The following is a 288,358-nucleotide window of genomic DNA, read 5'->3' as shown; positions in this document are numbered from 1 at the left end:
CCTGATGCAGGGCTTGATCCCACAACCCTGGGATCACGACTTGAGCCAAATCAAGAGTCGGACGCTGAACCAACTGAGCCACCCAGGCGACCCAAACTGTGCTTCTGTTATTTTCGGTTCCCAAGGTCTTCTTTTATGAAGAACCACATTTATGAGGGAAAATAAGCTATACCAGGCTTTTGGACTACTTATATTTGTTAAAAAACCAAGCGTCCAATAGGATGTGCCTGTGTAACAGAATCAATCCAACAAGGGCCAAGTTGACCCCTGGCAATTTTTATGATGAATATCTCATTTTTCACCTTCCTCTAGACTCCAGAAAATATGTTTAAATAACATTTGCAAGTTTGGCCATACCAGAGGCCAAGAGAAGCTGCAATTTTGACTCCTTTGGCAAAAAGCTCCCACTAAGACCTAGGGACCTACTTTCAGCTCTCTGGAGGCCCCTCTTTCCCTGACTTTAATGTATTGGCCTCCTGTGTACAACAGCTTGAAAACATTACAGATGCAGCCAGCCAGGAAGGTGTCCCAAAGATATGTTCCAGCTTTAGATGACAGTGACAAAGGATCCTGAATGCACCACCTGCAAAACTCCACTTCGTAAGTGGGAATCAAAGTTCAGGCCCTCCCGCGTTATGCTAGTGGGTCCGATTGCAAAATTACAACTTCACGAAGTCCAAGCACAAATGTGGTGACTGTATTAACTGTTCAGTGTGATGCTGTGCTATGAATTCATTTACACAAAGGCCAAAACTCTATCTGCTTGCGGAGTCGCACTTTTATCTATTGGAGTGGTTCGGAACAGAAGTGATTGTAACTCTTGGGGACATCTGGAAAAGCCCATGGATACCTTTGGTTATCACACCTGGGGATAAAGGGGCTACTGGCTCTTAGTGGATGGAGGCCAGGGATGCTGCCGAACATCGTAAAATGCACAGGACTGCCTCCTGCAACAAATAATTATCTGGCTCAAAATGTCCACACTGCTAGTGTTAAGGAGCCCTGATACAGAATTAACCAGACAGACAATAAATAGACTATCTGGTGGATGTCCCTCCAGTCAGCTGGCCTACGGTAAAGTCCTTGTGCAAGAAGCATCGATGTGAACAAGCTTTTTTTTCTTAAATCTGTTTTCCTCCGTTTCCTCATCTGTAAAATGGGAAAAACAATGCATATACCCCTAGCACATGGAAATTTCTCTAAAAAATGTTATTATAATTATTGATCCAAACTACTTTTTCCCGTTCTACTTTTATTGTTTACTGGCAACAACAAAAAAAAAAGCATCATTTGACCTCATGTTATGGAAGTTTTAGATACATTATCTCATGATCTCATACCAATTCTTTGAGTTAGAGCTTAGAAAAGGAACCCGAGGTACAAAGATACTTACCCAAATTTACAGAATTAATAAGTGGCATAGTCAGGGTTTGAACATGTTTGTATATTAAATCCTAATCTCTTATTCATTCTAACAGCATAGGTAGGCCCCATATGTCTCAGGTTGCCTTCTACCAGAGACAATTTGCATCGGTTTGAGTGTTTGTTTGTCTCGCTGGTCTGTGAGATGCTGTGTTCTGTCACATGTGCATTCCTGTGCTTTGTGTATCACATTTTGAAGTATCACGCCATCCCGGGACATAGGCCTGGGCATTCAAAATCCTGGCTATTTCTCTTTTGATCAAAGATAGAAATAACAATTATGTAACTGGATTTACATATTGGAAAGGGTGTCATCATAGCAATGAATGGCTGGTACTGACAGATAAGTAAGACAGACTGAGTTCACATGAGAGGAGGGCTGCCACAGACAAGTGGTACCCATGCCAGCAAGGGTCATGGGTTAAGCACAGTGCCACCAGACCTTGCAGAAGTCGTGTGTCAATGACTATCGCATGCTTCAGCTGCACAATTGTCATTTTATTTCATATTGGAAACAACTGACTTAACTCCAGTGTCCTGTTTTCTTAAAAGACTAATGTTAAACCTACTGCCCCACTGTGAGGAGGAGAAAGAAAAGCCAGAAGCTAGGAGAAAATATTTGCAAATCATATATCTAATAAAGGACTTCTATCCAGGATATTCAAAAAACTTTTAAAACTCTATTTTACATAACCTTGTAAAAACTGTAAAACAATAACAAAAAATAAAACTCTAAGAATAAACAACCCCCCAAAATGGGCAGAAGAGTTGAACAGAAACTTCACCATAGATATTCAAATGGAAATAAGCACCTGTAAAGATGCTCACCATCATTAGTTATTAGAGAAATGCACATTAAAATTTTTTTAATGTTTATTATTTCTTTTTGAGAGAGAGAGAGAGTGCGGGAGAGGGAGACACAGAATCCAAAGCAGGTTCTTATACACTGTTCATGGGAAAGTAAAATGGTACAACCACTTTGGAAAAGAGTTTGACGGTTTCTTAAAAACTCAACATATACCTCCCATATGATCCAGCTATTCCATTCCTAAGAATTTACTGAAAAGAAATAAAAGCATATGTCCATACAAAGACACTTACATGAATAGACATAACAGTTTATTTTGTTATAACCCAAACCCGGAACCAATCCAAATGTCCATCAACAAGGGAATGGGAACACAAATTGTGGTATATGTATGCAATGGAATGCTGTTCAACAATAAAAATGAATGGGCTATTTACATATGCAACAACATGGGTAAATCTCAAAATAATTATGTTAAGAAAGAAGCCAGACCCCCCCCCCAAAAAAAAGAGAGAGAACATACTATATAAGTCTATTTCTATAAAATTCTAGAAAATGCCAACAAATCTGTAGTGACAAAAAGCAGATCAGGGATTCCCGGGGAGAAGAAAGAGGTAGGGATTGTAAAAGGACACAAGGAAATTTTGGGAAGTGATGGATATGTTTCTGATCTTGATTGTGGTGATAAGCTCATGGGTGCATGCATACATTTGTCAAAATTTATCAAACTGTACTTGAAATATGTGGAGTTTAATGTATGCTAATTATACCTCAATAAAGCAGTTAAAAAGAAATCTGTACTTGTCAGCTACTAAATTGTAACTATTATACACACAAACGTTTTTAATGTAACATATATCAACATGTAGATTGTCTATCTGATATGTAAAATGAATCACTTTTTTTCCCTTCAGTTTTTTAAAAGATGAAACTTTTCTGAGCTAAAATTTTCACAAGAAAAGAGACTTCAATGTCTCTTGCAATATTATTGGCAAACGTTGTTGATGCGCATTTGTTGGATTTCACTTGACATCTCGTTGAAATCTGTTTATATCTCAGGACTAACACAAAATTCAGGCATTTCTTATTTATTTTAATCAGATGCAAAAGCCTGGAGAACAAGTCATGGCATAGCTTCATGAAGTGGGAACCAACAACATAAAACACACATGTGCATCCATGAGTCAGTGGCTGGTGCCCTCAAAGTGTCTCAATAGCATCACATATTTGCTAAAGTAAAAGATATTAATTCTTCATGAAAAAAGTTATCAAACAGCATTGTGAATTAACTGAGACTATTTTTTAAAGTGTATGTATGTATGTATGTATGTATGTATGTATGTATGTATGTATGTATTTAGAAGCAGAGAGAGTGAGCAGGGGAGAGGGGCAGAGACAGAGGGAGAGAGAATCACAAGCAGATTCTGTGCTGTCAACACAGAGCCCAGCACTGGGCTTGAACCCACGAACCGCATGATCACGATCTGAACTGAAACCAAGAGTCTGATGCTTAACCGACTGAGTCAACCAGGTGCCCCTAACTGAGACTAGTTTCAACACAGTTAGAATTATCACATCAATATCCAATAGATGGGATAAAAACTCCGGACTTGCAAAACCTGAAAATATGATCAAGGAAAAAACAGACATAAGAGTTTTCTAATTTTACTAATACCAATAATATATATATTTCCTAATATATATTACTAATACTATTATATTGTTCTATTAAATATGATACTAATATATAATACCAATATTAGTACACATTATGAATATCAATAATGATACTACTGATGTGTATTAATAATAAAATAGGTTTATTATATCATATAACTATGTACATTACTATTATATACCTTAATCTATACATTAATTATTAATGTTACTAAATACAAGTATTAATTATCGTGCTAACTATATGGTAATGACGATGATTTCAGTAATAATAGTTACCCTTCTATCATTACTGGTTACAACGTTCTATTGTCCCCTTCATCTTATAAATGAGATACCATAGCTCAGAGAGATTATTAACCGTTCCCAAGCACACAGTTAGTAAGTAGGTGGTGGCGGGGAGATACAGAACCAAGTAGGTCTGATTCTAGAGTCCACACCTTGATCTTCAATATGGACATAATGTGTCTTTTTGTCATCTCATATGAATTTCAAGACATTTAAATATGCCAAATACTAAGGAAAATTTTTAAAGTAATACACCATGCTAATGCCAAGTCCTACATTTTTTACCTTAATCGGTGGAGGAAATTGAGTTTCACATTTGCCAGGGAAGGTGATATTGGCTGTTGGACACATAATCTCAGGGGCTGAGCACAATAAATGCTTTGTTTTCACTTACATTATAGACCAGATGGTGTTGGGTCCAGGGGAACTGCTCTACACAGTCAGTCAGAGATATGGGATCCCTCCATTAAATGGTTCCTCTCATCTCCTGTGTTTTTAGACTGTCCCCTGTATGCTCTGCATCTGGTTGGTCAATGACTGAAAGAGGAGAACATAGAGGATCACCTGGGCATTTTTATGGACCTGACCCAGATGTGACATTCATCACTCCTTCCCATGGCTTCACCTGACTTCGAGGTAGGTGAGGATCGTGGCTTATGTTTCTAGAAAGAAAATGAAACGGGGCTTGGTGACCCTGTAACAATGTCTCTGCCACGAGTTCCTGTTGTGTTTCCACACAGAATTGATTAAAGGGCAAGCAGCTGATGTCAAGAGGACTAGATCAGTGAGTTTCCAAGTGTGTGGAGAGTCATCCCTGGGGCAAGAGATGGTAATATGTATTTTTAATTAACATCCTGTGTGATTCTCTATGCACACTGAAGACGGAAAACCACTGGCCTGAGAGTTATCAAAACCGTGTCATCAAGAACACGGCTAAGGAATGAAGTTGTCCATGCTAACCATGAACATTAGGCCACCATAAATTATTCCCACCCCAAGTGACTGTCGGTTAAGGCAAATGTAGTGCATCTGTCTCTGTTTGGAGTATCTGCTAGGTCACAACTTCAGAGCTCAGAGTAGGATGAGATAAGAGAGGGACTAGAGCCAAAATTTAAGGAGGCTCTCTGTTAAGTTCATGCAAGTGCAGAATCAGCATATGAAACGTTACAAGAACCTTGCAGAAACCAAGAGTGAAAGTCCTCTTAAATTTTGTGGCCTAGATAATACATGTCTATCTTCATATCCACTTGCCTCTGCTTCTAATTATTACCTTCAGTTTATGGAATCACTCATTCATGCATGTATCATGTATTAATTTAGCACATATCTATTTATCTACCTGTCATCTATCTCTATCATCTATCCGTCATCTATTATCTATCTATCTATCTATCTATCTATCTACCTACCTATCATCTACCTATTTACCTATCCATCCATCTATCTATCTATCAACAGCCAATGTGATCTGGAACTGTACATAAGTTTTAAGTTGTATCATATGTGTCTTTTTTATAAGTTCCTGTGGCTATATTTGTAATGTCATTTGAAGAATCTTCTAGGTACCATAAAATCTCTAACGTGGTGAAAGAGTCAGATAAAAACACAAGTAAGATTATAGATTAATCAAATAATTATAAAAAGTGCTAAACACTGGGGCACCTGGGTGGCTCAGTCGGTTAAGCGGCCAACTTTGGTTCGGGTCACAATCTCACGGTTTGTGAGTTCGAGCCCTGTGTCGGTCTCTGTGCTGACAGCTCAGAGCTTGGAGTCTGCTTCAGATTCTGTGTCTCCCTCACTCTCTGCACCTCCCCTGCTTGCGCTCTGTCTCTCTCTCTGTCTCTCAAAAATAAATAAACATTAAAAAAAATTTTTTTTAAGTGCTAAGTATTTTAATTAACATCCTGTGTGATCCTGTGTAACTGTTCGATGCCGAGATAGAAATTAAGGGCTGGAATCTAGTTTAGGTAGTGTGGTCATAAAAGACTGTTTTTGAGGAGAAGCTCGAGACATGTAGGTGGAGACCTAAAGCATGAGAAAGTAAGAAAATGGATGAAAAGCATGGACAAGAATGTCCAGAAAGTAAGACATGTAAGACATGTACACCTTCAGGTACAGAGGTGGACATTTGGGCAAGTCTGATGGGCCTAAAGTGGGCCAGGGTGCCTACAACGTGGTGAGCAAAGCTCAGAGTCAACAGTTGTGGTTAGAAAGTTTGGAGGGAGGGGCAGATCATGAAGGACTTTAAAGACCATTGCCAAGTCTTTCAGTTTTATTTCAGATGCAAAGGAAAGTTACAGAAAGGCTTTAAGCCAGAGAGAGGTGTGATGTAATTTATTGTTCAAAGAAGAGCAGTTCTCTTGCCCATCTTCAAGTTAGTGACTCAGCTTCCCTAAACTGGTTCTTAGGAAGTTTTTAAGAACTTTGGTTCTCACACCCACATGACCTTTTCCTTTTTTGGTCACCTCAGTTAGAATATCCTCTGTAGCAGGAATCCAGCATGAACCAGTCCTGAGATTCTGACATGTCTGTGAGAGGAGTCAGGTTCCCCTGTTGTCTATAGGTTGATTGTCTGCGGGGCAGGGGAAAGCCTAAAAAGATGTGGTCTGGGGGTCAACAATTCAGATTAGAGATAGAGAATGAGGTCATTGGGTTTGGAAGAGGTCAGAATGATTCCTGTTCCCTGGCTCACCCCCATGCACAACGTAGCCTGTGGGGGTAGCAGGGGCAGCGGGAGCTGAATCAACTGTTTCAAGGAAGCTCACTGTGTAGCACAGAGGCACAACCAATGCTCAACCGCCCCGGGGCCTGGATGACAGGATGTACAGCGGGAAGACACAGAAGCAGATCCAAGTTTAGTGATGTTGAAATTCAATACAGTCAAGAAGTACCACTTCAAGAAAATTAATGCAAATTTTCAGCCCAAAATAAGAAACAGGTGAATATTTATTTAGGACAAAAGGAGCCACAGGAAGTTACAATATGTAAAAAGTCAATGAACACTATAAACCTTCCCAAAAAATCCATGAAACTGGTATTTTTGTTAACTGTCTGCCACCTCTGTAATTCTCTTCTCCTACATTTCTTGGCTATGTAGTCTTTGATCACTGCCTATTCACAGGATATTTTTGTGGTTTTTATAATAGAATAGAGAGATAGCTCAGCCTTTGCTCTATTATAACTGATCAAAATTCCCTTTTTATTATCAATAATATGCATAAAACATGCAACTATAGTTATAAACATACCCATCCTTTGTAGTATCTTTTAGAATTATGCCCTTATAAACACAGAATTACGATAAATTACACTGTGTATGATTTACATGTACCAGACAAAAAGCATATGGAGTATTTATAATTATGTTACATTATCAAGTTTGTTTTTGACAGAAGAGGGCTTTCATTTTCTCTAGGCTTTGATGAAACCCAAATCCTCTGCCTGCAACTTTACACATTTAAAAAATGGTAGAATTTTCCAGAATTGGCTCCTAGGTCATACATTTTAAACTTGTTTCTTCTTTCCCCCCGGCCATATAATTTTGGTGCTGCATGCCAGACAACCCATTAATATCACATTAAGTCATCTGGCCTGGAACTTCCTATCACAATGCTGTGCCAGCACATAGGGCAGCAGAAGTATTTCTAGAATCCATTTCTATATTGGGTGGTTAGAAATATATTAATTACAACACAGAATTAACTACAAGCCACATATATCTCCTCTACTGTATCCAATCTAAAGAGTCCTCCAATTTAACTTTCCCTTAGCCAGATTCCCCAATTACCCTTAGCCATTTCAATGCCACTTGACACAGGGCTGTATATGACAGAGGGGTAGAAGAAAGAGACAGCAGCCTTCACCAACTGCAGTTTAAATATATGCTGTGAATATCATAAAATATAGAATCATGGGAACACCTTGCTAGGGCCCCTTACAGTGTCCCAGAGTACATCTGCCTCCAGTTGGGAGGGGAAGGTATTTGCTCCCTCTCTGCATAAAATAGATGATTTTTCCAGTCCTAAGAAGTCTTAAGCAAAACATCATTTTGGAATCTCCAGAATGTCACAACTTTGGGCGAGTTGGGAAATAGTATTCTTGATACAGTTAGTAACATTTCTCAGAAGTCACAAACAACAAACAGCATGATATATCACCCTAAAGTGATGACTTCATTGGCAGGGCACCTTAGTGTGGACGAGGAGTGTGGGTTGGATGGTGGTGGGCGGCTACCAAGGAAAGCATAAGTCATGAGACGATTATATGCAGGGATGAGACAGCCCCTGGGGAGCTTCCCCAGAATTATTGGGGAACGGGCCTTTGTCTTGAACTATGAAATATATGTTATTTCTACTAATATAATATCACTAAGTTTACACGGGAAATTGGGTAGTGCCTACTTCATTTCCAAATCCCAGAGCAAGTCTACACCCTGTACCAAATGGATTTAGATAATGATGAGTGCCAGGATATCTCATGCATAACATCACTGATATGATCTTTGCTGTAACCCAGATTCTATGCTTTCAATCCAACCATCTCCTAGGAGACAACTAGGCACCTGTCCAACATTGGCCAAATGTCAAACTAAGACCACAAAAGATGAGCAGTTGTGGTCTCGTATATGACCCAGTCCTCATTCCCAGACCTCACAACTGCCAAGAACTGCTGCCCAACCAATTTTGTAGGTGTAGCACCCAAGAGCAATTATGTGGCCAAGTGTGTCCCATTTGAATCTCCTGGAAAACAAAATAAGTACAGCCCTTACCCAAAGAACCCTCTCTTTTCTATTCTCTTATTACCCACCAATAAGACTTGGTTCTGGCCCACCCTCTGTTCTTAAAGTGCAATTTATTTCATTCCTTGAAAATGATGCTTCCAAAATTGTATTCCAATCAGATTTGCATGCATTTCCCTATTACTATTTACCAATCTTTCCACTCCAACACCAGCCATTCTGTCACAGATAGCCCCGTTGTCTTTAGCCGCTTGCCGTTTCTTTGGGCCAATAATCAAATGCCAACTTAAATATACATAGAAAGTACCTCCCCGCTGGCCCCAGGAACAGTAACAGAGAATAAGGAGGAAAATAAGGGTGGAAAAAGAGTCACGGCAAGGATTTTTTTTTCCCTTTGGACAGAATTTGGACTCATATTTTCTTTCCCACCAGACAGTCTTAGTTCGGCATATAGTATGGGCTCATTGCTTTACCTATTTCATATCATTGATCAACAAGACAACCGTGCTAAATAAGCATTATTATTATACCCATTTCCAATATGCAAAAGCTAATGCTCCGTGACACTAAGAAAAAAAAATGACCTACTAGGTTAGCAATCATGGAACTGCAATTCTAACCTAGATTTGCTGCCCCCAGGGCTCCATCCATGCTGCAGCCTCTGGATTTTCCTTCAGAGAGAACTCAGTCCTGTTCAGTGTTAGGATTGTTTGTCTTCCGTGTTGGCCAAGGAAAACCATTTTAAAGGAATTTCAACTAAAAGGCAAGTATATAAATAAATAAGGTGCCTGCCTCCTCCTGAGCCATATACTGCCAGCTCCAAGCCTCGCTCTTTCCCATTCCTTTAAAGAGGACTTTCAAAAGCAGAAGAGACATGTGACATCATAAAAACTCTCTAAAATACACACTTTCAAGCTGCCATTTGTTTCTGAAGGACTTACTGAGTGCTGTCTGCACTTTAAAAATTCTTACTTCTTCTAACCACTCTGTGAAATAAAGATGATCCATGATGCAGAGGAAAGAATTGAGGTTTAAAGGTTAAGTGGTTTGTGCAATGTAGCTAGAAAGAGGGTGAAAAAGTAAAGTAATGCCCGTTTGACCCCAGAATGCATTCTCTGAAGTATTACATTACACTTTCTCACATTCGTTGGAGTGATTCATGTGTCCTTCACAGTTACTCATTTTATACCAGCTTAGAAGTCAAGCTTTCCTCTTCTGTGGCCACTTCCAAAGCACTGCCCCATGTAGGGTAGCCAGAGCATGGTCTTTGGAGCCAGAACGCCTGAGTTTAACTCCTAGCGATACCACTTAGTAAATGTGTGAACTTAGGCAACTTAATTAACGTCTCTGTCTCAGTTCCTTCATCTATAAAATGGATATAGTACCAGTGCATACATGGTAAGTTATCGTGAGGGTTAAATAACTTAAATACGTAAGCAATCCAAAGTGTGTATGATGCCTATAAAGTACTCTGTGTGTGTTTGCATAAAAGGATATATGACGCATGGTAAGTACTGTGTCAATATTTGCACAGAAGAATATCCGATACCTAGTAAGATCTGACCTTTCATGTTTGCGTTCACCTCTTCTTGGCATGCCTTACTCCAGCATGGGCCTCAGCAGTGGCTTAGTTTTTGTGTAGCCTGACACTACCTGCTACAGCAAACCACCTGTCCGTCCGTCTCTTGTTTTCCGCCCTGGGCTTTCCCTGACACTATGGTGTAATTCCCCTAGCGACACCCACCAGGCATCAGATGTGGAGGTGTGAGTGAATTATCTCCCTGTGTGGCAACCCTTGACCAATGTGGGTGGAATAAGAGGGGATGAGTCAACTCCTACCTCTTCCATCTCTCAGGAGATCATTCAGAGGATCATTTCACAGAGTCCTTGGGGCGTGTGGCGGGTGGGAGCTTTGGAGATGGAAATGAATGGAGTCCCTAGGAATAAGCGATCTGAGCTTCGGAGACTTCGTAGAAGGATATCAGTTTCCATGCCCACCATACGAGAGTCCGTTATTCTTGGTGCCAGCTTGTTTCCCACTCCATCGCATGTAGAACATGGTGCTAAGTAAAGCAGAACAGCAGAGAAATAAAATCCATTAGATCACATATCCCACAGATGGGATCTTGTTTTCCTTGGCCTAATATGACCTAACTAATTTGCCTCCAGTAAGAAATTGATCCTATTCAAGAAATATAGTGTGATGCATGAGAAAGCAGCAGACATGAGCTTCAAATTCCTGTCTACGTTTAATTAGTTTTATGACCCTAGGAAAGATACTAAGCCACTTTAAATCCCAACTATCTTATTACAAAATGGGAGATATCACTCAATGATTTCTACAGTCTTTCTTATAAAATTAAAATTCTGGTTTCCAATGCCTTTTGACAGTTACTAACACTTTATGAATTATTTGGAGCACATGATGAAAATAGATTAAAGTCTGTTAAACATCTTATAATCTATCCTACTTGAAACAGATGTGGCATCCCTTTTATTCATGGATTTGCAAATAATTTAATTTAAAAATGTAAAATAAATCTATCATACCTAAAATGTAACAATAATCTAGCCATTATTCACATGGTGGGCAGGCTACAGTTTGAAAAATACTTTGTATAACAGCATCTCTGTAATTTGATTCTTGCAACATTCTTATAGTATTAATACCATTAATAACTCCCATTTGGGGAAAAAGGAAGTCAATTCAAAGGAAGTCAATTCATGGCCTCAAAGAGGCCATGCAATTTCCTTTCAGTTACATGGTAAGTAGTTAGTAGACATAAAGTTTTCCATTAAGGGTCTACCCTTTCTAAAAACTGATTTTCCACTAGGGCCATACAAAATAAACAAAAACCAACAATGAAGGTGAGAGATAAAAGTTGTTCACCCAGATAAGTGAGGGAAGACAAATATCAATGTGATGGAGACACCTTCTGGTTTTGTAGAAATATCCTTTCTTCCTGCCTATATAGTAAAATCTTTGAGGTCATGGGTAAGTGTCTTATGTAATGTTTTGTGTTCTCACTCTGGACTTGCACACAGTAAGTGCTAACTAATTAATCATCAGATAAATGAGTGACTGAATGATCAACTGGAACTGACAAATAGGAACAAATTTATTTCCTATAGGATTCCTTCCTTTAGTTGCCAGTCCAGGCAAGGCAAAATGTTTCTCTGCTCTAATAATGCCAAGACTATTACAACATGTGTTACAGAATACTGGAATCCTCTCTCTGTGGCTCTGTCTTGATAGCCCATGAGCTGTATGAAAGGATCTGGTGTTTAATCATCTATTTGTCGTGTGCCCCTAGAATGTGGTAGATAAAAGAAATACGTGTTGAATCAAAGAATGAGTAAAAGACAGAAAGAATTTGGAAGAAGGAGAACAATATGGCAATTTGGGATTTATTAATATTGTGGTGTTATTTGAAGCTGGAGAGAGTAGTGGGATTAGAAACGCAGGAACTAGACTCTTGGAGATATTCACAGTTGGGGGGGAAATGGAGGAAAGACGTGTAACAGAAGAGTTACTGAAGATCAACTGGGAGAACCAGAAAAGTGTGAGGTCATGCAAATAAAGAAGAAAGTGGCAAATCACTCTCATGGCCATTCCATTACAATGTATTTATAGGGCCTTGTATAAAATTTATATTTAGCATGGATGCTTAGAGAACCACTATAAGTTGTTATTCAGCGTTAGTTTGGGCCACAACCTCAGAAAACCTAAAGCAAGTGAGGCTCTGGAAATATGTAACTTTGAGTCTGGAATTTTTAATCCTTGCTGTGTGGGCCGAAGCAAATTAGCCTGAATGTGTCCCGATTTTGTTTGTAGGGTGAAAACATCACCATCTCACTCATTGGGTTGTTTTATGCAATCACTAATAAAACATTATGATAAAGCTCTCTGCAAATATGAAGTGCTATTGAAATGTAGAGAAATACACTGGACATCTTTGTATTCCATCAGACACATCCCGGGAGACATTTCCTTCCTTCCAGAACATGTACACTCAATGAAGTGTCCATCTGGCAAGTTAGACTGTGCCAAGAGTGGAAAGACAAATTATTATAAGGTAAACAGCTGAGTGCTCGTGTGCAAAGGTGGTAAAAGACTTGTGGCCATGCCTGCATAGGGTTAAGAATAGGGATTAAGATGCCCCAGAACGTGCAATGTACTTGATATTTTCCCCGGGGAGAATGAAGGCAGGGAAAATTTCTGGCTACCTGGGCCTCTTTGCCTTCCCTCCAAAAACATTACACTTGGCTAATGGAGCTGTAACTTTGTTTTGATTTCCTGAGTGGTCTTGAGTTACCTAATATCTGGCTTGCTTCCCTAAATGGTTGCTTCTTAGATCTCTCCAGTAAAATCATACTTAAACCATTTTCATTAGGAACCGAGTACTACATGATCATAAAGTACCTCATGAAATGCCTTGATTAGCAGAGATCAAAGGCTGAGATTCATTAGTTTTGCTTTCTTTCCCCTCCTACTTTGCCTTTGCGTTAAACTGCATTAACCTGACTAGCTCGGCTCTCCAGAGTTTGCACAATCTGGAAAAGATAACTTCTGCTGAGAAGCCTGGCTTTTCTTTGAAGCACATGGCTTGCAGGTTTTCTGTGGCCCAAGGCATAGTCAACAAGCTGTCTATTCCGTCTATTCTGTGGAGAGAAACAGCCCCTTCTCAGCAAGTAGCACCACTGTGGTTGTTTCTGCAGTGCTCCGAGGGTTGAGAAAGACTTGGATTAACACCATGGTCAAAGGTTATGAGCCGATGAGCCTGGCTTTCCTCACCAAATTGAGTCATTTCAAACTCACTCAAGAGTCACACTGTTAACAAAACTGTCCACCATAATGTGGTGGGGGGGGGGGGTGGAGGGGTCCTCCTTATTCAGGCACGCCTGAGTTTAAATTCTGGCTCCTTCACCTCCTTGAGCTTCAAGGTTCTCACATGTGAATTTGGGATATCAGTGTGACTTCACAGCCCTGTTATTAAGACTCAGATGAGATAATGTTTACAAAACACCTACCAGAGCCTAGCACATAGGAAACACTCAATAAGTGGTGACATATATATATATAAATGCTAATTCAATGCACCCTTACAATTCTAGAAAAGGAGAAGGGCTAACGGTGACATGCTAACTATTTTCTGGAAAGTGCTTTCACTTGTTCCGCTGCAGCAGCCTCCAATTTGCTTTGGGGTTAATATTCCAGTAAGGAATGGAAGATGTTTCCTTGGATTAGCTATTTGGAGCCAGGCAAACCTCAAACATTCCCACAAGCACATGGACGAGGATGTCTACTCTTGGTCTAAGAGCAAGGGACACAGTGGATAATCGGGCTTTCTGCATTGTGAGGTTGAGTGACATGAAATAGAGACAAGGTAAACTTTTGTCTTTTTTTTATACTTATAATTAGACTTTTTTCTATGTATGAAACCTCAGGTAAAATCTGGCCATTTTCCAAATGGAGAAAGCAGACTCTCTTCCTGGAATTTTGGTTGAAGTCTCATCTGACAATGCCAGTTTGATTTTCTCCATCTCTGTAGTCTTCTTGAATTTTTTCTGCATTATCATAGTAGTGTAATTTATAAGAGCAGCTATAATTTTTATATTACCAACAATTATCACTAGCAATTAGCAATACTCACTGAGTGTTTATACTGTGCCAGGCCCTATAAAAAGAAAGGCATCTATTTAGACTGTAGCGTAACTCAAGTAATAAAAACTAACACTGAAGTGCTCCCTCTGGTTCCATCAGCCTCCGGGTTTTAGCACGTGTAATGTTTGCATCACCCCTAAGAATTAGGTATGATCCTCATTCCCATATTCCAGATGAAGAAATTAAACTCAGGGAGTGAAAAACCTCCCCCAAGGTGTCACAGCTATTCAACAGCAACACTGGGTTCCAACTCGTGTCTCTCTGAATCCAGAATTCAAGTTATTTATTACCTGCTTTACTATCCCCTCTCATGTTTTCTTTCATAATCCCCCAATTTTTCATTCCAAAAACTGCCATGCTAAGGGCTGGAATGGGATGAGGGGGTACATAAAACAAATTATTAGCCTGAGCTCCCCTCCTAAAAAAAAAAGGTTCATTTCTCAGGAGAGACATGTTAGGTCCTATACCCCATGCTTTGTCTCTATTCCACCCCTACCTTACATTAGATTTTGATTCAAAATTCACTGCTGTCTGTGATTTGCTTGATCTCAGTAGTGCTTAATACCCTGTATCTGAGGGGGTCAATTTTATTTTACTGGTTGTCTGGATAAACTCTTTCTGTACTACCTTCACCTCCACGTCCCGCTGCATCGAAGGTGCTTGTAGAGAAACCAAATAGGAATCTTACCCTCGCTCCTCCAATTTCCTCTTCCTCAGAGACATATCCAGTGGGGCATAACTGAACAGACACACTTTGTGGGATACACCCTATGGGAGACTACGAAGGAGAGAACAAAGCTCACAAAAGTTAATCAATCCTTTTACCCCTGGATTACAAAGCTTTCCCTATAAAGATGTGGTCTGAGCATGGCTTTCATTTACAAAGTGTAAAGACTGTATATTTTAAACATAATTACAAAACGCTAAAGATTTCAATTATTAAGGATCACAGAATACTTTGCGAGCCAATTTTTATATCATATCATAGATAATAGTTGTATTGATTAATATGACCAATAGCCTTTGCAATTTTGAGGACAGGAAGAGATTTATTTACCTTTGAAAACTCAGGTTAGGGGGGTGCCTGGGTGGCTCAGTCGGTTAAGCGTCTGACCTCGGCTCAAGTCATGATCTCACGGTTGGTGAGTTCGAGCCCCGCGTCGGGCTCTGTGTTGACAGCTCAGGGCCTGGAGCTGCTTCGGATTCTGTGACTCCCTCGCTCTCTCTGCTCCACCCCTGCTTGTGCTCAATCTCTCTCTCTCTCAAAAAAAAAAAAAAAACAAAAAAAACATTAAAAATTTTAAAAAAAGAAAATTCAGGTTATGTGGTATAGTGTCTAGCACATGGAGGCCAGTAAAATATTTGTTGATTCACTGGCTGAATGAGTACGTGAGTGAAGTTCATCAATGCATAACTTGGCCATCTTAAGAATTATGTGTCGATTCAACCGGGCCATGAAGTGCCCAGATATTTAAACATTATTTTGCATATTTTTGTGAAGGTGTTTCTGGATGGTATTTGAGTCAGTTTTACTCCCCAAATGCCTGGGCCTCATCCAATTCACTGAAGGCCTGAATAGAAGAAAAAAGGCTGAGTAAGAATTTTCTTTTTCTGCTTGACCATGTTCAAGCTGTAGACATGGTTCTTCTCCTGTAATTCAAGTAATAAAAGCTAACACTCAGACTCACATTCAGACTAAAATTTCAGCATTGGCTCTCTTGGTTCTCAGACTTTTGAAGTGATACTAACATAAACTAACAGCTCACCTGGATCTAGACTTCGCGGTCTCCATAATCACATGAGCAGTCCTTAGTAATAAATTTTTCTGTCTCTCTCTGTCTCTCTTTCTCCCTCTCTCTCTATATACACACACACACATATATGCACACACAGATACAGTTGACCTTTGAATAACATGGGTTTTAACTTCACAGATACACTTACATGTAGATTTTTAAAAAGAGAGTTGAAAGCAAAAGCCACAAGGCATTTATTTATAACTGCTCACCCAAGTTTCCACAGGATTGAATCAAAGCCAACTGGCCCAGAGATCTCACCTGCTGTCTTCTGAGTACCCATGGAAGCCAGCGCTGAAGCTTTCACCAGTCTCCAGGGCTAGGACTGGGCAGGGCTGTGGACTGCCCTGTGCGCAGGATGGAGTGGTTTGGTGAGCAATCCTAACTGAAAAACTCCAGGTTCTCAGGTCTCCAAGGTTTCTGGTCTTGGGCCGTTCCTGGGCTGGAAAGCACCCTTCCCCCCGAGTGGCACCCCAGCCAGCGTCCTCCAGAGGCCAGGCACTCCTGTGCGTTGGCACCTGCTGTTGGCCACTGGCTGGGTACACCTCAGGCATAAGGCACAGCTGTACTCTGCCTCCTGTGGGCCTGTCCTGTGCCTCCTGCTGCAGATCCAGGCCACCAGGCTGCAGAACATTGTGATCCTGGGGCCAGCTGCTTCCACCGTCCCTGTCCTGCTGGGCCATCTGAGGCAGGTTTTTCTCCCCCAAATCAATACACACATGCTATTGTAAATGTATCTTCTCTTCTTTGTGCTTTTCTTAATAACATTTCTTTTCTCTAGCTTGCTTTATTGTAAGAATACAGTAAAATACATATGACATACAAAATACGTGTGAATCCACTGTTTATGCTATTGGCAAGGCTTCCAGTCAACGGTAAGTGAGTTCTTAGTAGTTAAGTTTTTAAGGGGTCAAAAGTTATACCCAGATTTTTGACTGTAGGAGAGTGTTGGTGTCCCTAACCTCTGCATTGTTCAAGGGCCAACTATATACAGTAGAGTTAACCATCATCACTGTGCTGTACATTAGATTTCCAGAACATATTCATCTTATATAACTGAAATTTTATACTCTTTGACCAACATCTCATTTCCTCTTCCTCATAGCCCCTGTTGACCACCATTCTATGGGTTTGACTGTCTGAGATTTTTCATGTAAGTGGTATCATGTAGCATTTGTCTTTTTGTGTCTGGCTTTATTTCACTTAGCATATGACCTCCATGTTCATCCACGTGGTTGCAAATGGCAGGATTTTCATTTGGTCCACCAATCCCACTGCTAGAGATATATCCAAAGGAACTGAAATCAGGATCTTGAGAGATATCTGCTCTCCCATGTTCACTGTAGCACTGTTCACACTTGCCAAGACATGGAAGCAACTCAATGTCCATTTATGAAAGAATGCATTGAAGAAGGTGGTATATACATTAGATGGAATATTACTCAGTGTTGAAACAAGTTTCCTTTCTAAATGAAATTTATTTTTTCACTTTGTCGTTTAACATTTGAATAAGGTAACAATGTAAGTTGTTAAGCACAGTATCTGACATTTAGGAAACACTGAGAATGAATTAGTTAGACTTCATTGTAATGCTAGTAGGGATTGTCTTTGGAACTGTTCCCAGCTTTTCCTCGAACACGCTTGTACCAGTTTGGAGAGGGGCAGTCATAGAACTTGTGTTGTGTCAGGGCAGAGCTCAGAAACTAATCCTGGAAAGCTGAATATGAACATATCTAACATAAATATATATAAGAAACCATGGTGGATGTTCAAAAGGCAGTGTATCAAAGTGGTTAAGCTTCAGGTCCAGAGTCAGATCATCTAGATCCATGTTCTAATGGGTGTGTAATTTTTTACAAATTGCTTCATGTTTCTATGTCTCATTTTCCTCACCCACGAATACAAATAATCTTAGTATCTACTTCATAGGATTGTTTTAACAGTAAGAGTTAATATAGGTTCGATTCTTTGAGCTTTTCTGGCACATAGGAAGAACTGAATTAGTGTTTGTGATTGTTATAATGAATACCTTTTAGAAAGGAAGAAGTTAAGGCTTAAGAAAGTCAAGCAACTCACTCAAGGTGACACAGCCAGGGAGTAGAAGAATTGAGTCTTGAACCTAATTCCGTCTAATTCCAAAGCCTGTATTCTTTTCCATTATTTTAGTGTTTCTCAAATTTGAGTGATGGATAAACTCCTTTTAAAAGAAACAGAAGTTCTGTTTAATATCAATGTTGATTTGTAGTATTTTTGTTATAACGCTGCTAAAATATATGCAACACTAACCTAGATGTAACTTCTTATGCCTATAAATCATCTAAGCTATAAAATTTAAACACATTTACTAAGTAAATGCAAACAAAAGTTGCAACCCAGTAAAATTCAATTTGGTAACATTTATTTCATGTGATGGATGTTGTTGTTTTCTTGAAAGTGAAACCACTCACAAAGGAACATGGTACTCACTGTTAAGATTCAAGTTCTTTTGTGGTCATCACGCCCATACATCTGTGTGCTCTGAGATCAGTCATTTTTTCCACCACTCTTCTCTGTTCCAACTACTGTGAAACCATAACATGATGTCATTTGGCCTCCACTTGGCAGAAATGCACCATTTACATAGTAATTCTGCCTCCATTTCTTTTTCACTTTAGCCCAAGATGAAGTGGAACTATTTGGGTGCAACAAATTCAAAACAAAAACACTATCGAATATGGGACAATTATTGGTTGTGAGGTTGCCATCAGATGGTCAAAAATATGCCTATGTACATATTTTTAAATTGCCATTGACGTGAAATTCCCAAATTAAAAATTCTCATGGACCCTTGGGAATACGCTCAAGGATCCCCCAGAGAACAAAAGATCTTCGTTTAGGAAATTCTGAGCTGCTCTCTGTCTCCTCTCTCCTGTCTAGAAGGAGAATTCATTTATGCCATAAATAATTTAGGATAATGTTTGAGTCATGCTAACGTAGAGCTGACTGGAAGGAGGTAAGAAGCCATAGTTTCAAGTTTGCCTACAATGGAAAGTGACAAAGCTATTTTTTCTGAATATGCAGAATCGACAATGTTGGGGAGGGATGATTTTTATTTATGACTTGCTTTGGCGGCTGAGAAAAAAGGAGTCACAGTCATGGATGACTATTATTTTACTCTTTTTAAAGGGACGATCAATGACTAATGCTTATCTGGCATGTTATCATTTATAAAGGGCTTTCTCCAGCTTGATATCTCCCACCTTCAACCACACCCAGATGAAAAAATTTCTCAACGCAAGCATCATGAATTAGGGAGCTGGTATTTAAACCAGGTGTCCTAACTTCAAACCTCCCTACTTTCTGCAATACCACGCCACTCTACATGCATTCTCTTCTGGACACAAATGGGAGAGAAGGCATCATATATTGTACATTATTCCTGAATTTCTCTCTCCAGAGGCAAGCGGCCTGAACTTTCACAAAAGTCATAACAAAATGTTAACGGCACGGGACTCTGGACTTATGTTCCATCTTTATCACTTACCAGCTCTGTGACGTTGGAAAAGTTATGTAAACCCTCCAAGTTGCAGTAGCCTCATCTGAAAAATAAGAAGGCATACCCTTTTCACGGGGCTATTTTAAAGATTAACCATGAAAATATATATTAAGAGGTTGGCACAATACCTGTGTGTGGCACTAACAATATATAACGTACGGTGCTTACTCTTTGCCAGACACTCTTTAAATGCTTTACATATTAACTCAATTAATCCTCATATAACAACACTTTGAGTTAGATATCATTTTCTTCCTATTTGGCAGATGGGGAAACTAAAGGACAGAGAGATTAAGCGAGTTGTCTAAGGTCACACATTTGGGAACTTTTGGAGGTGGAAATCTTAACCCGGACCTATGGACCCCAAATCCGTGTTCCAGAGTCCATGATTATTGCCAGGCTCTCCACTACCTCGCCATGTTTGCTGGCTCTTAGTATTGTAACCAGAGAAAGGGATTCCCTTTATTCAGTCTCCCATCCTGCTGTCTATCTCAATCTCCATGGCCACTTTTCAGATCTCTTTAAGCTCCTTCCTGAAACACTGCAACATCACTCAAATCTTTTATACAATTATAGTCTTAGCTCCATCTAATCAATTGTCCACATTGTAGCCAGCACCAAGTTTGGTATAACCATTTCTCCTCCTCATTACAACCTCTCTAAGGTTAATCATTACCCTCAAAGTATTGTCATGATAGGAGCCCTGTTTTCCTTTCCAGTCTCATCCCCTTCCACCTCCTCCCATTTGACATTCTAGGAATCCAGACTATTTGTAGTTTCCTGAATACGCCATTCACTTTTATCATACTCAGAAGCATTTTTTCCTATGAATCTGACCACATTTCTATGAATGGCTAAATTCTTCACATCCTTTAAAACTCATTTTAAGCATCTCTCTTTTACAAGAAGTCTTTCCTGATATCCTTACTTTATTCCTGAATTCTAGATGTGATTATATTCACATTTACAAAGCAGGAATGTATTCTAATTCTCAAAAAAGGCACCCCCAAATACTAATACTATCAATTGCTATGCAGAACTATGACATCAAAGAGGGTTTTACATCAGAGTCACTTTGAGAAAATACTAAATAGCAACTGAGCTAAATATTATCACCAGATTTCCAGCTGAAACAATAGCAGTGTTGAGTGAATCCAGCCTTGGTTGTGTTCATGTAGCAAGAAATCTTTGTATACCACTTTGTGATCATCAAAGCTCAGAAGATGTTTTCCCAAGATCTTCCCACCTTTTGTTTATTCCTCCCACCCCTCATTCCCTTGTTATTAAGTTCATGTTTGTCAAGAAAAAAAAAAACTGGCTTTTTTATATCTGATTTGTTTGCACTTGACTCATCAAAAATGTTTGTAAAGAGCCTTGATGTCCAAGAAGACTCTGGAGCCTCTTGGTAGGTCTTTAAGACATTTTCCCCCCCCAAGAACCGAGAGACTGTTTCTGGGCAAATCAAGTAAACGGGAACTTCAAATAACTTAAGACTGTGAAAGGGATCAAAATATATGCATGAACATGCTGGCATGTGCTCTCATGTTCCTAAGTTATATATCCATGCACAAAGTTTTTGATTTCTCTCTGAATTTCAGGAAACAGGTTGTGGCACAGCTTGACCCAAGGAACCCATCTTAAACTATTACACAGTTCCCTAGGTCCTAATGGGATTCCTTCGTCCTTGGTGTCACTAACATTCTGAAATCAGAAGGTACCATTTCCCAGAGAACAATTAATCTCAGAATTTCTTCCAGAATAGCCTTTGGCTTACTGCCACCTAAGGTAGAGCAGGGTCCTCCCCGCCAATTCACCTGGATTCTTGCTTCCTGGCTATGCCAGGTAGTCTGGCCCAGCTTGTGGAAGAGCGAGCAAGCAAGCCTCAGAAAAGATAATGCAATCCATGTGTCCCAGCATAAATGTCTCTGTTTTTACCACATGGCCGTAAGTCATTTACTCAAAGGTTCCAAATTATATTTTAAAAGTTCAACAAATAGTTCATTGTACAACAGACTTGGGCACTTAATTAGAAACTGCAATACTTTGCTCATTGTATGTAATATTAAATGGCCCTTTTCTTCCATTATCCAAACGTTGTAGGTAATTTATCATGTAAGATGTCTTGTGCAGTACACTATGAAAGTATTGCAGCTACATACAAGTTACACAATTATGGCCTCGTCTGAGAAAAGGGTTTTCGAGAACACTTCCTTAATAGTTCTTCTTGGTCGCTTACTCTAATCCTTACCAAACCACAGGATGTCCTAACTTTTAAATTTACCACAACAGCAACAAAGCCCCCATCTAGTTACTAAACACTCTGGGAGGCTTCCTTTTTGGAATTCAGTTTCAGTTCTCTGCCTTTGCAAGTCGCTAGAGGAAAATCATCGTATTGTTTCAAAGCCAGAGAACAGAAACTGAATTCAGTCACCTCCTTGGATGTATTGACACCATGACATCCTGATTTATCATTGCTAAACCTATTACCCTCTTGCACCACTCAGTAACCCTCGGAGAAAGGAAGATACAGCCACATATTCCCTGCCTTTACATATCTGAATGAGAACTAGAAACTTACCTAATGCCAAACAGCTGGATATGTGAATACATCCTGATGTTTCCCTTTTTTATTCCATTTTCAGCCAGATGTTTGGCATCACAGAGACAACACCTAATGTTTCTAAAAAGAGTTTCAAAAATATTATGACTCTTCAGATTGGGGAGATGGGAAAACAGAGAACGAGTAAGATATAATTGAAATCTATACAATCATGAAGGATTTGAGTAAGTTGGCTCTAACTCATTCACGAGATCTCAGAATACTAGAAACATCCTTTGAAATTTGAGAGACTTTAAGCAACAAACAAAAGGACAAATGAGTTGAGAATAAACATATGGAACTCGTTACCCCAGAGGTAAGGAATGAAGATACACATACTAATTCAAAAATATTTATATATGTTCACAGACAATCAACAGAGTTATTAAAGGCAACAAAAATATTTGGGTACATTGCAAAATTTTGAACATTGGTGCCACGGAGGACAATTCTGACTTTTAGTGCACATTCCTTGGAGTAACTGTTTGTATCCATATGCCAGGCTGGTTGAAATCCAGTTTGGCAATTGTTATTTGCATGGTAGCTGCTTATAATTACTTGTTGAATGAATATTAATATGTATAGTGCTTTCAAGTACTTAAACTCTTACATATGCATTCTCATTTTATCCTTATTATAATGCTCTCATAGTGAAAAGGAGGAAAATTCCCAAGAGAATTTAGATGGAGGTAGCATGGGGAGAGAATGATTATGGCAGAGTAATAACAATTTTGAGCTCTGGAGTCAGAACTTTCTAGAACCCTGGCTCTACAAATCACAGTCTTTATCACTTTAGACAAGATACTTAAACTCTCCAAACCTTAATTTCCTCGTGGGTAAAAATGAAAATAATGAAAAGTCTACCTCATAGGGTTTCTGTGAGAATTAATGAGATATCTCATATAAAGCATACTGCTCAGTGCCTCGCACATAGTAAATACTCAATAAATACAAGCTATTTTAGAGATAAGAACATTTATTTGCAAAGATATTAAGTAGTCTCATTATCCCACAAAACATGGCTTGTTAATTGTAATACTAAAAATCAAACAGAATTCTTTGGAATCTGAACACTCTGTTCTTTCCATGCGCCTGGCATAAGCTATTGGGCCAAAGACAAATGACTGGACTGGGTTGTCTAAGAAGAAAGAACCCTGGCATTGATTTTGAAGGAGCCTCCCCATATGATGACAAATATGAACTCTATAACTCATTAAGTAGTATATATTTTACATGGGCTTCTGTTTGCTTTATGATAAAAAATACCCAGTTTATTTATGACTGATGACAGTCAGCCGTATGTTTGAATTGTGAGCTTACCAAAATCATCTTGGCAATGTTTGCTATAGAGGAAATAGATTCTATCTACAGTTTTAAGTAACAACCAATACTTGCGTTTATAGAAGATGTCTTAGGGGTAGAAGAGGATTAGACGAAATGATCTGAAGGGAACATTGCAGAAGTGCTCCTTAGCATCCATTTTGCCAAAAAGGCTAACATTACAGAACAAGTTTAGCATAAAAATTAATGTTCTTTCCAAGATGTCTTCCAAAATAATCCAGCTACTGTGTTTGGATAATAGAAAAAAATGATCCTTTATAACATCCTTTTTAGTAAAATACAATCACCAAAAACATTTCATCCACAACGTGATTTTTTTTTTAACATTTTAATTTATTTTTGAGACAGGGAGAGACAGACCATGAACGGGGAGGGTCAGAGAGAGGGCGACACACAATCTGAAACAGGCTCCAGGCTCTGAGCTGTCAGCACAGAGCCTGACGCGGGGCTCGAACTCACGGACTGCGAGATCATGACCTGAGCCGAAGTCGGCTGCTCAACCAACTGAGCCACGCAGGTGCCCCCACAATGTGATTTTTTAAAAAAATGTTTATTTATTTTTGAGAGAGAGGAGGGCGAGGGGCAGAGAGAAGGGGACAGAGGATCTGAAGTGGGCAGAGAGCCCAATGTAGGGCTCAAACTCATGAACTGTGAGATCATGACCTGAGTCAAAGACGGATGCTTAACAGACTGAGCCACCCAGGTGCCCCATCTACAACGTAATTATTTGTAATTAAGGGTATAATGTGTTTAGCCACAGTTGATTTCACATTTCTCTCACTCTAAATACAAGCAAATCAGGTTATTACATAGTATGGGGCACATTGATCTCAATTTCTCATCTTATTTTCACTAGACCACTGCCCCCTCTACCACCACAACCACCATGTGGAACATGCATCTAATGGTACAAACCAAAAGAATAAACCAAAGGTGAGAATTGTGTCAGTTAATTCTTGCTGTGTAACTATCACCCCAAAACATTTTGGCTCACACACAAAATGTATTATTCCTGATAATGCTGTGAGTTGGGCTGAGCAGTTCCATCCTGGGCCCACTTAGCAGCTCAGCTGGGGATGGGTGGTCAGGATGGCGTTCCTCACAAGACTGGTCGTGGGTTCGGTGTTAGTGGGGTGACAGGCCACATGTTTCTAATTATCCCGCAGCCTCGCCCAGATTTATTCACGTGGTGATGGTTGCAGGATTCCCAAGAGCAGCAAGAAGAAAGTCCTGATAAACAAGAGATTTTCAAGCCTTTATTCATGTCATATTGTTAATTGTCTCATTGGACAAACAAGTCATGAAGGCAAGCTCAGATAGAGGTGTGGTTAAGTAGACTTTGATTCAGTGGAACGAGTTGTAAGTTCTCATGGCAAAGACTATGATATTAAGAGTCATGAAGTGCTGAGGTGATACTTCCTCCATACCACAGACTATGACACTATCCTACCAGAATTTTCTACCAGAAGTTGTTCTGCATTCACAAAGAACCTTCACAATCATTCTTTATTTCATCCTCTTGAAAATTTTGGAGGGAAGATCAATGATGAAGATAGGCATTTAAGTTCTAATCTTTAAACAAGTTAGTTGTGTGATCTTGGTCTGGCCATTTAACACCTCATCGTCAGACAGAATTACAACAGCTTCTGTGTCATGACATTGCTCAGAGAATTAAAACAGATGATTTTGTGTAAATTATTTAGCACAAGCTCAAATTATTAGCCTTTAAGTTTTTATTGTACATTGAAAAATACTCTCTGAGCACTTACCACATTCCTTTGAATCAGTGTAGAATATTTCTAAGGATTTGTTTAGGTGACATTATTGAGCCAAATTATCTATACTTTATTCTAGCTTTTACCTCTTTCATTTTTTTTTCTTTTTTTAGTGTAGTTGACATAGAATGTTACATTAATAGCTTTAATTTGAGGCAAATAACTTAGAATTTTGGGTCCTATGTTGTTTTCCTCACTTGTGAAATAAGCATAAAAATAATCTACCTTGTAAGATTGCTGTGAAAATTGTATATAAATACCTAGAGAAATGTCTGGCATGTCATAAATACACAACAAATGATGATGATTATTATGTCAGGGCATTGGATTGGCACTATATATATCTATACATATCAATATTGATATAAATATGTGTAGCTATGTACATAGAGATAAAAATAATCATTAAACATGTCACTAAGGGGCGCCTGGGTGGCTCAGTCAGTTAAGCGTCTTACTTCAGCTCAGGTCATGATCTTGCCATCCGTGAGTTCGGGCCCTGTGTCAGGCTCTGTGCTGACAGCTCAGAGCCTGGAGCCTGTTTCAAATTCTGTGTCTCCCTCTCTCTCTGCCCCTCCCCTGTTCACACTCTGTCTCTCTGTCTCTGAAAAATGAATAAACCTTAAAAAAAATTAAAAAATAACAGGTCACTATGTATATTGCAGCCTATTGGAAGAGTAAGATATTGAAAAAGTTAACACATCAATAAATACTAACTGAAAGTCATGATGAGTACCATGATAGATAATATTATGAAAAGTAACATAGAGTAACAAAGTAATATTTAACCTAAGAATTCAACAATCTAGGAAATTTGGGATTTTTCAGAAAAGAAAAGTTAAAGTCAGAGAGATAATGCAACTTGATCGAGGTTGTACAAGGAAGAAATGGATAATCCAGGATATTTCTCTGCAATGACACAACTGCTCCAAACCTTATTGGCCCTGAGGACAAATGCTGCTGAACTCTGAGTGAGCTTGATAGCATCTCAAAATGTTAAACCCTACTCATCTGTAGGGTTTAATAGCCCTATTTACCTTACTTGGCTTATGGAAACTGAAAGACTGAAAAAAACCTAAAGACCAGAAGACTGAAAAAAACCTAAACTGTGGCTTCTGAAATTAAAAGCTAATAATTCTGTGCTTTGTTGTGGTCCATAATCCTGCCATGTAAAATTTTAAAATATTCTTCACACTAAAGGGCAAAGCTTGCCACAATGCATAAAATCCAGCTATATACTAGTCTATCCTATCAGAGACACAATTTACATCAAAAGACACAAATAGGAATTAAGAAAGTAAGTGGAAATAAATATATCATGCAAATAGTAAGATAAGAAGGTAGGAGTGGCTATATTAATATCAGATAAAATACATTTTAAGGCAAAGAACATTACCAAATTAAAATACAGACATCCCATAATGATAATAAAGTCAGTTAATCAGGGTCACCTGGGTGGCTCAGTTGGTTGAGGGTCTGACTCTTGATTTTGGTTCAGGTCATGATCTCACTGTTTGTGGGATTGAGCCCTGCACTAGGCTCCACGCTCAGGATAGAGATTCTCTCTCGCTCTCTCTCTCTCTCTCCCTTTGTCCCTCTCCCCTGCTCACGTGCTTTCTCTCTCTCAAAATAAAAATTTTTTAAGTGTATAAAAAAAGAAAGTCAGTTAATCAGAGACTAAATGTGTGTATTTAATACCAAAATTTCAATGCAGACAGAAAGGGAGAGGAGACAATCCTACAATCACAGTTGAAGATTTTATTACCCCTTTATCAACAATCGAGAGAGTAATGGAACAAAAAGGAAATCAGGAAAGGTAGAGATAAGATTAACAGAACATTAATGTGTCCCTAACTGATAATTATGCAGGAATAAACTCAATAACTGTCAAATACACATTTTTTTTCACTTGCTCATGGTGTGCTCACCATCTAGAAAAAGATGCTTCAAAATGATACTTCAAAAATGGTACTATGCAAGGCCACGGCTCAAGTCTCATTTTTAAAAAATATTTAATAACATACTTTCTTTACACATGAAATTAAATTAAAAATTATGGGTAATAACACATCCAGGAAATAATACCAAACATGTGGATAGTGTAAGAATCCACTACCAAAAAAGAAATCACATATAACTCTAGTCTAATCATGAGGAAAACATCAGACAAATCCCAACGGAGAGAGACATTCTATAAAACACCTGACCTGTACTCCTCAGAACTGTCAAGGTTATCAAAACAAGGAAAGTCTGAGAAACCGGCATAGCAAATAGGATCCCAGGGAGATAGGATAACTAAATGTATTGTAATATCCTGTAGGATTCTGGAACAGAAAAAAGACATTTTGTAAAAGCTAAGGAGGTGTGAATAAAGTATGGACTTTAGTTAATAATAACTGTCCCAAAAATGATTCCTTAATTGTACCAATTTTACCGACTAATGGAGATATTGATAATGGGGAAACTGAGTATGGGCTACATGGGAACTCTCTGTACTATCTTCTCAATTTTTCTGTAAATCAAAAATTTTTCCAGAATTTAAGTTTTTAAAAAAGAGAAGTGAGAAAATATTTTTATTAAAAAAATTTAAATGTTTATTTATTTTTTGAGAGAGAGAGAGAGAGAGAGAGAGAGAGCAGTAGTGGGGGAGGGGCAGAGAGAGAGAGAGAGAGAGAGAGAGAGAGGGAGATACAGAATCTGATGCAGGCTCCAGGCTCTGAGCTATTAGGACAGAGCCCAACGCAGGGCGTGAACCCATGAACCATGAGATCTGAAGTTGGCCGCCCAACCAACTGAGCCACCCAGGAGCCCTGAGAAAATATTTTTAAATAATAATGAAAACTGGTATTAAAACTCGAGGGATATAGCTAAGGCAGTACTCAGAAGGAAATGGATAGCTTTACATGCTTCTAGTAAGAAGGAAAGAAAAAAAAAAAAGAACTAAGCCCTAAGACTTAAAATTATACCTTAAGAAGGTAGGAAAGAAAGAGTAACCCCAAAATAAGAAGAATGAAAGAAATTAGAATGACAATGGCAGAAATCAATGAAAAAGAAAACACATAAAATAGAGAAAATGAACAAAGCCAACTCAACTCTCATACCTTGTTGGTGGCAATATAAAATGGTACAACCACTTTGGGAAAAAAATCTAGCTGTTTCTGGTAGTGTAAAGTACACACCTACTCTATGACCTCAGTTATTAGTCAAGAAAAGTGAAAATAAGTATTCACAAAAAGACTTGCACAAAAATATTCATAGTGGCTTTAGTTATTATAGCCCTATACTGGAAACAGCTTAATTGCCCACCAATAGGCTAATAAATATAGACAATCAATAGTAAAAAGGAATGAATTCCCAACACACACAAAGTATATTTCTATATATTACCTCTTTCAACCCCCATAACCTGTAACATATCCTTATTCCCCTTATTCTAGATATGAGGAAACTGAGGCACAGAGATGATAATGTGCCCAAAGTCACAGAGCTAGTGAAGGGTAGACCCAGGACTCAAACACTGAGATGGTGCTAAATGTTTTGCTCTTAGCAATGTTATGCATCCCGTGTTCACCTAAAACTATCAAATCCTTGGAATGATGTGTAGTACAGAAATGCTAAAATACTTTCATCTACACATTTCTCCTAAGCAAGCATAGATGTAGGGTGATGATGATTGTGTAGCCTAGAGTCTTACTTGCTCCTGGATGCACAGACCTATTCAGACAAGAAAAGGCCTAAAGATTGAAATACTGCCAGTTCTAACCTGGCTGCTACAACTACCAGACAGAGTGGGGAAAGAATCTGTACTGACAAATTGTTAGATGAGGTATCAGGAGATAACAGATCCTCGTAACAATTTTGCAATAAGGTAGCCCAGAACTAAGGTAGGTCACATTACCCGCTCTGAATTTCATCAATTGATTAAGGGGGCAGAACTTGGTGAGCTTTGCCTTTCCCTTAAGTTAGGAGATTTTATGCCTCTCTTCCTAGTAGATGAAATCCTAGTTCCACTTTTTCATTATTATTGCTCATCTCTAATAATTGATCCGTAATTAACTAGCATCTGTAAGAACATAATTTACATAGAAGAAAAAGTTATTTGGAATTCAATGTTTAAGAATACTTTCTCCTACTTGGAGGATTTTCTTTTTATTTATTTTGAGAGAGAGAGAGAGAGAGGGAGGGAGAGAGAGAGAGAGAGAGAGAGAGAGAGAGAGAGAGAGAGAGAGAGCGCCTCTCTCTGCTTTAACTTGCAAGGGCTGGGGGATACCAGATGAACTCTGGCTTTAATTAATACCATGTATACAATGAGGTAGGCTCGTCTAAAGCCATGACATACACTATCAACTCAGCAAGTATAATTTCCACTTGTAGCATCACATCTTTAGGACTTAAAAAATAATTTTAATTCTAAAATAAAAGGAATAAGAAGTGGAAACCTGGATATTCCTCTACTATTTCAAAATCAAGTCAGAAATTTAGTTTATAGGTAGGTTCAAAATAGGACTCCTAGTTTAAAAGATTTAGCTCATCTCCCCTCTTCTACTGCAATTTGTTCTTCCTTTCAAGTGCTTATCTTGTAGAAGTCCTATGGGACATGCCTCTCAGTCTCCCTTCTTCCCTCTTTTCCTCCCTCACTCCCTCTCCTCCTCCTCTTTCTCAACTGCAGTTTGAAGCTTTGGAAGGCAGACCTGGTATTTGGTTCCTTATTTTGTGTCCTGCCACTTAGCGCAGATTGTGTCACATGACAGGTGTTCAATCACTGTTTGCTCATTTGAATTGATCATTATAAACAAACTCCTTGCAGCTGGTATGGACCAGTGCCTTTTCCATTGGAAGCTCTTCCTAAAAAACACATGGAGCATGGGGAAATGAGAACAGAGTATGTAATCTAACCTAAAAGGCTGTGAAGCTCCACGGCACACCCAGAATGCAACAGTCCAAATATGAATTCAGTCCTTGGCTTGTTTTTCTTTTGTTGGCTTCAACACTGACCTTGAGTCATGGGCCAGACTGTGATACAAACAGGACGGATTTTTGTTGTTCTTGCATTTACTTTTGGTATTCTGCTCTAAAATCCAGAAACACTTTATTAATGGTTCACTAATAATAAACATAGTAATAATAATAATGATAATAATAATGATAGTAATAATAATGGGGTAGTATGGTAAAAAATTAAAACAAATATGTAAGTACATAAATGAACAACAGTACTTAAAAAACAAGATGCTCCAGGGACTTAACAGACTCTTCTAAGAGCTTCAATGAAACCCACATTCTGACATACTCTTACCTCTTACACTTAGATTTATATAGTCATGATGCAAGTAAGATGATTTTAGAATCAGTGGCTTAAGGATGAATCAAGAAACTTAAACATCTTAAAATAGAGTAAAATTTTGCAAAGGATACATACATACATACATACATGCATACATATTTATCCCTACACTATTCAGGGGTACTAGTCATAGATATTAGTAATAACTGTTAGTATAATAACAAAACTACATTTTGGCCACAATTTTCTGTCAGGCATTGCATACAAGCTAGTGTATTATCTTATTTAAACTTCAAATACATTTATGAGATAGAAAATTGAGTCTTTTTTATGTTTATTTCTGAGAGAGAGACAGAGACAGAGAGTGAGTGGGGAAGGGGCAGAGAGATAGAGGGGGACACAGAATCTGAAGCAGGCTCTAGGCTCTGAGCTGTCAGCACAGAGTCCGACGTGGGGCTCGAACCCAGGAACTGAGAGATCATGACCTGAGTAGAAGTCAGAAGCTCAACCAAGTGAGCCACCCAGACACCCCAGAAAATTGAGTCTCAAGGACATTAAATAAATTGTCAAAGCTGTGCACATATTAAGTTGCAGGGCCAGTATTCGGACCCAGAAAGTCCAACTTCAGGGCCATCTTGTTCACCACAACGTATTTAGTATATTTAGTAGATACAATAACATCTTACCCAAAGTAGTATAAAATCCAGGGTAAATTTAGGAAATTCCTTGTATATGTGAATTGTAATTACTTCTTATTTTTTAACAAAAAAACCGGATGAACATTGAAACACAGGGCCTCATCTGTTTCTTACATAAATATGCTGGTGGTGGCAGTGAAAAGCTGTGGCCACCTTGATTTTAGTACATGGGCAGAAGTAGCCTCGCTGGCCCAGGCTCAAACCCCCATGCTTCCCCTCCGTCCCACCCCTGAACTTTTCACATAAAAATAATTCACCTAGGCTAATATCCAGAGCCTGATTAAGACTTCAGAAAATGTAAACACTAAAAGACTATGATAAACAATAAAAAGAAAATAGTACTAAACTGGAAAACTAAAATTAATACGCAGGCAAAAACAAATAGCTTTATACCAAACTTTTTTCCCCTAAAAGTTTTAGGATTAATGTATCATAAAAACTCTTAATCATCTGTAAGTTCCTAAAGAGTGTCTTCAAATGTGGGACATGTACACTCGGGGAATGCTTAAAATGCTCCATTGGGTTGAAAGAAGAAAATACTAGAACTTGGGCTTGTATTTATTTGTAAACAGAAGTCAATTCTTTTCCAAATATTTAAAACATAGATAGACAAGGGGGGGGCCACTCAGGTCACCTAGCAGATGGTCACATACAACTAAAGATGTCAGAGACTCAAGAGATGGTCAGAGGAAGAGTGGAAGTCCCCAAATGTGAAGGGATTGGCAATGGAGCTTTCATTTATTTTTCTCTATTTTAGTGCATTGCAATAACTTGTACTTTACTTCTATCCACTTAAGTAAATTTATAAATCACATCAAGTAGTTTTAAAAAATCTAGTGCTAATGAAATGAGTAAGTGACTTAAAATGTTCCTATTAAGAAATCGAAAATTGAAGACAATATTAAAAATGTAAGCACAGCAGAAGCCAAGAACATGGACAAAGAAGCCAGCCCATTCTACTAGAACAGGCTTTATATCACCCATGCCATAAAATAAAAGTAACATGTAAACCTGAATATTTAAAATTATTATGGAGACTATGTCAACTATGGATTTGTATCCATTTCAATTAATTATGAAGCTCCTCTTGAGGGCACACTGGGCCTTGATAGTTGGTATAAGTCAGTAACAGTCTGATGCCATTGTTACTAAGAGGTAGCTCTTTGATTTTTCTAACAGTGCTTTAAGATGGTACTAAAACATGTACTTTTCAAAATTTTCTCTCAAGGTGAAATAAATGCTTAGGAACCACTTTTGATATTCTTTAATAGCAAAATACTGAAATCGTTAGAGAACCAGTTATTTTTCTTGCTGCAGAGAATGGCCTGCAGGAAGTCAGACAACAACAGGGTCAAAAGATAAAGTACATTCCCTTGTCAGGCTAAAGAGTTTTAAGGCTCGTAACACACAAAAATATCTTTTTCCAGTTCTCTTCTCCTATTCTAATCTGCATATCTTTATGAAGTAACTTTTTCAGCAACCACAAGCCCTTAAAGCCAGTTTTGAAATAAATTAAATTTAGAACCAGGTCTTTGAATTTCTGTAGTATGGTGTATGAAGCCAATATTTTATAGTTATTAAGCTTATTAATTTGTCTTGCTCTAACTGAATTAATCAAACACATTAATTATAACAGTAATAAATTCTATTATCACACAAACAATGCTAGGTGTTTACTCCATTATTGTTTCTGGACACACATAAAGACCTCATTTCCCAGCCTCATTTCCCATTATAAGATCAGGGTCATTTGACTGGATTCTGGTTAATGATATAGAAGTTGAAGAGTTGTGTGCTAACTTCTGAGCTCGGCCCTTAAAACTTCTTGTGTAACCTTTTAGAATTTACTTCCCTTTTTAAAAGTGACTATGGAGGCCACATGTTGCCACATTGCAATATGGACAAAGCCTGAAGTTATGTGAGACGAAATTACCAATGAAAGCATACTGACATTGGACTCTAATGTGAGCAAGAAATAAAATTCATTATGATAAGCCAATGAAAAGTCATTGTCGTTACTACAAGGGAGACAGTACTACTCAGACTAATGTAATTGCTAAAAATATTTTAATGACAGAAAAATGTTTTTGTACTATTATTAAACATAATAAAAGTTACATAATTTTATCTATCTTGATGTAATAATTTTTAAATTTCTATTTTTGTGAATCTTATATATATATATTTCCAAATGTATGCATATGTTTGGGTTGCATGATATTTTTTTCTTGATTAAGAAGCACTCAAAACCATTTGGAGATAATGAACTTGAAATATATGGTTGCTTGATAAATTTTCATCACCAGCTATTTAACTATCAACAGGATACCCTTACACTTGTTATTTTCACAAATCTAATCCATATACAGGTCCTAAAAGACAAGAAATGAATGTTAGTTGCATCTTATTTCCATGCATCTCTTCTGATCTTCACTCATTTTTAGTTGATATAGGTCACCATACCTAACTAATGATTTATAAAGTAGAAAGCATCAGTAGCAAGAGATTAAGCCATTTAATATGCATGGCTGAAGACAGTACTCTCTAAAACACTCACGCTCTTGAAATTCTGTAATGTATAAGCATTATGTCTGAGAAATAAAAACAGAAACAATGATTACATTTTACATGGAAAAAAGTTAAGTATAAGTAAATGCAAATTTTATTCTGGGAGATATACATATTGTCACATACATACAGGAATATACACACAAATATGTATGTGTACACTTACACACATATTGTGTATTTATTTTGTAGAGTCAGAACTTTTTTTTATCCAAGAGACTCATGTATTACTTGAACTGGAAGTAATAGAGGTAAAATTGAAGTGAACCTTAGCTGCAAGGAAGAAATGAGGGTCTTGGGTCTCATTTTCCTGAGATCACATGTTTTAAATCAAGATCACATGTTTCTTTCCATAGTTTGATAGAAAATTTTTGTCCTTTTCCAAGTACCAAAGCCAAAGAGTCAATTTTCTAGCTCTTAGCATCTATGCATCTTTCAAGAATAGCTGGTAAGCTCACAGAGACTGCCCAAGGGTTTGAAAGGTTTGTGACTCTTAAAAGTCTAGGATTAAAAGCAGTAGGAAGAGTGGCCTTTGAAATCTTTGAAGCTGTTGACAGCTATAGGCTCTTTGGGACCTTCTGGTCACAATAACATCTACTGAGTGCACTTTTGGCCATGTCTCACTAGAACTTCTCACCCTATCATCTGATCAAAAGTTTGACCTTTTAGGTCAGTGTGTGAGACTTTCAAATGTTCTTTTAAAAAGGCAAGGCCAGCATTTCAACACAACTAAAGCTAGATAAAAGTGTTCAGGGTAAGTGATGGCTCCCTCTCAACTTCAAGGAAACCCTTCCAACAGTAGTGCTTTGCTTCATTATTTTTCAAAACAGTGCCATGGACTGGGTATTTGTGGTGTCCCAAATTCCTAAGTGTAAGCCCTCATTGCCAATGTGATAATATTTGGAAGTAGGGCCTTTGGGAGATAACTGAGTCATTAGGATGGAAGTGTCATGAATGGGACTAGTGCCCTTGTAAGAAAAGCCATGAGAGAGATGATCACGCGCTCTGCCATGAGAGGACTATGGCAAGAAGGCAGCCATCTGCCAACCAGGAAGAGGGCTCTCACCAGACACGGAATCTACTAGCACTTTGATCTTGGACTCTTCAGATTCCAGAAATGAATGCTTATTGTTTAAACCACCCGACCTATGTATTTCATTACAGTGGCTAAGACAAATGGCAATCAAACAACCAAGCACTCCCAACATATCAAGCTACTTGGATACAAAATTTATGTTATAAATGTTGGAGGTTGATAGCATAGTGTTATGAAATCAATTTTGCAAATGTCCGTCATCTTTAATTCTTGGGAATGACTCGGTTTATATCAATAATTGTGGCCAGAGGAACCATAAGTTTCTTCTCATCTCTCTTGGCCAGTAGAGTTGCCTTTTCATTATTAGAGAGATGGCATTTTGGGGGGATGTCATCTATTATTAGTCAACGTAGAAAGCTTTATAATATTTAATGTAACTCAAGGCAGGGAAGGGACAAATGCTCTCTTGGCATAATAAGGTCATGGCTACTCATTCATAAGATTTAGTAACAAGATTTTCACGGTAGAGTGCATGTGACTTTTTATGTCCCTGGATTATTTGGGAGAATTTATGGTGCCCCAGAAGGAAGTGGCAAGATGTATTTGATTTTGGGTACTCTATAAAATACCAGATGTATCCCCAAGTGCATGTTCTCCTAATGTCATCCTTGCTTCTATATAAATGAGCAGGAGCCAGAAAACCACTAAAAAGAGAGTCCATCCCTGGCCCTTATGGAACAGCTTTTATTAGACCAGGGAGGGAGAGCCAAGAAAGCCACAGACATCTAGGGCTGCAGCATTTACAAGGCACAAGAATGGGTTAAGATGGACTGAGATTTTTATTATTTGAATAAATAAATTCACCCCCCTCCCCAGACCCACACAATAGATAAAAGAGGAAGATATGGTTAATGGGAGAAAAAGTACTTCTGAATATTAGGTAGAACGGTACTGGTAAAAGTCCCAGAAGTATTCCCGCCCACAATAACCACTCCAAGACGGTATAGAGATCGGCCAATATCTCTAAGGACACAGGGAAAGAAGGGATGGCTACATAGCATACACAGTGCAAATCTTCTTCTCTACATTGGAGGTGTGACTGCTTAAAAAAAAGATTATGGTAGGTATTTTAGTGTGCTTGAGCTGCCATAACAGAATACCACAGATTGGGTAGACTAAACAACAGAAATTTATTTTCTCACAGTTCTGGAAGCTGGAAGTTCAAGATCAAGGTCTCCACAGGGTTGGTTTCTGGTGAGACCTTTCTTTCTGGCTGGCAGAGGCTCACCTTCTCACTGTGTGCCCACATGAGAACACTCTCTCACTTCTCTTCTGAAGCCACTCTTATCAGATGAGCGCCCCACCCTTATGACTTGACTTAAAGTTAATTACATCTTTAGAGGCCCCATCAATATAGTCACATTGATGGTTACGGTATTAACATATGAATTTTGAGGGGACACAATTCAGTTCATAACAGTAGATGCCATGTTTAAAAAAACTTAAACCTTATGGGGGAAAAAAGGGTAGAATAGCAAATGAAGCGCTGGGTTAAGTTACTGCAAATAAATGTATCTAGTAGGGTCCTAACTAATTACATAGACTTAAGTTAACTATGTACCTCCCGATGGCCCAGGCAAAGAGGTAAACAACATCAGTTACAGGGCCCACAATAAATTCTTACTTGCTTTATTACTTGCTTTATTTATAAATTCTTACTTGCTATTAGTCCTAAAAGATGTTTCCCCCACTTCAATTATACCTGTAAAGTTCAAGCAAAAGCCAGTTTAATAACATTGTGTCTTACTGGATCCCTCACTGCCCACCGTGGGGAAAAAAGGCAAATCAAACATTTGGTACAAGTATTTCTATGAAAGGTCCACACAATGTGTGTCAAATGCTATTTGGTGACATTCTCAATACACTAAGTCAGTTCAACAATTGTTATTTATATATCTAAAATAAGTGATAATGAATAGTATAAAATTAATTTCTTTTTTCTACCCTTTGTTTATTAAAAGGGTACACTACTGTGCATATTTTTAAGCAAAAGGAAAAATTTAAAAAAATCCAAATAGTATGGATACAATGAAGCTTTTTCTTCCTGTCTGTTCTCCGTCCAAATGTTCAATGTATTTTTTATTTTACAAATTTGGGAGAGGAGTGTGAAAATTGCAGAGCAATTAGTGACTTATTTAAACCGTATCTGAATTTCTTGGGGTTGCACAAAAGAGTGAAGAAGTAAACGCATGGGTAAAATAATTGATCACAAATGGGTTTCAGCATGGGAAGGAATATCGATACGGCTCAGCAGTCCTATTTATAAATGAGAAGTTCCTGGTCTTAAGAATTGGCTTCTAAAAAGGAAATGACTATTTCTGTCTGTTTTATACACCTCAAATTAAAATGTTATGTTAATTGCCATGTGTCATAGTAAATAAAGTACCCAGTAGATACAGCTCTATTGGCAACGTTGCGTACAAAGGAGGCTTGTGGATGTAATCCAGGGACCTCAAGGAGCTCTCTCTAACCTAAGCATTTTATCACCTCACTTAACATAAGTGCCTACTTTCCCTGCCTATGAATCACCAATAGGGGAAAAACTATAAACTGGCGGTACTGGCTCAAGAGGTAAGATTAAAATAAATGTTTTTGTTAATGAGCAGGTGCCTCCCAAGCCCTCTAAAGAAATTGACCTATTTATTCAATAAGTAACCATCACTCCAAAAGGCAGGGAAAACCTCCACCAGAGACAGACCACGGACAATGTACACAGGGTGTTTGTTGGGAGGAGAGAATGTGTTTTTCAAGGTAGCAGAAGGCCCTGATCAAGACTCTCCTGAGTCCAGTCCCCAACTTTCTCTGCTCTTCTTTGCTCTACCTAAGTGAAGTACCAGTTAGGAGTTCACTTGTTCAATTTACTGTCTTCATAACACATGTGGAGTGTTTTTTACAGCTGAAACTTTCTCCGAAATTTTGATATTAAAGACACTTCTGCTACCGTGTGACCTTTTGGACCACTTCTTAATTTTATTAGTTAATCCATCTGCGTTTTCATCATGTTGAAGGAGAATGAAACTCCTTCGGGACACATTTCATCTCACACTTGTTTCAATTTGCTGTAAAAGCTAGAAACGGTGTCCTGCCCATGAAGAAACAGCCTGGCACCAAGGAGCGGGTGTGGGTGATGGAATAGATTCTTATCCTCACTCTGCTAGTCCAATCATGAGCTATATGGTTTCTGGCCATTTCCTTAACCCTCCCAAGACAAAATCCTATTCCAAGAACATGCTGGGGTGTGTGAAAGAGTGGGGTTAGCTGATTTGCTTCTAGTGAGTAAGAGGTTTAGAACAAACAGCTGATCCCATTCACGTGGGTTTGAGGTTTTAGTGTTCTTGGCCTTGGTTGCAGAAACCTTTCTTCAGAGACGTTCAGCTTTCAATACCTTTAAGAAAATGCATTGAGAAGATCAAGGCAAGGATCACTTTTAAGCTGAGTGCAAAACCCAAAGCTCACTTAGATATCCCTGGCTTGTTCCACTACTGGATAGACTTATGTTCTTGGGCAAAGACAACTGTTTTTCCTGGCTCTTCTCCTCAAATCTGCAGACAAATCCTCGATGGCAGCTACACCTAGAGAAGAGTTTATAGCCAACTCTGTTAAAGGGAAGTTGGTAACAGGAGTGCTGTGTACTGATGCCAAATGGCACGGTTGGTCTAATATTGGGGGAAAAACGTTCAGCATCCTGGGCTGCTATTGATCGCCATGAGTGATTGCATTCTTTTTTGGAATTGAAGTTGTTTGTTGCGATGGTTAGGGTAGGGCTTGACTGGGGTCATTTTGGAAAGATAATGAATAGGGTGTTTGTTTGTTTGTTTGTTTTAAGACCCACTTTTACAGACCTGGCATTGCAGCTACCAACACACAAAAGAAGGAGTCTATTAAATGTACCGAAGGGGCTGCTGGAAAAGATGCAAAAATATTAAAATGAAAAATAAAAACATGGAGAAAAGGGCAAAGGATGTATTTTACATTTGACCTGGTACAACTAAGTGATTATTAATGGTCATTCCGTAAAAAAACCTTGGTGTGTATTTTCAGGGCCAGTCCTGGTCTTCTAGTCTTGGTCTTGAAAACCCTCCTCCCACCCACCATCATTTTAGTTGTTGTTGCCTGTTGTAACTGTGAGGGTTCTGTAATCTGAGGTTTAATATTTTATGGTAGTTTAAGATTGGATTTGTTTCTTTCTGTGACTATTATGTTGTCATGGCAAAAGTCCTGTGTAATATGAGAACCATAAGTTCCATTTCACAAAGAAAATGATGATTCTTCAAGCTGACTTAAAGAGCTCAACAATGGAAGCGAACACCAAAGAACGCATACTTGCATATCTCTCAAATGTACTTGATTTGTACCAATTCAAGGAAGTGGTCATTAATCAATGTCCTATGTTATAACATGCTCCCCTCTCCCTGGCACTTGTCATGGAAGCATTTGTCATTATTTCATATCACTGGTTCTTTTAACAACATGGAGCTCATTTCATTAGGAAATTCAGAACTTTTACTAGGATTCATGGAAAAACACATTCCTTTATGCCCCAGTTTTGAAATTCCTTACTGAACCTGAATTTTTGGAATTTCCACAGCTTAAGCAACTGTTGTAAAAGAAACCTAGTACACTCCTTGATATTCAACCTGCTGTATTTTCTGGATGTATGCAAAATTAATCTTTTTGGTGACAAATCACCTTGTTTGGAATTTATAGATATTTTTGCCAAAAGTACTGATGGCAGATGTAAAACAAAACAAAGCAAATCAATAAAAGAGAGAAACATTGATCTTATGTGCAGAATACCATGATTCAAATGGATTTTTTTGCCTCTCCTTTGGAGTATACAGACTCAGAAAGAAAGATCTAGTGTTTGATGAACAATTTATTTTCCCCCACAATTCTATGGGTTGAAGGATGATTCTACCTGTCTTACCTGGACACTCCGGGGAAGTTGCAATCAGATAGCAGTGGGACTGGCTGGGAGATCCAAGCTGTTTTCATTCACATACCTGGGACATGGTGCTGCCTGCCTGTCAGCTGGGGAACCTTGGTTCTCCTCACCTGGACTCCATCCAGAGGACCTAACAGATAGGTGTAATCCTCCTTTTTAGTCCTCATACCACCTCCATTCCTCCATTTTGCAATCCTTAATCCTCAGGGTGCTTGGGACATCTTGTAGCTCTCTAGTCCATTTGTCATGTAAAAAAGGTGAACACCTCTCTTTTCACTCAGGCCTTTTCACTCTTCTGTCACCCTTGCTAGATTCCTGCTGTTTTCTACTACCCCCCCACCCCCCTTGCCACTTATTTTTACAGCTTCCATCACCTCTGGGACTAGTTTGTATTTCTGGTCTGTGTCTATTCATACTTTGGAGTGAATCTGCAAAATAGAAAAACACGGCAAATTTTCCATAACTAAGTACTGAATTTACACAGTCCCAATTTATGTACTATGATTCTTTGCAAAAGACTTTTTCACTTCTATGCTTTTTAAAGTGATTTATTTTCTATTTTTGTTTCCTTTTAAATATCAATTACATCTCTCTCATTTTTAAATATGTACTTCTTGATGTCAACTAAAAACATCCTACAGTTCCACCGCTTTCTTTCTATATTTTTCCTCCCTCAAAAGGGAAATTAGATGCAATGGTTCACTCCAAAAAAAGCACAACTGGATCCAACTGAACACAGCCTCTTAAATCTCCTGCCAAGGAGCCACACTCTCTGCTGCTGGTCAGTTAAGCACTTTGACACCCACCTGTGGCTGTTGTCACAGGCGTTTATTCTATAATCCATTCAACTTCAGCTCGTCTATAAATGGTGTCCAGGACTAAATGTAATCAACATACTAAGAAACAAATGAGAAGTGCCCAGCAGACACAATATGAAAGTGTATTCTATCTATCATTATGAAAGCCACATTTTTAATTATTTTGGCTTATGAAGAGTAAGAGAGGCAGAGCTTTTCAAAAAAGATCATGTCCCTGAATGGCAAATATTATGAAAACCTCAAATCATCAAAAAATAAACAGAATTGTTAAGCACTGTACAAAAGTCCTCTTATTTTAAGTAAATATTGTCCCTAACCACAATAAAGACAATGTGAATGAGAATTGCCTCTTTAAATTTACTATAGTCAGATGTGACTCAAATGATTATCTTACCTTGAACATCTTTACTACTGTTTATTTTAAAGTTTTTATTGGATAATCTCTGTTCATTTTTTCTTAAATAAAAATTTTTAAGTTCTCATTGCAAAATTTTATTTGTCTTAATTCATGATTAAATGACATGGGGAATTAAATACATTACTTTTCCCTTCAAGGTCAGACTAAATGGAGGACCAATGAAAGGGAGAAATTAAGAAACCTGATTTCATTTTGGTCTATTACTTGAAAATAGCAAAAGGACTTCATCTGTCTGGAGAACTCTCCAAGTAGTTACTGCTACTTCTGTTTATTATTTTCATTAACTTCCCAAGAAGAGTTCTGGAATCTTATAACCATTTTCATATTTTATAAGTAAAAAAATACATAAATAAATTCGAATGTGTTAGAAAAAGAAAATGGATAGGAGGAATTACTAAGAAAAAAAATTGAAATAAGCAAGACAAATAAAAGTTTGAAACTCAGTTGAGTAGTGATTGAGACTGCACACTGTCCTGTGGAGACAGTCGAGGCTCTGAATAGAGGTAGTCTCCAGGGTCACTTAGCTTCTGAATTGAAAACAGCCCCTTGGTCTCCTGGGGGTTAACTGAACCCTTTCCACATGGGACCACACTGCCTCCCTGGAATTTACATGACACTTTCATCCTAAGCACTGGCACACTCCAGTGTCCAGGGCTGCTCCATGCCCGTAGGTTCAGTGGGTGGTCAGTATCATTTTACACAGAGAGAGACAGAAGTTCCAAAGGAGTTAAGTGACTTGCAAAGTGTCAAACAACACTTCAGGGGGCTGATCTAGAAACTCAGGGCACATCTCTTTACCCAGATATCTTTGAGAAAAAAGTGATTCTTACTTGCTTTGAAGAAGAAAAATAGTTTTGAGGGCAAATAGATGTAAAAGAGCTATGTTCTACATTTACGAGGGATTACAAAACACAGCAATGATGACTTTGCAAATAATTTCTCTAATTTAAAACGTGTGGGGATTTCACATTTTAAGAGACCATTGTTAATATTTTTCCCCAAGTTTTTGAAAGTTCTGGAGGACCATTACACTACATGGGTTAATTTACCTATGATGATCATTATTTCTATGATATCTGCTCTAGTCTACAGAGTGTGGAGTTAAGGAGAAGACACGCTACTTATCCTACAAGAAAATTGGAAAGATCTTAGTTTTGAGATGTAATGTTTCCAGATGGTTGAAATCGAAAGCAGACTTCCTCTCCTTGACTGTTCAGCCAAAGTTTTATGCAGCAGTAAATAAGCTCTTATTTGCTTGTGCCACATTTTATTGCAGGATACAGAAGGATTGAGGTGACCGATTTGGGGGGTGGTGGTGATTCTCTTCTCCATATACTTGGTAGATACTGCTTCTGTCTTAAAACAGGAATACATAGTTCACAATTTTAACTTCAAGAATACTACAGAATTCTGTTGATTCTTTGATTTTATTGGCTTTTCCCATAAGACTCTTCTAACTAAAACTTGCAGAATACTCTCAATTCTATTTTCACACGCAAAGGCAGAAAAGAACAATGATGTTTCTTTCCCCTCCAGCTTTAAATATTAAACTGATTTTCATGAAAGTAAAAGCTCAGTACATTAAATTTAATTTGCATATACAATAACGAACAATTTTAGAAAAAATAATATCCTTGGAAATCTAAATTAGATTTTTTAAATGCTGATTTGCTCATTGATGGGTGTGTGACCATAAAGGAAACAGCTGACAAATGGTTGTTGGTTATTTAGTTTACAAATATAATTTCAATTTGTTTCCTGACTCACAATTTCTATTCCATTTTTGATAGAAACCATTTCAGCCATGACCTTTGCTGGATAATGTTTCTGGGCTTTCCCCAATATGTTGAACAAAAAGAATATGTATTGATTACTTAGAGGAATTAGTAGAACTGGCTTGTCACACGGCCATAGTACATGTGAAATCTGGTTAGAGCATATGACAAGGCTTAATTATTGTGTACTATAGGTTCAACCCCTTCCAATCTATCTCTAAGATTAAAAAAAAAAAAGAATGCAATATTGTTGCAGAATCACCTCAAAGCTTTTGTTTTACTTCTATGCCTGTTGAAAGTAATTGTTTCCTCATCTTCAAATGTGTGGATGACGGGTATATTAGGACTGTGAATTTTCCAAGATCTGCAGAATTCAGGTGCCTAATTTATGGTGAAGTAAGAACTCAGCAAGAATGGTGGCTGGAGGGGCGCCTGGGTGGCGCAGTCGGTTAAGCGTCCGACTTTAGCCAGGTCACGATCTCGCGGTCCGTGAGTTCGAGCCCCGCATCAGGCTCTGGGCTGATGGCTCGGAGCCTGGAGCCTGTTTCCGATTCTGTGTCTCCCTCTCTCTCTGCCCCTCCCCCGTTCATGCTCTGTCTCTCTCTGTCCCAAAAATAAATTAAAAATGTTGAAAAAAAAAAAAAAAAAAAAGAAAAAGAATGGTGGCTGGAAAGAATATTGATTATAATCACTACAATATAGCTAAAAATATCCTCCCCCACAGGCAAGTGGGAGGGAAACAGGCTGTTGGGAGACTACACTGTTGGGAGAGAGGGCAGAACATGTGAGCCTCTGGTTCATTTCTATAAACATGTGCTGATTGTCAATAGTGTACTAGATACTGTCCTTGGCACCTGCTATGGACTAAATATTTCTGCCCCTGTTCCCCCTACCACGTGCTGATTCCTAGCCTCTAAGATGATGATATTAAGGGGTGGGACCTTTAAAAGCTGATTAGGTTGTGAGGGTGGAGCCCTCATGAATGGGATTAGGGCCTTTATAAAAGAATCCCCAGAGAGATTTCTCTTTTCTTCCAAGTTAGAACACAGTGAAGAAATGCCATGGAAGAATGAGAAAGTGGATCCTCATCAGACACTGAAATTGCAGAGACCTTGATCTTGGGCTTCTCAGCCTCCAGAATTGTGAGAAATAAATTTTTTCCATTTATTGTTTGTTTGTTTGTTTGTTTGTTTGTTTTTAAGCTCTGTGCCCAGCATGAGGCTTGAACTCACAACCTGGAGATCAAGAGTCGCATGCCCTACTGACTCAACCAGCCAAGCAGCCCATACTTTTTTTTTTTTTTTCATTTACATGGATGGTATGGTATTTTCTTATAGCAGCCTGAACAGACTAAGAAAGCATCTTTATTCAGTGATGAAAAAGACTCAGTACTTGACCAAGGAATGAACATCCTAGTATGGTTTGCTTTTAGACCACTGTAACTTGTGTCTTCGTAGGGTTTCCAGAGGAAGGGCTTCTTGAAAATAGTATGAACCAGGAGATAAAGGATGGAAAGGGGTTCACATGTAGGGGACAGCCTGAACAGAGGTACAGAATTATGAAACATAGTGCATGCATAGGTGACTAGAGACTATAGGCAATTTTAATTACTGCAGCACAAAATCTGGAGGCAAAGAATATAAGAAGTAACTGGTCATAGTCATAAATAATCTCTTTTTCTGTACATATGTGTTCAGTGCTGTCTCCTTGTGAGATAACAAGCATCATTTTGGCAGTGAATGTGCCTTGTTCACTCTGTTAGCCCCAGCATGGAGCAAATGATTGATAACGTCTTATTAATGAACAATCATTTATTGATAAATGAATGCATGACCTGAATAAAAGCAGTGTGTGTAAGTTCAGAGCAAAGGAGAGATTTTTTAAATATTCAATAGGTAAAAACACTGGGACTTGCCAATAAAAATTAAAAATAACATCTGGGTGCCGGTATTAGATCACTCCCACTCTAGGACAAGGCGTAGCATAGTGTTAAGGATGTAAACTCAGGAATGATCTTAGCTCAAATCCTGGAACCCTGACTTCCTAGCCATGTGCCCCTGGGCATGTGATTTAATCCATCTGTGCTTCAGTTTACTGAAATGCAGAATATAGTATATGCCACATCATGTGGTTCTGAGACTTACATGACTTAATTCTCATGAAGCACTTAGAACAAAGCCTGGGGGACAGCATATGTTCAATGAAAAGCTCAGATTAAAATTTCATTAAGTCATTAGCAATGAATGTTTCACTGCAGGGACGTGCCTCAGCTTTTAAATTTCAGCAATATCTCTTCTTTCAATCCTCACTCTTTCTCTGAAGGGTGTCACTGTCTTTATTTAACAAATGGAAAGTAAGAAGCCCCAAATTAAGTGATATGCTAAATTTACACAGATTGCCAGCACCAGAACTGGGTTCAGAACAGGGATGCTTTGATTTCCCCACAGCGCTTTCTACCGAATCTCTCGAAGGGAGAGCTCACAGCTGGCTGTACATGGTGGTGAAGAGCTTCAAAGTCAACTTTTAACTACTTATAAGAACATATGTTTTGGCAAATTGCATCAGATTGAAGACCCACTCAACCAGTGCAGACGTGCCTACTCTTACCTGATGCCAACACCAAAATCTTTAGAGAAGTTCTTCAGACATGTAATTTTTGTTATAGTCCATTAAAGATGTCTTACATAAATTTAACTGAAATATTTTTATGCCTAAAATGAGTTTTCTTTGACCATGAGTTCCACTTTTACTTGAGATTCTCAAGTAGTTTTCATCTGCTTCTATCTTCCTCAACTAGGAGAGCCTTGTGTTCATAATGTACTAATTTTTATGTCATTTCTTTTAGGGAGCATTACCAAAACCAGAAATAAATATTGGAGAAATAAAAATGAAGGTAAAGAGAGTGGGTTTGTAGGGGTAAGGATTTTGCAAGTCATTTGGGAGAAATAAAGAAAATTTAATAAAAATAACCCTACTCCTTAGAAATGCCTTTGAGGGCTTGACCGAGGCGATGAACAGAATCCAAACGCAGAGGACGTGATAAGGCTGAGGCATTGTGCGTTGTGGCCCAGCAAGGAGCTGAAACTGCTAACAGGAATTTGCCAGCTCTGTCCTGGCCACTGGATTAAATCAAGGCCCTCCAAATCTTTTCTTGTCAAAAATTACTTTAAATTTCTAGGAGGAAGAAAGAAAGGATTTAAATAGGGTGCCAAAGTTGAGTCAAAATTTCATAAAATGTCTGAAATGAATTGAATATGTGGACAAGGAATCCAGCCCTAGAAAAAAATCTGTCCCTTGTGATCCATAGGCAGGGCAGATCCCTGAGGATTCATGATCTGTCTGCTGGAGAAGAACAGACATTGAGAAGAAGTTGTAACAAACTTGTATAGCAGTTTGAAAATAATGTTTGTTTCATGTGATCATAAAAAGTGGTCATAATGTATGCCTTTGGTTTTTTGTGTTGTTTTTATTTTGTTTTGTCTTATGTATTTACTTGTTTTTCATTTTATGTTTCTAGTGATTCATTCTTTATTTTATTTTAATAAAAATATCAATCAAGGATGGATTGGGGAAGGAAAAAAATTGACACATTTCCACACATAGTTTGAAAAGTACTATCTTAGATTGAATTTTTTTTCCCAACAAAGTATAGCAAATTTACAATCATCACATTAAAACTGTGGGGGAAGGAAATAAAAGAGTTTCCGCCAAAGAAGAGAAGATAAGTGGAGGTTAATTTACATTGTCCAATATTCCTATTTTAAGATATACAAAACATCACTGATAATCTTACTAGGTAGTATGTTGGATTTATCCTTTTTATTGGATATACATGTGATATGTGTTTATAAGTGCTTTGATAGTTGCATTTATAGCTATACCTCCTTATCATAAGTTAACTTTAATATCACATAATTAAAAAAATTTTTTTTTAACGTTTATTTACTTTTGAGACAGAGAGAGACAGAGCATGAACTGGGGAGGGTCAGAGAGAGAGAGGGAGACACAGAATCTGAAACAGGCTCCAGGCTCTGAGCTGTCAGCACAGAGCCCGATGCAGGGCTCGAACTCACGAGCTGTGAGATCGTGACCTAAGCCGAAGTCGGATGCTTAACTGACTGAGCCACCCAGGCGCCCCTAGTATCACATAATTTTTAACAGCAATTTCTTTGCAAGAAACTTTTTGGGACTATGGTCCTTAAGTGGAAAGGATTATACAACATTTTATATTCCTGTCCGCACATCTTTTCAAGGTTAAAGTTTCCATATAATGACCTATAGTGTTCACACTAAGTCCTTTTGTTTTTCCTGAATTTACTTGCTTCAAAAGTATGATAGGTAGGGGTACCTGGTTGGCTCAGTCAGTGGAACATGTGACTCTTGATTCCCAGGGTTGTGAAACTTAAGCCCCACATTGCGTGTAGAGACCTCTTGAAAATAAAATCTTTAAAAAAAAAAAAAGTATGATAGGTAATGTTTACATTAGAGAACAATTTTTTTTTTCATCTTTCCAATGCTTTCAATTCCTGTAGACGTTTCTATTTTGCTTCTTGTTATGAGCTATCAAGGAAGGAAGCAGGGTACTCAGTGATTTATTTAAAAAAATAAAGACAAAAAAATGAAAAATGTTAAACCCAATTCTTACAAAAGAATCTAAAATTCCAGAATTTTCCAATATTAGCAGTACTAAAATTAGACTTGGGTAGGCAGAACCTCTGCCCTGGCACACTCAAGGTGACATGCCCACCCACACACATCCCTTTAGATCATGCTCTGGCAATGGAGGAGCCTGGGGTTCCCTGCCCCAAAGGCCAGATCCCAATTCCTGGCCTGTGTGGCCACCTTCCCTGAGTCTATAGCCCTGAGGTGACTGCAAAGGAAGTGTGAGGAACCGAAGGCTCAAGTGAGGCTCAGGGGCATCTGTGGGGGGAGTGGCAAACAGATCTAAAGTGTGGTCTGGGGTGTCCCTGTGTCCACAAGACCCTGGAAGTAAGGGAGTCAGTTTGAGAGGGGTGGGGGTGCAGGAAGTAGGGCCATGCCCTTACAATATCAGGTATAGAATTGACTCCAACTACAGGGTTGGAGATGTCTGAAAATAAGACTTCCAAATTCTTGATGAACCAAATGTTGCTACAACCTCTCCCGGTAGAGTTGGCAATACTAGTAATTGTCTTAAATTCACATCTCTGCTTTGAGGGTTTTGTCCCACAGGTATGCTCTGAATAATGTGCAAGAAAATGCCTTTCTTCACTTTCATTTATTTAAAAAAACAATTGAGTATTTCCTTTGTTTCAGACACTAATTTAGGTGCCAGGGATATAGGAGTGAACGAAACAAACAAACGAACAAATAAAGTCCTTGTCTTTAAGGAGGTTATAAGTTAGTGGGGAAAAAAAGTATAAATAAATAAATTGAAATAAGTATAATTAGATAAATTTACAATAATATAAAAGGGATAAAAGTGGGAATTGGAAGACTAAAAGGATACATTATATGTATATACATATATGTTCATACATACGATATAGGTTCATATGTACATATATGTTCTTTATAATAATGCTACCCCTGAATGTTCACTAAAATAATGCTACCATAGCAAAAAATACCACGAAACAACTAACATGTCTGTTAATCTGGTCTTGGTTGAAAAACTAGAGTACAGCTAGATAAATACTGTTTATTATATAGCTGTTAAAAAATGAGGTTAAGGCTTTTTGCATATGCTGATGAGGCAGTATCTCTAACACAGACTAAAAAACCTGATGAGGTAATATCTCCAACACAGAGGCAAAAAACGTTTCCCTCTGTGTTGGAGATATTACCTCATCAGCATATATGTGAAAAGCCTTACTTCATTTTTTAACAGCTAATGTACATTGTATGGTAAGTAATATGATTCATTTAAAATAATCAAAAGAATATATATGCATATGTATATATGTATACTCACACACACACACACACACACACACACACACACACGTGTGTACCTGTGTTTGTATATCTGCATGGAAAATTTCTAGCCAACCAGAGCAGGAAGAGGCGATAGTGGCCACATGGAGTAGGAAGTACACTATTTGCTAAACGTCTTTTTGCTCTGGTTTAACTTTTTACCATGTGTATTTATTACTTTTCAAACCAATGGTTGTTTTAAAGACCCAGACTGGACTGAAAAGGAAGTGTTGCAGTGTAGACTGGGAGCAGTGGAATTCCAACCGGAGCGGGCGCTGTGCCTGGGGAAAATTAACTACTCCTTCTGGGTGAGGGAAATGTGAACAGGGGAGAGAAAAATCCAGGTGGTTGACGTAGATGAAACTCCAGTGAATGCATTTCCTGAGACACATCTAAAGTGGAGAGAAGCAGCTGAACCAGTTTTGAAACGAGAATATTTGCTGTAACATCCGACTGAGAATAAATTAAAATCATCCGAGGTTCCAGGTTGGGAAGCAGGATCATGGCAATGAGAGGTGGTGATTTGATGAGAACCATGTTTGATGGATTCAAGAACAGTGACATTGTCTTCTCGGTAAGCTGTGAACCCGGAATGTAAGACACAGACTGAGGTTCTGGTTCCATGGTGCTGGGCTTAGGCTGGGTGAAACACCGGTGGAGGAAAGGTTTCCTCCCTGTTTCCTAAAGGACAGGGAGCATCTAGAGTCAAGAATCCCACTACAGGTAGCATCCAAAGGCAAGGCTCCAGAGGAAGCCCAGACCCTCTCTCTGAAGATACCAGGAGCCAGAGGCTAGGCAGAGAGAATGAGATGTCAGGACAGAGCCCCACATTCAGAATGGAGGCTGGAAGGCAGATCTGGAGAGGTGCCCGGGGCTTGGTAACCGAGACCTTTGCTCTGGGCCCTCTGCAGGTACAGACAAGAGCATGTGCTAGGAGGCTGAGATTCAGCACCAGCACAGGAGCCCAAGGTAACTTCCAACTTCCTGCAAAATCAGAGTTGTGTCGCTTTCTCATCTTGGCCTTCAGGCTCAGGTCAAAAACAGACCAGCTATTGGGTACCACTTTATAGAATTTGTGGCACCTGTACCAGTAGAAAATATGGTATGAGATAAAGAACTCTGACGTCAGACTTCTAGGGGTCAATCACCACTTTCTAGTTTGAGACTTTGGGCAAGCTATTTAACCTCTCTAAACCTCAGTTTCTTCGCCTTCAAAATGGAATAATAATACTATCTCCCTTGTAGGGTATTATTGTGAGCATTAAAGGAGATAATGAACACATAACAGCCGGCAGGTGGTAAATGCTCAATACGTGATGATAGATGATAATGGTGATGATATAGCAGCATCAGGCAATGTGTGCATGACATTACTGCATTCAACAACAGCTTCAAGGTGACTTTTTTTTTTTGAGATTTATAGACTTTTGAGATTTATAAAGTTGAGACCAAGCTGGTCTCTCTTTTTTTTTTTGATTTTTTTTTTATTTTTTAATATATGAAATTTACTGTCAAATTGGTTTCCATACAACACCCAGTGCTCATCCCAAAAGGTGCCCTCCTCAATACCCATCCCCCACCCTCCCCTCCCTCCCACCCCCCATCAACCCTCAGTTTGTTCTCAGTTTTTAACAGTCTCTTATGCTTTGGCTCTCTCCCACTCTAACCTCTTTTTTTTTTTCCTTCCCCTCCCCCATGGGTTTCTGTTACGTTTCTCAGGATCCACATAAGAGTGAAACCATATGGTATCTGTCTTTCTCTGTATGGCTTATTTCACTTAGCATCACACTCTCCAGTTCCATCCACGTTGCTACAAAAGGCCATATTTCATTTTTTCTCATTGCCACGTAGTATTCCATTGTGTATATAAACCACAATTTCTTTATCCATTCATCAGTTGATGGACATTTAGGCTCTTGCCATAATTTGGCTATTGTTGAGAGTGCTGCTATAAACATTGGGGTACAAGTGCCCCTATGCATCAGTCCTCCTGTATCCCTTGGATAAATTCCTAGCAGTGCTATTGCTGGGTCATAGGGTAGGTCTATTTTTAATTTTCTGAGGAACCTCCACACTGCTTTCCAGAGCGGCTGCACCAATTTGCATTCCCACCAACAGTGCAAGAGGGTTCCCGTCTCTCCACATCCTCTCCAGCATCTATAGTCTCCTGATTTGTTCATTTTGGCCACTCTGACTGGCGTGAGGTGATATCTGAGTGTGGTTTTGATTTGTATTTCCCTGATAAGGAGCGACGTTGAACATCTTTTCATGTGCCTGTTGGCCATCCGGATGTCTTCTTTAGAGAAGTGTCTATTCATGTTTTCTGCCCATTTCTTCACTGGGTTATTTGTTTTTCGGGTATGGAGTTTGGTGAGCTCTTTATAGATTTTGGATACTAGCCCTTTGTCCGATATGTCATTTGCAAATATCTTTTCCTATTCCGTTGGTTGCTTTTTAGTTTTGTTGGTTGTTTCCTTTGCTGTGCAGAAGCTTTTTATCTTCATAAGGTCCCAGTAATTCACTTTTGCTTTCAATTCCCTTGACTTTGGGGATGTGCCGAGTAAGAGATTGCTACGGCTGAGGTCAGAGAGGTCTTTTCCTGCTTTCTCCTCTAAGGTTTTGATGGTTTCCTGTCTCACATTCAGGTCCTTTATCCATGTTGAGTTTATTTTTGTGAATGGTGTGAGAAAGTGGTCTAGTTTCAACCTTCTGCATGTTGCTGTCCAGTTCTCCCAGCACCATTTGTTAAAGAGACTGTCTTTTTTCCATTGGATGTTCTTTCCTGCTTTGTCAAAGATGAGTTGGCCATACGTTTGTGGGTCTAGTTCTGGGGTTTCTATTCTATTCCATTGGTCTGTGTGTCTGTTTTTATGCCAATACCATGCTGTCTTGATGACTACAGCTTTGTAGTAGAGGCTAAAATCTGGGATTGTGATGCCTCCTGCTTTGGTCTTCTTCTTCTTCAAAATTACTTTGGCTATTCAGGGCCTTTTGTGGTTCCATATGAATTTTAGGATTGCTTGTTCTAGTTTCGAGAAGAATGCTGGTGCAATTTTGATTGGGATTGCATTGAATGTGTAGATAGCTTTGGGTAGTATTGACATTTTGACAATATTTATTCTTCCAATCCATGAGCAGGGAATGTCTTTCCATTTCTTTATATCTTCTTCAATTACCTGCATAAGCTTTCTATAGTTTTCAGCATACAGATCTTTGACATCTTTGGTTAGATTTATTCCTAGGTATTTTATGCTTCTTGGTGCAATTGTGAATGGGATCAGTTCCTTTATTTGTCTTTCTGTTGCTTCATTGTTAGTGTATAAGAATGAAACTGATTTCTGTACATTGATTTTGTATCCTGCAACTTTGCTGAATTCATGTATCAGTTCTAGCAGACTTTTGGTGGAGTCTATCGGATTTTCCATGTATAATCATGTCATCTGCAAAAAGCGAAAGCTTGACTTCATCTTTGCCAATTTTGATGCCTTTGATTTCCTTTTGTTGTCTGATTGCTGAAGCTAGAGCTTCCAGCACTATGTTAAACAACAGCGGTGAGAGTGGGCATCCCTGTCGTGTTCCTGATCTCAGGGAAAAAGCTCTCAGTTTTTCCCCGTTGAGGATGATGTTAGCTGTGGGCTTTTCATAAATGGCTTTTATGATCTTTAAGTATGTTCCTTCTATCCCGACTTTCTCAAGGGTTTTTATTAAGAAAGGGTGCTGGATTTTGTCAAAGGCCTTTTCTGCATCGATTGACAGGATCATATGGTTCTTCTCTTTTTTTTTGTTAATGTGATGTATCACGTTGATCGATTTGCGAATGTTGAACCAGCCCTGCATCCCAGGAATGAATCCCACTTGATCATGGTGAATAATTCTTTTTATATGCTGTTGAATTCGATTTGCTAGTATCTTATTGAGAATTTTTGCATCCATATTCATCAGGGATATTGGCCTGTAGTTCTCTTTTTTTACTGGGTCTCTGTCTGGCTTAGGAATCAAAGTAATACTGGCTTCATAGAATGAGTCTGGAAGTTTTCCTTCCCTTTCTATTTCTTGGAATAGCTTGAGAAGGATAGGTATTATCTCTGCCTTAAACGTCTGGTAGAACTCCCCTGGGAAGCCATCTGGTCCTGGACTCTTATTTGTTGGGAGATTTTTGATAACCGATTCAATTTCTTCGCTGGTTATGGGTCTGTTCAAGCTTTCTATTTCCTCCTGATTGAGTTTTGGAAGAGTGTGGGTGTTTAGGAATTTGTCCATTTCTTCCAGGTTGTCCAATTTGTTGGCATATAATTTTTCATAGTATTCCCTGATAATTGTTTGTATCTCTGAGGGATTGGTTGTAATAATTCCATTTTCATTCATGATTTTATCTATTTGGGTCATCTCCCTCTTCTTTTTGAGAAGCCTGGCTAGAGGTTTGTCAATTTTGTTTATTTTTTCAAAAAACCAACTCTTGGTTTCATTAATCTGCTCTACAGTTTTTTTAGATTCTATATTGTTTATTTCTGCTCTGATCTTTATTATTTCTCTTCTTCTGCTGGGTTTAGGCTGCCTTTGCTGTTCTGCTTCTATTTCCTTTAGGTGTGCTGTTAGATTTTGTATTTGGGATTTTTCTTGTTTCTTGAGATAGGCCTGGATTGCAATGTATTTTCCTCTCAGGACTGCCTTCGCTGCGTCCCAAAGCGTTTGGATTGTTGTATTTTCATTTTCGTTTGTTTCCATATATTTTTTAATTTCTTCTCTAATTGCCTGGTTGACCCACTCATTCGTTAGTAGGGTGTTCTTTAACCTCCATGCTTTTGGAGGTTTTCCAGACTTTTTCCTGTGGTTGATTTCAAGCTTCATAGCATTGTGGTCTGAAAGTATGCATGGTATAATTTCAATTCTTGTAAACTTATGAAGGGCTGTTTTGTGACCCAGTATATGATCTATCTTGGAGAATGTTCCATGTGCACTCGAGAAGAAAGTATATTCTGTTGCTTTGGGATGCAGAGTTCTAAATATATCTGTCAAGTCCATCTGATCCAATGTATCATTCAGGGCCCTTGTTTCTTTATTGACTGTGTGTCTAGACAATCTATCCATTTCTGTAAGTGGGGTGTTAAAGTCCCCTGCAATGACCACATTCTTATCAATAAGGTTGCTTATGTTTATGAGTAATTGTTTTATATATTTGGGGGCTCCAGTATTCGGCGCATAGACATTTATAATTGTTAGCTCTTCCTGATGGATAGACCCTGTAATTATTATATAATGCCCTTCTTCATCTCTTGTTACAGCCTTTAATTTAAAGTCTAGTTTGTCTGATATAAGTATGGCTACTCCAGCTTTCTTTTGGCTTTCAGTAGCATGATAAATAGTTCTCCATCCCCTCACTCTCAATCTAAAGGTGTCCTCAGATCTAAAATGAGTCTCTTGTAGACAGCAAATAGATGGGTCTTGTTTTTTTATCCATTCTGATACCCTATGTCTTTTGGTTGGCGCATTTAATCCATTTACATTCAGTGTTATTATAGAAAGATACGGGGTTAGAGTCATTGTGATGTCTGTATGTTTTATGCTTGTAGTGATGTCTCTGGTACTTTGTCTCACAGGGTCCCCCTTAGGATCTCTTGTAGGGCTGGTTTCGTGGTGATGAATTCCTTCTGTTTTTGTTTGTTTGGGAAGACCTTTATCTCTCCTTCTATTCTAAATGACAGACTTGCTGGATAAAGGATTCTCGGCTGCATATTTTTTCTGTTTAGCACACTGAAGATATCGTGCCAAGCCTTTCTGGCCTGCCAAGTTTCAAAGGAGAGATCAGTCACGAGTCTTATAGGTCTCCCTCTAAATGTGAGGGCACGTTTATCCCTTGCTGCTTTCAGAATTTTCTCTTTATCCTTGTATTTTGCCAGTTTCACTATGATATGTCGTGCAGAAGATCGATTCAAGTTACGTCTGAAGGGAGTTCTCTGTGCCTCTTGGATTTCAATGCCTTTTTCCTTCCCCAGTTCAGGGAAGTTCTCAGCTATAATTTCTTCAAGTACCCCTTCAGCACCTTTCCCTCTCTCTTCCTACTCTGGGATACCAATTATGCATATATTATTTCTTTTTAGTGTATCACTTAGTTCTCTAATTTTTCCCTCATACTCCTGGATTTTTTTATCTCTTTCTCTCAGCTTCCTCTTTTTCCATAACTTTATCTTCTAGTTCACCTATTCTCTCCTCTGCCTCTTCAATCCGAGCCGTCATCGTTTCCATTTTGTTTTGCATTTCGTTTAAAGTGCTTTTCAGCTCCTCGTGACTGTTCCTTAGACCCTTGATCTCTGTGGCAAGAGATTCTCTGCTGTCCTCTATACTGTTTTCAAGCCCAGCGATTAATTTTATGACTATTATTCTAAATTCACTTTCTGTTATATTATTTAAATCCTTTTTGATCAGTTCATTAGCTGTTGTTATTTCCTGGAGATTCTTCTGAGGGGAATTCTTCCGTTTGGTCATTTTGGATAGTCCCTGGAGTGGTGAGGACCCGCAGGGCACTTCCCCCGTGCTGTGGTGTATAACTGGAGTTGGTGGGCGGGGCCGCAGTCCGACCTGATGTCTGCCCCCAGCCCACCGCTGGGGCCACAGTCAGACTGGTGTGTGCCTTCTCTTCCCCTCTCCTAGGGGCGGGATTCACTGTGGGGTGGCGTGGCCCGTCTGGGCTACTTGCACACTGCCAGGCTTGTGGTGCTGGGGATCTGGCGTATTAGCTGGGGTGGGTAGGCAAGGTGCAGGGGGGCAGGAGGGGCAGGCTTAGCTCGCTTCTCCTTAGTGATCCACTTCAGGAGGGGCCCTGTGGCAGCGGGAGGGAGTCAGATCCGCTGCCGGAGGTTTGGCTCCGCAGAAGCACAGAGTTGGGTGTTTGCGCGGAGCGAGCAAGTTCCCTGGCAGGAACTGGTTCTCTTTGGGATTTTGGCTGGGGGATGGGCAGGGGAGATGGCGCTGGCGAGCGCCTTTGTTCCCCGCCAAGCTGAGCTCTGCCGTCCGGGGGCTCAGCAGCTCTCCCTCCCTTTGTCCTCCAGCCTTCCCTCTTTCTGAGCAGAGCTGTTAACTTCTGACCTCCCAGAAGCTAAGTCGCGCTTGCTGTCGGAACACAGTCCGTCCGGCCCCCCCGCTTTTGCCAGCCCGACTCGGGGGCTCCGCTTGGCCGGCGAGCCGCCCCTCCGCCCCGGCTCCCTCCCGCCAGTCTGTGGAGCGCGCACCGCCTCGCCGCCCTTCCTACCCTCTTCCGTGGGCCTCTCGTCGGCGCTTGGCTCCGGAGACTCCGTTCTGCTAATCCTCTGGCGGTTTTCTGGGTTCTTTAGGCAGGTGTAGGTGGAATCTAAGTGATCGGCAGGACGCGCGGTGAGCCCAGCGTCCTCCTATGCCGCCATCTTCCCCCTTTTCTCACAAGGTGACATTTATCTGTCTGGATCCCTCAGTGGTCTGGTAGGAGCAGAGACTGCTAGAAGTACTGATGAGGGTCAAGAAGAGGAAGCCAGCTGGAGTTCTTGTAACTTAGCCATCTAGCTAGTGCAAATGAGCTATAGAATTATTATTCACAGCTCTTGTCATCCCATCCCATCCCTCCCTCCATGCTCTTGTGTCCCCAGGCTGGGAAAAATCTGTTATAGAATCATTCTCACGAACACGGGGATTTATCTATAGTTTCATGCATTGTATCCTTATCATCCACAGCTACACAGAGCCCCAAACTAACTGTGGGTCTTATCATAATTAATCTTACTAATTAGGTTTTCTACTTCCTTTGTTTGCTGCTTCCCATTCCTTCAGAACTGATGCTGGGAATTTTATACTAGAAAATTGCAGCTGCGTTCATATGCCATGAAGCTCCAATTACAGAAGAGACTTCCATAGCTCCATGAGTTCCGTAATCTAACTTCCATGCACATTAATCCTTCCTCTGTACTGGAGGTAACTCAAATTTTCTGCCCGTTCAAGTGTTCAGTGAATGCTTTCTTGTCTGATGTGGTGTGAGGATACTGGGGTGGGGTATTTTCTCATAGTACTCGATAGTTAGGACACATTTCCTAGAGAGTGCCAATTAATTGTATATTCATTTTCTATTGTTATTCTAAGAAATTTCCAAGTACCTAGAGGCTTAAAACAATGCAAATTTATCATTTCAGTTTCTGCAGGTCAAATTCTGGGCAAAGCAAGCGTCAGCTAGTTCTCTGCTTAGAGTCTCAACAAGACTGATACCAAGGTATCAGCAGGGCTTCTGGAAGGTCTGTATGTAAGTCCACTTCAAACTCATTCAGGTTGTTGGAAGAATGCAGTTTCATGTAGGACTGAAGTCCCCATTTTCTTGAGGATTGCCAGATGGGGGTCCATTCTCATCTTCGAGAAGCTACTTACATTCTTTGGCTCCTGGTCCCTTATCTCCACCTTCAAAGCCAGCACTGGTGAATCAAGTCAAACTTCAAATCTCTCCAACCTCCTCTTCCACCGCATCTCTCATTCAATTTCACAGCTCAAAAATTTTAATTTTGCCAGTTCTCAGTATATTCAAGGTCCAACAAAGAAACAAGACCAAACTAGGAGAATAAGTAGGTTTCAACTCCAATTCAATGCTAGTGGCTGTCACACATGCTGTGTAGAGAAGGATACTGAGTCTATAACAAAGTTGAACACGACCTGAGCTGTAATAATTGCTTAACGACATCGTCTGTATGTACTTGTGTGGTTCTAGAGGTGGTGGATGGAGAAAGTCTCAGCATGTATGTCATGTGAAGTGCAGCACCTAAAAGAGACCTCCATGTTTGTTCTCTGAGTTCTTTTCTAATATTAGAACTCCTTAGAAAATGAAGGCACGATAGGAAGATTGCGCCACTGATGCGGGTCAACTCTCACTGTTCTCTCGTATCTACTGTTAGACTGTCACTCCCTGGCTCCCGTTCTTTGAGTTCTCTGGGTCTTCAAATAAGTTGTTCAGTCATTTATAATGCTCTTCACTCACATTTCCATTTGTTACAATTCCTTTAAGAACCAATCTCAAATGTCATCTCTTTAGGAAAACTTGATACAAATCATAATAATAACAGTTAATATATCTTAGATAAAAACTAGGTACTATTCTACTAAGTCTATAAAGTGAATATTATTATATCCATGTTTAAGATGAAGAAACAGAGTCAAATGACTAGCTCACTTCCTAAAGTAAGTCCAGTTACTAAGAGCAAAGTCAGGTTGCAAACCCATCTGGGTTCGAATATGAGTCTCTTGTTCTTAATTTGTGTTCTGATGTTAAAATGCTCTATGTTTAATTTTTTTAAGATTATTTATTTATTTTGAGAGAGAGAGAGAGAGAGAGCACACAGGGTAGGAGCAGAGACAGAGGGAGGGAGACTTCTAAATAGGCTCCGCGCTGATACAGTGCAGAGCCCAATGCAGGGCTTGAACTCACAAACTGTGAGATCACAACCTGAGTTGGAATCAAGAGTCAGATGCATAACCACTGAGCCACCCAGGTGTCCTTGTGACTCCTTAGGTTTAAATTAAGTCTTTCCTTCATTACCCATCTCAAGATCACTGCCTGCACAAACTTTTCTTAATTTCCCCAAGTATATCATGCCTAGATTTGAAATGTTCTCTTCTTTACTCCACTGCTGAGACCCTTGACATTTCTCTTCTTGTATTATCTTGTGTAATCTTCCTTTACTCTCTACATCTGGTGGGCTGCTTGTGACCTCCCTGAGGGCTGGGGCCAGGTCTTACTGTCTTATTTAAAGGACCCAGCATTCCACCTAATAAATGTCTAATAAATAACCGAAGAATTGATGAGCACTCGTCTGAGTGGATTTTTAGAGAGCCTGACATAAGAAATTTTTCTGCTTATATTAGGAGAGTGTAAGGAAAGATGACTTAAGTTAGGCATGTGTTAGTTACCTTTAATCCCCCTAATTGAGGCTTTAGCTTAAAGTTAAATTCCAATATGATTAAAAGTGCAGCACTGATCTCACACGCCATTCCGGCCGTACGTCAATGCTCACCCACTGGGAGTATCAACCTTCTGAAGGTTAAAGCTAATGTCTGAGGGAGGAGCACCACTAGTTAGTGGTGCCAGAAGATTTAGGCCTTGGGGATCTGCACAAAACAACCCGCCCCTTTTTTCACACAGTGATGTTACCACTTGCTAATCAGTCAACAACTGGCCTCTGCGATAGAATTTCTCCTCTGGATTTGCACAGTTCATAAAGGCAGAACTGTCAGTGGACTTTTCCTTTACAAAACACCATCAATTTCCATGAAAGTGTTTATTTAGCTTTGGGGACAGGAAATGACTGCACTCCCAAACACAGTGAGATAGGGTGACGCTGCAATTTCCTGGTCATTATTTGAGGCAAGATTGAGAACACAGTATACCTCCATACGTTAATTCAGAATGTTTTGATACTATCTATATACCTATAGTTCTCTCTCTCTCTCTCTCTCTCTCTCTCTCTCTCTCTATATATATATATATATATATATATATATATATGTTTCTGTAATTCTTTTTATGTACATATAGTAATTTATGAGATGTTCCCAAACGCTGCCCAAATAAGAGAAGACTCGGCTGAAAGTGACTCCAACGTTGAAGAAATTGTGATCTCACACAGCCACATGGTCTGTACATAGGGGTCAGTTAATTCAGTGGTTTGGTAGAATCATCAAGGACCCACGTTGCTAACATCTCTTTGCTTTGCCATTCTCATCATGGTAGACTTTGTCCTCAGCTTCCCCACTCAAGATCTCAAAGTGGGTGCTACAGCTCCCAGCTTCACATCATCATACCACCAGGTCAGAAAGGAAGAAGGGAAGGAGAGGGTAGTGTTGTACTGCTGTTAGTTGGAGAAGCGATTTGTCTGGTTAATTTCAATACAGAATGAGACTCTGGCATGCTAACTAGTGCCCCCCGAGAGCCATCGGCGTCCTCCAAGGTTTTAGCGGGCCTGGTGGCATCCAGCCACCTGAGACTGAGCCATAGCAGGCTTGTGATGTTCTTAGCTGTCCAGGGTCACGCACTACACTGCTTGGCTCAGCGTGTGCCTACCCTACCCCGGCAGGCACAGGTAAGCCACTGAATCCCATTTGTGATGGGGATCCCAAATTGACTAAAGGAATATAAAATACTATTAAAGTCTGTTTACTAGTTTCGAATATACCACAAGTAATACAAATTCAGTCATGTTTAGAAGGGAAGAAGTCTGGTTTAAAATGTTTACTTGAGGGCAAATCAATACTTTCTGCCCACTAACGGAGAGTGTATTTATTTAGTCATGGCTCCAATGTATTAGAAAACACTAACTAGCCAAAACACAGTTACTATATTTTCCAAAAATTTTAATTCTAGATAGAAGTCTTAACTCATAAGCAGGCTGTTTTGACAAGTACTTTTTAAGGTCTTAGTAGTCATTGTAATAATATTTTGCTAGGTTAATTTATAAAAATGGATACACAATTTGCTTTAAGTTTATAATATATTAAAGTTGAATAAATGCTATGTCACTTTAAATAAATATTGTAATTTTATTTTATTTAAAAAAACATGTTTTTTAAAAATTATTTTTAAATGTTTATTTCTGAGAGAGAGTGAGCGTGAGCATGCGAGGGGCAGAAAGAGAGGGAGACACAGAATCCAAAGCAGGCTCCAGGCTCTGAGCTGTCAGCACAGAGCCTGATGCAGGACTCGAACCCATGAGCCATGAGATCATGACCTGAGCCGAAGTCAGAGGGTTAACCGACTGAACCACCCAGGTGCCCCAAACCATGTTGTTTTTTAGCCGTGAATACTTTCTAGCAATCTGTAGCAAGAGTCTCTCAGTATTATTAGCAAAGACAAACAATCACCATGATTGGAAGATTAATCAAGATTCCCCTACACCTCCAGGAGCAGAAGAGGATTTCTGTCTCCCCTAAAGTAAGTATCTGCTGCAGACCTACTAAGTCCTGCTTCTCTGAACACAAAAGGAGGGACTGAGTTGCTATATCTGCCATATATACATAATTTTTTTTTTTTAAGTAAACTCTACCTCCGGTGTGGGGCTTGAACTCACAACCTTGAGATCAAGAGTCACATGCTCTACTGACTGAGTCAGCCAGGCACCAGATACATCATTCATTTTTATCCCTCACAATGGCCTAGTATGGAAGGTCCATGTGATAGGCATTGATAACACCCACCAACAAATGCAACTCTCCTCCGTTTAGCCACAGAGAGGCACGGAATTCCATGCATATTGAGACCAGGTCATGTGACTTATTTTGCACAAGCAAATTTAAGTGTATGTGACATTACTTCTGAGCAAAGAGCGTTTAATTACTACACTAATTGCTAGTGCTCTCTTAGTCTTCCTTGGCAACGTGTGGGAGCTGCTGTGGAATAGAGGCACAGTGACTGGAACCATCCCATGGAAGACAGCCACCTTGCACAGAATATGAGTCAGTGTGAGATAAACCTTCAATGTTTTAGGCCACTGAGTTTGTGTGTTTTTTACAGCGTATCAGCTTAATTCGACTGCTAGAACTAGTCAACTGAAGTTGGGCCCATATTTTTTCCTGAGGGTGCTAACCACAAAAATTATGTAACTTACTCAGTTCTACCATCTAGATCATCCCTACTTCAACTTAGACCTTCTTACCTTTCTTTTCAGTAGCTGGAGTAAAAGTAATCCTATTCATTTAAGGGGGAAGTGGCATGTAAATAGCGTGCTCTGAAGACATCGGATTCCATAAGCATTTATGAAACACCCTGTTATGTTGCAAGGACATATGTCTCCTCCATATACATTGTTACATTTTGACCTCACAAGAAAAATCTGTGGAGCGGGAAATATTGATATAACCATTGCACAGAAGAAGGCTGTCATGCAGAGGTGGCTAAATAAATTCTTCAAGACCACCCACTAGTAAATGGTAGAAATGAAACACAAATCCAGCTTGTTTGGTTCTAATTCAATATACTTTTCACAATGCTATTCTATGGGCTTAGAAAATAAGTTCAAAGAAGAGGGGTGCGTGGGTGGCTCAGTTGGTTAAACATCCAACTCTTGATTTCAACTCACGTCATGATCTCACTGTCATGAGATGGAGCCCCATGTTGGGGCTTAAGATTCTCTCTCTCCCTCTCCCTCTGCCCCTCCCACACTCATGTGCTCTCTCTCTCTCTCTCTTTCAAATAAATAAACAAATAAATACATACATACATACATAAAAGAAAATCAATTCAAAGATGGAAACTAGGCCCAAATAATATAATACTTCAAAAGAGTATTTAAAAGACATGATGGGTAAGAGTAAATCATATTAAAGAGTTTAGACAAATATGTTCAAAGCCAGAATATAAGTACTAGTGGTACTTGAGATAATTTTGTGTGTCATCCAATAAGGTGTTCACTAGTATGAATTGGGCCTCTGCTTCATCTCACTAAGTGTAACTAAAATCCCTGGACATTATATAAAAACAGACACAAGATGATTCTGAGAGGCAGAGAGAAGATGACAGTAATTTGATATCGTTCCAAGGAAAGATGTAATGGTGAGTTCCCTCGGTCTTCTCTTTGCCTCATGTATCCTACACTTGGAACCAAAGAAGCTGGTAGTACAGACGATGCTTGGTTCCCCCCAAAATCATATGTTGAAATCCTAACTCCCAATGTGATCCTAACTCCCAGTGTGATGTGTAAGGTCTTTGGGAGATGACAAGGTTGTCAGAGTGGAACCCCATGAATGGCATCAGGGCCTTTATAAAAGAGACCTCAGAGAGATCCCCCACCCCTTCCACCAGGTGAGGACATAGTGAGAAGGTAGCCATCTATGAACCAGAAAGGGGACTCTCATGAGACACCTTATCTGCTAGTACTTGGATCTTGGGTTTCCCAGCCTTTGGAATGGTGAGCAGTGAGTTTATGCTATTTATAAGCCACCCAGTCTATGGTACTCTTTCATGATATCCTGACCAGACTAAGACAACTGTAACCTGGGAATGCTGATGGATAAGGACACAAAAAGATCTCCCTGAAGGGCTTGCTCTCTTTAGTCGAAGAACCAGGAGAGAGGCAGATGAGCAGGACAGAAAAAACTTTTAGATAATAATCAAACACCACAGCCAAACACCACAGAAAAATATCTCAGGTTCTTCCTCCACCCACGCCAGCAAAGACAAAATAAAGAATCTAAATCTAGATCTAAATGTACCCTTGTGAGGCTCTAATGAGGCACCCCAACACCTCCCCCTGTGTGGTAGTAGAGATGCTGAGTAGACAGTGTCAGTGAATGCTGGGGAACCTGAACTTTCTTCACCCTCATCCATAATAACTATGTACCCCTCCACTTAGCCATCAGGATGGTGTCAAGTGAAGCCTAGTCACTATCACCCAGTGTTAGTGAGGCACCCACCACTGTGGTGTCAGTGCAGCCCATGTGGGTATCTAGAACTAACACCCCAACCAACAGTAATAAGGAATCCTCCTTTTTGTGTGTGAGGCAGAGTAAGGACTCTGGATTTCTGTCTCCACCAGGAAGGAACAATATGGCATCCTCTTTACCTTCGGTAGTTGGGGCAATATCATGAAATGCCAGGTAAAACAAAGTTTGAAGAGATCCAGAGTCTCATAATTTAAACATTTCTGGAATTCAGTAAAATTACCTAGCACATTAAGAACCAGGAGGATCTCAAGCCAAACGAGAAGACAATTAGTAGATGCCCATTTAGAGATGACACAGATGTTAGAACTATGTGACAAAGATTTGAAAACAGCCATCACAGTGCTTGAACAAGCAATTATAAATATGCTTGAGACAAATTTTCAAAATTGAAATCTCAGCAAAGGAATACATTAAATAAAGAAAAACCAAAGGGAAATATTAGAACTAAAATAAACAATAACCCAAATAAAAATATCGGTGGATGGGATCCACAGTAAAATAGAGAGGACAGAGGAAAAGAACTGGGGAGCTAAATGATAGAACAATAGAAATCACCCAATCCGAACAACAGGGAGAAAACAGAGTGAGAAGAAAATGAACAGAGCCTCAGGGACCCCTGGGACTACCAAAAAAAAAAAAAAAAAAAAAAAAAAAAGATACAGCATTTGTGTCACTGGAGTCTCACACGGAAAGACTACAAGAACACAGCTGAAAAAGTACTCAAAGAAATAATGGCTGAAAGTTTCTCAAATTTGGCATGAGATACACCTACAGACTTGAGAAGCTCTAAATGGGGTGGGGGGGGATCCCAAGGAAATCCATTCTCAAACACATAATGAAACCTCTTAAAACTGAACACACAAAAAAATTGTGAAGGCAGACAGAGAAAAGCAATGCCTTTCTTTAGGGGAAAAATCATTACAATGACAGTCCATTTCTCATCAGGAAACATAAAGGTTAGGAAAAAGTGGCACCATATTTATCCAAATGCTGAAGAATCCTAGATTCAGTGAAAATACCCTTCAGAAATGAAGCGGAAATCAAGACACCCTCAGATAAATGAGAACTAAGAGATGTTGTTACCAATGGACCTGTCCAAAGAGAATGATGAAGGGAAGGTATCTAAACAGAAAGAAAACCATGAAAAAGACACGTTGAAAGGAAGAAGGAACACAGTAAGCAGAAATATGTGTGAATACGATAGACTTTTTTTTCCTTTTGAATTTCTAAATTACGTTTTCTGAATTATGCCATTTGAAGCAAACGTAACACTGATGTGGCTCTGAATGTTTATAGAGGAAATATTTATGAAAACTATTTTACTAATGGGAGGAAAGTAAAGCGTGGTAAGATTTCTATACTTCACAGATACTTCTATACTTCACAGGTGAAATGAGGACTGAAATAGACTGTGATCAATTGTATATAATGTGATGTGATGTAATGTAACACCCAGAGCAACCACGAAAAAGGTACGGTATTTTGAGTGTAAAATACGCACTCACAAGCATTAAAGACAAATCAAAATGAAATTCTAGAAAATATGCAAGTGACCTACAGAAAGACAGGGTAAGAGAAAACAGGGACAAAAAAACCCAGAGAGAACAAACTCAAAATAAAGGTGGCACTGAATTACATAGTGAGAAAAAAACCTTCCCTTTTCAATTCCTCTCCAACTTCTGATCAAATCAGGCAGAAGGGCCAGTTGGATGACAGGAGTCTTTAGCACTTCTCTGATATTGCTAACCTTTCCTTTTCTAACCTAGAGAGAGCAGGTCTCAGATTTGGAGACGTGACTGATCACAGTATTTGGTGGTAGTATTTGGCCATAACTGTATAACACTGCGTTTCACTGCATTTATTTGTAAGGTCACCTTCCTTATTGCAAAAGATAGAAGTTTCTATACAAGAGTCTCATAAAAGGTTTCTTTTTCAATAATTAGGGAGACATGCTAGATTCACCTATTGAAAAATAATAAATACATAATAGTCATATATTCAAAAAGAGCAAATATCAGAAAGACCGAAGTTTGTGAACTCATTTTGGTAAAGTGGCAAAGCCATTTATTATCATATATACAGTAACCAAACATTTCTGTATTAAATATTCATTATTCTGTATTAAATATTCATTATTCTGCACTAAATATTCATTATTTGTATATATATGTGTGTGTACCTATATATGTGTGTATACACACTTCATTATTTTTATTTATTTATTTATTTTTATTTTTGGGACAGAGAGAGACAGAGCATGAGCGGGGGAGGGGCAGAGAGAGAGGGAGACACAGAATCGGAAACAGGCTCCAGGCTCCGAGCCGTCAGCCCAGAGCCCGACGCGGGGCTCGAACTCACGGACCGCGAGATCGTGACCTGGCTGAAGTCGGACGCTTAACCGACTGCGCCACCCAGGCGCCCCTGTGTGTATACACACTTGAAGTCATCTTTATTTATTTTTTATCGAAGTATAGTTGACATGCTGTTTACATATTTTTAAGCCCATTATAATGTGAACTCCTTTAAATCAGAAAAGATATCAATTTTGTTTTCTTAGCACTTAGTCTTATATTTGCCGCATAATGTTCTCAGTGAATGTCTGAGTTAGTATCTAACTGAATAGCTCCAAAGGGAAGCATAGAAAAGTACGAGTGAACTCCACGCCTTTGCTATGCTTCGCCTCTGGCGGGCCAGGAGTATAAACGTTCTAAATAACATACATGCTTGAGTTTTTTCTAAGCGTGGGTTTATGTATGCACCGGGCCAGTGCATCTACAGCTACGAAGATGAAAATGGGTGGTATCATGGCACTTCGCCAGCACCAACGAGAACAAAAATGTGAGTGCTTCCTGATATTTCAAATCCAGTTTTTATTAAACTACATTTGGTTTTCAGAAAGATTAAATATTTAGCATAGACATATGTCCATTTATGTTATAATTTTAATCAGGTACTATATGCCAGGATCTTACTAATTTTTAAATTTGGGGGGTTTTAAGCATGGGGCCCATTCTTGAAGAAGATGGCTATATTTACTGAAAATTATTATTAGCTAGGTTGATGAAAAATAAATTCTGCACGTATGTGTGTGTTTCTGTATATATCTGTGTGAATGTATTGTGTATCTAAAACTTTAAAACTCCTGTTTTAATCATGTCCTTTCTACTTACCTAATGAACTTAAAAAGTGGAGAAAAATCTCTCAAAAGCTAACCTCTCATTATTTCTGGAGATAGCATATTTTCTCTTATAATATAAAATGATCTGAGGATATGAACAGTCCCTTCTCACAAAGGAAAAAAATCACTCTGTGTGTGTGTGTTAGTGCACATGTGCACGTGCACGAGTGTGTGTATATAACAGCCAAGTTGCATTTATGGCTTAGAGTGTATGGCAATCCTTTCTTACTTAGGCAAGTTTGTTAACACTCTCAGATGCAAACAATATTAGAGATGAATGACTAAATTTTCCAGATGTGGCCTGGACAGATTTGCACTGGAAATAGGTAAATATCTTAAAAGTTAGCATATTATCGTGCTGTACAAAATTGCTATTAAGTGTGTGAAACCAGCTGTTTTTCAAAACCTCCTGTTTGCTACATACTTAGCAAACTCCTTTTCATACATAAATACAAAGGTAGATTTTGATCTGTTCTTATGCAAACTACCACAGATTTGGAATGCGGTCTCTCTTACTGAAATTTATTGTATTGCTCTAAGATTTTGTGATGCGTCAGGGAAACAAAATGAGTAATTTACTTCTGAAGAAGAAGAGTTCTTTCTCTGAAGACTAAAGTAAGACGTTAACAACTTTTACATTTTACTCATTTGAACGTATAAAGAACAATTCCAATTAATTTTTAAGGAGTGAAAATTTGTGATATACTATAGATGTCATGGAGAAAACATTACACAATGTCTTGCATAGCATATTCTGACAATTTCATATTCCCCTACTTCTAGGAACAATGGCTTGTTTCATGTTTTACTCTAATGACCATTTCAGAAGAATGAAAGACCGTATTTGTGGGAAATGACATTTCAAAACTGGGAAAAAGGGAAGAGCATATTCATGAGGAAAGAATGATTCATTTTAGAAGATAATTCTTCCTGATGCACAATAAATTAGAGTTAAATATATAGTTTATTTCTGCATTCAATCAATAATTATTGAGAGCCTACTATGTGCAAAGCTCTGGTTTATCAATGTTATTTTGGTGAGCAACACAGAAAAAATTCTCCTTTATACAGGACTTCTTTATGGAGAGAAGTCCAATTATAAGCAGGGGGAACCATAAGGTCATGTAAGGTAATAACTACAAGGTAATAAGGTAAGTCATGAGAAGTACTATCAAGAAGAGAAAAGAGGGTGATGTAATAGCAAGTGATTAGTAGAGAGAGAGGACGTTATATCTATACTAGAAGTCAAGGAAGGTACTATGGTCTGACTGTAGGAATTTAGATAATACTTGGTACTTTAAGGGTACTGCATATCACAACACACACCCACACCCACAAATGCACACACACAAATCTGTTTTAAAAATGCACACAAATACTTGGGTGCACTTGTCATCTCACATCCATTAGTGCAAGCACAATGTTGGCTTTGACCTTAAACACCCATCTTTGGGACTAGTGTCATTCAGGTCCCTGGAAAAGGCTTCAACTCTCTTCGCCTTATGTTCTCTAAAAACTACAGTGGAGGTTTGGCATTGTCCACCATTGATGTTGAAGTGGACACTGTTTTGGAGTCTATAGGAGATTTGGGCGACTGACTTACTGAGGCAAGAAAAAATACAAATTCTGCTCAGTTTAAATTTTTTTTAACATTTATTTATTTTTGAGAGACAGACAGAGGCAGAGTATGAGCAGGGGAGGGGCAGAGAGAGAGGGAGACACAGAATTTGAAGCAGGCTGCGGCCTACGAGCTGTCAGCACAGAGCCCGATGTGGGGCCCAAACCCACGAACTGTGAGATCATGACCTGAGCCAAAGTTGGATGCTCAACTGACTGAGCCACCCAGGCACCCCAAATTCTGCTCAGTTTAATGTATAGATTCTTTCATAGAAGGAATCATGTCTTAGTACAACACCTGGTCTATTTTCTTGCTATTTGTTTTTTAACTTTTGTTTCTGGATATTGCAAATCAGGATAGTATTTGCTACATATGCATATACACATGCATCCATCTTCATGTGTATCAGTATATGCCTGTATCACCTCTATATGTATACCTATGTGTAGAAGGTCTAATGTAATATGTATATGTCTTATACCAATTTTTGAATTGAGATATAGACATTCTATAAACTCTAGAATTGAAAAAGTTGTAATTTTGTTATTTACTACTTATTTAAATATATGAATTTAATATTTAGTAAAAACAAATTTTTTAAATAAAAAATGTTTATATGAATATATTAAGATGTTATATATTTTTAATTTTAAATTGATAGCCGTAAGTTATTATTTGCCTTTTGTCTTTCTAATTTTAATAATCTTAGTTAAAAATTAACTATTCAAAAACATGACAAATAATATTACTGATATTTATATTTAAATGTTTACAATATTGACAAAAGCATATTCCAATATTATGTATTTTAAGTATGTTCAAAAATGGTATACTTCTACACTATTATGTTAACGAACTCGACTTTAAATAAATTATGTACTCTAAACAAAACCAATTAAATATTAATTTTGATCCTTTTAATCATTATTGTGAATTTGTTCCAAATTGGACAAACACACTGAGTACAACAATACAATGAATTGTATTGCTAAAATGAAGGCAAGGAAATTAAATTCATGGAATCATTATATGTTTATAAAATATGCATGTCTTTATTCTATTACCAATCTAAACATCACCAGCCCTTCAACCGGAACACTGAGACATGCAACAGTAATTACATTAAATTCAATTATCTGATACTTTGCCCACCTGCAATCACATAAACCCTATTGCTCTACATAAGGACATATTTGGAGGATTTAACAAAACACAACACACTCTTGTTAGCTTGTTAGCCGGTGATTTAGACATGAGGTCTGTGAGTTACCCTAAGCCCAACAAATGTTGGGGTAGACCTGCCTGTAAGGCAGTATGTCTGTCAGCTATGCACAGCTCTGAGCGCAACGAGAGAAAGATGCTTGGTGTGTAAGAAAAACAGCAGAAAACGGTGTGACTAATGCCCGGATTGCCGCGGAGAATAGAGAAGAGATGAGACGGGAAGCAGTGATCCAGAGCAGATACGGTAGTGGTTGGCACTAGACTGGTAACCGGGTAAGTGGAGGAAGATGGAATTCGCACGCACTTTGGAAACATCGTTGACAGGACTGCCAAAAGATCCCATACAAGATATGAATAAAAGAATCAAGATGATTCTAAAGTTGTTCTTGAGAGCAAATGGAAGATAAACTCAGGTAATGCACCCATTTACCAATATGCAATCAATAATTACTCCGAAGATTGTATTACTGTAAATACGTGGAAGGGTGGACGGCCAGCAATGGAAAAGTGATAACAGTAACAAAAACAATGATGCCTAATGTCTGAATATTCCATTGTACCTATAAATGATTCACTACATTGTCTCATTTGATGCCCATCACAATTCTCTGGGGCTACTTATTTTCTAAATGTTACAGATAAAATTATTGAAAAGATATATTGCTTAAGTGCCTTATCCAAGATTCCAAAGGTTCAGATCTAAGGAAGGAGTGGGGAAAAAGAAATACCTAGAGTAGATTCCTGTCTCAGAATTTCCTACTAATGTTGACTTAAGAATTGTGTTCCACACTTCTGACTTCAAGCATTACTCTTTCTACTATACTACAGGCCGCATTACATACAGCGCATGAGGAGTTGACTATCTTAGGCTTTCAGTTCTAAATGTCTAATGGTTTGTGTGCTTTAACTTGGATCCTAAAGGCAGCAATAAAAACCTGTCTATAGAAATTGCAGACACTGACATTTCTCCCTACCTACAGTGAGGAGGTTTCTGCATTCACCTTAACTTTATAGCACCACTTTCTATCACTCATTCGCTTTATCTGCAAACCACATTATGAGCTTCTATAAGTAACCTTTAAAAACATTTTTTTTTTAAGTTTGGTTCTTAAAAATATTAGAGCCTTCAATGATTAGCTTAAGCAGTACTAGCCTTGCTGCCCACAGTTCCCTGATGTTGCATCCCTGTCTTCAAATGAGGCTCAGTAGATATAATAACAGGTGACTGTGTTCCTTTATATTTCATGAAGATCGAGTTTTAATGAATCATCAGTTTTGCAGTATAGGCAACTGGGTCCACTCTTCAAAAGGTCACCAGAGTGCTGTCATTCTTCGTACAGGTATTTAATCTCTAAGTAACTGATGCTGTATTTAAATATGTACAGTATTTGACATTAGGTTTTGTACTAATAAATGTTGGAGGGCTAACCACTGGCAAAATCTGATCAGGTAATGGCTAAAGTAGAAATTTGTAATAGTACTAAGTGTATCAACTAAACCTTAAAGGACAAGTTCTGACTGAACATAGACAAAATGGAGGGCAACTTTATTTCTATTCATGTTTATATTTTCAGAAATGATAGCTTACATGATATTTTAGGAAAGTCTGAACCTGTCATCTTGATGTGAAATACAAAATTTGTACTATATAAATGTACTATAACTTAAAAGCAATGTAGCTATTTGAAAATATCGCTGATTTAGGGTAGCTGTCTCTTTAAACCAAAAAATTGGACTATAGAAGGATAAGTCACATTATAAATTATAAAGTTGCTAACTCTTATCTCATTATTAATGTTGATCTTTACCAATAATATTCTACCATAAACAGTGACTCTCTTTTGGTGATGCTCTTGCCATTAAACAGAGCTTCTTAATCTTTTTTGGTGTTTGTAGATCATTCTGAATGGAATAAAATTTACGGACACTCTTAGAAAAAGCCATGTGTATCGCAGTAAATGAATTTTGCACAGGGTTCACAGAAGTTCTTCCCTTAAAGAAGAATCCTCATTCTATTTAATGACCTCCATTGGTGACTTAAGAATGTTTTCTTCTTTATTTCAAATAGAAACTTTTATTACTTATTACTGTTCAGATATTACTATCTGCAAGGTTTTGGGGCATTTTGTTTGCTTGTTTTTTTTTTTTTAAATTTTTAATGTTTAATTAATTTATTTATTTTTGAGAAAGAGAGAGAGAGCACACAAGTGGGAGAGAGGGGCAGAGAGAGACAGAGGGAGATAGAGAATCCAAAGCTGACTCTAGGCTCTGGGCTGTCAGCACAGAGCCTGATAAGGAACTAGAACTCACGGACTTTGAGATCATGACTTGAACTGAAGGCACTTAACTGAATGAGCCACCCAGGTGCCCCAAGTTGTTGTTCTTGTTTTTTAACATACCAAGTCATAGTATATCATGAAAGGAAGTAAGAAATTGTACTTTAATGCCAGTCACCAAATTTTCTACTATAATACTCCAAGCTGGCTCTTAAGATTGTAAGTGTGTATATAATCTAAATAAATGAGTTAGTTGCTGATGTATAAGAATACACTGGGGGGTGCTAAGTGGCTCATTTGGTTACACTTCTGGCTCTCAGTTTCAGATGAGGTCATGATCACAGTTTGTGAGTTCAAGTCCTGGATTGGGCTCTATGCTGACAGTGTGAAGCCTGCTTGGGATTCTCTCTCTCTGCCTCTCCCCCCACCCCTTAACATAACATAACATAACATAACATAACATAACATAACATAACATAACATAACATAACATAACATAACATAACATAAATAAACTTGGCCTTGGTGCTGCTTTGGGAATATGCTTTTCTTCTTTTTCATCGAGGTACATGTTACCTACAGTTGAATGCATAAATATTAGGTCTACAAATTAGTTTGACAAATATGATCATCGGTTTAATTAATTCACCAATCAAGATTTCCTTCAGCTCATGATATTCTTTTCATCCTTTTCTATTCAATCCTAAACTCCTGTGGGCACCTATTGTTCTTATGTCTCTAAATGAAATAAAATATAGTAAATTTTTTGGACTGGCTACTTTCATTCAACATAAAGGGTTCGAGGTTCATATATGTTATGAAGTTCACCAGTAGTTCATTTTACATTGCTGAGTGATACTTTAGTTTATGATAATCTTCCAGTTGGTTCATCCTTTGTCCTAATAATAGACATACCAGCACATATTTCATTTCTCAAGGGTGGAATTATTGGGTCATAGGATTAGTGTAACTAACTGTCAAAAAAGTTTTGCAAATGACTGTACACTTTAACCTCTGCACTCATTTCTTCATGTCCTCACTGAAGTTCGATATTATCAGGGCTGTCGAGTTAGCTATTCTGCTTATTGTAGAATACTTTATCATTGTTGTTTTACTATGCATTTTCTAGATTATTAACAATGTTGAGTACCTTTTTGTGTACTTAGGGGTCATCCATATATACTCTTTTGATAAGTCATTCTTTCAACTTTTGCACATTTTGTTTTAAACTGAGGCGTCATTCCTTCTACTATTGATTTGTGAGTTCTTTGCATATTTTGAATATAATCCTTTGTCAGATATTTGCCTTGTATTTGTGCCTTTTGTGAGTCAATGGTATGTTTTCTTACTTTGTTAAGAGTGCTTTGGGGGGCACCTGGGTGGCTCAGCTGGTTAAGCATCCGACTCTAGATTTTGGCTCAGGTCATGATCTCATGGTTGGTGAGATCAAGCCCTGTGTTAGGCTCCTTGCTGATAGCACAGAGCCTGCTTGGGATTCTCTCTCTCCCTCTCTCTCTGACTCTCCTCTGCTCATGAGCATGCTCTCTCTCTCTCAAAATAAATAAACTAAAAAAAAAGTGTTTTGGATGAGTGACAGTTTTTAATTTTGGAGAATTCCAATTTATCATTTTCTTCTATGCTATGTGCCTTCTATGTCCTATCAATATTTGCCTACCCTAGTCTTGCAAACATTTTGTCCCTGTTTTTTGTTGTTGTTAGAAATTTTACAGCTTTTGTTTCTACATTTTAGTCTAGCATCTATTTCACGTTAATTTTTATATATTTTGCATAGTGAGGATTGGGATATCTTATTTTTCCATATGGGTATACCTGTATACTTTTACAAAGATAAATTAACTATATATGTTCAGGTCTATTTCTAAACTGTTTTGTTTCATTAAGATAAAATTCCACACTGTCTTGATACTGTAGTTTCATATGAGTTTTTGAAATCTGGTAGTATAAGATCTCCAACTTTATTCTTTCTTTTCCTTCCTTCCTTCCTTCCTTCCTTCCTTCCTTCCTTCCTTCCTTCCTTCCTTCCTTCTCTTTCCCTTTCTTTCTTTCTTTCTTTCTTTCTTTCTTTCTTTCTTTCTTTCTTTCTTTCTTTCTTTCTTTCTGTTATTCTAGAGCCTATCTTTTCCATATAAACTTTGTGATCAGCTTGTCAATTGCTGCAAAAATTTCATGGGATTTTGACTGGTACTGAACTGAATCTGGGAAGATCAATTTGAGAAGAAATGACCTCTTCATAATATTTAGTCTCACAATTCACAAGCATGGTGTATGTCTTCATTTATTTAGGTCTTTGTAAATTTCTCTCAACATTTTTTATAGTTTCCAGGGTACTTGTCTTGCATCGATCCTTGAAATTTTCTCTCTAAATATTTTATACTTTTTGATGCAATTCTGAATGACATTTTAAAAATTTGTTTTCCAATTGGCCACTGCTTATATAGACACACATTTGACTTTTTGGTATATTTACCTTGAAATCTATGATATTGATAATTTTGCCTATTGTTAGCTTTTTTGTATATATCAAAGAATTTTCTTCACACAAAGATCATTTCATTTGTGAACAAAGGCAGTTGTAATTCTGTCTTTCCAGTCCCTGTGCCTTTTATTTCTTTTCTTGCCTTATTATACTGGCTAGGACCTATAGTATAGTTGAATAGAAGTAGTGCAAATAGGCACCTTCCCCCCCCCCCCCGCCCCCTCAATCTTGTAGGGAAAAACACTCCATCTCTTCCCTGTTAAGTACGATGTTATGATTGTTTTGATAGATCCTCTTTATAAAACTGATAAAGTTTGTTTTTATTGATCTTTGCTCAGATATTTTATAATGGGTAGAGGAAGAGCTTTAAAAGTGCTTTTCCTTGGAAGACATCCAGATGGCCAACTGACACGTGAAAAAATGCTCAACATCACTCATCATCAGGGAAATACAAATCAAAACCACAATGAGATACCACCTTACACCTGTCAGAATGGCTAACATTCACAACTCAGGCAACAACAGATGTTGGTGAGGATGCGGAGAAAGAGGATTGTAAGGAACATAAGGGAAGGGAAACAAAAATAATATAAAAACAGGGAGGGGGACAAAACAGAAGAGACTCATAAATATGGAGAACTGAGGGTTACGGGAGGGGTTGTGGGGGCGGGAAGGGCTAAATGAGTAAGGGGCATTAAGGAATCTGCTCCTGAAATCATTGTTTCACTATATGCTAACTAATGTGGATGTAAATTTTAAAAAATAAAAAATAAAATTTAAAAAAAAGTGCTTTTCCTTGGGGTGCCTGGGTGGGTCAATCACCTAAGCGTTGGCTTCAGTTCAGGTCATGATCTCACAGTTCATGAGTTGGAGCATCCCATTGGGCTCTCTGCTGTTAGTGCAGAGCCCACTTGGGATCCTGTCTCTCACTCTCTGCCCCTCCCCCACTGATGCGCGCGTGCATGCGCACACACTCTCTCTCTCTCAAAAATAAATAAACATTTAAAAAGATGTTTTTCCTTCAGCCATTGAGATGGTCATCTGATATCTTTGTGGGTTTTTTTTCCTCTGTTATTTGGTAGATTGCATTAATTGAAATTGGAATATTTAACAAATTTTGCATCACTGGAATAATTCTGGTGTAATTGTGATATACTATGTTTTAAAGTTATTGCTGCATGTTATATTTTCAAATATTTAGTTAAAAACATTTTCATCTGTGTTCACAAGAGATATTGGTCTTAGTTCTCCTTGCTTGTAATATGCTTGTCAGATTGGGTATCCAAATTTTTCTGGACTCTTAAAATTAGTTCAGAAATGTTCTCTAATGCTCTATTTTCTGAAATAATTTATCTAGAATTGATGTTAATCTTCCTTAGGTGTTTGATATGAAAACAGTGAAACTCCCTAGGACCAAAGTTTTCCTTGGGGAGGAGGTTTTATATAAAAATTCTATTTAAAAAAATCAGATATAGGACTATTTGGATTTCTGATTATTGAGTCAGTTTTGATAAGTTGCATTTTTCAAAGAATTTGTTTATTTCATCTAAGCTGTCAAATGTATCACCATAAAGCTTCCTACACAACTCTTTTATCTTTTAATATCTATAGGATCTGTGGTGATGTCTCCCCTTTCACTGCCAACAAAAGAGTGTGTTTCTTCTCAATGTTTTCTAATGTCATATGTATTAGGATTTAAAAATTTTTGTTAATATTTTCAAAAAAGTAACTCTTACCTTTCAAAATTTTCTCTATTATTTTTTACTTTCTATGTTATAAAGTTCTGCTTTTTAAAATCATATTTCTCTCTATTATTTAGTTTGTATAATCCTATTGATGTGTCTTTAAATTCAATGGGCTTTTCTTCTACAGTGTCCAATCTGCTATATGCTCATCCAGTGAATTATTCATTAATGACATTCTGCATTTTTTCACTAGATTGTTTTTTATACAATCCTCTTATTTTTCCAACTACATCACAGCTGAATCTAGAATATATTACATGCTTTGTCCAAAAGAGCTAATAGATAGTTCACATTTATTTAAACCAGAGGTAGAAATTCTGCCTGATCTCAACAATGTATATTAGATATAAAACAAACCATAGCTCTCTTCTACTATCATATCTTATGTTCTGCTAAGGAAAGAGGTTGAGTGAATAACATTTTACCATATTCATGTACTTTTAGTGTTGAACATACACCAAAATACACTAAAAAGTGAAAAGCTGAATCAATTTTTTAAAAAATAATACAAATGAAATGAAAGGATCATGCAAGGTGTTAAAATGTCCTTAGGCAGTATTTTTTTTTTTTACAAACATCTGTTTCCAATATGAGACATAGTTTAGGAAATCGGTCACATTAGAACTAAGACCATTTTTTAAAGCTTTTTGTTAAAAATTCGTATGTGACCCAAACACATTAACAAACACTGCAAGCCAGTCAGACCTCAACATAAAGGGTGAGTATTCTCTAAGGAGGAGATGATTGCTTTTTGATGTTTTTAGATTTAGATTTTAGATTTTAACTTTAGATGAATAATGAAATAAAAATCTATTCAGCCTGTACTTCGTGAGTGTATCTCAAACTTTAATCCTTTTAAGAGCCATTGAGAGAATTAATCATGCAGTTTCCTAGGCATGATTGAGTGGTTCTAGAGTGACCTCCAGGAACGTTCACTTTTAATTAGACTTCCAGGTTGTGTCTTCAACCACATGTCCTCAAACCATTGAGTAGGAGACAATTAATACTAGATCCCATTTCATAGTTAGAAAAGTCCCATGAGATCAGCAATACCATCTTGAATTTAAAATAGACCAAACTGATGTAAAGGTCATTAAAAGGTAAAAAAAAAAAAAAAAAAAAGATGTGAGCCCAGTATTTTTTTTTTAATTTTTTTTTTCAACGTTTTTTATTTATTTTTGGGACAGAGAGAGACAGAGCATGAACGGGGGAGGGGCAGAGAGAGAGGGAGACACAGAATCGGAAACAGGCTCCAGGCTCCGAGCCATCAGCCCAGAGCCTGACGCGGGGCTCGAACTCACGGACCGCGAGATCGTGACCTGGCTGAAGTCGGACGCTTAACCGACTGCGCCACCCAGGCGCCCCAAGCCCAATATTTTTTTAAGTTTATTTATTTATTTTGAGAGAGAGAGAGAGAGCAAGCAAGCATGAGCAGGGGAGGGCCAGGGAGAGAGGGAGAGAGAATCCCAAGCAGGGATCAGTGCAGGACTTGAATTCACACTCACAAACCATGAGCTCATGACCTGAGCCAAAATCAAGAGTCAGATGCTTAACCAACTGAGCCACTTAGGCACCTGAACCCAAGTCTTTTTTGTCTCTTATGACCATGGTCTTTTAGTGAAACACATACCTTGCTTTCTAGCCAAGTATAGAGTGTAGCTACACCTTCTTAATTTACCAAAAGGCTTAACCCTCAAATCAATGCAGTCATCTTACAAACTCTTATTTCCTTAGAACGCAATATTAAGAGTCCTTTAAGTCAACCTTGATAATTCTTTCTCCCTTAGTGCCTTCATCCTCTTTCATTATCAAGAGGAAATTTTGACTTTACATCTTAAATATGCCTTGAGTCCCTGCACTTCTTTCTATCTGCAACACCATTATCCTGATGCAAACTATGATCCTTTCTCTGAACAGCACTTCACTGACATCCACTCATGTGTATTTTCAGTCTATTGTCTGCATTGTAGCTGAAGTGATCATTTCAAAATGCCCATCTGATCATGTTTAAAATATTTCAATGGTTTCCCATTATTTGGGGAATAAAGAACATGTCTTAATATGGCCAACATAACCCTACATAATTTGTTATTTACTTTTTCTCTAGCCTCATCTGTACCAGGATTTCTCTCTCTCTCCACTATAGACACTTTGGACTTTTATAGTTCTAAAATATGCCATATTCCCTTCCACCACAGGGCCTTTGTACATGCTGTTACCACAAGCTGAAATGCTCATTGCCTCATCTTTATCTAATAATCTTTCATTTTGAAGGCGCGAACTCAGTTATTACCTCCTCTTGGAGATCTGGTGGATCTCCCTGAATAAGTCAAATTACCCAATTATAAGTTTACAGCTCACTATGTACCTATTCTTATTAATGTTTTCATTATTTATTTATATCTGCTATTATAAGTAGGTTGTAGACTTAATAAAAGCAGACAAAACTTAATTTTGCTCTCTATTTTCAATAGTTATCTCAGTGCTAGAACACATGAGGAACTCAAATATTTTATGAATGATCACATCATTTAATTAATTATCTTAACAGTGAGCTTCTCGGCAACAAAGACAATGTAATTAAAGAAATATGGATTTGAGAGTCACCTAGGTGTCTCAGTTAAGCGTCTGACTTCAGTTCACGTCATGATCTCATGGTCTGGGAGTTCCAGCCCCACACCGGGCTCTGTGCTGACAGCTGGGAGCCTGGAGCCTGCTTCAGATTCTGTGCCTCCCTCTCTCTCTGCCCCTCCCCCACTCATGCTCTGTCTCTCTCTGTCTTTCAAAAATGAATAATGAAAATTCCTATTTCTCAAAGAAATTTAAATACTGCCCAGAAAGGAATATTATAAAATACCTTACTTAATTTTTTCCATAGGAAACTATAGTTAAGTCAGAATAATAGAACAACAATTATAAAGTATAAAGTATTTGTGCTAACAACACTTAGAATTAAAATACAATCTAATTTAAACTGTATTTAAAAGATGTTAAAGCTATCTCCAAGAATAAAATTCCTATTATTTCCTAGAAAATATCATGGTGACTCAGGGGAATTAGATGAAAACCCAACAAAATCATCTTTTTGTGATTCAGTATTGGATGGGTTATTGGAATCTGTGACCAAAATACATCTGTGGACACAAATACAAGCTCAGCCTTATTCTTTTCCTTGAGCCAGCCAAGCACTGCTTATAAATCACCCAGAAGCAGCAATAATGGGCTATGTCTTTTCTGAGGACCCACTGTTCATAATGAATTTTCCCTAGTTAGCCCTTAAAATATCCATGAAGCAGATTCTTGAATTTTTCTATTTTAAAAATAAAGTAACTGCCATTTTAGTTATTCTGAAGTTGACACACAGAATGCCAAAAAAGGTATGTATGAAAAGTACCATTTACCAAAATACCTTCCTCAGAACACGAGTGACAGGTAAAGATGTTAACTGTTATTCTTTATTAAAAAATTAAAATTTGATCCCTGAGAAAATAAGTTGAAAACATTAACTCAGTTTCTTTATTGTGGGACTTCTGAGAAATGAGTTTGATGTTTTAATATGCATTGTGATCCTCCAAAGAAGAGTTAAATGGAGCATAGAATTTCCTATATTCATTTGGCCTCTTAAAATATTAATGTAGTTCAAGAAATATTTCAAGAAACTCTCATGGCTTGTGGAGCACAGTTTGGGAAATTGTGATATTATAATGTATGTGGTTGAAAACCATATAAACAGAATGTCAGTATTTTCTCTCACCTCGAGTCTCAACTCCTTTTGGCATGTTTGGGAAAGGTGTTGGAGGGGAGCGGGTTGTTTAAATACTGAGTTTTTAAGTTGGCTGTGAATATGCCGAGTTGTATAATTTTCTAAATAATTTTCTGACTTGTTTTCCCTGTCTGAAGCTCAGGGAGATTAAAAAGATCATTAACATTAATAAGATCATTAAACATTAATAAGCTCATTGTCTAGAAGCCAATGGGCACAGAGTTTTAGTTAAGCAAGATGAATAAATTCTGGAGACGTGCTGTCCAATATTGTTCCTGTAGTCAACAATACTGTATTGTACACTTAAAATGTTGAGAGGGTAGATTTCATGTTGTGGTTTCTGCTGTGATAAATTAAATGAAATAATAAAATAAAATAAAATAAAATAAAATTTGTGAGCTCAAGGTGCATATAATTTGGAACAAAAGAAGATTTATCAGGAGTGCTTGGGTGGCTCAGTCGCTTAGGCGTCTGACTCTTGATTTCAGCTCAGGTCGTGATCTTATGGTTCATGAGATCAAGTCCTGCATCAGGCTCTGTGTGGAGCCTGCTTGGGATTCTCCCCCCTGCCCCCCACCCCTCCTCCACTTGCATGCTCTCTCTCTTTCAAAATAAATAAATAAACACTTAAAAAACCCCAAGATTTATCTGACTCCAAATACTGTGTTTCTTCTACTAAAATTTAGATATATTCATGTCACTGCCTTTTACTGGAATGCAATTCCACAGAATGGTTAAGAACACGGACTTTGGTTAAGAACACGGACTTGGCTCAGGAATCCCAACACTAACAAGATGTGTAAACTTGTGATTTACATACACTAAAAGTTCAGTATTTTTGGGGTGCCTGGTTGGCTCAGTTGGTTAAATGTCTAACTTTGTCTCAGGTCATGAACTCATGATTTGTGAGTTCGAGCCCTGCATCGGGCTCTGTGCTGACAGCTCAGAGCCTGGAGCCTGCTTTGGATTCCGTGTGTGTTTCTCTTTCTCTGCCGCTCCCCCACTTGCACTCTGTCTCTCTCTCTCTCTCAAAAATAAATAAACATTAAAAAAATTCAAAAATTCAATATTTTGATCTATACAAAGAGAGAAATAATTGGATCACCATGAGTATTAAACAAAATAATGAATATAAAAAGGCCCAGAGAGGGGCGCCTGGGTGGCTCAGTCAGTTAAGCCTCTGACTTCGGCTCAGGTCATGATCTCACGGTTCGTGAGTTCGAGCACCATGCCCCATGCCCCATGCCCCATGTTGGGCTCTGTGCTGACAGCTCAGAGCCAGGACCCTGCTTTGGAATCTGTCACTCCCTCTCTCTCTGCCCCTCCCCTGTTCATGCTCTGTCTCTCAAAAAATAAATAAACGTTAGAAAAACACTTAAAACAACAAGGCACGGTGAGTGTCCCCAAACAGTCACTAGCACTCTCATGCATACAACCTGTGGTTGGAGAAATTGTCTTATGAAGACAGTTTTTATACATAAACAAAACATGGAGAATTGAGATGTTTATTCCAAAAAGTCAAACAGCAAATATTTAGAAAAAAGCATGTTAAAGTATTTTATTCGCCGTTTACTGGGATTGTCGTCTCGCATTATTTGTTATCAGGGTTTTTTAACCCTGGGGGTTAAAGAAGTTTACGACCAGATAAGTCCATGGCTACTAAATCATAAGCAAATTTTTATCGGTACATAGCTATAGGCATTGTCCCTCTCACAGAAGTTTTAAAACTTTTTCCAGATTCTTCACCCCTGAAATTTAATAATGTCTTACTTTTATTTCCATCCACATTATTTGTTTTGATATAGGTTACATGGCAAGATTTTTTGTCCTATGTAAATGAAACCATTTCTTCAACAGTGTTGAAGTTCCCATGTCTTTTTCTATAGCCATATCAACTTTCAGGTACTACCTTTCAATAATTATTGGCAATACAGAAAAATGTAGGTGGCATTTTGCAAGTATTTGAATGTCAGGTTGACGATCAATAGGCTGCACTCTCACATACACACACACACCTGTGAACAAAAGAGTGATTTGATAATACCACCGTCTACTTGGTATTTGATGGAAAAAAAAACACACTAAAATTACAGCTTATAATGTGTAAATATAAGAAAGAACTGGTTTAAGAGGAATAGTTCTTATTAGTTAACAACATAGTAAGACTGCTTACTCTTATTGTCCATCTTCAAGAGCACTAGCAAAGTACATTAAAGAAAAAAGGTGTGATATTCATTTGAAACTCAGATATCAAGCCAGATATTGATTGTTGTTGCTTAGAAATATCTTATACACTTCCTTGTACCTCATAGTAAGACTCTCAGAAATAGTATTTAACAGACTCGTTGGCTAGCAGTGTTCTATTAGGTCGGCCAAAGGGAGGCATTCATTTGAGATCTGCACGGCAGAAGAGAAGTAAGTCATTATTTTATGGCAGCAGAAATCAGTGATCAATTCATCCATGACAGACAGTGAATGTGGGGTTTGTTTCCTGGTTTCCTGATTCCTTTTGAGAATCTGCTACCCCAGTGCTAGAGGAAACGGAGACCATCGATGGTCACTTTGATGCTGCCCTTTGATTTCCAGAATTCCTGAAAGTGCTCTAACCATCCCTGCTCCAGACTATCAACAAAAATATGAGTCTAATACCATATACTGAATTACATTTTTTCAAAGATATCTAGAAGAGCTTCTATTTTCTAGAACAAATTTTGATTATTATGGACAGTGTAATAAAAACAGTAATTGAAATAAGGAGAGTGAACACAGCACCCCCCTGGAGCCTAGGAACCTGGGATCTTGTTTTAATTTTCCTGTTAAAACTTGCTAGGTGACACATGATTTTACCTTCCAGGGCTCAGTTTTTCCATCCATGGTTTCAGATGATTTCAAGGGTGAATTTTTCCAAACATTTAAGGAAAAGATTTTAAAAAAAGGAATGTTTCCCATTGAATCTTAAAAGAACATTGCAAGAGATGAAAACTACAAGCGAATTTCTCTCTCCTAAACATAGGCATAAAACCCTAAACAAAATATTAGAGAATCAAATCCAGTGATATACAAATGGCTAGACCATCACAGCACAATCAGGTTCATTGCATGAAAGCGATAGTGATTTCACATTTGAAAATAAATCAAGATAATTTATTATATTACAGAATAAAGGAGAAAAAAAAACATACAACCATCTTAATGAATGCAAAAAACTGACAAAAGTTATAACCCGCGTGAGAGAAAAACTCTTAGAAAGTAACATCCTTAGTCTGTTAAAATGTCAGTCAAGTAAAAAATAAAACAAATTATGGAAAGAGCTTAAATGTCCACCAACTGACGAATGGATAAAGAAGATGTGCTTTAAATATACAATTGAATACTCCTTGGCAATGAGAAAGAATGAAATCTGGCCATTTGCTGCAACCTGGATGGAACTGGAGGGTATTATGCTAAGTGAAACAAGCCAGTCAGAGAAGGACAGGTATCATATGTTTTCACTCCTATGTGGGTCTTGAGAAACTTAGCAGAAGACCATGGGGGAGGGGTAAGCCAATTTGACAATAAATTATATTTTAAAAAAATAAAACAGGGGCGCCTGGGTGGCGCAGTCGGTTAAGCGTCCGACTTCAGCCAGGTCACGATCTCGCGGTCCGTGAGTTCGAGCCCCGCGTCAGGCTCTGGGCTGATGGCTCGGAGCCTGGAGCCTGTTTCCAGTTCTGTGTCTCCCTCTCTCTCTGCCCCTCCCCCGTTCATGCTCTGTCTCTCTCTGTCCCAAAAATAAATAAAAAACGTTGAAAAAAAAAATTAAAAAAAAAAAAAATAAAACAAATGATGTTAAATTTTATAGCTAAATTTTAATGCTTTCTCTTTTTTTTAAATTTTTTTTTAATGTTTATTTATTTTTGGGACAGAGAGAGACAGAGCATGAATGGGGGAGGGGCAGAGAGAGAGGGAGACACAGAATCGGAAGCAGGCTCCAGGCTCTGAGCCATCAGCCCAGAGCCCGACGCGGGGCTCGAACTCACGGATCGCGAGATCGTGACCTGAGCTGAAGTCGGGCGCTCAACCGACTGAGCCACCCAGGCGCCCCAATTCTAATGGTTTCTTATGGAGCTTGTGAGCAAGACAAGAATCGTTATCACCATCGCATGCAACTTTGTGCTAGGAAGGCAGAGCCGACGCAGTGGCACCCAGCGTAGCCCTTCTATATAGTCAGTTCTCAACCAATACCAAGAAGATGCTAAGTACTGCTATTCATACCACAAATGAGGTAAATAATGAGAAATAACTGATTTAATCTAGCTGCTGGAGGAAAGTATGTTAAGGTTGTAAGATGAGAAAACTGCCTTCCCTGATCACTTTTACTATTAAAAATAGAATCCATTGTCTTTACCGCACAGATTGAATTTTAAGTCAAAATGTTCTTTGTTTTACAGTTTTAAATAAAAACTCCAAATAACTTTTTTTTAATATTTCTTTATTTTTGAGAGACAGAGAGAGACAGAGCATGAGCAGGGGAGGGGCAGAGAGAGAGGGAGACATAGAATCAGGAGCAGGCTCCGGGCTCTGAGCTGTCAGCACAGGGCCTGACGCAGGGCTCGAACTCACAAACCAGGAAATCGTGACCTGAGTCGAAGTCAGATGCTTAACCGACTGAGCCACCCAGGCGCCCCAAAAAATGTTTTTTTAAAGAGACTGCTATAAATCACACGAGTGAAGGCAAAAACGAAAAATCTGTACAATAATATACAGACCACAGTCTGGGAGAAAGGCCATCTGTATAACATTATCACTTAGCTGACAATGTCATCCAATTAATGCTATCACTCCAAAGTAGGAGCTCAAGATGGCATGGGGGTGGGAATTTTAGGCTGTGTTGGGGATATGATTTAACATAGCAGGACAAAGTTCAGAGGAGAAGTAGGTAAACGAAGCCTCAACTGTTAGAAATTCGTTGGTCATACCTTTGCTTTAAAGAAGTGTGCATTTCAGATGACCTGTATCCAGCCAAAAATAATATAGGAAAAGCCTTGATAGTGACACTGTTGACAAACACTAAAAATTTTAAAGATTGAAATAGATAAACCTTTGGTTTAAAAAAGCATGTTTATTTGAAAAATATAGGAACAAACTAAAGAAGGGAAAATTCATCTATAAATCTATTATCTCTGGTAACTATTGTTACCACCATGTCCTTGTGATATTTTTCAAACATATTCAGGATTACTGTGAGTTATTATAAGTAAAAAAAAACAAAAAAGGAAATACGTTTGGATGTGACTTCTTCCTTTTACTATGAGTTCACAAAGTGAAGAAAGGTACTCACCAGTGTAAACCGAGAAAAATCTATAGGATCAGACATCAAAGTGAAGACAATCTTTAAAATTTTTGTAACAATCTTTAATTTTTTTAAATGTTTATTCAGTTTTTTGAGAGACAGAGAGAGAGAGACAGAGCGTGAGTGGGGGAGGGGCAGAGAGAGAGGGAGACACAGAATCGGAACCAGGCTCCAGGCTCTGAGTTGTCAGCACAGAGCCTGATAGGAGGCGCAAACTCACAAATTGCAAGATCATGACCTGAGCCGAAGTCGGATGGACGCTTAACCGACTGAGCCACCCAGATACCCCCAAAGTGGAGACAATCTTAAGTGCAGTGAAGGAGAATGCACTTGTTGAATGGAAGTCAGTATTATTTTCTGGTGAGATTGAATATGCTTTTATTTCAGGTTCTTTTAATGTTTTAATATTCAGCTTAAATATAACCTCCTTTGGAAAGGTCCATACCTCTCTTCTTCTCCCAGGTAGAATTCCCCTTCCTTTGCACCTTTATGTTACCCTAAACAGACTTCTATCATAAATTCTGTGATACTTCGTTGTACTTTCTCACCCTTAATGTATCCGCTTAAATACCTTCCTCAGGGAAAATGGTCAGACACCTATGATGAGGTTAAATCTTCTGTATACTCTCCTATAGCCCCCAAGACTTCGCTTACCAGCAATTACACTGGTGTATTTATGTACATAATTATCTATTTTATATCCTTTCCCAACCAGCTTATAAACTATAAGGGAAGAAACTATGTCATTACTTTTGATGGCTTTGTTCTTTTGAACTGAACATGTAGTGCCTGTCATGTAACACACATTGAAACAATATTTGAAATGGAGAAGAGATAGGGAAGGAAGGAAGGAAGGGAGGGAGGGAGGGAGGGGGAAGGAAGAAAGGGAGGGAGGGAGGTAGGCTCTAAATGGAGCTTTCCAACAAAGAAGATAGGTTGAGTGACCTGGTGGATGGGGGAGAGCCCAGAGCAAAGGGGACAAATTCTTGCAAACTATCTCTAGCTGGAAAAAATAAGCCAACAGATAAGAAAAATAAGTGGTGAACTTATCAAAGGTATGGAATAATCCTGCGTTCCTCTCCCATTAAAAAAAAAAATGCATCATAGCTGCCTCTTGAAGTCATTTACAGTGCATACATCCCTACATCCATCCCCTGCTGACTTTGGCAGTTTTGCCTCCTACACATCTCCATCTGTCTTTGTGCAAAATGCTTAGTTTCTCCTTTCAGAATAGGTCATTCATGTTTACAAAAGCTGTCCATGCTTTTTATTTTTTAATTTTAATGTCTGGGATCTAATCTGCTTACTTGCACATCACTGAGGCTAGGTTGTGGGCAGGCCAGGCCGAACAATAGCTGTTGAGATTTTTACGCCCCACATGCAAAAAGGCGAGGCAGTCTGGGAAAGGAAGAAGTATGGATTTCATTTACCTAGAGGAAACAACACCGATCTTAGTGTTTCTTTTTGCTTGTAAAAGGGAGGATATAAAGGTGGTGAAAAATAGTTTTGCCAGTCTATCTTCAAATGGGTAATTGGGAGGCTGGTAGGAATTTTCAAACATAATATAACAAAATCAAGGAACAAAAACGTTCCTTTTCATCTGCACAGAGGCTCTGTTGAAGCTGGAAATACTTGTGGGATATTAGGAATGAAAAATGTCAGCATGCACACTGCCCAGGCTTGCCTGGTTTATGGCTCCCACCTCGTGGCCGTCGTTACTGTCCAGTAAAAGAACCTCTTTGTCCCGGGAGCATTGCTTTTCAAAGACAAGAGCCATCCCCAAGCACCCTCTCAATTTCACATATAGGTCATGGCATTCAGAGAATAATGCGAGGGATGGCCCAAGAACCAGTTCTTTCAATCTTTGGGACATGAAGTTATTTAGTACTGGTTCAGCTAAGCCTTTTTGCTCCTATGAATTTCCTTCCTGAATGGAAAGTCACTTCTCCAAGAATACCTGAGTTCTTCAGTGGCTTGAAATGCAAGGCTTGTAAACAAATAAGAAGCCAAATGGGGAAGGGGCAGGTAGGAGGGACATACAGGAGACTGGGAAAGAGAGATATGTCATTTAAAAGCTGTAACCTAAAGCCTGTCTTAGTGGTGTGTATGTATGCGTGGGGGTGTGGGGTGTGGGTGTGGGTGTGTTATGAAATCCACAAGAGGAATGCCAATCCCATAATTCAGAGCTGAAATGATCCAGATCCTGAAATGAGCACATTTCCTGATGTTTGGGGAGGTTGAGAAACGTGGTTTATGGAGAAAGACAAGATTGACATGGGTATTCTGCCTTCTGCAAAATCCCCCTACATCCTCAGTCTCAAGTCAGATCCTAGAGAGGAAAGATGAGCTTCTGGCCCAGCCCTGGAATGCAGTGGTCTGTTTCTTAGAGGTAAGTGTGCTGAACTCTGGTTCTCTCAAAGCAAATCATTTTCCAGTCCAACTTACTGGTTCACATTTGTTAAAACTGTGGCACTGAAGGGGGACAATTGCTTCTCTTTCTGGATGTCTGCTGTGAATACCAGCCAAGCTATGTTGCTGAAGTCAGATCTAACCAGTCTTCCTGTGCGTATTGTGCCTAAAACCCACTGAAAATAAGAAGAGGAGGTGACTTTTGCATGAGATCAGACATGATTGAAGTGACTGAGGTGGCATGAACATGTGACATGTAACAGAGGATATAGTCCCTGTCAAATACAACATCTTAAAAAAAAATAAAGAGCCAATAAAGAGACAGTGTCAGAACAAATACCCCCTAAACACAAGCACTGCACAGCACTGGGTTACATTTTCATTCTACTACCTTAATGTCTCTGTGACTGAACTTACATGCCTTACCTTTCCAAATACAGTAAAACCTTGGTTTGCAAGCATAATTTGTTAAGGAAACATGCTTGTAATCCAAAGCACTTGTACATCAAAGTGAATCTCAAGAACCATTGGCTCAGATGTGATCATGTGACATTGGGAGTCACGTACTACTCTATTACAAGACATCACTCATTTATCAAGTTAAAATTTATTAGAAATGTTTGTGCATCTTGCTTCCGGAACACTCACGGAACAAGTTACTCACAATCCAAGGTTTTACTGCATTCCAATCTGGGCACTCTGTCTTCACAGCTTGCTCTAACAAGCCGTAATAAAACTTGCCATTTTCTTGTACTTTATTTTCCCTTACTTATTTCATTACGATCACTCTTGAAACTACAATGTACTTTCATGTGTGTAGGCAAAGGATATAGATGTTGAAATAACTTAAGTCACCTTTTTTACCTCTTGCCCTAACTTTGAAAACAATTCATTCATTCATGCATACATGAATGCATGCATTGATTGACCGATGGATAGATATCATTTCGTGAAGGAAGTGTGACTTATGTGTTTTTCAAGGTCAGGTGTTATACACCTGGGAAGTGGGGGAAACATAGGGTTATGTTAAAATGAAAACAGTATTAAATGGATCCTGTCTTCTGACTGGAGGAGAGAACTAGATTGGTAGATCTAAGATAATGTAAGACATTCTGGGTTTAGACGAATAGCCCTGCTCTCTCTAATACCGATGAATTTCCCAAGTAGAAGCTTGGGCAGATCCACTGAGGATGTAAGAAAGAAGATCATAATTGGAGAAATGACACTATTCTTACTTTCCTTAGACCCACAGGCAGAGAGAGGGTGGTGTTTTGCTCTCAGAAATGTTCTCCTTCAAAGCACTAAAGAGTATAACTGCCCGTGTCTTGTCTGTGATTGGAAGTTCTTCCATTCCTTGGAAGAAGTATGTAGAAGCCACTTTTAGGCAACAGCCTGGAACAATGAAAACTTGAGCAGGGCAAAAGGACCCACAGTGGCTACTGTGCTAACACAAACAGGCTCACTAAGCAAACCACCTCGAAATAGCCATAGGTCCTAACTGACCAACGGGCTACTTAAAATCAGGCACAGTTCCCAAGGTTAACAAAAAGTGAAAATTACATACATTCCCATACTTCCTCACTCCACACTATAACTGTAGCTCCTCACCACTGCCTCATGGCAGACAGTCTCTCTTTTGCTGTCCTGGTGCTGTTCCCAAATTTATATCTTTGTTCTGCCTTGGGTGAATTCTTTCACTGCCTATGCAGCCAGCCCCAATCCAATCAGAACAAGCCACAAAGTAGACACGTCCATGTAAAATGAACAGCACACTGCATGGTCAATATGCATAGGTTTGAATCTTCCCATTACTAATCAGTAAGTTTTCCATATCTCATTGCCTTCTGACCTCACAGGCTATTTCTTTCCAGATACTGTCTCACTTCTCCCTCTTCTCTTGCCTCTTTTGCTTCTAAACCCAAACCATCTTCTTAGATAGGGCTTTCTTTTTTCTTTCTCAGCTCTGCATTTTCACCAGTGACCCCCTGGGCAGTACCTCTCCTGGCTCAGTCTGATCCATGATCTCTTCTCTTTGACCCTGTAATAATTCCATCCATATTCTTGATTTACAAGTGGCACCCAGAAAGTAAAAATCTGGGTAAAGGTAGACCAAAATATGCTCAGTATTTATAAATTTCTAAATTACTTGAAGATGAATAATAAAGATAGTACTCTTTTATATGCAACAAATATTGTTTCACTACCATGTTCCAGGTATTATGCAAGGTCCTAGGGAAATAATATGGGACTGGTAGATGTAGTTCCAATCGATGGGAAGCTTAAAGACTAATGTGTTTGATCACTAGCATTATCTGGTTACTAGCAACACTTCCCCCCCCCCTTTTTTTTTTACTAGCAACACTTTATTTTATTTTTACTTGTTATTATTATTAATCTTTTTTAAGTAGGCTTCATGCCCAGTGCAGAGCCCAACGCGGGACTTGAACTCATGACAGACTGAGATCAAGGCCTGAGCTGAGATCAAGAGTGGGAAACGTAACTGACTGAGGAACCCAGGAGCCCACTCCTAACACTTTTAAAAGGTTTTTTAAAAAGGCCTTTACCAAGGATTGCTGCTATGTGAATGACAACAAGTTTAACAGTATAAAACTTATGGTAGCTTTTATTTCTTCTGGTCATTGTAGAACAATATTGTAAAACTCTTGAAAGTCTTTAGAATCTCAAACCAACACATGACTTTCTCCTTCCCTCGGCCTATCAATGACTTACATTAAAATGCTCTTAAAATGCCTAATGAAAATGTTTCTATTTATAGATGGTTTAGTAAAGTTTAATTTTAACCAAATCTAATTTTGTAAACCAAATTGAACTCTAGTTATTTTGGGCTAATAAATATATTTCTAACATCACAGCACAGCTATATTATTTACTAAACTAGCACACACAAAAAACAGAAACCTACCGAGATTTACTCTGTAAATTATTCTTTTTTTTTTTACTTTGGATAATTTGTTGAAAAGAAACAAATGAAGGGGCGCCTGAGTGCCTCAGTCGGTTAAGCAGCCGACTTCAGGTCAGGTCATGATCTCACCGCCCATGAGTTCAAGCCCCGCATCCGGCTCTGTGCTGACAGCTCAGAGCCTGAGGCCTGCTTTGGATTCTGTGTCTTCCTCTCTCTGCCCTTCCCCTCCTCGTACTCTGTCTCTCTCTCTCAAAAATAAATAAACATTAAAAAAAAAAAAAAGAGTCCTTTGAAAAGAAACAAATGAACAAAACATAGGTTATGAGATGTTAAATGTTTAATTCCTTAACTTTAGAGGTATTCTCCAATTTTGAAAAATCTATAGTTATCATGCAGGTTTAAATGGGATCAGCCTAAGATTTCTTAGGTATTCTCAGTAAACGTCTGTTTTTCTGTTAGCAAAAGGTATGGGACACCCTGGTGTTAATTTGATTTTTTTTTTATTGCTTTATCTCAAGCATGGAACAGGGGGCCATGCATGCCATTCATATAGTAGACATACAGCGGGTGCTAGCTCCCTCGTGCATCTTCCGGTTAAAATCAAAATTGGTCATGTTATACTTGCATATATCACAATACCATATTAAACAAATTTCATTATTATTGATACTTAAATTTTTTTTCTTTGATTTACTTTATTTTCTTTTTACCTCTGCTGCTATTTTTATTCTGAAAATGCCACTGATGAGTATTACAAGGAACCCTGTTTCATTGGCCTGGAATAAAAAATTGGAATGGGGGCATAGTTAGAGGACAAGGAGGACAAGGAATCATTAAAAAGATAGGTATTCAGTCACCTCCACATCCATCTCCTCTGGGTCCTGTAGGAGAAAATGACAGCTTTCCTCTGACATGGGTGAATACATTAATCTCTGACCCTGCCCCTGTTTGGAGCTTCAGTTATAGACTGGATTTTCTATTCTTTGACCTCTTCCAAACTTTCTTTTCATATTCCTACTTTGGCTCCTCTGTTCCTTCCTAAATTTCACCCTGGAGGGGTGCCTTGGTGGCTCTGTTGGTTAAGGGTCCAACTTTGGCTCAGGTCATGATCTCACTGCTTGTGGATTTGAGCCCCACATCGGGCTCTGTGCTGACAACTCAGAGCCTGGAACCTGCTTCAGATTCTGTGTCTCCCTCTCTCTCTGTCTCTGCCCTGCTCACGTACTCTCTCTCTCTCAAATATAAATAAATATTTTAAAAAATTTAAATTTCACCCTGGAATTTGTTTCCCATTACACTGAAATATCTTCTAACTCAATGCGATTTTATAGCAATGCTAAAAGGTCAGTCATGTTCGTTCCAGAATTTGATGCTCAGTAACTATAAAATCCAATTTATCTCTCAAGAATTACGGTTCCTTAGGAAAAATCAAATTATGCCTCTGTAGTTCCTCATTTCCATATTTTTTGGAAGGAATACGTCCTATAGGAGAGATGAAAGAGAAAGACTGAATTTAAATTTTGTTCTGTCTGGAGTTAACTGGACAAAGGTTAGGTAAGTTACCTAACAGTTTCTTGCATAATTTTCTCATTAATGCTGGGTTTTTTTTTTGTCTCCTAAATTAAGATTATAAGGATTTAAGGTAGTATATGGCAGTGGTATTTAAAATGTGGTCAGGGGGGCGCTTGGGTGGCTCAGTCAGTTAAGCGTCTGACTCTTGATTTTGGCTCAGGTCATGATTTCATAGTTCATGAGTTCGAGCCCCTCATCATCAGGTTCTGCACTGATGGCATGGAGACTGCTTGGGATTCTGTCTCTCCCTCTCTCTCTGCCGCTCCCCCCGCTCCCACTCTGCCTCTCAAAATAAATAAATAAGCCTTAAAATATGGTCTTGGCATGCACATGTACCTTTAAGACACTTTCAGGAGATCCTCAAGAACAAAATTAGTTTTATAGCATTTTTAAGACATGATTTCTCTTTTAACCCTCTCATTGTCTTGTAAGTATACTCAGTACAAATAGTTCCTTAAACTGGTTTTAGATTACACATTGCAGTTAACTGTGAAGGAAATAAAACCTATAGAATTTTGATGTAGTATCAAAGAAGAACATCCACAATTATCTACATGGGCTATGAAAATTCTCTTCCCTTTTCCAACTATATATCTGTGTGCGACCAGATTCTTTTCACACACTTTAGCCAAAAGTAACACACTGTAGAAGCAGATATGAGAATCCAGCTCTCCTCTCTTAAACCATGATTAAAGAAATTTGGAAAAATGTAAAACAGTGTTACCCTTTTCACTGAACCTTTTTGTTGTTGTTGTTTATTTTGGAAAGCATATTAATTATTAATTACAACAGATTATGTTCACATATAATGGATTTATTGTTATTTAAAATAAATTAATAAATAATATTCATTAAAATCTCTTCAAATTTTTCAATACAGTAAATATCAGTAAGTATAACACACACAAACATAAGATCTTCAGGGTCTTCAATTTTTTTTTAAAAATGTAAGAGTCCTGAACAAAAACTTTTGAGAACTACTGATATACGGAATGATGACATATAATTTATATCATGCCCACAGACTTATTAAACAACTATGGAAAATCTGAGCTCATATTTTGCCTTGAAAAGCAAGAGGAAAGTTATTTTCCTTTCTCCCTCCATTTCTTTGCTTCTTTCTTTCTTTTTCTTTCTTTTTTTCTTTCTAAATCTTTATTTCTAAATCTTTCTAATGTCTTTATTATCAAATATCTTTTTATTTTTTCTAATATCTTCTCTAGTATCAGCTATCTTAAGAAAGTGTGCAAATGTAAACAAACATAATAAGAATTTGCTTTATTTAGATCTTTATGGTTAAAAAATCCAGTATAAGAATCCATATTTAATGACAATAGGACACTCATTTATATTTAGGAAGAAATCAGAGACAAATCAGGACACTATATATTTACCAATCTGATATATGGTATATGATAGTAACGAGATGAAGTTGCAAAACATCTGGAGGAGGGGAAAAACGACTTACCATGGGAGGGAAAACCTCATCTGGCCAATTTGCTGGGTGGAATGACATAAAAGGCAAAAGCTTAAGGCATATTCTGTTTGCTTCTCTGCTGTGAGTGCTAACCAAGTTCTGAAATAACACCGCACATTGGCAGGAGCAGAGCTCAGAAACGAGGGCCTCAGGGCCTCGGAGGAGGGAGATTTAAAAGTATTGGAATTACAGCAGAGGACACACCAAGGACTATAAAGGCAGTCACTAAAGCTTGCTGAGAAGTCCTGTTTGTTACAGAAACTCAGTGAAATGTAGTGAGGAATCTACTGACATTCAGAAATCATGAATATATTCTGGTTTCACTTACACATAAACACATCTGAAAACTCCTCCATCTTTACGGTTCATTCATTTAATTACTTATTTATTTAGGATTTACTTGTGCTTTCTCCCTCTAAATAGATACAGCGAACCTGGTAAGTTAAATATAGTGCAAAATAAAAAATAAAACAGGAACTCCTCCGTGTCAAAGGGCACAGAAGTTACCAGGATTCTATGACTCAGGTCATTTGTCTATGTATTACAATATTGGCAACAGTTAACTCTGGGCCAATGAATACATGTGTCAGGTACTTTACATGATTTGTCCCATTTTGTTCTCAATGCTGACTTCAGCATCACATTCAATCATTCCCATTTCACAGAGGAGGAACCTGAAGAAGAGAGAGCTCTTACAGCACGTTCAAGTTTGCACAGCTAGTGAATGGTGGTCTTGAGCTCTTAGTCACTATAGGATGCTGCTCCTAATGATCATGTATCTGTAGGAGCAGCTGGGATGCAGGAGCAGGTGATACCAGGGCCCTGACCTCATGGAGCTTACACTCTCCCATACTATCCAGTTAACCAAATAACCAATTCAATGCAGACTGTTATCTGTCTCATACTCAAATTATAAATAAAAGAGAGTAAATAACTCTTTTCTAAAAATTTTCTTAAATGCTTACAGCCTAGGCTATCTGAATCTGGCATCCATGTCCCTAGCCTCAGTGGTACACATTCTTTTAAGAACGCCATTTCTTCCTCTGGTCTCCTTCGCCCCTATCTCCCCCCAGCCCTCAACTCCCAGATCTCGCCATCAGATCAATACAATCTCCAGGCACGCTCACCCGGGAGGCACCCGTTCCCTTTCCTGTTCGCTGTACTTGATTCACACACGGTAGTTGTACTTCATCTTGGCTCCCTGCAACCCTCCAACTACAGGAGCTAGAATGGAAGCAAAGATAAGGGAGTCCTGGTGGCAGCAGGAGCAGTGCTATTTGTAACCAGAAGCCAAACGAGCCACTTTAGCTTTGAAGGCACAAGAAAGCCTTCATTTAGATAGTAGGCAAAAAAGATCAAAGCTGAGAAGGACAAACATGTCTGTTGTGTGCGGCAGGCAGGCAGCAAGTTACCAGAAGGGAGCCCCACATCCTTTACTGCAAAGCAGATGCAGTACATCTGAGAGGTTACCATAAACCAAATAAATACTGCAGCGGAACCTTCCCTTGAAGTCTCTTGGAAACAAAAGCATGGGGCTTTCACCTGGAACAGACCGGGGCTTGCTCTCCCTGCAGCTGGCGCATGGCCTTCGGCCCCATACTGCTTATAATGTCTTAGATGAATGCCGAACATCTACTCATAAAATCACCAAAAAGCACAAAACCATTTTATATATGTCTGAGAGAACCAACGCATGATTTTATTTGAAGTATTCTCTGGGAAGTGACATACGCCGACTTCTTTGCAAACCGCAAAGGTTTCAGGTTGACAGTGGACAATTCAGAGAAACGTTCGCTCTCCTGAAGCACAGCCATGGTTCTCATAAATGAACACAGGAAAAGAGTACTTTTCACTCTTTCCCTCCTAATTGAACAGGGAAACGACGTAAATGCATTGGGCATCAACTCTATGGCAGATACTATTTTAGATTTTTTTTTGTTATTTCAATCCCAGTATAGTTAACATACAGTGTTATATTCGTTTTGGGTATATGATATAGTGATTCAATAATTCTATACATTATTCAGTGCTCATCACGATAAGTGTACTCAATCCCCTTTACCTCTTTCATTCATCTCCCCCACCAGCCCCCCAGTCGCCTCTGGTAACCATCAGTCATATACATGATTGTATCTGATTGCTATCATAATCCTGTAAATTTGGAATTAATATAGATGGAATATATAGATGGAAGAACATATTGAGTTTTTCCTTAAGGTCATATATGGTAAATAGTAGAACTGGGGTATGAACTCCTTCCTTCAAAAACACTAGATTTTATTTTCAAAGTTACTTTGTAATGAATTCTACCAACTAGGAAACTGAAACTCCAGTTGGGGAAATTTATGAAAATGACACAAAGGCAATTGACTTTGGGAATAAAATATTTTATCGCTAATTTGAAGGAAAAAGACAGATTTAAGATTGTTTCTTCTTTTTGAGAGAAAGAGGGTGCAAGTGAGCAAGAGGCAGAGAGAGAGAGGAAGAAAGAGAGAGAGAGAATCTCATGAAAGGTGGGGGGAGGGGAGAGGGAGAGACAGAGAGACAGAGAGAGAGAAACAAGGCTCAGCCGGGGCTCTTGTTCACCCAAAGTGGGACTCGTGCTCATCTGAAGCGGGGCTCGAGCTCACACCATGCAGGACTCGAACTCACCGACCATGAGATCATGATCTGACCTAAGTCAGATGCTTAACTGACTGAGCCACCCAGGTGCCCTAAGATCTTAATTAGGGATTTGTAACGAATACAGCACATTGAACGAAAGGACTTTAATCCTCAAACTTCATTTTTAAACACAATTTTGAGTGCACACCAGCTAAACCAACTCATCCTGACTTGTCCAGGAGGTACCAAGTAGACCTTTTGTTTTTTGCTGGATTTTCATGGTAAGTAGGAATAGTCTAATTGCTAGAGCTATAGCTCTAATCGCTACAAGCAACAGAAACTAATGAAATGAAACCCAGTGGCAATCAGAGTTACTAAGGTAGTTACGTAGTGCAGTGGAGGTGATGTAAATGGCCATGTGAAGGATGAATAGATGTTAGTCAGATATAAAGGGGGTTGGGGTGGGAAAGATTCCAGGCAGAGGGAGGAGCATGTTCAAAGACAGGATGACAGGAGGGAAGGGACCTTGGTAAGTAGGAGCAATTAGGAAAAGTAAGGATTACTGAGGACAGAGCGAGGAAGAACAAAGTGCAGGGGTTTTATCCCAAGAATAAAGAGAAACCTTTATAGGGATTGGGAAGAGTGAAGGGAAGGAGTGGAGGTTAGGGCAGACATATTCCCACTCCTACAGTGAAAAGATCACTGTACTAGGAACAGAGCGGAAGCTAGAGAACATCCAGCAGGTGACGCTGTAAACCAGAGGAGAGGCGATGAGTGGCTGGGGGTTAGAGGTTGAAAAAAGAGGGTGATTATGTACATTTCTAGATAGAAAAATTGACTAGCCTTGGCAATAAATTTGACTTGAGGTGAAGTAGAGAAAATGTCAAAGATGATGCCTCTTCTTCTGGCTCCTGCAAATGGATGGATGGTAGAAACCTATGTAAAGTTTAGTTTTAATGCTTAATAGTTTCTGTTAGTGTTGTCATAGAGATGTTCTGTTGGTAGTAATACCCTACAATGAGTGGATCTTTCCCCTGACAGAGGATCTCTAGTCCCCTGCTGCCCCTTGTTGATGTTGTGCCTTGATGGTGAAGAGATGGCCTAGGAAATAGAAAGAGCTTACATGCTCAAATATCACATCACATGTGGATGATGATAAGTTAAGTGTAAGGGATAATTAATTTCAAAGTCTCCTCAAACTGAAGATGAGTCAAGAGGTGGATCCACATGAATTAAATTCTTTTAGAACTAATTCATTTTAACCCACCTTCACGACTTTATGAGTGATAGGGAATTATTCAAGAACAGGTTTTTTATAATGTTACATTTCATAATACTTTTCGCAAGAAACAACAAAATGATTCTGGAAATCTCCTTGCTCATTAGATTCTGTTACAATGAGTAAAATTATCATCTTCATACAGTTTCTAAGCGTATTTGAGTATGGCCACCCTCTAGATTTTTCTCTCATCAAGAGTATTACTGTGAAAAAATTCAAAGCTACGTAGGGAACAGACCGGTGGTGGCCAGGGGGAGTGGGGGATGGGCAAAATAATAAAGGGATTTAAGAGGTACAAACTTCCAGTGACAAAGTGAATAAATCACAGGGATAAAAAGTACAGCATAGGGAATACAGTCCATAATATTGTAATAACATTGCATGGTGCCAGATAACTACACTTGCCGTGATGAGCATATTGTGTGATGTACAGAATTCTCTATTCACAACATTGCACACCTGAAACTAATATAACATTGTATGTCAACTATATTTCAATAATAAAATTTTCTTCAATTAAAAGCTACTTTAAAATTACTTTTGCCTCATCCCATGGTCAGATTGTCTGAAACACTTAGCTTATAATAATATCAAATAAAAATAATAAATAATTATGCATGAATAATATATCCTAATATGTAATTATATATAGCATATTATATGTACATTGTACACGAATATAATATAATAAAATACATAATCATATATATTAAAACAGTACACATATTAATGTTTATTAATATATAATACATAGTACATAATAATATGTTGTATATATTATGTAACAGAATATATAATTTTATATTATGCTTATATTAAAGTAATAAGTCATATGTATATACCATACTTTAGAGTTTACAAAATCATTTCACGTATGTTTTCTCACTGAATCTTCACAGTAGTACAAATATTACTGCGCTTCTAACAGAAAAGAGGAAATTGTGGCTGGGATTAGGTGGTCATAGTGAGTTTGAGAGTACAGGGTGGGTGATGTAATAATTTCTATAATTTCTATAATCATCATATATTTCTATTTCTATTATATATATAATTTCTATGTCTATAATCATCATATATGGTACAGAATACATCACCTATGATATACTACCTAATATGCAGTCTCATATATTTTCTCACTGAGTCTGCCTTGGTATGGAAGTATCAATCACTGTGCCCTTCTAAAGTGAAGAAAATGAGGTGATTTAATAATGTGCCCCAGTTCACTCAGCTAAATTACTGGGCAGATTTAGGACTGAACCAGCTTTTTAGAAACACAATTCCAGTATTCTTTCCACCACATCACAGCTGCCTTACATAATTGGCTGACTTTTGCTGTACAGTTTTTAACCAGCTCCTCAATGGCAGAATCACTTATAGGAATATGCATGACATTATCTGATTAAAAATGACTCAACTAATGACATCCAGAAGCAATCAAGAAAACCGAATGTGGCTCGCATGTCAGGTTCTGAATGGGGATATTCAGAAGTGCGGTAAGCATTTATGGGGGACATGTCCTTGGCAAGAGCCAGACTCTCAGGGCTGAACTGCATCGTGTGCAAGGGGTTTTCGTCATTCTTTCCCTTTCGAATAATGTGAGGAGCAGCCTCGCACTCCAGGCTCACACAACCAGGGTATCTTTGCAGATGGGAAGTGAGGGAGCCAGTGTCCTGAAGTGACCATGAGGCACGGTATACTGTCCTCCCAAAGCAAGGGTCATTAAGGCTCTAATGACCTCCCAGGAGCCCACCCACCCAGAAGAACAAAGAGTCTTCTAGGTTCCCGGGACAGATGAGAGCCCAGGCATGGTGTGTGTACAGGGGCTCCTGGGGGGTGGGGGTGGGGGCTGACATCATTTTTCTGACTTCATGGTTTAAGCACGGTTAACCCCAAGAAAGCTAAGAGGTAAGTCAAAACATGGAGGGAATTAACAGGCAGTGTGGGGAGGGGAAATACAAAAATTACCCCTGCTGCTGCTTCCCCCACTATAAGTGCTCGCTCCTTACAGTACCAAAAAGAAAGAAAACAAAAAACACATACTCACACACGTAGACATATATATGCATAAATGTTTATTTGTGTGTTTTCCATGTATTTTCCTGACCTCTAAGAATGCAGATGATGCATTTCTTTGGAAAAAGAACTATAATCTAAAGAACTTTCACTGATGGCAGAGATTAACCTTCTAAAAGTATTTTTTGGGGGGAGATGCAGTAAAAATTATCCATAAAAAAGAGTAATTACGTCTAATTATGACCCTGCCTCTAGTTCTGCCGACTTCAATCTATCTTCTCCTCCAGTGCGCGTATACACACACACACACACACACACACGTATGCGCTCACATGGACATGAACGTACATACACCTGCACACATGAGCACATGCACACACTTTAGTTTTATTTAGGTCAAAAAGAGGAGGGGAGTCATTATAATCTGCCTGCCTAATTTGTATCTGCATTGAATTTATGTGATCTCATTTATTGCTTCACTAAGTTTGAGAGGACAGGCTTCCTAGCTACACTTTACAGATGAGGAGGTTGATTCTGAGGCAGATTAGGGACCTGCTCATGGTTTCATATGAACAGATGTTTGTCTGGCTCCAAAGCCATTGTACACGCTGCTGTCTCTCATGAAACAGCTAAGGCCCGACATTTCTCCATGGTACACAAAGGAGGGCAGAAAATGCCTCACTTTAAAAAACTTGTTTTGAACCACAATACAGTTTTCCTTATTTCCCCTGTTTTTTTTCCTGTCTGGTAAGAATTCAGATAATGCATTTCTTTGGAAAATGGACTACAACCTAAAGAATGTTCACTGATGGGAAATAGCAAAGATTAAGTTTTAAAAAAGGTTATTGAAAAGATTGAGTAAAAAAATTCTATAAGAAAGAGACATCGTGGGGAGCCTGGGTGACTCAGTCGGTTTAAGCATCCGACTTTTGCTCATCATGATCTCGTGGTTTGTCAGTTTGAGCCCCACATGGGGCTCTGTGCTGACAGCTCAGAGGCTGGAGGAAGCCTGCTTCGGATTCTGTGTCTCCCTCTCTTTCTGGCCCTCCACCGCTCATGTTCTGTCTCTCTCTCTCCTTCAAAAATAAACATTAAAAAAACTTAAAGAAGAAAGAAAGAAAGAAAGAAAGAAAGAAAGAAAGAAAGAAAGAAAGAAAGAAAGAAAGAAAGAAAGAGAAAGAAAGAAGAAAGAGACATGGCATTAACTGTGGCTCCTCCTTTGGTCCCTCCTGACTCCATACTGGAGTTTTGGAGGCACTGAGATGTGCAGTTTCAGCATCACCTGGGAACCTGTTACAAGTATAGATCATGGGTCCCCCCTAACCATGCTATATCAGAAACCCTGGAGGTGGGGTTCAGCAATCTATGTTTTAACCAGCCCTCTGGGTGATTGAGATGGCCACTGAGGTTTGAGAAGAATTGTAGTACTCAACTGTTTGAGTGATCTTTCTAAAATATATATCTATATTACCTCCCTGCTCAAAGTTTGTGTTTGGCTATCTAGAACTTATAGAAATTGTAAGCTCTTTAAGTGGCTTATCTTCTTTTTTATACACAAAACCCTCACGATAACCTCTTTGTGATTACAGAGCTACTTACAGGTCCTATGTCAATAGAAAGTCTAATCCTGTTTGGAATGCCATTCACTCTTGGATCTGTCAGCTAGAAAATTGTTTTGAACTTACAATGGAACATAAGCATTACTACCTCTATGAAGATTGCTCTGAATTCACTAAGCAAACAGTGCTACTAAGTGGCCTTGTTCCATATTTCCATCATATTCTTATTATTTTGGTAATTTTGCACATCCTCCTCTTCATTACTTGAGCTTTTTGAGGGTAGAGAGTATGCTGCATACATCATTATGTCACCAGAGCCTTGCACTGTCCTTAGCACATAGTAGGTGACCAACAAATAGTTGTTGCGTAAATCATTTGATAACTGAGCCAAAGCCAAATACAACACACTAAAAATTCTACAGGGCATTTATGGTAGTGGTGACACGAAGTGGCATCTAATACAATTATTGAGGGCTTTATTGCCATCAAGTATTATGGATCCTCTGTTTTCTTTAACATTCCCCATTCGTTTCTATTCCTACTTAAACAAACAAAAATACCTCCCCTTTTTAATAATATCTTGCGTTTGTTATTCACAGACAAAGGATTTGGTGACACCCATATAGAGAGCTTATTTCTCTGAAACTCACATATTTTCCCAAATATCAAATCTCTATTTTTTATGCCCCCAAGACCTGCCCCACATGATGTTCTGTTTTCTTGTAATCTACCACCAAAGCGGAATCTTGAGGCAATTTACATGAGGAAAGGGGAGGCAGGTACTGCCTGGATCAAAGCTTCCTTTATCAGCTTTGAGTTTTAAGCTCTCTACACTCTAAGCTACATGAGAAGAGTAACTTCATTTTTTTGTTTACTTCTCTGTCTTAGCAGAAGAGTGCTTAGCACATAGTATGTATCTAATAAATACTTACTAAATGAATAAGTGAATAAATGTGATACTCTTGATCTCTTTAGCATGACAAAAGTAGTAATTACTGGGCTTTGTTGAACAAGGAAGGATTTTCTAATACTTCAAATTTCTTTTGAATCTAGCAAAAGGTAGGCTCACTCACCACATTATAGTGCTAGGTATAGGCAGAAGTAGGTTCTGAAAAATAGGAAATGGAGAGCCCAAAGCCCACTCTTTCTAATCCAAATAAATGGTGTCAAGTAGGAGAGGGAGAGAACAGAGGGCTTCAGGTGATGAGAAGTGACTCCCAAACTCCCTTGTGCAGGCCCAAATCTGAGAAAGGCAAAGCAGTCGGCGGTGGGGAGAAGAGCTTTAGCTCAGCCTGTTTTGGGACATTGGAAACCTAGCTCCTGGAACGCTATTCTCTCCCAACCTGGAGTGGTGCACCAGGTAGGATGATTCACTGTGATTACATAAGGGGAGAATCTGAGCTTAAATATGTACAGGCACTCACCAGGGTTGGCCGATTTAGCAAATAAAAATACAGGGCACTGGGATGCAGTGACTTTTGCACCAATGAATGAATTTTTGCCTGTTAGTTTTGTTTGGGTTTGTTTGTTTTTGTATGAATGTCCTGTGCAATACTTGGGGAAAGGCTTGCACTAAAAAAGTTCAAATTCATGTTCTACATGGCATTCAGTGTCTTAAATGGCAACTCTGTGGCTGCCATGTTTTTATGTATTCAGGGATTCCCTTGGGCTCCCCACCCCTCCCCCCCAACCATGAGGACATGTAAAGGACATGTAACAGCTCTCTGAGGATCTTGCCAGACCATGTCACAGCATACTGAAAGCCAAGGTGTGGCCAAGTTTCCAGGGACGACTGATAAGTCCTGATCAAGGCAGAGAAGAAAAGACCCCAAGTTATGGCAGCCTCATTAGAAGAGAGAGACAGACTCCCTAGGAATGGCACCAGTTGCCCCTTGGTAGTGTCATCTGTCAGGACCAATAAAAACCCAAGAATCCAAAGAACTTGTGGTTGGATGGGAGTGTGCCCCTCAGATCTCAGCTCAACATAGAATTCTCTCGTTAGTTGTAGAGCGGGTAGTCGGCTGACAGTTTCCTTGGGACTTCAGAATCACTTGCCCTTTGAGACAAGAGCACTTTCTTCTGGGTAGCTCCTTGTAATGACCAAATGTAGCAGAGGTACCCGGGCCTGGCCATTTCTGCCCAGCATAAGACCCTTCTAACAGTGAACTCTCCTCGAGAGTTTGCTGCTGGATTGGCAGGGACTCTGCCGTATCCACATGCAGTCTTCCTACCCAGTCCTGCTTCCTCCCCTCTCGCCTTTCACAGGTACCACATCTGCAGCCTGAAGGCTTTCCCTGTTCAGTCCTGTTTCCTCCTTCTTTTGGTTTCCACAGGATTTGTCTCCAAATAAACCCCTTGAACTCCTGTTATTTCAGCATCTGCCTCCCGAAGGTTCCAACTAACACAACCGTGTTAAATAAGGTGTAAATTACCCTCCCTTCCATAATCTCAGCTGTTTTCTTGAAGGGAAAGAGAGAAAGCACCAGAACTCTGATATATTGTGTATTACCTAAGCTACCCTAGCAGAAAAATAGTTTACATTTTTAAATCACAGTGAGAATACCCAGCTGGAATAAATCCACCTGGAATAAATTTATCTCTCCAAGTCATCTTCTTACTAAGATGTGCATTCACAAACTAGCTATAGAGAAATAAAGAAGTCACTTTTTCTTTGCATGTTTGATTGTAACATGGAAGAATTTACAACCCTGCCCATTTACTTCCGGTGGAATCAGACTTTTCTGATTAATGACATAGGAAAACAGAGATTAGGGAGAGGTGGAAGAAGGAGATGGGTTACAGGGAGGAAAGAGAGGTGAGCTTCGCAAACATTTGAAATTTCAATGTCAGTCTGTCAGGGGAGGATGTCTTTGAGTTTCGCCCTCTGACCCTTCATTAACTTCAATGCTAGCTTCCTATCTTGGGAAAACACTGGCCAGGTTAATTTCAGGATCTCAGCCTTTACTTTGTTCTGGGCAAATGACCAAAAGTTATTTCCTAGCAAGTACCTGAAAAGTGGGAGAAGGGGATGAACTTCCTGCCGGCCCTTGTGGTGTAAAGGCTTATCTTCCTCATTTACTAAATCTCACAGAAGCATAATGCCCTTCCAGGAACACTCTGCCGGAGCCAGGTTTCTATGCTCTCAGAAAGTATTAGGTTGCATCCCTCCCAGAACGAACGGGATTTATTGGAGAAAAATATACCAAAAATACTTTAGAACCTGAGTTCTTTAGCTTGCGCTTCAGAGGAATTCGTGAGTTCAGTTTAACCCGTCTTTGTTCCCAAAGGCTCTTAGACTAATTTCCTGCCTATATTAAGTCCTGTCTAAATCTCAAGCATACGATAGAACTGCTTCAATACTCATATCTTCCTTGGTCACAATTGTCACAGATTTATCTCTCTCTTTGAATTATTACTGTACTTATTTTCTTATCATTTTTTTCATTCACTATATACTTCCTCATAGTTTACAAGTAGTTTTTTCTATATAAATATCTGGTCTCACCAATTAAATATTAAAGTTGTTAAGTAAAAAGATCATATATTTTTCTTCTGTAGTAAACAGTATCTATTAAATGCTTCAAAAGTAGTTGTCAGGTAATTCTTTAAGTTCGCTTGGAACCAAAACAAGTTATTTCAGGAATATCACAGGCACAAATGATTAAATCAGGGTCAAATAATGGCATTTGAGGGGGTATATAAATATTTTCCCATTATGCTTTTATTCTTTGAATTAAAGAAGTTTAAAGCCATGAGAGACGATGGTAAATGGACTTGAGCCAACTTGGTTATGAAGAGCTACTTTGTCTCTGCTAGTGACCAACAATGAGGTTTGAGTTGAGTCAGAAATATCTACTCCACCTACAGCCTTGCTATTAGTTATAATGAAATGAGGTCTCAATCTAAATTCTGCCATAAATACAAACAAAACACACACAAAACAATGCTTAGAAAGCCAAAACAAAACTATTTACGCAACCTGTTCATTGGCTTGAGGAAGTCTTAACTCACTATCCTTTTAAATACCGTTTTCACAAATTGCAAGAAAAATTCACTTGAGGAAGACAGAGCAATATTCTAGAAGCAGACATAACAACATTCCAGAGCCAGGATTGTCACCATTACAGCTGAATCAAACAACCAGAATCCTCCAGAATCCAAGGCTGGACACAGTAATCTTTGGGGATTTAGATTAGGACATCTTTTCCAAGGGTGTAGGCTACAAACCCTCCTTGAGTTCTTTTTGTTCATGCATGTGTGGGAAGTATCTCCTAAATATTTTAGCCAATACACACACATTGAATATTTACATTTCCATAATAAGGACTCATTTTTAACATTAATCATTCTTGTCAACAATCTGCTATTTTCACCAATAAATGAGCCATTTCTGACATCCAGTATATTAATTATCAAAGTGGCAGTGATCGGTCCAAATACAAGTAGCTAAACAAAGTCACCACTTCTGGAGGATAAACTTCCTGAGATCCAAATCCAGTTCTAGACTTTTCATCCCCAATCAGCACATTCATTGATGATCTCTGGATTAGGCATTCTTGATTAGGTACTAAAAGCATATGCGTTACAGGCTAAACCAAATGATATATATGTTCTCTCACATAGTATTCGTTGCCGTATTTAAACATAATTTATAAGGTTTATAGTCAAAACCTTAGGGAACGTTTCTGCTAAGGCTTTTTTTTTTCTTTTTAACTGGGTTATCCAGAGTCTTGGTTTCAGCTCCCCATTCCCACCTGCTAGGGAGCCACTGTGTCTTTAAAACAATGCTACTTAAAAAAAATATTTAACTTTTCTTACCAGGCTTCCACATAAGATTTCATCTGAAGAATAGAAAGAGTTGTTGTAAAAAAAAAATGTTGGCATGAATTAGTCTGTTACTCCTATCCTGCTCTTTCTCGATGATAAAACTGCTACCGAGAGGGTGTAGAGATAAAATTTGAGGTTTACTATGTAGTGGCAGAGATAGGCCCAGAAAAACATTTATAGTAGGAGATATGTTATATAAAAACCCAGAAATTCCACTACTATTTATTTATCCAAAGGATACAAAAATGCTGATTCAAAGAGGCACATGCACCCCAATGTTTACAGCAGCACTATCAACAATAGCCAAATTACGGAAAAAGCACACATGTTCACTGAGTGATGAATAGATAAAGAGGATGTGGCATATATCTTACCATTTGCAACAACATGGACGGAAGTAGATTCTATTATACTAAACAAAATAAGTCAGAGAAAGACAAATACCATATGATTTCAGTCATATGTGGAATTTAGGAAACAAAAGAGATCAACATAGGGGAAGGGAAGTAAAAATAAGATAAAAGCTTGGGGCGCCTGGGTGGCGCAGTCGGTTAAGCGGCCGACTTCGGCTCAGGTCACGATCTCGCGGTCCGTGAGTTCGAGCCCCGCGTCGGGCTCTGGGCTGATGGCTCAGAGCCTGGAGCCTGTTTCCGCTTCTGTGTCTCCCTCTCTCTCTGCCCCTCCCCCGTTCATGCTCTGTCTCTCTCTGTCCCAAAAATAAATAAAAAACGTTGAAAAAAAAATTAAAAAAAAAAAAAGATAAAAGCAGAGAGGAAGGCAAACCATAAGAGACCCTTAAATACAGAGAACAAACTGAGGATTGCTGGAAGGCAGGTGGGTGTGTGGATGGGCTAAATGAATGATGGGAATTAAGGAGGGCACTTGTTGGGATGAGCACTGGGTGTCATGTAAGTGATGAATCACTGGGTTCTACTCCTAAAACCAATACTACACTGTGTGTTAACTAATTTGAATTTAAATAAATGAATTTAAAAAAGATCCTCTGACTTCAATCTGGAAAGAAAGTGGCCTGACGTTACATGTCCATGAGGAATTCAGATGTTATAGGTGTTAAATCAGTTCATTGTATGAATGAAAATTAAAGGCAGTGATTGAACAAAAAATATAAGAACTATGATGGTTAACCCACTGGAGTCTCTATTAGGACATGCTGTCTCCCACTTCCCATTGCGTTCTTCCATAAAGCTACAAAGGCTAAGAACAAACTTGACTGCATCTCAGTTATTAATTCCTTGAGTTAGTCCTCCTGCATATTTTGGTTTAAGCAAAGCTATTCTGACAATATAAAAATAAAACAAACACAGGTAAAGTTATGGAGCTATTTGAATCACTCAAATAACTCATGTATTTCTACATTTCATTTTGAGTTTATCAGAGCTTTACCAAAGTATGTTCCTTTAGGAACATATTTTTAAATACAATATAGATTTCATTTTGAGTTTATCACAAGCTTTCTCAAAGTGTGTTCCTTTAGGAACATTTTTTTAAATAAATACATATTTTTAAATAAATATGTTCCTAAAGGAACATACTTTGAGAAAGCTTGTGATAAACTCAAATGAAATCTAGAAATAAAAAAGTTATTTGAGTGATCTGGAAAACCTTGTGGAGGTTCCTCAAAAAGTTAAAAATAGAACTACCCTATGACCCAGCAATAGCACTACTAGGAATTTATCCAAAGGATACAGGAGTGCTGATTCATAGGGGTGCATGTACCCCAATGTTTATAGCAGTACTATCAACAATTGCCAAATTATGGAAAAAGCCCAAATGTCCATTGACTGATAAACGGATAAAGAAGATGTGGTTTATATATACAATGGAATACTACTTGGCAATGAGAAAGAATGAAATCCTGCCGTTTGCAACAACATGGATGGAACTGGAGGGTATTATACTAAGTGAAATATGTCATTCAGAGTAAGACAGACATCATATGTTTTCACTCGTTTGTGAAACTTGAAAAACTCAACAGAAGACCATGGGGGAAAGGAAGGGAAAAAATAGTTTCAAACAGAGAGGAAGGCAAAACATAAGAGACACTTAAATACAGAGAACAAACTGAGGGTTGATGGGGGGGCAGGGGAGAGGGGAAAATGGGTGATGGGCATTGAGGAGGGCACTTGTTGGGATGAGCACTGGGTGTTGTATGTAAGCGATGAATCACAGGAATCTACCCCCGAAGCCAGGTGCACACTGTATACACTGTATGTTAGTTAACTTGACAATAAATTATATTAAAAATAACAAAAATATAAATAAAAAGTAAATAAAATATTTGCAACCTAAAAACAAACAAAAAAATTATGTTCCTAAAAAATTATTGTAATTGACTCCTTTACAAGGATTATAATATTTTTGTATGGCTGTGTGATGTTGGTACATTTTAGCAACCCTTAAATCAGCATATTTTAATGTTGCCAAATTGGATTTTAAAAGAGTACTTAGTGTAGATATTTTTGAGACCCCTAACACATAACTGACTGCATAGTTTTACATTTCCACCTCTGATGAAATGTATGCACAAGGGAGGCAGTGAAAGTAGGAAAGGTCATGGGAATAGTGTGGATCTATCTCATCACCAAATTATATCCATGTCTTAAAAAGCCTTGTTCCAAAGTGGATTGGGTTTCCTCTGAGCTACAAAGAAAGAATAAACAAACAGAAATGCTTTTTTTTCAAAGAGAAGGAAAATAATTGCCAAGCTGGACGCATTTAATTGTAGCAAAATAACACAAATTAATTTACCTCAAGTCAAAAGCATATTTTACTGATTAAAAAAAATAACAAAACCTGGGAAACTGCCCAAAGTTTCCCTCCAAAGAAAGTATTCAACTGAAGTCTAAACTGTGCAAATACGCCCTGTCATTATCACCAGTTGGGAACCATGGACAATTCTTGATGCCAAAGTATGAGAAGCCATGTTAGCATCATACACCACCTATGTTGTTCCAAACTATTGAACAAATTCAAAAAGACCAATTTACAAAAATGTAGTACATACAGTGGTTATTTTTATTGCCATCTATCCCTTTAGATATTTCTCTGAGCTCAAAGCTGCCAAGTTTTTTGGATGTAGCCGAAGAGTTAAGGAACAGACAAGTCACAGCTCACCTTGTCAGAGATACATCTTTTGCTTCCCAAATCTTGGTTTACCAAACCATTGTCTCCTAGAAGTACAGTTGATTTGAATGGCTTTACCAACTTAAAAACATTTAATATAATTTCAGGGCCCTCAAAATCTGCTTTAGCTACTACTCTATTCCAGTGGGGGAATATCTTATATACCACTTTGCCCTCTTCTGTTAAGTTCCATCCCATCATTATGATGGTTAGTCCTTTATAAGAACAAATAAAGATTCTAGCTCTCAATTCCCAGAGGTAAATATATGGGCCATACATCATGAAGCCTGCCTGTAGTTATAAATAAGAACATAAAGTCTACAAAACCCCAAACTCACCTGATTTTACTAAGCTGTCTACATAATTAAGCTCAGATATTATTATTATTATTAATATTTACTAGGTTAGATAAACTATCCTACCTTTGGCTTCATGTAGTCCTCATTGACCTGGAATGAACAAAAAATAAATAAATTGTTCTGGTGACTTATATAAAAATATGACTTGTTAAATAAATCTTTTAATTTGTCTAAATCTTGATTTTTTTCTTTGTATGTTCTCTTTTGTGAAAAGATAATATAATACGCTTTTAGGACTTGACAGTCTCCATCTTTTACAGAAAAAGACTCTGAAGATCAGAAAGGTTAAATGAATTATCTGAGGTTATACTCTTAATTAGTGGAACATCCAAGGTCAGGATTTAGGTCTGCTGATTCTCAGGCTAAGATACTTTCTATAAATCCAGATACTAAACTATACTTTATATTCCTAATTACTTCAATTTTCTATCTCATAAATACTCTCAAAGACATGACCACATTCAACAACAGTATTACTACACAGAGGGAAAAAAATGTTTTCTTGTATACTAAAGATCTTTTATCCCCACAACTGAAATAATTGTCAAGCTAAAAACATGACCATGGCACAATGGCAGAAGGAAAGACGAGCTAAAACCCGACTGCATCAGATTAGGTCTACAAAAGTGAAGAATGAGGCATATGTGCATTTAATGAATACATTTTTTTTTCTTATCCTCAAGTTCCAAGTTAACACATTCTAATGACTGGAAGTGTGGGAATCTTGGGAGGGGATGGAATAGTGGAGAGAACGGACAGCTCATTTCCAAATTACATCCTCCTCTTGCGTGCAAATGAGTGACTCCAGTCAATAAAGAATAGCCATCTGCAGTCACTGCTTTGTACAATAAGGTCCCCCACCCCTACACTGGAAATTGCAATGTCTATTTCAAGCATTTTATCCTTCTGTTTTGCTACATTTTCCCTCCTATGTTTATATGATTACTGAATGGATGGCAGGGTCTCTTCCAAGGACACATCCATAACCAGAGACATTCTAAGAGATATTGCTGATTGCATCTTAATCCTTCTTCTTTGGCCTAACAAAGGAAAGGAGACTAGGCAGGGCCCAACTTGCTTTTTAAAGTGTGGTTTCATAAAATTGGCCTTTCCATAACAATGTGAGCTGTTCATTCAGCCTATAAAAATGCCTCCTATTAGACAGCTGTTTTGTTTTTGCTGAGCTTTGGAATTGGGGGCATGGTATTTACACTGTGTCCTATTATAAGCTAAATAGGCTCACACCCTGGAAACAGTTACTGCTTAATGAAAATAATATGCTATAACCAAGATTATATTAACATCTGACAAGAAGACCTCCCTTGTACTAAAATGTGTCTGTTCTAATAAAAGTATATGCAGATTTAAAGCTATTTCTCTGGTTTTACTCATGGGAAGTATGTATAACATGACTTTTCTTTATATGTTTTATCTGAATTCAAAAGGAAAGCTTCTGATGATCTTTGAAAATGTTTCCTAGTTTGGTAAGATGCACAGTCCTGAGACTTTAGTAGCAGACAGACCCAAGAGGATCTGAGCTGTGCCATTAAGTTGCTATATCACCTTGTAAAAACCGCTTAACTTCCATAAGGTTCGATTTTCTCATTTTATAAGTGGAATAAACATACATAGCACATGGTATCCTCATGGAATTCCAAGACAATATCAAGTACCTCGTTCTATACTAGAAAAAGAGCAGGTATTCACTCAACATGGAATCATGGTTATCAGCATAGGCTTGGGAGTTAGTCTGAGTTCATACCTTTGCTCCAGCACTTTTGTGGCTATGTCTTTGCTCTTGTAAATTTGGCATAATAATAATAGCCATTGGAATGATTTATTTAGAAAGATGAAATAAGATAATATACATATGGCACTTAGCATAAAGTCTGATAGATAATAAACATTCCATTCCTTAATTCAACAGGTATTTTCCAAGCACCAGATTTTTTTTGTAGAGCTGAAGAGTCAACCATGAGACAAATGGTCAAAAAACACAGCCTCGTGAGCTAAATTTTCCAGAAAGAAAATACAACAAACAAAATAAATAAGATCACTCTTATTTTTTTTAACGTGAAAAAAATGCCAAGGAGATTTACAAAGAGCCGGGAGATGAGAACAGGGTTGAAATTTTAGGTAGTTAGGAAGAGCTCACTAAAAAGATATAATCTGAGTAAAGACCTAAATGTTAACAGTTATTACTGTTACTATTATTTTTTCCAATCTTTCTTACTCAGTAATCTCTGATAGAATTGAATCAGAAATTAAACGAGAAAAAGGAAACCATTCAAGGTGGAAGGCATTTAATTTAGAAAATTAGGTGCTTACAAAAGCATTGAAAGATATGAAGAAGTGAAATTTAGGTGAAACTACTGTTTTCCTTCAAGAAATTAGGATATTGAAATTGCTGGAGGCCACTGCCAATGATCTCATCCACCTGTGGCATTAAAATGGTAATTCTTAGGGGTTCTCATTAAAGCCACTGGTTAAACCTCATATTTGTCTATTACCAAAGCTGATGCACCTGCCTGTCTCTGGGGAAGGAGTTACATTAATTTCTATTTATTTTCTGCCTTCAAAATCTCACATAAATGCATCTCATTAAAGGATTTAAACCAGAATACTGATGGTAATGGATTCTGGGAAATGAAATTCCTAGATTTCTAGCTTGTGATAACAAAGAACGGCATACAACGGGGTCTGGGTAAGTATCTATCAAAAAGTAAGAAAAGGGAAGCCTGGATGGCTCAGTTGGTTAAGCATGTAACTCTTGATTTTGGTTCAGGTCACTGATCTCGAGTTCGTGAGTTCAAGCCCTGCATCGGGCATTGTGGAGTCTGCTTGGGATTCTCTCTCTCCCTTTCTCTCTGCCCCTTCCTACTCTCACTCTCTTGCTCTCTCAAAATAAATAAATAAACTTAAAAAAATAAAAGAAAAAAAAGATGGAGAAGCAAGGCTATTTACTACATATCAGGTGTGCTACATTCTTTATATTCATTTACTCGCCTGCAAAACTGTTATTAGTGGTATGTTATCCCCCCCATCTCAGAGATAAAGAAACTTGAGCTTGGATCAATTCAGTATTTTCTCTGAAGTCACACACCAATTAAATTGCAGAGCTGTGATTTATTCCTCCTAAGATTCCAGAACCTTCCTTCTTAACCACTCTGCTCTTATTTACCTGTTTTTCTCCCTGGAGAAAAGGATAGAAAGTGAGGCTAATTATGTAATGATCTAGAGAATATCATAACTGGCTTTATTTGTAACTGACCTTGTCAGAAAGGAGTGATGGAAATGGTAATTTAAAAGGGACAAGAGGTAGTTCTGAGGCAGAATTCCGTAAATATTGCTCAGGAGAAGAATGAAGAGATGCGCCAGAACATCTCGTAGGTCTATTTCCACAAATATTCTCAACCATTCTATTTTCAGGCAAGACCTCTTGTCCAGAGTAAGGTCTGCAGAGAATTAGAGTATAAGTTCTAGAAGGACTCTTAGAAAGCAATTTACCCCAGAGAGGGAAATGAGACCACCAAGACCATCAACATCGAGAGATTTGTTCAAATTGACACACAGGCAGACTTGGAGTAAAAAACTTTCTCTTCTAGACCATGTTTTAGTCTGTTGTTTTAATTATTTAATATCTATGATTTTTTGTGGGTCTGGTGGTTAAAACAGTTAAGTAGAAATCTTGTTTGCTATTCTTGGCTCATCTGCAAACTTGCTGGCAGCTATGTCATGTCTCATTCACTTCATCCAAGGTTTCCAGAAACTCCATGTTACCATATGTGGAATAGGAGTCTCATTAATCTTCATTCAAAGTATTAAAAGGATTGGACTGTGAGTTAATTTGTATAAAGTACTTTGAGATTTTTGGATAAAACCCATTGTATAAGTAAAGAAGGGGGACTATGTACCCTTTCTGAATCATCAACCAATATTTTGAAGAATGACAGATTCTAAATTCTATAAGGAATGCAAATGTTCCTCTTTGAAAACTTACAGCCAATTTTGGAACGATTTCAATATCCATGAAATTTCAAAAGTAATCATAAAGTGAGCTTGCCTCCAAAATCTTCCTGTGTAAAAGTAGAAGCATTTTAAAATTACTTCTGGGATATTTCTATCCTGAGGAAACAGCTGGCCATACTCTCCATTTAACTACACATTCCCACGCCATCTTTCGAAACTAAATACTTAAATTTACTTCAACCATATTGTATTAATATTTATTAGTCAAAGAAGAAGAACAAATAACCACTGATTATTTTTTATTCTTTAAGAAGCACTATGTTCTTTATGATTTATACGTGGGACTCAATTTGTGTGTTTTGTTTTATCAATCTTTGTCCATCAAATATATTTATTCTGTCAGAGTAAACTCCATGTTATTCACTGTACTTTAGAATTAAATATTTTATTTCAGTTAGAGGATACCACTTATCTCATCCCCAGTAGAAAGAAATAACTATTTATTCTCCTTTCTCTCCTATTCACAGGCCCAGAAACAAATTGTTTTATACAATGTGAAATTTATCAAATGCCCATACTGAGAAGCACAGTAAAATTCTTAATTAACTAATCTGTTCCCCTTACCAGGCTGTATCATCAGAAATATCCAAAGAATTAAAATGACCTAACCTTTTTTGAGAGAGAGAGAGAGAGTGTGTGAGTGGGGAAGAGGGCAGTGGGAGAGAGGGGTAGAGGGAGAGAGAGAAGGAGGGAGGGGGAGGCGGGGGAGAGAGAGAGAGAGAGAGAGAGAGAGAGAGACAGAGAGAGAGAGAGACAGAGAGAGAGAGAGAATCCCAAATAGGCTCCACGCTCAGTGCAGAGCCCAGTGAAGAGCTTGATCCCACAACTCTGGGGTCATGACCTGAGCTGAAATCAAGAGTTGGATGCTCAACTGACAGAGTCACCCAGGTGCCCCCCAAATGTCCTAATTTTTAAAAATAGTAACTGAAAAGAAGACAAGGATACCTTTGTTGTCAAGCACAAATGGCATTTGCCACCTTCTTTCCAAACAACTTATTTAGCTTATCATAATTAAATCTGTCCAAAAAAACACCTGTGAATCAACTGATGGAGATTCTATAGTGTATTGGGCTATTTGGTTCTCAACATCCTGCCATCCGGGTCCTATTTCCACCGTACCACTCAAACTGAGTTTGACAAAACTATCAACAGCCTCTTGAACACTAATGTCTTCTCGAAATGAACTTTTTCCTTGGAGTTTCTCTGGATTTTTGCCTAGGCCTTCAATTTATATATTCCCCTTGGGTGATTCCATATATTCCTTTTATATATTCCATGACTTCAGTCATGTTTATGTTTTGAACCATATGTTTATAGTCCAGATATCTGTGCTGAGTATCAGACCTTTATACTCAATTTCATATTAGGTATCTCCATTTGGATATCTGATCAAACTCTCAATACCTAACATTCCCAAAATTGAACTCATATTCCTACCCCCCACAAGCTGTATTTTCATCTGTTTTCTGAATTTCAATGAGTGCCATCTATCAATCTTTCAGTTTCTTAAGCTATAACCCTCAGAGTCTTTATGAATGTCTTTTTCTCCTTTCCTCAACACCTACAATCAATTACCAAGTCCTCATGATTCTACTTTTAAATCCTTTTTAAGTAATCCATGATATATACTACCTCTGTTGTTTAGACCACAATCATCTCTTTTTTGGATTATTACAAAGGAATTCCAAGCGGACTTTCTGTGTTCAATTTTATCTTTCTCCAACTCATTTTTTATGCTGGACTAAAATTACATTATGGACATATTATTTTCTTCCCTCTCTCTTATATTCCTAGCATCTAGCTCTTTGCCAAGGCATATAATAGGAATTCATTAGTGTGTGATCGAAAATAGAAAGGAAGGGAGGAAGAAAGGAAAAGAAGAAAAAAATGACAATTAGAACTCATGTTTTTTTGTTTCTGTTTTTGTTTTAAAGACAAGCTATGTTCTTTCATCTTTAAAGTCCCCCCAAAAGAAAACAATTATTTCTGAAATGAGTAGATATGAAGCAGAGCAAAGCTAAACTATGTATGAGACACCCAACACTAGGGAGGGAAACAGGAAGGCGGGATTGCAAAGAAAGGGAAAATAAATTTTCCATTCCACCTCACTTGGCCTTTCTCTATGCCAACAGATACCATTACCCTGAGTGGTACTGAACACTTCCAGCCCGAACAGAAAATCATTTTCAGTGTTGCCTATGTCATAGGAAAAAGAGTGACTGTTACTCCAAAAAACATTACAAGAATGAAAAAAAAACCCCAAACCCCACAACGAAACCATTAACTAAACCAGTAATTCCTACTGATATAAAACTGCTGCTCTGAACCTTTTATTTCTTGACCTTTAAAATTTAGCTGGTCTAAATTGTGGCATTTCAGTGGCAAGGAAGGTGCCCAGTTCTAGGTTTTCACACTCAAATAAGCCAGGGAAACCTTCAAAGAAATTGTGATGAAGTTGGTGAACTGAGTGAGTTCACCTGACTAAGTGAATAGAAAACCTATCATCACCTCCACGGAGGGTTGGCTGAACAGGGCTTGCAGAGTAATACTTCAGGCTGCAGTGTTAAGTTCCCATGAATGGAGAAACATCATTTGCTATTTTTTTTTCAAACATGGCAAGCACGAAGGAAGGAAGGAAGGAAGGAAGGAAGGAAGGAAGGAAGGAGAGAGGGAGGGAGGGAGGAAGGAAAGAAGGAAGGAAGGAAGGAAGGAAGGAAGGAAGGAAGGAAGGAAGGAAGGAAGGAAGGAAGGGAGAGAGGGAGGGAGGGAGGGAGGGAGAGAGGGAGGAAGGAAGGAAGGAAGGAAGGAAGGAAGGAAGGAAGGAAGGAAGGAAGGAAGGAAGGAAGGAAGAAATCTTCCTTGAGATTTGATTGCAAAGCAATGTCCATCGTCTTTTAGTGTCTTACTTTTCCTGCTGCAGTTCTTGTCCCAGGGCAGGAGGACCAGATGTGCAGTGATTCACAAGCAATGTGAGGTGACAGTTCCTCCTTGTCTGGAAATACTAAACACATTTCAAAGACGCATTTTCAATTGTGCCAAACCCATCTGAAACCACCCTTTTAAAAAATGACATCTTTTCTTCTTGTTAAAAATGTTTTCCCCTTAGACTCAATGTACCTCAAACTGAGCTCTCTGGGTATTTGAAACTGAAAGCATTTTTTTAAAAGCAATTTTGTAATTAATGAGAGAAAAGAGCAATTTCAATTCTGGGAAAGTCAACCCAACTTACTCTAATATTTTATAGACTGTTACGTCCATAATTTTCTCTTTTGTGTCTCTCCACATATATTTTAGGATGTTTTTACAGATGAGCACTAAGTATCCTTTTTAAAAATTTACTTTAATTTTCCTGATTATATGCTCTATGCAGAATATTAAAAAAATACTCAAATAGAAATGACTCATTATCCCATTAGATAGAAATAACTTCATTCTTAGATATTTTCTTCACATGTTTTAATATAGCTAAAGTCATAAAGCTCACCCTCGTTGTTGCACCCTGAGTAATTTAAATACCATGGAAATAGTTTCAAAAACATTATTTTTATTACTAAGTTATGTGGATTTTTAGGTATTTTTCAATTTTTTTCAGTATTATAAATTTTAGAATCACATATTTCTGTACATTTCTCATGCACAGCATCACAGATATTACTGTATCAAAAAATATATATTACATATATATTTTGAGGCATTTGATTCCTATTTTGAAATAGCCTTTTAAAAGACGGTAGAAAAGTTTACTTTCTCATGTGCAATATTTAAGGACAATCTCTCTCACTACAATTTTAAGAGCATTGGGCATTATTTGTTTTAGCTTTCAAATCTGATGAACAAAATGGAATATCCTTATTCTTCTACTCGGCATTTTTGATGACTAGGATTGTTGAAATTTTATAGTCATATTTCTCAATGTCCACCAACTTGCATATGCTCACGGGTGTGTCCCTTATATGGTAATTTTATTTATCTTTCTGGGTCTGTCCCTAGGGTTTATATTTCTATGAATGTAATCATGATGTCTGATTTGGTTGAGAACTCCACCCTGGGTTTGAACTTAGGCTCAGCTGTTCTAGAAAAATGCTTGACCAAGATTTCCCAATACCACTCAGTAGAACCAGATCTACTTAGGCTTCTCTGATCTCAGATATGAGTAGCATTAATTCTGAATATGTTCTAAAAATCTATCCTTGTGTTATATGAAACCATTGAAGGGGAAGGCTGAGTTTATTAAGTAATTATTCCCCAAGGAGATGGCAGCCAATGCCGAGAGAGAGGATGAGATCACTCTTATTTATTATCTGGCCTTTTGGATCAGCTCACTCTGTTCCTTTAAGGGGCAACAGAATAATGAACTGGAGCATCCTGAAAGACTTCAGTTTATAACCATATGTCCTCGTGTTTATTACTAAGTATGAGATCAGAAGGCCATATGGACTGACTTGGGGATGATATTTTAAGAAATTATGAAAATGATTCATAGGAAGTGCAATGGATAAACACAAAGACATGAAAACTGGGGTCATTAATAATTTGATAATGTTTTTGACACAGCTATAGTTGACAGTACACACTGAGGTACACAGAAGAAGCAGAAAGTGTTTGAAAATAGCAAAAGACATGGTTTTGGCAAAGAAACAAATGCCAACCGCAAAAACCCCCCCAGCTTTCCACAGATTCCCCCAAAGAACCAGTTGTCCTCGTTCAATACCACGGGGCTAGAAAGAGTAATTATTAGCATTGCCACCTCTTGCCAGTGCTATTCTAACACCTCTACCATACACTTGTAACACCTCATAATCCAGCTTTGGCAAATGTCTAGCCCTTTTCCAGCTGCAGGAACCCTGCCGGACCCTTCCCTTCTCGAAAAGATTTTCACATTCCACCTCCGCCACCACAGGAGCAAGAGATTAAAACACAACAGCCACTCTTTCCAACAACACTTTTGAGCTCTGTATTCTGGACTGTTCTCCGACCTCCACCCTGACCCACCAAACCATTCTCAATGGTAAATTGATAGTAAATGGTAAGTGCCCATCATTTATTTCTATTATATAAGTATATTAGTTTCCATGAATTAGCATATACAATGCACTATGCAATATGATAAGCATTTCTCAGAAAGTATAAATATATTCTCACAACCCATAAATTAGATTCTATTATTATAACTATGATTACTAGCTATCATTTATTTACACACCTGCTTTGTTCTAGGAACTGAGATGAATGTGTTCTAATAATAATACTTATAAACTTCTCAATAACTCTACATGATAGATATTAAAGCCATTTCATAAATAATGAAACTGAGCTTCAAAGATGTTAATTAAATTGTATGTGAAGCACTTACTACAATGGTTGACATCAAGAAAATGCCCAGTAACAGCACCCATTCTACCATTAGCATTATATATTTTATTATTAATATTAATTTTGACGCCATGGGACATGGTCCTTCCTTTGGAAGGCATACCATAGACAAAAAAAGTTAGTACCTTTGTGATCATCTTATTACTAATGCTAATAATATTAATGCTAATAATATTAAATAATATCAATAAATGATAGTAATAATACCAATATTATTACTATGTGTATGCAAAATATGAGATAGTACATTAATAATATATACTATATTAATACTACATGGTATAATGAAAATACTACTACTGTTAAAATATTATAAAGTGATACTAATACTCTTAAAAAAACAGCTTAGCTTTATTGAGTACCTACAGTGTGCCGAACAGTGAACTACAACCTTATTGGGATGTACCTCACTTTAATCTTAAACAATTCTGTGCAATAAATTCTTGTGTTGCTTCCTGACTTTCAGATGAAGAAATCAAGGGTGAGAGAGATGAATTAACTTGTCCGAAGTTGCACAGCTTGTACAATAAGGGCCAGAATCTGAATTTAGACCATCTGACTTAAAAGCTCTAGTTCTTAATCGTTGCACATTTGAGAATTAAAAGCAACTTATAAATCACTTTGTCTTTAACTCCTTATCTTACATATGAAAAATGAAGGGAATAAAGTGCCCATGATCACACAGCACTTACTGGCCTAGCCGAAACTTGGTAGTAATAGCCTTATTGTTCGCTTACTATGTACGCCACTGTGCAAACATTATCTTATTTAAAGCCCCAATATCCACGTAAATTAGGTACCAATGTAATCCCCTATTTCCCTTAAAGGAAACTGAAACTCAGAGAGGTTAAGCTACTTGTTCAAGTTGAAGGCCACAAGAGAAACCGGGCTCTGGACACAGGCAGCTGGGCTTCTGAACTTTTGTCCTTAACCACTATTAACTTCCTGAGTCAGTCATCTCTCAATCCAACATCCTTTCCAGGTCACCATGATGGTTTCTATTTCTTCCCCAAGAGCAATAGTGTTCTGGGGTTCTATCAGACCAACTTTCAAGAGACAGTTGCTAAATTTTCAGGATTTTTGTGAGCTGATGGTCAAACACAGTCATCACTAAAAATTGAATTTTATAAGCTTCCAGTCAAATGAATTATACTAAAAATAAAGGCTATCCTTTTGTACCTTGATGATCCATTTTATTTATAATACTATTAATATTAATGGTAAGAATATTAATAAGATTAATAAATACTGATAATACCAAAAATACTACTACTGTTAATACGATATACTTTATTTTACTATATTATATAACTACACTTCCAACTCCTAACCGCTTTACTACATTTGACTATTACCTAGGCTCTTCACATTATATGTCTATTCTGTCTGCATGTGGGAGTACTATATAATGGTATGCTAGCACACATCTTTTCACAACTCTGCCTTTAGCGATTTCACGTAGGTAGCTGAAAACTGGCCATGGTAGGGCTGTTTACACCGCAGAAATGGGCAAATGCTTCAAACAGGTGTATTTATTTCCCCCACATAGTCCGTTGTTAAACATTTCCCAGTAGCACTGCCAAAGGTCGTGAGTATTCAAAGAGAAGTCACAAAGTATGTTTCCTAAATCATTTAGGTTACATGAGGAGCCCTCAAATTTGCTACACTCATTCAAAAGCTATAATGTGGATTGTCTTGGTGGCACTACTGATATCACGTGAGTACAAACGAAAAGTCTCTGGGGAACTTTAGTGGCTGTTCAAGCTAAGAGGCTTATACGTATCTCCGTGAAATAAGTCTCTCTACCTCTATATCGCATCCTGTAAGTAACTGAGTATGAGCCAAAGGGTGGAAGGAAGATAATATTCTAAATTTATATGACATACTACATTGTGGACCATCTGACCAACCTTCAGTTTCCAGTGGCAGACCCTACCCTGAAGAGGAACAAAACAGTGAAAGAGGACGCTAAGCTCACAGGCCAGAGGAAAAATCCAGTTAAATGTGAGAGAGGTGCACAGCCTAAGAGGCGCGAACCAGTCCATGTGATCTCAGACTACCTGGCTTAGTAGTGTGATGCTTGGTAATTCTGCCTTGTGGGTCACTGGTTGAACCTGGCTTCCGCTGTGAGTAGTTGAAAGCTGCTGGCAGGAGCAGGTGATTTAATACTCGGAATGAAACGAAGCAGTCAGCTCTGCTCAGGTCTGCACGGACTCCTGTTTCTTTCCACAGCAGTTGGCAGTCATTAGCACCCTTTCTGACAGTCTCTGCAGAAAGGCCAAGATCATAGTACTCCCAGAGACTAAAATCACATCTCACCTTGGTGGTCCCTCCAGCTCAGAGCTATAGAGGTGAGAAATCTTGTTCTGCCATTTGGTCTCATTAGAGATCTTTCATTCCCGGCAATATGCTTCTTTCTCAAGGAGCTTGGAGTCAAGAGTTCAAAGGGGCACTAGAAGGAAACAAAACATATTTGTAAAGCCTCTTTGCTCTGTCATTTTTCTTTCGCAACATTTCTAAGGACATGGTCTTAAATCAAATTCTTTGGGGGACATTTTCAGTAGAGGAAAATTTTGAACAGCTGAATTTTGTTCGAATTTGTCAGATTTATTTTGAAATCGTTAAGTTGGAAAGACAATAAATTATGGTGTGGAATTTTGGGAGACCTCATCATGGTAGAAAAGTATAGCTGAGCAGAGTGACCTCTCCCAACTATTTTAAATATTTAGATCTCTGGAGAAAAGACCAGGTGGTGACACAGAATCAGAGACTGAGAACTGCAAAGGACAATAGTGCAAGGGGGTGAGAGGCTTGCACCTTAGTCTGCACTCTGTCATTTACAAGCATTGTGAACTTCAGAAAAACATGCGTGTTGAGCTAGATGGACTTCCATCTCTAATATCCTATGGTGCAGATTTTTTAAGCAGATAAAATACATTTCTATACAAATTTTACCAGTGAAATATCTACATGTGTTAATATATGTAAAGCACTTGGCACAAGGTCTGGAATATAACAAGCGCTATGTACAAAGATCCTTCTTTGTAGGGGCACCTGTTTGGCTCAGTGGGTTAAGCATCTGACTATTGATTTCGGCTCAGGTCATGATCTCATGGTTCGGGAGTTTGAGCCTGGTTTCGGGCTCTGCAGTGACAGAGTACAGCCTGCTTGGGATTCTCTCTCTCCCTTTCTCTCTGCCCCTCTCTGCTTTCTCTCTCTCTCTGTCTCTCAAAAGTAAATAAAAATAAGCATCTTAAAAAAGATGCTTCTTTGTAAAATCATTCTTTGTATGAAAAGAAAATTGGGTAGATGCTGCCTTTTTCTTCTTCTTCTTAGAAAGTAACGGTGCACGTTTGCTTATTAAAGACTTGGAGCATTCTTGAGGAAATAAATCTATTCATTTGGCATAATTTAGCATTCTCAAACTTATTTGGGATAAAACCTCATTAGTCCATAGTATCTACATAGCCCTCCAACTGAACTACACAGACCCTCTTTTCCAACTCTATAGGAATTAAGTCTTGCTCTCAGCCCACCGCCTCAGGCAAACACTAGGTGCTAGACCCTGTGCTAAGATATTTACAGATATTTACATTAAGGATTAAATGTAATCCTTAAAACTCTGGAAGTCGGTGATTTCACGACATCTTCGCCAATGAGCAAGGGGAAGCTCATAGATGTTTAGTAACTCATATAAAGTTACATAACCAGGATTGAACTGTCAGTTTTCAGGACCTCTAAGACAGTCTGAGTGACGATAAGAAAATGAGAGAATGAGTAAATGCTTCCTGACTTGGGCTGGAGTGAGGGCTGAGCTTGGACATGGTGTCCACTGAGAGGAACTTTGAACCTCCTGAATGATCTCAGAAGGTGGAGCTAAGGAATTGAGACAAGGGAGGGGAAGCCAGGCTACAGAATCCCTGTGTCACAGTCAGAACCAGTTAGGGAGGGCATATATATGAGCAGGAACTGGACATACCACCACTTTCCTACATCCCTTCCTGTCTTCACATATGTGTTCTATGCATGTTTGCCCAAAGTAGAAGTATCAATTCCAGTAGGTGTTAACCAAAAGGCACTATAATATATTTAGCTAATGAGACACGTGATATAATCAGAATACCACCCATATCAGCAAAGTCTGGGCCCTGTGTGGTCTTAACCGATTAGGTCTTGCTGATATGGACTTCTTAGCACAGGTGTTGATAAGCTCTGCCTATGACCCCTGGTTTGCCTCCAAAGCATAGAAACTTCTGTGACAGTAATATGGGGTGACTGGGGGGACCTCAGCCCTGAAGTCACTGACAACTTCCAATTTCTTAGCTGGAGTCAGATTCACAGTTTTAAAAGAATTTGGAGGCTGTTTATAAATACCAAAGGCCACTTATTCATGGTGAATCCGATCACATAATATAATGAACTTTCCAGTTGTTAACAAAGGAGGAAGTGGTAAGTTTAATTGCTGGATTTCATTTAGCAGATAAAGTTGGAGACTTCCAAATAATCCTCAGGTATAACCATTAGTTACTGTGTAAGAAAATAAACCCAGTTTCTCAAGATATTATGATTGTTCAAGAGTAATTAGAAAAATATACTGCTTTCCAGATATATTGTCAATTACTTTTAAATTTGATAACAATTTTCTTCAGGGGAAGAAAGCCATTTGTGGGTTTTATCTGGCTCATCAGCTAATAGATAGCAACTTTTACTATATTTGATTTTCTTTATTTGTGTGTGTGAAGTTTAGTCACCCAGAAAGAATCTTTTGTGGTCATTATACGGTCTTAAGAGAACTCAACAAGTATTTTTAATGATGAAATTGTAAATCCTGGTAACTTGTGGGATAAAGACGTGAGCAGAACCAGTCAAGGAACACCACCTGAAGTTTTATTTATAAAACTTATTTACGTCTAGGCACATTACATGTTACACTTGGCCAATGTATTTAACATTTTATATACTTCATCTGTACATTGGGAATCTTGGTTTATAAGATACATGAGTATATTTTGATATAAAATTATATGCTATTTGAGATTTGTACACAGATTGAAAGAAAAATGGTGTGGATTGTATGCTATGGGAGACATGTGGGTAAATTACTTCATGCTGAGAGTTTCCTCACCAAATACAGATTTGGCAAAGTATAAAATGTACAAGGGTCAATGGGGATTTAACTCTTATTTCTAGTTCTTTACCTTTTTGAATATAGCAAGAATACTTTTTTCTTCTAATTTTAAGCATTTGAATTTTTCAGTTACGTAAGTAATACACGAATGAGGGCATCTAAAGCATCTAAAGTAAAATTATTAGTCTCCACAGAAATAAGCCCACATCCCTGAAAGCCATTACTAAGAATTTTGTTTCATCCCATAGGGTTTTGTTTGTTTTGTTTTTCGTTTTTTGCTTTGCTTATTCAAATATATATATGTACTTATGTAGGGATTGTTGCTTTGTTTTTCTTACAAATAAAGAATGGCATTAAATATTTTCTTATATTTTCCTATATTCATTTTACCTGACACCCTTCCTACTTTTGTATGCACTGACTTCTATATACATTTGGTCTACTACATTCTTTTTGATAGGTGCAATGGTATTCCATAATTTGGATCATCTGAATTTATTCCATAACTTGTTTCTATTCCGTAATTTGGAAGCACTAAATTATCTGACCATTTTCCTATTTATAGACATTCATGTTGTTTCCAACTTCTTAAAATCAAAAACATGCCGCAATTACTTTTAGAATTCGATAAGCTGATTCTGAAGCCCATGTGTTACAAAACTATTTAAGAATTGTCTGAAAGTCTTAAAACTTAGCGGGTAAGTTTTGGATTTGCCAGCAATTACTATTAAGTTAATCACTTGGAAGAAAATAAATAAGGCTCCGGCTGTGTGCCCCTAGACAAATATAAATTTCACACAAAACTTTCAATGATTAAATAAATGTGTTAAAAGAAAAAATAAGGTGGGAATGTATAACTCTGAAGGGAAGGGAAGCTTGGTAAGGGATATGGAAACAAAAAGATATAAAGGAAAAATAAAACACCAGGTGAAGTCATAAAGCAATAAAACAACAACAACAAAAGCCTTTGAATAGGATCAGGCAACTTAATCAAATTAAAAGAACAATTACAGACTGGAAGAAAATATTTGCTGCGCACAAAAGTGGTTAATCTTCTTAAGATATAAGTAGTTCTTCAAATTAGTAAGAACAATGGATAGCACAAGGAGAAATGATATTCAGGGAAATGAAAATAAAAACAACAATGAAATAAAACTTTTTGCCCTTCAGATTGGCAAAAATGTAAGATCATGTTAATGCCCAGTGCTCATGAGATTATAAGGAAAACAGTACTCTCATATATTATTTCTCAAAAGCAGTGAAGAGTCTGGAAATTTCTGTAAATTTTGGGAAATAAATCTGGCTATATTATTGTAAACTGTAAGTGTGCATATCATTTGTTCTAGCACCCCATTTCTGGGAAATTATTTTTCAGAAAATACAAGTGTATAATGATTCTTTTCAAACAGGAATTTGGTTTATTGTTTCCTGGACAAAATAAACAAGCATTCAAATAAACTAGGGTTCCTGCGCATAACTAAGAGTTCCTTTTGATGTTCCAGTTTCTCTGTACCACAAAACTATAGGAGAAAAAAATGTCAACAAAATGAGCTTTTGCTCTCCTTACTCAATAGAAATGCTGGTAAGAAAGAGGGGGAAAGCTAAGCAAAGACAAATGGTAACGTGAGGGACTTGAGCAGGACGCTAAGGCTTTGCAATGCAGCAAGGATCACTGACTGAAGTGAGTTGTGAACAAATGAGTAGAATAATCCTGTGTCCACTAGTTTGCAACTGCATGGAGAACAGAGAGGTGTACTCATTAGGCAAGGTGCTAACAAAATATTACAATGGGTTAGTTGGAAAAGCAGTCACAGTGCAAATATAAGCAAATCTCAGAGTCAACTCCTAAGCAGTTTAATTTCTTAGTTAACTCCTTGAGAGATATAACAGAAGTCAGTCCAATTTTTGGCCCTACTATGTACAACCAGAAAAATAAAGTCACAATGGTCAACCACATAGCCTTTCAGGGATTCCATGTATTAATTCAATCTGTACTGGGTTACAGGGAAAGGATAACTAACCACACACACACACACACACACACACGCACACACACACACACGTACACACTTCAAGAAACCAAAATACCTAATGATTATTGAACAAAGAAATAGCACTATATGTATTGTAGCATTTGTCTGAATGAGGTTGATCAAATACGAGCAACTACTATTTTTTCATGCATTTTGTTAGACATTAAGACAAAAAGATGAAGAGAGATACAGCACATTTTATCACAAGAGAATTAATGCCTTTTATCATAAGAGAATTGTAACAAATAGGTTCCTATATCTACAACTGCCGATGTCTTACAAAGGAGAAATGAGAAGCTGGGATTCAGAATGGTAAGAGAAGGTCTAAAAGTAAATCTGCCCCCTTATCCTTATTATATTATCCCTAATATGTCTGATTCAGCACTTCTTCAGACTAGATTCTCCTTAGAGATATGAGACATTGCCCCTTTGTCAAGAGATCCACTTTCTACACTTTTCTTCAGTCTTTTACTTGTTTCACTGGCCACAAGTAATGGGAACAAAACGTCTGTTCTTTGCTAAGTGTTTACTGGAGGCCAGGGACTGTGCCAAGCATTTTACAGAAGTGAATTCCTCTAGTTTTCACCACTGTGAGGTTTATATTTTCCATATTTTATAGAGTAAGAAAACTCAGAGGTTCAAAGTTATTCATAGCCTGGGAAGGATCTTACCATTATCACACGGCAGAGATGGTCCTCAGACCCACGTGTGGTGAACTGCAAAGCCTATGATGTGCTTAAGTAGGTTGTTAGTCTACTGTCTCAAGACAGAACATTTTGGAATATAGACTATTACAATTTTACTTTAGGACTCACTTCTCTACATCATGACATCTTGGCCTTTCCCCCGCCCCCACACCCTGCCTTATGACCAGGCCTATAGATTAGGATTCGTTTGCAAGGGTATTTAACTAAGGAGTTAATGAACTCAATATTTTCCACTGCTCTTTGCTTTTAGAGCATCTAATGTCAAAAATGCTGTTATAGGCTCAGAAAGGTAAAATAAAACTGAACATATTTAGAAGTTGGTAAATTACAGGTCCTTTGTTAAGGAATGATTTGATTTGCCTGTTTCCGCAAAAGAAAGTCTAAAGACATGCAATGCCTAGACTGGTTTTGATGTGTATTAGATGGATTTCTCCTGAGAAGTCTAGATAATCTCTGATATTTATATAGTGGCAATCATATCCCTGGCACTTAGCAATGGCCAGAGAGAGATTAGATAAAAGACCCTTAAGAGATTAGTGTAATATAACCCAGACTTTGATGCATCTGTTCTCTGTTGGCCTTCGAAGTCAGGCCCCACATTCCATTTTTCACAGTAAATCCAAGGTATAATTTTAGGATCCTTTACTATGATTATTTTTTCTAATCAGTCGTTTTTAATACTATTTATTGTCTTGGTGCTTGGATCTTCCTTGACATAAAATTTTTAAATATTTAATTCTACTTAATAATTCAGTATCATAATATGAAGTCTCTTTAATTATGTACCAAACTATGATCAATATTGAGATGGACCTCTGTCTTAGTCGCTTACTTAAAGAAAAAAAAAAGATTAATTAATTTCATCTTCTTATTCTTAGACTCTATTCACATTTTTCCAGAACACTCCATTTCTCTTCAACCCACTTCGTTTCTCTTCAATCCACAGTAATTGGGGTAAAAGAGATGCTTGGTGATTGGCTGAAAGTGTTGGGATAAAAAAGCAAGCTTTCTACAACCCTTTGATTATTTTTTCAGACTGCCAAATGTTCCTTTTTAAAGACTGTTACATTTCCTAAAAGCCCCAGAGTGATTGCTTATCCTAATCCTAATGTATATCTAAGCATATTGGCCTCTTGGCCCAGTTTCTGAGTTTGAAATTGAATGCATATTGAACCTCACCAGGTCCCTTGCTCTCCTACTCCTTCAGAACAGACACACACATGCATTAACACACATGCACGCAAGGTTTTTGTTTTTGTTTTTTTGTCAGTATATGTTCCTTAAGGCTCAAAGCATCCCATTAAAATACCAACACACTTTCTTAACCACTACCACCCTTCCTGGTATCAAAAGGAATATACTCCTTCCAAAGGCTTTTCTCACAAAGTTACTTTAATATATATATTATATATTATATTATATTTTAATATATATTATATATTATTGTATTCTAGTATATGTATATACATATATATACCAGTTTACAACAAGTTTCTCCTACACAATATTTTTTAGTTTTATGCCCAGTTCATTATAATCTCAATCCATGTCTCATTTCCTATCTGAAGCAATGTCTTTATAATTTTTTTAAGTTTATTTATTTATTTTGAGGGAGACAGAGAGAGCAAGCAGGGGAGGAACACAGAGAGAGGGAGAGAATGAATCCCAAGCAGGCTCTTCGCTGATGTGGGGCTCGATCCCACCAACTGTGAGATCATGACCTGAGCAGAAATCAAGAGTCAGATGCTTAACTGACTGAGCTAACCAGACACCCCTGAAACAATGTCTTTGATTAAATATTCGACATGAGTTTTGGCATCTAATAATATTATAATCATAACTCTCAAATGGCTTATTTTTTGACATGGCCCACACTTCTTTATTTTCATTGTAACTATTACTAACTAACATCAGCGCCAAAAAGTAAAGTTACTAAGAGGAACATGAAATAACTAATAGGAGATTATTCTGAAAATTCTTTCTCTTTTTTCTCTTTTGACAGAGAAAGAAGGCAAAAAGCCAAACTGCCTCCTCTGAGGTTTGAACTCAGGACCTTCAGATTATGAAACTGACAGGCTGCCTACTGTACTAAGGAGGCTAGCTAGAAGCTACTTTATCTGTGTACATCTCTCTGCTGACACACAAACGACAACATCAGCATTTTCCTTTGAAGACTGAAACTGGTAGAACACTGGAATCATCAAGTGTTATGGTCTTCAAAGTACATTTCAACGATGGCTCAAACTGTCTTTCAAAATCAAAGTTTCTTTGATTATGTACATGGAATTTTCTTGTATAGAGATGCAATACACCAAGGGAAAGTCAACCAGTGTTTTTATATGAACTTTCTCTATATTAAGCTTCCTATCCTTAAAGATCCAGGAAAGGACTGAGACCATAGTGAGAAAATTTTGGGGAAAGGATGGGTGCAAAATGTAGTTTATTGTCCTGACATTTATCATTATTTAATTATACAGAATATAGCTTCATTTTCTTCTTTATCCAGAGACAAATGATAGCATTCTCTTGAAGACTAGTAGTTAACCTGCTAACATGGTCTTAGTTGAACAATTATGCCTTGCCAACTAGGTTGCATAAGGTAATTTCTGTAGACTTCTAAAGCTACCAGTAGTTTGAGATGATTTTTTCCTGTACATTTTCCCTTCTTTCCTTACTGACTAGTTAGGATGAAAAGGGAGACTAAGGTGTTTCCAGTACTAGCAGGTGGAAGAATCACTAGGTGCAAATCAAGGAAGTTGGAACAAAGAAATTCAGGCTGGCTGACCTGGGTCGAATGAGTTTCTCTTCAACTTCTCTGTAGGGCCATATGTGCATTAGATGGAAGCTCTATGTGAAGTTAACTTCATGGACAAAGAACATTGATTCAAAGGAGACCCTATGTTAGTTATTTAATTTGCATACCTACACATCTTCAGGATTCCTCTTTTACTTTACAAAATAGAGCATTAATTGTTAGCCTTTTAACCAACAGCTGCCTGAATCTTAAAGTTATTGGTTTCATATTGCCCAGTGGCAAATACTCAGCATTGTCTTTTTAAGAGTTCTGAATATCAAGTTAATTTGGCAATACGTTGTCCTATCAAAGCCTATGTGGTCCAGAGAGTAGGTAAGACTTAATTATTTTGTTTGCTGAGAGAAGAAAAAAGTATATGACCATATAATTTTATAGAACTTGCATCTGTTCTAGAACGCCAAAGACAAAACACCAGAAATGGATCACAGAGAGGAAAAAGAGGTTCAGTAGAGGAACATGATTGAGGATGGACACTCTACTAGGCAGAAGAGCAAAACTATGTTCAGGTAGTTCTTATTCTGGATAATAACTTCTTTAGTAAACTGTGTGTTTCAGATAGTAATCACAGCTATGACACCATCAAGAATTTCTGGGTTTTTTCGAGGACCCTGGACAAGTTGATTGGTCAGGTTGATCGGTCAAGTTGCTCAGGTTTTGTCTACTGAACTAGAGTGTAAGCTCCTGTAGGTCAGGAATTATAGTAATTTTTTTTCTGTGCGATTCTTTTAGAAGCTACTTAAAAGATGCTATCTGCCTCACAGACATGTAAAATGTCCCTGCCCTCACTCAAGTCCCTAGACACGCTCTGATTAGGGGCAGAGGGCAAATTGGACATCAAAGAGTTGCCAAAGGCTTTTCTGCCTTGGAAGGCTGAAGAGCTCTTGATTCTTTGATCTCTGCTTCCATCCCCTCCCCCACTCTGCCCCCACATGTACCTCAGGGTCGGTCTTCCTTGGCCCCACCCTGTGTGTCTGCTGTCCTCAGCGTCTCTCACAGAAGACCCCTGACATCCTGGTCTACATTAAGGAATAAAACTCAACAAGAGTGCAAACAATCAACCTTCTAATCCAGACAAGCTGCTATCTTAGCCTTTGGCTCCCTTATCTGAATAGAAAAAACACTTGGTGAACTGTCTCAAATCTCAGAAAAAAAAATCAAGAGCATTTTTTCCCCTCTCCATTTAATATATAGCTCAGATTCTATTGCTGGTATTATCTTTGGCTCACCTGCCAAACAACCAAGAGGGAAAAGTTCTGGGGAACTACATCTGAAGTTTATATGCCTCCAAATATGTGATTCTTGAAAATAAAATTTTAAACATTAAAATGTAAGTCTATTGTCAATGACTCTGTCCTGTAAGTGCAGCATTTCATTAACTGCAATGTAGAAGCAAATGATGGTTTCTTTTGAGATCAAACTGATAAGGTTGTAGTCAAAAAGTATCTAAATGTCAGAATCTCTAACACCCTCAAACATGCAATAAGAACAGTTGGAAATAAACATCCCTTCCAACAAGAAAGGTTTGGTTCAATATGAAATACCTGTCTTGACTGTATGAGATGTTTTAGAATCTACTTTAATGAAAGAGAATAGAGAGCTTTTATGTTTTAGATTTTGAAAGCCCAGAGGAAGAGAACTAACCCTCATGACTTTCTGGGGACCCTACTCTGTATGGGAAGGTCATTCAGGTCCTGGATTCAGCAGATGGTGTCTATACTGGGTTGATCCCTTAAGTCTAGGCTGGCATATCACATCACTCAAGTCTATTCTGCTAAATACTAGTTGAATAACCTGATCATCAATACACTTCCCTAAAGATTGGTCATTGATTACCTTAATTTTCATTCTACTGATATGCACTTCTATGTACCAAGTTTTATGATTTTTGTACTGATAGGTGTAAGGAATACTAGAGAAAAATTGAAAAATTTATTACCAAATTATACTTACAACCAAAGTTGTATCCTATGGTTTCTTTCTATTATTATATGAGAATTAAAAGATTTGTAGAAGGCTCAGGGTGTTATATGTAAGTGACGACTCACTAAATTCTACTCCTGAAAATATTAATATATTATATGTTAACTAACTTGGATTAAAAAAGAAGATTCATAGAAGGCTTATCATGTAAGACAATCAGTTCTTCCTCCTAAGGAGAAATTGAAAAGTCTCCACTGGAGTTTTAAAAACCCACGCCTAATTTCTAGGCAGGGAGATGTTTTAAATCAGATAAAATCACACAGTATATTCATCTCTAAATGACTGTAAAACTCTTTCCTTTGTCCCTTCATAACTATTCTGGCCCCATTCAGTCATTAGATGTAGATGTTCCCCAAAGTTCTACATTTGGTCTTCAGATAGAGATATTCTTTTTTCTCGTCCACTCACACCCCATCTATGATTGCCTCAATGCAAACAGCGTCTGGTATCTCTCATTCTCAGATCTCTATGTCTAGCTGTCGAGCTCTCTTACCTCATCAGTTTGTCCCTCAAATAGCACCTCCACCCAATGCCTACCCTTACTACCCTGTTTAAAATGGCAACTATTTCCTGCCACTGCACAAATCCCATTACCATGCTCAATTTTTCTGTAACGTTGAAATATAACAAGGATTTATGTCTTAAGAAACATTCCTGGCACACAGAAGCCCCTCAAAAATATTCTTTGAATACAGGAACAAAGCAACTCCAACACCTGAATCAACTATTTTTAAGCGTCTTACTTTCTCATTAGGCTCAAAGTTTGGGTTCCATATCTGATTTCTTTTTCCTTTTTCCCCATTAGCTCTTGTGAGTCAACAGGTGTTGACCATGCTCCATTAATGATGACTCTCATCCTTCTTGTGAATTCTATTCCCACTGCCAGAAGCCTAGGTGAAATTCCCAGTTTTTCTTTCCTGTTTGAACACAACAGACCTGTAAATGGTTTCCTTTCTCTTTTATAACTCATTTTATACGTTGCTGCCTTCCTAAAACATAGCCTTGACTATGTGGTAGCAGTTCATAGATTCCTTCAGCAAGTAATGAGCAAGAGCAAATACCTTCTAGGCAAGGACTAAAAAGACAAAATGTCTCTTGATTTGTAGAGTTTATTTTCCCAGCTCATGACCCTTCAGTAACTCCTAATTGTCTACAAAGTAAAGTCTGGCTATTATGTTGACATGAAGACTCTCCACATCTGATCTCATCAAGCATTGCCATTATAACCCTCTATGCATTCATGTGCCAGTCAAATCGCACCGTACATGATCAATCTTGTTCCATATCTCTGAGTTCCCTGTTAATCCATGTGTAGTAAGTTCCAATCCCTCTTTCCTACAAGAATCCTACACAGATCTGATTCTGCCATCTCCACGAAGTCTTCTCTATTAATTTGGAAATTATTTTTTTTTCTTCTGGTCCATTTTTGCCTCTTTTAAGACACATATTATATACTACTTTGTATGCTACTTATTAGTCTAGGTGTCTTACCTACCACAGTAGAATAGAATGTCCTTTAGGCCAGAAACCCTGCCTCAAACTTCTTGAACTTCCCACAGCACCTGGTGTAATGCCTTGTACTTAAGCACTTAATATGTTCATTGAATAGAAAAAACAAGATATGTTTTATTTCTTCCACTCTAGATTATACTCAATTTAAACAATATTGGTGATAACTATTTACTTTCAAGTAAATATCACGATATCCCTATCCAGATATCCTGACAAATTCTATTAGGTGGTTCAGAATCCAAGTTTGTAAGTCAAAAGATTTCAGCTTTATTCTGGCTTTATTACTTACTGTGTACTTTAAACAGTTATTTTTATCTCTATGTGTCCCATTTTCCTCATTAGTAAAGATGGGCAAACCTTTAATACCCAACTCCTGGACTTATTTAAATGAGATCATGAATATATGACAATTAGCATGACATCTGACACTTATTTTATGATAGCTATTATTATTATTAATACTGCACAAAGTGTCCAGGTCATCAATTTACTCCTCATACCCCTCCTTCCTTCGTTGTTCTTCCTCCTGATTCCATGATTGTGTGAGGGGATGCCACATATTCCATTCTCTCCAGATACAGTCTGTTTATGAGTTGTTTATTTTGGCAAATTTATTTTGTCTAATCAAATTCACTACATGATATTTGAGAGTAAGGCAATACATACATTTATATGTGAACGTATATAATATGAATATAATTTATATTACATATGCTACATGTTATATAAATGTTTTTTGAAATAATATATATCTTAAATTCTCCATGATATCTAGCACAATGCTATATAGTCATAGTAGGAAGTATGCATGAAACTTAACAGTATGGGATGTTAGTTACAAAGAACTGGGTTTAAATACTGTCTGTCATTTTTTTAAAATAAGTAATTTTGGGCAAGCTAGGTAATTTTTTTTGACACTCACACTTTTTTTCATATGGACAATGGAGTAATAAAGCTTAAATTGCTAGATAGAGGCTATGATTAAAGTGCAAGATACATATAAGCATTTAACACAAAGTCTGAATCCCAGTAGACACTTCACAAATAGAAGTTGTGATCATCACTGTTATTACTATTACCAGTTAATTAATTCCTAGATACACTGGCATGAAGCAGGGATTAATCCATGGAACCGCAAGTCCCATTTTCAGTAAACACAACTGAACTTGTTGTATGCTATATATAAAATTTCCTTAGATACATATTTACTTATTTCTTTCTCTTAATTTTTTCAGTATGTCCATGAGGTTTTCTATTTGCTTTGTAATGAGAATAAAAGCAAAAATTGAAAAAAGAAGAAACTTGTTATCTTGCGCCTGGCTTTAATTTAAAGATCATTTTGTCAAAGTTAAGTGTTCAGAAGGACAAAGCAATTTTTTCCCCATCAATAGAGTGCAGTAAATCTGTACTGAAAAGTGAAACCTTTTAAATGAGCATTTCTCAAAGCTCCCTAAAGTTCATTATTGTTTAAGAATCTTTTTACTATGTTGACTAAGAACCTTTAAGACAGGACTTAGAGACTCTTTAATGCCCAGATCTTATTATGTGAAACAACAGTAACATCTTAGCCTCTAAAATGCCACATAGGTGGTTTTTCACTGTTGAATTGAATGAATGATGTCTCCTCGCCTTGTAAATGTCTGAAGCAGACCAATCAGGATATAGAAGAAAACTGATGTCTTCAATCGTCAAGGGTTGGTTCATCTGCAATGCAGTGATGAATTTGCTCTGTTCAAGAATTCTGAATTTTGCCTTACATCCCTGGCTGCTTCATCACAGAGGGGACAAGAAATGCTTTGCAAGCCTGAAAAACTGGTGAGAGACCAGTTCAGGTAGCCCCCAGTAAAGCCCTTGTGATTCTCAACTTTTAGACAATAAGACATAGAAAGTGTCAGCTAAACAGAGACAGAGCTTCACATATCTCTTGGTTGGCAAGTGTAAAAGTATCCTGGATTGAGGTATATTCTAAATTATGTCATATTTCCTTTCATGTTATTCTATTGGTCACAAACTTTGAAAGTGCTCCTGAGTGCTAATTTCCTAACTCTTCTGTAACTCATTAAAAAATGGTTTGGATCCTTTCGCATATCAGATAACTAGGTAGAATGTTACCATAATACCTCTACAATTACACTTGTATCATGAAAATATTGCTGATTCTGATCAGTTAAGAAGAGCTTGGATTGAAATCCAACTCCACATTCTACTAGGTACATTATCACGATCAATGGATTTGCCCTATGTGGGTTCTATTTTCCTTTTTTCTTGGTGAGCCACCAGATCCATAACATTACAAGGCAGCATTAGATTGAGAGAGGTCAAAAAAGACAATAGAACCAAGATGGAGTTGCTTATAGTAAATCCTATGTAACTAAACTGAGACTTGATTATAGTTTCTGCTTTCCCATAAATGGAACCTTAAACCAGTCAGTGAGGAATCACCTGATCAGCACTATTAAGCAATCTCTCTAACAGACTCTGCATCCCCTAAAGGAAGGTAACTCCAATAACCCACTTTTTTTGCCTTGTATAATTTCCTTGTTCTCGCTCCCTTCTGCCTATAAAAGTCTCATTTCGTGTAGTTCCTTGGAGGTCCTTTCTATCTGCTAGATTGGATAATGCTCAGTTTGCATCAATTTTTGCCCAACTAAACTCAAAATTTTCAATATGTCTCACTTTATCTTTTAACAGTGATAAATAAGAAACATAAGAAATATTAAGAGTTTAGGTGAAAGAAGGAATCCTGTTAGCTGGTGCACTCTGGGGATGTTTCAAAAAAAGGGAGTAATTTGAGTTGGGCTTGATGAGATGTATATAAATATATTTTGATCACTGGAAAGGAAAAGACAGGACTTCCTTTTCAGAAGTAATAGTGTTGCTCGGTTGACATTAATTCAGTCTGGCTATTCAGTCTGGCTAAAGACATGAATTAGTAAGAGATTGGAAAGGCACTTGAACCTTTGAATAATAGGCCAAAAGTAGTAGAGTTTTATTCATGAAGAATATAAATTTTGAACTCACATATATCTCAGTTTGGGTCCTGGCTTTGCCAATTTCCAGGGACTGGAATCTGTACAATTCATTTGGTCACTATGAACCTCAGTTTCCCAAACTGTAGAATAAAGATAATAATAACTTCCAAGAATGCTGATGGAATTGGAAAATACAAAAACATAATATTTTAGCACATTATGTGCTAGATATACTGGTTATTTGATATGGGCCCTCCACTATACCACCCTCCATATCCATTATCAGCCTTTCTCTGCCTTGCTCTGTGACCACGAAAGCTGGCTTCTGTGGACTGCATCACCTGTGGTCCCACACCCTCTGACTCCAGGTTGGGCTTGGCCAATGGAAGGCACTGGCAGGAGATTTGAAAATGGGAAGAGGTACAAGCCATGGAATGCTTTTCCCCACTTCCTGCCTGCTCAGGCAGTGACTGTGTCCTTTCATGACAACAGCTCTTATAAGGTCAGAAGCTTTTCCATGACTCCAGATATCACCAGGCTTTCATAACATAATTTCTTTCCCTGCTCAGGCAGCTTCTTTTGATGTCAGTCCCAGTTGCCCCAACATTCCTCATTGTTTCCCTAATGTTGTCCAGACTTTAAAAGAAGTCATCTCATTACAGCCCCTTATTCTGTTTCTTACTGGGACTCTGAAATACACTGGCTATATCTTAATTCCATTCTTATTATTTTATAGCAATGAAAGCCACTAGACCATGGACACAGCATGCTAGGAGCCATGCTTTAGGATGTTTAAAGCTGGTATATAGGATGGACTCTGAGGAGAGAAGAAGAGGGAGGCCAAAAGTAATTTTAACATAAAAAAACCCAGAATTCCAGCTGATCATTTTTAAAGGTCAGAGAAAGGGTGGTGACATATTGTGACTTATAAGAAGTATGTATATATGGTCATTCAGATGGCCGAATTATATGTATATTTTATGTTTTTTAATGTTTATTTTTGAGAGAAAGAGAGACAGACAATGGGTGGAGGAGGGGCAGAGAGAGGGAGACACAAATCTGAAGCAGGCTCCAAGCTTTTAGTTGTCAGCACAGAGCCTGCCTGACACGGGGCTCAAACTCACGAACTGTGAGATCATGACCTGAGCCGAAGTCGGATGCCCAAGCGAGTGAGTCACCCAAATGCCCCCCAAATTATATTTTTCACATATATTTGGTCTCCATCCACAATTCCTGGCTCACAGCTCCCCAAACCTTTGGAATTTCCTGAGCCATAATAGCAATGGGAGCATCTTTTTTTATACTACTTGGTCTCTTGTTCTCAGTTCCTGCGAACACTTCAGGGCCATGAAAGTGAAATTGGTGTTTTGTTATTCAAAACAAACCCTCCCCACCATAATTGGGCTTATGTTATTTTGGAAAGCACCTAACTGAAAGGGACTGGTTGCCAGGGGAACCAACCAGGAATACAGGGTTGAAATTTTCAGTCCCACCTCCTGATTTCTGGAAATGGGAGACGGGCTAGAGGTTGAATCAATCACCAACAGCCAATGAGTTAATCCATCATGGCTGTGTACTAAAACCTCCATAAAAAAACAAAAAGGAAGGGGTTTAAAGAGCCTCAATGTTCAGGAATCAGAATGCTTCCACATGCTGCCATGCTGGGTCCCAAGCTCCACAAGTACAGGAGCTCCTTTGTTCTGGACCTTGTACTCTGTATCTCTTCATCTATCTGTTGACTCACATCCATTATATCCATTGTAATAAACCAAAAATCTAGTGAGTATATGAGTTTCTTGAGTAATGTGAATCATTCTAAGAAATTCATCAAATCCAAGGGGGGGTTATTGGAACTTCCAATTTGTGGACGATCTGTCAGAACCACAGGTAACAACCTGAGATTGTGACTGGAGTTCAAGGAGGACAGAAGTTGGAGGACAGAGCCCTTTACCAGTGAGATCTAACGCTATGCTCAAGTAGATAGTGTCAGAACTTAGCTGAATTGAGTTGAATCCTTGAACACCTCACTGGAGACTGAGAATTGCTTGTTGGTGTGCAGAAACCTACACCACACACACACACACACACACACACACACACACACACACACAGAAGTTGGGATTGGGTACAATAACCTAAAACAGGTGGTGACCACAAAAATGCAGAATAAGTGATGAGTGGTCATCATTGCCAAATATGGTGAACAGAGAAGGGAAAGAACAATGAATTCAAAGATAACTTGTAGGTATATTAGCTCTTTTACCAAATATTTGATTTTTACCTAAATATTTACCAACTAAATCAAACCTAAAGAGTTAACTACTCATCAGAATTTTAATTTGTGCCAGCATTTAGAAGATCACAGTCTTCACTGAGTAGATCCAAGGGAGAAAGAAGGAAACCAAAAAAGTAAGGACAGTCTGGTAAACTTGGAGAATATCCAGCAATTACAAGGCTGATAATAATCCAAGGTATAATCCCAACTCCTGGTATCCAAACACCTATTAAATTCTCATTGTTATATTAGCAATTTTATGAAGTATGTTGTGTATTTGTATATGCATTTAAGCCTTCAAAATGACGCTAGGATTTACAATTCTTTTTGCCATTGTTAAAGAGAAGAAACAAAGGATAATGAAAGTTAAGGTGTGTGTATGAATGTGCATATGTGTGTGTAAGTGTGTTTATGTTCTTTCTTTTACGTGTGTGTGTATATATTTCTAGTTTTTCTTCTGATTATAAATGATTTGCTCAAGTCAGAAAATTTTGAAGCCACAGAAAAGCACAAAGAAAAAAATTAAAGTTAGCCAGAATCTCACTCTGAATAGTTTGGCAAATTTGTCTGCCTTCTTGGGTCTAGAGATATATACAACCCCTGTTTAAAAAAAAAAAAAAAAAAAAATATATATATATATATATATATATGTGTGTGTATATATATATTTGCATACATACACATATTCACATATATGTATATATATCATATACATATACTCACGGAGTTAAAATTATACTGTAACAAAAGTTTTGTCATCCTTTCTTACTATTATTTACTATCATAGCCCCGGTCACTTTTTTTTAACTTACAAATTTTATTCTGTGCTAGGCATTGACTTTGGCACTGGTTTGATTCTTTTTTTTAATTTTTTTTTTTTCAACGTTTTTTATTTATTTTTGGGACAGAGAGAGACAGAGCATGAACAGGGGAGGGGCAGAGAGAGAGGGAGACACAGAATCGGAAACAGGCTCCAGGCTCTGAGCCATCAGCCCAGAGCCTGACGCGGGGCTCGAACTCACGGACCGCGAGATCGTGACCTGGCTGAAGTCGGACGCTTAACCGACTGCGCCACCCAGGCGCCCCGGCACTGGTTTGATTCTTATCACACAGTCCAGAAATGGTATATCTGAGAACTAGAAATATGCTTATGATCATAAATCCCATATTCTCACATGTTTCAAGTGTTTTCAGTCTGATGCCTTCCATTCGTACTCGTACTCGTACTAGTACAAACTTCATGCCAGTAAGTTGAACTGTGGACTTTTTGTTGACCAAAGAGGTCTCGACATTATTTAATATTTGGTAATGGTTATTATGGTCCCCTCCACCACCGCAGACATCCTGCCACTCTAAATATATGATTGTCACTAATCACAAACTTCAGAGGTTTCTATCGCTTTCCCCAGCAGCTTGGTACCATTTAGTCCTCACCTGGAGGCCCAAGCCTATCTGTTTTTGAAACTGTTCCAAGAGAAAAAAAGAAAAAGAAAAAAGCAAGGGGCATCTGGGGTCTTTCCCCTTCTGACTATTTGCTGCTTAGGATTGACACTCCCAGATTTCATATCCAATGATGAAGTAATCAGAGATGGCTGGGGACACTGAATAGGAGTTCTGGGACCAGCCCATGCCTGCTGCCTCAAATTCAACTACCAATTTTTTTTTTCTCTTCTATGGCATTCAGAGTCTGGATCTTCCTCCAAAGGCATTATTATAGGGGTGCCTGGGTGGCTCACTCAGTTAAGCGTCCGACTCTTGATCTCAGTTCAGGTCTTGATCTCAGGGTCATGAGTTCAAGCCTTGAGTTGGGCTCCACGCTGAGCGTGGAGCCTACTTAAAAACAAAACAAAACAAAACAAAACTTCAAAGGCATTATTATAGGAATACATGGTAGTACAGTCAGGCTTTCTTGTATAATTACAATCACATATTTCTAATAGACATATAGAGGAGGGGAAGTACTTGCATTGCTGGGAAGTCTGGGTAAGACTGGGAGAACAGGGGAAATGAGGCTTTAAGGAAAGATGAACGAATAGAAAATAAAATGCTGGGTAGCTGTGTCGTGTCAATGTCATTTCTTTCAAACAAGAGAAGACATTTAAAGCATGGCGCCTGGAGAATAGTAAGTACATGGTAAGAGTCATCTATAAATTCTCTCCAACTGATAGCTATTTCTACAAATGTGAACCCATTTTTGTTAGTGTCAACATAGCACAACATTAAATAAAATATAAAACATTGGAAAAGAAATACCATTCATAATCACACCACTTGCAATTTAAAAATTATTTCTGATTTGTTCTGATTTGTTCACAAATCATTTTTTTCAAAAAATATGCATTCACTTTTGCATAATCTAAAAAATGTACATGTGTAATGTTCCCATCCACTTAAATGCCTGTTTTAAGCCACAAATATTGACTGTGGTGGGACAGGTGACTGGGTCAGTTAATAACATACCTTAGAGTCCAAAATACACCCTAAAGGACCACAGAAGGGCATGCACTGGGCAGAGAATTTGACGGACCTGTTTATTTGTTTAACTTTACCATAAGAACATCAGGTTATAGACATGTGTCTAAGACTAAGAATATCTTCCCACATTCTAAAACTATCCCTGCCAATGAGTCCTCCTCTCGTACTCAGAGTCAAAATAGGAGTAAAGAATCCTTTCACCTGAGTTGAATCTTGATCCTAGGTGAAACTGTAAAGAACAGGCAAGCAAGGAATAGCTATAAAAATAGGGTCACAACCTTGACTCAGAACCTTATTTTAGACAAAATCTTAACAGATTTTTCTTTTTTCAACAAACGTGCTTAGCAACACACATGTAAAAGTATGTAAATTAAGTTTAAGAATAAGGTTAAGAATAAGATGAATTTACCTTTAATTACTAGATGACTGGAGTCTTCGGCTCTTTGTATATCACTTAAAAATAGGAATTGGCATGTTGCCAATATGATGCCATATAGCATAATGGCCAACTTCATTCTAATATATGCTCTGCCTCTTGTATGCTATGTGACTTTAGGCAAGTTGCTTAATCTCATTCTGCTTAGGTTTGTTGATCTGTAAAATGGGATAATAATATTACCTAGCTCATAGGAAGGTGTGGATTAACTAAAGTAACACATGCATTATAAATGTATTATATGCATATAAAGAGAGAATATATAGGTGTGTATGCATATATATGTATGTAAAACTTTAAAAGTGTGTGGCACAAGATCAGCACTATATAAATATCAGGATGTATTTTATTGCCATTTTTATAATTATTGTTCCCTTCACTTAGCAATGCCCTTTCATTCATCCTTATATCCTGTGAACTATAAAATAAAAGAAAGTGTCAGTACCATCCAGGAGTTCCCCAGTTATTTTCAGCATCAATCCCCATTTTTACATTGGGTCATTGACCGCTTTACAAGCCTTTCCCCCCCATATCCCAGCTTCAGGGTGACGGTCCCATTGGCTACCAATAGCTGTTTTTTTTCCTGGCTAGCAGAAAGCTACTACTGATCACATAGCTATTCTCTCTCATACTCAGAGACAGTACCTCTCCCTGCCCAAGAGCTGAACAAATCATGATCATTGTAATTCAATCATGGCTCATTCAGTTGATTAGATTTGTAATTAGTTTGGTGAATGCCATGTGGCCCAACTCTGGCCAATAAAAACTAAGAGGAAGCTTGATGGCAAGGGGAAGGGGTGAGGGTGAAGGGTGTTAGAATGTGGGGAGGAGAGGATTTAAAGATTTTCCTCCATAACAAAAAGGATGTGTGGGAGACAATGTCTCTCTTCCACACTGTCTTCTGCTGTGAGGCCTAGAACTTATACAATGTAGAAGTTTTCTTTTTTTCAAGTTTGTCTCCTCTGTTCTACTGTAAGTTCTTCGAAACGAGGAAGAGTCACATAATTATCTTGATAACACCACCCAACCTTCCTCCACCACACTCCTAAATCTAATGGTCGATGCACAAATCACCCAAACCTACTTCTTTGAAGCATTCGCTGATCCCCAATACCATTAATTACTTCTTCCTCCATGTTCCTTATATATTCTGTTCAACTTGAGCAATAGAACACCAGAGCAGATCAGGTGCTGGCTCTAGAATCAAATTGCATGGGTTTAAATATGTACTCAGCCAATTTTCTCTTCCCCTTATACCTTGGTTTCCTAATCTGCAAAATGGGGATATATATAGTGACTATCTTTTAGGACTCACATGAGAATTAAATGAGTCCATGATTGTAAAACATTTTGAATAGTGCTTGAAATATAACTAAATTTGAGATATAACAATTTTATTATTATATTTATGTTATTTTAATGCAATGAGCTGTTTATACATCTGTTTTACCCACTGGTTTGTGAGGGTAGCTTTAACTGGGATCCTATTTTCAATTTTTCCATTGGCTAGCAGATTGCTTAGCACATAGTAGTTGCTCTGTTAATGTTTCCTTAAGTGAAGAAGGAAGGCAGGAAGGCAGGAAGGCAGGAAGGCAGGAAGGAAGGAGAAAGAAAGAAAGAAAGAAAGAAAGAAAGAAAGAAAGAAAGAAAGAAAGAAAGAAAGAAAGAAAGAAAGAAAGAAAGAAAGAAAGAAAGAAAGAAGGAAAGAGAGAGAATAAAGTATTTGGTACTTTGTGGGGTTTCCCCCCCTTGGGCTAGGGGAGAATTTACTAACCTATACAGTGAATCTAGTTACCTATTTCTACCCATTGTCCATAATTCAAAATCTGTCTTAAGCATCCCAAAGCCACCTACTAAGAAAGCTGAGCTATGAAGGCCTATCATTTCTACACTGTACAAACGATGCTTTCAGCTGGACAGTGCCATCACGACACAATGAACTCTATATTAGGGGTGTGCAAAGCCTGCAGACATAGAAAGCCAACTGAGGCCTCTGACAACATCTCTACTGTGTGGTCACACAGCCTGGCTGGAGCCCCAGAGGAACTGATTATATTGTAGAGACTGGTCTTCCACAGAGCATAGAACTCCCCCTGCCATGACAGGCTGCACAAAATGATCATATTCATGAGGTCCACACAATATTACTTGTTTGAATGTCTGAGAGCTCACCCCACACCTGGATGCTTAAACATTGGTTTTATGGCCTCTTAGATGCTTCATAATAGAAGTTTGAAGATCAGCCAGATTCCTCTCACAGGAAGTGGTCATTGGACAAGTTCCTCAAAACATCAAAACAATGAGAATAGATTAAACTTGGTAGATTACAGTAAGTGACCTTTCCTTTTGCTATTGTTGAAAATTATTTGGGAAGAGCTGAAATCAGATTCTGGAGTTGTAGCTTCATTCAGGGATGTGAACAAGCTCAGATGTGGTCTCTGACTTAAGTTAAAAACTTCATCCTTTGTTGTTCTGATACTGGTGGAAATGACAGATTCTTAATTGTGTGAAGTGTAATTTCTTTGCACAAATCAGAGAGAACAGTTGTATCCTCAAAGAGGCAACTCAGATTTTTGTAGCATATCTGTGGTCATATTATCCTACTTTGTTCTGTCCACATTCTTTCTGCAATCCTGGCCCTACCTAGCTAATTCCAACCTTCCCCAGTGACAATCAGCTTCCTCTTTGATATTCATAGGAGCCAAAGTCTCCTTTATCCTCTTTCATAGCTTCCTGTTCTATTCCTACAATATTCTCAACATAATCTGTAATTACAATTTGTAATCTGGATGTCTGAAGTCTGTCTCTCTCAGTAGTGCTCTGGGGACCCTCTCTACATAAAGATCCCAGGAAGACTTATTAAAATGCAGACTCCTGGGGGGCTCCAGGGTGGCCCAGTCAGTTAAGCATCTGACTCTTGATTTCAGCTCTGGTAGGTCATGATCTCACGGTTTGTGGGATTGAGCCCCATGTCGAGCTCTACGCTATTAGTTCGAGATTCAGTGCTAGGGATTCTCTCTCCCTCTCTCTCTCTTGCCCCTCCCCTGCTCACTCTCTCTCTCTCTCTCTCTCAAAATAAATAAACATTTAAAAAAATGCAGACCCCTGGGCCCCATCCCAGAATTTTACAGGAAGTTGTCCCCAGCTATTTTTTAGACACGAAAGTTTGAGAGCTATTTCACAAAAGTTTGTGCTTTCTGAGAGTAGAGGTCATGTCAATTGTCCTGAGTTCTGATAACTCCAGTATAGGACTTAACAATTAACAGACCCATAAGAAATCCTTTTTACATGAATGAAAATTAAAATCTGAGTATCAAAAGGACAGTGATTAGTTTATCCCATTGTTCTAAATGTCTTTTAGACAAAGGGTTTAACTATACTTCAATTCCACAATTATGTAAGTTTGAGAATAGCGTTGTGTTGGATAGACTTTATCATATGTAAAAAGGCCTTAAAATCTTCCAGGTGGGAACTCCTGCATTTCAGCCAAGAAGTTGGTACATTGGGGAAAAAATGGATTTTGCAACCCTCTAGACTTGACTGGCACTTACTAGCTATGCGGCTTTTGCCAATGCGTTTCAGTTTCTTCATCTGTAAAGCAATAGCTATGGTAAAATGTGATTGTGTGCACACAAATAAGAAGATATAAACATAGAACCTGCACTACGTTTGGCCTTCATGGACTGTCAGTGAATGACGGCCCTTGTCTGCCTGACATCCAACAAATTGTTCAAACAAATTGTTTTAAATACAACCAAGGAACACGTTGGCCAGCGGTGAGCACCCCCTGCCCTTTGCCATCATTCTAAGTAATGTTTAGGGAGCATAGCAGTTCTTAACTGGAATATTAAAGGATAATGAATACAGCCCTGAAGTTGAATTTGCAGAATGGGTTTTCTTGATCATTACTACTTTGGGACAATGAGTGGCCTAGCACCATTCAATGTGTTGGAGATCTGACTTGGAAACAGGCAATGACAGAGATAGTTTCTCAGTGGAGATTATGACTTCTGGCTACATTGTGATGACGTATACTTGAACACAATAAGATAACTCATTAAAAAAAGGAACTAACAGGTATATTCAGGACTGTTGCAAACTAAAATTGTATCTGTATTTTCAAGGGGCCACAAATATAGATAATATCCAGCCACGGCAAAGGAATAGAAAAGAAAAAGTCTTTTCCTTCTCCCTCACTGAACTCTTTGGAGAAGGCATTCTAATTGTTGTAGCTCTTTTACTGGGGGGGAAAAAAAAGATGAGACTTGAAAGGCTTAAGAAAGCTTTGGCAAGTCCATCTTTTCCAGCTGTGTTAACAAACTTCTGTAAAGCAGATGGGTGGCTGGCTAAAACACTCAGAACTGCAAACTCTTTTAATCGATTGACACTTCCCAGTGCTATGAAATCCTTAATAAAATTAACCCTCCCGTCACTGCTCCAGGAACGTCTGGGGTTTGTTATGTCTTTTTCAGTTTTGCTCCAACTATTAAAAGGAAATTCATTTTAATAGCCCTTATCCTTTCTCTGTGAATTTTTTTCTTTGTTCATGTGGATAGCAAAGTCAGTGGTAGAACTTATCTTAAACAACTGAGTCCTATCACATTGGAAACAGATGATTTCTTTAGCCTCATATACTCTGGATGTTAGATGACACCCAATTCACTATAGATACTTGCTGAATAACATAAAAGTATAATACAGCAGGCAATTTCCTTTATTCTTCAGTCATATATAAATAATACAGAATGTTTATATGGGCTTCATAGTGGTCAAGGGACATCCACGCACAATAATGTCTTTCAATATGTGGGCGTTATATAACAATTTTCATGAATATTCCAGGGCAAATGCTGTCAGTGATAATTCAATACATAGGCTTCCTGGATTGTTTCATTTTGTGGCATTCCTTGTCTTTTGAGCCTAGACACATGGGAGGGTTGAAAGACAGAATGTGGACAACAGCTCCACATGTCGTTGTCAGTTCCTAATCGTGAGTCTAGCTGTTATAGTACATTCTGTGGGAGAGGATTTAGTGCGTATGAAGTTAAAATGAAACTTGGGTGATTAATAGGATGACAGCCAAATAGAGTGTTACGGTTTGTCCAGGAGTGTTCTGGTTTTAAATCTGAAAAATCCAGCATCCCAGGAACTTCTTTAGCCCCTCCAAAACTGGAATAGCTGGTCTCCAAAATCCATAGTAGGTAGCACCTTTATTGTATAAAACACCAAATAGAGGGGTACCTGAGTGGCTCAGTTAATTAAGCATCCAACTCTTGATTTGGGCTCAGGTCATGATCTCATGGTCTGTGAGATCAAGCCCCACGTCGAGTTCCTCAGTAAAGCCTGCTTGGGATCCTCTCTCTCCCGCTCTCTCTGCTCCTCCCCTGCTCACCTGAGCTCTCTCTCTCACTCTCTCTCTCTGTCTCTCTCTCAAAATAAATAAATAAACTTAAAAAATAGTTTTAAAACACAAAATAGAACAGATCAGTTTAATGTGGTTATGAGTATCTGTCCCTAAACAGAGCATCAGAAAGTTAAATGTAGAAGGAATGCTCACATGAGTAACTATCAAATGCCTTTTGGTGTGAGTTCATAACCAGAAGGTAAAGTTGTCTTACTATTCTGCTGGAAAAGTCTTCAATATGCCTATTTTATTTTCCTGCTGATATTTTAATATATAAAATGAAAAACTGAGACACAGTTTTGTCAGGACATTAAAAAGTGACATCTCCAGTAAGTCCAGAGCTCTTTGCCAAGTTAAAAATAATCACTGGGGTTAATAGTTATCAACATGAATGCTGCATTGCCCTTGTTAAGCAAGATTCTACAGTGAAAGGAGATTTCACTGGACAGGTCACTTCCTATAACCTTATCTCCTATGCTTTTATCTAATATCAATAATAATACCTAGTACCTTTTTTCTAGTACAGTACCCACCCCACCCCCAAACCCCTTAACCATGGTTTCCCTTTCTGTGGCTTCAGTTATGTGCGGTCAACGGCAGTCCAGAAGCAGATGATCCTCCTTCTGAAGAATCAGCAGAAGGTCAATAGTAGCCTATGTCACATTGCCTGCAACATTCCCCTCACTTCATCTTACCACATAAGCATTTTATCATCTCACATTATTACAAAAAGAAGAGTACAGTAAGATATTTTGAGAGAGAAAGCATATTCATATAACTTGTATTTCAGTATATGGTTACAATTGTTCTTTTTTATTATTCATTGTTGTTAATCTCTTACAGTGCCTAATTTATAGATTTCACTTTATCATAGGTATGTATGAATGAAAAAATAGTATATATATAATGATTGGTACTGTCCGTGGTTTCAGGCATCCCTTGGGGGTCTTGGAACATATCCTTTGCAGATGAAGTGTGGGAGGGAGGGTGGGGAACTATCGTACCTGGTTCTCTATGCTTAGTACCTTTACTTGGTATTAATGATAATAAAAGTAGTTATTCCCTATTAAAAACAAAGTGAATGATGTTCAGGACTTCTACAGAATAACATCAGAGCAAAAGACTTGACTTTGTATCCATGTAGCATATCTAAGCAGGCAAGGTTATTAATCCTATTTTGTAGGTAAGAAACTTCAGAGATGGTATTTGAACTCTGGTCCAGTTACACTCATACTAAAATCTGGTGTATATTTGTCCCCCAAAACCCTTTTATTTGAGACCTTCCTCTCCTCTCTCAGCTATATCTTTACCTATCAGACTTGATGAGAATTGCCAGGTGAGGAGGGGCCAACATTATTTTAGCTAGGAAACTTTAAATGGGTAAGAAATGGTCACACTACTTGAAGGACAGGAGTAAATGTTAAAGTGAAACCCTTCAAAAGGGATTCCAATTTTCCTATGAGGTGTTGAAAGACTCTCCATACTGATGTGTATCAGTTTACTCATCCCCTAAATCTCCTTTGGTAACAGTGCAGGCTATTTTGTGGGTAATTTGCTCTATCAGCACAACACCCACAAACTTCCTCATAATTCATGAGTTCTCAATCCCAACTCTGCATTGGAATGATTTGTGAAATTTAAAAACAAAATTCAAACAAGTTCTTAGATCCCATCCCAGAACTACCAGTCTTATTGATTTTAGAGGCAGTTATAGTTTCAAAAGAATCATACGTAGTTCAGATGCATAATTAAAACTGAGGACTAATGTATGCTTCGTGCAACACATTATTTCTAGTTGGAATAAGAATCTTGAAGTCCATGCTATTTTCAGTTGATTAAGTTGAGATACTGATTAAAGGTCCTTTGGCCCAATTTGCCAGATGTTAAACATCAACAGATGACTTTATTTAGTCCCTATCATTCTCTTATTTCCATTTCTCTTCATTGTCCTAAAATGATGTTCTGTGATAATCAAAAGGTGTTAGCTCATTCTTGAAATAGGACTCAATAGCATTTTCTTTAGCAAAGAGTACAGGGAGATTTTTTTCAGTGAATGGAAGGGCAGTGGGAGGGAAGAAAATGCCAGAGGCAGTGATTCTGAGTCCTTGATCAGCTGTGATGGTTGAAGCACAGCCAGGAATGAAAGTTTGCTAACATTCCAGGTTCTCCTGAAGGCCCTGAGTGGACAGGGAGGGATACCCCCCATTTAAATACGTATGCTGCCTTAAAATATAGTATTCAGAATCTCGGCAGAGAAAGCCCATGTTAGGATTTAAATTAAGAACAGGAGCTTTAACTTAACACTTGAGTAAAAGCAGAAATTCAGTTGAAGGGTCATCATGATCTAACTACGGGCTAGAGAAGTATCTTTTGATGCTATGTAGATATCAGGCATTAAATCAATCATAGCAGTGCACAGATCACCAACCCAAAGGCATCACTCTGATAAGATAATGTTAAAGAGAAATATAATGATATTAACACCAAATATTCCTCCAAGTCCTTACTGTGTCAGACCTTGTCTTCACTGTTTTACATGCATTATTTCAGTTTTTCGAATACCCATATGTGGAGATATTATCATTATTCTCATTGTACAGATGAGATTTCTGAGGTTCTGAAAGTTTGAGGCACTTATCTAAAATTTCACAGCAAGGAAGAGTCAGAGACAGGCTTCAAATACAAATCACTTAAAAATGTATCACTGTATTTCGTTTTGCTTGATTTCAGAAGACCATGTTTTATTAATCAGGGATATCAGGGAAAGAGCTCAAAAATGTACTACAATGCTAGAAAGAATTTTCAGCATAAAGGGACACCTAGAACTCATCCAAGAAAGAACTAGTACTAAAGTATCAGAAAGATCTTTCACTGGCCATTCTGAAACACAGAGCCAGAAGGGAATGTTATACCTAGAGTCTTGTATGTTATTCAACTTTCAGTTAATTAGCTATTTATTTATTTTCTAAGTGGGTTTCAACAACAAGCAACCATCATCCTCAGAGCTGTTTTTTCCTCTCCAACCAATAGCCCCTCAATTTGAAAAGAAGTATATTTTCAAGTCAGATTTTTTTATGTCTGTGTGAGATTACTTAAATCAGCTCAATTCTCTAATAAACATAATTAATAGTATTGGGATGAGCTTCTAACAAATTCCAAACAATATACTCCTCTGCGCTATAACTCTTCTCTGACAGTTCACCAAGATGGTGCATTTAACAGTTCCATAAATTTATGTAATGGTAAACAAATGACTAATAAATGTCTGGATGTTCAGTGAAAACATTCAAAAATGAACATACTGCAGAGATAAATAAATGGCCATTAAAAGCTTACCAGGGACTGCCATACATGTTAACCCATAGACTAGGAAAACATGGTGGTTTGGGAAAATGCACAAATGAACAAATTATTAATGGCTGTGTTTTTTAAAATGGATGTTTCCTCAGCAACATAAATAGGGCCTAAGTCCAAAGAGGAAGTCCCTCAGCTTCTGGCAATAGCTATCATAATCTTATAATAACTAAATACAGAGCCACAAAACTCCAGTGAATTTCAACAAGTGGTCTCTTCCGTCCCTTTAACCCTTCCGGATTATAGTTTCAAAAAATGTTCTTTGTATCTCTAGGGAAGTCAATTCAAATCTGCCCTAATAACAAATGGAACAACCCTAGAAGTTGAACAAACATTATAGACTGAATAATAAGATTCTCCTCCCCTTGCTATCATTTGATAAGCTATCTCATTTTAGTTCTCTTTCTGCAGTCTCTCCCTTATGTATTCTGTGGCCAATCCCCCAGATTAGTGTTCCGTCCCTGCTCACCAAGCAATTTTCCATAGTCTCCTCATTTCTTAAATCCTTCTCTTCATTAATCCTTCTCCAAGTTAGATAGCTCCCTCAGTGAAATCTCTAATCCCATTTCTCTCTTGCTCAGAAATACTCAGTGAGTAAGGAGAGACTACTCTTTTTAGGAGTACTACTACTTTTAGGTAGTAGTACTAAAAGTCTTAGCCTGAAATTAAATGCCCTCAATAACAGCTGTAAATTATTTTTATGTAGAAGTTAGGAGTCTTCAAATTCCAAGTAATAATCTAATTCAAAATGGCTTAAGGCAAAAGAAGAAAGAAATAACCAAAAAAAGGAAGGAAAGAGAGGGAGAGGGAGAAGAGAAGGCAAAGAGGGAGAGGGAAGGAGAAAGAAAGAAAGGAGAAAGAGAAGGAAAGAAAGAAAGAAAGAAAGAAAGAAAGAAAGAAAGAAAGAAAGAAAGAAAGAAAGAAAGAAAGAAAGAAAAAGAAAGAGGGAAGAAGGAAAGAAGGAAGGAAGGAAGGAAGGAAGGAAGGAAGGAGTTAACTTATTAATTTCAATGTTGGCCTCAGCCACAGCCTGATCCAAGTGCTTCAGTGATGTCATTGGATTATCTCCTGCTCCTTCCTTTGGCTCTGCTTCATCTGTGCTGGCTTCATTCAAAGGAAGGCTCTCCAAAAGAGAAAAAAAAAATGGCTCCCAGCACCGCTGGCCTCAGACCCCATCCTATAGCGACCTCAGGAGAAGCTGTACCTCTTTTAAAATCATGCCAACAAAAGTCCAAGGCTGTTGGTAGCCTTTTTCTGAATCAATCACTGTTGCTAGGAGGAAGAAATATGCTGGATGGTCAAGGCTAAATCACTTGCCCAATTTAGAAGACTAGGATTGGACCAGCCCAACCCCTTCAGAAAGGCTGAGAGTGAGAGAGGCATGGTTCCCCAAAGAAATACTGTTATTGTGAAATGAAAGAGATACAGATCTTAAGTCAGATAAGAACAACAGATATCCACTGTATCTTTGTATCCTTCCTTCCCCTAGCTTTACCTCATACTTGTTGTGGGGTCCAGTTAAACAAAAGTACCCATTGTTCCTCTTGGTTTTCTCCCAGCGTTTTTTCCCCTTGTTATGTTTTCCCAGAAACCCAATGAATTCCTTGATGGCAAATCAGGGTTAAAAACAAAAAACAACTCAAATACTAACATGTGACTTGTTAATAGAGTTGTCAAATTACAAGATACCCAGTTATATTTGAATTGCAGATAAACAACAAATACTTTTTTAGTATAAGTATGTCCCAAATATTGTGTGGGATATACTTATGCTAAAAAGGTACTTGTTTATCTGAAATTTAAATATAACTGAGTGTAGTGTATTTTTATTTGCTGAATTTTAGCAACCTACTCTCTGAGAAAATAAGAGTTTTCCAAACTTATTTGACCATGGGTCTCGCATCCCACCCCACCCCCAATCATCCTACATAAGTGTTGCATGAAATTTGCTTTAAGAGAAGCCATAGTAACTCATGTTTCAACAATTTAGTGGAAATTCAGCATTCCATTCTATGTGGTCCTTGCCTTCCAGGGGTAGTTTTCTTGGCCACAGCCCTATGAAGTGAAATTATTTTCATTGAGGAAAGAGCTGAAAGAAGAAGGAAAAAAGACACTTGACTTACAAAAGATATCATCCAAAAAATAAAAATTAATGACTTCTGAGCAGTACAAACAAAAGCTAGGGGTTATTTCATATATTTGCCTCTGACCTGGTGAGCATGCCTAAATCTGGTGAAAAAAATATTTCCAAGACCCAGGTAAAACTATATTCTTAAAAAATGGTATATATTGAGTAATGAAAATGTTCATATCTCTTCAGTTTATATAACACTGAAAGCAGAGACCCACCAGCCACCTCTTAGCCCCCCATGAGTGTCATGTCATGTCAAAAGGACCCACTAGAAGCTATTTGCACATGTAATTTAAACCATCCTTTAAAATAAGTGTATGTATGTGTGTGTGTGTGTATATATGAAAAAAAAATGTCTTTTCAAAATTATCACTAAGAAGATTTGTTTAAAAAACACTCCAATGTAAAAACAACAACAGCAGCAACAACAACAACAACATTCCAATGTGGGGTTTTCCTTTCTTTGATATTTTTCTCTATGTTATTGAAGCTACCTACTATCACATCTGGAAATGGAAATGTCTAAAAGAAATGTCATTCATTGCACAGGGCAAGAAGCAGAAACCTGAGATAAATATGCCTCTGTCAGATGGAAGCAGGCAAAATTACTCAAGGAAAGAAACCAGACATCTCCCGGTGTTCTTTCAGATAATAATTTATAAATGCCAAAGTTTTCATCGAATAAATAATAAAATAGACATTTGATCTAGTTATGCTTATGGAGTTTAAATGCAAAAGAAAGATTATGAAATAATTAGATTATAAGAAAAATTATGTTCTTTAGTGTCTTAATTTCCTATTTGGGTCAGTAAACCGTACTTGATAAATAGATATTGAGATCTCTATGTTTCTTGCATGCTCAAGTCCTTTGATTCTAAGAGAAGAATATTCTAAGAGCAGATGGTTGAATCCACCCATATTAGGGGGGCTTAGAAATTCCTCATGGGTAAAAGTGCCTGTGAAAAGAACTATAAATTGCAGAAGACCCTGTCCCTTCGACTTCCCTCTTTGTCTTTCTAGGCTCTAAATTCTACTCATCACCTGCTCCTGACATTGCCTTTAATTTACTGCTTTGGTTCCTCTCCATTTGCTTATTTTGTTGGGGTTCTTTCTATGTGATTACAAATAAAGATACCTAGTAAGCAAGCCTTACATGGTCCATTTTTAAAAGATGTATTCTTTCCTCAAAAAACTAAAACTAGAACTACTCTATGACCCAGCAATTGCACTACTAGGCATTTATCCACGGGATACAGGGGTGCTGTTTTGAAGGGACACATGCACCCCCATGTTTACAGCAGCACTATCAACAATAGCCAAGGTATGGAAAGAGCCCAAATGTCCATCGATGGATGAATGGATAAAGAAAATGTGGTGTGTGTGTGTGTGTGTGTGTGTGTGTGTGTATATATATATATATATATATATATATATATATATATATATATAATGGAGTATTACTCGGCAATTAAAAAGAATGGAATCTTGCCATTTGCAACTACGTGGATGGAACTGGAGGGTATTAAGCTAAGTGAAATTAGTCAGTCAGAGAAAGACAAAAATCATATGACTTCACTCATATGAGGACTTTAAGAGACAAAACAGATGAACGTAAGGGAAGGGAAACAAAAATATAAAAACAGGGAGGAGGGCAAAACAGAAGAGACTCATAAATATGGAGAACAAACTCAGGGTTGCTAGAGGGGTTGTGGGAGGGGGGATGGGCTAAATGGGTAAGGGGCATTAAGGAATCTACTCCTGAAATCATTGTTTTACTATATGCTAACTAATTTCGATGTAAATTTTAAAAAATAAAAAATTAAAGTAATAAAATAAAATAAAAGATGTATTCTAATTCCTTCATATTTTCTTTAAATATTTGTTTACTTATTTTAAGAGAGAGAAATAGTGCATGAGCAGGGGAGGGGCAGAGAGAGGGAGAGAGAATCCCAAGGAGGCTCTACACTGTCAGCACAGAGCCCAACATGGGGCTCGAACCCAGAAGTGTGAGATCATGACCTGAGCCAAAATCAAGAGTTGCCACTTAACCAACTGAGCCACCTAGACATCCCCTAATTCATTCATATTTTAATGTTCCTTTACTATTACTGAATACTTTACTAGGTGATTTATGCTTTCATTAATTATCACTTGGAAGAAGAAATAGTTATTTAAAAAACCAAAATCTTGTATAGAGGGACAGTTAATTTTTGTAAAGAGCTTTAAACACCTAAGATAAAAGAAACTACTTTTCCAAGATTCACAGAAGAGGAGGAAGTCTTCTGCCCTCCATTAATTTTGCACTATGTGCAAATTTTCCTACTACACAACAAGGTCTCATAGGGCAGGGATTATGTCTACACTGATCAACATTAGCACAGTTCTTAGTACAAAGTAGGCACTAAATAGAAATTTATTACATGAAAAAATAAATGAATGAATGATATGGAATCCAGAATGGTTTGTTATGACAAAATAGATTGAGAGAAACTGGCTTTGTAAAGGAAGAATTTGGTTGTTTTTTAAAATGTTTATGTATTTATTATGAGAGAGAGAGAGAGAGAGAGAGCGAACGAGCAGGGGAGGGGCAGAGAGAGAGAGAGAGAGAGATAATCCCAAGCAAGCTCCATGCTATTATGCAGAGCCCTACATGGGGCTTGGTCTCACGAGCTGAGATCATGACCTGAGCCAAAATAAAGAGTTGGAGGCCCAACCTACTGAGCCACCCAAGCCTCCCTATAATGGTATGGTTTTAACATAGTCAAGTAATTACTGTTGGATGGGTTATCTCGGTTATAAATCAACCATGATTTATTTTTTACTTCTTCTCTCTCATTGGTCCCAACTCTCATTCCATCCGCTTCTAACTGACATTTTTAGAAAGAAAACAGAAAACCATATGTTTTCTCAATGTGATTGTAGTATTTCCCACCAATTGTGTTGCCTTGGAATTTTTTTCTGCAATACTTAAAGCAAACAATTGCTAAAAGTGCCATTCCATTCTTCAAGTATGACTCCGTAAGTTATCATCATCATCTTTGTTCTTTTATAATTATAAAATTTAAAAGTTTTTGCTGATACGCTTATTTCTGCATTGAAATATGTGCCCATGTTTTTTTATTTGTAGGGATATTCTAATGAATGGTACTAAGTGAGGAAATTAATGTACAGTGTTAATTAATTGTTACTTTGGTTGATCCAAGTCAAGGTTTTTCCTGGTCACTGAACATCCATTTTAACACCATCACTTCGTTGTAAAAAATTATTAAAATACCACTTCATTTGAGAGATTCCATAGTACAAATATGAACTGTAATACTGAGATTGCTATCAGAGAAAATAATTTTTATGCCCTGTGGAAGTCAGTAATCTTTCTTAATGTAAGCAGAACTTAAGACTATTTCTAGACCATTAAAAATAGCTTTTACTGTTTCAGTGTGCCATCTATTTTCATTTGTGGGAAAAAAGTCTGTGGTAAACGTCAACATTTATTTTGGACAATTTGCGTAAATATCAAAGTACAACACTAAGTTGTAGAGAAAGCAGCTTTCTAAAGTGCAAATTAAATTTTGGTGTGTTCGGTAACAAGATTTATGTTTTGAAAACAAATTGGTATATATTATTTGTTACCTATTGACATATATTTATTATACACTGGCATATTTTATTAGTTAGCAACTGAAATGTATTATTTATCAGTTTTTGATTTTAAGAAATGAGTGCTGTCTGGCGTGGATGAATAATTACATCAAGCACGGAAGTGATGGGCTGCTTAGACCATGACCTCACATTTCTTTTTAGTAAAAGAAACATTCCTGAAAAGTTCCAAATTCTGAAATCTCCAAATTTGTGTAATGGAGGCAAATAAAAATGAAGCAGCAAAAAAACAAAGCCAAAGCAAAAAACATTTTATGCTGTTTTATAATGAGCACCATGACGGTGGAAATATTGGAGACCCACGGACTCAGGTTAAGTCACTGCTCTCCCATTTATAGCTGTATGGCAATGGGAGCACATCACCTATCTCTCCAAAATGAAGTTTCCTCATCTGTGAAATGGGAATATGAACATCTATCTCGCAGCAACTGTGGAGATGAAACTGGATCATAAATATAGTGTCTGAGTCTGGGACTCGCCCTTCATCTCGCCGCTCAAGTTAGTTATTGGATTCAGTTTTTAGAATGCCCTCTTTCCCAAAATGAAAAATACTATTCAACATAGAGTTTCTATGGGACCCAGGAATGCCGGTCCTAGGTATACACTCAAGATAATAGAAAATATATTTCCACACGAAAATTGTATGTAAGCGTTCATATATTATTTATAGCAGGCAAAATGTGGGGGGAAAACCCACAAATGTCCATCAACTGATGAATGGATCAAAAAATCGGTGTATTTATACAATCAAATATTACATAGCAATAAAAACGAAATACTGATACATGTCACAATATGGATGAACCTTGAAAACATTATGGTGAGTGAAGTAAAACTACATATTGTACAATTCTCTTCATATGAAATATCCAGAATATACAAATCTACAGAGGCAGAAAGTAGATTAGCAGTTGCCAGGGGCTGGGGCAGGAGGAGAATGGGACCAGGGCTTCTTTTTGGAAGGTTAAAATATTCAGAAATTAGACAGAGGTGATGGTTGTATAAGTATATGAATATACTAAATGCCAATGAATGATATGCTTCAAAAGAGGAATTTTATGGTAGGTGAATTACATGTCAATAAAGTTGTTATAAAAAAAATAGAATGTTCAATGTCATACTTCATATCTATGGAATTATGTATTGTTTCTCAAAGCAAATAATCCATAATTTCTAAATCCTTATTCTAAAAAAATCAGCAGATTCAAAGTCATGCAACAACATGTATTTCTAAAAGATTTCTTTAAAAAAATATTTTTAATCAGTAAACATTGGTCAGTCTTCTTTCCAAAGATACGCTCAGCAAAGCCGTTAAGCCATCTCTGAAATTATACAGGTGTCTGAACGCACAGCAAAAACAGATAGAAATAGCTTCTCTGGGGACCAAAAAGCATTTACATCACCTTCCACGAAAATGTTCCCAAATTTGAAGATGAGTAAACTTGTATCTCCTGGAACACCTTCCTCACCCCCAAATTTCATGTATTCTTTCTTTGGCCACAGACTCGCCATAGCTGAAGAGTAAGGAGACCTGAATGTATTGGCAAACTGCATCCACCTGCATCGCGACAGTCTCTGCTACCTTGGGGGGAAACTTTTGCCCGATGAAATGAAGAAGACAGGAATGTCCCATCTCCTCCTAGATCATTTCCACAATTCTGTGTGGCAGTTCATGTTTCCAGTAAGAGCCAAAAGCTCAGGGAGCGATATTGCTCGCCGAAAGACATCTAGTTAGAAGCCATCGGAGGCGATGTTCAGACTCACAATGAACTGTGAGCAGGTTTCTCCCCGCAGTGCTGCTGCTTTTATGGATGTGCTTTTAACAGTGTAACTGATGAGAGAGCGTCACGGTAGAGTGATGGCCAAATGAATGGAATTCAGAGTCAAATTACCTGAAGTTGAAGTCATCTTTGCCACTTGTCCATTAGGTACTCAACTTCAACTGCCTTAATTTTAACATCTGAAAAATGGGCCTAATGAGGTACCTCTCTCAGAGAGTTGTTTAGGAGTATAAAATTAGATTTAGTCATTCAACAAATATTTACCCAACACCTATTATGTGCAGGCTGTATTTTAGATACGGCAGATAAGTCATGGCCAAAAAAAGGCTAAGATTCTTTTCTTTCTGATTTTTCTTTCTGCAGTCTGAGGGTAAGAGACAATAAGTGAAATGAATATAGTATATAGTATGCTCAATGTCAATAAATGCTATTAACGGAGACAATTTAAGCAGGAAGGGGATAAAGCATGCTGAATATGGCAGCATATGTAATGAACTTAACAGGATGACTGTCAGAGTAAGAACAGAGTAAAATTAGAAAATATTATTGTAATTAAGAACAAAAATGTTTATTTCAAATTTTCCATAAGATGCTTTACCTGTACATTCATAATGCTCCTGATTCCAGGAAAACAACAACAACAAGCAAATAAAAACAATAAAAACCCTGAGCAGAGAGACAACTATGAAGGATAAATTGAATTGGCTTCTGCCTTTGACTAGATTGAGAGAAAAGTTCTTTCCAGACGTGGACACAGGGCCATTCCTCATAAAGCTGTTCCCACTGTGTTCTCAATTATGAGCTCCTTGCCTCCAAGGAGGGTGGAGTATTACTTGGGTATTACTAGAGTGGAAGAGAAGAAAGGCTGAACATTCTCAGGGCAAAAGTCAATCTTCCTGCAAGGAGTCCTCATTGACTCTGTCGATGCTGGGATAGCCAGTAAGATCTTGTAGGCATTTCTCAACCTCTTAGACTTTTGAGAGAGTGTGGGTACTGCTAGGTTAATTCCTGACTCCTGATTTGGATACTACCTACCTGGAAAAGTCATCACAGGATTGTTTTGCAAAGCAAGGTATGATACACCTTTCTTTTTTCCTTCAGGCATTGGGAGGTGGGATATATGAGGCGGGCTGGAGCTTGAAAAAGCAAACAGGACCTGAGCAGTGGTTCTTAGATGTCCATTAAAAGAACCTGTAAAACTTTAAAAAGACAGAGATGTCTGGGTTTCCTTCCAAGATTCTGATTTAATTGGTCGTAGATGTGGCCTAGACACTGAGATTTTTCAGAACTCCCTAGGTGATTCTCTTGCGCAGCAAAGATTGAAAATCACTGATCTAGAATAAAGATTAAAGCAAATGAACAGCTGTGGTAGAACACAACTTGAACTTTGTGAGAGAGTCAACAATTTAGGCAGCAAGGAATGCCCAATGGAGCAAGGGGCTGGAGACGGGCAGAGAAGTTCTTATAAAGTGGTGAAAGAGAATCTAAGATTGGTAATAAGAAACTTGAACTGCATGAAAATGTAGTGATTCCATAACGGAAGTCTTGCTGTATATATAAAATTGCAATGATTATTGTTTTTAATAAATTACTCCCTCTTTAAAGAAAAAAGCAACATTGAGTGCAATATTCACATTTAACCATGGGTGGTAGACAAAATAATGCATCCCTCCCCTCAAGATGCCCACATCCTAATCCTTGAATCCCATGAATATGTTACCTTACATGGCAAATGGAATTTTGCAAATGGGATTCAATTAAGGATCTTAAAATGGGAAGATTACACAGGATATCTCTGTGGGTCAAATGTAATCACAGGATCTTTCTAAGAAGGAAACAGGATGAAAGTCAGACAAAGGAGATATGACCATGGAAACAGAGGCTGGTGTGATGCTCATTGTAGGTGGAAGAAGGAATACGAGCTAAGACATGCGGGCAGCCTACAGAAGCTGAAAAAGACACGGAAATGGAACCTCTCCCAGAGCCTTCAGAAAGGATATAACCCTGCTGCAATCTTCATTAGCCTTGTAAGACTCATTCTGGACTTCTGATTTCCACAACTGTAAGATAATAAATTTGCTTTGTTTTTAATGTTTATTTATTTTGAGAGAGACAGAATGAGCATGTGCACACACACACACACAGCCACACACACACATACACACACGTGTGAGTGGGGGAGGGCAGAGACAGAGAATCCCAAGCAGACTCTGTGCTACCAGTGCAGAGCCCAAAGTGGGGCTGGATGTCACAGAACTGTGTGATCATGACCTGTCCCGAGATCAAGAGTTGAATGCTTAGCCAACTGAGCCAACCAGGTGCCCTAAGAAGTTTGTTGTTTTTCCCCCCCCCTCTTCCCCCATGGTCTTCTGGGAACAAACTGAAGGTGGGTGAGGGGTGGGTTAGAGGGGAAAATGGGTGATGGGCATTGAGGAGGGCACTTGGGATGAGCACTGGGTGTTGTATGTAAGCAATGAACCATGGGAATCTACCCCAAAAACCGAGAGCACACTTTACACACTGTATGTTAGCCAATTTGACAATAAATTATACTAAAAAAATAATAAATTAATTAAAATAAAACAATAAAATAAAATAAAATAAAATAAAATAAAATAAAATAAAATAAAATAAAAGATTGGCACAAACCTCCCCTCCCAAAACAACAAAAGTTTGTTGTTTTAAGCCACTAAGTTTGTGGTAATTTCTTACAGCAGCGATAGGAAACTAATACCCATGTCTTTAGAAAGACTAATACTTTAGACCAGAAGGCTGTCTCCAAACCTCTAGAAAGCATCCATCTACTATTTTGTAGCTAATAACTGAATTGCAGGCTTCAGTTCAGGAAGAAATAGACAATGGAGTGCTAGCTTAGCCAGGCAACCCTATTAAATGTTGGCAAAACCCCAAACATCCCAGTCATTGGATTCAGTGCAGCTACTTAGAATAAAATGCACCTGGAAATAAATTCCATTACAATGAACTCATCAGCGATGCCAAATCTCCTGCAGGTATTCAGGCTGCACCAGAACAGCTCTACTCAGAGGCTTTCAAATTTGGCTGCATAGTGGAATCCCCGAGGAGCTTTTAAATATCCTCAGCCACACCCTAGACAAATTAAATCTGAAAGTCTGGGGGTAGGACCTAGTAATCCTTGTTTTCAACAAATCCTCCCCAGCCGTGGTTCTCAATGTTAATGCACATACTAATCACTTCAAGATCCTGTTAAAATACACAAGACTCTGCATTTCCAACAAGCACGCAGGTGATGTCCACGACAGTATCTTTGACCAGCAAGGTGATGTAATGTCTTTTTTTCTTCTGTGATGAGACCTTCCCTAGTTAACCAGCAATCTAGAAAGAATTACTTGAGATTTTTTTTTCCAGAAAGAATTGAAATGGCAGGCTAAGAAATCATTATGTGAGAGTAGCTGGTGGAAAGGCAGGTATCACTGAATTTAGCTTTCTACGTCTTTTGGTCTCCTTTGCTTACTTCCTAATCTTGTAAACATTAGTTTTTAGCTACCACATATCCATTGCAGCTAAAAAGCAAGAAATACTAATAATTTTTTTGTTTAATCTTTAAAAATTTTTTTTACTTTTTTTAAGAGAGAGAGAGAGCGTGAATGCAAGTAAGGGAGGGGCAGAGATAGAGGGAGGGAGAGAATCCCAAGCAGGCTGCACACTCAGTGAAGAGCCAGATGCAGGGCTCGATCCCACAACCTGAGCCACCCAGCTGCCCCTTTTGTTTAATCTTATATGGTGTGGGAGCATATAGCATTGAAGAATCTCCAACTTAATTCTTCTGTTGGCTAGTTCTCTATCCCTCAGCTTATCTGATAAGAGTTTCATTACTTAACAAAACTCATTCATTTTATTCCATGTGACAACACATAATACAGGAAATTAAAGCTTATACAAATATTGGAGGGGCTGGGGAAGCTGCTGCCTGGGTTCCTGACATCAAGAAGTACTAGATCTATGGGAAAACATAGGTGATTATCTCAGGTGCTTGTGGAGCCCCCAAGTGTCGGCTGAAAATCCTCTGTGAATTTCTGGAACCTCAGGAGGGCTTCCCCCTCAGAGTCAGCTGCCTGCAGCACGAAAGCACCACTGTGCCAATCTGGTCTGCTCTCTGCCCGTGTATCCTTTGGCAAGTATAGCCAGGTATAATGACTTTTTTCTCATCCACCTTCTAGATCTCATAAGAGCACCTCTCAATTGCAAAGTCTAACAGAGGAAAGAGATCTGGGAAATGCATCCCCAGGTATTCCTGTTGGGATACAGAGCAGACTAGGATCAGTATGACAATGCCGGGCTGACGGTAGCCTGCCACATTAGGTTTTCAGTTCAATTCAGCAACTGTTTTCTTGGATCCTACCTGAAACTAGACTATGTGGGGAAACAGAAGACAAAGAAGAGATGATGTTTCCTCTCCAGGCTCCCCCAGTCTGTTACAGGAGGTCAGACTCACACACAAGCGGATCTGAAGTTCAATTCAACCATTTAAGCTGTGTCAAAAGGATGTACCTGGTCTCATTTAGGATGCCTGATCTCCTTCAGATTTGAATAGTTGCAATCTGGGGAAACCTTCTCTTTCATCAGCCTTTCAACTGCCATCTTCCTATTTGGTCAGGAGTACAGGAAAAGGAGTTCATCAAAAATACCAAAACAGAAAACCAGAAAACAAACATATAAACAAACAGAAATATTTTGGTTTATGCTGGGCATTGAATAAAATTTATATGAGAAAGGACACAGGTGAATATAACCTCTGAGCTGCGCTGCCGCATGCCATGTATAAAAAAATTACAATACACATTTCATGTGCATAGTGTTCCTCTTAACAACAAGCACAGAACAAACATACAACTGTTGATATGTTGTAATAATAAAGGGATTGAGTGTATCCTTCTACTCAAATTTTTATGTAAACTATGTTGAATTTTTTTCTAAGCATTTTTTAAGTCACCAAAATAAAATCAGCATGTTTCTTTACTATTTATCTTGAGTCATTTTTACTTTATAAAAAAAATTTGTGGGGTTATCATTTAGTGATTCATGGACTATCAGACTCATTGTTGGCATTGGACAAATGTTAACTGATGATAACTCTGATATAATAATCATTATGTTTACATGTGCAACCATGAAAGGGTAATTTCCTTTCAGCCAATGGAACATGAGATGCCATATGAGTAGATACTCAAACAGGTTCTCCTTGAGGTAAGTATGAACATCTTGTCTTTTAGGAAGTCCTTCTTCAGTGTATTGGAAGGTCAATCTTTTTATTTAAAAATCTCAGGGAGAAAAACAGCTTCAGAAAGGTTATTAATTTTCTCCATAGTAAGGATCCTGGAATTTAATATTTCAAGGGGACTTCTGTGCAATGAACTGAGTAGCTCCTTAGACTGAAGTTTATAATTGAGCCTCCATGCAGTTGGGAATGTTTTCATTTTCCCCAACTGATTGGGAACCCAAGCTGCAAAATACAATAACAGATGTGAAGAGCCACTCGAGAGCTTCTTTGGACTGACCAGAGTTAATGTGTCTCCATGATGACTCTTCCTGTTAGTAAATTCAAGACCAGTGGTCCTAGAGTTAAAGAAGCATAAGATGCTATTAAAAATGAGTGCACCACAGAGGATACACTGAAAAAATATATCGCATTTAATTAAGTATTCCCAGTTATCTAAGCCGCCCATTCACACGATAAACGTGGTTTTTGGAAGCTTCAACAGCCCAGCCAATAACTGAGCAGTAGTTGGAAAAGTAAATGAAGTGCAAATACTGTTTGGGAAGAAGAGAGTAGGCCAAGACATTTGCCACTTCAAAGAAGGTGAGATAGGTAAGCAACACAGGTGAGTACCAGTACAAATGGCAAGTTGATGATCAAGATGGGATGGGGAGAGGCTGAATAGAGCCTCTGTCCCTTGGGTCTACTTTTTTCTAATAGTTCTTAGAGATAGATAATGGAGACCCAAACTGGATAAACTGAGAGGGTATCTGAGGACTTGCAAAGTCTCAGAGCTTTCTAGAGCATGGGCATTCCAAATCACATTTGGAGACAAGGATACCAGCTTTGCAATGAACTTTGTAACTAAACTTAGAAACAAGATTTAATGAGTATTTTCATCTTTAGTTTCCTGTTTTGTTCATTTTAAAGATATGTTCTGATATTCATGGTCTACAGACAATCCACACTTTGTAAATAGCATATCATTTACCATTTGGCAGCATTTTTTCCTAGACTGTTGGTGTTATCTTCAGGGCCAATCAGTGTTTGTATAAATTTTCTATAAGAACAGGAAGACTGTATTTGTTTTCTTCTCAAAAGTAAAATTGCAGACATTTGGTACCTATCTAAATTCATCCCAATGCAAGCCAGAGGTTTTCGCAATGTTGGATTTCCATAATCCCACGCAAGAAAGGACACAGATGATGTCTGTATCTGTCTTCTTCACTCACTCCTCTTAGCTATTCCCTTTGGTTAGTCTCCCATAGCATGATAGAGACTAGTATTCCACATTTCCTGACATCGCCATATTTAAATAATTGGCCATTATAATGAAACTGACTGAAACTTTAAATCGTGTCTGATTTTCCATTATGTGAAATCACACAATAACCAGAAGCAGAAATCAGCGCATTATTATTGGAAAGAAAGAGCTAACAAAAAATGTTTTTGATCTTATAACAAAATATATTTGTTGATGCTATCTTGTTGGGTGCCTAGAGCAGACATGTCAGTGTGGTGGTTCTCAAACGTAGGTGTGCATCAAAATCACCTGGAGGGCTGTTAAGCCATAAATCACTCTGTCCCACCCCCAGAATTTCTGATCCAGTAAATCTTGGATAGATCTTGAAAATCTGCATTTCTAACAAGCTTCCACATGATGCTCATGTTGCTTATCTGGGTACCAAACTCTTAACAGCTACTGCTCTGGTAGCTAATGTTCCAAATCCCTTCTTCAAGGCCAATGCTCTCATCCTTTACCTCCATTTTCCTGGTGGTAATACTGCCTACTGACCACTCACAGTTGTGATGTTTATTGAAATTGCTCTTAATCTCTTCCAAGTTTAGGACCTCTCCCAAGGCTTGGCATGAATCAAATTACTGGGAAAAGGAGGGAAACAAAGGCTTTACCAACTTGCCTCAGTTTGAGATAATCTAAAGGGACATCCCAGTTACAGAGTTTACCATGGAGTCAGCAGAGGTCTTAGTCTCAATTGCATCGTGGGTCAGTTTTTCCCTCTGCTTCTTCTTACCTTATTCACTTCTTCAGGTATATCTTCGAAGACCACTCTCCTACAAACTTTGCACAAAATTCCCTGTCCCAGAGTCTGTTTTAGTGGAATCCATTATAAGGCAGTGTCAAATAATATTTTGCACTGAAGTGATTTGAACTGTTGCTCTAAACATAGTCCAAGTGCTCTGGCAGACACAGTGATCCCTATGCTTTCTACCATCACGGAAAATAAAATCTTTCACCATCTGGTCTGAAAAACATTGTTCGACTCTGTGTTGTCTTATTACATCCTGTCCTGTACCCAAAACTTTTCTTTTGCATTAAAGACTAATTCCATGCAAAAAATGAAATGTGCAAAGGAATTTACAAGCTCAGCTCTCTCTGCTCAACTTAGGTACAGCTCTCTTTGCTCAACGTACACTTTCCACTTATGATAAACTGATGTTTAAGAAGTATTCTAGCCTGATATTTCCTACCTGCTAACTCAGGATTCGAAACTACTGGTAATGTTGACATAAAAATGCTGAATATACCATTCAAAGTCACAAAACCCTAGGGTTAGTATACAAAATCTATAAAAAATTTATCAAACTCAACACCCAAAAAACAAATAACCTGGTTAAGAAGTAGACAGAAGACATGAATAGACACTTTTCCAAAGAAGACATCCAGATGGCTAACAGACACATGAAAAGGTACTCAACATCACTCATCATTTGGGAAATACAAATCAAAACCACAATGAGATACCACCTCACACCCATCAGAATGACTAAAATTGACAATACAAGAAACAAGACAAAGATGCATTGTTGGTGGGAATGCAAGCTGGTGCAGCCACTCTGGAGGACAATATGGAGGTTCCTCAAAAACTAAAAATATAACTACCCTATGTTCCAGCAATTGCACTATTAGGTATTTACTCAAAGGATAAAAAAATACAGCCTGGAAGGGATGCATGTATTCCAGTTTTTATAGCAGCATTATCAACACTAGCCAAACTATGGAGAGAGCCCAAATGCCCATGACTGATAAATGGATAAAGAAGATGTGGTATATATATACAATGGAATATTACTCAGCCATCAAAAAGAATGAAATCTTGCCATTTGCAGTGACATGGATGGAGCTAGAATGTATTATGCTAAGTGAGATAAATCAATCACAGAAAGACAAATACTGTATGATTTCACTCATATGTGGAATTCAAGAAACAAAACAGATGAACGTATGGGGAGGGAGAGGAGAGAGCGAAACAACCCACAAGAGACTCAATGATAGAGAACTGAGCATTGATGAGGGCAGTGGGTGGGAGATGGGCTAAATGGGTGATGGGTATTAAGGAGGGCACATGTTGTGATGAGCACTGGGTATTGTATGTTAAGAGATGAAGCACTGAATTCTACTCCTAAAACCAATATTGCACTGTATATTAATTAAAATTTAAATAAAAAAATAAAGTCACAAAACCTTATTAGTCTTTTACTGATTTTCCTGTTTCTCCTCACACTATCAAATTTATTTCTAATAACAAAGGATTTTACCTGTGGGAATAGAGTGATGAGGAAAGCAAAATAAGTTATAGGAAAAAGATAATACAATTTAATTTCTATAAAACATCATATAAAATATAGACAATCTAGTAGGTCTCACAATTTTTCCTGGTTTACATTTTAAAGCCATTTTATTTATTATTTATTAAAAAAATTTTTAAACCTTTATTTATTTTCGAGAGACAGAGACAGGCAGAGCATGAGTCGGGGAGGGGAAGAGAGAGAGGGAGACACAGAATCTGAAGCAGGCTCCAGGCTCTGAGCTGTCAGCACAGAGCCCGGCGCAGGGCTTGAACCCACAAGCTGTGAGATCATGATCTGAGCCGAAGTCAGACGCTTAACCAACTGAGCCACCCAGGCACCCCTTTTAAAGCTGTTTTAGATTTTACTTGTGTATAACTCAAATTAACTGAAAATATACTGTTCCTAGAGATAATGAAAAATGAAGAAACATTAAAAAAAGGAAAAAGAAAAAAATACCCGTCTCTTTGAATCTGATTAGCATGAATAATAATTTACCCACTTATTGTCTTAATGAGTAAATGGCGGTGTGAAACTCCCTTCCTCCACAACTTGTTTAGAGTTATGGCCCAAGATCTCTTTTGAAGTAGCTGCAAAGTGGAAACTCCCCAGTTGGCCAAGAGAATGCATAAAAGTGTTGGTGCCTTCATATGCTTGTGAAACTTCCAAAATAGACACTGTCTTATCCAAAGAGCTCACAAGAAGAAAGGAATTTATTTCAGAAGAAAATAAGTTGACAGAAGCAGTATCTGAGAAAGAAAAGTCAAAAAGCAAGGATGTATGAAACAAGAAGAGTCAGCAAGCAGCGGCATAAGTTCAAGTTACTTTGGCTTATCCCATTTTCTTTTGCAAAAATGTGTATTAACTAACTACTGGGCAGCTGGTATCTGTTGTGAGCCAAATGTCAGCAACTCACAAGATCCTACTGTGTTAAGATGTAGAACCTTCTCCATTCATCACATCTCTGAGCGAAGGTGCTTTTTCAAATGGACATACCAGGAAGGAGGAAGGTCGGGAACATGGTAGAGGTTCAGATGTCATTTCAGCCATCAGAAATGTTTTCTTCCATACCTTCTAATAGCCCTACATCTCTGCAGACTTTTTGCCTGATTATATATTTCATAACAGCTGGCACTCCGTAGGAAGTCCCTATCAATGCAAATTGAAGCAGGCAAGATGCTCTATTTTATTTATTTATTTACTTATTTACTTACTTATTTGTTTGTTTATTTATTTATTTATGAGAGCGAGAGAGAGTGAGTGGGGGAGGGGCAGAGAGAGAGGGAGACACAGAATCTGAAGCCAGCTCCAGGCTCTGAGCTGTCAGCACAGAGCCCAATGCGGGGCTCGAATCCATGAACTGTGAGATCATGACCCGAGCCGAAGTCTGACACTTGACCGATGAGCCACCCAGGCGCCCCAATGCTCTATATAATTTAAAGGGTACTGTTCACAGTGGGCAAATACTGGGTTTGGTCCTGCTTAGGAAGCCATGATGACCATCCTACTGCTGGCATTGGCAGACTATGGGGAAGCAACAAAAGCTAGAATGATTCAGAACAGGTAACTATCATGATCAGAAGTATGCCATGTAGGGCTATACAGCTTGAGTCTCTCTCCCTGCTTATGCTAGTCCAAGAGGCAAAGCACTTGTGACCCACAAGTCACTGAGAGCAGGTGTCATCATCTCTCAACTAAAGGGATGTTATATGTGCTTGGTGTACACAACCATTGAAGGACAAATCATCTTAAAACTGAATATAATATTTCATAGGTTACTTTAATATCCAGTAGATATTTGCTGAGAATCAATTATCCACCTGGCACTGATGGATTTAAAGGAGCTCAGTAAAGGGTAAAAGTAAAGTACATGAATAAAAGAATCGTATGACAAGGCACAACGGAATGTGAAAATTATAAAAGTGAAGTTAAAATGAGAGAAAACCATGTCAAGAACAGTTACATCTTAAAGGCAGTGCTTGATTTCTGGTACTAATCTTCAGTTGAGATCTACCCATATGCATGCACTCAACACACATTCACCAAGCATTTAGTATGAACAGGACACCTTGCCTGGTCTGGGAATGTTATGATAGAGTAAAATTAAATGTACTGGAATTTGTGTTTGGTACAATCTGGACAAAGTTTAATTTCAAGAGTTTGCTGAACCCTTGAATAATATAGTATGCCTAAGGTGGAATGAGCTATCCTGGAAATATTCCTTACAAATTTCTTAAAACTTTTCTAATTGTTGGGCAACAGATAGATTTTAGGAGATATCCATACTTTGTACTCTTTGCTTAAATGGTTGTAATATATTGAGTGACTGATTTTCCCAGCCCTGCTAGCCAGCGATCAATAACGGTAACAGGTAACATTTACATTTACTCTTTATGCAAGATACCACACTAGATAATGACCTCTTTTACTTTTCCCAGAAACTCTTTGTGGTAAGAATCATTGTCTTCATTCCTTCATCTAAGCCGAGACGCGGGGAAGTTAAGTAACTTGTACAAATCCCACGGTTAGAAAGAGAGAAGGTGGGACACAACCCAGGTCAGCCTAGGTCTTTGGCAGTTGAGACCCCAATCCCCACAGCACTGCTGTGATCCCCAGGATCCTTTCCTATACTTCATCTGCAATTTGTGGATTTGTATTTCCCTGAACTCAATTCCCACACAAATAATAATGACTTAGCCCACTGTTTCTGCCTACCAACAGCACTCTCTTCTGTGAGTTTTAAGTGTGAAGAGTGGGAATCTTAGCTGCAAGGATGATATTTAAAATACTTAATATACGTTATGGCACAGCCATGGGTTAATCATAAGAATGCCTGACCCAAAGACACTAATAATATTTGTTATTTGTTGTTATGTTATATACATATTATATATTTATCATTTATTTAACTGATATGGCCCTCCTGGTGTGAACACCAGCTGAATATCAACTGTGCCTGGCACACTCATACATCGAGATTCCTTTATTCCACTCAGACAAATCTTAACGTGGACAACTCTCTTTGCTTACTTCATAGAACTGTCATAAACTATTATGGGTGTCCTACTCCACACCTCTTTACTATATCTTTACCTTTCACCTTATCTTTAGTGTACGAGATACATTATTTTGGGGCAAAGTGTGTAATACCTTTACTTTACCTTTAAATGTATCCCAGTAGGGATACCCTACTGGGGTGTGTGGGTGGCTCAGTTGATTGAGCATTTGACTCTTGATTTTGGCTCAGATCATGATCTCACAGTTCATGAGATCAACTGCATGTCAGACTCTGAGCTGACAGCATGGAGCCTGCTTGGGATTTTCTCTCTCCCTCTCTCTCTGCCCCTCCCCTGCTCACTCTCATCTCTCTCAAAATAAATAAATAAATAAACATAAAAAATGAATTCTAAATGGGCTACCCTACATTTTGGTATGCACATATCACTCCAGAAACATAATAATAGCTGAACTGAAAGTTAACAAGCCTGGACAAAGAGTTCACTAAGTTGCATGAAACAATGGATGTCCAACATTTAAAGCAAAGTCGCAGATTTGAGACCTATACACTATATAACAAAGTAGCAGGAGGACAGCTTTTTTAATACATTAGTTTGTTCATCAGGCCAAAGGACCTTACTCATAATATTGTTAGGAACTGAAATCAGCAAGAGGGAATTTAGATAAAATCATTATATATTATTAGTATACCATACACCTGCCACTATACTGAGAAGTTCTTTAAATCTCGTAACAACTCCATCACACCCATTTTTCAGATGAGAAAACCAAGACACTGGGAGGGAGCAGAGCCAGAATTTAAGACCAGGGAGTTTTACTCTAAAGCCCATATTCTTTACCACAGTGATTTACTACTCTCCATCATATAGAGGCTAAGAACTCATAAAATATGTAGTTTAAAAATGGAAACTCCGGTCAGAATTTTTAAAAAATTTCTTTTAACATTTATTTATTTTTGAGACAGAGACAGAGCATGAACGGGGGAGGGGCAGAGAGAGAGAGGGAGACACAGAATCAGAAGCAGGTTCCAGGCTCTGAGCCATCAGCCCAGAGCCCGACGCAGGGCTCGAACTCATGGACCGTGAGATCACGACCTGAGCTGAAGTCGGACGCTCAACTGACTAAGCCACCCAGGCACCCCAGGTCAGAATTTTTAATAGCTCTCCTCACAACAAGCAAAAATTCCTTCTATCTTAAATGAAAGATCTTTAACATCTAGCCCTGGCTGTTTGTCCAGCCTCATCTGTGGCCATTCCCCTATCTTGCTCTTTGTGCTATACATACTATATCAAATAAGCCATGGTTTCTTGTGCCTAATTTTCTTTGTAGGCGTGTTTCCTTCTTTCTGGACTGCCCCCACCTGCCTTATTTCCAACTCTTGCTCTAATCACTATCTCAATGCCATCTACTCCAACAAGCTCCCCTGACTGCCTCCATCAAGGCATACGTTCGGGTACTTTCTCCTTGCTCCCACTAGGCCTTGGATCTATTGTCTGCATCCAGCATTCACCATGCTACACATTTATTTTCCATTTCTCTGTCTGCCTGTTCAGTATACACTATACTCGTGGTGGGAAAGAATAACCTGCCTTTATGACTTAGTAAACAGTCCATATTTAGAGAATAAATGATTGAATGACCAATTAATTGATCATATCAGTAAGCATTCTCTCTTTTAGTAGTAATAGAAAACCCAACTCAAAATGGTCTCAATAATAAAGGAAATATATCATCTTATATAAAAAGAATATAGCAGAACAATCTTGGTTTAATCCAGGAGCCTGTTGATTAACTAGCTTCTTTCCAGGTTCCTTTTCTTCCTGTGAACTCATGCTAAGGCTGAGCTCCTCAAGTGGCTACAGTATGGCTGTCTGCAGTTTTCAGAGCTTTGTACATATTTTTCTGTGCCCAGGGAAAAAAAAAATCTTTCTTTAACCCATGGAACACTTGCCAGCTTCATGCTGATGGGAATGATCTAGGTTTCTTAGGACAAGGAAAATATCTTGTCCTGGTTAACTTTTTTCTTTTTTACAAGCTTATTTATTTATTTTGAGAGAGAGGGAGGGAGTGAAGGGAGAGAGGAGGAGGCAGAATCCCAAGTAAGCTCTGCGCTGTTAGCACAGAGACTGACATGGGTCTCACAAACCGTGAGACCACGAACTGAGCCAAAATCAAGGGTCGGACACTTAACCAACTGAGCTACCCAGGTGCCCCTGTCATGGTTAACTTAAATCTGGTTAAGTGCTTATTTTTAACCGAAGTATTGTTCCAAGAGGGGTAGGATTAGCTTATGCACTTAAGACTCACCCTTAGGACTGGTGGTGAGTCCATTCTACCTCAACCCTATGGTTCCTATACAAAAAGGAAGGTGTGGAGTAAATGCTGCGAGGCAAAGTCCATGACATGTATGAATGTATGAATGGATTTTTCCACTCTGAACAGTCACATGCGCTTGTTTCCATCAGTGTAGTAGCATGACATTCTTCTGCAAACATTGCAAAATTGTCCTGTAAGACAGGCAACCTTCTGATGTCAAAATGTGATTTCTTACCATGATACTATCAGTTTCTCTGTAGTTTAGTAAGCTACAGCAATTGTCCATCATCGCTGTTTCTACTGGCAAAATATCTCAAACCTGAAGTCTTAGCATCTGACCTGAGGATTCCTCCCCAAATCAGAAGAGATCCAAATTTCCCAAGGGGTGTCTGGGACAGAAAGGAAGTTGTTATTAATCAAATGACTCACATGCTGAATCACAAAACAAGAACCATTTGGGGAAAGGTCGCCCTTCTTGGCTATAACTGCTGAGTGTGTTTCCAGTTAAGTAGATATCCTGAGGCCCTTTTAGGAAAAAGCCAACACTGGCCAACATTATCACAGTAGCATCAATGGCTGGATGATAATGGCCCACAATCCAAGGATACCTCCACCTTTCTTAGTTTTGTGTTCTCTGGGAAATCTCAGTCTGAGATGGGAATTTCCCATGTGCCAGAAATTCAGATTGTCAATGGAAGTTTCAAGGAAAGGCCAGCAATTCTCTACAGGAATGGCATTTAGAACACCCCTCCCAGAAACTGGACAGCCAATTATATAATTTTCTTTCTTCTTCTTAATAATTTACACATGAATTTTTACCATCCTAAAGATGGATATTTGTGCCATGATTTAAATATTCTGATGTTTAGAGTGATAAAAGAAATTTTAGGTCACTAAAAGGTAAAACTTGTGAGATTAAGCAAAAATTAAAGACTGAATGTTGAATATTTTTATTTTTTATCCAGGTTTGTCATTCTATGATACAATGGGTATTCAATATTTTTCCATTTTAAACAAATCCATTAAGGATCCTCAAAATGCTTCACTCATTTAATTATTCCATCCATCCATCCATCCATCCATCCATCCATCCATCCATGCATCCATCCATTCATTCCTCTAGGTTTTCACTTAGTGAGCACAAATTTATTTAGTGCCACACACTAACATATACACCAAGGGTGCTTCTATGATCCCCCTGAGTTGGTTCCTGACCTCGAGAACCAAGTCTAAAGCCCTGCTTCTCCTCCTAGTCATTCCATGGGAATGACTTCATTTTATATGAGAAGAGGGCCTGGTGGAGAGGAGAGGTCTAACTATGAGTTAGGCATCTCTGTTATTGCCACAGCAACCTTATTTTGCCCTTGGATCAGGTCCAGTTCTGTGAGGACAAAAGTGCCCTTGCCCATAAGCATCACAGGTGCAGAGTCATCTCCACTAATACTTGTATCCAGAGGAGTGCATAATACCTAGTAGGTACACAGTAAATAATGGGCACAACCACAGAAGTCAAGGCATAGATAATAAGGAAACTTGCTACTGGTAGCACAGCCCCATTCTCTGCCTAGTTTACATCCTTGGCTATGGCTCTTCCTAATGACTTAGAGCTGTGTCTCCTACAAAGTGGACTGTCTTTATACAAGCTTGGCTGTGGCCTTAATTGTTACCCTTAATTCTATCACAAACTTCATTGAGAAGAATATGCTTTAGTAAGTCAAATTATTTTAACTATTTTCCAACCACCCCAAACATTTACCTTTGAGCCCCAAAGCATGAATCTAATGGCTCTTTTTCAATTCTTCTTTTCCCCAAATTAAATTGGCTTTCTCCACGCTTAATCATTGTGAATGTCTACTAGCCTGATACAGACAGACTCAAGAGTTATCCACATTTGAAGATTCAGCTGCACTTGGAAGGGGGAGCAAGCTAGGGAAAAAGGGGAGGGGGAAAAAAAGAGGTTTTCTCTCCACAGAGCAGGGACCTTTACAATGCACCACAGTGTGTGAACAGAGCTACGTGCTGTGATACCATTTAGCAATAATGGATGGCTTGTGCTGCCCAGACTTAACAGGCCAGTGAGCAACATCAGGCCGCAGATGGAGTGCTCGGAGACTGCCATGCATTAAAAAAGGATGAAAAATAAAATTGTCTATGGCTATTGTCGACATATTTACCCCTTGTTTAGGGGTTCCCATGGCAACAAAGAGCTGTGACCGCTAGTGGAGGTGGGAAATCTGCACAGTAGGAGGGCCAACTACTTGCCCAGGAAGTGAATGCTATCTGTGTGCAACCACCCCCTCTAGTGACGACTTGGTGAATGGCAGGCCTTTTTATAGTTTTCCTTTGGCATCATGCTCTCCCTGCCATATGTTATGGCTCTTAACTTTAAAAGCATATTATTGTTCCATTAAATTAGCATGACTTATTTCTGAGGAGACTTCTAAAAGTCCATTGTTTTGAGTCTTTTCATTCTTGTTTTCCAAGGTTTCGTTTTGTTTCTGTATTTTAAACTAGATCTAGGAAATATTCAGGTTGCCAGCTAGAGCCAAACTCTTCTCCATAACCTTACCTATGTTTTCTATGTTTGGGAAACCAGATAAAGATGAAAAACAACCTACATGGATCTCTCTGAGGCTGGTGGAGTGGCTGGAACATAGTTATAATCTTATGGGTATCTCAGGCATACTCTTGCTTGTCCACTGTGTGGGACTCCCCACAGCCTCCCTTTCTCCAGCTGTTACCTATGACCATATCAATGCTAAGAACTCAGATCCAGACCAGCCAGAAGCTTACTATGCTTCAGGAGCAGAAATATCTACCCAAAATGTGCACACTGAAGAAGAATAGTAAGGTTAAACAATCTCCATCATCACTCTCAAACTTCTCAAGAGCCTTGCAGATTCCATGGGAAGACCATACCCTTTCAAGAATTTGAAACTCGGGTCCTACCTCCTCATTTTCTCACTCCTCTGGAAGTTTATAGCCACTTATCTTCACTTCTATTCTTTCTCTGAGTATCATTAACTGCCTTGTGCTATTAATACCATTTATATACGAATTTGTCAAAATGTTTGTAACTCCAAATATAAGTTCCTTGGGGTCAAAGACCTTGTTTTGAATGTCTGAATTCTTCATTTAGTTTTCATTATCCGGTTAATTTTTTTTTCCACATGCAAGTTGGTAAGGTAATATTTGCAAAGACAGACATTAACCAATGGGGAATACATGTACTGGGTGTGATTCAGATTTCTGGAAGATCAGTCCAGGAAGACATAATACACTGAGACACGCAGGAGACTGAGTAAGAAAGAAGGGAACTGTGATGCTTAGATATATCATTGAAAGAATTCACTACATTGTAGATTCCTACTACAGTCCTATGATGTAGATGTAGTTTTCCCAGATAGGAAATGTAAGCCTCAGAAAGGTTAAGTAACAAGTTGGATGACACAATATTACCAATTGATGCTAACAGATTTCAAATAAATGTCTTTATATTACATTTGATTGACTTTAAAAAAGAAATCCTCAAACTCTCACTTAAAAGAAGCCACTTTGGATATTTCTGGTCTTTCGGATCCTCAGGGAAGAAAAGGGATTTTTACAGAGCAAGATACTAATGTCTGAGAAGGGATAATCGTTGCCATATTTCCTTCTCTGGTGGAAGTCAACCCTAAAAAGTAGCACAGGAAAAGACAGCAGTAAATATTCAGGCAAGATTTGAATATCAACTGGTAGTCCCAGGTCCACGTTTTATGGAATCTTGGTCAAGAACAGAGTTCTCATTAGATGTCTCCCCAAACACAAGTATCATGAGCTTTTCCTCCAAAAGAAGAAATTGGTATCAAAATACTTGAGAGGTCCTGCATGTGAAGGTTCAGAATGGACTTGGAGAAGTTCTGTAACTTAATAATCAAGGAAAAATTAAAAACTGTTTAACTTTGCAAAACCTCATGTTTCCTAAGCACAAATGATCATAGCTCCTGTGTATTTCGTTACTACATTACCAAGCCAAATATGTGGAGCTAAATTCCACTGATGTGAACAGTGATCTTGAGGCAAGTACATAGAATTTCAAGGCAAGCAAGGAACAGCTTAAGAATCTGGGCTCAGGAGTTATGGACCCTACAACAAGAAAATCCTAAGAAGGAAATTAGATAGGGTAAGCACTAGATTGGATATATTTAAATCATTCATACAGGGACCTGGTTTTGCTTCATTAAGTATAATGAGTAAAGGTAGAAGTTAAAGCATCAGTTGGTTTTGTTGACTATTTTTATTATTCAATTTTAAGTGAGTGAAGCATTTTAGCTCTATTTGTTTTCAAAGAGTACATTTCAAAAAATTCAGCTTTGGTAATCCCCTCAGTACTTTAATTCAGTAAAGTTTCCATCATGGGACCATTCTTGTTTCTTCATCTTTCTCCTTCCTCTTCCTCTTCTTAATCTTCTCCCCACTCCCACCCCCAACCGCACAATTTAGGTCTGTTTTACGTCTAGAAGAACGGGCTTAATTTTTCTCAATGCTAATTAAAGTAAAATTCACTACTCCTTCCATTCTCTGTATATTTTTCATTGTCTTTTTATTTCCTGAAAGATTTCCCATTGTGATGGTGCTAAGAACTTGGACAAATTTTTTGTGAGATTAAAAAAAGACCTGAATTCTATCTCCCATAATTACAAGATAGAAGACCCTGAGAAAGTGACTTAATATCTTTTAATTCCATTTCCTTTTTCTGTTAAATGGACTTAATAGTGCCTACCTTATAAGTAAAGTTTTTGAAATACATTATGTACATTTTAATATTTATCTTATATGTAGACAAAACGTAAAGTTCCAAGCATAGTCCCTGGCATAGTTAGTAAGTGCCTAATTCTTCCCTCAGAACATAAGAAGACTGTTAAGCACACTAAATTCTTTTGCTGTTTGTTTATAACCACTTACTCAAGTAAGTTTAAGAAAATGGAAGCTCTATTTGATGATTCAGGGGACTTCAAGGAACTCAAAAAGAATTATGGCCCAGCTCAATGTAAATAAAAGATAGTTATCAGGCAGCTACTTTGTCTGTCTCTATGTCTCATGATTTCAGCTCAGATTCCCAGCAGAATATGTTGCATAAAGTACTCATTCCTTTAGTTCACTTCCCTTCTTTGACTGAAGTCTACTGAGATTCACCACGACATAAGCCAAGGTTGTTATCTATGCAACATGTTATCACTGGGGCATCTGTGTGGCTTAGTCCATTAAGCATCTGATTCTTGGCTTCAGCTCAGGTCATGATCTCCTGGTTCATGGGTTTGAGCCCCGGGTCAGACTCTGCGCTGGTAGTGGGGAGCCTGCTTGGGATTCTCTCTCTCTTCCTCTGCCCTCTCCCCTACTTGTGCTCTTTCTCTTTCTCTCTCCTTCTCTCTCTACCCTTCCCCCACTCACGTGCTCTCTTTCAAAAGTAAATAAATTAAAAAATTTTTTTTCAAAAAAATACAACAAAATGTCACCATTTTATCCCAGTTCACTATGATAAGCCAATAAACTAGAGCAATAATTTTTGTGGATTTTACCTGAGATTTCAGTCTATAAGTGGAAGGGAAAATCATGGGCTGTAGGTAAATATCTCCGTTGGCAGATACAAACGGTTAATTCCAAAGAAGAAACAGATATTTCATATCATCTTTCATTCTTCAAGAAAATTTAAAGTTCTCTCCACTCTTTTTAAAAACTCTGGGGATTTTCTTTTTATTTACACGGGGGATTGCCAGTATTTAGAGATCTGAATAGAGTGCCTCTGTAACAAAAATAACAATCACAATATCTGGAGACATGTGACTTTTGTCTATCGTTAATGAAGGTTATCAGGTTGAAGAATATAAGTGGGGCGATCAGAAGAAAAGAAGCGTAGTATAAGATGAATTGATTACTATCAATCAATAAACCTTCTTTCCTTCTTAAGCTCTTCATCCCATGACCCCCCACCATGCTTTCTTGTCATGGTCCACAAAGCATATTTAACAAGGACATGGATGCAGTGATCCAGTTAACTTAGCCAAAGTCCCCTATTCTTACATTTTAATCCTTGCTCAGCCATTCTATTTCCAGGTGACCTCTGGCATTTTTGGAAAGGGGATTATAGTGCTGCTGTATTAAAGAACTGCTAATTCCTCTTTTAAAAGAAGTTTGAAACCAGAAGGAAGATAAATACTTGGCTGTAATAGGCTTGATTCTAATTTTTCTTCCACAGATTGACATTTGGTAACAACCTGAATTAAGAGTATAATTAGAGAAATGTAAAAATATTATGCCAGGTTTTGTTTCAGCTCTTTACATCCTAACTCAACACTTACTGAACATCTACTATATGTGAAGGCACTATTTTAAGCTTTAGCAATAAAAAGATCGGTTTACATCTCCAAGCTGTCAACTTATTTAAGGTCTGTGAAAGGCCTCAGACAGTAAACCAACGATGGCGATTGACATAGGAGACCATATACATAAAACTGTCAAGATATAGAACTTACAGAAAGGATTTGGGGCAAGGAGGGAGGGTAGAGACAATGGCAAGAAGAAGAACCAAGATTTAGAAAACAAATAAGAATTTGCCAGATAAAGGTATTGGAGCCAAAGCAGTGGGTGGGAAGTGAGGGTGCCTTTAGGTCTTCCAGAGCAGAAAAGAACACATTTAAAGAAACTGCCAAGGAAGAAAGGCAGGGAACGTACTTGGCAGAGTGGCAGGTTGTGAATGAATAAAAACAGAGGCAGGGGACAGATCACAAAGGGCCTTATAAATTACTTTTTAGAGGATGAACTTAGATCAGAAGCCAGTTGAAAGAAAGGAGTCAGAGGGGACGTTAGCATCAAATATTTCCGAGAGTATAAGAAGAGGGGAGAGAAGCATGAGACAGAAAGAGAACATCAATTTTTAAGACTAGGAGAATGAAGGAGTCTTGAAATTTTGAAAATGAAGGAGTTGAAAATTTTCTTGCATGACAGCCTCTATCTGTGAAAAGTTGAAAATTTTCTTGCATGAGAGCCTCTGTCTGTGAAAGGCTCTTCTATGGGAATGACTCTTAGCTGAAAGTATTCCTATACTTCTATTTCTTTCAAGTGATGGTGCTTTTTAAAATTTATACAATGTTTCATTGGTAAGTAAGTTCTCAGCCAACTGTCTCCAGGGAGTCTGTCCCTTCTGTAGAAAAAATTATGGATCTCTTATTGGTTGATCTGCTCTGGAACAGTGAAGTTGATAATTATTTTATGAAATAAGATTGATAGGTTGAAAAATCTGGCAAAAAAAATCAAAGATACTTTGTTCTCTCCATCATTTTCCTACTTTGAAAAATGTGGAGTTCAGATCTAAGAGTCTAGGGTTTTAAATTACTATACTCATGATCTAGTGTTGCTAATGGGAGATGATACGGGAAGAAAGGCCATTCCTGGTGTTTAGAGTTAGACACATCTTTCTTCAGAGGCTGAGAGAAGAAACGAGAATCCCCAAAGACTTGCCATTTTACCAGTAAGCCTTTCTGTCTAACCCTCAGACATGCAATCCTGAGGGTTATCCATGTTTGGATAACCAAAATCCATGCTGTTTCAGGGTGGTATTTCAGGTGCATGCATTCATTATTGGTCAAGTTCCCCTGCTCTAGGAGCACCTCAGGTATGTGACTGATTCCTCGTCCCCATTTCCTGCTGAAAAAGGAGAGAGACTCTATTTCCAGGTAATTTCAACTGATTCCATTTTTAATTTCAACTACCAGTTGATTAACTATCATCCTTTCTCAAAAAATAGAATTTGGGATTCTGACATTGGTCCAATTTGTAGAACAATTTGTTCTACATTTTTTAAAAAAAAATGTGTAATTAGGGACTGCAGTTAACGTGAGAGAGAACTGTATAAAGATAGTACATCCATAAATAAAGGAGCACTTTTATTTATGAACATGCACGTTAAATACTATGATTTAAACTAAGTCCTCTGTATTAGCATACAAGGGTAACCAAATACTGACCTTATCTTCTTTTCCTGGAGACTTGTTTTTGCGTGCATGATTGAAGTGTGGTTTCCACCATAATTGTTCACATTCCAGACCAAGGTAAGAGGCAAACAAATTTGAAGTGGACAGCAAACGATTTCCTTTTAAATACATGATGTTGAAGCTGTAGTCATCTCCCCCACTTACTGGTGAGAATGAAGGACACGACCACACCCAGCTGCAAGGGAGTTTGGGAAATGTACCTTATCCATGCTTTTGCTTTCTGTGGCTTCAGCTACCCGCCCCCCCCCCCCCCAGTCAATGGTGGTCCGAAAGCACATTGTCCTCCTTCCATCAAGTCATCAGAAGGTCAGTAGTGGCCTAACGCTAAGTCACAGTGCCTACATCATTTGCCTCACTTCATCTCATCGTGTAGGCATTGTATCACCTCACATCGTCACAAGCAGAAGAATGAGTACAGGACAGTAAGATACTTAGAGAGAGAGAGAGACCACATTCACATAACTTTTATTACAGTATATCGCTATAATTATTCTGTTAGGAGTTATTATTTGTTAATCTCTTGCTGTGCCTAATTCATAAATTAAACTATCATAGGTATGTATGTCTAGAAAAAAACATAATATACATAGGGCTCAGTGTTGTCTGTGGTCTCAGGCATCCACTGAGGTCTTAGAACATATCTTCTGTGGATAAGGTGGTGGTTGGGGGCAGAGGGAGGACAACTGTAGTCTTCAGGCAGTATAACACATACTCTATTAAAGTCTCTAACTACTGAAGAGCAGAATATATTTGCCAGGGGGAGCCTCCTAGACATTTTTACAACATGGAAGACAATCTGATGTTTAAAAAATAGGAGTAAAAGGGAATATCTGGAAGGATGGCATTTGGATCAAAAGAATTACGCTGGGAACACACAGACTCTGTTCAAAAAACAAGTGAAGTATATGATTGGAGCAAAGAGATCACAGGCAAAAATTGTCAAGGAAGTTTGGAGAGGAACAGACTCTTCTCTGAGGACACGGATCATGAGTCTTGCTCATTATTTTATCCCCAGGATGCAGCCATGTATCTGGCACCAAGTAAGTGTACGTTCAATACGGTATTTTTAAATCGAATCTACCCATGGCAAAGAGATGCAGGAATACTAGGATAACTGTGCCAGCCACTAGGCACATGTGATGGAGGCAGAACAAAGCACACCTTGCTGCTCTGAGCCTACAGTCTAGCCAGGGGCGAGTAGAGCATAAGCAAATGACAATATAAACAAATTCATAATTACAAACTCTGTGAACAGTGCCATGAAGTTAAAATAGAGGGGAATATGAGGAGTGCAAAAGGTCCCTGGTCTAGATGGGAGAATAGGAGAGTCTTCCTTAGGAGAGGAGACTTTGAGCTGAAATGCAAAGTGGGATGATGACAGAACCACGGGAGGGAAGTGCAGAAGAAAAGGCATTGGCTGGAGTCTGGAAAAGCAGTCCAGCATTTCCTACAGCTTGTGGAATGGGGATTTTTAGTTTCTTTATTTATGTCCTTGTTTTCTGCTCTTCCAAACTGTAAAGTAAGTACAATGACGACGCATAGTAGTGTGAAAATTAATTACGAGGAAATCTCACTTAAAATGGAGTTAGAAAGCCAGCAGGGGGAGCTCTCACACCCTACCACTTGGTTGCAGACCCAACAGGAAGAGACCTACCTTGTAACCAGCCACTGACTTACCACCCCAGCAGGAGGAAGAAAGATTTTCCTCCTCGCCCAGCAACAGTCCAGCTAGTGAGAGCCAGTCACAACTAAGCCAATGAGAGGCCAGTATACTTTGAACTGCCAGTTTACATCAATGGACTTTTTTGCTTATAACAGTCTTTCCAACATCCCCCTTTCCTCTATAAAAGAGCATTCCTCTCCTTTTGTTCCCTAGACTCGCCTAGGGTTCTGCCATAGCTTGCTCTTCTTGGATTGTAACTCCCTGTTTCCTAATAAACTCATTTCTTTTGCTGATAAAATAACTGGTAGTTTTATTTTTAAGGTTAACAGTAGGTACTTAAGAATGACAGTTTTATTGCATTAATTCTAAGGACATTGTCAATTATATCACACAATGGCTTCTTTACATAGACCTCGATGAGAAATTTCTCTGAGTCTTCAGGTCTCAGTGTCAAGGTCAGACGCGTTTCCTTTTGGCAACTAGGATTTTTTTTTTCTTTTTAACTTACAGACTCTATAAATGGGGTCAACTTCATGTGACTGAGGCCCTATCCTCAAAAGTTCCCTTGCTTGGATTTTAATGCTTTTCACTGTTTTGAAATTTTGAAGAATTTTATTTTTAAATTTATATTTTGTACATGAAGTAGCTTGGGACAATGCAGCATGCACTAAGCTTGAAGCTTTAGCTCACGTGCAGCACCCCCCCCCCCCAATGTATTCCTGCCTCCCTGAGATAGGTTCTTGACTTCCCATTGCTTTGCCTTGAGCCCAGCTGACCTCCCCTTCCTAGGCCCACCCAGATACTGCTGCTGCACCCTGCTCCTTTGCACCCCAGGCACTGCCTGGCCTCTCTCTCCCAGGCCGGTGAGCACTATGCACCCAGGGAGGGTTTGTGCAGAAGCCTGGGCCATGGAGAAGGAAGGGGTCAGATGATGTAGACCCTGTGGTGTCTCAGGGTGGGACACGGCAGTGGTGGTCTCTACTGTGATGCTTGGTTCATGTGCTTGGTGGGGCAAACCTCTGTCTCACACCCTGTCTGGGTCCTGATCACACCCTAGCAAAGGATTTTCAGTCCTCTGGGGGATGCCTATTCTTGGTGGGTGGGGGCAGCAGGCTGTGGGAAGAGCAGACTGTTTTTCTTGCCCGCAAAGAGGGCATAGTATATAGGTCTTATGGCTGCAGGAAGGAGGACTCAGCAGCAGGTGGGCAAGTAAGCCAAGTGGGGGTCAGTTGAGGGGTGGGAAACACTCCCAGTGCCTGTTGAGTCTGCTTCACCAGCCAGTATTCCCATGCCCGAGGGAGCGAGCCATTAAATAACAAATAAAAAACACCATGACAGGTCTAGAGTGAGAGCGTGGAAGAAAGGAAAAAGTTTCATGTTTTATTACATTTAATGGCATTTTTCCTGCTTTTTGAATAAGGGGGCCCCACATTTTCATTTTGCACTGGAGCCAGCAAATTATGTAGCTGGCCCTGCCTATAAATCACATACTAAATCATATTTTACTCATTACACTGGCTGCTAGGAAAATCAGAACAAAACTTACAACCAACTTTAGCACAATATCAAAAAGTTTATGGTATACATTTTGAATAGTGAAATAATCTTCGACCTGTCATTTTTTCCTATTTTCTTTGATTTTATTTTTCTTTATCTCTTCATGTACCCAAAGGGAAGAGATCTGATTTTTCATTTATCTTTGAAAATCTTAATCCTTTTTATGCATTCATCTAGGGTAAAAATAATCATTATTTAAATAGCAAGCTAATTGGGTGCTTGGGTGGCTTAGTCGGGTAAACGTCCAACTCTTAATTGTGGCTCAGGTTCCTGGGATCAAGCCGCGCATTGGGATCTGTACTGACAGCATGGGGCCTGCATGGGATTCTTTCTCTCCCTCTCTCTCTTTCTGCCCTTCCCTTGCTTGCTCTCTCTCTCTCTCTCTCTCTCTCTCTCTCAAAATAAATAAATGAACTTTAAAAGGATCTTTTAAAATAAACGAATAACAAGCTAATTGCACACTCTTACAGAACTCAATAAAAGTTTGTTCAATAGGACCTGTGACCACTTCCTTCACATAGGAACTTACCATCATTGTAGCTGGTACTATTTTCATGCGTCCCTCTCGTCACTTTCATCAGACTTGTGAGATATCAACCTTCCTCACATACTACAACATTGAATTATGATGCCATGAATAGAAAATGTGAAGTTCCACCTTTTACCCCAGCATTTCACAGAGCACATGGTTAAGGGAGGTCACCTTATAAATATTGACTCTTACTTTATATATGTAAAAATGGTGGATAAGATACTCTGTCTTTTTAAAAAAATGTCTAAGGATAGTCACTGCTCACTATGATGATTGGTTTTTGATCTCACCCCCCCAACATTTGGACTGCTCACAAGAATAATCCAATCAGTAATTTTTTACTGATCAGCTACGGTATGCAGCTACTAGGTATGGAGAGACTGATGAACAAGGCAGAAGTTACCCCTAGCTGCAAGAGATTTCAGCCCTAGCTGAAAAGACAGTAAACAGTGTCATCACATATCATGATGTGTTATTAAGGAAATAAACAGGATTATACATTACAGGTAAAAGTTGGGAGGAGTCTGGGACCTTCATTTCATAGAGTGATTTGAGAAGGCCTCTGAAAAAAGTGATATTTAAACCAGAGCTTTAAGGAATCTAGGAGGAGCTAGTCATTCAACATGCTAGGAGTATGTAGGTAGAAGAGAAAAAGGAGTAGGGAAAGAGCTGTAAGTATGGCTGAGGCATAGCAAGAAAAGCTGAGAACTGTCCATGATACCCTTGGAGAGTCAGCCAGAAGTTGCCCTTACCTTCTTCCTGCTCTGCCCTCACTCCATCATTAAGGTCATTAAGTAGCTCCCTCTGGTGGTCACCACACGCAAACATCGTCACAGGACAAATCTGCAACCTATGGGAAGAAACATTTCCAAAGACACCAAGGAACAATGTTAACTAGGTGGGTAGGGAGAAAGCCAGCCAGGAAGAAGTACATGCTTAAATAGGTAGTGGTCTCCAACTGGCCCAAGAGGGAGCAAAAGGACAAGGTAAAATCAATTAATGCTGACAAGGGACCCAAAGTATAGATCCAGCTGCTTCTTGATTATCCGAGTAATTACTGCAGTTGATGTTAGCCTTTGACAAATCACAGCTTGATTCCAGTCTGCGACAAGACTTTAAGGTCAAAAGTTGAATTTCTAACTTCTCTATCAGAAATTTCTGAGAAAGGAGGGGACCAGAATAGTTGTGTCTAAAGTACTCTTAGTCAAATTTATGAGATGCAAATTTACCAGACTCTATCGGCCAGCCCCTAGGTCCCCTGCTAAGGGATCCCTCTGCCTGATAGCCCTAAGTAGGTTCTAGATAATTCTAGGCAATTATAAACAATCTTTAACACCCCATGCAAGGGACAGTTATGGCTATTAAAAGTGATAATTATTTTAAAAGGTGTTCTGAAACTCCACACCCGAACAAAACTTTAGGTGTATGACGATAATGATGGCAATGATGATGACAATGGTTGTATAATTCTGCTCCTTTATCCTAGTGGTGGTTTCCTAGAAAAAGCAAACCTGAGTTTTACTGGCAGAAATGATGCGCAGTAGGTGGTTAGCTTTGTGATTGAACCAACATCATCACATCCTTGCTTTAATGTAACCCTATTAAGTAGAAGAAAACCATGTGAGATGGTTTTCCTTTAGTTGGAGGGCAGGGGGTGGTGGAATAAGGCTCCCTGAATGCCCTTTTTAACTCCAGGAACTCAAACCACTCCAGGATTCAAGGGTCTCAAGAACCCAGCCATAGTTTGACATTAAGCAAAGTTTTGAATGATTCTGAGGGGAGGAAAGGAGAGAGGAGGGATATATTTTGGGGTCAGATAAATCAAAGCACATTTGGCCAGACACTGCCCCCCTTCATTTCCAAGCACATGTGAATTTCCAGGGAAATTGAATCCATGTGTTCCTGATTCATTTACATTTAACTCTTCAAAATGCTTTGTAAGCCCTCCAAGAAGCCTTCAGTGTATCAAGCCAGGATGCTGGGCTTTGTTAGCTATGCAGGCACCTAACATGCTGAATGAATGGGACTAGGTTTTAAAGACAGAGCTAAGGAAGGTCAAACGGTTTGCAAATTTGACTCAACAAATTCCCCTTAATTTCTGGTTCCCAACTACCCGACTTCTGCAACATGGGCACAGAAATAAACATTCCCCTCTGTGGCACCCATCAAGCTGAGAGCTGCTGGCTTGGACACCCACTTTTACACAAACCTAAGCCTCTTTGATGGTCAGACACAGATGAGTTGACATTTGATAGGAGCCTTGTGCCTCCCAGTGTTAGTTTTCTTTTCCCCTGCTCTACTCACTTCCTTTTCTGAAGTGGGAAGGCTGCTGCTGCCACCCCTGAATCCTTGATAAGAATTGACGAGACCCAGGGGAGTGTGGGAAGAGTCTGTGACTTCAGCAGCTTGGCAGAAGTTCCGCGGAGACTTTCTGATCTTCCTCCACATGCTGAAAATCCCTAGAAGTCCTTTGACAGAGAGGAGGTTCAGAAGGGCAGTCTTCCTGTCCTCATTTCTATTGGAAAAAAATCATAAAAATAAAAGAAAAAAATGATGGTAGCCACCAGATTACATCCTCAAAAAAAGCAGACATAATAAAAATGTTGCTCTCTTTGAGCGGCGGAGGAAAGAGAGATCACTTACCCCTCCCCACACATCTGAAATGCAGTCATAAGTAGACACACCCAATCTAGATTGCACAAAGGTTTTGGCAAAATCCTACGCTGCCTCCTTTATGTGATAATAGCTCAGACGCCTAACTCACAAACAAGGCAGGTTTCTACAAAAGAAATTGCCAGAGCTCACATGCGAGTATCATTTTCAAGGTATCTCCTCCTACCTTTCACTTGTGTTGTTTCCCCATCTTCAGTAAGTTCTGCTGTATACACGCTGAGAGTGTCTAGCCTCAGTCCAACAAAATCTTTGTTAATAGGTTAAACCCTGTTATAAGCTTGCAGAGCAATTTGCCATTTGCTTGTGTGATTACGTCAATAATCCCCGCTGGTGTTTTGTCTTATCCTGGCACCACTTGCTCCTGCCACCATATACATGTTCAAAAATATTTACTGAAAGGACTCACCGAGGCTTCATGTATGCCAGTCAGGGTACGCTAAATTCCCTTTGGTGCTCACAGTAACTGTTGGGGGTGTAAGCTCTTAGGATGCCCATTTTTATAGATGATGAAATGGAAATTTAGAAACATACACATGACCATAAGAGGTCAGAGAGTTAATAAGAGATAGAATTAGGATTCAAGGGTAGGTTTGTCACAGTCTAGTAACCTCTGGTCTTGTAAGACCCATTCAAGCTAGGCTTAGTGAATATGGACTTCACTCTCAATAAATGAATTTCAATTCACACCACAAAAGGAAGTACCTAAGATCTGTGAAAGCTGCCTCACTAATTGGCAGAAAAATACCTTTTGGTCCTCTTTGTCTGGCACATATTCCGTGAATTCCCCTCTGGAGCCAGCCCACATCGTTTACTTACTTTTTTGAGTGTACCAATATATGTTACTTAATGCATATACTCATTACCTGCATGCCTATAGTTTGTCTAAATTTTGATCCAAGATTCTAAACTCTGAAAGCTGAACATACACAATGACTATAAAATTTAAGAGCCCTAAACAGCTGATAACAACTTTCTTATCTTTGATTTTAGCTTGCTTTTTCTCTGCCTTGTGAAATAGCTCCTTGAGACCCACAGCCTTGCGACGTTCCCTTCAACATGTTCATTGTCCGCTAGTTTAGGTAAGGGCAGTGAAGTGATTTGGAAGCAAATCCGGGACTTCAAGACACCTAAGAAATTTTGTAATCCTCAGTAAACATTCCAATTTGAAGCATTTGTTCATTTTGAAGCTTATTTATTTTTGAGAGAGAGAGAGAGAGAGAGAGAGAGCATGAGCCGGAGAGGGGCAGAGAGAGAAGAGAGACTCCCTGACGAGGGGCTCCATCTCATGAACCATAACAAGAAGTCGGACGCTTAACTGACTGCGCCACCCAGGCGTCCACTAATTTGAAGCATTTCAACCTCAAGTTAACCAAGTATATGCTTCTGTGTGCGTTGTGTGTGTAAAATTGGTTCTGCAAACTGTAAAGCACTGTGCAAATGTTAGTTGCGGTTAAGGAGAAAAGAATCACACTGCTGGTGAAGTCTGCCACATGACTTCTCCTTTTATTGCTTTGGGTCTGTCTACTCATTCTTCGGGATTCTGAGCTTTACAGAAAACACCAGAATGGTTCTTTTCCTGAAACCCATTAGGAGTACAGACAAGACCACCTTCAGGCAACACTTTAAAAACTCAGTGAAGAATTACAATCCGTAAAGGGATTTAAGAACACCATGGCGTGATCGACCTGACAAGATAAGTTTTGAAGCAGAGAATTAGATTTGAAAACATCTCTGAAGCTTTTCCAACAAAGATTGTTATCTCTCAGTGGAGGCATTTCACAATCGAGTGCAAAAAATATTAATGTTCTGAACTGTTCTATAGCAGTGCTTCTCAAATTTTAATGTGTTTCATGAATCACCAGAAGATCTTGTTGAAATCCAGATTCCACTATATGAGGTCCAAGCTGGGGCCTAAGACTCTGCATTTGATCAAGATTTCTATTTCCGGAGATGATATTGGCACATGGGCCACAGTTTGAACAGTAAGGTTCTGGAGAATGGTGCAGTATCGCTTTTAGACGTGAGAATTAGGAACCAGACTCAGAGTCTAGACTGTGTGGCTTGGGGTTCTACCTCGGCCACTCACTATGTGATCTTGGTCAAAGATGTTTACTTCTCTTTGTCTTCTCCACATATGAGAATGAAGAAAATATTAGTACTTACTTCATAGGCTGTTGGGGTCAATTATATAACATATTTTTGCAACCATGCAGTTGGCATCATACCTTACACATAGTAAACATGGAGTAAATCTAAGCTAATTATTACTACTCTCAATTGTGTCCACAGAGAATGCTGCCTTTTGATACAATCCCTTCTTCAATATTCAAAAGAAAAGTGTATTTTCTCATCTAAAATACAAAACTCATGACAATATTTAAAATAGTTTTTAAGTTTATGTATTTATTTTGAGAGAGATAGAGCGAGCAGGAGAGGAGCAGAGAGAGAGAGGGAGAGAGAGAATCCCAAGCAGGATTCTGCGCTGAGAGCACAGAGCCCAATGCAGGGTTCAAACTCACTAACTGTGAGATTATGAGCTGAGCCAAACCAAGAGTTGGACGCTTAATCGAAGAACCCACCAGGGGCCCCAACAATTTTTTTTCCAAACAAAAACAGAACATGTGAAAAGATTTTTAAAGTTCCTTGTGGGAAAAATACAGTCAAGTGACAAGCTATGTTTAGTAGGCACATTTATGATAGCCTTTAATGCCTGAGCGTTCTCCAAAGTCTATTTGTGTATTTGTAGTCACTTCTTTATGATCAGTATTCCTTATTCGATCCCATATTCAAATGGAGGTCATTGTGTTCAAAGTCTCAATGGAAATTCTCACCAAAGTAACGCACGAGCTGTATTTGTGATCACATCGTGATCTGCTAGCCGAAATCAATCACAAGAGCCTCTCTCACTTTATTGTACTCTATTCTGACTGGGTGTTTTCTTCTATTACTCAAATAGTGGGAGAGGAGGATCATGCTTTGTTACTGTTCTATCGATTTACTCCCAAATGGAAACAGTCCTTTTGCCTACTTATCGACATTTATTTCAAAGAGAGAGAGAGAGAGAGCCAGAACAGACATGCTCTTAGCCCTCAGGACTAATGCTTTTTAAAGTACTTGCTATGTCCCATGGACTATTTATTCATTTAACATATATTCATGTGTTAACCCATTTCACCCCACAATCCGCCGAGGAAGGACTATTTTTACCCCCATTTCAGAGAAGGGAAAACTGAGTGTCCAGGGTTAGGTAATTTTGCCCAAAGCCTGCCAGCATGAATAGAGAGGACTACAACACAGAGATGGGATTCAGTCTCAGCAGTCTAGATCCAAAGCTCTCATACTTGATCATTATTAGATCAGGTTACCATGTTGCCTAAATCCAGGGCTGGGCCTAAGGTTTGCTGAGTGAGGCACTTACCTCAGAAGCACAATTTAAGGGGACACAAAAAACTCAATAATCAAGACAAATCATATGTTAATGTGATTTTTTAATAAAAAATAATTTTAAAAATCATGATTAATAAACATTATATATATATCTCTTACATATATATATATATATATATATATATATATACATATATATAATTTATTTCGAGAAAGAGCATGAGTGAGGGAGAGGGTTTAAATTTTACCTTTTGAGGATCTGAGGAAGGAGTTAACCTTTTAAATGGTTTACACTTTTGAATTAATATGTACCTAATCATTTATCCAATGTAACAAAGGAGAATTATCTGGCAAACAGTGACCAGCCCAGGTATGCTAAAAAGTTTGAGGCAGTGCTGATCTGTGCCCACCTATAGTTCTGTGGGAGTTTTTTGAGTAAACTTGGGATTGAATTCTCTCACATATACCTTTCAAATCTATGATAATTCTGAGTAACTATTTAAATTAGGAGTAGAAGGAAAATGATTCATTTTTACAGGAATAAAATAGATAAAAAGCTGTATTTGATTATGAGATATCTTTGTGTTCTTAAAAAAAAAATAGAGTCCCTGACCCTTCTAAATGTTTTTCCCTTCTGCCACTATGTAAACATGTCTAGGCCAGACTCCTAGAGGGTAGGAGACCTTACGGAACCAAGTAAGTCATTCCAGCTGAGTCCCTCTTCCTGCCCCTCACCAAACCAACAGGTTCCCAGATGACCTAGATACTGACTTCAGGCACATGAGTCAGCCCAGCCAAGTCCAATGAACACAGCCCAGTTGCTCAAATCATTAGCCAAACAAATGGCCATCATGTTAAGCCATGAAGTTTTGAAGTAGTTTGTTACTACACAGCATTAGCTGATTGATACAGAAAGATTCATGGAAATGTTAGCAGTGACCTATCATGCCAGAGGCAATGGTGATGTTTTCTCAGCTGTGGGAAAACCACTAGCCCCTGACTAATGAAGAGCTGGCTTAGTTGTACCTTCTTACTAGAAAGAGCGAGGGCGTTTTCTAACACACTTCTGGGATCTACTCTAAATCATTGGCAACCTCCTCTTTACAGTCAGTTCCATGCATGTGACTTCCTTGAAATTGCTTAGTCTGATAATCAGATTCTCTTTTCAAGTTGTAAGATGTCCAGTGGGTAGCAGATATCACTTTGAGGATTAACATTTCTCCTTTTTTATAGGCATCCCTAAGCAAAGCATCAACCATAATCCTTGGAAAACCACGCTTTTGGAAGCTCTGGTCTATATACTGGCAACATGGAATTCTTCCCAGCTGGTGGATGGGAGGGTTTCATACTCTACCTTCCTATTTCTTGATGCTCTTTCAAATTGCTTCTACCTTAGCACACACCCCACCCTACAACTCCCTAAAACAAAGGGAGAGGTAAAAGACTTATTTCCAGGAGAAAAAAAAAAAAAAAAAAGGAAAGGCAAATAGCATCTATTGAGTTGGTTATAGACTATACTTTTCCAATCTTATTTAAATCCTAAAACACATATTAAATAGACAAGCATTCTGACTTATGCTCTTGTATCTTTAGCTGAAACTATTGGGTGAGACTATGATGTAAATAATACTTTATTTTTTCTGTTTTACATATGAAGACTAGGCATAAATAGATAAAGTAATTTTATCCACTGCAACAAGACAACTTCTTGAGGAAGGGAAGTTAAGAGATCTTTTGGGGAGAAAATCAGCTCTCATAGAGAATTTGAACTTTAAGTTGAAAGAATATTTATGAAAACTGAAGGTGTCACAAAGTGGAGGATATATTGATATGTTAAAGTTGTTAAAATACAGTTTTAAAGGGAGATTAAGGAAGGTTTATTTTGAATATGGAGTAGTGTAAAAGGGCTAAAAAAAAGGGTGCGTTTTTTCTTTTCTTTCTTCTGTTCCTCCTCCTCTTCTTCTTAATACTATTATTATTAATTTTATGAATCTGAGTCACATTATATGTGTGCCTTTCCAACTCCTACCCCACACCTCTCTCTCTCACTCATAACAGATAAATGGGCAACGGGTCCTGGTTTCACTTCACAATTATGTGCGCTTTCTAAAAAGCTATTATCTCGCAACTTGGCTTTTCCTTTTTTGGTCAGATCCTTTGTTAGAAGAAGGGCAAAGGCAATGAGCAATAAAAGAGCTGAAGTACACCAGAGACATGGAGAAACCACCGAAGACACCACTGGTCCCCGCATAATCAAGAGCTGGTTCTGTGGTCCCCTCCTGCCGCAAAGAGTGAAGACTTTTGCTAATACACACTGGTATCAACTCTAATCATTGACATCCTCCTGTCTGCAGCTGGCTCCACATGTGTGCCTGCCCTGAAAGTGCTCTCACTCACTCATATCCTAGCTCACACGTCTTTAGCCTCCTTTCTTGTTTGGGTAGGTGTTTTCGGTAAGTGCTCTATCCTGTTATTTACAAGAGGGGCCAGTTTCTTGATGTTATTAAATCCCAGTTCCTCTATTAAATCATTTCCCTTAATCCCACACTGCCTTTGTGCTCATAATTGCACTGTACGTTTGTCATAGAAATGCGTAGCCTCGAACTGCGTCTCGTTTTGAAAAACGATGAGAAGGTTGCCACTACAGGCTCCTCCCAGTCTCCACTCCCTGACTTTCTTGTGTTTTCTTCTTCTCCTGTTGAATTCAGTATCGTAGCCACTAAGTGCTTCAGCATATGAATCCCAGCGACACCACCTTTTGACCGTTATCAATTTACTGAGCCTCAATTTGCCTGTCCAAAAAAGTGGGCCTATAATGATGCGTGTGCCTACCTCCCAGAATCACTGTGGGGATCAAACACATTGAAGCAGCGTGGCCCAGTATCTGGCGCATACTAACCTCACAATAAACACCGACTGTCGTTCTCATTATCTTTATTCTAGGTTCATGAATAGGTCACTGTAGTTAATAATTCCCAAGCTTTTGTCAGGACCCAGAGATTCTGACTATTCAGCATCTGTCTTCCGTATGCTTCTGTGTTACCTTCAAACTTTTCCTCTGCCCACATCTATGAAATGATTCATAATAAATGAGGCTTGTAATTATTGACATATTCATATAGATGTCCACAACTCAAATATAGGACTTTTTTGGGGGAGGGCAGGGGGTTTCATGCACCATATGTTCAATTTTTCTCCCAAATGTCTACATCTTGAAAGATGCTACGCCCAAGAGGTAGGGAAGACGTAAGATCTGCGATGTGAAAGAATGTGTGGGGCAGGCCAAGTGCAGTTACAGCCTAGTGACTCCTAAAAGCATCCCACCTGGCTCTTTATTGGAAGGCCATCTTGCAGGTGAGGTGGATGGAATAACAACTGGCAATGAAAACACCAATATTAAAGATGAGAGCTGGTTCTCTGTATTCTAGTCTTTACGTATCTTGTTATACGAGATCAGGGAAGAAGGGGTGGGTAGACGGAAAGTATCCGTGTACACACAGCCGTGAGTGGAACCTGACCGCAAACAGCAAAGCAATAACACAGTCCTTATCTGGCCATATTTCAGACAAGGCTCAAAGGCCTGTTTTGCACAAGAGATGACTAAAAGCAACTTCCACAAATTCAGAAACATTTCTTTCATCATTCTTGTAATTGCTGGGAGTTCAGGCTGTCTAATACGGGCAAGGCTAAAGTTCCCAGGTGACTTATGTGAAAACCGAGGCTTAGTGAGGTTGAATAAATGGCCATGATCATCCTATGAGTGTCAGAGGCAGGGTTAAGTCCAGACATGTTTGAAGCCAGAATCCTGGTTTTTGCTGCTGCAACACAAAGAAAAGTGACAGAGGGCAAGTTGTCTGGTGTGAAGAGAGGAAGAACTGTTTGAGAGAATGGTCTGTGAGGAGACATGTTTATCTAATCAGCTCAGTCACCTTGGTATTTCACAAAGACACATCTGAATCCAGGGCTGAGAGTCCCTCCATTTTCAGCAAACAAGATTATACAAAAAGACACATTTTGCATGGATCCATCCTATCCCATGGTGCAAGGCAAAGGTGGAACATACTGTTTTCTGCGATCCTTTTTAAAAGTTGAAATATTCAAAGAGGACTTTGATTCAGGATAAATTCACTTAACTTTCTTCTACTTTTTACTCTATGGTGCTTGTTACATTTATTCTGTAGAGACGGTAGTATTTCCAATAAATATCTGACAAAATAATCCATCATACAATAGATCATTATAAAATTGAGAATTATATAGCTAATGCCAAAATAGAAGGAAAGAGTAGGGGCTATATCTGATTCTCAATTAGATTCTTACTAGTAATAAATTAAGATTGGTAATAACAATAAAGATGCTGACCATAGAGGGAGAAATAAGGGGGGAGGGAGGCAAAGAGAGAGAAAGAAAAGAGGCTGAAAAAGGCAAAAATGAGTGAAAGAAAGGGAAATTGCAGAGAAGTTTAGGTCAGTGGGAGCCAAAATGTATTACAAAATTGTGGAAGCTTCAAAAATATGAAGGCATATGCACACTCACACACAACCCAGGATCAAAAGTCAATCTTACTTCAATGTCTAGGTTCTTTAGCATTTTGTTCTCCTTTAAGAAAGAACCTAATCATCATTTGGTGGATAAGCCCAAATAGGATAAGCACTTTGGGATCCTTGAAGAAAGACCCAGAGAGCATGGGCTAAGGTGTCATTCAGACCCGGGCTTAGCTTTCGGCCGAAACACTTCACCAGCTGTAGTGTTGGGGAGGCTATTTGTATTTTCCTGAAAAGCATCCTCATCTTTACAAGCCCTGTAGGTTTATTAGAAGAATTAAGTAATATTATATATGATATTTATCGTATATATGCAATATACATGTAACATATATCTGATACCATGATGTCAGACATGTTATCTATACATGTGAAGTGTCTGACATCATGTTACAAGTGGTTTGATCCAATAGCCCATTCTTATGAAATCTTGGTGACCAAGTTAACCCTTTGCATTTTGTCCAACCATCACTCCCAGTACTGAGATCACACCAGTGATCCAGTTGCATTTTTTGTGACTATTTTTTGTATTTCCCAGCAAGAAGAAGAGGAAATGCGTCAAAACTAGTCAGGCATGCACACTCCAAAACCACTTAAATGTTTAATAAATATACCCATCTTGCACATCCAAACATCTAAATCTCATACCGAACAGTTCTTCCTTGATTATATCGTTGGACAAATTCTCAAATGACACAAATGGTCATTAGCAAATATATTTTGCTAATCATTTGAAAAATTGAAAGCAATCTAAATGATTATCAACAGGAAAACTGTTTAGTAAAGTTCTGTATTCATATTATGGAATAATATGCGACTCTTAGTAGGAATAAGATAGCTCAGTGTGTTACTGACATGAGAAAAAATGTCCACAATATATTCTGAAGTTAAAAAAAGTTGTGAAGCACTATAAGTGATATGATGTCATTTGTGTCATAGAACATATATGTATTTTATAAAATGTGTATATGTGTAAGTGTATCATATTTTCTGAATTTGTTATAATCTCCAGGGAGTGATAATAATAGGTCAAAATGAGAAAGGAAACATTTTTTCATAAATCAGAAGCCCAAATTTAAATTACATGTTATATCAGCTTCCTATTGCCCTGGCACCACAGTGCACCCAGTGACTTGGGACAACACAGGTTTATTTCTTACAGTTCTGGAGATCAGAAGTCTGCAAGGGGTTTTCATCTAAAATCAAGGAGTAAGTTGAGCTGCATTCCTTCTGGGGTTCCAGGGAAGAAGCCATTCCCTACCTTTTCCAGCCTCTGGAGGATGTCTGCATTCCTTGGCTCTTGGGCCTTCATTCCTCTAGTCACTGCTGTGTCACCCACACCTTTTTTCTCACTCTGACTCTTTTGCCTCCCTCTTAGAAAAGGCCTTGTGATTATATCAGGCCCACAAATGATCCAGGATAATCTCCTCATCTCAAGATCCCTTAATTTAATCATGCAAAGTCTATTTTGTCATGAAAGGTAGCTTATTCATAGGTTAGGAGGTAGATGTATTTGGGGGACCACTATTCTGCCTACCATGCATGCCTTTCTGTTTTGTAAAATCCGTCATCTTAAGAATTACTCAGTTGGCCACTCACTTGTTACTGATTCTCTTCCCAAGCTCTATATGGAAAGAAACATAAGTTCTTTCATTTGCATAAGACATTAGCACAATGTGGAAGGAGAAAATGAAGGAAGGAATAAAGAAAGGGAGAGAGGAAGAGCATGCTCTGTATTTCTGTGCCTGAAAATAATGAGTGCTCAAAACTACTAGATATGATACATTCATTTATTCCCTAAATAATAAGTTCTAAAAATGAGCAGAATAGTCTCCAAGGCATTGCTCACATCACACAAAAAAAGAAAAAAAGAAAAAAGGCAGGGTGGGGGAAGGGAGAAAAAGATGATCTCTGTGCCTTTTAGGAATTTATCATTCATTTGGAGGGACAATGCAGGCATATGAAAACACTAAGAATAGTGCAACATAACATCCCTATCAGTGAATCAAGATAGTTTAAAATCAGTTTTTGGAGATGGATGACAAGACCACATAGTAAAGTAATGGTCATAGGACTTAATTCAGTGATAGTTTCATGAATGGAAGATTTGAATTGGGCTTCACATGAAACAAATGAGTATGAAATGGTAAGTTGCAGAGGTCATTTACAATAAACGAAATTAGAGGGAAAGGAAATAACCAAGGAAGAATTGATGGAAAATTTTGGTTAACATTGCAACTTTACTGGGGATGAGAAGAGGAACTCGGAGGGATATGGAATGTGTGTCCAGCCGAGGAAGTGACGAGTTGGGTAGGCAAAGACTAAGATTAAAGGGGGCAAACTTTGTAATGTATGAAGGGCCATTGTGTATTCCCAGCAGACAAGTGAAATAATGTGACTTTTGGTCTTAATCATCTATCTAGACCTTCTTCCATTTTCTGATAAAGATATAGTAGTACTAAGTAGTCTATAATTAGTTAGGCAAATTGGCTAGTTTTTAAATTCTTTTGAAGGATATTTTAGTCAGAGTTGGAGAGTTTGAAAATCTTACTTCTCTTGAGACTGACAACGGTAATCAAGAGGAAAGAAAAACAGCAAAGAAAAGCCAATGGGGGGTTAACTGATCTCTGGATCACTGGCACCCCCTGGTGGCTAACATGAAAATCCAGGGTCAGGAGAAACCGGGGACCATCTCAACAAAGTCATTAATAAGCAATGTAAAAAACAGATACGTGTTTGATAAGTAACTTCAGGCCACTGTGGAGGAATATATTGTAGGTGGGGGATAAGTAGATACAAAAAAGACTATAGCTTTAGATCATTCACAAATGATTGGGCAATTACTTAACAAAGGTGGTGTGTTAGATTCTGAGAACAATAAAGGGAGTCAAGACACATTTAAGAGTAAAACCCAGCAGGAGTACCTCAACTTTATAAATGAGGCAATTCAGGTTCATGGAGATAAAATAAAATGCCAAAAGTCATACAACTAGTAAAGTAAGATCCAGTATTTAACTTCTAGCGTATCTGTTTCCAAAACCCTAGGCCTATCCAGCACACAACTACAACTCCACGATACGAAAGGACAAAAAAGGATAAAAAAGTCCATGTCAACTCACATGCTCTATCTAGGCCCTCAAATTGAGAAAGAAAAAAGCAGTCTTCAGGCATTCAACATTTTTTAAAGAATAAAACACAATTTTTATAAAAATATAGTTTCTCAGGGGGCGCCTGGATGGCGCAGTCGGTTAAGCGTCCGACTTCAGCCAGGTCACGATCTCGCGGTCCGTGAGTTCGAGCCCCGCGTCAGGCTCTGGGCTGATGGCTCGGAGCCTGGAGCCTGTTTCCGATTCTGTGTCTCCCTCTCTCTCTGCCCCTCCCCCGTTCATGCTCTGTCTCTCTCTGTCCCAAAAAAAAAAAAAAAAAAAAAAAAAAAAATATATATATATATATATATAGTTTCTCAGAAGGTTTACAATGTGCCTTTTTTTGGAGGTCCTTCTATGTAATAAGATACCTGTTTATTTGTAGTTAGTTTTGAATGCAGAAGACCCCATTTATTTCTGCACTGGCACATGCAGCCAATTATCAGTAAGGTAACACTTAAGGAGAGCCCACTCTGGGCAGAAAATTAAACATGATGTCATTAGAATATCATTACATATTGTAGCCAATGTATGTACCTATTCTGGCAGCTTATCATCAAAAAGAATGATGGATCATAGGGAAGTTGCTGTAAAAACATATGTCAGGAACATACACAGACACACAGACACGCGCGCGCGCACACGCACACACACACACACACACACACCTGCACAGGAAATACAAACTGTAGAAATCAGTCTAGAAACCTGATTGTCCAAATGGTAGCCACTAGCTTCATGAGGCCATTGAGCCCTTATAACATTCAGTCCAAGCTGAGATGAGCCAAAACTATAAAATACTCACCAGATTTTGAACACTTAGATGTGATAAAAATGTAAAATATCTCATGAATAAATTTAATATTCCTTATGAGCCAAAATGATAATGTTTTTGATGGATCTGATGAAATAAAATATATTATTAAAATTAATTTCACCTGTTTCTTTTTACTCTTTTGTTGTGGGTACTAGAAAAACTGAAATTACTTATGTGAATTGCATTTGCAGGATCACATTATATTTCAACTGGACAGCACTGTTCTCCACTTACTTTCTAGAGGCATTTTAGAGACTGTTCCCTTGAGAGGCAGACAAATGAATGGGATGTGTCTGGATGTGTCCTCTAGCCACTATCAAATTTCTGACTTCAAACTCCACTGCCCAAAAGACTGTTGAGGACGGTTACTTGTCTACAAGTCCGCATTTTTGCATTGCTATTGTTTATTTTCAATAAAGCCCTAATGCTGCCTTCAAAGGTTATGATTTGGATGTCAACTCTGCATTCATATCGCATGACATCTCGTTCTTTCTGTGCCACCTCAATAAAAAAAAAAAGAAATGTGCTGATACCTATTATTTAAGAACTACGTCATTACCAAAAAATATTACAAAGCACCATGTAATGCCTTGCCTTGGTCTTAAGTTATGGAAAATCATGAGATTATGGCTCTTGACCTCAAGGAGCTGAAAAGACAGAGACAAATATAGAAGGTGAAAATGCACATTATCCTACATCGTGAGAAATGAAAATTTCACAGTGTGGTATAGAAACTAAAGATCGATGAGATAGTTAATTCGTAGGGCTTAACTGGAAGAATTTGAATAAAAGAATGAATTGGGATTGGATACAGGAAAGCCTCATTGAGTTCACTTCTGTTACATTCCACTTACTCTGACGTCCTCAGCAAAAGATTTAACCTTCTTCGGGACTAATTTCCTTACCAGCTACCACAGCCTAATACACTGTTTGATTGATATTCAGTAAGCTTTGTTGAACTAACACATGAATATGTCTAGAAAATGGAGGTACTAATTCATATACAGTAAAGTTTTCGTGGGCATTAAATTCAATGACTGTAAATTTTAGATCACGATAAATATTCTTGCTGTTTATTCAGTATTGAACACCTAGTGAGTGCCAGGCACTATTCTAGGCTGTGCCTATTACCTGGATTTTGAAGTAAGGGTAGTGCTTAGGCAGTGAGGAGGGAGAAGTGTTCCATGTAGAAAGGGTTGGAAAGACACAAAGGGATACATCCTTTATTACTATATTTTAACTGGTTTCCTTGCTTCCAATCCTAAGCAAGGGTTGTCTCTGTGAACAACTTTTGTACTTCTAGCACGTATCTTTGGGGCCCCCATGTCATGGTCCCTTGACCACTCTTGGTTGCAATTGCCGTTGAGGTGGATATTTTCACAGGAGTTCATACTTGCCTTGTGATGACATCGTTCCTCAAGCACATTCCTCCCTTCTCCATGCTTTCTACCGAAGTGTCTTCTCTGATGCCACAAGAGCACAGTGGGTACATCCACAAGTGCATCCAGAAATATAGGAGACTTAAGAACCCAGAGACATCCTTCAACCAATGGGGAACTGGACTCCATAGGTAAATTCTCCTGCTCTCCATCCTTAGATGGGACAATTCAGGGTTATTCTGGACACTTCTCAGAGGTTCGAATAGAATCGAGCCTTTGTTACCTACAGCAGCAACCTCAATAATACTTTCTCATTTTACTTCTTCTTTTTCCCTGTTGCTCTTCCTTATTCCTGCTTCCTGGAATCACTGACCAAATAAACAACTTTTACCCAGGTCTATGTCTCAGACACTGATTGAGAGGAGCCCTAAGAGAAAACTGCCAAGACATCACTGTTAGGAAGTGTTGCCATCTTAAAGCACAGTTCTAATCTCCCTTCAAGTCCCAAGTGAAACATCACTGCTCAATGAAGTGCTCATAGCCTGCAGCTTCCCAGACTTAACAGTTCACAATCATCCCCATTCCCTCCTACCCGGTGAATCTGAAAATACGGAATCCTTGAATAATGAGAATCATCTGTGTATATATGGCACATATACATGTTAAAACCGAGAACACAAAGCAAGAGGATTATAAACACAAAGGCTATTTGTGTTCCTCCTTAGACATGTCACACAAAGCCACTCTGTTACCAATTTCCATAAGAAATCAAATCACTACAAAATTTTAGTAATTTTACAAGTTTTTGCCAAAATATCCAGGAGGTCATATAGATGCATCACATCTGTACCACACAGTCTTTCATCAACCTGCACACTGTCCTTATCGGCTCTTCAGCTTCTTCTTAAGTCCATGCCCTCTTATTTCAGAGAGGTTAAATAATTCTCTTTTTCTTGGAGCCAGGATCTTTCTGATACATTTGGTCCGGTCAGAGTCTCAGGATCCCTGACTACCTAGGGGGCCCTGTGAACAATTTCTTTCCCCCAAAATATAGTGATCCCTTCTCAAAAGAAATCATTTCTCTTCTGCCTCATTAAATTTGTATCACTTACTATAATATTTAAAGCTGCTTTTCATCATGACTGTAACCCATTTATTGTGGGATTCTAGCATCCTACATTTCATGAGATCTGCTCCTCTCAGGATCTGCATTCTGGTATCACAAGACATTGTATTTACAGGGTAAGCAGCTATTGAGCACCTCCCGTGTTCACAACTCTGTCCTAGTTGTTGATGGGGTCATAAAGAATGTGACACGAGTCTTGCCCTTGAGCTTACTACCACCTGTTGGGGGAATATACAGAATAAAGCAATTCCACTACAAAGCAGATTTTTACCTAGAAGCAATGGTTCAGTAGCCACTAATCATTTGTGTGTGTGTGTGTGTGTGTGTGTGTGTGTGTGTACATATATATAATATGTACATATATTTATGTAAAACATAACCTTCATACAAGTGTAAGGAGTTTCTTTCTCTTGGGCTTATAACCAAAAGTAGAGTTGTCAGGTCATAAAGTATGTGAAAATTTGGCTTTGTAAGATAATGCTAAATGATTTTCCAAGTGGTTTCCAGGGGGTTACATCAATTTATATACCAATATCAATTTATTTGTCTTTAATTTTGAAATGCATTCTTCAAAGTGTTAGCTTTTTTTTTTTACTTTCAAACAAATACACTTTCCTACTTATTCAAAATCTCTGGCTATGTCGCAAAGAAATGTGAAGCAGTTTATAATACTGCCTTCAGTAAATTCAGAAAGTGAATAGCATCGTCTTACACAATAGGAAAAATTACTACTATAACTAGTTAAATTAAAATTATGCTTAGAAAAAAAAGAGAACATATAGAACCCAACATTCTGTGGAAGAATGTCAGAAGTTCCTACATTAAATGCAAAATTTGTGTTTCTATGTACATGATTTTAGGAAAACACAACTTTCCTTAAATTCTCAAACATTTCTGTGACCCAGAAGATGCTAAGAATCACGACTAAAAACTAAAACAGGGGCGCCTGGGTGGCGCAGTCGGTTAAGCGTCCGACTTCAGCCAGGTCACGATCTCGCGGTCCGTGAGTTCGAGCCCCGCGTCAGGCTCTGGGCTGATGGCTCGGAGCCTGGAGCCTGTTTCCGATTCTGTGTCTCCCTCTCTCTCTGCCCCTCCCCCGTTCATGCTCTGTCTCTCTCTGTCCCAAAAATAAATAAAAAACGTTGAAAAAAAAAAATTTAAAAACTAAAACAAACAATTACTGTACCAGAATTCTGGAATAAAGTATTTGAAAGAAAAAAATAGTCTTAAACTTCCTAGAAATTTCCGCAAAGGAAGGCACATGATTTGTTATACAGTTTTCACAGGATGGAAGGAAATGTACATCTTTATCTTAACAATTATTCTTTTCTCTATCATTTAGAAATCATATGAGCTTTTATGGCTCATACTGAAGTTGAACCTTGAAGGGTAGTGCAAATTAAAAAAATTAGCTATTGATAATGCATCGAGTAAAACCCCTGAGTCAGCAAAATGGCAAATTACCTATAGAAAAATGAGAGAAGCTGCAGTGAGCACAACACAGAAATTATAAAATATTTCTAGCTAAGGAGTGTGAGGCAAGAATTAATACACAGCACATGTGAGAGTTTTCTCACCCCGAGTTAGCAAGAGGCAAGTAGCAAAGGAGGGCCTCATTCAACACGGACTACATGCTTTGCTAGGAAAAACAGTCACATTTGACCACCCTGGGAGAGGCTTATAAAACTCTTCTGAGCTAGTAAAGGAAAAGACCCAGACAATTAAAACAGGAACTACCAGCTGAGGAAAATCTCCACTGGTGTTCTTGCGTACACAGGCACATAATGAATAGAAGAGTGGATATGGCAAACCTCCCCAAAATCCTTCTTGGGAAGGAGTGAGCAGGTGGCCCTCATCAGGAAGTGTTTGCTGGTTTGGGTTCATGAAAACCCATCAGACCACTGAGAGGCCCTATTCTCTTAAAATAAAAATAAAAGTAAAACAAAAGTTTGGTCTTATGCCTTTGTCAACAGGATAGTGGGTATTTCCTATGGGATTTAGATGTTTGTTTTACTAGTGTCTCAGATTTTTGTGATGTATGGCTGTTAAAATTTTATACAGGAGATTTTTCTCAAACGTTCATATCTGCTTACACGTGTGGTTGATGGAGGAGTCCCCTTGAAATATTTTCCGTTACTGAGTCATAAATACAGAGAAAACACTGGTGGTTGCCAGAGGGGAGGCAGTTGAAGGGATAGGAGAATTAGGTGAAGGGGATTATGAAGTACAAACTTCCAGTTATAAAATAAACAAGTCATGAGGATAAAAAGTACAGCATAGGGAATAGAGTCAATAATATTGTAATGACACTGTGTGGGGATAGATGGTAACTACTCACCATGATGAGCGAAGTGTGATGTATGGAATCGTCGAATCACTATGTTGTACACCTGAAATGAATATTACATTGTATATCAGCTATACTTCAATTAATATATGTATGTGTGTGTGTATATATATATACATATACATATATATACACACATACATAGTCTGCTATTTCCTAGAATATTTTAGTAAAATGTAAATTAGGTAAAACTTTAAGAAATGTGATTGGGGAGGGGCGCCTGGGTGGCGCAGTCGGTTAAGCGTCCGACTTCAGCCAGGTCACGATCTCGCGGTCCGTGAGTTCGAGCCCCGCGTCAGGCTCTGGGCTGATGGCTCGGAGCCTGGAGCCTGTTTCCAATTCTGTGTCTCCCTCTCTCTCTGCCCCTCCCCCGTTCATGCTCTGTCTCTCTCTGTCCCAAAAATAAATAAAAAACGTTGAAAAAAAATTTAAAAAAAAAAAAAAAAAAAAAAAAAGAAATGTGATTGGGGAGTGCCTTAATTGCTATGGAAGTATAAAGATAAAAATAATATTGAAAGGCCATAGCTCAACCTACACAGTCTTCTTTTTATAGAAAAAAAAATGACAAGTTTAGCTGAGGAGAAAGAAAAATGTCCACAGTTCTGTGTCCCTTGACATTGCTAACATGCTTTGCTGCCTGTATTTAATCTAGCTCTGGATCTTAGACCTTCAATTTTTTAATGAATTCTGTGGTCATTTGATGATCACTTTTGGATCTTACTGTGCACTGTGGTGTGGGAACTCCCACTATTAAAGAGAATTTTTCTACGCAAAAGTAGAGAAGACATCAAGTTTAATCAGGGAAGCAAGGTGTGGAAGCACTCACCCCTCCACACACTCCAGGCAATCCTTATGCTAGGCTCTTCAAGGACTCATCCCTAAAGCCAGCAATAGCAAAAGTGTTTTTCCATTCTGTCAAGTGTTTATTTGTGATATAATTGAGATGGGGTGTCTGGGTGGCTCATTCGGTTTAGGCATCCAACTTTGGCTCAGGTCATGATCTCGCAGTTCGTGGGTTCGAGCCCCGTGTCAGGCTCTGTGCTGACAGACCTTGGAGCCTGCTTTGGATTCTGTGTCTCCCTGTTTCTCTGCCCCTCCCCTGCTTGTGCTCTCTCTCTCGCTTGCTCTCGCTCTCTCTGTCTCTCTCTCAGAAATCAACAAACATTTAAAAAATATACAATCAAGAAAGAAGGGCTGAGGTAAGAATAACTCCATATCAGAAGTCAGAAATAAGTTTTAGTTCTGGGGTTCCCACAAACTAGAGGTGTAATCTTGGGCTTCTGCTGCCTCACCAGTAAAATGAAGGGGTTGGGCTTAGATAAAATAGGCGTTTGAAGAAATCAAGCATGGTATTTCTCTCGCCTCAATCTAATTTATAGTTATTTAAAAATAAGCACTGGGATTCAACTTTCAGTTTACCAAGACATGAACCAACCAAATGCTTATGCTATTGTCTTTTATTTTCTACTCAAAAAACATAAAAAAAAATTCTACAATTGTTGAATCCCTCTACAGTTCTAATTTCTATTATTAAGTTGTTTTAAAGGTATGCTTAAAAAAGAATCCCCAGGGGGCGCCTGGGTGGCTCAGTCAGTTAAGCTTCCAACTTCAGCTCAGGTCATGATCTTACGTTCGTGGGAGCCCAGCGTCAGGCTCTGTGCTGACAGCTCAGAGCCCAGAGCCTGCTTCGGATCCTGTGTCTCTTTCTCTCTCTGCCCCTCCCCCACTCATGCTCTGCCTTTCTCTCTCAAAAATAAACATTAAAAAAAAAAAAGAATCCCCAACTTTTTGAGGAGCAAAGAAGGTTCACTCGTAGTCCAGTTTGGTCAACTTAAAATGATCATTTCTTCACTGGGGAGATTGGGGAATTTGATTGTATTCAAAATGATTCATAATGTGATATCCAATCACATTTTTTTCCATACAGAGGCTGGCTTCGTCTGTTCTCTAAATACAGGTATTTCACAGAAACAAGTATGCCAGAATTCTTATGACATAGAGCAAACATAAAGACTGCAGGCTGCAGAGCAGAGCATGCTTTTTTAGTTCCCTTTCTCCTTTATAATTTATATATATTTTCTTGAGAAAACAAATGTTCCAAACTTTTGATGCACTATACTCTCTAGTGACAGCTTTAAACACATGACCAAAAGGCTGGACCAGCAGGCGGAACATTCTTAGGGTCCTTAGCCCACTGAAATATGTTTATTAGGTGATCCTAAAGACCCTCTAGTTCCACGCATTCAAAACCCAGATCTAGAAGAGAAAATAAGAATATATAATTGTTAAAAGACTAATTTGGTACATATATTGTGGTAAGATGATTTACCACCTATCATAATCAATGCTACAATGACCTCTATGTGAGTTAGTATGTCAGTTTACCAATTATCACTAGCTTAAACCCAAGAGCACGGTGAAAAAGACGTTCTATGATATATATTAGACCATGATCTTGTGGTAGGGAGGGATTTCTCAAAGTCATAAAGGAAAAATTGATGTAGCAAGACACACTGAACTTAAAATCTTTTGTTCATCAGGATGCCATGAAAAGGACACCATAAGGAATGGAAAAGTAAGGAAACCCAGAGATCTCCTCCTCTATAAAAGCAATGAGAACACAAGCAAAAATTTTCAGAATCAACTTTTTAGAACTCTGGAAATTAACAAAAGACTTGTAACAATCTGAGGAGCCCTTCTTCAGAAAAAAATGGCTGTGTCTTGGTAAGAATAGCAAACCCTGTGGTATTTTAACTTGCTACTCCAATACTCATTTTGCAATTCCACAAACTCTTCAAAAGCACTAGCCAGCAGCTTAGCAATCACTAGAATGGGAAGAAAAGGCGTGAACCTCCCAACAGCAGCATTCTCAGGGAATTGCCATTATTTGACGTGTCTGGCCGTTTCCCTGAAAACCCCCCACTCAAAGAACTTTTTCTTCACTCAGAACTCATTCAGTTCAAGCGGCCTTTTCCCTGGAGGTGACTGTCAAATTGTTTAACATTGCAGCTGTGTGCATGCCCTGTGCTCATATCCACAGACCAGAGAAAGCTCTCTCCTTTCAAATAGACTCTAAAACACGGGAGGTAAAGGCTAAGCCAGAATGATAGACTGCTTGCCTCAGAATTGAAGGCATGCCCCACATGCACACAGAGCCTCTTGGTAAAGGTTGGGAGATTTATTGGTTCTAGGAATTTAAGGGCATCTCTGTCCAGTCATTAGTTGACCCCTAGGTTAACTGAGCAGAGACTTCACTGTCCACTTATGACAAAGAATAAAGACTTTGTAATATTAGTTCAGGAAAGTCACTAAAAACCAATAACAGTAACAGTAAACAGCAGTGACAACAAGCCCCAAGGAGGAGTAAACTTATTTCTAGAATTGCAACATCATATTACTTAAAATGTCCAATTTTCAACAAAAATCATCAGACATACAAAGAACAAAAGGTATGCCCTATACATCGTAGAAACTGTTGTTGAGGAAGCTGAGACATTGGATAGACTAAAGATTTTTAAACTTGCTATTTTAAATACATTTAAAGAACTTAAGAAAACTATGTCTAAAGAAATGAAAGAACAAATGGTAAGGGTGTCACTAAATAGAGAATATCAATAAAGAGATAGAGATTAAAAAATAGAAATTATGGAGTTAAAAAATAAAGATTCACTAGAGGGTCTCAGTGGCAGACTGGAGCTGGAAGAATGAAGAATCAGAGACATGAAAGATGAGTCATTTAAGATCATCCACTTTGAGTAACAGAAAGAAAAACCACCCAGCATGCCAGCATATACATGTGGGACTCCCAGAAGGACACGAGAGAAATAAATGAGCAGAAAGAATACTTGGAGAAATAACGGTCAAAAACTTCCCAAACTTGAGGAAAACACATTAACCTATCCAAAGGGCACAACAAACTTCTGAGAGGGCAAACTCAAAGGGGTCCAAGCCTACACACATCATAATCAAACTGTAAAAAGTCAAAGCCAAAGAGAGGATCTTTGAAAGCAGCAAGAAGGAGACAACACATCACAGACAAGTGATCCTCAGTAAGATGGGGGCCCTGGTCTTAATACTGCAACAAGTTGGATTCTGAAGGAAATGACAGATGCTTGAAAGGGAACCCTCAGCTCAGTGGACCCCTTGTGAGGTCCTGAGCAGAGGACACAGCTGACTCCTGCCCAGGGTCTTGCATCATGGAAACTCACTGTAAGAAAATACCTTTGTATTGTTTTAGGCTGCTATGTTTGTGGCAATTTGCTACCAGTATTAGAAAATGAATATAGTGTGCAATATGAAATGGAAGAGGAATAGAGTTATTTATGCTGCGAAGGAATGCCCAAGGAGGGAGGGTTGGCTCCTAGTGTATTGACACTATTGTTTGACTTTGGTAATTTCGATATTGGTGTTCAAAGCTATGATAATACGTCAATAATTTTAGGCCAACTAACCAGAAAGCCAATGCTTGCTAAGCAGAAACTGTTAATAGGTTGAAATTGACATATCACCCAGAAGAAATTTAAGAATATATACACCCAATCGTCACACACACACACACACACACACACACGAAGAGGCTGATAAAAACAAAGTTCCAAAAAGGGGAAGGAAAAAAAAGTGACAATTAAGGTGAATGCCTCAGTAAAGACAACCCCCTTCCAACAACTGGCAGAGATTTTCAAATACTGGTCATTTTTCAGGACTAACATTTCATCACATAATACCATTCATTCAGAAGAATGCTACTTTTTAAAATGGATGTTGGAGCAGCAGATTTTTGTCCCAGGAGCAATAAAAGATTCCAGCCTAATGCCATATAAAGATACCATATGAAATCTAGAGTTGCTGAGCCACCAAAATAAAATTGAATGGCAGGTATGTACTTCTTCCTTATTTCTGTGTCTCTACCCATGCATGGATCCCCACCGTTCTCCAGTTACCCCTGACATCTCATTACAAGAACTAGAGGTCCTTCTCCCACTCCATACCACCAATACATCAGCACAGTGGGTGACTTGGTATCCAAGTTTGAGTCAATTGAACAAACATACCATGTGCCAGGCACTGTGCTAGCACTGTGTTCAAAGATGAAACTGGGGGCACCTGGGTGGCTCAGTTGGTTAAGCATCTGACTTTGGCTCAGGTCATGATCTCACCCCTCATGAGTTCGAGCCCCACATCAGGCTCTGTGCTGACAGCTCAGAGCCTGGAGCCTGCTTCGGAGTCTGTGTTTCCCTCTCTCTCTCTTCCCCTCCCCTCCCCTCTCTCAAAAAAAAAAAAAAAAAAAAGATGAAACTGATATGATCCCTTCCCTGAGGTGTTGCTCTTCCAGAGAAGACAGGCAGAGTGACAGATAATTTCAATACTTATATGAAGAGCTGGAGAGATTTACTGACTAACTCACAATTTGTTTTGATTATTAACTTGATATTTGAATACAAAAGATTATAGAATAAAACAATGTTTATTGACTCCTATTCATGCACCAGGGTGTTTTTCTGATATTATATCATTCAATTTCAAGGAATCTAAAATAGTAACTGTATCCCTGAGAGTCTTATACTTGTCTTCTCAATGATTTTTGCTTCCCTCAGATAATGTTCCTGGTCATGAATTCCCTAACGTTAACAAAGAATCCTGTTAAAGTGTTGTTTGAAATTAAGGATGTGAGGAGTCACCATGAGCTAAGGATTTATGCATATTAATGGGACATGATTAAAGCCTAAAAGATGTTTTGAAGAAATAAAATACTATTACAGTGATAGTTTGACACATATAGAGTTGATGTTTTATTTGTATTTTATTTTTTAATTTTTTTTAGAGAGAGAGAGAGAAGTGGGGGGCGGGGAGAGGGGCAGAAGGGGAGAGAGAGAGAGTCTTAAGAAGGGCCCATGCTCAGCACAGAGCCTGATATGGGGCTTGATCAGATGACCCTGGATGATGACCTGAGCTGAAATCAAGAGTTGGATGCTCAGCCAACTGAGCCACCCAGGCACCCTAGAGCTGATGTTTTAAACAGCTTAACAGTTTTAACAGTTTAACAAATTGTTACCTAGCAACTACTACTTACCTGGCACCATTCTAGGGTCTAGGCTCTTAAAGTGTTATAAATGAGTGCCTCAACATTAGGATAAAAGTGAATAGCTAGCTACAAGAGCACAGAATGAGAGGTCTTTAGCTCAGCTTGTGGATACAGAATGGAAGAAAGGAATAGAAAGCAGGAGGCATTTGGGTTGAAAGACAACGGATGCAGAAATATTACTTACAAAATCACTAGACTAATAGTCTATGCATGAGTGAAGGTTCCGAATAAGGGTGGAAGTGAGGACAGAAGGCAGAGCACGGATGAGGGAGAAGCCTCGGTGATCCCTCCAACGAAGCATGGCTGGAGTCTCAAGTGGGATCAGCCTCACCCACTATGGAGTGTTCACACCTCTCATGTTTACCTCACCAAGAGGTAGAGATAGAGGGAAAAGATCTTAATAATTCCCTTTTTCTAGTTGAGCAAAGTTCATGTCACCTCACTAGTTCATTCGCACATTCCTCATTTATTGAGAACAAACTTTATGCCAGGTGCTTTCCAGATACAGAGCTTTTGAATCTTACCATACCAAGGTATCGTTTTTCTAGGTAATCAATGTCAATTTCAATTTATTTCTCTTATTCAAATTACTATCAATCTAAAATTTGCAGCTTTGGGAATTTCAAATGTTATTTAGCTGTCATGTGAGGTCACTCTCACCCTTGCAACTTAAATAAAATACGCTTCATCCCCTCTCCTAAACCCAGTGCCCTTCCCTGGATTTATGTGCCCTTGGGTCCATTATCCCATTGACCTCTTCCTCTCTCTTTGCTTCTCACCATCCCAGGACATTTTGTTTCCCAATCTGTCCACAGTAATTCAAATGTTGACTATAGCCCATTTGAATGATTTCTCCATAACATCTTTTTTTTTTTAGTTTTTCTTTTAATGTTTATTACTTTTGAGAGAGAGAGAGAGAGAGAGAACAAGCAGGGGAGGGGCAGAGAGAGAGAGGGAGACACAGAGTCAGAAGAGATGGGGTTCGAACTCATGAACTGGGATATCGTGACCTGAAGCAAAGTCGGATGCTCAACCAACTGAGCCACCCAGGTGCCTCAAGCTGCATCATAGTTTAAATGTACTTCTGCAACTTGTTTTTTCCCATCACGATTGTGCTTGAGATTTACCTGTGTTGAATGCACAGGACAAGTACCTGCCTAGGACAGCACCGGCACACCTCTGCTACCTCAGGATAGTTGTGGCATTAATACCCTCTTCTCACTCTCAAAGTCATCTAGCTGGCATAATATATGATCACTCTACATATAAACAAAAGGGACTGTTCTCAAACAATAGTTACCGAGACTTTGCAAATCAATAAAAATTCTAAAAAAATCAAAATGATAAAAAGAAAGTGGACAAAGAACACAAAACAAATAAAAGTCAGCAAGAGCTTTGAAGAAGCAATTCACAGAAAAAGAAAGAACCCTAGCAGTCATAACCTTATGGAAAGGTGTCCCACTGTATTAGTAAACAGGAAAACACAAGCTAAAATTACACCCATGCTACGGGCACCAATCTACAGTCTCAAAATGCTGAGTGTTGGAAGGATGTGGTAAAACAAGGACACCTGCGTGTGAATGTGAAAGGGCTCACCTCCTTGCAAAGCAGTGTTGGATTAGCTCATTAAAGTGGATGCCCTTTGACCAGCAACTGGACTTCTTGAAACTTTTGCCATCTCCGTAACATCTTTCAGATAAGAGAGTGGCAGACTTTGCTGACTATTTTGGTCAACAGAACAGGGTTATACCACAAAACAAAAAATGTAGACTACTACACTGATTTGATTATTCCTTGGAAATTAATAACATGCCCAAATTTAGTGACTTAAGGCAATTATCATTATTATTATTATTATTATTATTATTATTATTTTGCTGATGCTATTTTAGGCCAGGAATTGAGAAATGGCTCAGATGAGCCGTTTAATCTCAGATCAACATGGAGTCATTTGGCAGCCAGGGATGGAAGACCTTCCAAGGTGGCTGTTTCATGCACATATCTGGCTCCTTGAGGCTTCTTGGCCTTTCTACCCATTGGGAGTCACATTCTCCAGGGCCTCTTCCCATAGCAAAGTGATCTCAGGGGAGTTGTTCTTACAAAATGGTGGCTGTCTTCTGTGGGGAATCCAAACTTAATAGACCCTTCCTGAAGAATGTCCAGGAAACTGACTACTCACAGGTGCTATGTAAACTATGAGGGAAAACCATAGGAGATACCGACAAAGAATTATGAGAACACAACATTGAGGTAAACCTGATAAACAGTTAAGAGAACCAGGATGTCAGAATAAGCTCAATGTAATAGTGATATGTAGTGTAATGTAACGAAGTAAATTGAGTATCTGCTGACCGTTTACTAAAACTAGGATGTGTAACAATTGTAGCTTTAATTCCACATAAATAGAGTTGAAAATCCACTACAGTTTTGCAGCTACTTGCCAGTTACCTGCTTGCATTTGGGGTATATGTTTTGCTCAATCATAAATACAATCAGTTAATTATGAGGCACCCGGGTGGCTCAGTCAGTTAAGCACTTGACTCTTGATTTCAGCTCATGTCACGATCTCTTGGTTCTTGAGATGGAGCCTTGCGAGCCTCTGCACTGATTGCACAGAGTCTGCTTGGGATTCTCTCTCCCTCTCTCTCTGCTCCTGTCTCTCAAAAATAAAAAATAAAAAAATAAACATTTTTTAAAAAAATAAATGAATAAAATCGGTTAATTCTACATTTATGAATTGGTATGTCCTTTTCGTCCTGACTTCTTTTTTTTCCCCCTCAATACTTCCAGGACAAGAGACAGACACTGCCAGGCCACCTCACCACTGTGCAGGAACTGGCACCTCAGTCACAGGACTGACAACATCACCTTGCTGAAGAGCAGAAAAGGGAAGAGACATTAGTACAGACATCTTAGGAAAAGCCAGTCTGCTGGGTAGGCATCCGTTCCTACAAAGTTGCCCATCACTCTTGCCTCTGAAATTCCTCACTGACTGATACTCCTGCTCAAGGTCTCACCTTTGCTGCCATCTCTCTCTTTCATTTTCGCTTTTCCCTTTTTCCTTCTCTACCTCCTTCAGTCTCAAAATTCTCACAGCTTTCTTGAACAGGTGTGTTTTATTGGCTGACTAATGATTACATCTTTATCTTTATCACTGAATCATCTCTCCCTCTCCCAGAGGCCCTGCCTTTACCCACACTTCCATTACACTGCCTTCTTAAAGATAGTGGCCTTCCTGAAAGGCATTCTGTGTTAGATATTAAAATCATAATTCTCACTCTCACATCATTTGGACCTCTTATAGTACCCACACATGCAAAATACAAAGTTTGCTTTTTTGTGTTTTATAATTTGTTTTTTATTAACATGAAATCTTTATTGAATATTATTTATTGTATTCTTTAAGTATACGGAAGACTGTATTTGATTCCTGAGAATGCAAAACCAGCTCTAAATTGCCTTTGTTTCCTTTTTTTCTCATCTAGCCCCAAGCCTATGCCACTCAGTTCCTTCATGTCTAGGTAAAAGCCAAATCCCCCTGGGAGAACAGGCAGACTTGAAGTTTGTATACTTGGGGCAAAGCTGTTTGTTATCAGCTTCTGCTGCTTTCAATCTATAAAGCAGTTAAGAATGGGGCAATTATGCATAGTAAGTTTTCCTTTCAAAGCTAAAACACAAAAGAAGCCCTTGTCAAGAATTATTAATGTCTTAAGTAAAGTTCATCATAGCAAAAGCCATTCAAAGGAATAAATCTACCCCAAATAGGAAAGTGTGTATGTACTTGTGGAGAAGTAGTGGGGGAGGCGGGGGAGAGAAGAAGGTGAAGGACTCATTTTCTTATGAGGTAGAGAAAAAAAATGGGTATTTCATTGGATGAAAGAAAACACAGCCCCAATAATAAATAAATCCTCTTTTAAGAAAATAAGCTTAAGTAAAAAGGGAAACTGGAGGTCAAACTGGAAATCCAAGTTTAATTCAGAGAAGAAGAGCATGGAATGTTACAGAAAGAGCACTGCGCTTGGGTCAGAGCTGGGGGTTTAATGGGGCAGTGGTAGGAGGGCAGAGCATAGGGAGACTATCTGACAGGGCCCAAGATTCTTAAAAGGTGGTACCAATATACAATTTGGACATTACCTGAAAATAAGTGTATACAACGAAAATATCTTCAGATTAATTTCTGTATTGTTTGGTGTTAAATGTTTCTTTTGGTTTGGGCATGGAAAATACCTACCTGTTAAATGTAACCATTCAAAATGTAGCACAGTTTTCTAACACTGGTTTGGCCTTTCCTTTCTTTCAGTTTTTAATGAGGTGGTGTCTAAAAGCATCAAAAGGAGGTCAGGTCATTTCAGACCACCGAGACTTCTTGGTGCCACTTACGAGCTGCGTAAATTTGGGAAACATATTTAGTTCCTCTGCAGTCCACTTTTATCATAAGGAGAGGAGGATAATAATACCTGCTTTACCTACTTGGGTTGTTGTGACATCTTCCACCTAAATCACAAAGCACATCAGAGAGGGAAAGGCCCTTCTTGTTTTTCACACTGCTATAAAATGTGATTGTCACAGAGAGCTACAGTTAATGTTTAAGGGTAATTTTGAAGTAATTCAAGTTGTTTGTTCAGGAAATTTGGAAGCGAGAAGGTAGATCTGAGTTTTCTATCATTGTCAGAGAGGCTCATATTTCATAGATTCTTGGCCTCAAAGTCATCCAGATTCAATGCCGATCATGGCTCTCTAGATATTTCTTTCCAACAGGACTTTCAAGGAAGTTTTGCTGGAAATTTAATATATAAGTAATAATTTTGTATCCCAAGTGACACTGAAATAAAAGATTTATATTCTACTTGAGGGAAGAAGTGTCCCTGGACTTAAAAACACACGTGCATGACTATAAGCACATACATACATACATACATACACACTCTTCAAATGCAGAAGAATATAACACCAATAGACATAACAAGATCTATTAACTGATAGATCATCCTAAGCTTAAAAGAGGATATTTTAAGGCTTGGTTCCCCAGGAAGAAGACTCTTAAGGACAGGTTTACTTGCAAGGGTATTTTAAGTGCTTTGGGGATTAACACCTGTGGAGAAGTGAAGGAACCAGGATTGGGCAAAGGAAAGAGTTGAACTAGAGTCAACTTGAAGCAAAAGGCTCATCAGATCCCATGGGGAGCTCTGGAGCTGGCATGGATGGCCTTTCAAAGTTGTCTCCAAATTGGGTAAGGGGGTAGGCCCTTTATACCCCCATATCAAATGGTCCCAGATTGCCCCAGTGAAGGGGGGTGGTGGGGTGACTTTGGACAAGATGACTTTCTTTAGCTGAGGACAAGTCCCAGAGGGAGACTCAGCTTAGAACTATCAGTTGCAAACACTCCCAGGAGCTCAGGAGTTTACTTCATCAGTCTTGGAATGTGATCTGGGTGAATACTCTGGTCCATTCCTCATGCCATTCAGATCCACATATATCATATAATCACTTCTGGGAGCAGCTGCATTGCACCTGGAGGAAGCTTACAAGGAGATGGTTCATAGGATGAACTACAGGCACCACCAATGAAGAAACCAGTGTTGAAGCCATGCCTAATATTAATCATATTCCCTCTTCCCCACCCAGTCAAGATTTCCCCTCACTCTCAGCTGACACCTCTGTTAGCATCAAAGGTTTATGGGTAGAAGGACTGAGACCCTCCTTCCTGAGGAGCTACCATGTCTTTCTCAAGCTTCAGCCACTGAACTTGTTCACTTACTATCAAAATTGGGCAAAAGAAAAGCAAGAGGTACCCAGGTGGATCACCTGAGTCCCAACTGTATTATTTACTACCCATGTAAGAGTAGCCCTACCTCCTCTAGATAATCAGAATCACTTGCCAGTTGGTGACTCCCTTCCTGGCATGCTACTTTTGTAGTGCAAGAAGCTTAAAGTGATTGAGACAGTTGTCAAAGCTTGAGCTTTAATGGGATTCTTACTGTGTTTCCTGGTGGAAACTCTCCCTCTGGTAACCAAGACACAGAGTTTTAGGGATAAGGAACACAAATCTTCTAAATGGGTCACTTGGAATGACAAACAGCCTACTCCTACCTTCACTGCTTAGTTCTAGGACCTACGTGTTCTATCTTTAGGGGACTTAGAACCATACATGGTTCTTGTCTTAAGGTATATACAGCATTTCCCCAAATGTCCTCTCCCAACTGGTGCCTCAGCTATTTGTTCCACAGGCTGTACCATAGCTAAAATGACTTGCAGCTCCTGGGGAAGATGATATGTAGTAAGACCCATGAAAACCATGAGGACAAGCTAATACCAAACCTACTCTGCTGTGAGACAGGTCACTTGGTTTGATGTTATCTTATAAGGAAACACCTGTCAATGGATGAAATATACTATAAGTTCTCTAATTGTGGTGCTGGCTGAGACCTACTGGCAAAAAGTGCAAACTGATACCCCAAAGAGTGTGAATTTCAATTAATATGATTGTCAGCCTTTCCCAAGGTGGAAGGGGCCCTATATAATCAATCTGGCACCAAGGAGCTGGTTGGTCTCCTCATGGGATGAAGTCATACCTGGGGTTCAGCTTTGCTCTCTGTTGTCAGCACACTGGAATTTGGTAATGGCAGAAGCTAGATCAGCCACAGTGAATGAAAATCCATGCGGTTTGGCCAATGGAGAGCCTCCATCCCTGACACCAGCACTATCTGTTCATGTGCCCAATGTGCTGGTGTTAGGGTAGTTGATATCAATTGGCTGAGTCACTTGGTCTACATGGTTGCTTAGTGTCTCTTCTATGGTAGTTGTTCTCTCATGGGTATTGATAACCAGTACAAAGTCTGTCACACTTCATGCCCAACCCAGTGGGTTATCCAAATGCCTCTTCCATAGACTTCCTTGTCCCCAATCTTCTACTCTTTCTTCTTCCAAGTCCCTTGACTAACCAGCCAAGCCACTTTCCACTGCCCATGTGGCTGTACTATAACCTCAGACCACTTCTCTTTTCACACGGAGTAGATGGTCAGCTATACTGCTCAAAGTTTTGGCCATTGGGATGATTTTCCCTTAAAACGTCTTTCAGTACTAGCCCTGAATGAACTGTAGTGCATTTCAGTTCAATTTCAGTTTGTACCTACATACTGAGCTGGTCTGCCCATGATTTAAGTTTGATTTATCCCCTCCTCTCTCAGTTGGTCCTAAGGGAGTTCTCAACAGGGCCATACCTGTGAGCTAAGGGAAAGGGCTGGTACCAGAGTGGTGGGTAACATGGGGGTTTAAGTCTGGGCTATCTGCTAGTGAACTCCACCTGTGACTTCTGGTCTTATTTTTGTTTGATCCCAACTCTATCCCTTCCTTCTTACAATGGATTAGTGCTGGCTTTGGCCAACTGCATGATGTGGTGAGTTTGCCTGAACTCTGCTCATGATGGGCGCTTCTGATTACACGGTGGCTTGTTGTCCCGTGGTCAGGCATTATCTTTACCAGGCAAGTAGAACAATGCGAGTGTTTTTCAGAAAGTTAATAATAATTCTTTGGCACAGATGGCATGGTCTTACTACCTAACTACCATCCTTTTAGGATTAATTGTTACCTCATACCTAGAGTGTATTTCTCAGCCTCTAGAGCTTCTATAAACACTCCTAAACAAAACAAAAGGACAAACTTAACATCTTGTTGTACAAATATTCTTCACCTCATCAAGATGGAGGAAACTCTCACTCATGGCGCAGCTAACACTCGTCAAGGCTTACAGGAGTTTGGGCTGGCAGGAAACAGGAAACTTGTACAGGTTTCAATGGTACTTTTCTTCTAACCATTCTGATAACTTGAAAGGAAATGTTTACAAAGTATTATCCAAGTGCCCTCTATGGCTCATTCATATCCTAAAACTAAGGGCAATGTTTACTTCAACTAAGTCTTTAACCTTAAAGTGGGCACAAATGCACAAATTAATCAAATAATTCTGTTCAACATGAGAAAAGGTGAATGACAATGAAAATCAGGTCAAAATGAGAACATGTTTACCAAAGGAAGGTACAGCCTATCTAAAACAACATTAAATATATATATACACACACACACACACACACATATACACGTATATATATGTATACATATATATACGTGTATATGTGTGTGTGTGTGTGTGTGTATATATGTGTGTGTGTGTGTATATATATATATATATATATATATATATATATAAAAGAGCAGAAGCCTAAATGAATACTCAGAGGAAAAGGAGGGCATTATTTAAACACGAATTACATATGATGCTGTATTCTAGAACCCAAGACAGAGGAGCAAAACTTTTAAAGGGAAGGGATTTTCCTGTTCTTAAAGAAACATGTATGTTATTAGAGAAGTCTGAGCCCTGCAGACTTTAGTTCTCTGTAGCAAAACGGCTCTGCGAAAGATGAAATCATCTGTATTATATTATGAGCAGTCAGGCCAGTTGAAAAGGGACATTGAGTTTGCAATGTGGTAGATATTAGCAAACACTTAAGAGAAACCACAAAAAACCTCGTGCATTGGCCTGAAGTAAGCCTTCAACATCTGCTCAGACCCTTCAGAATCTACACTGCTGAGAACATAAGTCAGTTTGTTGGTCATTCCTCTGAACTTGAAGCCAGATGAGCAAATCCAAGCCATTTTATGGTACAATCATCCAAATCATTCCAGTATGTTACAAGATTTTTTGCCTTTGCCTTGAGCTTCAAAAAGAATTAGGCGGCATTTGTAACACTTCACACATTCCGAGGAAACTATTGGATCCAATTGTGAAAGTTTTCAAGTTCTGATGAATTTCTAATGTATAATTTATGTTGAGTATCCAACTTAAAATAATACTTTGCCACAGAGTCATGGTGCTAAAGTACAGCCAGGTAGTTAGTTATTGCTATTTTTATCATTTTATCACATTTATTATTTTTTTATTATTCAATAAATACTTATTTTGAACTGGTGGTAAGCCTTTCACACAGGCTTCATAAAGAATAGATTCATTGTTCAAGTTTAAGATTAAGAAAAGGATGGATCAATGACCACACAAAAAGAGAAATTCAATTACATCAAAATTGTCAACAAATGCTTTTAAAATACATATTTTTTAATCGATGAAGCTAAAACCAATGGCGCAGATATTTGAGCTATTTCACTGTAGTCACATAACATTTACTTGCTGTCCATGAAATAGATCAAGTTACAAAATCTATACCTGAGGATCCTTATGAGCACAGTAACACAAGCAGGGACCGAAGTGAGTGGCATCTTTTCACTGCAGAATTAATCACACTCTCAGAAACAAATCCTTTAATTCGTGTGTGCCTAACAGCTTTAGTACTCCCCAGGTAGGTCAGAGTTTCCCCCGTTTCACCCATTAGATTGTTACTGCCTGGGAAGGAGTGGGAGAGAGAGAGGATAGGGCAAAGGACTTTGCAGAAATTTTAAGTTGATTTACAAAATGCTCTTTTATATTTTTCCTGACATTCTGAGACATAGAATCTAATTCTTTTCCTCTCAAAGTTAGGATAAAAACATGAGCAATGCACGGACCTGTTTCTATGTGCCAGGAAGTATGCTTAATCCCTTATTTGCATTATCTTTTTTTAATAGCCACAACAACCCCATGGGACCTCCACTGCTTTCATTACCCCAATTCCCCTGTTGAGGAAACTGAGAATTACTGAACGCAAATGACAATCTTGAGCTCGTACTCCCAAGGTATCTGCAAGATCCAAAGGTTAAAATCTAGTTAATATTAAATATTCTTGAATAAACAGCTAACAAGAACTAAATCTCTATTATGATTTTGAGCAGATTAAAATTTACATTCTAGGAATTAGGACACTAGATCCCAATGATACACCCTTTGGATAATTAACTGGGTTAACTCCCAGATAATTGCTTTTCTTTTTCTGGAGAAGTTTTGGTTTGGTTTGGCTGCTTTGTTTTAAGAAAAGAAAAGGTAAAGGTAGGGCCTTACCAATTTGGAGTTGACTTACGAGGTCCTTGAATCCTTTTCATGCAGCTGTAACTATTGGATGATTAGTTAGATGCGTAGAAATCACAAAGGACTCGACGTTTCCTGCTCCCAAAGAAGCAGCAAAGGAATTGCTGCTCTGTTTCTCTCTCTGCTCGAGGTGGAGCATTTTAGGATGCCAGCATTTTCTGATGAGCCTTGCTGAGAAAGCGGCTGATTTATATTTGCAAACCGAAGAATATTCTGTGATAACCCACTGATATCTGGAACCTAATTACTTGATGCTCTTCTGCAACACTCAGGAGATTTAGGGTCCTCAGAAAAATGTTCTATCCCTTTTTTATCCTGTACTTTATTTTCAAGTCAGTTCCTAGGACTATATAATATCATAGCTCTGAGACAACTCAGAGAGCATCCAGCTCAATGTCTCCTTACCAGAGCCACTTGGGCACTTTATACAGACTTCCTAGGGAAGACTACAGAGAGGCTGGTTCTAATGGAATCACATTCCAATATATCACCCTGTGCTCTTTCCTAATGTTTACCTGCCTTGACCAAGGAGACACCAAAGTCTGGGAGCTCACCCGTCCACCTCTCTTTCACAATCAGCCTTTGCCTAGCTCACAAAATAAAAGCGTATCTCACCTCCATTTAAAATCTTTCTTGGGGTTCCTGGGTGACTCAGTTAGTTAAGCATCCAACTCTTGATTTTGGCTCAGGTCATGGTCTCACTGATCTCAAGGTTTGTGAGATTGAGCCCCACATCGGGCTCCACGCTGACAGAGCAGAGCCTGCTTGGGATTCTCTCTCTCTCTCTCTCTCTCTCTCTCTCTCTCTCTCTCTCTCTCTCCCTCTCTCTTTGCCCCACCCTCCCTCAAAATAAATAAATTTTAGAAAGTAAATAATATAACAAAATCTTCCTTGAGTGCACTGCCCAGGGATGTAAAATCCTCTGGGATGCTAAATAGAAAGGCAATTTGAGGATCCAGAGCCCCCAGGGGCAGAGTTCCAGGGGAGCGGATTATAAGAATGTTCACAAGTGCCTCTTGTTCTCATACAAGTATGAAGAAAGTGAATGTCAGAGAAGTTAGGTTACCTGCTGATGATCACAGAGCTACAAGGGGCAAGGTTTGAGGTTTGAAACAGCACAGGTCTGCTGGCTGCAAAGCTTGCCCCTTTCCTCATCTCATTGCCTTAAAACAAATCAAGACTTGTAAGTGTCTAGCACTCAATCATCAAAGTTCAGTATTTTTTTTTCCTTATCTTACCCTGAGTATTTACATCACAAATGGAAAAGGTCACGAAGAAGTCAGAAACAATGGTGAAATTAAAACTATAGCCATACTCCTTCAGTACAACCGATGTATGGCATTACCCTCTAGATTAATACTTCTTTCTTCCTTGGAAGTATAAAAGATAGAATTACAAAGGGTCGTATTACACATGCTCTAAGCATTAACTGCAAGTGGGAGTTTAATAGCTAGTTTTGGAGCCAATTTTTGCAATGGCAATTTTCCTTTCTTTCTGTGCTCTCTTGACCATTTCTCCAACCTAATTTGGTTTATAAGCAAATTGTACCTTTAATTGCTTTCAGTTAACCTGAGCAGGTAGGTAGATGAGAGTCATTTTAAATTTATTTCCTGTTGTTTGCCTTTTGAAAGGACTTCCCAGAGCTGTGTCATGTGCCTTCCATCTCCCAAAATTGCATTCCTTCAAGAAAGCTCTGCCAAAACTAGGTAGTGAGAGATTTCCCTTAAAAACCTGGGTACCGAGCTGTAACAGTTTTCTGACTCAAGAGAAATATATCAACCCACCCCTCCTTTAGTGAGTTAGCCCATATATGGTACGATTTTAAAAATGGAAGAAAGGAAGGAAGGAAAGGAGGGAGAGAGGGAGGGAGAAAGAAACTGGTACCCACCCAGTGGTCTGAGTTCTGATTTAAGTTTTCCACTATCTCACTTGCATGAGCTTAAGCAATTCTCTTCTCTCTTGTTTTCTGTTTAATATAATTTGCAAAATTGGGTTAAAAATTCTATCTTTATAAGTTTGTTGATATGAGTCAAATAAGTTAACTGCATAGTTCACTTTCTTGCACAGAATAAATTCTCAATAAATTGGGACTTCTTGATGAGAATGTGACCCTGCAATGAAATTCTCACTTACTCAGCAAAACTGACTTAGAGAACACATTTGGCTTCTATCAGGATCTGCCAGGTGATGGGATAGTTCTTCATCCAAGAAACAGACTAACCTTCTCTTCTCTCCAACTCATACATAATTATTCCTGGAAGAATTATTATTTAGTAAAACAAGCTCAAGCTTCCATCTCCCAATGGAGGGACACTGAGAGAATGATGAGGACAGGAGAAATTAGAAGTGGACATATGGCTAAGTTATCATCAATTTTGTGAATATTCAAATAAATGGCTACTGGACAAAATCAACCCTATATATATATATATATATATATATATATATATACACACACACATATATATACATGTATATATGTATATGTGTATATATATACATGTATATATATGTGTATATATATATGTATATATATATGTATATGTATATATACATATATATGTGTATATATATATATATATAGAGAGAGAGAGAGAGGGAGAGAGAGAGTATATATATAGAGAGAGTATATATATATATATATATATATATATAAATATATTATATTTGTATATATATATATAAATATATTATATTTGTATATATATATAAATATATTATATATATATATATATATATATATATATATATACAGTAGATAGGTTTGAGTTGGTTTTCAAGGACTTTATCAAGCCATCAATCTTTCATTTCAAACAGATGATAATAATAATGATACTTCTCAAAAAATCATTCTTTTTTATATTACATAATTTATTTGTATGAATTCATTTAATCTGTATAGCAACGCTTTGAGATTAGTAATAATATTATTCCCAATTACAGAGAAGGTTATGTGATTGACTTATTTCATATTTCTCATAAGTAGTGGGGCCAAAATTTGGATTAGGCTATCTGGCTCCAAAGCAGCTGCCTTAACCAGTAGGATATACTGCCTATAATTTTCAAGATATTTAGAGATGAAGGAACAAAATATTAAAAGAATGGCACATCGTTGAGTGAGCTTACCGCTGGAGCATTTTTCATTAAGATCCTTTCTAAGTGACATATAGTGAATAAACTATTCTCATGAAAGTAAGAATCTACTGCGGTAGGAACTTCATGATCATTCCACTGAAAGAGCTCATGTTAAAGACAAGGAAGAGTCAGCCTTAAAATGTCATCCCCTAACCAGTCTTCAGAGGCATTAACATACTTCAAAGGCAAATGCAGAATTCACTTGTGTATAAATAGTAATTAGAATAACAGCAATAATTACTGCCTCTGGGGGCAACAGAAGAAGTCACAGTGTTCTTATCCCACTTACAAAGTTTCCAATTTATTACCGAGTATCAAGGATGTGAAAAAAAGACTAGTCTGGTTAGGTCACCTTGTACTTGGCCAAGATGGAATTGCTCTCTATAGAATATTCCTGGAAAGTAGAGAAGAAAAGTTATCATAGCAGAATCATCTTCTAAAGAAATGTATGTACCTAGAGCCAGAGATTGGATCAGGGCCACTATTATACAGACTGAGCCTGAATCTACTAAAATCACAATATCCTCTCCCTCAAGGACTCAAATTAGAGTGTCAGACTTTGTCCATACTTTGGGGAATAAACTGAATGTGTACTGCAGCTGTTTTCATGTAATAGGTGTAGAGTGTTCTATAGATTTGTGTTTTCAACAAACAATACAAAAAAAGCAACAGATTCAACAGTTAAGAAATTAAGCCCTTACACATCTTTCTTCCCAATTTTTGGATATGTTTGCCCATTATTTCATTTATTTTTATGAGTTTTCCAACAATATACTATCACTCTAGGATATAATAAATTGTTGAATAAATGAAGAGACAAATTCCTGTGGCTTGGAATTATTGCTTCCTTGTTTCAGGATTTCCTGATATCTTCAGGCCAAATTTGGTGGTGAATTTGTAAAATAAATCAATTTCCAGGAAGTTCCAACCAACAAAATCCAAGAATTTCCTACCCATGGATAGAATATGAATTCAGTCTAACTCCTTATCAGCTGAGTATGTGGACAAAGACATTCAACTTCCCCAAGCCTATTTCCTCAGCTGTGAAAGAAGGATAAATTAACACCTAACTTCAGGGTTCTTAAAGATTAGGTGGAATAATGAGATAAGAAGTCAGTTCAATGCCTGACACAGAGTAAGCGCTCAATATATGTACTACATTATATCTGCTGAGTAGCTGATCCAGCTGACAATGCATTTTCTGTAGACCTACAAACCGTTGCATTCTAGGTACAAAACAATCCAAACTTCTTGTACTAATATTTTGTGAATTCTTTTGACTTTTTAATGTTTATTTACTTATTTTTTAATGTTTATTTATTTTTGAGAGAGAGAGAGAGAGAAAGAGAGACAGAGCATGAGCAGGGGAGGGGCAGAGAGAGGTTGACACAGAACTGGAAGCTGTCAGCACAGAGCCCATCGTGGGGCTCAAACTCAGGAATTGTGAGATCACGACCTGAGCCAAAGTCGGACGCTTAACTGACTGAGCCATTCAGTCACTTCAATGTTATTTATTTTATTTTATTTATTTATTTTTAATATGAAAATTGTTTATTTATTTTTGAGAGAGAGACAGAGCGCAAGCGGGGAGGGGCAGAGAGAGAGAGAGAGAGAGAGAGAGAGAGAGACAGAATCTGAAGCAGGCTCCAGACTCCAAGCTGTCAGAACAGAGCCCGATGAGGCACCCCAAACTCATTAACTGTGAGATCATGACCAAGATGAAATTGGACGTATTTAACTGACTGAGCCACCCAGGCACCCCACTTTTGATTTTTAAGAGGTGATATGCTGGTGTGAAAATATTACTGGGCTAAGGTCCAATACCTGGGCTCTAGTCACAGAGTTGTCACAGGACAGGAAATTTGAATGACTCATTTTGCTTCTCTGTGTCATTGTTTTTCTCCTATCTAGAATGAAAATCACACCCTTGCAAATATCTTTTGCAAAGAGACAGTTTAAATAAGAAAATCAAGCCCACAGTAAAAATCTCTAACCTGTCCAATGACTTACAGAGGCTAATGATCTTGGTCTACTAATCAGAGAGAATTCAGTACCCTAATTTGCACTTTCTAAGCCACTTTTTCCAGTGACCATGGACTCATGGTTAACGAGAGTTAAGTAGGCAACAAGTGGACATGGGACTTAGTGATGCTAACCGAACTCTATAAGCTAATCATTACCCCTGAAAACTTCCTTTGAAGTTTTCTAAACCAATGGAAACTTGGTAAGATGTACAGGAATAGACATTGTTGCAAATATTTTGACACTTCTGTCACTCAGAAAAGGAAGGAGCATGTGTCCCACTCCATCTTGATCATTATTAAAGCTATGTCAGCATATCTGGGCACTACACAATGTAATGGGTGAGCATGATATCTGGAATGCCAGGTTCAGGTTCAAGTACCACCTGTGCAGTTTTCAAGTGAGTTAAGTGCTCAGTTTCCACATTCTAGAATAGAGAAGTAATAATACTTCTTCAAGGTGTTGCTATGAAGATTAATTGGCAAAGCATGTGTAAAGAACTTAATCTAATTATAGCTCTTAAAAGATAGTTAATGTTAGTCCCTTTCCTTATATAAGCAAGCCTTCTTTGAAAACAGCTGAGTCTTACCATTCAAGTTTATGTATGGAAAAGGAAAAAAATAAAAGAACTCTGGGGTCAAAAATAAATTTTTAAATCAAATTAATTTTGTTTGTGTCAAACTTTTAGCCTGAAAACTACACATCTTTGACCCCCCATGTGGTGATGGCTTATAAGCACAGAGAGGTTGTTGGTTAGTTCTAAAAGTGGTTAAATTTTTAAGGGATGTTATATCTGAGATCCAGATATCAGATAATTTGGCCAGATGATCTATATATCCAGAGGCTCTATTATCTCATTTTTCCATCATTGACCTCTACTAATAAATAATTTCTTTTCCATCCCTGATTCCCTGATACCCATTCATGCTCTAACAAGACAGGTCAAATTGTCACAAGAACAACACAACACACACACACACACACACACACACACACACACACACTGCCCCAAGATATTGCTTGTGCTGTGCTTGAGGTGGAGTGGGTGAGTTTTCCTTTCATCTCCATCCATTAATTAATGCCACCCTTGTTGTATCTGCTGCGGAGACTGCCAAAATTACCCAGCTATTTTTCTGAATAGCTCATTTTATGCGTATCAGTCTTTCACAGTTGACCAAAATTTTAGTGGTATCATTTACTTGTCCCATGATCTTTTATTCCTCTTTAAATGCCATCAAAATGCTTAGCGTGATACCAGGCATCTAACAGACTTAGAATAGATAACTGTTTAATTGATTTAGTCATAGGCTCATTGGGATTGGAGAACTCAGGGATCATTTAATCTAATCTCTTACTTCTTGACACTTGTGTTTTAGAGCTGTGTCACCGAGTATGAAAGACACTGGCTTCATATAGCTACTAAGCACTTGAAATGTGGCTAGTGGAATTGAAGAAAAGAATTTTTTTTTTTTTTTTTTTTTTTTTTGGGACAGAGAGAGACAGAGCATGAACGGGGAGGGGCAGAGAGAGAGGGAGACACAGAATCGGAAACAGGCTCCAGGCTCCGAGCCATCAGCCCAGAGCCTGACGCGGGGCTCGAACTCACGGACCGCGAGATCGTGACCTGGCTGAAGTCGGACGCTTAACCGACTGCGCCACCCAGGCGCCCCAAGAATTTTTAATTTTATTGCATTTTAATTCATTTTAACTTAAATTTAAAAGCTAATGCTTCTATTACTGTAAAAGTTTCAAGCATGTCTGGAACAACACGGATAGGAGAAGCTACTTTTCCAACTGTGAATGTTATAACATCTAAATACAGATCAGAGGGGCGCTTGGGTAGCTCAGTTGGTTAAGTGGCCGACTCTTGATTTCGACACAGGGCATGATCTCCAGGTTCATGAGATCAAGCCCCATGTCAGGCTCTGCACTGACAGCATGGAGGCTGCTTGGGATTCTCTGTCTCTCTTACCCTTTGCCTCTCCCTCCCCTGCTCTCACTCTCCCTCTCTCTCTTTCAAGTCAATAAATAAACATTTTAGGGGTGCCTGGGTGGCTCAGTCGGTTAAGTGTCCAACTTCGGCTCAGGTCACGATCTCACAGTTCATGAGTTCGAGCCCCGCATCGGGCTCTGTGCTGACAGCTCGGAGCCTGGAGCCTGCTTCACATTCTGTGTCTCCCTCTCTCTCTGCCCCTTCCCTGCTCATGCTGTGTCTCTCTCTGTCTCAAAAAATAAAATAAACATTAAAAATAAATAAATAAACATTTTAAAAAGACAAAATATACCATTAAAATACATTGATATGTTGAAATCTATAATAATTTAGAAATATTTGGCATAATAATAATATATTATTAAAATTAATTTCACTTGTTTCTCTTTTACTTTTTAAAATATAGCTACTTGAAACTTTAAAATTTTATGTGGGCTTGCATATATGTCTACTGGACAGTGCTATTTTGGGGCATCCCATGCAGAAATTCATTCAACTGGCTTCTTCTAGTGAATAGCTCAGGGATTATGTGGATAGCTCATTCCATGAAATAGCTCTAATTGTTGAAAAAAAATTTGTATTTATGGATTTGAAATCTTTTGCATTCTTCCATTCACTGGCTTCTATTTTATTTTCTGGGGGAAAAAAATAAGGATTCTCCTTTTCCGTGAGGCAACCCTTCAGAAACTGAAGAGTTACAACAGCAATAATAAACGTAATACTAACTGAGCATTTATTGTGTACTAGGCATTGGGCTGTCTGCTTGACAGAAGTTACCTCATTCACCGTTTGAGATAAGCAATGATATCATCCCCATTTTATGGATGAAGAAACTGAGCCTGAGGGGATATAAGCAATAGCATATGAGAAGTGCTTCGCATGCTACCCGGTACACAGTAGACACTTAAATGAAAGTTGATATTATTGTCATCACTAATACTTTTGCTGCTCCCTACAGTGATTCCGGCTACTGCAGAACTGATGGGGAGCCCCTTTCCTCTCTGTTATCAATCAGTAGGGGAAATCCCCCTACATATCCAGGTTGCCCATATGTGTATAAGAAGACCTAATAGTATCTCGTCCCTTAGCACCGCTGCAGGAAAAAAGCTTGTGGGGCAAGTTACAGACACTAGGCAAGGTGCTGCTGAGTTTCACTGCAAGAGTTTGGTCCAAGTCCACACCAGGTTAGGTGTCCTAGAAGTAGCTAGGGTTCAACAAGTGACCAAAAGAGAAGTGAAGCCAAAAGATCTGATGTGGTTGTGGAATAGGTGCCTGGTCCAAATGAGCAGGGATGTGTTCTGTGACCCTCAGGGGATACTTGAAATCGCAGCTAATACTGAACCCTATATATACTATATTTTTCCCTATACATACACATGCCAAAGATAAGGTTTAATTTATGAATTAGGCACAGCAAGAGATGAACAATAACTAATAATAAAATAGAACAACTATAACAATTTACTGTAACAAAAGTTATGTGAATGTGATCCCTCTCTTTTTTTAAAAATTTTTAATTTTTTTAAATTTATGTTTGAGAGAAAGAGAGAGAGAGAGAGACAGAGACAGAGCACGAGCAGGGGAGGGGCAGAGAGAGAGGGAGACACAGAATCTGAACCAAGGCTCCAGGCTCTGAGATGTCAGCACAGCTATATTTCAAATACAGACTGATTGGGCTTTTGTGACATAAGCCTCAAATATGAAAGAAAGCCTCTCTCCTTGAAGAGATAGCCATGTGGATCAACTGGAGAATCACCATTAAAAACAAAACAAAACAAAACAAAACAAAACAAACCAGGGTGCCAGTCAGTTGAGCGTCTGACTTTGGGTCAGGTCATGATCTCACATTTCATGGGTTCGAGCCCCGCATCGGGCTCTGTGCTGACAGCTCAGAGCCTGGAGCCTGCTTCGAATTCTGTATCTCCCTCTCTCTCTCTCTGTCCCTTCCTTGCTCACACTGTTTCTCTCTCTCTCAAAAAAAAAATAATAATAAACATTAAATTTTTTTTTAAAAAACCCAGAGAATAAAAGATCTCAGCACTTAATAATTTAACATATATATGGAGAAATCCAGCTATACTTTAAGTGAAGGTCCCACAAGGGTCATTCAGCATATAAGCATATGAGCTTTGTTCCACTAAATGAGCTGATTAAAATGGGAACACTAATTTATCAGAACAAATGTGGTTCAATGACAAAGAAAAAAAAAAGCATGACATGCTATCAGACATTATTAGAAGAAAGCATTGCATCTAAGAAGAATTATTGATAAAATAGGGACCTAAATAAGCAATATAACTTTTGGAAATTGAGCAACTGATCATGTGGAGAGATATATGGATGTGTGTGTGTGTGTGTGTGTGTGTGTGTGTGTGTGTGCACGCACGCATGCATGTGTGTTTAATATATGAACATGTAATTACCACATATTGAACCTTTACTATGTATCAGAAACTGCTAAAGCACTTGATTTTCTTTTTAAATTTTTTTTTCATGTTTATTTATTTTTGAGAGAGACAAAGCACAAGCAGGAGAGAGGCAGAGAGAGGGAGACACTGAATCCCAAGCAGGCTCCAGGCTCTGAGCCATAAGAACAGAGCCTAACGCGGAGCTCGAATTCATAGACTGGGAGATCATGACCTGAGCTGAATTTGGATGCTTAGCTGACTGAGCCACCCAGGCGCCCAAGCTCTTGATTTTCTTTAAAAAATTTAGTTTCATGACAACCCATTATGTTGGTCAGATCATTCTTCCCTACTTACAGGCAGGAAAACTGAGTCATAGAAAAATAAGTAGTTTGTGTAAGACCCGTGGCTAATTAGTGGCAAAGCCAAAGTTTGAAATCTCAGCCTCCAGAGTCCCTGGTCTTAAATGGACTTAAATGCCATGCACTGACTCTTTGAAATACTAAATGACACTGGCTACCATTTACTGAGCACAGAGTACCATGAAGGGTGGGAAATGTTACTTATACTGGTACTAAATCTTAGAGATAGGTTTCAAATCTCCACTTTCCAGTCAGTGGAATGAAGCCTTGGAAATATTAAAAAACGAAGAAAGTCAAAGAATGGGTGGATATAAATCTTCCATCTGAACAACTTCACAGACAGAATAAATACTGCAAACATTTACAGGGGGCATGCAGAGCTGGTGAGATATTTATAGGTATCTGCTGCTGTTGGCAGGGTGAGGCCAAGAGCTACACATAACTCATCACCAGGAACCTACATCAGAGTGCATAATTCTAGTTGTAAAATATTTATATCTGTACGTGTGATTACAGATAACAAGTAAACTACCAAGAAAAAGTAATCCTTCGGATGTAAAAAAAAACAATAATAAAATCCCTAAAATATTTCCCATAACTTCAGGGTAATGAAATGGTTGTGCAATCACAAATGAGAGCAGGAGGAGGGTTTTTTTGTTCAGAGTTGATCTCTCTGTAAATCTACGAGGGTAAGTAACACATGAGTAATGGGCTGGGGCTGGTACATGTAAACAATTGTTTTGAAAATGAAAAGGGAGTTTCTACTCTTCAGACATTTAGTAAATGCTTATGCTTTAAGGATTAAAGTTATAGAAAAATGGAACATTTCTGATTCAATGCTCTGGCATACTGTATTCTATTTGATTTAAACATTAGGGGAAGCATCAGACAGACATATACAAAAGCAAAATCATGTTGCAGAGCCTTGCACTGTCCCATTGATTTGGCTGTGAAATCAAATCAAATTACGCTTTCCAAATATATACCATAACACTGTTGCAATCACTATTTCCCAGCATTAGCAGGGTTTCAGGAATGGAAAACATTGACTGTGCATTGCTTTTATAAGCCCCAGGCAGTGCCAGCATGGTCCCCAGACTGAAGGACAGAATACATTTATAGATGGTAAGTCCCTTGATAGTGCCAAGTGTATTCGTTAAGGTGGGCTCACAAAATAGACCCCAAAGTACATAATGTTTCCACAGTAAACCCTTCTTTCTCACTCATGAAACAATACAAGACTGGTAAACAGATCAGAAGGATGTCCCTTCTCTAAACAGGAATTCAGGGACAAAGGCTGATGAGATCTGTTGTCTTCAACAAACACCTTCCAAATTCACCTTGAAGATTTAATTCATTCCTGCTGGTCAGAAGGGAAGGAGAACATGGGGGAGAATACCCCTGAGGTGCAAGTTCAGAAGAGAAACTTTGCACTCCTGCTCCTATTCCATTGACCAGAGCTCAATCACAGGGCCACATGCAGCTATAAAGAGAGTGAAAACTGCGGTCCATCCATGTGCCCAGGAACAGATGTGGTTCCTCATGGTCCAGTAAATTATAAACTAAAAAGACCGTGTTAGCGGCACTACCTCAAACGCACACATCCAATGGACAGTAGTGGAACTAAGGCCAGAAAGCCATAATATAAATTCTTATTTGGGAAATGGGACATACAGAGATGTTCAGATGTCATTGGTTTAGGTCAATGATGGGATCCTGCTGTGTAGGCATTATGAAGCACTTCTATTCCAGGAGTAGGGAAAGTTTTTTGATTAGGCCCAGATTCCTTTCCCTGGGAGGAGCTCCTAGGATCCCTGTTTCCCATGGCCTTGGCTCCCCTCAATGGGAGGTTTTTCCACAGGGTGAATTTAGAGTGTAAGGAAGCCCTGGGGAAGCACAACTGTCAGAGCATGGCTCTTACTTCTGTGGCTTAGAGGTTCAAGGTTGTTTGTTTGTTTGTTTGTTGTTAATAACTAGAGGTTTTTGAGGCAATACCTATGTTTTGGCCAGTTCCAAAAGACAGTAACCAAACCCCAGGTTTCTTCCTGGATATGCTCCTAGACTTCTTTCTCCACTTTCTTGCCCACATGCCACTTTTTTCAAATTAATGATGGCTTCCCTGAAGCCTATGAAACAACAGGCTTGTGAGGAGGAGTGAGCAGGTGGGGGAGGTAACAGCATCAGTCTGAACTTTGCTGCAGGGGACAGATACTTTGTCTAACTGAAGTTTTAGTGGGCTTTTGGTGCTCAAAATCTTTTTTAGTCTTACTTCTCCACACTTAGGGATCTTTCACAGTGAAATTTCCAACTCCTTAAGTATCCACATTTCTGCACTATGTTCTTCCATTTCATTGCTGTACACAAAGTGGGAAATTCTGAGCTCAACTCTTACTGATCCTTGTTTATTTTTAAAGACATTATAAACACTAAACAAAACTAATAATGTGATTTATTTTAATAATTTCACTTAGAAAGCTCAGTAGGTACTAGGTTTGCTTTTCAAGTGATTTCTGAGGAGAGCTTTTACCAAATACTTTCCCTAGTGTGATAGATAACACTATTATTCAAATATTCACTTCCTCTCCTCCAAATCTGTGGAAGGAGTATATTCTTCCCGCCCACTGATGTTAAGTATAGACACATGACTTGTGTTAGCCAGTAGGCTGTTAACAGGTATGACAGAAGCAGATACTTATAATGTGCTTTGCTATTGGGCTTGCCCTCTTACACCACTACCAGCACCTTGTCAAGAGCTTCCCCTGAATAGTTGTTGCTTTCTGGTCAGGCCCCAGAATGAATCTACGTGGAATACATTCAAGTACAACCTAACTCTAAGATCTGAAGCCAGCCAGGCCTACAGACTGAAATTGAATGCCCACCCACATCCAGTCTTGAACAGCTGTCTCTCAGATGTGGCCACAGATGTGTGAGTGAGAACAATGATTGTTGTTGAAGCCACTGAGTTTCACAGTGACTCGTTATGCAGCAATAGCTAACTGATACATTCTGCATAAAATGCGTGTTCATCTTTATAGTCTCCAATATCTGTTTCCTTGCTATCAGTTGCCTATTGCCCTACCATTAAGACAGTGCACAAATTTTTGATAAGGTACATAAAAATTAAGATACAAATTCAGTACTACTAAGTGGGGGTTAACAGCTTTAACAACAACAAAAAGTCCCCCAACATGTATGATAGCTCAAACCTATTCAATAGGATTGGTCAAGCAAGCAAGTTGAAGGTTAACATGGTTTTAAAAAGTTGTTCTTAGAGTCATCTTTATTAGATCAAGCCCAGAAATTAGGATGGAAAATGTATCAGAGGTTTTGCAATCCAGGCCTAGAAGTCATATACACAATTTCTGTTCATATTTTATTGGCCAGAACTTATTTGTACAGCCACACCTAACTGCAATGAAGAATGGGAAATATATTCTAGTTGGGTGCCCAGGAAAAGAGTATGACATATGTTTTTGGTGATCAGCTCACAGCTCCTCTATGAGATGAGGAAAAGAGCTGACAAGGGCAACCTTTGCTGTGTCACTCAGGGACTTTGTGCTACTAAGGTCAATATCACTATTGCTGCTGTTCCTATACCCCTTATGTATATATATCTGCTTCTATACTAGTTCCTATTTCATACTACTTTTGGTTAAGTTCTTACTGTATTCTAAGCATTTAATATGCTTATTTTAGTTAGCCCTCATATTACAGATGAAAAACTAGTGTCATAAATAGTTGGGGAGTCAGGAAAAAAACATATGTCATATTCCACATGCTATATTATATGTCTGTATATAATCAAGTTCATCTTAGATGATCTCGAGTGTTTAAGTAAATGAACTACAGTTCACACACACAAACACACGCACGCACACACACACACTTACCTATCTACACCAAGAAAAAGGATAAAGAAGTAGGATGACATTAGGCTATGAGGGTTTCAAAATTCACCCAAAATAGATACTCTCGTTGCACCATGAAGTTGAGAGCCAATTAGTCTCTTTGTAAGGGAATGGTTTAAAGAAGACTAGCGCAAAGAATGAATTGGAACAGGTAGGAGGGTATGAGAATTGGTAATACGTAAGTAGGCAGAAGACTTTAGAAGGTCTTATTAGTACATGGCTTATCACTTATTCCTGCTGGCTCATTCTGGCATCCAAATTGATCAAAAAGGAAATATGTTAATTTAAGAATGACATGGCTGTTATAGGTATTCTCTTTGAAAATAATCTTTCATGATATTTGGACGACACTAAAGGCCAAATATGTAAGCATGTCATTTTACTTTGGCTTGAGATCTGGCCAAGAGAATAGAAGAGAAGCACGTCTTTTCTGGCCTCAGAACTCTTAAATGTAGGAACTCACAACAGCTTTCTGTACCATATGTCCTGACCACCTTTGAGTTTCTCATCACTCTTCTGGATCTAGTTCAAGTCAAGACAATTTTAAGGGTTTTTTATTTTTTCAGTAAAAAGTGGAGACACCTAAACAAAATATTTGTGCAATGTCCAATAATCAATTTTATGTCCAAGACCAATTACAGTATCAGGGAAATAGTTGATATCATTTCTTTTGGGGGAATGTTTTCTATACTATCTAGGAGATGAACTCAATGATATAATTATGTTTTCACATTTAAAATTACTAGAACAATCAAGAAAAGTAAGCCAAGAAAATAAAGTTTTACTTGGAATGCTATAATTGGAGATATTTATTTTTTGAGAGTTGATGTCTCTGGCCTCACTTTAAAAATGAAGACTATTGAATAACAACTGGAGAATTAACCACATAAAAAAATCTTGAGCCACGTTCCAATCCATGCACAGTAAAGAGAGAAGGAGGAAGGATTATAAGATAAAGGATTGGGCCTTTCCTCTACCACTTCCTATCTGGGATACCTAAGGGATTCAACCCCCTAGACATCAGATGCCTCCCTTTTACGACAAAGATAGTCACATCTTCCCAGTTCAAAGACAGAGAACTGAACCAGATGTTCTATGAAACACCCTCCAGTTCTGAAATCCAAATCTAAATTCTGGTAAAAACTTAAAGGATGCAGGTGACTCCATGACAAGTAGAAGTTAGAGCTCTGAAAGCTTCTTCTATTCCCTCTAGGTTGGATCATTAGATGTCCAGTCATAGTGGATTGTATTACTCTTGGCGAAACAGTCTAATTTTGTTGCTCCCAGTAGAATTGTTATGTTATCTCTACTTTATTGAACCCAGGAGCATCCATGTGATATGCTTTGGCCAAAGAAACGTAGGCAGAAGTGGCTATGATTCCTTCATGAAAGCAGTGCTTTCTAAATAGTGAATAATGTAGGGTTTCACTGTACGATGGCCAACCATCCTTGTTTACCCAGGTCTGAGGGGTTTTCTAGGATGTGAGACTTTCAATGCTAAAACCCAAATGTCCCAGGATGAGCTGGTCACATTTGGTTTTCCTGATAAAAGCTCCCCAATTTACCTACGTACAATGTTGTTCCATGGCCGTCAGGGTCTCCTGACGAATTCCTTTTTAGTTTGCTTTCATGCAAACTTAACAATTCTGTACCATTTCCTTCTGTAAAAGGTTTCTAGAAAACAAGTCTGATAAACTAACAATTCATATAAGGTCTCCCCTTTCTGACTGCATTGTCAATTCAATAGGAGTCTACAGAAGCTAATCTCAAGGAAACACGTAAGTAGAAACATGAAAGTGAGAGGTTTTGGAGACCGCAGGAAAATGCTCAGCCATCCTCAGTGAATACCATGTACACCAGTATTTATAGTAGACAGGTCTGGATTTGCATATATTAGATGCAGCTTCAGGCTCTCACTCCTCCACATAGAAGTGCCTTGACCTTGGGGCACTTAATCTCTTTGAGTTTGGTTTCTCATATTTTAGAAATTGAGCAAAAATAATATGAATAGCATTTTACAAATTCTACAAAGCTACAAAATAGTGTTATTACTATGCAGTGCATTCATAAATACTGACCATATTGTTAAATCACATTCTATCCATTCACTAAAGTAATTTTTCAACATTTTTTTTTAATTTTTTATTTATTTTTGGGACAGAGAGAGACAGAGCATGAATGGGGGAGGGGCAGAGAGAGAGGGAGACACAGAATCGGAAACAGGCTCCAGGGTCCAAACCATCAGCCCAGAGCCTGACGCGGGGCTCGAACTCACGGACCGCGAGATCGTGACCTGGCTGAAGTCGGACGCTTAACCGACTGCGCCACCCAGGCGCCCCTCACTAAAGTAATTTTTAATTTAATGATCATTTCCCTTTATCCCAGCTCACACCAATGTGTAACAAAAGAATGGGCAGGTGGTATCTACCCTACACTCACAAATATAGACATGATGTCAACCTATACCAGGAAGGAATTCCAACTTGGTAAACTAAGCACTATAACTATTAGAAATGCATGTTTGGAAGTGTAGGGGGTCAGTGTAGTATTGGTGATGGTGAGGAGTGAGGGTTGTAAAAGGAAAAGCAACTTGTCATTCTGAATCTCTGTACTAGGAGGCAAAGAAAGGGAAATGCACCAGAGCTCCTAATTTCGTTTTCATTTTAAAAGGGAGCAGTTAACTCCCCTGCCTTTATCCATTCATGCTGCTATCACAAAATACCATAAAATAGGTGGTTTATAACCAACAAACATTTATTTCTCACAGTTCTGGAGGCTGGGAAGTTCAAGATCAAGGCACTGGCAGATTCAGTGTCTGGTGAGAGCCTGCTTCCTGATCCACAAATAGCCACCTTTTCTCTATGTCTTCACATGGTAGAAGGGGCAAGAGAGCTCTCTGGGGTCTTTTCTATAAAGGCATTAATCCTCTCAAGACCTGATCACCTCCCAAAGTCCTCATTCCAAATGCCATCACATTGGCGATTAGATTTCAACATATGAATACAGACATTCAGTCTACAGCATCCCCTCAAGCCACTTTGTATTCAGTTACATTAGGACCACTTTGTTTTTTTTTTGTTTTTTTTTTTTTTTTTTTTTATTTTGGGGACAGAGAGAGACAGAGCATGAACGGGGGAGGGGCAGAGAGAGAGGGAGACACAGAATCGGAAACAGGCTCCAGGCTCCGAGCCATCAGCCCAGAGCCTGACGCGGGGCTCGAACTCACGGACCGCGAGATCGTGACCTGGCTGAAGTCGGACGCTTAACCGACTGCGCCACCCAGGCGCCCCAACATTAGGACCACTTTGAAAAGTGATTCAGTTATCTTGACCATCCAAACCTACACCCCATTTTCTCCTCCCTACTCTGAGCTCTTGTATAGATGACAGCAACGAGTATCTTTGCCATACGACTCCAAATGGGAACACTGGCAGAAACTGGAGGAAGGGAAGTGAGATAAAGGTATTCCCCTCTGATTGAACCATTTTCTTGAATGGTTGTTGAGAGGTTGACTGCATCCCTCAACTGAAACTCACAGCTCTGGTCAAGGTAACGTCTCCACGTCACTCATTCCAGGTTCCCATAACCACTGGCTTAAGGTGATAACAGCACTTTGATGTTACTATCCCAGAGACATTATGCTATCAACTTGTGGTTTTCCTACATTCTGTTAAACTCTCTTCAAATAATCCATTTTGAGAACACCATTTGTTTCCTACCAACCCCTAAAGCATTCAAGTACTCTCTCTGTATTGGTCCTAACTACACTTGTTTAGATATATGTGTTCTGTTTGTTTTTTAAAAATATATAAGAATCATTATTTGCATTTATTTATAGTAACACTTTGTATTGATTATTATTTCATTGAGAGTACTTTTCTTGACTCTGCCTTTGTTATTCATGATAAAAAATAAATTAGCCTTACAAGGTCCAATTGCTCTATAGAATAGACTCTTGACCAACCTCTCTGGACATTGGCTTTAATGAAGGCTACCGAAAAGCTCAGAAACAGAATCCCCTTCCTTGTGCTTTTCTGCAAGATAAGTGAAGCTGATTGCTGGACAGTTTCCAAAATGCTGTTTTTAAAGGCCTGGCTTCTCTCTCCTCTTAGACCATTTCCAACAACACATGTGAACAATCTGAGCCTTGCCAGTGTATTTCCTGGCAGACACAGCATGTGTCAGTTTTATTGCTCATTCAGACTTGGGAATTGAATTGAATGCAACAAATGCTTATTGAACCACAATTTTGTGCAAAAGCACTTTGTTAGGTGCTGTTGAGAATACAAAAATAAATTATTATTATCAGGAATGAAAAACTTGGAATTTAGGAAACACTTTTAAATTGAAACAATAACTATTAATTGCTATACAACTATTATGTTCCAAAATTTTACTAGCTACTTATTCATTATTGTATTCCATTTACATTTCAGAGAAATGTTGGAAAGGAGTAATGACTTCTATTTTTATGAATGAAAAACACAGAGACTCAGAGATGCTAAGTGTGTTACTCATGATTATACAGCTAATAAATGGGGAAATTAGGATTTGGATTCACTAATCCAGGTGTTCCTGGTGCCAAAGCCCATGCTGATCACTGTAACCCTTAAGAATGGTACTAACCTTATTCTGTATTTAAAATAGCCAAAGGAAATGATCTTCTAAAATGTGAGCTGTCCATCTGATGTTAATGCTTCTCCCTTTGAGCAGTTGCCACAACACAGGCAAAATTAGACCACGAAATGTGTATCACCTCCTGCAAGGGGAGTCAGGAAGAAGAGGTGGAAACTGGGGTGCAAGATTCCTCGTTGGTTGAGTCAGCCCAATGGTCAATCGTTTTTACAGACTGGCTCCCAGACATAGTGAAATGAAGAGATCTGGAGGAAATACAGCATGCCCGCATCCAAATGTAAAAGCATAGAGATCTCCCTATTGTTCAGTTTTATTGGATGCATAGTTGTCAACAGAGATTTAGAATATTAGAGTCTCCTTCTAATGTTTATGAATTAAGGCAAAAACCATGATTTCTTCAGTTAAAGAATTTTTTTAATATGACTGGTCATCTGCTTCATTAATCTTATTTTACATTGTTACAAAGAAATATTTCTTTGTCATTATCATATACTATGAGTGCTTCTTTTTCTGGTTACATACTATATTGGATGCAATTATACCCCAGAAATTTCCTGTTTAAGAAAAAGGAGCCTAAAATAGAAGGATTAAATAATTGACACTGTGATAAAACTAGAGTTCTTTCTGTTCCAGGACAAAAGACTGCTCCTGGGAAAAACCAATTGCTAGCCCCTTCCTGCCACAGGAATCTGGTTGTGTCTGCATCATAATTCATGCAATAAGTGATCTAAATTCTTCATAGAGGAAAAAAAAATCTCAAAGGACTCTCTCTTCTGCTCCACTTTTTAAAACAGGAAACATATTTTGCTTTTTAGCCTAAATGACCACATCATTTGCATCTTGGGAAGCAAATGAAGTTTCTTCCCAAAACTAAATATTATTTCTTAAAGAAGCTCTCCATAATTAATGAGTAGAGCCAGATGTCTTTTCTCCAGGCCATCCTTTTTCAAGATGAAATTTAGCTTGAATGGCAGTCGGTGGATGGTAGAGATGACCAAATGCACACGTGATTCAGAAACAGAAGACAAGTAAACCTTTCACTTCTGTATGTTCTTGTTTTTGTCCACTTCTCTTGGAGTCAGGAAGTTGTCCCCGTGTTTCAACAGTACCACACATGGACCAAACACAACGGATGGGTACGTACTATGGAGACCAGAATCCTGCGAGCAGGGAAACTTTGGTGACGATGGTTCCATACAAGTCTTACTGTAATGCACATTCCAATCCCCCTTCTTTGGTTGTGTTAGCACTCTTCTTGCCTGACATGGTGTGAAATGAAAGGTTGATGTGGGACGGAAGCATCCATGTGCCTTTGGGTAAGTCATCTCCTTGAGTTTTAGGTGTTTCGTTTGTAAGTTGGATGAGCTGAGATTAGACAAACATTGTTTTTCTTAAACTCTAATATCCCATACACTAAAAAGCAAGAGCTTTCATAGAATTCTTCCTCATGGCAAAGTCATGTCTTCAGAGGAAGTTTCTGAGCTGCCAATGTAAACTTCAGAATTTCTTAGTATGGAACACACTTGCTATCAATACAATGACATCTGGGTCACTGTTGTTCTGGTCCCTGACCTCATATCTTGTTCCATGTGAGCAACAGCCAAAGTTCATACTTGGGAAGAGCTAAGATACTGACGACCACCCATGGTGCAGGTTGGCCATTGTGTCTAAAACAAAATAAGATATACCATAGTATTTGGAACACAAGAATTTAATATGAGTTCACTTTGTCAAAGGGCAGATAACACCATTTGGAAGAGATCGTAACAGAATTTGGCCTAGAATAAATAGTCTTCAATGTTAAAACTGGCCTGATGAGATATATTCTCCAGACTTTTGGTCCTACAGTTGTGATGTGCCATCATTAGACCACAGTTAAGCCACAGTTTCATGTTTCCCAAATATCAGTCACTCATATGTCACCTGCAGGAATTTTGTGAACCCACACTTTTATTTACATAGATTTGTCATTTTAATGACATTAATTTATTTAAAACAACTTTTTCACTATCATAAAGAGAAAACCATAAGTAGAAGTAACCATACAATAAATAAACATTGCCACTAAATTTTAAAAATTAAAATGTCAAATTTTATTTATTTATTTTTGAGAGCAAGAGTGCATATGCACACAAGTGGGAGACTTCAGAGGGAAAGGGAGAGAGAATCCCAAGCAGGCTCCATGCTCTGCTCCAAACTCAACACATCATGCTACCATGACTGGGAGATTATGACCTGACCCAAAATCAAGAGTTGGAAGCTTAACCCACTGAGCCATCAGGCACCCCTTAAAGATTAAAATTAATCAGGGGCACCTGGGTGGCTCAGTGGGTTAAGCATCGGACTTGGCTCAGGTCATGATCCCACAGCTCATGAGCTCAAGCGTGGCATCAGGCTCTGTGCTGACAGCTTAGAGCCTGGAGCCTGCTTCGGATTCTGTGTCTCCCTCTCTCTCTCTGCCCCTTCCCCACCTTGTGCGCTCTCTCGCTCTCTCTCTCTCTCTCTCTCTCTCTCAATGGTGGTTAAACATTACAAACAAAATAAAATAAAAATTAATCAAGGATTAATTTTAAAAATGAACAGCAAAAAACTCTTAACATAGTCTCTCTACCCATCTGCCTCTTCAGTTTTCCCAACACACACTCTTGCTTACACCACTCCTACCACAGTGAACATCTTTGGGTTTTTCATTATCCTGGCTCTTCTTCATCAGGGCTTTCACAGGCTGTTTTCCCTACAAGTAAGGCTCTTCCCTACATTTCTGTTCAACCTTCAGGTTTCAGACTTCAGTTCAAGGTCACTTCCTCAGGAAAAACTTCCCTGCCTCTGTGACTGAGATAATTTTTCCTGTGTCTGAAATCATTGTGTACCATTTCCTTGTATGTCTTACTCTGTGGCCATTTTATATTTGATTTTCATTTCTTTGTTTAATATGTGTCTCCCCCAATAAACTGGAAGTTCCAGAAAGGCATGCCAAGTCACCTTCAGGGGTGGGACATGAGGGAAACTCTTATAATTCTCTATTTTTTTTTTTTTTTTCTGGAAAGAGAGAAGCAGTTTTCCCTTGCAAGGAAGAAATTCTTCAGGTAAGGAGACCCAAATGAGAATCATTCTGGAGTGAATTGGAGTTGAATTTTAGGGTTCTCTCTTTAAAATATAATCATTTCAACTCTGGGGCTCTCATTACCAATTCTTATTTTTACATATAAATACCCTAGTAACTCTGTGGGCTTCTATTAAAATAGATATGGATCTATTAAGTAAATGTTCATTCGTGAACCAACAGAGATCATCTTGTATACCACCAATGGTACTTAGAACACACTTTGGGAAACCCTCTTAGAGTTAGCATGGGGTTAATATTCCCAAAGTCCAGCTTCTCTTGCATAAATTTTCTGAACACAGCAATTTAAGGGTTTCTCCATGTCTACAAAACCAAAAAATTTGAGTAGGCTTTAGGGCCCCACCCTATCTTTCCAGCCTTGTTTCCCAACATTATTGACCACTTCCCCTATGGTCCTGACAATGTGAGCATTTCCAAAACATGCCCTCTTCTGACCTCATGCTATGCTACTCCCTCTATTTGGAATGTTGCTAACCCCACTTTCTTCTCATAATATCCAAATCCTTTTTCAAGCCTATCTTAAATATCTCTTCTTACTTAAAGTTTTCCCTAATTCTTCTAAATAAATTTAATATCTCCCTCCATTGAAAGGCACAGGACTAGAACTTTACCTAGTTTCCATCATGAAATGTATCACTTCTTACCTTGCATTGTACTACTTTATTCCCATATCATAATGTTGCCAATAAACAATCAAATAATTAAGTTGTATGCTCCTTGTGAGACAGGATTTTTATCTTGTTTTAATTTCTTACAGTGCTTGGCACAATATAGACACTCAATGAGAGTGTATAAACGAATCTGACATGTTCCATTTTAGAGACACACTTAAACTTTCTGGGTCTGACTTTGAAATTTCATCCTATACATATGTGGGATACTTTGGTGTGGGCACTCTTTTTCTTCCTTCTTGTATCTCAGTTTTTCATAGAGAGTTCTAAGTCGACAGAATGGACCTCTCCCTTATCAATTTTCACAGTCAGACTGAGGTAATAATACTAGGATATGGCTTGAGAGGAGAGTCCCAACTGTGAAGATACATCAAGCTAAGGAAGATGAGGAGGTAGAAAATGCATCATAGGATCTTGGAGATCAAAAACATCCATGTTCTTTGATAAGCCATTAGTTCTGTTTGTTCGTTTAATGTTTGTTTGTTTGTTTGTTTTCAATATAAAATTTATTGTCAAATTGGTTTCCATACAAAACCCAGTGCTTATTCCAACAGGTGCCCTCCTAAATGCCCATCACCCACTCTCCCCTCCCTCCCACCCCGCATCAACCCTCCGTTTGTTCTCAGTTTTTAAGAGTCTCTTATGGTTTGGCTTTCTCCCTCTCTAACTTTTTTTTCCCTTCCCCTCCCCCATGGTCTTCTGTTAAGTTTCTCAGGATCCACATAAGAGTGAAAACACATGGTATCTGTCTTTCTCTGTATGACTTATTTCACTTAGCATAACACTCTCCAGTTCCATCCACTTTGCTACAAAAGGCCATATTTCATTCTTTCTCATTGCCACGTAGTATTCCATTGTGTATATAAACCACAATTTCTTTATCCATTCACCAGTTGATGGACATTTAGGCTCTTTCCATAATTTGGCTATTGTTGAAAGTGTTGCTATAAACATTGGGATACAAGTGCTCCTATGCATCACCACTCCTGTACCCCTTGGGTAAATTCCTAACAGTGCTATTGCTGGGTCATAGGGTAGATCTATTTTTAATTTTTTGAGGAACCTCCACACTGTTTTCCAGAGCGGCTGCACCAGTTTGCATTCCCACCAACAGTGCAAGAGGGTTCCCGTTTCTCCACAGCCTCTCCAGCATCTATAGTCTCCTGATTTGTTCATTTTGGCCACTCTGACTAGCGTGAGGTGATATCTCAGTGTGGTTTTGATTTGTATTTCCCTGATGAGGAGTGACGTTGAGCATCTTTTCATGTGCCTGTTGGCCATCTGGATGTCTTCTTTAGAGAAGTGTCCATTCATATTTTCTGCCCATTTCTTCACTGGATTATTTGTTTTTTGGGTGTGGAGTTTGGTGAGTTCTTTATAGATTTTGGATACTAGCCCTTTGTTTGATACGTCATTTGCAAATATCTTTTCCCATTCTGTTGGTTGCCTTTTAGTTTTGTTGATTGTTTCCTTTGCAGTGCAGAAGCTTTTTATCTTCATGAGGTCCCAATAGTTCATTTTTGCTTTTAATTCTCTTGCCTTTGGAGATGTGTCAAATAAGAAATTGCTGCGGCTGAGGTCAGAGAGGTTTTTTCCTGCTTTCTCGAACCCTAGGGTTTTGATGGTTTCCTGTCTCGCATTCAGGTCCTTTATCCATTTTGAGTTTATTTTTGTGAATGGTGTAAGAAAGTGGTCTAGTTTCAACCTTCTGCATGTTGCTGTCCAGTTCTCCCAGCACCATTTGTTAAAGAGACTGTCTTTTTGCCATTGGATATTCTTTCCTGCTTTGTCAAAGATTAATTGGCCATACTTTTGTGGGTCCAATTCTGGAGTCTCTATTCTATTCCATTGGTCTATGTGTCTGTTTTTGTGCCAATACCATGCTGTCTTGATGATGACAGCTTTGTAGTAGAGGCTAAAGTCTGGGATTGTGATGCCTCCCGCTTTGGTCTTCTTTTTCAATATTACTTTGGCTATTTAGGGTCTTTTGTTACTCCATACAAATTTTAAGATTGCTTGTTCTAGCTTCGAGAAGAATGCTGGTGCAATTCTGATTGGAATTGCATTGAATGTGTAGATAGCTTTGGGTAGTATTGACATTTTAGCAATATTTATTCTTCCAATTCATGAGCATGGAATGTTTTTCCATTTCTTTGTATCTTCTTCAATTTCCTTCATAAGGGTAAGCCATTGTTTTTAAGTTTAGGAGAGATTCCTCAAAGTGGGATGCTCCATCTTTAGGTAAATTTTCTTTCATCTTTTATTGTTTCTTTTATGTTTTTTGCTAATATACCCCAAAAAGTAGAAATAAATAGTTGATAATGGTGATAGGAATCTGTTATTTGACAAATTACAGTTATTTATGTTTCAAATCCACTCAGCTACCATAATGAATGTAATTGCTGCAAAGCTGGCCATCTTGACGGCTCTTTCTCTCATCCACAAACCATTGGTGGACTGCTCAAGGCCATCATTCTCCAGCGGCACCCTTCATACCACTTCTGCTGAAAAACCTTCAACTGCTGTTTCTCTTTGCCTTATAATTTAAGATCAGTCTTCAGCTTGGCATTCAGTGTCTTCTGCCGTCTGTACCAACTGACTTTAGTTTCTCATAACTCAAGTTCAGAAAAGCAAGCCTAACAGTCTCTAGGCTAGGTTGCATCTAAAATATTTTCATTAAGTTGATCCTATTGAAAATGTTCTGTGAGTTGTCAACATTTAAAAATCAGAAGGGAGCACATGAAAATCTAGATTTCTGCCCTTCTTGAAAAATTCAGAATTTCTGGAAACACTAGGTCTTCATTCCCGTGTGACAGTGTTCTCATGCATCACCAAGCAGCTGCTGTCCCCTTTGGATAGCCACACACTCTCCAGTCCTCTGCAGACTCAGTCATTCCCTATGACCCTTGCACGCACCAGCCTTGTTCATTTTCATTGTCTGTCAAACCTCTACACACATCTGCATTTGAAGCCCCTAGTTTAGTTATACCAGGTAATTTGCTGTCAGTCTAATTGTCTTGTCCCCACTCAACTGTTTGAATTGTCCCCTCTGTATAGGTGACTCTACCACATTCTGCCTCCCATCAACAGCCAATGCCTTTATAAATACTTCTCTTTTCTTAAAAATTTTTTATGTTTTTATTTATTTTTGAGAGAGAGACAGAGAGACAGAGTGTGAGTGGGGGAGGGGCAGAGAGAGAGGGAGACACAGAATCGGAAGCAGGCTCCAGGCTCTGAGCTGTCAGCACAGAGCCCGACGCGGGGCTCAAACCCATGAACTGTGAGACCATGACCTGAGCCGAAGTCAGACGCTTAACCGACTGAGCCACCCAGGCGCCCCCATAAATACTTTTCTGATGCATTCTACTAGACGTGCCCTATGTTTTTTCTCCATCTTCATAATATCTTATAATTTATTTTATGGAATTATCTTTGTCTATTTTGAATGACAGTTAATTAGAAAATGTGTTTTTTTTAATTCTCTTTGAATTAGACAGCATCAGACATATGACTAAGAGCACAGACTGTTCTTAAACCAACTTGATTCAATTCTGCACTCAACCACCCACTAGCTCTGTGCTACCAAGTAAGACCTTTCATGTTTTGTTTTATTTATTTTTATTTTTATTTTTTTAATGTTTATTTATTTTGAGAGAGAGAGAGAGAGAGAGAGAGAGAGGAGGAAGGGCAGAGAGAGAGGGAGACACAGAATCCAAAGCAGGCTCCTGGCTCTGAGCAGTCAGCACAGAGCCCAATGCGGGGCTCCAACTCACGAACTGTGAGATCACGACCTGAGCCAAAGTCAGACGCTTAACCCACTGAGCCACCCAGGTGCATCAAGACCTTTCATGTTTTAAAATTCTGTGGTTTCTTTTCTTTTCTTTTCTTTTCTTTTTTTTTTTTTTTTATCTGGACTAAGATTCTTACTCATTTTGGAGGGTTTTGTGAGGATTAGAGAAGACAGCACGTGAAGACAGTACAGTTCCTGGTACCTAAAAACCTGTCTCTAAATGTTAACTATATGAACTCTTATTATTAATATGACAGCATTCCTGGCTGTTATTTTCACTGTGCTTTTTTAATGTGAAGAAATTTTGCAGCTGAATAATCAAGAGGACAATGACCCAGTCTTATTTGCAACCTATGAAACAAGCAGTCACAGAAACCTTATTTCATCTCTTTTACTAGATAGTAAAAGATTAATATTTGACATTTACATAACACCTGCAGAATATAAAACAGCTGGGGTTGGTGTTTCATAAAGGAGCCCTCAAAGGGTTTACCTTCAGGACAGATCTCATTAAAATCAAAGCAATGTGACATTATCACCCTCCTTAAAGGAATGGCAGAATTATGCATTTTAACAGAGAAACTGACCATAATAGAGTATAAAAAATTATCTACTCCTTATATAAAATTCCCTCACCCTATTACTCCTTGGAATACCACATGTAGGCCAGATCAATTTCCCTTAATAAATAAATAACCAGAAATTAAATTATGAAAAACATAAAGGACCCATTGTGTGGGTCAGAATAAATAATGAGGTCCTTGCCATTTGGAAAGATGATTGAAGAAGAAAGAAGGGGAGAAGAAGGAGAAGACGTGCTTAATATCCCAAAGCACGGGCTTAGTGCATGATCTCACATAATCCTAACAACCCTAAGAAGTAAGCACTAGGACACTTTCTAATTGATAGATACAAAAACTGAAGGTTGAAAAGGCTATATAATTGGCCCACTGTTACAATGCCAACTGAATTCTCTTTGCTCCAAGAGCTCTGTTTTGACTTACTATATTCTAAAACTGAGAGAGCTCTGTGAAAGTGTCCAAACAAGCAAACAAACAAAAATAAATCAATAAGCATTTATGATCTCCAGGACTTTCACTAAATTCCACATAACTAGAATTAAAGAAAACTTGGGATACTAAAAGAAGTAAATCAAAGGAATACACATGGAGTTTCTACTGAAAACTTCAGTTAATGATCATTACCTGCAATGTAGGACATTTCTTCTAAACTTTGTTGATGTCAAAGAATAGCAAATCACCCTTAAGGAGTTTTGAGGAGGATGCGAATATTCTTGAATGCCCTTAATATTTTAGTCTTGAAATTCCATGTCAAATGTTTGAAAGTCTTTTGGATAAATCTTAGATCTGATTCCCCAAATTATTTCTCTTTTTAATATGTTCTTAATAAAATGAACAATCATTGTGTCGACTGGGCACAATCACACACACTGTGACTGTCATTTAAATTTGAGACAAATCCAAGTATGATTCATTAACATGTAGATTTGAGGGGCAGAAAATAAAACCAATTTTTGGTTTTGGGGGAAAAGGAAGACTAACATGAGTATCTCCTGTATGACACTTACTTACACTATTATACTATTTAATGATCAAAACAAACCAGTGAAGTCAGAATTATTACCCCCAGAAGCAGAAACTGAGGCAGGGCAAGAGGAAGGGATTTGCCCCAAAGCACATGACTCACCCATAATTGAGCCAATTATTCAAATTCTGGTCTCTCAAGCTGCAAAGCTAAGAATAATTTCTAAAAAAAAAATTTTTTTTTAACATTTTTACTTTACTTATTTTTGAGAGACAGGAAGACAGACTGCGAGCTGGGGAGGGGCAGAGAGAGAGGGAGACACAGAATAGGAAGCAGGCTCCAGGCTCTGAGCTGTCAGCACAGAGCCCACTACCAGGCTAGAACCCACGACCCGTGAGATCATGACCTGAGCTGAAGTCAGATGCCCAACCAACTGAGCCACCTGGACACCCTGCTCAAAATAATTTCTAATGTCCAAGAAAATATTGATTGTTTTCTCTCCAAGTTTTGAAGAATAATTTTAATGATAAAAAAGTTCCTTTTTTTCTTTCTTATATTTTCCAATTTCTAAAATCAAAGATCAAACGTTGCTATTTTTAAAACTGCTACAGTTTCTATGCTCAAGGATAGTAACAGTATTCACTGCAGGTAGCAAATTCCTGCTTGGTTTGGGGGAATGCATCAGTGGACCTTTCAGTTATGGAAACCTCATTTGGAATTGGAGGAGCAGAAGCTTAACTTCTCTATCTATTGAAGCAAATTGGTGTTTTAGTTACATGGAGATGTTCTAATATTAATTGGTTTGATTTGGTTTTGTCTGCATTGAAAGTGAAGAGAGAGAGAGAGGGAGGGAGAATGCGAGGTAACTTAGGGGTCACTGATTTTAGACTTGGGGGAGAGAAAAGAGTCTGAAGTTTGAGATGAGTAGAACCACAACCATGATGACAAGCAGTGATTACTTACAAGGGAATAAGACTTAGGAAGAAAAAATGCTATAGAACTGAGGTATCCATGCTTCCACTATTTTATTAATTTCTTATGCTAGCCTCAAATTCACAAGAAAGTCTAAAACACATAGAAGCTTCATATCAGGCATGCTTCAGAAGCTCTGTTCACACATGGATCCAGGCAACAAGCACTAATACCTAATACTAACTGGGTGCTTACATTTGTAATGGTCACTGTCCTCATCTATTCATATGCGTCACCTCCTTCTCTTAACAAGCATAGGAAGTAAGTGCTTCCATTATGACCATTTTTTTCTGTGGAAGCTGAGGGCCAAAGATGCTACATCCCTTGGCCATGGTTGCATAGTGAATAAAAGTTGGAGCTGAGATTTTCATGTGTATCTTCACCCTTAACCACTTTCAGTGACAATGATGCAGCCATCCCCACACTTCCCTTTGTCAGGAGACATCACATTGATAAAGTACCATGTTTTTACTTTTCTATGTATTTTTTTAATTTAAAAAAAATTTTACTTAAATACTAGTTAAGTAACATACAGTGCACTATTGGTTTCAGGAGTAGAATTCAGTGATTCATCACTTACATACCCATATTTTTTTAAAAAAATTAGTTGAGGAGGAGTTTTCCACAATGCACATAAATGCCTGAGACTGAGTGGTTAGTGGTAAGTGGCCACCACTGAGAGTGGAGAAGCTGCCTGTAGCTTGGATCTGACACAAAAACCCATGTCCTCAAATTGTCTATAGGAAGGAGTGGGGTGTTATTCAGAATATAGGAGCAAATCAAGCAACACTATGCTGGGGTTACAGAAGGATGGTTAAAGTATTATACCATTCTCTCATTTATTTTTCAAGACATCTTGGCTGACCTTGCATGGCAATCTCTCACTGGTCAGGCCACATGGACTTGCTTTCTGCATTTTGCTCACAGATGTCATCTCTATATATTCCAGCAGAGACTAAATGAATCAGGGATATGGAAAACAGAATCCTATTGCTAGAGATAACGCTGGAAAAGTTAGATTGTCTGAAATTTTGGCTTTAGCATTTGCCAACTTCTTATTCAACTCATCTCTGTCAATTCTTTTTACTACATTCTTCCTCTCCCATTCTTACCCGATCTGTATAAATAGTACCCTGATGCCCACTCCTAGCCCAGGAGTTATGCAATTCAAGTATTTTAATTTGCTACAAAAGTAAGATATGTTCATCTTGCTACTAATGATATCTTGTGACTAAAACACACACACACACACACACACACACACACACACACATTTTAGAATGGCTTCAAAGTCATTCCTGTAATAGTGTCCTTTCTACTCACTAGCTATGGCAGTTTTCAAATCTCTGACTACAAATGGCAGACTAGAAATCTCTGGCATTCTTCCTATTGAGAAGTGAAGTCTATGTCCCGTCTCCTTGCTTCTGGGTGAACTTGTGACTACATTCACTAATGGAGTATGGCAGAAACCTTATGCGATTTCCAAAGCTAGTTCTTAAAATGTCATCTAACTTCCTCCTTACTCACTGTAACACTTTCTTTGGGAGTCCTGAACTGCCACATAAGAGGTCTGATTACCCTGAAACCACAATAATAAGGTCTTGCATATGCATTCCAACAGTTCCAGCTCATTCTCTCTGTCATACCTGCCAACACATGAGGACAGAAGCTGCCAAGTGATTGCAGGATTGAGCCATTAAAGTCACTTCCAGCCATCTGAGTCCTTACTGCTGAGGTCCCAAACATTATGGAACAGAGAGACAAGCCATCCAGGTGTGCACTCATAAAATGTTTGTTGTTTTATGACACGCTTGTTTTGGGGTAGCTGTTATGTAACATCAGATAGCCAAAACACCAGCATTTTAATATGATTTCAAGAATGAGAGAGAAAAGGATGGAATGGCAGCTGCTGTTACCCTAAAACCTACATATAGAAATATGTCTCACCAAAGGTCATTATCTGTCATTGGTATTTCAACAGAGAAAAGATTGAAAACTCCTGCCTTAACATTTTTTGAGTCAACTGAAGGAAAGCCTTACCAGTCCCTTCTCCTACCAACACACCTCTTAAAATCATTGCATCTTGTGATGGGCAAGATGTTGAATTTCAAGTGGGAGAAACTCAATTCAAACAAGCTTAAATGTAACAGAGGGGGTTATTGGCTCATATGTCTAGGAAGAATATTAGATTAGCACAGGGAATCAAAGAGCTACATGGTATAGGCCATGGTGTCTAGAGACTCAGCTTATCAGGACTGTCTCTCTCTGACTTCATTTAAACTTAATCTCTGATTGTCTCTGCTTGACTTTGATTGAATGTCATTGAAAACGATAATTTGCAACCACCTGCTTAACCTCCAGTCTAGTAATATCAGCAAAACATCACTGTCAGCAGAAGGAACATTTTTCTCAAGAGTCATTTAACAATCCTACGAAAGCATCCTGAGTTCACTTGTTTGGGTTACAGATTTACGTGCTGCACCAATTATTGTCAGGAAGAGTATTATGATTGGTCCAGCCTGAGGAAGGACATCCTTGCGCTGAGGCCTAGAGGAAATAATTGACAGCCCCAACTGGGCCACATGCAGTGTGGGAAAATATTCCAAAGTGGGCAGGTACTTTGACTAGAATAAGAAAGACTGCATTGAGAGTGCTGCTTCACCAAGACCTGGGTAGCAGTCTCTGTCCACCCTATCCCACTGTATGAGCTAGATGATACCTGTAAACCCTTTCTTCATCTTTCTTTCTTCTTCAAATGATATTCTAAAGTGAACGGAAAGGTATTACTATAGTCTGAATGTTTGTGCCCCTCAAAATCCATATGCTGAAACCTAATTGCCAATGTGATTGTATTTGGAGTGGGGCCTTCAGGAGGTAACTAGGTCATCAGGGTGAAGCCCTCATGAATGGGATCAGTGCTCTGATAAAAGAGGCCTAAGAGTGACCCCTTGACCCTCTCACCAGGTGAGGACGCAGTGAAGTGAAAGCCATGTATAAGAAAGTGGGCTGCTTACTAGACACTAAACCTTCTGGCACCTTGATCTTAAAATTCATAGCCTCCAGAACTGTAGGAAATAATTTTCTGTTGTTTTTAAGTCACCCAGTTTATGAAATTTAATATAGCAGCCTAAATGGACTAAGACAGGTATACAAATTTCTGCTGCATGATCATTCACTTGGGAAAAGAAGCTGTTAATCACGGTGACCTGAGAAAATGCTCACTGAATTTGAAAAATTAGGAAATATTTCTTTGAGGATACAAAGAATCTGCTTCAAGGAGTGGTTGGATCATCTGAAAGAAATGAAGGTGCAGATTAGTAGGAAGCTGCTCAAGACAGTCTTTTCTTTCTATTGAATACTCAAATCAATGACCATTAAAGATGTAGTTACTAATTTCTTTATGTAAAATAATGCATAAAGCATACAGAGAACTAAAGATAACAGAGGGCACTATGAAGACTATGTAAATTGCCCAACAGAGTGACCCAGACCAAGAGACCAAAAGGACTGATCTATAAGGAAGTGACCTATAGACAGTTACATGAAGCAGCCTTACCCAAGATCTTTGCCAGCAGGAGCATTACAAAAGAGTTATCTACAGATGGCTCTACAGGTTTGGGCTTAGAAAAGTGTGGTGGGTTCTGTGTGACCCAAGCCTTCTATGGCCTGAAAGTGACACTCACAGTGAAAATGTTGACTCATTTATGATGCCAAAGCTAACCTGGGAGGAATATGACCAATATGATCATGGGAACCTCAGCGTAGAACATGAGTCCTAGGGGCAGGGCAAGGCTAAATGAAGTACTTCCTCAGAATAGCCTGGAATAAAAATTAGCAATATGAATTGGAGGGAGATAAGACACAGGTAAAATCCAGAGGAATTTCCAGCATGAAGTCTAAGAAGTGATGGGAGGGTATAAGCAAGAATCAAGTGTTGAAAAGAGCAGATACTTACCAGGAATCAGAGTAAATTAGAATAACTGGAACGAAGTAAACCATCAGAATAGAGACAAGGGGGAAAATGTCCAGGGCCCCCCTCTCTTCAACTAAATGCAGGCTTTAAGGAATGGGAACAGGTAAACTGATCTAACGATACAAGATTTAATGAATACTTAGAGCATTTCAGACCATTTGATTCACCCATTCTGTTTTCACGAAGTTATTTTTGCACATCGTGGTCAACAGAGTTGCAGAAGAGAATTGTTCTGAGTATCTAAAAGGTGGCTCCAGATTGCAGACAACTCTATAAGGTAAATAGAGACCCTCTATGGTATGGGTTTACACCTGATTCCCCCACAACTTGATTTATGGACTGGTTAACCTATTCTTACAGCAAGATTCTTCTCTCATAGATCTGCTTAATCTGTTATGTTAACAGCATCTAGTTAGTTCCAGCTGTTCCCAATACTTAGCCACTTCATACCCTATAAGCCTGTCCCCCTTATGCTTGAAACAGGTAGCAACTTTGGAAACACTGCCTTACGAAAACCAGAATTGGCTATGTAGGAACATTCTGGGTAGGCTGAACAACACATCCTTTCCAAGTGTCTAACACCATCTGCAAGCATTTTATTTTTCATGAAAAATGCAGGTCACCTGATTATTCTATGGTTCATTGCTCTAGAAAATGTTCCTAAATAAAAATAACTAACAAAAAAACCTCAAAAATACAGAACAGAACATTTCAATACAGTCCTTTATTAGCATGATTTCAGTGGCCAAGAATTTAGAAAGATCAGCTTCCAAATAAATCAACACAGAAATGACGTATTTGGACCAGGGGGTATTTAAATACTAATTGACAATATGGCAAAAATTAAAAAGAGTATACTTCTAAAAAAATCATTGAAATGGATTTAATTCCCCAAAGCCACTACCATACCCAAATCTGATCATGTAAAATTCATGGTTAAAAATACTTTAAAGAAAAATGCAATAGTCATCATTTGTCTCTTTACCTCTAAACTCTCAAAAATTAATACCAAAAGAATTTTTACTCATGGATTTTGGTTTATTCTACTTAAGAGAGTAGAAACTACTCCTTCGTTTATCATTGTGTGAAGAGGATAAACATGGAGCTGGAAGGAATTTTAAAAATCGATAACCAAAGCTCCACCAAAATACAGAATTAGTTACCTGAGAGGGAAGAGATGAGTAAAGAATCATTCTAGAACAGATCTTCAAAACCCAGACTGGAAGCTAGGCTTACAAGTGTGAAATAGTAAGATGTAAGCAATGTGGAGAGGTGGAGACTTTAAATCCTGGAGAGTGTATTCTCTCTCCATTGAAATTCAAAATCACACCATTTAAAACACCACGGTGGAAGCAAATCAAGGTCTTCTGTACCATGAATATCATCAGCATTTGATGAACATCGAGGGCTTGCCATTTTCCTTGTGCGGCAGTAGATAATCATTACCAGACACTGTGCAAAGTCCTCAAATACTTTCTATTCCTTACTCTTTATCTCTCTGAGGGAGGCATAATTATCCCCATTTCACAGAAGAGGTTGTAGTACAGGGTATAGGGTGATTGCTGGCACGTGGTAGGCACTCCATAAACATTTGTTGAAAAGTCTAAGTGAATGGCAAAATCTTTTCCTTCTATATTTTATGCTGTGATATGAGGTTGAGACTGAAAACTTAATTTTCCTTTGTTTGTTGAGTTCCTATTCACTTTTTTTTTCTTTTTCTTCTCCTCCTCCTCCTCCTCCTCCTCCTCCTCCTCCCCCTCCTCCTCTTCTTCTTCTTCTTCTTCTTCTTCTTCTTCTTCTTCTTCTTCTTCTTCTTCTTCTTCTTCTTCATCTTCTTCTTTTCTTTTATTTTACTGTTATTTTTTCCTACTAGGTTTTGTCTGTAGGGCACACTAGAGGGGACTGAAAGGCAGGAAGAGGGCTACTTCCTTGAGCTTGCCATTCCATTCATCATCACACCAGCAACAACCCTGCTCCACACAGCAGCAGGTGGTTCTGGTCTTTGGCTTCCTGGACACTCCCAGAACCAGCCTCACTGCACCCCCTCAGAGCCTCCAGCAGCAGCCAGACTGTACCCCCTGCTGGAAGGTCTGAGCCCCAATTCTGTGAGGCCTCTACTCTGAGCTCTTGAGGGATCAGAATCAACCAGGTGTCACCCCCTCCTCAGAAGCCTGAGTCCTTAGCTTCTCAGGGACTCCTGTGAGCTTCTAAGTACAAGTAATACTAACCAATTAGCTTCTTTTCCTCAGAGGTTTAGATCTAGCTCTGTGAGGCCTCGTTTTTGAGTTTCTAGATCCTGAAAAACCCCAACCTCTTCCTTTTACTCCTCCAGACTAGGGATGGAAGCTGCTTCTTCGGTTACCTCAGAGTAACCGAATAGTTTTGCTATTTCAGAATTCCAAGCCCAGATTAACAAATTCCCAATATTCTTCCCATCAAAATGGCTGGTGTGATTCTGGTTTCCTGACTGGGATATGACCCATACAGGATAGCTACCTTGTAGGACTGTTTCGGAGATTAATTTATACCTGGCTTACAGTAGATTCTCACTAGCTATTATTTGATTCCTCATTTAGAGCAAACCCCAGCATTACTTCTCTGTCCCAGGTTAGTATCTTTTACATATTTGGTAAACATGCCTTCTATGCTTCCATCCAAGATAATGCCAATAATGTTGAACAGAACTAGGCTAAGGATGAAACCCTGTTTCATGTCATTAGAACCCACCTTCAAAATTGGCTTCATTCTTTTAATCAACATTCTTTGGGTATGTTACCGTCTCTCTACAATGGGCAGGTATTATTTTCATCATGAGATTATAAATGTTTACTTATTTATTTTGAGAGAGAGAGAGAGACAGCATGAGTGGGAGTGGGACAGAGAAAGAGAATCTCAAGCAGGCTCCACACTGCCAGCACAGAGCCTGATTCGGGGCTCAATCCCATGAACTGTGAGATCATGACCTGAGCCGAAATCAAGAGTCAGACGTTTAACCAACTGAGCCACCCAGGTGCCCCTTCATCATTACATTATAAGAGAATAAACCCATTTCCATTTTCAGAAAAAAACAAAGAAACAGTGCTTTAGACAGGTTTTGTCTGGAACACAACAAACTGAAGAGCACTGATGTGAGAAACATAATCTCAGCTCTTCCGGTAACTAACTAATGTGTGATGCTGGGCAGGTCACTGAACCTCTCTCCTTTCCGGGTCTCTTAAAAGTAAAATAAGGAACTTCAACTAGGCAACATGCAAGATTTCTTTAAGCTTTCTGACTCTAAAATAAGAAGTAGTGTTAAGTCTACATATTTCAGCTCACTGAGATATTTCTAACAATGAAATGATTCTCGACTGACCATATTTCCAAGAGCAAAAAGCTGAAATTGGGAAGTAAATGGCTCCTTCTTTCAGCAGATGTCAAGCTAGTTCTACCAAACCTGGAAAAAAAAAATCCAAGTGAAATTAATTTCTCAAACATGTCAGTCCTTCCATGGTCAGTTCACTTTTGAGTCTGAGAGGAAGGGAAGCTAGTCTAGCCAAAATTATAATTATGAGGAAGCTACCATGGCTTCTTATCATGACAAAGCCCGTCTATAATAACAGCAGGGCTGGTGGTATGATGCGATCATAACACTATCCAATTATGTGGGAGTAGAATATGTGTCAAACTTGCCAACTAGAACATCAAGTTCAGCTAACAATTCTTTGTGGCCCCCAAATTGCCACTGTGGCATCCAGCTGTCTCCTCACCAGGGACTTCAAACAGTGTAGCTGACACCACAGGCAGCAGCTAGTTGAAGTTCCCCTCCTATGGGTTTAGAAAGAAATAACCACAACCACTAAAGCCAAAGAATTTTTGCAGCTTCACTACTGTCCAAATAAATATCCTCATTCCAGAGTAGTAAAGTGACAAGAGCCTAAAATATCTGCAGAAAGGAAAGCCCAGATAAGAAAAGACAGAAATTTCATTCCCATGATTAACTCCTGAACAAAACATTTTTTCAGAGCTCTGGGTCCTTTCTTCCCTCCCTCCAGCCCTCCCTCCCTTCTTTTGTTCCTTTTTTTCCCCCTTCTTTGTTTTCTTCCTTCGTTCTTTCCTGCCTTCTTACCTTTCTTTAAAAAAAAATAGATATAGCCTTTATATTTACTGGGCTATTATTGTACTAAGCACTACTTGAATACAGATGAAAAACATAGTCGCTAAATTTACATAGCTCTCAATCCAGAAAAGCAAAAATGAAATCACATGTGATAGTACAGTTGAGTAACATTTACTCTAATAGAGATGTACATCAGATTCTTGAAGAATGCAAAGTGTGGGAATGCAAAGGGTGGGAAGTCGGTGCCAGAAAAGGGGAGATGCTTGATATGCGCCATGAAAAATAAGTAAGAGTGATGTGGTAGGAAAAAAGGACATCTAGAAGGAATGAGTACAATGTGAATAGTCACATGAGGAGAAGCCCAGCATCTCCACAGTCTACGATGCAGAGCACGGGGGCTGTAATAGAAAGTGTGTAAAGGAGCAGAGGCACAGAAGTTGAAACAAACAGTAGAGACAAGATCACGGAGCAAATTTATGTGACATCAATGTTTGGGTCTACATTGTACACAAAGAGAAACCTTTGAAGAGAGCTTGACATGACTGATTTACATTTTAGAAAAATTATTTGGGGGTCTTTGTGGAGAATAGATTAGAGCAGATGAAACTAGAAAAAAAAGGGGGGGAAGGACATTAAACACTATTACAGTGTTTCAGGGACGATCGAGGGGATTTGGGCCACGATGGCAGCAGTGGGGGTAAGCAGGAGAGCACAGACAGGAGATGCCAAAGAAGTGGAGTTGAATGACTACATCCTGGAGGATGTGAAGGAAAGAGAAAGAGGTGTCTGGGATGACTCCTAAGACTTTATTTTATTGCTATTTATTTTTATCTTTGCTAGGTCTCGATTATACATACTCAGAGCAGGAATTGAGTCCCACATATCGTGGAAAAAACTCAGACTACAGTTTTCTCTCCCATCTGTATTTGTGCTACCTGAAATCCTTTCACCTTGCAGACTTATTTCTATTATTTCAAAGGCGTATTGTTCCATTAGAATTCCGAATTACCTGCACAACACTCCAGGTAAGACTAATAGCTTAAGTCCAATATTCCTAATTGTTCAGAAAAGTACACCTAAGAAAAAGAAAAGGAATATTTTTTCTCAGAGGATTGTTGGACATAACATTTGTCTCTTATGTTAGTGTTTATATACAAATATATTTTGGGGGGCTCAGATGGTTGAGCATCCAACTTTAGCTTAGGTCATGATCTCATGGTTTGTGAGTTCGAGCTGCACATTGGGCTCGCTGTTGTCAGACTTTCAGCACAGAGCCCACTTGGGATCCTCTGTGCCCCTCTTTCTGTCCTTCCCCCACTTGAAGTCTCCCCAAAGTAAATAAACATTTTTTTAAAAAGAGAAATATAGGGGCGCCTGGGTGGCTCAGTCAGTTGAGCGTCCGACTTCGGCTCAGGTCATGATCTCACAGTTTGTGAGTTCGAGCCCTGCATCAGGCTCTGTGCTGACCGCTTGCTCAGAGCCTGGAGCCTGCTTCAGATTCTGTGTCTCCTTCTCTCTCTGCCCCTCCCCCACTCACGCTTTGTGTCACTCTGTTTCTCAAAAATAAATCAATGTAAAAAAATTTTAAAAAAAAGAGAAATATATTTTTTAGAGAAGGAAAGGAGGGGGAGAGGGGCAGAGGGAGAGAGAATCCCAAGCAGGCTCCATGCTTAGTGCAGAGCCTGATGCAGGGATCAATCCCACGACCCTGGGACCATGACATGAGCCAAAATCAAGAGTAGAACACTAAACTGACTGAGCCATCAAGGTGCCCCAATATAGAAACAATATTTTAGTGACAATATTTTTCACTAGCACCTGAAAATAATTTATGTTCGATTAATATCCATCAAGGTTAGGATTTGGCTTTTTGTAGCCTCTGTACTATCACATATCCACAAGGATAAGGATTTCCCATTTGATATGCACAACCTCAAGGGCTTCTTTTTTTTTTTTAATTTTTTTTTTTTTATTTTTGGACAGAGAGAGACAGAGCATGAACGGGGGAGGGGCAGAGAGAGAGGGAGACACAGAATCAGAAACAGGCTCCAGGCTCCGAGCCATCAGCCCAGAGCCTGACGCGGGGCTCGAACTCACGGACCGCGAGATCGTGACCTGGCTGAAGACGGACGCTTAACCGACTGCGCCACCCAGGCGCCCCCTCAAGGGCTTCTAAGGAGAAGCTCTCCATGTTGAGGAGAATGATCTTAGCTAGATAAGCTGGATACAAATCGACTGAAGGGAGAAGTATTAGATATTAGTGCTCTAGCACCAGACAATAGAGGAGAAAGGGAGAGTGAGATTAAAAAACAACAACAACAACAACAACAGATATTTAATGCAAACGTCTGCTTAAAGATCTTTCTATGTTCAGCATATCAATTAAAATGTGGGAAAGAAATTAAAGCTAGAGCTGCATATCTAGAAATCATTAGAAATTGCATGAAGAGAGGAAAAGGAAATAGGCAAGAATGGAGTCCTGGAAAATTCCAACACTTAAGGAGAAAAAAATAAGATGCTTTGAACGAACACTTGAAGAATTCAGAGTTAGCAGTCTGAGCATCTGATAGAAAGTTACTCCAGGCCCAAGAAACAGCCAGTGCAAAGTCTCTGAAAAGTGCCTGGAAAGTGTGAGGGAATAGCAGAGGCTATGTGACTGGATGAGATCAACAAGACAGCAAGAGTAGATGAGAGGAGGACCAATGACTAAGCCTTGGAACCAGATGAAGACAGAGAAAGAAGGAGGAAAGCCAAGAAAATTGGAAGGCTATAGGCTGACTATACAAAGTATATGCAGCAGAGAGGTACAGTATGTGGTCAGGACATGGCCTGAAAAGAGGCAATTGGATTTTTTTTTAATTTTTATTTTTGAGAAACAGAGAAAAAGAGAGGGAGAACGAGTGGGGGGAGGGGCAGAGAGAGAGGGAGACAGAATCCGAAGCAGGCTCCAGCCTCCGAGCTGCCAGCACAGAGCCCGACATGGGGCTCAAACCCACGAACCACCCACGAACCGAGAGATCATGATGTGAACTGAAGTCTATGTCCAACTGACTGAGCCACCCAGGCGCCCCTAGGCAACTGGATTTAACAACAGGGAAGTAATTAGTGGACCTGACAAGAGAAGTTTTAGTGGAATAGTGGTGATGAGAACCTGATTGGAAACAACTCTTTCAAGAAATGTTTATATAAATGGGTATGAAGAAATTGGCCAATCTTGTAGGGAAAGTATGATAAAGAGAAGTTTGTTTATATTTTAAGACTGGAGAAAAATAGCATGTTTATATACTGATGGGAATATACGAGAGATGAATGGAAGTGGAATAGAGATAATGATATTAGAAGATATGCATAAGGACCTTAAATCTGGAGGAAATAGAGAACTAAGAGGGTCTGCACAGAGAGTCTCAGGGGCAAGGGAAGGTTTATGAACTTTCTTGTAGGGATAAGAAAAACTAAAGGGTAGGAGAGGAAAAAGCCAGTTGAATTAAAATGGTTTAAATACAAAAGAAAAATAAATCATATATGGGACCATCCCCAAAGGAGATGAGTGGAGAGAAGATAAGTGTGTAGATGGAGACTTGATCCACACACACAGGGATAATTCTTCCTCTGATCCAAAAGGAAGGATGATACAGATGAAATGAAAGGTTAAATAAGGAGATTAAAGTGAGGGTGTACACATTTTGTGGTGATGTAGAAGGTGAGGACATTTGAGGAATGAAGGGTAAGTACTAAGTGCAGGAAAGAAGTGAACTCTAGACCATGTACTAAAGATAAATGAAAGCTGAGTTAACTGGATGAAATTAATGTCCAGGTGAAGTTGAAGAATCATATATCCATATTAGCACCAATTCATAGAATTCAGTGATTCTTTTCCTGCAGTTTTCCTTATAGCCTGATTGTAGGAGGTGAGAAGGTACATGGTGAGTTGACATAGGTCCTAGTTTGTGAGACAGGTGCTTTGAAATAGAAGGGGGAAAGAGCTGGCATTCAAGTATTCATGGCAATGATTAACCATGAAATCTAGCTTAGTAGTAAATTAAATGAAGCCAGGAGGTGACAGTTGGAGAAACAAATGGAAAGACAAGGAACAAAAGAAGGTTCCTAGAGGTGGAAGAGCGAGTCATTGTCAAAGCTGGAAGGAACTGGTGTAGACTAATTCCAAATGACAAGTTAAGGGTGTGAATGCATGAAGTGACATGCTGGGACAGTCAAGATGCCTTAGAGTAAGGTTGGATGGGTCATTTGCATTGAGTTTTGAGTCACTAAGGACACTGGCAGAACATGTGGAAGAGAGGAAAATTGTGACCCATATATTAAAGGCTTGTTTTTGTTTTATTTTGTTTTGTTTGACAGCTACTAGGTTGGGTCACCAATTCATTGCAGCATTCATGGAGTTTGCTAAATCCTAACTGATTTAGGTTTAAATCAAGTTTAAAAGTTTGCTGACCCCCAATATATATGTTCCCTTGGTATGTTGTAATAACTTAATTACCTTCCTAAGCACCTATCATACTACTAACGTAAGAGTTAGGAACAGGACAGAAGAAACTATTCCCATTAGTACTGCTCCATAACAAATTACCTCAAAACTTCTTGACTATTTTATTAAGTACAGTCTTCTGAAGGTCAGGAATTCAGAGAGCGTTCCATGATATCTGGGCCTTGGCTAAAGAAACTCAGCATCTGGGGATGACTGGACAGTTGGGGATGGAGTTATCAGAAGGTGTCTTAATTCACATACATGGTGGTTGATGCTGACTGTCCGCTGGGACCTTAGCTGGGGCTGTCGGTTGGAGCATCTACGTATGGCCTCACTTGCTTGAGCTTCCTCCTATCACGGTAGCCTCAGGATAGCAGACTGTTTACATACTGTTTTGGGGCTTCAAAGATGAGTGTTCCAAGAGAACCATGTGAAAACTGCATGGCTTTTTTGGACCTAGCTTTGGGGGTTACACAGTGTCGTTCTGTTACATGTACGAGTGACAAGTGAGTCACTGGAGTCAGGCCAAATTGAAAGAAAGAGGACACAGACCTCACCTCTCATTGGAGAAATATCAAATATTTGCAAACAGGTTTTAGAGCTTTTAAGTGGCATTCATGGGGATTGCTTAACTCTACTCCCAAGTCTAGTGCTAAATGTTTGCTGGGCCTTGTTAAAATTTTCCTTGATTCTAATTTTATGATGTTCTGGAAAAGGCAAATTATGGAGACGGCAAAATAATCAGGGGTTTCCAGGAGTAGGGGAGGAAGGGATGAATAGTTGGAGCACAGAGGATTTTGGGGTCAGTGAAAATACACTGTATGATGCTACAATGGTGGATACATGTTATTATATATTTTGTTCAAACATATATATATGCACAACATATAATGTACAACATCAAGAGTGAGCTCTAATGCAAACTGTGGACTTTGGGTGATTACAATGTGTTAATGTCAGCTCAGCAATTGTAATAGATGTACCATTGTGGTTTGGAGTAATTCATAATGAGGGAGGTTACGCATATGTGGAGGTGGGGGGATATGGGAAATCTCTATATCTTCCTCTCAGTTTTTCTGTGAACCTAAAATATCTCTTAAAAAAATAAAGTCTTAAGAAAACTAAACCATGATAGAAATTGTACATAAGTTAAACTGTAAAAAGACAAAGTCTTCCTCTGATGTCTATAGTAAATTTGAGATTTCCCAATTTTCTAGCCAGTGCTTGAATGTTCTCACCCTCATAAAGTGTGTTTGGGTACATATCAGTAATTCTCTTCATAACTGAAAAACCATCAATTATATGCTGCACAGATTCATAAAAACCACCCAGCAAAACCACAGTTCTTCATAGAAAAAGTTGCTCATCCAGAGTTTATTTCAACAAAGGTGGCAGTAAACAATACAGAATCATTTTTCCCATTCTCTTTCAGCGCATGTGTCTTCTTGGCATGTTGCTAGCTTATGTTATTTCAGTCGTCCTAGTAATTCCTCATGTTTGTTTAAGAATTGCCTAATGTTTATCACTAAGTATAGGTTACTGTGTTGAGTGGATATGCTTTATTTTTATTCTGACGTAATTTAAAAATAGAACAAGTAAGTAAAAGATAATGGTTAGAACCAAGGTCTTTTAAATGGATAATATTTTGCAGTGGTATTTGCATTTTATGGGGAAATCGAATCAACTACTAATTCATTTAGTTCATAAAAATATCCAAATAGAACATAGAATGTCCACTATATTCTGAGATTTGCAAGTGACCAGAGAGTTCAATGAAGACAATGGATTAAGAATGTACTTACACAATAGAATCGAAGTTCTGGGCTATAGTGAGAGATGGGTTGTAATATTAGCTGCTTCACCTTGGGTAATTACCCTGCGCCTCAGTTGTTCCCTCTGTGAAATGGAATTGTTTATATCAAGCTCACCTTTCTCCCAGAAAACAACTACAAACTATGGATAAGATACAAAAAAAAAAAAAAAAAAAAAAAAAAAAAACAAAACACCTAACTGTAGACATCAAAAAAAAAAACCCAAGATGGTCAGTACTTGAAGAGTAAAGATCATAAAGCAAAGGGAAATACATTGACCGGGGCCCCAGTTTTCTCCCGCTTTTTTTTCCTGAGGTATTTGCTCATTTATTGGCAGTGTAGGGCCTGAATTCTAAGCAGAAAATGGCAGCTAAACATCCCCAGTCCTCAGTGATTGATGCAAAGATTGCGAAGACAATGCATGTAAACACCTAGCAGAGTCTGGAATGTGGTAAGTACTCAATAAATGTGTAAAAGGACTGAAATCAATATGGCAGAGGGTCTCCTGTTTTCCCACCGCCTTTTCTCTTTGCCTCCCCACCCACTTTCTTTTTTTTTTTTAAACAGGTGTAGAATTTTTTCTGTTTATTTATTTATCTTTGAGAAAGAGAGAGAACGAATGAGGGGCAGAGAGAGAGGGAGACAGAATCTCAAGCAGACTCCATGCCATCAGTGCAGAGCCCTATGGGGGGCTCGAACTCACAAACTGAGATCATGACCTAAGCCAAAGCCTAGAGTCAGATGCTTAACCAACTGAGCCACCCAGGCACTCTGCTTCCCCACCCCACTTTCTTATATGTTTGCTATCAAATTCCCTCACCCTATGGACTTTGACTACCTGATAAACCACAAGGCTTCCAAAATATGAGTTATTGGAAAATACTGTTCTGGTGAGTAGTGCGATTGTACCCAGAATCATAAGGACATATGACATGGAGCATCTTTTCATACGCTATTTTACATCTCTAGATCTTCTTTGGTGAGGTGTTACGGTTTCGTTTTAATAATGACTGTCTGGTAAGGGACTCTTGTGCACTGACAATATCTTTTTATTTAAGTTTATTTTTATTTTTGAAAGAGAGAGAGAGCACACGTGCACTAGCAGGGGAGGAACAGAGAGGAGAGACAGAATCCCAAGCAGGCTCCTCACTGTCCTTGGAGAGCTCCATGTGGGGCTCAAACTCATGAACCATGAGATCATGACTTAAGCAGAGATCAAGAATTCAATGCTTAATCAACTGAGCCATCCAGGTGCCCCTGACAATATCTTTTTTAATATTTTTTGGCAATATTCTATTTAGGTATTGTCATAACCTAATATTAAGACAGTTATGTATGGTTCATAGGCATGGCTTTGATGACACTTATGACTCTGGAAATGTTACTTAATCTAACATTTCAGCTTCTTCATCAAGATGAGGATAATGATAATAACTGCATCAAAGGATTTCTTCTAAGATTAAATAGGACATATGTAATGTCTACACAGGTATTAGCACATAATAAATAATCAATAAGGATTATTCTTATGATTATTGTATGTGAGATACTGAGGCTTTGTGAAGTCAATGATAATCCAATTACACAGTCACTCTCTGATTCCAGGATCTGTGAGCTTAATTACTATGCTGTAATTACTATATTGTAACAGGTCCAGAGTTATAGGACAGAGCCACTGTCCTATACCAAATTTTGTGTAGTGGATTAAATGGTGGTTCCAAAAGATACATTCATTTCGTAATTCCCAGAACCTGTAAATACTACCTTATTTGGAAAAGAGGTCTTTATAGATACAATTAAATTAAAGATCCTGAGATGAGGCAATCATCCTGGGTTATCTGGGTATTCCTAAAATCCAGTGACATGTGTCATTATAAGAATGAATCAGAGGGACACACACACAGACACACACATACACACACACACACAAGAAAGCCATGAGAAAACAGAGCCAAAAACTGGAGTGATGGAGGAACACTGACATTCACCAGAATCTGGAAGATGCAAGGAACAGAATTTTCCCTGGAGCCTCTGGTGGGAGGATGGCCCCAGCAACATCTTGATTTCAGATTTCTAGACTCCAGAACTGTGAGAGAATAAATTTCTGGTACTTTGTTTTGACCTAATTTCAAGACTAATGTAACACTGATGTAAATTTAAATTTGAAAATCAATTATTACTTACCTCAAGTCCCACTTACATAATCCTGGCTAATAAATCTACTTTATATCAGCCTCATTTTCCTCCAAATTCTTTGTCAGTGTAACCAGTAGCTTAATATACATTTCCCTTGATTTTTAGCTTATATGTATCACATAATTTGGTGTTCAATTTTATTTTCTCATTCTTCATGGTTAATCTTGTCTCTCCAACTAGGATGCAGGTTCCCCTGAGCTGGAACTACCTGGCAGTTTGTTTATATTTCATTTACATCTTATCAAGAAGCTAGGTCTCATCAGCCCTCAATAAACACCTATTTATTGATTGATGTGACTGATCAGATAAATGGGAGACTAAGAACTTCCATAAATATAAAAACAATAGGCTATTCAGGAAGCAGTAGAAACTTCAAAGTCAAACAGACCTGAGTTTCCATCTTGTTTCAACCATTTACTAACTTTGTGACCTGGTAGGAGTTACTGACACTGAATTGTAATTTACTAATCCATAAACAATGGTAATACCTACTCTCCAATGTGGTTGAAGGCAACTGAAACAATTTAACATGTAGATATTGGTTGTTTTGTTCTTCCCAGAATACATTCACACCTTCTTGCGGTAACAGTACCTAAATTTGCCCCATTAATTAAGGTCTCTGCATAATGAGGGTCAAGGTGCCTTCTGCTCCTGGTCAATGGATAGTCATGTGAGTCAGGACAGGCTATCAGACCTTCTTCTTGGAATCTGAATCTCAAACCAGAGACTGAAAATAAGGTTCAAGATGACTTCCTTAATGCAAGAGCCCTAAATTAATCCATCATTTCTCACGATCCAGAAGACAGAAACTTCGTAAGGGACAAGAGTTTCATTGATTCCTGTCCTTTCTGATACCTGGCTGTTTAGTTTTTTTTTCTTCAATTGTATGATTCATTTCATAGGACTGAAATTCCTTTAATTTTTCTTCTTGCTTACAATTACCAGAGGATTCAGTTTTTGTGCTTTTAACCAAAGCTTCCTAAATGACATGTTTGTCCAGTGATGGCAGCACTGGAGGAGCCAATGCATTGTAGCAATTATTACCAGTGGTATTGAGCACACAGTCCCATGCAAAATGGACTGGCTGGTATAATTTGCAATTGGTATTTTCTTCCTCTATATCTCTACTGGGGGGGGGGGTGATTTTGTGTGCCAAGTGGCATTTGGCAATGTCTGGGCACATTTTTTAAAATTTAAAAAAATTTTTTTAAGTTTATTTACTTTGAGAGAGACAGAGACAGCGTGAGTAGGGGAGGGGCAGAGAGAGAGACAGGGAGAGAGAGAGAGAGAGAGAGAGAGAGAGAGAGAGAGAGAGAGAGAGAGAGAGAGAATGCCAAGCAGGCTCCACACCATCAGCACAGAGCCCAATGCAGGGCCTGAATTCACAAAACCGTGAGATCATGACCTGAGCGGAAACCAAGAGTCTGATGCTTAACCAACTGAGCCACTCAGGCGCCCCAATGTCTGGAGACATTTTGGGTTGTCACAGTGGGGGGGCTGCTACTAGGCCTCTGGTGGACAGAGACCAGGAATTCTGCTAAACCTCCTACAATGTAGGCCCCACAACAAAGAATTATCTGGTTTAAAATGTCAATAGGGCCAAGATTGAGAAACCCTGCTTTGAGAGGAAGCAGGACAGCACGTTGTAATTTCCAAGGAGTAAGTGCATTATTTAGACTAATGAATCTTTGTGTCTAGAACCAGTTAATTTACTTCTAGAGGGAAAAAAAAAATGAATCAAGACAGCGATTGCCACAAAGTTAAGAAGATTTTAAATTCTTTCACAGCAATGTACCTACCAACATCTGATCAATGCACTTAAGCCATTCATCGTCCTGGGTCTTTGATGATTTCTTTGAAACACTGTATTTCTTAATCAGCAGTGTCCTTCCTTTTTTCCTCAGCTCTGTGTCCTCCATTTCTTTAAAGAAACCTCTCCTCCTTGAATGTGATCCCACACATCTCTAATGAGTCTCTGGCACCAATTGTTTTCCCATTGGGGATGACCTAATCAACAAAATCAGTCTATATAAAACCCCCCAAAAGGGAGGTGCGTGTTTCAGGGAAAACCAATTAGAGTCTTTGCCAACCAAATGTTCTTTTACATCCAAGTAATCTGTTCCCTATTTCCCTTTCCCTGTAACTGTATTGCCCATCAGCATTACATGGTTTTAATAATAGTGATGGTAATAAGATGAACTTCAAGACGGGTTACAAAGTGAAGAAATAATTAGAGGGGAAAAAAAATAAGATCTTCACTTTGGGAGGCAGTGATTTGGCTTGTATGATAAAGGAGGTTAATTCATTCAGCTGGTGATTGGTAAGAAAGAGACCTTTATTAAAGATGAACCTCAGACACAAATCCTGGTTCTTGCCATGGAGGAAAAAGGGTTTTATATTTTGGGTCCTCCTGCTCAAGGATTTTTTTAACAATCGCTGTATTATCAGAAAGCTACAGTGATCTATAATTTCAGGATTAAGAGGTCTTTAAGGGCTTTCCCTAGTGGGTTTAACAAAATTCTGACAGTTTTAAATGATCCACTCATTAGAGAAACACTAAATGAAATGGCAGGGTGAAAATAGCTTCAAATAATTTCCCAGTGCCAGGGACATCTCTCATTGAATATTTTCATTACTAGGATATTTACTGCCTTGACTCTCTTTAAAGTACAACTATAAACTCATTTTGATTCCTTCAAAAAAATCCAGACTTACAAAATGTTTGGTTATTTTCTGAGCTAACTATATCCAACTGAACATTTATTTTAACTAAAATGATCTTTCCCCTCATATTGCTCTGCTGCAAATGATGGAATGTAAGAAAACAGTCCCACATTCCCTGTCATTGTTGATGACAATGAGAAAAGAACATTTCCTGGCGATTAGAGCTCATGAGAGCTGCTTACACTGTGGTAATGTGGCGGGATTACCAACATAGTTCTCCAACCCTGTGAATAAGAAACAGCTAGATCATTTGTAGATAGTAGTCTTTGCAAAAAGGTGTGCTGGAAAGCAGAAAGTGGAAGTAGCTCATTTTCACTGCGAACTGCCACTAACTAGTTGTTTGATCTTGGGAAGTTACTAAAGCTCTCTGAACCTCAGTTTTCTAATCTCAACAATAATACAAATAATAATGCCCATCCTGTTTCAGCCTATGATTATTGGTAAGTTTGAAAAGAAATAGAATGTTTGTGAAAACACTTAAATTTTTTTAATGTTTGCTTACTTTTGACAGAGAGAGAGAGACAGAGTGTGAGCAGGGGAGGGGCATAGAGAGAGGGAGACATAGAATCCGATGGAGGCTCCAGGCTCTGAGCTGTCAGCCCGGAGCCCAACATGGGGCTCAAACCCATGAACCGTGAGATCATGACCTGAGCCAAAGTTGGGAGCTTAACCAACTGAGCCTTGCAGGTGCCCCTGAAAACACCTTTAAAAGCTGTACCAATGTTGGGGCACCTGGGTGGCTTAGTCGGTTAAGCATCTGACTTCACCTCAGGTCATGATCTCATAGTTACTGAGTTCTAGCCCTGCATTAGGTTTGTGCTGACAGTGCAGAGCCTGCTTGGGATTCTCTCTCCCTCTCTCTCTGCCCCTCTCCTACTTGCACGCTCACACACACACACACACGCACACACACTCAAGATAAATAAATAGACTTAAAAAAATCTGTACCAAGGTAAATTGCTATAGATACTAATAGCCATGGGTGAAAAGAGAACACATATAGAGGAATGCTTAATTCATCTCTTTTCACTGAATCAGGTTTCAACTACTGTAGTCTAATTACTCTCCAATAAGAATTATATCAATTGGATCATTGTTTTGTATGTATGCAGACTGAACAACCAAATTACCACTGGCATGCTATAATTTTTAGTGGTGGCTTTCTGTTATCCCATGACTTTTGGATCCCCAAATCCTAGGGTTAGTCCTAAATCTGTCACCTACTAGAGATGGAACATGACATAAATCAATTAAGGCCTCATTTCCTCATAGGCATATGGTATATAAAATGTATAGAGTATTGCAGGAAGGATCTAATGATATAAAGAATGCAAAGTGCTACCATAATAATGAACACTGAATTCATGTTAGGGTTTTGCAGAGATATTGCCAGTATACTCAGAATTCTTTCCAATTCTGTTTTCTTCCACTTCCCAGTGCAGAGATGGTTCAGATACCACAATTTTATGAATGGACAATAATCAAATGATGAATAATGTTGATCACAGTCTTGTGGCTACTAAAAAATATCAATCAATGTATAAACTTGCTTACTAAAGTCTAATATTTGCCCTGATTGTTTTCCATTTAGAATTCCTGTCCTACTAAAATTCTGATTCTACTAGCAGAACCCACAGTTAATTGAGCCTGTAATAATAGTAAGCAAGTATAAAAAAATTATCTCTTTAGCTAGAAAAGAAATGCCACAAATGCCCACCACAGTTGAATATATCCAAGCATTGTTCCTTGATATCTTACAGAATCAGACTAAACCTAACAACTGGGGCTCAAAAAACCCACTTTCTCTGTGGAAAGCTCTATTTCGGTTGGGCTTGGGCTTCTACTGCACAATATTTGGCTTTGTTTTTCTAACCACATGCTATCTGTTGCCATCCTTTCTCTTGAGTCTTCCCACAGACATCTGAATGCTTCCCTTAATGGTCAACCACCAGCATCAATGCAAGCACACCAATAATTCCACAGCCAGCAGTGGTTCTTAGCACTATAAAGAGAACAAATCTTCAAAATATAACTTTTGCACCCACAGAGTTTTAACCAACAATGTTTTGTCTACCTGGGCCACTAAAGAAAGTAGATTGAGCAAAACTCTTCCATGCACCTCTTTGTGATTGTGACCTAGTTAATTTCAAAGACCAAAAAAGTGATTTTTTTTTTCATTACAGGATAGGAAAATGACACTGACATTTTGAACTTGACTACAGTGGTAACATTTGGGATTTTTTTAATTTTTCAAGCGATCACAGGACAATCGTTCCCCATAATGTAGCAACACCTGGTCATGTTTACTACCCCTGACACTTAGGTACTTGCCAGGTAAGGATCCAGATCAAAGTAAAAACCAATATTGTTATCTTTATGTGTTCCCAGCAAAAACATTTTATGCTTTTAAGGGATGTTTTAGGAAAATTTAAAAGTAAGAGTATATCTAATTTAGTACCTTTTATCTTTTTTTATTCTTTCCCAAGTGGGCATGGTTATATAATCACCATAATGTTTCTCCCAGGGTTGTAAGATAAGCAACACACACACATACACACACACACACACACGCTCCTCTTCTTCTCAAAACCCAGCACAAGCCTGCATTTACTCAAATGCAATATTTCTAACATTTAGGTATAATTTACATAAAGTGAATAAACAGATCTTAAAAGTACAGTTTCATCAGTTTTGGTAAATGCAGACATGTATGTATCCCAAACTTCTACCGAGACACGGAATGTTTCCATCATCCCAGAAGTTTTCCTTATGCCCGTTCCCACCCTTCCTCTCCACTCATCCTCGAAAGCAGCCGCTGTTCTGGCTTCTGTCACTATGGATTAGTTTTACCTCTTCCAGGGTTTTATGTAAATGTAATCCTACAGTAACCATGAAGTAAGTGGGGACTCTTTCTGCATCTTGTTTCTTTCATTCAGCCTAATGTTCCTGAAATTCATGTTAGGTATATCAGAAGCTCTTTTTTTATTGCTAAGTAGTTTTCCATTATGTGAATATTGTACACTTTGTCTACCTGTTTTCCTGAAGGTGGACTGATTAAGTGTTATGAATAAAGCTATGAACAGTGTTGTACCAGACCTAGTGGACATACACTTTCATTTCCTTTGGATCAATACTTAGAAATTGATTTCTGTATCAGAGTAAATATAGGTTCAACTGCTAAAGGTAAATGGTTTTATTAAGGAACTGCAAGTTTTCTGGGGCATCTGGGTGGCTCAGTCGGTTAAGCGTCCAACTTCAGTTCAGGTCATTATCTCACAGTCCATGAATTTGAGCTCCGCATCAGGCTCTGTGCTGACAGCTCGGAGCCTGGAGCCTGCTTCAGATTCCGTGTCTCCCTCTCTCTCTCTCTGCCCTTCCCCCATTCTCTCCATCTCTCTCTCTGTCTCTGTCTCTCTGTCTCTCTCTCAAAAATAAATACACATTAAAAACTTAAAAAAAAGAGGGGCACCTGGGTGGCTCAGTTGGTTGAGCAACCGACTTCGGCTCAGGTCATGATCTCATGGTTTGTGGGTTTGAGCCCCACATCGGGCTCTGTGCTGACAGCTCAGAACCTGGAGCCTGCTACAGACTTTGTGTCTTCCTCTCTCTCTCTGCCCCTCCCCTGCTCATGCTTTGTCTCTCTCTCTCTGTGTCTCAAAAATAAATAAATGTCAAAAAAAATATTTTTAAAGAAAAAAACTACCAGTTTTCCAATATATGTATATGTATATTATATTATAATATATTATATCATATTTTAATTATATAATAATATATTATTATGTATATATTATATATAATACATACTATATGTTATATATATAAACATATATAGTGACATGTCTCTTCAAGTTATATATACCATATATACTGTAAATACATATTTATATTTATTATTAAATATATATTAATTTATATATATTTATAGTATATAAGATAATATATATAAATATGTATATAGTGACATGCCTCTTTTAGTCAAGTCTTCTGCCAAGTTTTATATATATATTTTTTACGTATATTATATATATTATATACAATATATATTTTATACATACAAAGTATTATATATTTATATATGAAAAAGAGTATGCATATATACATATCACTATAAGAGATTCACACAGAGGTGCAAGGCTAAAGAATCTTTATTTTAACAACTACAGCTCATAGGGACTCCCACTTTGAGAAAAGGTGCTCTCAAGGTCACAAGGGGAAGCTCAAAGCATCAGAGGCCTCACTCCATTCAGCAATTTATTCCCACCCAAAACCTCTTTTGCTCCGTTGTAAAGGGAAATCCTCTCTGATCTGTGTCAAGTACAAATTAGAGTCGACATGGATTATATAATACAACCACCACTGCAATAGATGTCAGAAAGAGAATTTATGCTGTGAGTATCATTAGTTAAACATTTACTATTCCTTGGCACTACACTAAACACTTCTGATGTGAAGTTATTGCTGTTTAAGACTTAAAACAATCCAACCAAGTGGCTATCATGAGCACATTAAAAAAACTTTTTTTAACATTTACGTATTTTTGAGAGACAAACAGCACAAGCGGGGGAGGGTCAGAGAGAGAGGAAGACACAGAATCCAAAGCAGGCTCCAGGCCCTGAGCGGTCCGTACACAGGCTGATGCAGGGCTCAAACTCACTGACAGTGAGTTCATGACCTGAGCTGAAGTCGGACACTTAACCGACTGAGCCACCCAGTCGCCCCTATCATGATCACATTTTAAAGACGAAGAAAACTAGTTCATGGAGATTAGAATGTTGAAAAACTTCTAGCTTCAAGATGGAGCCACTCCTGCCCAGAATAACTCGTTTTTGATTCCTGGACCCAATTCCAATGTGGGAAATGGTTCCCCTTCCCCGCCCACACACACAACACCAAATAATTACCAGATACCTGCAAGATGTCTGAGAATTCAACTGAATTCTAACACTATCTACCCAGAGAATGCATCAGATTCCACAGGTTATAGGTTCAGTCCCACAAGACTGCCCCCTGAACTCCACTTCAGACACTAGTCACAAGCTCCAGACTGTTACCTGTGCTTCTGACCAACCACCTACAGATAGATGATTCCAGTGACCTCTTCCTTAGGTTCTTTTAATTTGCTACAGTGAGTGACAGAACTCAGGGGAATACTAACTTATGTTTACTAGTTTATTAAAAGATATGATAAAGGAAAGAGTCAACAGCCAGATAAAGAGACACAAAGGGTGAGGTATGGGGGAAGGGCTAGGGGCTTCTATGCCCTCTCCCAGGTGTGCCACCCTGTCCACATCTTCACATGTTCACTAACATGAACATGTTCACCATGTTCCAGAAGCTCTCAGAACCCAGTCCACTTGGGTTCTTTGGAGGATTCATAACATAGTCATGATTGACTAAATCGTTGGCCAATGGCTGATTCAACCTGTCCGCTTCCCAGAGTTCATGGCCATCTGAGTGGCCAAATATATATATGTCTTACAAATCACAATATCACAGTGCTGTATCAACAAATGGAAACTTAGATAACTTTCCTGTCCTGGTAAATTTTCCACTTGACCAGAAAGGCAACATATCCAGTCAGCCAATCCCCAAATGCCAACCCAACTCTGGGCATTTTCACCCCAAACAAGGTTGACTACGTGGCCTCAACCAACCATATATTTTCTATTTTTCTCTTCCTTGTTCTTTATACTTTATCCTATAAAAACCTTTCTGACTTCTTTCCCATTTTGCAGTTCTCTGGAAGGAGACTGTTCACTTCATGAAGTACTAAATGAAGTTTATTTGTATGGCCTAAATTGTCTTCTTTAATGATTTTTAACAGAAGTGGCTTACTTAAGTCCATTTTATAATAAGGATTTGAATCCAGATTAGTCTGCTTGCAAAGAACATGCTCTTATCCTTTGGATAAGTTGTTTCTTAAAAACATAAAGGTTTACATTCAAAATGACCAGGCCTGATTTTGCTGTTGCCTAAGATTAAACTCACTTTTGTAAGAAAAATGTATTCATGATGATACCTTGGACCTGAATCCACATTTATTCTGATTTAATCTGAAAAACAACTCTGAAAGATAGATTTGCAAGAGACATTTCTTCTTAAATTTACAAACAAGGAAATAGACTTGGAAGGGCTGAAGTATCACCCAAACATTCACAGGCTTGCATGTGGTCAACATGGGGCTGAATTAGGTTTTCCCAGTTCGAATACCTGTTGTCTTTCAACTATACCAGCGGATATCCTAAAATTGAATTTGCGCTTCTCCATCCAGTGGCTACAACTCAACCTCTCAGAATTGCTCAGGATGAATACATAACATATTTGAGAGCACCTAGTTCAGGACCTGTCAGTAGAGATGCCCTCAGATTATGAGCTAAATCAGAATCTAAGTGGCTGAAGGACAAGGACAGAGTTATATTTAAACAAAATGCTCTCAAATGGAAAGTTCCAGTTTCCTATATTTCCTGATTTATTCAGGATTAACCAGAAAACCTTTTCTTCAATTTATTTTTGAAACATTTTTTTTAATTTCAAACTTATTTTTGTTTAATAAGTCCCCTACCTTTCTGCCTTTAGTATTCAATTCTAGTGCATTCTTTTTCTTGAAAGCTTGAAGTTTTAGTTTGGCATTTCTGAGTATTAATAATACTGAATTCTGTTGTCCAAAATTATATATGAAAATGTAAAAGCTTGAGTGTATGTAAACAGGCCCCAAAGTCCATCTTCTCTTTTTTTTTTTTTTTAATAAATCTCTGAAATTTGTTTGTTTGCTCAGATCAACTTCTTGCAATTAATGGTTCAGTTTGGCTGGTTTCATGTGATTAGGCAAGGCTTTACTATACTTAACAGATAGAGGACAAAAGGTAACATCTCAAGAAATGGTTCACTGACATTACATGTGTTTTAACTTGGAGGATCCTGTTTTGAATTTTAGCATGTTCAGATTCCCACCCTTGAATTAAGTTGTGCCAAAAGCTCAGAGTAAAGATGTTTTCAGTGGCAACCCTCCCTCCCCCCACCCCCAGAGACCATGCTGTTACTTTGACTTTGGAAAGCAAACTAATTTGGAATCTAAAACCTCAAACCTTTCAATTAGATCCATTGTATATCTATCTGAGTTCTAGGAATCTTCTACTATTGGGTCCAGAGGCCAGGAATGAATGGATACTGGTTCCTCCATACCCAAACCACACACTGGCTAGACAGCAGGAAAATGTTCTGTGGGGATTTAGTGAAAGAAAAGAAGGGAAGGAGGGACAGAAGCAGAGAGAAAGGGAAAAAGAAAAAAAAATCATAAAGAAAAAAGTAGAAGGAAAAGAAAATATTGTTGAAAAGTTTTCTATGTATAACTTCTGGTACTTGAGATAATACCAATTTCTACTGTTTTTCAAAGGGACTCCACAAATTAGAGCAGTTTTCTTAAAGTGTAATCCAAAAACCAGCAACGTCATTGGGGAGCTTGTTAGAGAGGCACATTTTCACTTCCCATTCCAGGTGTACTGAATTAGAAACTCTAGGACTGGAGCCCAAGACTTATGTGATTTTATAAGCACTCCAGGTGATTCTGGTGCACACAACAGTTTGAGAACCACTGAACTAGATAAATTTCACATATAGTTGTAAGATCACAAGGGGTGTTACATCATAGCTGTTAACTAGGACCACTGCAAGATCCTGCTTCTCATGAAGAATTTCTCCATTTATTGAGAATTTATTTTGCACAAGCAAAATGAAGTGCCTGTACTTAGGTTACTATGGAAGATGCCAAGTCTAAATGCAGTTAATGTTAGAGGTACAGTGTTACAAACTCTAATCAAAGGAAACAAAACTAGGAATCAAATGAACAATCGCGAGCATAACAAGAACACGTATCTGACAAAAAGACAAGATCAGAAACTAAGGTTGCAGGGTCACCACAGATGAATTCATCTGGGCACGGACTTGTTTCTGACGGCTTCCCATGGAGGTCTGATTCCCCACTCCACATTCTCTTCCTCACAATGGTAGACAAGCTGCAACCAGTCTTGAAAACTGTGGCCCTACAACCTACGATGTGATATTGTCACAAACCTCCCTAGAAGTGGCCGTCCTGGCTGGAAAATCAGTGGCCCTTCTCGGAAGAGTTTATGAACTGTGCACTGTGCACAAATGGACGCTTTTGGCCTGCCCTGACTCTGAAGTCCCCCAAGGGCACTCAGTTTACATATCTGTCAAAATGACCTTGTGATCTGATTTTACCAAAGCTCCACCAAACCAGATGGTCCATATGATCACACTGTAAACAGTATCCTGTATTTCTTACCCCAATCTGCATAACATGTAACCCCAGCCACCTGAAAATTCTGTGCTACCCCTACCCAACTCTTATTGGGTATGTCTAGAAATTCACACGTATATCTGAAATGGCCATATCTTCCTCTGTTCTGCCATTCCCCTACTACAACCAAAATATATTGCCACTGTGCCAGATTATGTCTATGAAAATTCTGTTTCCCAAGTCCCCAGACTTGTAACACCCCCCCCACCCAGGTGCCTTTGGGGCAGATTTGCATTCAGGGAACATCAGTCTAAAAGTGACAAGTGAAGTTCTGGAAGCCCTAGAGACAAATGAGGGGTGGGGGGTTCATAGGGGAAGGGAGGAGAAGAGAAGCAACCAAGGAGAGCATCACTGGAAAGAAAGCTTGGAGAATGGAACAAAGTAAGTGAAGGGTGTAGAAACCCTAGCAGGAAGTAAAAAGAACACAGAGTTTGAAGGACCAGGAGAAAGTTGTGTCATGAAAACTAAGGGCCAGAACAGTTTTAAGAAAGTTGAAATGGCTGGTCAATAAAAGCGATAGATTGCAGAAAATTCAAGTGGTATCACTTTTGGGAAATAAGAAGACTATCAGATTTAATGATACCAAATATGTGATTGATCTTGCAAAAGCAATTTTTGAGGAATGGTGGGATGGAGGGGGTGGTAGAAATCCGTAGAAATACAAAGGAGAGAAAGAGGAGAGAGGACAGTGAGGACAGTCTGCTGTTTCAAGGCTGGTAGTGAGGGGAGGGACGAAAAGGAAAGGCAGGGGACACGTGAATGTTAAAGATATTTAACAGTGTTTCTAGGCAAAGAAGGAAAAACTTTCAAAGGGGATGGTCAAGGAAGCAAGACAGAGACGAACATCTCTGTCCCTGGCGCACCAGAGAGGAGAGGATGGGGTGGACCTGAGCAAAAGTTCAGAGGCGTTGGGAGGGAAGCAGAGGGAGTTTGTGCCTGAAAGCCGCCATTAATTTTCTCGGCATTGTAAACATTCTGGATGATCTTGGCACCAATGCACACTGGAAGCTGGGGAGTTGGCGGAAATTATCTTTTAAGACATTAGACCAAAAAAAAAAAAAAAACTAATTGCCTGGCTTAATAAAGCCACAAGGATCTGACAAATATCAAAATGATTAAGAAAGACTGGAGAGAATGGGGAGAGAGATAGAGACGGCTGGGGCAGGGGTGAGAGGAGAGACACAAGAGAGAAAAAGAGGGAGGAAGACATACCCCCCAGGGAAGAGCAGGAGGGGGCAGGGCTAGGGGAAGATGTGGAAAAGGAGTCAAGAAGAGAGAAGCTGCTGAGAGAAAGAAACAGATACCGTTTCAGAACATTGAAATGTCTCATTTTGTATTTAAATTCCTAGAAAGGGGAGCCTAAACAAAGATTTAAACCCTTAAATGTTCTTGTTGACTAGCTGGCTTTCAACCAATGATAACTTCTAGGCCGGAGTTTTGGTAAAAAGTTAATGCAAACCAGGGAGAAGATTTCGATCACAGAAGTAAATACATTCCCAGGCCAGAAAGTTGTGGAGTATTTCACAGGGGAAATCATGAAAATTTTTACTTGTAGTTGCCGTGCACATTATTTATAAAGGTCAGAGGAGAAAAACATGATAAGGTATAATTTTCCTGTCTTCTGGCTACAAATAAACCCATGCACAATGACTTCGTCATTCTGAGCAGACAGGAGACAGTTGCTACACGGTAATGATTTGTTTTACCTTTCATGTGCTTCTAGCCTAAAGCAGACCCCGAGGTGGTCCCAGCCCCGTTGACAACTGCCTTCAATTTCACACTCCATCCAAGGTGAAGATTGTTCTCCCAGCGATTGTTCAGTGCTCCTGTGGGGAACTACTTTCATTTTCCACCATTCTTCCAGAGCCCTAGCAAGAGCTTACCTGGACAGTGATGGCAGGCCTTGAAGAATCCTGGCATGAGAATTCTCCCATATTCTTGATATTTGGGCTTTTGTTCTGTGACTTGTAAAAGTGCGGGGAGAAGTTACAAGTGTTGTTTGTATTTGCAAGATGGCCCATTTCCATGGTTTTAAATACAGGGTTACTAAAATAAGTACCTTCCTAACCATCAACATACTCTGAACACATTATTGTGGTAAGGATTGGAGTCAGCATGGTATAGTCAAAGAATCAAACTAGTTGGTTGTGGAGTCAGATATATTTAGGTTTGAACCTACTTTCTAGCTATATGGCCTTTGGCAATTTACTCAAGTTCTCTGGGCTTCAGTTTCTGATGTCTGAAAAATGTTACCAATAATAGTATCTATCTCAGAGAGTTGTGAGGATATAAACCAAATAAAGGGTTTGAGTACTATAGTGACTTGAAAAGTGCCTCCCCAAAATTCATGTCCATCTGGAAACTCCGAATGTGACCTTATACAGAAAGAGAGTCTTTGCATATACAACTGAGTTAAGATGAGACCATACCAGGCTAGGCTGGGCCCTAAATCCAATGACTGGCGTCCCCACAAGAAGAGGAAAGGACGCACAGACAGGAAGCGAAGAAGGGCATGTGAGGTGGAGGTGACATTTGGAATTATGTTCCTGCAGGTCAGTCAATGCCTGGGCTACCAGGAGCTACAAAAGGCAAAGAAGGACTCTTCCCTGGAGCCTTCAGAGGGAATAGGGCCCTGCTGTGTTGACTTTGATTTCAGCCTCCAGAATAAACTTTTGTTGTCTTAAGCCTCTGATTTTGTGGTAATTTGTTAGAACAGCCCTATTACCAAAGGTAATTTGTAGAACTAGTACAAATATATAGTAAGTGCTCAGCAAAAAACAGCTCAGCATCAAGAGGGTCTTACTCTACATTCTGGTAATTACCTTGCAGCCCTTGGATTGGTAATTCAGTTCAGTCCTCCTTTATCAGAATTGGCCCCTTCAGTTCATAAATGCAGCCATTTATTCACCTTTCTTATTCTCTAGACCTCAGCTAATGGGCATCCTGCATATTCTCCTGTAAGCTCTGCCACTGGCTCCGCGTGGCCCCACTTATGTGACCCAGACAATCCACTTATTCATCCATTCAATACAGGTTAATTGAACACTATGGACCTGTTAGTTTATAAAGAACTGGGTATAAAGTAGCGAATGAAAAAACAAAGTCCCTCTTTACATAAAATATACTTTCTGTTGAGAGGAGAAAAGACGATAAGCAAGTAGACAGATGAGTATATGTCAGATGGTGTTGAGAGCCATGAAAAAAGGCAGGCTGTGGTGTGTAGAGTGGGGCAGGATATACATCAGTGGGACAGAGAAGGTCTCTCTGACAAGGTGGCATTTTAGTATTGACCTAAATTAAACATGAGAGGAATAAAGTCATTCTGGCACCTGCGGGGGTAAGAAGAAAGAAGAAATAGGGACTCAGTCACTTATAGCCCAAGCTTGGGCTTCTGCATGGAATGATATAAGGAACCACAGGAGGACCCAGAATAGAGGAGAAAATAATCTGCCTTATATTTTTAAGGGATCCCTTTAGCTACTGTTTAAAAAACAGGTCTTAAGAGGGTAACTTGGAAGCAAGACCAGTTAGGATGTGACTGCGATAAGTCCAGGCTAAATGTAATTTCACATTTCTTTCTTCCTCTTTCCCCAGAACAATGATAAAAGGCAGGTGGAAGTGAAAGCATTCATAAGTTACTGGAGTCTGTTTATATCTTGCAGATAAGGACACTGGATTTTTTTTCTTAATGAATTGATGTGATTTCTAAGAGAAAGAGAAATCAAGGAACACTCCAAGTATTTTATTGAGCGAGGACATATCAAAGGGGGAGGATGTTGGGGAAAAAGAAAGGAGGTGGATTAAATGTGTAGAATCCAGAAAGCTGTGAATGCAAAACTGGTGAATTCTCTCTCCTTCCTTGCAATCATGCCCTAGCTCTCAGCTGGTGGAACCCAAAGGTGTCAAGCAATGTTAAGGGAACTCACCCAGTTTTTACAAAGTAAAACTGGGAGGCCTAACTGCGCCTTCCTAAAGCATATTGTCTTAAATATATTCTTAAATTGCTACAATTATATTATCAGGAGGTCCTTTATAACACCACATACAAGATATTCTTCCCGAACAAAAGCACATCAGGCATCCAGAGCACCTGTGTTTTCATTGCTGTTTGCTTCCCACCTGCGTGCAGGAGCTGTGTCAAGCAATGCTGGCCAGCCATTTTCCATCATGGTGGACCTCCCAAAACCCACCAAGCCAGACTCAGGTCTATAAAGACAGCACTTGTGTAAGTGACAAGGCCAAGGTGTTGAGGACGAATCAGAGCATTTGGATTGCCCTGAATTTTTTATCTGCCACTTTGAAACAACAAGGCTAAGAAGGTCGGTCCTGTCCAGAGTGGCCAACTCTTTCTTCCTGACAAAGCAGCTCAAAATGAAGAGCATAGCAATTAAAAGGTCAAATATTACCAACTCTTTTGTGGGCCAGTGCAGGGGGAGGGGGCAGGGAGAGATTACAGAGCATGGTTTTTCACACCACACCAACTCTGTCTTTAGTGGATGATTCCTTCAACCACGAGAAATTCTTTGGGGAAGCAGGGCTACCAGTACAAGGTCCTAGGTGGTAACCTTTTATGACTCCCTTTGAAAAAAAAATGTATAGAAAACTAGGGGACTGCTTAGAAACATATGTTCTTCAGGGAGTCTTGCAAGTCTTGCTCTAAACTCTGAGCCAACACAGCTGTGAGGGAGCAGAGGTCAAGACTTCACAGAAAGCCAGATGCTGCAGTGAGCACATATTGTTTTACTGACATATGTGTATGTGGATATGTGTGGTGTATAAATATATACATCGACATGTGTGTGTATACACTGGCAAACCCCCCTCCCCACTTCCCATCCTTTTAGGTAAACTGAAGGAGGAAGGGAGGATTTCCTGTGAAAACAATGTGTAACCCCTCTCATCTGGTTAATGTGTTTGGCTGAATTCAATGTGACCAAATGAAAAAGGGGGAGTAGGAAAAAAAGTCGGTGATAGACAACTTCACCGAGGGCCTTCAGTCTAATTCAGTTCAATTCATAAATACTACTTTTTGTATTGTTAGTACTATGTGGGATGTAGAAATACTTAGAAGCCTAGTCATTGATCCATTTATAAGTGGTGTGACCTTGGGACAAACATTCAACTTCTCTGGTGAGATAACGCTGAAGGGGAGCATCTGTCTACTCTACCCTCTAATACACTGGATCCTTAGCAGAGACACCCACAGTACGACTTGGAACAAAGAGAAACGGGCTGGGACTGTAGTTCTGATGCTGCCATTAGTTTGCTGATGCTGAGGCCACCTCATCTCACCCTGCTCCTCCTTTCCCAAAATTATTGCCCGGAAAGAGATTGTTTCTTCATTATAAAAAAGGATGATTGGATTAGAAAAAGGGTCACAAAATAACTGCCCACAAAAGAACTGAATGGGTTCCATATTCCAACAGGGAGTGAGGGAGGCTACTTATACAGCTACTCTCCACCACTCTTCCACTGCTCTTTTGTGACGACATGGCCTGGTCTAACCTTTCAAGGAAGCTTGGCTATCTGTATTCTTATATGAGGCTGAACAAGTCTTAAAAAACTGTGTAAGACAAACAAAGCACATCTGGAAGCCCGATCCTTGTTCACATGCTGCCAGTTTGTAACCTTAGGACTGGATGAGTTACAACAATTATTTTGGTTCAACAATGGGTTCAACAATGGTATGGCACAGCTGTTCCAAGACCGTCCACCGTATCTCGTGCTACTGGCAGAAATTATGTCTGTGAATCCTTGGTCCCTGAATGGGGGCCTTCCAAGGGTTACTTGATCCTTGGTCTGAAGCTATTCTGAAACTAGGCTGCCTAATTTCAAATCCAGAGGAATCTCTAGGCTGCCTCATGGCACTCGCAACTCTAAGGAAGGCAGTAACACCGCCCAGAATTTACAAGAGGTCACTTCCTGACCTGGCCCGTGAATCTGCTCTCAAAGTCTCTGACAGTATATCCACTTAAAAGAATTGAAGACTTTAGCTCTGGAGGCTACATTCGCCTCAGCAGCATAGCCCAGGAACCTATAAATGACTCAGCAGTACTCAGATCCCAGAAGATCTAAACTTTTTGTGCATGAGTATTAAAAAGTGAAGACATAGAATCTATCACTACAGAGCATTCACCACACACCTGACCTCATTCAAGGAGCTTTCACATAACCCAATATAGGGAAGCCATACCCAACATAAGTAAAAGTAAACAGAATATTGTCCCACAAGAGCATGGTTGGATACGGATATAATCATAAATATGAAAGAGGTAGATTTGCCTTTTTTCATTTAGTCCCTATTATATGCCATGCATACCTGCCTTTACACACTTAAAGTCTAGAGAGACAAACAGATATTGAAAACTGAATTATAAAAAGAAAAACAAGCAAGTAATGGAACACTGGATTGCAGAGGAAAAGTTAGTTTCATGGGACCATGTAATCCAGCTTACGTATGGGGGATTCGTTTAGTACTTTCCCCTTCTTTTTGTTGGTTACTTGCTCCTAAACAAAGAAACTGGCCACCCAGAGAGACGAGAAACCAAGGCAGTTTCCAGTTACTGAGAGATGGGGAGACACATAGTGGATTCAGACAGAGAGAAAGTGGCATGAGCTAAGAATAGAGAGACGAGCATGTCCGAGACAGAGTGTGGTCTTCTAGGGGCATGTCAAGACTTTATTTGAAAGTCAATAGGAAGCCATGGAAGGTTTTAAGCAGTTTTCAGTTTGTGATTTATTCCTTTTACGCTGAGGAGACCTTCTTCATTGTCCCAGTGAGAGAAAGCAGTGGTTTGGTCAAGGATGATGACAATAAAAATGGAAAGATGTGAGTGAATTTGAGAAATATTTAGATTTGCATTTTTTATATCAGCAGAGGCCAACGCAAACCATTGCATGTGTTTTACAATGTGGGCAGTTTGGTTTTCTGTACTATCATATTCCACATTCTTCCACACTTCCAGTAGACAATTTCCCCCCTATGGAATATTAAACACCTTGGTGGATGGCACAGTTGTGGATATTAACATCGGATGGTCTGTTCAAACTATTCTTCTATATTTAAGAACATTTTCGTCCCTTTGTTTTTTAACTCCACAGCTACCAATGAACTGGAACCCTTGAGGTAAAAAAGAAAAATGAAGGAAGGGAGATGTCTTTTTCTTTTTTTGTTATACTTGGTTCAACATCAACAGCTTGGGTTCAATATCTCGCAGAGTTTTATAACGATTTCTTTATTTTAATTTACTTATGACACTGCCAGTGGGGCCCTAAGTGAATATAATTTTTGGAGAAAGTCAGGAGATAAACTGAAGAAACAGACATTTGTTTTCCAAAATCAGAATCACCCCTCCACTGCAATGCCCACTTCTCTGTTTCAGGGTCATGCTTAGCTCTTTCCTTAGGATGAGTTGATTCCTATGAGAGCTCTGTTTTTCATGAATATAAGATTTTTGATAACACTGTCTCCTTTCTACTTACCTCTGATCCTTAGGGTTCATCAGATAGCCTCAAGCTGAGTCTCTACTACTTAGGCATGTGACAATTAGAAGCCTTATCTATTTTTTTAATACCTATGCCTAAGGAAAGACATTACATTTATATAATCCAGCTGAGTGCTGCATTTAACATTCAGTTTTATGTTGTGGGAGAAAAACTGTGAAAAACTTTGAAATGAATCAAAAACTTGGTACCAAGTATACTGACTCAGTTTTCAGATTATCCCAATCTTTCATTGTCCTATAAATTATGGAGAACTGATAATATGGCAAAAGATTGTTTGCTGTCCATTGAAAGTGGAATTGTGTTCAGTGATATGTAATTGATTATTACTCTATGGATACTGAACAGTTTTATCAGTTTGCATCTATTTGTAATTTTTTTGCAATATTCTGGATGTTTATATATTTGGCTGTTCTTTGGATCCATCTTTGGACTGGCTGTAACATTTTACTAATTAAAAAGTTAACTAAAATCTGTGACCTATTTTTATTTTATGTATGTGAGTCACTGTTTTTCCATTAAAAAATTATCCTTTAACGGTGACTGTCCATTTTCTCTTCTTGTTACTATCAGATAATATTTGCTTTCATTTGAACTCCAAATATTTTATAGTATCTGGCTAAAATCTAACAAAACTAAAAGTGGCAAAGGGCAGTATCATACATGGCAAAGAGTTCAGGGTAAATCTGTTCCAGTATATTGTTGAGTTTAGTTTTTTGGGAATTTATTTGCTACTCCTGCCTCAAATATCTAGAATAGGGGTTAGGAAAACTTTTTCTATAAAAGGCAGGTGGTAAATATATTTGGTTTTGCGGGGTGCCTGAGTGGCTCAGTCGGTCAAGCGTCCGACTTGGGCTCAGGTCATGATCTCATCAGGTCATGATCTCATGGCTAGTGAGTTCGAGCCCCACGTCAGGCTCTGTGCTGACAGCTCAGAGCCTGGAGCCTGCTTTGCATTCTGTGTCTCCTTCTCTCTCTGCTCTTTCCCTGCTCATGCTCTGTCCCTCTGTCTCTCAAGAATAAACAAATATTTTTTAAAAAAATTTAAAGAAGCCATGGACAATATGTAAAGAAATGAGCAGACCCTGGCTCAATAAAACTTCATTTACAAAACCAGTGAGCTGGGTTTGGAATAAACCTGTTCTAGGATACCTATTTCTTGAATTTCATGCTTGAAGAATAAGTTACTATTACCCTTGCAGTTGGGGAACCTTAAATATACTTTGGAGGAGGAGAGTGCAACATTTCCAGTTTTACAAACTCCTCTAAAGAGTGTGGTGATGTAGGAATGGGAAGTAGATGACTGTGAGATGCTCTTCTTCTCTTTCTTCCTCTTCCTCTTCCTCCTCCTCCTCCTCCCCTTCCTCCTCCTCGTCCTCCTATTTTTCTCCCCCTCCTCCTCTTCCTCCTCCTCCTTCTCCTTCTTCTAGCATGGCACTTGTTCATATCACACAATCGACACTCTTGTCTTTCAACATAAAATACCCTGTTTCATGATGACCATGAATTAATAAGAGATAAAATGTACTAAGTGTTCCCTCTTTCCTTTATTTAAACCTAGACATTGACCTGCACCTAGTAATCTGTGTCACCCATACTAGAAATTGAATATTTATTAGAGAAAGGTGGAGAAAAGTAAAAGGAGGAAGATATTCTGAATAAAGTCACCTCTGTTTTTATGCCTCAAAAATAATACGGTGAATATTTTTTTATATATTTCTGCAGTCCTTTTTTTCCTCAGTCCATATTAAAGAAAGCCCGTGTTTATTTAAAAAAATTTTTTTAATGTTTATTTATTTTTGAGAGACAGAGAGACAGCACATGAGTGGGGAAGGAGCAGAGAGAGAGGGAGACACAGAATGCTAAGCAGGCTCCAGGCTCTGAGATGTCAGCACGGAGCCCGACGCGGGGCTTGAACTCACAAACCACGAGATCATGACCTGAGCTGAAGTCAGCGGTTAACCGACGAAGCCACCCAGGTACCCCAGTCCATGTTTCTTTAATATGGTTGTGATGATACTATACATATAACTTTTCATATATTTTTCACTAATAACTATTTCCCATATTACAAGCTTTCCATCATATAATTTTATTCTTTGGTATAATAATAAAACAAAACACAAGATATTTTATTATAAAGATAAGATACTCAAAACCATCTATTGCATAAATTTAAATGATATAATGTCCCTATAAGATGAATACACAGTTGTCTACTCACTCTTCTCCTGTTTCTGAACATTAAAGTTTTCATCAATTTTTAACTATTACAATATTGAAATGAATGTACTAGTATTTATTTTCATATTGTCTTTAATAGTTACAAGTGGAATCTCAACTGTAGAATTACCAAAACCAAGGGTATAAATATTTTATTTTATTTTATTTATTTTTATAAGGGAGTATTATTTGCTTTTATATTTATTATTTTTGAGAGGCAGAGACAGACAGAGCATGAGCAGGGGAGGGGCAGAGAGAGAAAGAGACACAGAATCTGAAGCAGGCTCCAGGCTCCGAGCTGTCAGCACAGAGCCTAACGTGGGGCTTGAACCCACAAACTGTAAGATCATGACCCGAGCCAAAATCGGATGCTAATCCAACTGAGCCACCCAGGCGCCCCAGGATATAAATATCTTAAGATCACAGGAACCAGCAAAGATAAATATATGGTGCCCAATTCTGCAACAGGGAAATGTAAATTTTTTTCTACATTATAATAATATATGGATCTAGGGATAAAATTAAAGAAAAATATAAAATGAAAAGTAAAGTATTCCTTCTTCCTAACCACTGACCACAACCCAAAGATAATGAGTCTTAACAATTTGTTGGACAGCTTTACAGAAATTTTAATGTTCTGAGAAATATACATACAATCCTTTTAAAAACCCCAATGATAGGGGGGCCTGGGTGGCTCAATCGGTTGAGTACCCAACTCTTGATTTTAACTCAGGTCATGATCTCATCGTTCATGGATTTGAGCCCCACATCAGGCTCTGTGCTAACAGGGCAGAGCATATTTGGGATTCTGTCTCCCTCTCTCTTTGCCCCTCACGCACTCACTCTCTCTCAAAATAAATAAATAAATAAACATTTACAAAAAGAAAATAAATAAAAACCCCAATAAGATAAGGCATCCACACAGTTTTTACACATTGATTAAATCATTAAGACACTCCTTTAAGTACTCTTCTATCGAAAGAAATTCAGGTGAATGCTAACTTTTTGCTCTGAGAACAATACTGCAATAAAAACCTCTGGTGACATTCCTTAGGAGATTCAACAGAATACAGCTGGACCATAAATTCCTAGAAGTCACTTGCTTGGTCCAATTTAAGAGCAATTGCCAAGTCACCCTCTACAGGGGTTGCATCGGTCTGTACCCTAGGGGAAATATCTTGAATCGTTTCAACAACACAGCATTGACTGAGTCTCCCGTCTGTGCAAGTTATTTTTTGCTAGGCTCAGGAAACACAAAAGATGAATATGATGTGGTCCCTTGGCTACAAATGCAGACACAGGCAAACTGTGGCCTGCAGGCCAAGTCCAGCCTGCCTCCTGTTTTTATAAAGGTTTTTATATATAGAAATAAGCACCCATGTAGGCCTTCTGACCTTTATAACATAAGACAATAAATGTCGGTGGTTTGAGCCACTAAATTTGTGCCAATAAGCCACAACAGCTATAGAAAACTAATACAGAGAATCAAGAGAAATAATGAAACAATCACAGCTAGTCCCTGTTATATCTGAGTTACATGTGTGTTAAGGGACCATATGGCCTATGCAATTATGTGAGAGGGAAAATTCTCCCAGCAAGGGATATCATGTATTGTACTTTAGCATTCAGCAAACTTGCTTTATCTTCCAAGGGAACCCTCTCCACAATGCTTGCTTGGATTGAGCTGTTTCCTTTGAAATTTAAACTGCTTCTAGGGAAAGGGGGCCTCTTCTGACACAACCTCACTCTGTTGAAGGTTTAAAACAATTTTCCCAGCCAAGGTACAACCAAGGAGAAATGAGAATGCCCACTATAAAATTGTTTTTGGAATGTCATCAACCCTCTTTATGAGGCTGGGTGATTTCTCTTTATTCGTAAAGCAGAATGTTGAAACTATCTGAAAAGAATATATGGGGACTATGGACAAGCAAACTTCTGGGTCTGGCTTTGGTGAAGGAACATTTCATTAACTTACAAACTGTCTGGTTTTCTTCTGGAGAGACAGAGCAGAGAGGCAATGGTTAACACCAGAATGCCTGAAACGGCTGTTAATTTGGTTGAAAAGAGAAGATAATCCCCAGCCCTTCCTCTGGCAGTTTTCAGGTTCAAGTTATTACTAACAGAATAAATGAAAGATATTTCTTACATTGTATTCTTGGAAAAATATTTATATGAAGTAACACATTGAGTACTCTTCTTTTTTTAATTAATTAATTAATTTATTTTGAGAGAGAGAGAGCGTGTGCAAGCTGGGTGTGGGTGGGTGGGAGAACAGAGAGAGAGAGAGAGACAGAGAGAAAGACAGAGAGAGACAGAGGGAGACAGAAGGAATCCCAAGCAGGCTCCATCCATGCCCAGTGCAGAGCCTGACATGGGGCCTGATCTCACAAATTGTGAGATGATGGCCTGAGCCAAAATGAAGATCCAGATGCTTAACCCACTGAGCCACCCAAGCACCTGAGTACTTTTCTCATTTGAGTCCAAACTCAGCCTGAGAGAGACCTCCTTCAATCCTGCCATGGGTATACACTTTATACATATACACACATTTTTCATATGCCACTTCACTTAGTGGCATTGTCTTTTGACTTAGAGTATCTGTTTTGGCTAATAAAAAATAAGAACATATTAAATTTTTTTCTTCTTGCATTCTTGCTATAAGAATGCTTGTTAGGGGCGCCTGGGTGGCTCAGTCGGTTAAGCGTCCGACTTCAGCTCAGGTCACGATCTCGCGGTCCGCGAGTTCGAGCCCCGCGTCGGGCTCTGGGCTGATGGCTCAGAGCCTGGAGCTTGCTTCCCTTTCTGCGTCTCCCTCTCTCTCTGCCCCTCCCCCGTTCATGCTGTGTCTCTCTCTCTGTCTCAAAAATAAATAAACGTTAAAAAAAATTAAAAAAAAAAAAAGAATGCTTCTTATCCTTAAAGCACACCTTTGGACAAGTGATAAGGTACGGGAAATAAAAGCACAAAGAATAACATTTTTCTTGCTACCCATGTAGTTTTAGCATAGATCCTTCTGGCATATCCACTATCAACACCACCACCACCACAACCCTTACAGGAAATTTTTTTTCACTGTCACTCTTTTCTTGAAAATATCTGCCCTAGTCCTAACACTTTCTTCAACAGCCCTATATCCTACAACTTTCCCTCCATAATATGGTCCTTCGTACCTGTTGTCAAGGGTTGAGGCATCCCAAATAAGAGTGGGTTCCCTAAGGCAATGTCTTAGGATTCCAGCAGCCCAATCTTCAAACTACTGAATTTGTATAATATATGTTCACATTTGCACTCCGCCTGAGATAATTAGACATCTCCTTTGTTTAGGTTCATCAACACAGCCTATTGCAAAGGGCCCTAAATTTGCTCTGTAACTAACTTGTATAATACGGCTCTACAGGTCTCCAGATATTTCTCACCATGTCAAACACAAAGGGTTTTTTACTATTCTTTACTCATCTGTCATTTGCACAGCCCAGTGTAGAGGATAATGGGAAAGTCAGCTTCTCTTTCTACTTAAGT

General features: G+C 38.6%; 3 long non-coding RNA genes and 1 other non-coding gene across 4 annotated transcripts; all 4 read right to left on the bottom strand.

Moving 5' to 3' along the window:
* Window positions 1–10,765: 10,765 nt before the first annotated feature.
* Window positions 10,766–15,359, bottom strand: LOC131495028 (uncharacterized). The gene is made up of 3 exons (XR_009253728.1): window positions 15,287–15,359; window positions 14,588–14,611; window positions 10,766–10,996 (listed from the first exon to the last, which is right to left on the bottom strand). It is a non-coding gene; the product is annotated as an uncharacterized LOC131495028 (long non-coding RNA).
* Window positions 15,360–18,868: 3,509 nt separating this feature from the next.
* On the bottom strand, window positions 18,869–22,848 carry LOC131495022 (uncharacterized). The gene is made up of 3 exons (XR_009253725.1): window positions 22,508–22,848; window positions 19,918–19,972; window positions 18,869–18,955 (listed from the first exon to the last, which is right to left on the bottom strand). It is a non-coding gene; the product is annotated as an uncharacterized LOC131495022 (long non-coding RNA).
* Window positions 22,849–58,105: 35,257 nt separating this feature from the next.
* Window positions 58,106–185,945, bottom strand: LOC131494497 (uncharacterized). The gene is made up of 5 exons (XR_009253436.1): window positions 185,740–185,945; window positions 184,188–184,285; window positions 121,155–121,287; window positions 109,497–109,523; window positions 58,106–58,204 (listed from the first exon to the last, which is right to left on the bottom strand). It is a non-coding gene; the product is annotated as an uncharacterized LOC131494497 (long non-coding RNA).
* TRNAM-CAU (transfer RNA methionine (anticodon CAU)) lies at window positions 128,729–128,801 on the bottom strand. The gene has a single exon. It is a non-coding gene; the product is annotated as a tRNA-Met (tRNA).
* Window positions 185,946–288,358: the final 102,413 nt, after the last annotated feature.

This window comes from Neofelis nebulosa, chromosome 14, assembly GCF_028018385.1.
Source record: "Neofelis nebulosa isolate mNeoNeb1 chromosome 14, mNeoNeb1.pri, whole genome shotgun sequence".
Classification (NCBI taxonomy): domain Eukaryota; kingdom Metazoa; phylum Chordata; class Mammalia; order Carnivora; family Felidae; genus Neofelis; species Neofelis nebulosa.
Note: the sequence above shows the minus strand (reverse complement) of the source record. Positions and strands in the feature narration are given on the sequence as shown.